The sequence below is a fragment of the Epinephelus fuscoguttatus genome, linkage group LG13 (assembly GCF_011397635.1).
Source record: "Epinephelus fuscoguttatus linkage group LG13, E.fuscoguttatus.final_Chr_v1".
Lineage (NCBI taxonomy): Eukaryota > Metazoa > Chordata > Actinopteri > Perciformes > Serranidae > Epinephelus > Epinephelus fuscoguttatus.
This window is the reverse complement of record NC_064764.1, coordinates 20,068,703-20,350,070: the sequence shown is the minus strand read 5'-3', so window position 1 is coordinate 20,350,070 and position 281,368 is coordinate 20,068,703. Positions and strand designations below refer to the sequence as shown.

The following is a 281,368-nucleotide window of genomic DNA, read 5'->3' as shown; positions in this document are numbered from 1 at the left end:
CTGCTCATAGAACCCTTTGGTTCAGCTATGGCCATAAAGCCAGAAAGTCAATAACAGTGCGTATGGTTGACAAAAAGTAAATATAATTTAACAATATGTTCATCAACAAGTATACCTAGCAATCCACCTATGTCCCCAAATCAATATCAGGATTTTCACGAGCAAAAAATAGGCAACGTGTAACGTTACTGTTGGCCACAGCCAGAAATAGCGAGTCGAATGGCAAATGGCATGTGAAATGATCACTTACATGATACAATTTATACTGCTTGCAGCCTGTGTATTACAGTCTCCATCCTGTGGTGTTCAGAGGATGAGGCATTGAAGGACAATGCTAAGTGCTGTAAAGAAATTCGAAGTGGGGGGTTTGACTGTCTCCCTTTTGCTATGGTTACTCACTTTACATACAGGACTAGTCCACACGGACACAGGTATTTTTGAAAACCCGTTTTCCAAAAAATTCCTGTCCACACAAACACTGTAAAAAATTCCCAAATGAAAACACATAAAACATTTAAAGCACTGTCAAGAGCATGCCAAACCAAAAGGCTACAATTTCAACACCCGTGTATGTATAGACAAGGCCACAGGCTGATACTATGTGGCCAATACATTCATTTAGAACGGTGAACAGACCGTTTCAGTGGAACTAGATGTCCGATATCAGGAATTAATGGACACCCTGCAGCCAATCAGAATCAAGTATTCACCCATTCACCACTGTATAACCCACAAGCACCACAAGCTTCAACCCTTCAAAAATGATCCCAATGTTGAATCAAAACCTCTCAAACAGTTCGAACAGAAACTGAACTTAAAACATCACCTATTGCATAACATTAGTTTCAGCTAGGTGTACCTAATAAACTGGCAACAGTGTATCCAACTCTCTGCTTTTCTCTGTCACAGTTAATACTTATAATTCAGTGGAAAACGCCGAGGCCAAAGTAGCGAGGAAGACGGTAATTGTTGTAATTATTTGGGCTGGTTACATTTCAGCCATGAAGCAGACGTTGGATGCAGAAATGCGTCACTTTATCATCCAACTGTTAGATGGATTCCTTCCTCACAGGATCATTTGCACCTACTTCCTTATGAAAACTTAACTCCTGTGGTAGCAGTGAGCGGAGCAGTTGAGTGGAGAAGTGCCAGCAGGAGCTTTTTGTTCCATTGACATGCTTTCCTCTCATCAGTCCCTGGTGAAGTGCTGGACTCCACTGATATTTGAGAACTGGTAGCTGGGGCGATATAGGTTTAATTCTCATGTTCCCCCCGACCTGCCAAGTACAGGCTTCGCATGCCAGCTGGAAGGCTTTCATATGTTGGTGCATGAGCGTGGAGGGGGGGAATTAGCAAGGGCAGAAGACAGTAGGGCAAGTATACAGTACATACACAAGTGTCTCTAGACCTTGAAGGTGCCGGAGAAGTGCTTTTCACATCTAGACACCCCAGGCACTTAGCGTTTAGTCAGGATGCAGGTCCATTACCTTTAAGTACAAGTACTTATGTGTGGTCGCCTGTTTTTACAGCCCTTCCAGCTTGAAAGGAATCTACCCGGGGTGACCCAACTCTATTTATTGATGCCTCCTGAGTTTCCACTTGCTGGTAATAGACTGGAAAACACAGATAATGTGTTTGATCGATCAACGTGAACAAATTTCATTTGTTGGGATCAATAACAGTTTACAGTTGACAGAGCCCAAAGAACTACATTTATTTGAGCTTTTTGATTGAAGCTGTCCTGGCAAGCCGGCAATGTGAAGCAGTCCAGACCGGGCCTATATGTGGCAGGCATGGGCTCTTCTGTTCTATTATTGCCAGCAATCTGTATTTAAAACTAATATCAGTGTGTGCTGCATGGCTCGGGGCAAAAGGCACCAAACCAATCTGATATACAGCATGTGTTTCTTTTCGGTTCCTTGTGATGTGAATTAGAATGTGAAAAATAACAATTCCCTTACATTTTTCACTGGTATCCATTTTTTCATTTGAGGGCGTAATGATTAGATTTTTTTTTTCCAGCAGCATGATTTGTATTATGTTTTCACTGTGTTCAAAACATAATAGAAAAGTGATGTGGAACCAAAGGGAAAAAGAGGAAATTAACTGACGTGCAGAAGAAAGACGTTTCCATGGCTCAACCTTTTGCAGTTTTCTTCATGTTTCTGCTTTTCATGATCATGCTCTGTGGAACGCCCTGAAGACATGAGAGCCCTTGCTCTGTGTCATACAGTTCCAGGCCAGGCCACTACCTTCTGCACACACAGACAAAACAGCATGAGATGGGAAGTCCACATGGATAAGCATTTACTATGGTAGGTGTTGCTCCAGGCAAGTGCTATTCAGGGGGAATTTACTGTGTATACACCGGTGTTACGGCAATAACCTTCTTATAGAGGTGTTTGTGTAAAGCTTTTTACTCCAGCATAGTAAACTGCCTCATGTTGGCTTTAGCATGAAGAGACAGTCCATTATGGATATGTGTATCTTACCAAACTTAAAGGAGAAGGGTGGTGATATTTTATTTATCTTTTATATGTTCTCAACAGATTCAATGAAAAGACCAAGTACAATGAATTGATCAGAATATGTGTAACCTGTGCTGGCAGTCAGAAAAATAAAGTATAACAAAAGCCATATGAATTAGATTTAGATGCATTATTTAAAATCTACAGTAACAGATTTTTTAGGCCACTAGGGGGCAGCGGAACCAAGCTACAAACACTGCACCGACATATTATCACCTTTTAAGTGAATGTGGCAAACTAGTTAGAAAGCTGTTGCCTATTTACACATCCAGCAGACACGGAGCAAAATTAATACTGTGTTTGGAAATATCTATGTCTCTGGCTGCTAATACAGCACTGTATTCCCCAGCTAGTTGTTAATGTTGGTTGCTGAGCAGATAGTGTGTAGCTTGCGTCTGAAAAAGACACTATGGCTGGAGATTTTTAACCACGCGTTCACATCGACAGAGGGCTGCGTATTGAACAGATATGTTCAAATACTAAGCGTATTACCAGAGGATGCCACTAGAGGGCTAACCAAAGAACTCAAACCGTATAAAACATAAAACATTTGCATGATGTCAGTCCTGTGTAACCAGATGGATCTCCACAACATTGTCAGCGCTGGGGAAAGGCAATAAGGGAAAAAAACACTCTTTTTGTTTCTTTAAAACAATCACAGTCATCTTGGGCAGCACTAAGCCCAGGATGCAGTGACAGTGCTCTTGCAAAATAGTGTTCAGGCTGAACTTGTTTTGGTGGAACATTTACATGTGGGGAGACGAACACTGTCATTGAATTGGTCCCACGAAAGAAAACACCACAAAAACGTTAACAGCCAAACTTCACTTTATGATTCAACTTTTACTGATAAAAAAGGCAAACATAATTTGATAATCGGTGTCATAGAGGTGAAGCATGACTATACTTTAGCTCTCAAGGAGCTTTCTAGTTTCATTAAAACTCCAGATGATTTGCTGGCTGTATGTGGATTGAGGAAAACATTATTACGACAATAACACTCAAACGGATTGGTACATTAGTGAAGTCACCATCACTGGTGCATGCCACTGCCAGAGTTAAAAGATGTGGCTCAGCAATTGCCACTGACTGTCAGAAAATGGCTCGACGTCGGACACGAGTCTTGCAAGACAGAGTCTGGGCTTTTCCAAAGTGTGTTCACAAGAACAAAGCAGGCATGACTTATTGCACAATCCAAGTCATGCCATTTTCAGTTGTAAATTGTTAGCTCAGAAGTTGTTGTTTTTGTTTCCCGTAGCGAGAGGGATTTCCAAATCACTTCCCTCCGCAAAAAGTCGAAGAAAGGGAGAATGCTAGATGAAATCAGCGCCCCACTGGCAGGCTGTAGCCACAGTCTACACCTGCTGAATCAGACTAGCATGACGTAAACGATAAACATACCAAAAACGTGAAGAGGCTACTGTATTGGTAATTCTGAGGTCACAGTGGAAAAAGTGACAGCGGTGTGATCAGAGATGGTCCATAAGGCCCTCCAAGCAGCTCATTGCGTCATAACCATGTGTGTGTTATGTGGGTATTGCAGCTTGTGGACACGTAGCATTAATCTCTGAGGATCTGCATGAACAACACTCCAAACAGATGCAGGCTACGCAAGGTAGACATCGTGCACACGTGAATGAGCAACACATTTACACTCTGACCTCGTCACATATCAACGTTTAGTCATGGACCTTCTATGTCCCGATACGACATGAAAGGTACCCTGGGTGAGTTGGATGTTGACCTTCTGGGACACCATGTCAAGTTCTGCCTGTTACATGCATTGTCTTCTTTCAAAATACACAGAAAATTTGCCATTTATATACGGCCTCTTTCAAAATAAACGCAATATGTCAGTACAGCACCATGAATTGACATTGTTTTTGCCTTCAACAACAAAAGCATGTGGTTGGGTTTAGAATAAAAGAATATGGTTTGGTTTCATAATCTTACGGGACGAGAACACTGCTCTCCATGGTGAAAGTCTGTGCCTGGCCTACTCGGATTTTAATCGCTTAAACTTTCATTTGTGTCAAACGGTGTTTCCTCCCGATGCCGCTGAGCACCCTTAAACTATAACGACGACCGGCTGTGTATCATGCCGACGTTAAAGGATGTCTTTTTCGCCTGCAAGTCACTGCCTAAGCGCTGGATTTGAACGACTTTGAAGTGAGACCAGGTTGGAATGAGTAGTTAAAAGCAAGGGTATCTCCAGCTTAAGATAGCAGTGAGACTGAACCAAAACAGTAAAGTTGCACGGTGGAAAACCAAAACAATAAGCGGTGCAAAAAGGTGAGCAATAAAGAGTTGAGGGCATGTGCGTCATTTGGTTTATTGTTATTATAAAAATATCAGCTGTAGCCTCTTTAAGGTTTTACATTTTAGATGTTTCAGTGACAGCCAGCATCAAGATCTGTCATTTCTTATTTTTCAGTACGCATAACTCGAATTGTTCTCACCCTTAACATTTGCTTTTACTGTATGACCTCAGTCCATTTTGTGACCCCACTACTGTAGACTAGAACAATAATAACCAGTGTTAGTGTAGACGCTGGTGAAGATGACGCCTTTTTGCAGCCCGCTCTTACTGCAGGCTCTGTGTGTGATTGCTGTGTGGCTGTATTCACAGGGAAGGGCATGGACTTGGATTGGAGGACAATGCATTAAGACTGCTGGTCCCTATGCCTTAGATTTGGCACAGGTTAGGGAGAGGCATGAGATGCATATTGTTTGTGTTCATTTGAATAAGGACAAATGTCAGATTTCCATGGCTCCGGGCAGCCTGCATGTTAGATGATCAACTCTTTTGGGCCCCTGGATGTGGGGTCATCAGTAGCGCTTCCAGGTCACTGTCACTGCATGCCGGTTTGGGGCCATAATTGACCTTTTGACAGAGCGCAGGGAGACAGCCTTTCTCTAAGGGCAGGAATAATCACTTTAGATTTACTTGTGGCTGAGCTCATGTTAGCTAATTAAAATGTTTGTTCTATTAAAAATAAAACATTTGATTTTGGAAATTTGTTTTATAGTTGCTTGTGTAATATTTTGTCAGTTGTGGTTTAAAAATGATGAATATTTTTAAAACAACCACTAATGAAATGACAATATGAAACTATACATATAGAAATTATATAAATCCTTGGCAGGTGATTGATCTTTTATTTTTTTTTGCATGTGAAAATGACCACAAAAATCTGTTATGCCATGGCTAAAAACATGGCTGCACTCATGTCTGATGTTTTCCCATGACTTCACATGAGTCAGCCATTTACTTTTATATGTTTAGTTAACATTTTTGTTATGTGTGAACGAATGAGTCAGTGCTTCTCATGGCATACTGTAAAAGTGCCATCGTTCCCTCTTGTTGTTGTGGTGTGTGTGGCTGCAGAGAAAGGTTGAATACAGCCCGTATCCCACAAGCCCTTGAGCTCCCTCAGGCTTCTTTCCGGTCCAGGATCTCCAAAGAAGCGTGCGTTTACCCTTCACTGTGCATGTTATTCCTCACAACATAGCACCCACGGCCATGTCTCTGTCTTCATAGCCCTGAACATTAACTTTCATTCACACCATGTACTCTGCTCACATGGGATGTTTTCATATCCCAATCCCTTTTTTGTTTTCTAGTGCCATTACATTTATTCTGCAGTTTTCTCTTCCTTCCCCAGTATTAGTGCTCCTTCGTTGATTTCTTCTTTTAATTATTCCTTTTCTAATTAATGACATGTGCAACATTGTACTAATCCTTTCTGAGCTTTCACATAATGCTAAAAGAAACACTCACATACTGCTTCAAAATGCTACAGTGTTAGTTTCAAGCTTTATTTATCAAATCCAGTTGCATGAGCTGGAGTGTGTTGAAAAATGCTCCCAGCATCTTCGCTGGGATCTTGAGAGTATTTACAAAAAAAAGGCAGCAAGAATGCCACGGGGTCAAGGCATTGAGACCAGGGTATTACATTATTAATTAAAATACAAGTTGCCTTGTTGCCCATGGGTATACAATGTAACACACTTGATTGAATCAGGTGGTGGCAGCCTAGGCCTTTTGTATTTTGCGCTTGAAGGGACGAGAGAAATTTGAGCTCGGCTGTATTACTCTACACACAAAAACATGTTTTGAGAAACGGTTGTGAGCTGTCATTGGGAGCCATGGTGGATTTAAAATGCAGTTAAAGTAACTAGCTTTGATCCATTTAATAACTTTTTTCCTATTAATGTAGAGTTTAAATTGCTGTTGTACAAGTTTGAATGAGTGCATTTATTGAATTTATCATCATCTTGCAACCTTAGTTAAATATACAATCATCATATCATATCATATCATATCATATCATAGCTCTATTGATCTATTGATCTATCAAGCTACCTCTTTTTCTACCCCTTTGGCTACATGTTGTGTGAATAAAGATAAAAATGTCCTAACATTCACTTAGTCAGCTATTTTTTTTTGCAATAATATGAGAACATTTTTCCAACCTCATTTTGCCAAATTCAAAATGGATGCTAAGTTCATTACAGCCATTGTGCTGTCTTGGCTCCCTTGTAAAAGAGATTGTTGATCTCAATGGGACTTACCTGGTTTAATAAGGGTTAAATAAAATAAAACAAAATAAAATAGAATAAAATCGTAAACCTCTCGGTCATTTTTGTGACTAGTTTTCATTTAATTTTCACATCTCAGTCATAGTCTGTATAAAAAAATAATGGACATAGTCCTTGTGACGTCAACAATTAGTTTGTGGACTCCTGTTTTGTAGCCTCGAGTTTGGCATTTTCGCTGCCATCTTAGATTTTTGGAGCCAGAAGTGACCATCTTTGGACAAAATTGTGGAGCTGGGGTGACGGCTAGCAGACAGCCTGTTATGTAAAGCGGCTCCGCCTTTAATCAAAAATGTAAACAGATGAATTATATAAAAATTCACCCCATGTACAGTTGTCATGAGTGGGGAAATTAGCTCTAGAGACCAAAACCATATTTTTGTACCAGGCTGTAAAAATGTTTATTTCTGCTGTGAAGTTGGTGAGCCAGCCTCAACTGGCCTTTACATGAACTGCAGTTTTTGGCACGTCCGTGTTGGCTTCATTTTTCAGCACTGGATGTTGTCACTTTGTCTCAGTGGGATGTAGCAACATAACATGAAGGATATTTCTAAGCACTTATAAATACAGCATTTCACAGAGCATCCTGGTTCTGTACAATATTTGGTGAACAATGTCTCAAACAGTATTTTTTTGTTGTGTCACCTATAGTTGACTCAGTTGGTTTGTCATGAGGCAGACACATCTACCAGACCCTTTTTGCCTGGGGGAGTCTGTGAGACACCTGCACTTGTTTTGCGGAAATTCTTTTTTTCACTGAATGCTACCTGTTCATTTTACTTACTTTATAACCCACTTAAATAAGATAAGCATGAAAAATAATTGACAAAAGCAAGGTTTTGCACAATTGCATTTGACATTTGACAGAGTAAAAAATATCAGCACCACACTATGCGACCAAGGGCTGAAATGCTAACAAGATACCTGTAGCCAGCTAAAACATTAGATATCAGTATGTCAAAGGATTATTTAGCACCTTATGTCTGTCAGAGAGGAAGAACTACATTGCCAAATGCATTATTGTTGGTCTAGCTCAGTGTCCCTTCTCTTTACTTTGCTTATCTTGGGCAAATGATACTACTGACTGGGCAAAGTGAAATATGTTAATACCCACAACTGTTTGATCAAGTCACCAGGTAAGATCATAATTTAACCTAATAAAGATCAAAACCACACATTACATACATTAGCTTCACCCTCTACAGTTTTTCTGGCCAACTTAGCAACATTCTTGCTGCATGTAGGCAGACTGAGTGTCAGGATGCCAGTTTTTTTCCTGCTGATGCCTCCTGTCTTATTGCTTAAAAGCAGAGTTTTCCAGTTTGGCAGCTTGTAAAAACTTAGTTATGGATTCTTTATTATAGTGGTAGTGCATCACACCATAGAGCAGCTTTTAGATTTTTTTTGTTGTTGTTTGCTTGCAGATGACAAGGAGGCATCATCATGCGATAAGTCAGTGCAGAGCAAGGAATTGTTCTTCCCTCCGGTGGGGGCAAGACTTTAATGCCCCCTGTCCCTATGTGTGCTTCAGCCACCACCTCCCATCTGCAAATCTATCTGTCCTTACATCTGTGTGACTTTTAAAAAGTATGCCAGCCAAGTCCAAAAAAAAAACAAAAAACAAAAAAAACCCAGCCTTATTCTGAATGCTACCAGACACCAGACTAAATATCCAACCCTTGATATATGTTCCTTCTCTGATTTTTGAGTAGTCATGCCCAAACTATAGGGTGGCTTTTTAAAATTCATCTACACCTTATTGCCTATAGTTTGTCAGAACATGAGGACACACTGTAGGAGTCTCCTTTCATCCTCATTAAAGGTCACAGAAGTGTGAATATGTAAACTTTTAATAAGCGTCCTGACAGAATAAAGTTGGTCCTGGTTCTTTTAGTGCTGTGGTGGGAGTGGTAATGGCACCAAATACTAGACAAAAGGTAACTGTAATGAGTGTGTGTGTGTGTGTGTGTGTGTGTGTGTGTGTGTGTGTGTGTGTGTGTGAGAAATGGACACGGAGAGGCAAACCGTGTCTGTACTTGGCCATTTTGAGAGTCAGCATCTGGGATAAAAAAAAGAAATGGAATAATTTTAATTTCTCCTCTCCTCTCCTCTCCTCTCCTCTCCTCTCCTCTCCCTTGATTCCTACTGACCTCCAGTCTGGGTCTGTTAGATGTAGTCCAGGTCATGCAGACAAACGAACGATGGAAATATCAAAGCCAGCCCAAGGCCTTTACATTCGGTTTTCTGCTCCAGGTAATCACAGTGTGTAGATCAGTGCGGAGCACAGCTGAGGCCTTGTCTTCTCCTTAGCCTGTCTTTTATTCCTCTGTCCTCTTTTCATGGGGCTGAATTCACAGACTCCATTTCTGCTGTCATAAGCAAATCGCAAGGTTAATTATGTCTTAATACAGTGTGGCTACTAATATCCAAAATGGCAAATTCTAATGAGATTTCATTAATTGGAAAAGTGTCATCCAACTGATGATATTCAGCTCATATTCTTTACAAAGAATAAAGAGCTGAAAGGAAATCTGAGAGCTCTGGAGTGATGGTGCCGTCTATCCATTAGACATAGACCTGGATCCGTCTGGAAACAAAGTGTTTGTCAGTTAAGCAGCCCAATTGTGTGAGATCATAGCTGGCTGTTGAGCGTGCGAGGTTCTGAAGTGTATCGAGAGGCACAGCTGAGTGAGTCGAATAGTCTGTGGTCTATTGATAACTCGCGCCTGTTTTAAAATCCTGGCACAACAATGCAACTAGGGCCTTGTGTGCTCCGCTGAGCAACAATACCTTCTCTCACTGGCAGCTTCAGTGTAATGATGACAAACAACAATAAAGGCGCTCTTTTTTTTCCACAGGCCTCTCATTCCTGCCACCTTTTGATAAGACTATCTTTTTAAGTTTATCCAGAGATACTGTAGGCTCTGGGTATTTATAGAAAATAATTATTTTTAAAGTTTTGTTTTTAGGTTAAAAAAGGGAGGAAGATCCACAGAGAGCTGTTAAAGGGAAGACTCACTTTGCAGAGACCTACCTATCCCTTTTCTATCTTTGCCCCTTGCCCCCACCGCTCTCCGCCTACCAAACACACACACATGCATGCTCACATACTCGCGGTCTTCATTTCTCCAGCCTTGTTCCTCTCCCTGTCTGTCTCAGTGTGTGTATAGAGCTGGTTGGCTGGGCCAGTAGCTGGGAGGTATGGTGGAGTGTAAGCAGTGTTGATGTGGATGGCCCCTGGTCAGAGGCCAGGGCCTGGCTGTTAAAACGCAGCCTCTTTTGTGCGTCAGAGCCAGCATTGCCAGTCCTATTCCACCCCTGTCGCTAGGGGTGGGGAGGCATTTACCCACCACATGCATTCATTCCATTGGCATTGCTTGATGCAGGGCTAAATGGCATTGTTACAACGTGCCTCTGAGAAGTGTTGACAGGTCCATATGCTAATTTTAATGAATACAAGGGAGCTTGTTTTTTTTTATTCACCTCAACTCAGCTGCAGAATCCTATCTGCACCTAGACTAGCAAATATAATTGCAGCAAACTCAAATGAGCTCATTAGGAAATGTATTGAATTTACACATTATTTCCAGTAGTTAAGCTGAGTTATTTTCCCTGAGGACTCAATTACATACTCATTTGTGACTCAGGTAAATGGCTTTCTGTGTGTGACTTTTTCAACTGCAAAATTGTAGTCACTGAATAATTTGTAAGAAAGCTGTTGTACAAGCACATCTATTGACATTCATTTGTGTGAGGATTTCAAAATGGGGAGGAGAAAAAAAAACTGCAGACAAGATAACTACTCGCTTTTGTTCCTTTATTCACTTCATTTGATTAACTCATAACATTTCATTCACTCGTGAGTTATTTGAACATGTGCTCATTTGTCTTCGGTGGGTTTCCTCGCAATGTTTTTGTTCACAACGGCCTTGTTGTCTTTCTGACACATGCAATTTCATCAGTGAGCGTGCGGATGAACTTTATCTCGTCAAAAGTGCGAGCACAAGTCCTTTTTCACAATGGAAGAAGGACAGAACGCTCAATCTAAAAGAGACCTGGTGAGTCAGGGTTCAGTATCAGGGATTATGCCAGCCTACTGCGCTCTGAAATGAAAGTGAACATTCATCGAGTGACTCACTTCTTGAACCATGTCCTCCCTGAGCGACAATGAGGAGATTGTTAGAGGAGCGGACATGGTGTGGAAACTATGTGACAAAGAGGAGTGCCCAAAATTTAAATTCTTCGTTAAATTGCTGTTTGTTCTGTGTGAAAATGGCCCGATTTGCTGGAAAACAACAAAGAATTTTGGATGGGTAAGCATAAGGGTTTCCACAGAGCTTTGTATTGGCTTGTGCTGGATGAACTGAAGTGACTCTGGCTCTTGGCAGGGTTCCCCGGAGCACATTGAAGACAGTTTCAGGCAGTTGTAGCAGACTTCAGTGATCAAAATGTACTACTGATGTCCGCTATGCATGATATAATGTTCCACAACTTAGCTGTGATCTCTTGATGATTGGGAGAGTGGTGCTCTGTGGGGAAACAACTGGGCCACCCATACAGCGGCCCTTTTTTTGCTTTATTGGATAGGACATATTGGAGGAGATTTTGGAGAGGATGACTTGTCATAAAGGTCATTCTCCAGATTCAGACTCACAGTATCATAAGCACATGGCTTACTCCTTGCTCCGCTGAACCAGCAAACTGTCCAGGGTATGTAAAATTTAGTTTGGTCTCGTTCTGTGCACCTCTGTATTGTGATTATATGGTATCGTGGTCTGTGCTGGCTGTCCTCGCCCATGGAGTGGCCATAAGGGAAGTGGGACCGGGCCTAGCGCTGCCCTGGCCCTGCAAGCCTCGGTCCAAACACATCCTCTGCACTCAGCTGTAAATATCACCAACAGCTGGTGGCACGCAAGTTAGTCGTGCTTAACAAATTACTGGCCTACATGTGGAGGGGCAGGGGGCTTCACTTGCCTCCTTGCCAATAAAGTGGCCATGCAAGTACAATCTGCTACAAACTGGTTTATGGAGTGAAAGGTTCAGTGTGTAAGATTTAGAGGGATATATCGGCAGGAATGGAATATAATATAATAACTATGTTTTCTTTATTGTTTTATCACCTGAAAATAAGAATTGTTCGGTTTTTGTTACCTTGGAATGAGCCCTTTATATCTAGAGTGCGGGGCCCCATCCACCTACATGTTGCACCACCATGTTTCTACGCTAGCCCAAAACGGACAAACCAAACACTGGCTCTAGATAGGGTCATTCACATTAGCATTAGCATTAGCATCCCCCTTTTTATGACTACCAGAAAAAACACTTTTTTTTTTTTTTTTTAACATGAAACTGTTGTATTTAGTGTTTTTACCAGTTTAAATCACCAGTGTTTGTTTTGGAGAGGAAGAGACATCTGTGGATCATGGGCTCCTGGTAAAAACCTCCTGAATGTCTGGATCTTTAGTTAGCACACATTAGCAGGTCCTGAGCTAGCAGCCTGTCTCCAATGGGCTCCATGTCATTGGTCCGACAGTCCATTGGTCCGACATCCCATTAGTCCGACGTCCCGTTGTTCCGATATGTGATTATACTAGGCTATACTGTATTTGTGTACCATAGAGGATCAGCAAACGCAACTAAAGTAGGCTACTGGTCGAGATACAAGTGTCATAGAGAGGAGAGAATGAAACACCATAACCTCCTGTTATTGACTCTGGGGTCCTGGTTGTGTGGGGAGCTCTCCGCAGTGCTGAACGGCTCCCGGCGGCTCCACAACTGGCTCTGGGTCAGCTGGGAAAGGCTTGAGGCGGAGCAGGCTCACGGCTTATGTGTTTGCCACTTTCTTTTTCATTTTAACCCACACCATGATCTTTTCCTGACCCTAACCAAGTGGTCTTTGTGCCTAAACCTAACCAGACCTTAACCACAGGGCATCATGATGATTTCGGAACAACGGGACTTCGGAACAATGGGTTTAATATGGTCATAACAATGGGATGTTGGAATATTGGGCTGTCGGACCGATGGGCAGACCCCTCTCCAATGAGCCAAACAGCGTCAGAGTCACTAATTTGTAATGTGAAACTGCTTTAGTCTGTGCTTTTTACTGGTTTTAATCACCAGGTCTGATTTTGTTTGGAGAGGAAGAAGTTTCAGCTGGTTGCAATCTGCAAATCCCTACCACTAGACTCCACTAAATTTGTCTTTCGTGTAAAAAAAAAAAAAGGGAAATTTTATTAAGTGAAAATCTATAGAGATGACAGAGCACTGTTGTCCAGCATGGTAGGTAAACCACACAGACGTGAGCTCGATTTTAAGACCCATTCCAGTTAAAACAACAGAAGGTCAAACTTTTTTGGAACACAAATCTGTTTTAGCCGGCACGTCTCAGCTTCTACTCCTCTCAGAGCTCTGTTTAGAGAGATAGGAATTATCAAAGTCACCTTTGAGCTCAGTAGCCCGTCTAGTGCTCATGGTATCAAACATAATGACATTCAGTGTACCCCAGATCACATTTATGATAGCATATTTGATACAGCTGTATGACGGCAAAAAATAACGCAGCCTAAAAGAATAACCCCCCCTCTTTTTTCAGTTTAAACACAATCCATTTTCCAGTGTAAATCACTTGTCACTCTATTGCAAATGTAACTGCTCTGATATGAAAGAGAGAGGTGGAGAGAGAGAAAGAGAGAGAGTAAAGATTATCTTTTGGGCCATTTCACTGGCACCGTTGCGTGACAGAGACTGACAGCTCTTTCAGATGACTGACAGGTGTCCTTTGAAATGCCGGTGAAGCAGCTTCTGTTCAGACTGTTGAAATGCATATTTGGAGCTCTTATCATAAAGGCATGGATGGCCCAGATAGGTGCCGTTAACATTGCAAATGGCTCCAGAATTATTCATTGTCAGTGCTGCGGGAAAGAATGGGGGGGTGAAGTTTGATTATTCTGCTCACACAATGGCAGGGTGCTTAATGATTCCTCTCCACCTTGGCAGCGGCATGTGCCGACTTCAGGCGCTAGCGGCGGGTGACACAGGTCTGGCCAAGTGTTAGAGCAAGATCATACGTCCGGGCCCCATTTTAATTTCTAATACATTAATCTTTTCCTCACAGATCCTCCATGAATATTCCAGGGCTCCTTGTTTGTCGGGAAGGCTGTCTCGCTTTCATCTATTCAGGTGGTTTCATTCACTGTGAAAGCCAGCTAAATGGACCCGATCAGTCAATGACAACCGGGATACAATAGAGCCCGGTAACACGTCCCTTTTCTCCTTTCAGCCTTCTGATAGACAACCCTGACACCTGCTCCCTGGGGAGACCCTCCGCCAAGTCAGTGCACCGTTCCTTGAGAGACTTCCCTTACTTTATCAGCCCATAAAGGATTGTCACAGGTGACTATATCAGCTGAGGTATGGAGCTGCTCCCTCTGACCTGCCCCGCCACTGTGAGGTCGAGGCACCACGCGGTTGAGGCACCATGCGCCACATCACAAGCGGATTAAGGTGGCTTAAACGCTGTCATACAAGCAGACTCAGTGCTTCACACTTTCTAAAAATGTTAAGCCTTTGTTCTCTTCCATTAATTAGCATTGTCTTAAGTTCATTAGACCACTGCTCATGTTGTTACTAATGAGGCGACGTAGACCACCTACATCAGCCGTAGCTTTGTAGTGCCTGACCTGACAATGGCTCCTGTGCTTTCCTGTGTATGGTGTAATGACATACACAGAGAGGGATACAGGAACACAGCCCTGCACTCATTAATGATTAAATTTGTAAATTTAATGATCATTAAAAACAAAAAAAAGCATGGGCATGTTTAGCGTTCTATGTCCTCTTTTATTAATATGTTAACTGTTGATTTATATCGCACCCAGTTCCTCTTTTAATAGCCGAGGCTGACTGTGTGAGATTAAGAGATTTTTAGTGGCTTCGAGAGTAGTGTAAAAGTTAGTTCTCTTCTTTTCTAAAAGATATTTCAGGCCTTGTGCTTAATCCAAATGAGCCTATCAGTCAAACCTCCCCTTTCCACAGCTAAATGAGACTCACAGGGGCCTGTATTCTAGAGTGGCGCCACACAGCACTATAACTCAACGTGGAGAACACCTTAACAGTGGAAACTTAAATGTGCATTGGCATATATGGATATTAGAAGTGTCAAGCCCAGTGATGTAGATTGGGTGCCATTCATAATTATGATATCTGATTTCGGCTCAAAAGGGACGCTCTAGAGGGAAAGCGGGGGGAGAGCACCAATATTTTAATGGAGAGGAGACAGCCTTCTCCCTCAAGGAACATCTTCACTGACACTGGCTGCTGGAAAATTGGGATTTATACTTCCTGTTTTCTATTAATATGGAGATGAATACAGGTGTTCCTGTGTCGTAAAATTAGTTTAGCTCTTGCAAATTGCAATTACACGTGTTGGGGGGAGAAAAGTGATGTCTATGCGTTTTCACAGGCAAGAGAAAATGTGAGAAAATTAGGAAAAATATCTAGATTTAAAATGAACATAATAACGTGTAATTCTATCCTCTCCAGCCCCCTCAGCCCTGTCTGGCAGCTGTACCTATTTGTTCTGGTGGTGGCTTAACAGACTAGTACACTTTTCCTCGCTGCTCATGCAAGGAAAATAAGCTGTGAAACGTTTCCCTCTTCAAGGATGAGGACTTGGGAAGGGCTTCAAAACCCAAGGACGTCATCCAAAATTCCCTGCTGTCTTCCTAAGGGGCTTGTGGAGGGCATTGTTGAGCAGAGGACACTGGTGAATGTACCAGCAGGGTGAGGTGAGGCTCAACCACAGAAAAACACCAAGCTAGCAGCAGTGATCGGCTTATGGCTGGTGCACATTAGTACAAAAAACCCACCAGGACAAGTCACTTTCCTCTGTGTGAAACTGTAAGAGGTTAGTGACAGACTCAGATAATCTCGTAGAGTAGCTAATCTTGCTCACTATAATCTCCAATAAATTTATTTGTATAGCATTTTGGAAAAAGCACTTATTCACTTAGCACTTAGCTTAGCACAAACATTGGAAGTGTAAAACCATCATGTGGTGTTTCCAGGGGTTCTGTGCCATACTATTCATTGTTCAGGCACAATAACTTCCTGGAGTCTCTGCTGGTTGCCTGGAAACCTCACGGTGACAGTGATCACTTTTACATGCACATAATATTTCAGCTTATTCCAAAACAAGGTAATATTCCTACTAAGCTGTTTGAATGACTAATGAAAATGATTGGTCCACTAATATTCCCGTTTACATGCAGCCATACATACCATGGATGTATAAAGAGAACTGGACACAGTGTTGGAGGTGGGGCCCCGTTCAAGTTGCTCAATGGGTGTAAAATGACCTTGATCTCTGAAACGTTGGAACCACACAGCAGGCATACTTGAGACGATGACCAAGTGGCAAAGTTGCAGTTTAGACGTTTGCTAACTTGAGTAGGGATAAAGTGATTTAATCTTGTGGCTCTTCAAGACTTTCAAAGCATTATCAGACTAAATTAATCAAGTCCCAACAGTGAATTGAGTCATTTCAAGGGGGTTGTGACACTTAAAAAAAAAGTATCCTCTGACTTACAGACATCTTTTTTGCTGTAATTCTATGGGTAAGTCTTTTTGGGCCCAATGGCATCCTTTGATGGACCCAGAAATTGTAGTCAGACAGTTTGACTACTATCCCAAACTGGCTTCATAGTCTGGTGCACTTCCTCTGGGCCTGGTGCATGCTTCGAATTGTCTATCATCAATACAGAGGCCATGTTTCACAAGCTTTGATTAAAGCCCCAGTTGAAACGCATGTTACAAACGCACTGTATACATGTCCAAAGAATGCACATAAAACCTGAATAATACCGACATATCCCGCGTCTTAATCGGAAAATGCTACTTTTGGAATAAGGCCTAATTTGAAATATGTCGTTTACGTGACCCGTATCAAATTCCGAATATTGTCATATTTGGATTGATAGCGCAACATCAGTGTGCATGCAGACACAGTTGCTGTGGTTTTAGTGTGGACTAAACACATGAGATATGTGTTTAACTTTAGAGGTGCTGTTATATTTTGTTACATTCAGACGGAGCCAGGCTAGTTGTTTCCTCGCAGTTAAGTGAAATTTACCTTGAAGGCTTTCTACCAGAAGGATCTCTTGGTTAAAGTTTGGAAAAAAGTCATGGTTTGAGTTAAAATGAATGGATTTCTATCAGAAAGTGCTTTCTGGGGGAAAGAGTGCAAGGAAAACCTCTACTATGTACTCTTTCCTCCTGTTAACAGTCTTTATGCTAAGCTAAGCTAGCATAAAGACTGTTAGGCTGATAGCTGCAGTGGCGCCGTATTTATCACACAGATATGAGAAAGAAAAGAAAAGGCATATACCCACAGTATAAAACAAAAAATAAATACTTAATAGAAAGCTTTATCCAATCAACAATACAAAACATTTAGTATGAGTTGGTGCCTGTCCACTCACAGTTTTTGTCACGGGTGGTTATTCTGGTCCTTTGATTTAATCAGTATCAATGTATTTTCAGTTCCACGGTATTAGAAAACAAATGCAGCACTGATTTATAACAAGACATGCAAGCAGCAGCATTTACCTGGCATCGGGCTAACTTTCTCTCCACAGCCAATAGAGAGGCTCTGGTATTGAGGCGAGACATTAATTCATTGTGTCAACCTGTCCCCCTGGAATATTTATGATGCTAAATACATTTAATTAGGCAGCAGAGCTCTGATGGGAGAGAAAATGCACTGTCAGTTAAAAAAAAAAAAAAAAAGATTTTGTTACCTCTAATGCTGATAGGCTGGTAATGCTGCTTACTCATTCTCAATGACAGGAGGACCAAACACACTGCGGAGGAATTTGAATCACTCAAAATCATTTGTGGCACGTTCATTACAATGTCATCATAGCACCTGAAGAGGAGAGAGCAGACGATTATTGAGAGAAGGAATATTTTCCTGAGCAGGTTTTGGCGGGCCTAAGCAGGTATTATTAATCGCCCTTCATTGAGATGTTTGCAGAGAATACAAAATGCATTATCAAGTTAAAGAGATTGACAAATAGAGCAATATGTTGTGTGTGAGATGTAATGAGCTGATGATGTGTTTTTGCATCTTTCTTTCCAGGATAAAACTGATGGTCTTTTTAGGTAGAAAGTTGAGTTTAACGCAGTAGACTTCATCATGCAGTTGCTGATTTGGCCAATCAGCGCTTCTAATTCGCCTCCTGACAGTTAGTTATTTTTATAATATAAAAAAAAACAAGTAACAAAATGTATACTTTGTACTTCCGTTCTCCCAATATCACAAAAAAGATTCATTGGCTGACAGCTTGGAGTAAAGTGAGACATCATGTCTGTCTGTGATAAAAACATGGCTACAGTAAATAATAGCCAGTTTCCATCTTGACATCTGTCATCCGAGTGGAAATGGATGGGGAAATGACCAGCTCTCTATCGGCCCGAGCTCTGCCTGTGTCACTGGCTGAATGATGCAAATAGAAGATAATATCAGTGCTATACTGAATGGCATTACTCCAAATCTAATGTCATTAAAAGGGTGGGTATTAGCTCTGCTGTCTGGAGGTGGTGGTGCGGGCTGCTCCGGCTTGACTGACACACAGATTAAGTGCAGTGACAGGGAGCACAATAAAGTCATCAGAGAATGTGACATGTCAGTTAGGGGGGATGAAGGGATGAATTGTCACTCTCTGTCAGAGCCCATCCTCTCGCTTATCCATGATGTCCCATACACCACCGTGGGAAAACAGGACAGCACGGGTGCTTCAGACAAATATTTATTCAGGTGGCAGACAAGTAGACCCACTCAAGCTTTCCTGTTCACTTCATGTTCGTAAATTTGCTCCCGGAAGAAGATGATGGATTAAAAGCAAAAAAAAAAAAAAAGTGTCCACTTGTTTTTACAAGCAGGAAATCTTGTCAATTTAATACTTCAATTGTGGCGTCAATGTTAAGTTATTTTCAGGACTTTTGTTGTATCCTGGCTCCTGTATTTTAATTCATATGTGATATTAAGGTTGTATTGTCTTGAATGAGGAAACTGAGTGTAGATTTATTTTTTAAGGATGTTGATGTCATTCTAACAGAATAATTAGGCTTTACCCATAAAACATCCATCAATCCTGTTTTATTTATTGTCTTATTATTAGCCACAAGATAATTCCTCCTCTGTCTGCAATGAAAGATTAAATCCATTACGTACCTTTGTGTCAAGCTGCCTTTGGTCCTCAGTGTGGGTTTGGAGATGGAGTATCCCTGGGATTTCTCAGAGTATACAGTCTGGCCAAAAGATGGCAATGTTGCAGTGCTGAATTCCAAATGAGTTTTCTACTGGTGGGCCCCCCATCGCAGACTGGCCACTGCCTTCCCCTGCAGCACTCTCCCCTCTAAACTAGCCCAGAAATTTGTCATCCTCACAGGGTACAACTGCACTGAAGTGTAGGGATAACGCTCGAGTTGACCACTAAAGTTCCAACCAGAAAAGTTGATTACACAGAGGTTGAATGAAAAGACAAAGTTTGGGTGTGATAGGTTGAAGGAACTGGGCCACAGAATTTTGAGTGCACTTTTTTCCCTCCTGTCACATAGCATGTGCTACTTAGTATCCAATTAGTGCTTTGTCTCTTAGCGCAATTTTCCCTTTATAGTTTTCAGGTACATGTTTTTATCAGAATTTAATTTTTTCTTCCTCAGTCTTGCGAGTACTTTGTTCTATCACACAGAGCAATTTCTGTAATTATGAATAAAGCAACTATTTTGTCCTTTACAACTCCAGCTTTTAAATACATTTACCATCACCTTGTATATCATGTCCATACTCTATGAAATTAAGTTTAGCTAGGTTAAGTGCTATTTGGCGCTCAGAATGATTTTCTCTTGAGTGTTTCTGAGTAGTTACAGTCAGTAGGAAAGCATTTCAATGCATCTGGTGCAGCCAAATAGACACCCAGCAGGGCAGCACTTGGACAGCTATTATAGCACTAAAACACTTGTAATGTGCCTCCGGAAATGGATTATGAAGTTATGTCCTATACTGAAAGAGTTAACAGAACAGCTCTGCTGAAAATAAATTGTCAATTTTGCCACTCTGGGCAAAATTACATGCTTTGTAGATGCTTGCAGAGGGAGATTTAAAAAAAAAAAAAAAAAAAAAGCTCACAACTGTAAAGACACAACAGTTTCATTAATTAAAGAATAGAAGAAAGTTGCAAAAAAAAAAAAAAGACATCGATTATTGCACACCTGGTTGCAGACTCTTGAGTGACACTTGTTTGCTCTGTTGTTTTGAAGCTTGCAGGAACAGAACTCTCTCCCATGGCCACTTTGCTGGTCTTTATTATTGGCTTATTGCCTTTAAGCTGTCACCACTCAGAGCATTTCTTCTCTCAGGGGATTGTCTTCTGGGACTCGAGAGAGAGCTCGGCTGGCCGGGACTACTCAGCTCTGTTGCACACTGCTACTGTGTCATGTTGCGAAGCAATGCACTCTCATACTGCTCATTTTCCACTTATTTAAAACACATAAAGCCCCCTCTCTGACATCTGTAATATCTGTATAAGAACTGTCCACGTTTAATTTTTTAAATTACAAAATTAGTTAATCAGGCTTTTATTCAAGTGTAGTTATCACAACATTTCTACAGTTTTATTACGTTTGAATGAGACCGATATTCCTCAGTTTAGAGCTGCTTTGTTCCTTAAGCATATGAATTGCATTGTACAATAGGCTGTGGATGTTTTACCGCGTAAGGTCAATACATGCGAAGAACACTGGAGCTGAATGCCAGTCGAGCCTCAGTCAGGTAGCCTCTTTGCCTTGGGCAACTGTTGTTTATTGGCTATTGCATTAAAGAGAAAGTGTGTCAGGTAGATGTTCAAATAAAAACCCAGAGAGATGGAGAAAAGGCATAAATATTTGTAATCGATGGTAAAAAAAAAAAATCCTTTTATTGATACACAATTAAAGAAATCCTCTGGTAATAAATTATTTTAAAGTGCTATTTGTTGAATAAAATAATTTTCAAGCTTTTGTTTTGAAAATGTGACATGCAGCGAGGCACAATGAGAAATAGTTGATTTGAAGTGTATAGAAATCCCAAGATTTAGCAAGAGGGTGTGATTTTCTGCTCCCGAGCCTAATCCCACCATTCCTCCACCTCTCCTCTCTTATGCCAGTCACATTTTCTAATTAGCTTTCCCTGTGGAGGAAGAAGATGGATTATATTTTAATATCTGGGGCCTAAAATTAGTTTATATTTTAGCAAGTTAGCACTTCTTAGAAGTTGATTTACTCTTGAAGCTGTAAAACCCAGTGAGCTCGCAATTAATCATTCTCTTTGGTCTTGTTCTCAAGGAAAAAAAAAGAGGCTGCAGTGTCACAGGCTGGATCACAATAGGTAAACACCTAATTTACACTATTTAGAAATCACCTCTCTAGTATTGTACAACACATGACACTCGCTCCCTCAATTGTTCTGTCCTGCTCCAGTTATTAATTACTGCACACTTTTAACAAAGCGACATTGTCTATGACTAATCATCGACACAGAATGATTAAAGATGTTCCTCGCTTTTTTGAATTACTTGCTTCCCCTTCGTCCGTGTTCATTCATGAGTCGCTGCCTTTTTTCCCCCTTCTTCTTGGTCAAGAATTCGGTTTGCTGTTATCCGATTACCAGCATCCTGAGAGGCTTTCACAGGCCCATCCATCAAGACTAAGGGGTTGAGGGAGAGCCTCGACAACGCTGCTGCAGTGGTGTAAAGCAGTGAAGGATTCATGGTTATTAAAAGGTAAGCATGGTTTTATATAGAGATGCAAGACTTGCCACGCGGTCTGACATTATGTGACGCTCTCTGATGTATCTCTAAAGGTGACGGTGTATTTTTTTTCCAAATGCGTTAAACGTCACTTGTTTCTGCAAAAGTTCACAGGGGTTATTATTCCTCTGAGATAAATTTTACCTACTGTAAAACACAAAACTTAAATGTAAAGCTGCTTTAAAATGACACCTATTGAGCACTGCGGAAAAGATGCTGAAAGAAAAAAAAAAGAGCACGATATGGCTTGAGTGAAATGTGCTTGATGGATAGATGGATGCTGTTCTTCACCACGTAGCCCTCCCTTACAGCCACACAGTGTGAGGAGAGCATCTCCTAAGCCTGGATCTGGCATGGCTTTGGAGTGCTGTTTGGTGACTGGAGGTATAGAGCGGTGTCGGGAGGATCATCACTGGCTCTCTCCCAGGGAGATGAGCAGCATAGGCCAATTTCATATGCGGGGCTCGGCCCCTGGGTCTGAGTGGAGGTGGGCTGGGTCCACCCAGTATCCTGGCTTCATTAATCATCCCGCCAAGGCTTACCGGCAAACCCCCTCTCCGCCCTCTCCTAGACAACCCCTCGGATTACACAGAGCCAGCGAAATGTCAGCCCAAATCTGAGTCTTGATGCAGATAATCATTTCAATAATATTTCTCCATTTGTGCCCCTGATGCCAGGGGAATAAAGCTTTTCCACTGTCAGGTAGCATAAGACTACAGTTGGTGGGAATACTTGACTCTGAGCCAGATGGCTTAGCCATGCTTGCAGCATATGTTCAACAAGCAGTCCTGTGCCAAGCACGCATTAGGTTTTTATTAATTTGAAGCAGGCAGGAATGCATACGTATATATTTACGTGATCCCACCACTCCTCGCCAACCCTCAACCCCAGTGCTCCCTTTAGAAGTTAACTAGACTCTACTGGTGTTTGTCGCAAGAAAAAATATCACCATGCTTCTTAATAAGTAATAGGATATTTATAGTTGTTGCATTTTAATATTATCAGAAAATGTAAACTCGCTAGATATTATGTTGAAGAAAATGAACGTACAATTAAAACATTCTCTTTTCCTCTGGCCATCTTTTAAAAAATGAGAATGAGTTACTAATCAAAGGCAATTATAAAGTATATTTATGGCTCTGATATCTGCCACAGTGAGGTCGGTTGTTACAAAGCAAATTACCATTTAGATGCATGAATATGCTTGGGTCCAAGACAAAAGAAACAGTACTGCATGGGAGGGCAAATTTATTCATTACCACTAAGTTGAACTTCCCTTTAACAGCCCTGTGCTCTGCAATCCTGGGAGTTCTTCTCTCAGTGACTTATGGTAGTGCAGGGGGAGGGGGGATGGCGCGCCGAAAATGTCAATAGAAATAGTAAGTGTGAGAGGGAAGGCTTGCCTAATTAGTGCCCATTTAGATTTTATGACGGCTCTGAGATCTGCTCTTCCTGACAGAGAGCACTATAGTTGCATATTGTCCTAGCCTGAGGGAACCATAGGAAAATCCAGATTTATTGTACCTATCATACCAGCATATTTCATTTGCCATTATGAGATGCCATCTTGCAATGATGCGAGATTATTTATTACAGATTAAATTGTGGGACCTGGGTGGTTGAGGAACATTTCAAAGTACCATTCCTCTTATTAACTTCTTCATTATCTGCCCCACTGTGATCTAAAAGCTCCCTCCTTCCTACCTGCGTTAACAAATACATTACTGATTGGACAATGCCTAACTGTTTTTCCACTCTCTGCATTTGTTTCTCAACATAAGTGCCCGTGTACAACACAAGTCATCTGTTTCTTCTACTTAGGGCAGACTGTGATTTCATTAAGCCTAATTTCACGTCGAGAAGTTCGGTTTCTTTTGCTCAGGTAGATGATTTTGTATAAAACCAGCAGCAGCTACACAAAAACAATGCAAAGTTTTATGCTCAGGATTTTTCCTGCATGTGAATCCCAAAAATATTGTGTCATATCTCGGGTTTTAATTACATTGAGGATTATATTTATGTCATATTGTAGGTGTGTAATGTTCTGTAGTGTGCTAAAGGTAGATACTCTCCTCTCATTCATTCCTGCAGTTTCCAGACGCCTGAGTGGTTTTATATATTTCTTGTATTAGGTAGAGTTTATTTACTATGTCCCCTAAACCCCAGGATGTTTGCATTTATCCTATTTACACATCAATATTATATCTCCATGAAGGCCTAGAGAGTTGCATTTAAGTCATTGTGCAGGGTGGTATTAAAATGTACTCCATACTGTGAGGGGAGCTCGTCAGGGAATAGCTGGGCCCTGGACTCCCATTACCCAGCATAAAAGTGTCAGCCACTTTAATTACATTCATGCCTTCCCCAGTCCATTTTACTGCAGCCGCAATCAGATTTCATGCACGGATCTCATGCCTCTGTCTCAACCGTTTGGACGCTGCTGGTGGCGAGATGAGGATCCAACATGATTTTTAGATTTCTTTTTCTGTCCGTCTATCTTCGCTCATGATGTATGACTCAGGGTGGTGTTTAGAGGTTAGATATTACAGGTGTTCCCAGCTGGTCATGGATCTTCAGTCACACGCTCAACGCTTTGTCTGCCGTTCTGTCCCTCAATGTGAATTTGAGTATCTGTCCCTGGAATTGTTGATTAAGTTGGCATACCCAGCCACTAAATATCAGTGCACCCCGCTGAGAGTGGAAGAATTGGTTGTACACAGGACACCCTCGCAGAGGAGGGTGACGGCGGAGGGGGGCGAGGAGAGTGGGGAAGGGAGGGTCAAGTTCCACCGGTCAGACTGTTAGCGAGCGCAGAACAGGCAGTGTCACTTACTGTTTCACGGGGAAGCTTCCTGACCTTCTAGGAGTGAAAGCGAGATCCTCTCTTGTTTATACTCAGCCATGGATCAGTGCGTGGAATATGTCTACATCCTCTCAGCCAATTTCACACAGAGGAGGCGCAGTGTGGGCGGCCGACACAAGCCGTTTCCCCTGGACGATGAGGCCCATCCCTCACGCACGTCCTCTGTCTGCGACTGGAGGTGTAGAGACAGACACAGACAGAGGCACTCTACTGCTCCACTGGGCCACAGAACTATCCCCTCCCTGGGGACCCTCATGTTGGGACCAGCCTCTGACTCTGGGTCCTTATCTAAGAGACGAGATGCTCTCTCAGCCAAACACTAAAATAATTACGAGATTTATTGCTTTGGTAGCACTTCCAGAATAATTGTTTGTTTCTTTTTATGTTTTATTTCCCTACAGATAGAGTGCATGTTTGTCCAAAGGTGACTTTTAGAAACAACAGATGATGCATCATGGCGACCCTGTCTCAGAGAAATTGTTTGTACATTACTTAACTGTCTTCGTAATTATGTTGTTGTGTTATCACTACCTGGATTAAACTCAGAGACAACATGTCTTTAAGGTAATGAAACACTACATTCATGTAACTCGTAGGTTTCATGATGAGGTAGTTTGGAAGGATGGCGGCCATATGAAGTGCAGCACCTCGACACCAGAACTTTGGGTTTGTGTCCAGAGTCCTGTCTTAAGTTTAGGCAACAAAAGCACTTTGGTTAAGGTTAGGGAAAGATCCTGATTTCAGTTAAATATTATTAAAAAAGGTAATAAAAATAATGCTACAGTCAGTGTGAGTGGATACTGTAATGCAAGTTTGCCTTTTTTGACAGTAATCAACATTTTTGCGACTTGCCATGCACGTCAATTAGCAACATTTCCTCATTTTTGTTAATAGAAAACAGAATTTGCATTATGTTTCCTATCTTTGCCAATTCAATTGTATATACCTTAAAACCACTTAAAAGCCTGGTCCCAATTATAGGCCCTTTGAAAGTCCCTTTCAGTACCCTGGTGTGGCTACACATTTTGACAAATAAAGGCCTGTCTCAATTAGAAGCCTGGTCTGGTTACTAATCAGTTCATTTTTTTTTTATAGAGGTTCTCCCTATGTATAAAACCGGGTGGTTGGCTATCTCAAATTATGTGTCCTTTCCTTGGTTACCCTGGAAGTTATTCATATTCCTTTAGTCTGTAAGGGTCGTCAGTCAGAGCTAGATCAAATGAGTGATTCATAATTGATATTTCAATAAACAGTTTATTGTATGTCCCGATCTTTGTCTGAAAGGAATTAAAGGCCTGTCCCAAATATAGGCCTGTTGATTTCAGTGATTTAAGCAAATACTAGCCCAAGCTATTAATAGAAGTTTTGCAGTATACTGTATGTAGTTTCAAGGAAACAGGGCTGTTCCCCACAGTTAGAGCGCATTTAACATTTTTGTCCAAATGTGGCTTTTTGTAAAACAACGTGTGATCCATCATGGAGGTGTATCCTCTGGTACTGAACAGTAAAATGGTGAAAATCATCTCACTGAGCCTCGGCTAAAAAGCCCTGTTTTGAAATGACAAGGGAACAAGTCCATCTAAAGGTAATTTATAGGGCGAATAAGTGGACATAAAGCACTCAGGTGAATTATCAGAGAAGCCGTTAATTACCTCTAATGATTTGGACGTGACAAGCACATTTGCTATAAAAAGTATTTATGATGCACATTAAGGTCAAGCTTTTCTTAAAACTGAGATTCTGGCGTGTATCAGTCATTGGAAAAATGAGCACAAAACAATCCTCCAAACTCTTAATTAGAAAATAAGGGATTTATACCGATGTGGCTCAATCCAATTTTGCATTAACAATCAAAAGGTAATCAAACCTCAGTCAGTGATCCCACTTCAAAACCACACACTGCTCGTGGATGAAGCCTCTTCACTTCATGCCCAATTGATCTAATTACATAAAGGGAAAGTCTCTCTCTCTGTCTCTCTGATATAGTGGTCCCTGTTAGTCCCTGGCTGTTCACTTAATTAAGTCTTCATTCTTTATCACAGTGGTGGACCTGGGAAGACCATCCAGTCTTTCCATAGCCCTCTTTCAGCACTTTGTCTTGTTTTTTAGCACAGCTCAAGGTGAGACGCAGCTCCAACCACCGTCCTACGCTCCTCCACTCGCCTTGTAATCAGCGACCCCTGTTTCTCAATTATGGGGTGTGAATTTGGGCTCTTTGGTGACCTTCTCCCAGTGATCCTACTACTGACCCTTCAATAAGAGCGCAGCCTTCCCAGCACTGCTTTGTGTGTTGCATCGCATTTTTTTTTTCATTTGTGGGATCTTTATGAAGAGGGAAATGAAAGGAAGCGGGTCACTCGTGTTGTGTTCTCACATCTACCCACTTCAGAGGCTCTGAACAGGGGCTCGGTGTTTACTTTGATTCTACGTAGGGTACACCTTAAGTTCAAGGGTTGGAGGGCAGGAAGCATCACTCTCTTGTAGGTAATCATATCCAGCTTTGTGCTCCCTGTACCCCGACACTGAGGGTGGCAGCTTAAAGGCTGTCTGGAGCTGCGTTCCACCACCGGACCACACTTTTGATATCCAGTAACAGCAGCAGCAGCAGCAGCAGCAGCAGCAGCCAGCTTCCTACACCGGTGTGTGTGATCCTGCAGGATTCAGCTCAGCTCTGTGTTGATGTACAACTCTTCTCTGTAGCCGACCACATTTTTTTTTTTTTTATGTACCGTGCCTCATTTCTAGCACTCCACGGTTTTAAAATGACATATTAGCCAGCTCCAGGGTGGTTAAAGGTGATGCAAAGATTACAGCTATTTACTGAATTATCTGTCTGTGAGACTACCCTCATATCTCTGCATATATTACCTTGAGCTTGAGTTTAAAGAGCGATTGCTCAGAACAAGGAAGTTAAAGAGGCAATTACATAATGAAATGGGCCATCAATTCTGCTCGTGGCCTTTTTCTCTTTGAACAGAGATGGCCCAGATATCCCTGGTTTAGCTGACCCAGTAGAAGTACAACTGTTTGTATTAAACTCTCCTTTATCAAGGGACTAAGAAGCTGCATGGGTCTGTCTGGCTTTCTATCTCCCGTTCCGTAATTCAGTTATTAATTACCCTTCCTCTCAGAGCAGCAGCGGCCATTGTATTTACAGTGTTTCCATGGTGACCCTAGCCCATTTATAAGGTTTGTGTCAGTATTAAGACAAGACCTGTATTCAAATGGCCTCCGTCTAAATATAGCAGTGTCTCATAATGTGAGGGTTATTACAGTGAAATTAACACTGCTTCATTGCAGGCAGGATTATATTACAGACTGGTAATATTCAGTGGGAATGTAGGAAAGAGGCTTTTTAGGTTATATTGCACAGTTTGTATTCAGATATTACTGATGTCAAATATTCATATTCTAGATTATATTATACTCAGCAAAGAATAAATTACACAATATGTAAAAACACATTGGATTTTGAATTAGATTGCTTTATTCTAGAGTACAGTATTTTACAGTTATTTTTGTAGTATTTTTTCTAATACAAAAAATGAATGTACTTTTAAGTTTATTTAACAGCACTGTATGGCATAGCGCTAAATGTATCAAATACTAAACATTTACTTTCAAATTGTGCATTAATTAGTTGTGAAAATGCAATGACTGATGTAAAATGTGATATTAGAAATGTAGCAATAAGTAATATTATTATAAAAAATAACGTGTTTATTTGAAGTAAGTTATAAATAGTGATTCCCTACGGTTTTCTACTTCTAGATATAATGTACGTAATGCAAATGTACAAATAGAAATTACAGTTTAATACAATATATGACAAGAAATTGAACTGTTGGATTAAATTAACATACTTTTCATTATCTGATCATGTGCACTGACTTTATGTCTAAAGTTAATACCATGTACAGTCACGTGATTATTATCAGTTCTTCCTTAAATTTTCTTTGCACTCACTGTAGGAAGTTACCTTTTTGTTTTATTTCTAAAAAACTACCCACGTAACATGTACTGTAATTAAATTAATTATTTGACCTATTACTGAATTATTTCTTTGAATGTCTGTTTTTCAAATAACCGAAATCTATCCATTTATTACCATACCTATAGTATTATCACTTTATGCTTTTACCTATAGATAGATTACATTGTCCTACAATTGAAACGTAATTATTGTGCTGTGCAATGATGCATATGACAAACTCTACATGTATCTATAACTTTCTGTTCTCAGTTGACACCAGCAGTAGGTGTACTCTCAGCAGCCCCAGTTTCTCCTCTGTTCTGCTCAGTGTTATGGCTTTAGTTTGTCCTTCTGGTGTGGAGAGTCAAAGAGTAAGATAGTCCGTGGCTCTTATTCGGGCCCAAACAGGACCCACACCTTCTGTCACAGCCTCCAGCCCTGGGCCCGACGGCAACCTGCTGCCAGGCCTATGCGCGCTGCCAGTTGTAGTTTTTAATTGGCCATCTGGGGAAAGCTGGATCTAGTGGCTGGATATTAATCAGTAAATTAACCCAGCCATAATACAGCTCCCTCCCAGTGGAAGCCCGGCAGCTGTGGGCAGAGAAAGAGAGAGCGAGAGCGCAAAAGAGAGATGAACCATAGGCTGGAGAGGCTGAAAAGGGAGGCTCCCGAATGGGCTGGCCCGTGATTGAACATTTCCTCCGTGTCCCTTGCCACGTTCCCCTGTCTGCGGCGCCACTGACCCCCAATTTGTGCGACAATCACATGGAGGATTATCTCCAGCATGTCAGTGCAGATGTCACAGGTACTTCCTCTCACTAAGGACAAAGCTGCAAATTCAGACCTAAAGCTTGCTTTTCTGGCCAAAACTGACAGTTGTATTGAAAGCTGGAGTGATTGGAGGGAAAGTGCTCTACAAAAGTTCAGGGGGAGGTTACTTCTGCAAGGTCTTTTTGTGTGGAGAACTGTTGTGTGTGTGTGTGTGTGTGTGTGTGTGTGTCATTAGTGTATTTGACTGACTGGAATTGCTGGTGGTCCCCAGAGTTAACCAATTAAAAGGCTAATGAATATACAACAGCTAATTATTATAAGTAAGCTAAATTATCATATTAGCCTGTGCTTACAGTTTCAGCATTGAGTTTGAACATACTGAGAATAGTAACTGGATTAGCACACACTGCTAATGACATGAGCTATGCATGCCGTTTACTGTAAAATGAAAGAACAAATAATTTTGCTGTTAAGCTTATTAATGCACATCAAAATAAACAAGGTGATGCTCTTCTGATATTGTTACACAGTTTGGGCTGGAAACTTCCTGTTATGGTGTAATGTAATTTTATACACCAATGTGTTTATAATGTGATACAGTATATTTCCTGGAAATTAAATTGAGAAACCAACTAAATCTATTAAAATCTATTAAATATAACCAAAAAATCTTTAATTTGTCATTATAATGGAAAAAAAAATAAAGGTATACTATTCAGAATTTGCAAAAACAAGCCAAAGTAAACACCAACCACAGATACACTCTCATGTGGTGTTTTTTTCCACTATGTTTGTGTTTTTTCTGCAGTGTGTCTCTTGGATGCCCGCTGCTTATGGGCTGGCACCTGGTCACTACCTTTTTGTACAGTGCCGACCTCACCTGAGTGCTCATACATGTCCATAAATGTCCCAAGCTCAGAATATAAGAATAAAATAAGAACATTCAGGCAAAAGTGTCTGCAGGTGACTGGCTGCCACACACTTTTAAGTGGGTCATAAGTGATAACCAAGAGGGAATACTTCTGCTTGAGTCTATGCATTTTTTTCTTTTAGGAAAATCTAGGAAAATCTTGCATAGTAGATCTTAAACTCCAGCAAGCTCATTCATTTGCGACATTACACATTATGGCATAATGCAGCTTAAGATATTCAGACAGCAATCCAACAGCGTATAGCTTTATATTGCCCACCCATAGCGTTTAGTAAAAGTACTGTTTCATGAGAACATTTAAGTGTTCTTTTTATGGACCTTGGAAAACGTATTTGAGAGATTTGTTTTAGGCAAACCGCCAGTGTTCATCCAAATAAACAGTCGAGTAAATGAGCATTAATACTATAAAATCAGCTCCTTGTTAAAAGGACCATTTGTGTTATTTCTCCCCAGGAACATGCTGGATCAGGATCTCCAACTTGTCTCATTCTGAACCCGGGCGCTTCGCGTGTTGCGACAGCCTCGGCATTCAAAAAAACAGCATAGCAGTGGATGTCACAATACATCACAGGAAAGCAATGTCAACCACTGACCCACTCTACATCTAATATATTCATGCATAGCAAACACAAAGACTCAAACCCCGTGCCGCGTATGCCATCTGACCCTGCGGAGAGCTTTTATGGTGTGATGTCATCACGCCCCATTGTCATAAATGAACCACCTCACTTCTCCGCCTGCCTGTCAATAAATTTTCAAGGGGCCTCGGTCATACGTCCCCACTCTACTGTGCTCTAGATGGACATGAAATAATTGCCATGCAAAGAGTTGCACGTTTCCCTTTCTAATTTTAAGGGTCAACAGCATTTTAATACAATTTTAAACACACACACAGTGTTTTTTATGATGCATGTACAAGCGGCTTTTGATAGCTTAACCAGCCAAGCATGGTTAAAGAGAGAAACCATTGCAGCTGCTTCCAGGACCCACTTAATTTAGTCCCCTGACCCCGGTTCACCTGAGTCTGCATGGAAATCATAATGCAATTCAAGTGTGAAGAAAAATGATATAGTGTGTATTTACCCCAAATATTTATGCAGGGCCTACTAACAGTCATGCTTACTCCTAATAAAGGGAAAGTGATGCCTTGTAACACTGGCGGTGCTGGGTTGCTGCTACATTGCCTCGGGCCATTGTTTCCTCCATTATCATTTTCATTGGATTCTATACAGCGCGGTGTTTCTGCTGTTTACAATGCCGGCCTCATATACTGTAGGCCTTAGGTGTTTTACAGAGCTGTTTTGGATATTGAGAGATTTCTGTTAGAAATTTTGACTTTATTGTCAATAAAAAGTCCACAGTGTTCATATTATTTAACGTGAGGGACACAAGGGGCATATTCTGACTCACATTTACAGACATCCTACAGGAAATATTCGCAGTAACATCCTGCACTGTGAGGAAAATGTAATTTTCTATGAGTGTGTATGATCTCCAGGTGTGTTTTTTCTTTTCCTATCATACTCTTCTGTCCACTCAAGGTTGCAGTTCACTCAAACTGACAGCTGCTACGGGGGGGTCCAACAATGTGTCTATTGCCTCACATCCCCGCTATCTGCTGACCTGATGATACCATGCTCTATCGGGGATGAAAAACCAAGTTGGAAAACACAATAGGATAAAAAAAGGAAATCCTCTGTACAGTTACACCTCTGAATTGGATTGTTATTCGGCAGTTCAGTTCCTTAAGAAGTGTGTCAATAGCTATTAGCTCCCTAACAAGGGGATCAGGTGAGCTCTGTACCGGCGAGGCGAGGCTCCCCGAGGCACAATCATGTTCTATATTTCCAGAGAAGAGGTCTGTACTGTACTCTGGGCAGCAATCTTCCAGAGGCCTATTAGACTACTGTAGCTGTATAAAGAGTCAAGCAGAGAGGGTGTCTCATCAGTGCTGATAACAGGGTATCTGGTCAAGTCATTAGCTCTCCTCTTATTGAATTCCTCCAGCCAAATAGACCAAATGAAGCTAAATAAAGCTATAGATGGTGAGGAGCCTACAGCCCATTAATATGCTGCCACCTCGCTCTCCTCCTCCTCTTCCCAGAGCAGCAGACACGCTCTGCCTTTCCCCCGTTCTTTCTCACTTCCTCTCCCTCACATTCCCTCTCTTCTCTTCCTCCATCCATCTCTCCCCTCTCCACTCTCTCCTCCTCTGTCATTCTCGGCTCGTCTCTCCCTCCCTCACCTCCTTCCTTCCCTCCTCTCTCCTCCCTCACTTTCTCCTTGTCTGGGGGCCCTAATGGCGAGCATGTACAGCAGCTCTGACACCGTCACATCTGCTGGCAGAGAGGGTCTCTCCCTCACCACACAGCCTGCTAATGAGATCTTCCCCCATTTAATTAATACCATAAGAATTTTAATTCTGACTGAATCAATTTAATGTGATGTGATTTTGTCAGCTCTATTCCCCAAGTAAGGAAAAAAACAGAGCGGGCCCTGATGCTTATTACATACATCATTTCACGGGCCCTGCATTCCCTGCTGACTTAAACAAATTCTAATTAAGACTAATTAAAGCATCATTTATGAAAACGCTTGTGATAGTTATGCAAACATTCTGGGTGGGTATGCTCTGCATGATAATTACCCCCCGGTTTAAATTAAGACCTGCTCCCTGGCAATTATGCTAGCCACACACCAGCACCTCATGGAAAACGTTCTTTATTCAATTCCTGCAATTAAATATGAGACCTGGCTCCTGAACTATCCGCTCAGAATGCATTTTATAAGAAGAAAAGGATGATTATGCATTGTTGTTTTCCCCCCTCTGTCAGGTGGAGTAAATGGAGCCAATCCAGTGTTCTGTATCAGAGCTACATTGGGGTTAAAGTGATGATCATAAAGCAGCCAGCGGTGACTGATATGCGAGGTGACACCCGCTGCCTTTGGATGAGGTGATTAGCCTGTGTTTTCTAGGTGAGTTTTTGTCACATTAGTGCTGGTTAGGCAGATGTGAGCAGATGCACTGTCTTAGATCTCCACCTCCGCTCGCCACTGACTTTCACTGTGTTACTTCAAATGCACCGCACACCTACAACTGTACAGTATGTTTTTGTAATATGCCTTAATTTGGCTCTTTCCTCAGACCAGAGTTAACACATTTAAAAAAACTGTCTGTGATCTTGAAAGAATATCTGAAGTGGGTCTGTGGTCGTGCTCAGTGGATTGAGGTCAGTGGATAGAGCACTACACCACCAAGCTTAAAGCAATAACCTCAATTTTTTTTTTTTTAATTTTTAAACATTTTTAAGTCACAATGGTTACACAATGGTGACTGAGTCTATGGCTCACTATTAAAAGCCCTTGCATTTATTAACTGCGTGTCTGTGGCAACATACCACAGTTAGTAATGTGTTTTCCATCACCCAACAGTGATTGGTCTGTCAGAGAGGGTAGGTGGTGTTAACACCACAGACTCACTCGTCACTACTCTTTTTTCTTCTAGTCTCTGCTAGCTTTGTGATTAAATCTCTGTTCATACTTGTGCAAGTGGTGCGAGCCTCCATACAGTAGATGGCACATGAGCTACAAGCATGCACAGAAGCATTTGTGCTCAGTGTGTCGTATGTTCCGATATGCTCCGAAATGACAAGGGGGGAGTACAAACAAAATGTCATGTGGGTAAGCAGGAAGTCGGCAAGTCTTACCAGAAGAACGCCACCTGAGGAAGTAATTATCCAACATGGCTACAAGGGCTGCTCTGCAGCTTGTCATTGCTGAGGAAGAATTTATCTGCTTATGGCTAATAAAACAACATAAGCGACACAAGAGGAGATGGTCTGTCCGTCCCTTACATGCAGAGATGTCTCGATGGGAATATAGCCATATTTTGAGGCCGCTGCATACTATCAACAAGAAAATGCACCTCAAGCTGTAAATGGTTAATATAGCCAGGTGCCAACGGATTGATGTCACACAGGCGACACCGTTTGGATCTTTGGGAAGTGAGATCCCAAAAGCATACCTGCAATTACCGCTTAATGCCATAGGTGCTGCAAGAGAACAAAACAGATCTTCTAGATCAGTGGTTCCCAACTGGTGCGTCGCAGTCCAAAGGTGGGACACGGTTTCATTTGAAAAGGAATGCAAGAGACATGCAAACATGTCAAGTTTGTAAAAAACACACTTTGTTTTTAAGTACAGTGAATTTTTGGCATAACGCTTTTATTTTGAAACCTGATTTCCTGCTGTAAAGTGAGTGAACAATGAACAGCTACTTAACAAAGACGGCAAACTAGGTCGACAGCATGGCTAAACACAGTTCTGACACTGAATATAATAAACTGTGTGGACCTTGAACTAATGACTAAGGAAAAATCTGGACCTCATGGCTGCACCAGTTGGGAATCACTGATCTAGATTTTAACACTGAGAGCTTGACGCCAGCCTTGAAAAGGATATTTTCACATTTTGGGAAAAGTGCTCTCTTGATGTAAAGATTCTAAGATACTAGTCTCATTTCTGTATGCTGTACATGAAACTACCTCCACTAGCCAGCTAACTTAGCTTAGCATAAAGACTGGAAACAGGGGCAACAGCTAGCCTGGTTCTGTCTAAAGGTAATAAACTAATGAACACATTGTATCTCTGCTTGGTATGTACAAAAATGAAGCGTAAAAACATCTATTTGCCATTTTACAGAGGATTATGTGCCAAAATTTTCTAAAGGATCAATTGCCAGGTGACCAGCTGAGACTTACTGGTCACAGCAAAGTAATATTCGGGAACATATAACCCCCTGTAAACCGGCAAACTGCCTTTTTAACACTGTGACTTTTATACAGTATATGTTAAACAAATATGGTACATGTTAATTAGTGAGCTAATAGTAGTAGTAGTTAGTATAGTCTGTTACCTTTACACAGAGCTAGGCTATGGGTTCCCCTGTTTCCAGTCTTTATGCTAAGCTAAGTTAGCTGACTGCTGGCTGTAGCTTTATTTAACCTGTACAGACACATAACTGTTTTCTCATCTAACTCTTTGCATATGAATATTGCTGAGAACTGCGTGTAGTTAGACATTAGCCTCCACATTACGTACAAGGCTGAGTAATGGTGAAAGTATATCATGAGGACAGGATTTCCCCTCTTTAAATGAATGTGCTGATGCAGTTGCTTATGTCAGCCGGCTGTTAATAGACATCCTGCAGAACGCCGCCTCTTTATCAGGCCTTTAGCAGGAGTTTACAGTGTGACGTCATTACACCTATCAGATATGTTGATACAGCAGCACACTCCCAGCAGTGCATTGTTTCACAGAGCGGAGGACCGGGCTAATTTTACTTGATTGTCACTATTTAAAGCCCTTTAGACTTTTTAATGACTCTGAAACTGCAACAGTAGTTAAAAGAACACAGGGATACATCCACCTGTCTTTGGCAGGTGTTTCTGATTTTATTAAAGCAGCTTGTCTAGTGTACATGTAGTCAAGTTAAGGGCAGTTTTGAGGTACTTTCTGCTACTTTATACTTCTACTTTAGTACATTTCAGGGGTTATATAATACTTTTAAGTTACTTTTCAGATTAAGATTTCACTTACAAAGCATATGATCATTTTATAAAATATGATGCATTGTTATAGAATCAACTTCCCAACAGTATATGCAGAATTTCTCTTCATGGTTTTCTATTACTCTTCAGCTGTCCACTCATCATTATCTTTCATGTCCTAAAACTAAGAGCTACAAGATACTTTGATACCTTATGTAAAGCTTTACAAATGAAACAATGAGCAGATGTGAAGCTCTATATGTGGCGCTGTAATTCATCATACTTTTAAATGCTTTTAATAAAGTTGTGGCTTCAGTGCGCTCAGATGGCTCGGTGCGGTGGTGTTGTTTATATGTTTGCACAACACTTATCACTTCTGTCATGTTTGTTTACTTTTCTCGGTGTGTTCGATTTTGGCAACGGCGCAGCATTATTGCGTTTTACTCCATGAGAGGCAGCTGGTTCAATAAGATGAGGGAGAAAAAAAACAGGCCCTATTCCCAAATCAGTTGCTGGTGAGGTTGAGGGAACTGGAGCAGCAGGGAGCAGACCCCGGTTCCACCCACGTTCTGTTTTACGTGCGCTGCCTCTCCCTGTACATGCAGATGGCACAGCGCTCCCAGATTTCATTTGAGGTAATCTAATCCCTCCACTGCTCCCTCTAGAAAGGAGGAGTATTAGCGGCCATATGTCAACCAGATTTGTCAGATTATTCATTACAATTAATTGCTGTTCCACTTAAGGCCTTTAAGGCTGTGAATTGCTCCGAAATCTATTGCAAACACAAAAATTATGAGTAAAAGACTTTGGCCCTGTCATTCAAATTTCAGGCTGACCTTTAGCGGAGCCTGGCTTTTCTGAGGGAGTGCAGGAGAGAGAGCCTTTCTAATTGGTGTTTCTTCAGCCTTTTTTTTTTTATTTTCCATCTACAGGTAGAGCGTCTGTCTCTATTGACAAGGAATACAGGGAAGACTGTTGTGCCAGTCCAGAGTGATTACACCCACTGCCCACTGAAGTCCACTGTTCACATTTTGTTGCAGCACCCGCTCCGCTAAATATACTCACATATTGGTTATATTCACATGTGCAATTTGTTTTGCTTATTGTTGGGATGCAGTAACACCATAGTTAGCTTTCTGCACACTGTACACTGTCAACTGAATTTCAATGTGGACCTTTTTCGAAGGTTGGCTGCAAGGCAGCCTAATAGCCACCTGAATTAATGTGCTGTCCAAGGATATGAGCCATAATACTTTGGTGATTAATGTTTCACTGGTGCTCTGCTTCCATAGTTAGGGCTCAGACCCCAGAGATAAACTATTCACTACATACTCAAATCACATTCAACCAGCACACAGAATCATGTTCAACTCTAAATGAGATTTCTCTTTTTTGTGTGTGTGTAGTTTTGATTTTATCTTTTTTTTAACTGAGTAAAAAATATTGATTTTAAATCCTATTAGCCCAAATCACACCAAGTAGTCCTTGAGGAAAAAGTCACAGCAAATTACAACATTATGATTGACTATGATTATGATTGAAATCCATGGGGCTGATTCATAGCTGATGATGTATTTTGGTTAATTATGGAGTAAAGGCACTAGAGGAGTGACTTTAAGCCCGTCTGATTGGCCCACTTAATTGTGCTTTATGAGACAGGGCTTAGCGAGTAGGGCTTAGAGACTCAATGTTGGGGCTGAAGTAGGAGGAGAAAATCTCTCCCAGGTCATATTACCCAGGCCAGAGTTAATGAGAAGGTGGAGGTAAGAGAATACATCACCATATCAATCTGCACCACCTCTCCTTTCACCTCCGCTCTGACTGTTTTTTATCTTTTCCACATTAATCATCATTAGAATGATACAACATTGTCATATTCCTCGTTATATTAGGTCCTATGTTGTTGTACTGAGAAAACACAGATTTTTTTTTTTTTTACACATAGCACAGTTTGTTTTATATAATTCCTATTATTGTGTATGATTCTGAAAAAGCAGGCCGATCTATTGCTCATCATTAATCACAGACAGGATGGTCCGTATACCTCTGTCGTGTTTCTTATTGTAGTCGACGGTTCAGGCTGCCTCAAGTGCCTCGGAGCAGCTCGATGAGATCTCGTATCCACCTGTATATTGGGAAAAGGAGGCGTTGAAATATTTCAGATTCCCCTCTATACTCATGGTGCCAGCGGATCGATGCTCTAAACGCCGGCTGCCTGGACTCGTCTCATCACTGTACTCCCGCCGACTGACACATCCTCATTATATTACAATACGGTTGCCACTAAAGGTCATTCTCCCAGAACATAATCACACACAATCAAAACCACAAACTTCATATATCAAGGAGACAGTAAATAGCCTCAGGGTTTATTTTCTACTGCCACAGAAATGCTCTCGGCCTATTCATAAGCTCAAGTTGAGGCGACTTGAATTAAGATCTGATGGCATATAAACATGACACAGAAAAAAAAATCATTTCAGAGATGAGCAAATCTATTTTTTTCAGGACTTATTCAGAAGTGACAAATAATTCTAAATATTTATACTACTGCATGCCTGTAGTTATTGTCTCCTTGTAGGAGAAGCTAAAATCTTATCTTATATTCAGAGCGCTTATTTAATGAAGATTTTAACCAACGTTTACCAGATAATAGTCCCTGAAAGAGATGACTGTTGTGTCCAAGCTCCTAATCCTTTCCTTCCTCCTCCATCAGGAGTAGGTTGTCATGAAAAGAAGTGTCAAAGTTAAAAAAAAAAAAAAGAGGAGAGAGCGGAAACACACCCCACTCCTCCATATTACCATAATGAGGAAAACACACTTAGTGGGCCATGACCTGATGTCATCTGATTATACCCATGATTAATGATATCCTTTTACCAAAACATGCCACTACTGTAACTGTCTGGGATTAAAAGCAGCAGATGGTAATGTATTCATGCTTTCAGTAATGTGTTCTTATATCCAGTGTTAACCAATGTATGTGTGTGTGCTCACTAAGATGCATTGTTTTTAATGGGATTTTCTCCATGATACGTTTTATTTTTTGATTCTGGTCCATATAGGTTTTTTTTATGGGCTTGATGTGAAGATGTTGTGTCTCTGTGCTTGTTATTAGCTCCTTTTTGTGAGCTATAAATGGCATGAACAGTCAGCACCATCTGTTGTTCACTTTTCATTTTAACTCCAACTGTTGGGTACATGTGCACATTAATATAAACCTATTTTTTGTGTCTTGCCAATGTAGAAAAACTGTTTGATGTTCAGTCTGTAATTGGTCAATAGTGTACGGTGAAATAACAAACTGGGGTTGACGCTCTCTGCTCCTTCTGGTGTGAAGATGATCTTAATAATGGTGCAACAGTATCCCACGAGGGAGCGAACAATCTGAAACGCTCGCACAGCTTTAAAGCGTCTTGTTTTGTACTCAGACTCCAGTCTCCAGATACCAATGTCCAGTCGATGACTCAGTTGAAAATATTTTCCTCTGGTTTTTCCTCTGTCCAGACGCCATGTCAACAAAGCCCCCAGTGTTGCGGCGATGTAGGAGCTACAATGTCAGTCTGTCCGCTTAATTGCGAGTGGGATGAATGTTAATTTACTCAGTCAAGAACCCTCTTTGTAGCACTTTTATAGCCCAGAGGTGTAGATTTACATCTTAGGGATACAATGAGTTTTAGCTCGTGCTAAAAGGGGGGTGATAGGGCCCACATTCCTCCACCTCCCACAGCATATTGTTCTATTGTATATGAACACCTCTCTGCCACAGAGCAGCCCTGGTAAGGGTAGGTGTTGAAGACGAGGGGGGGTCATCCTGACCTAAAGCTGAACTTCAGCAAAAGGCAACACTCTATATTTGCTCAGTTTGCACGGTCGACTTCACTGAGTAGAATATAACCGTGCACAACATACCTGTCAACACAGCACTGTTTCGTCTACAGTGCACTTGCTGGTTTCTGAATGTGTGCATTTATGGCTCTGTGATTTTTGTTTTTAATCACTGAAATGTATCTCTTGTGTTATACTGTAGTGGACAAATTGAATTCCTGTTTGAACAGTTTAGACGTTTTGCGCGACTCTTGTGGAGATCTACTTCACTAAGTGTAGTACTGTGTAATTATAAGAGAGGTGGTCCTGGCCTCGGGGGATTGCTGCTAGATTTCACCAGAAAGGTTCCTGTGCACTACATGAATATGCTCAAGAAATCCGCCCCGCATTTGTGTATTGGGCTGTCAAAAAATTAAATGAAAAGTCATTCTAATAGGCGACCCCTGGCCTAGTTCATATTTCCTGTCAATTATGAAAGTATGAAGTCATGCATAGTTATGAGGCATGGGCGGGCCTATTAAAATTCATAAATGATTTGTGTTTATACCAGGTTACTCTAAACCACTTAATTCCACGTGGTCATGTAGAACTAATGCCGCTCCCCACTGTATACCTTAAAAAGAGGCAGGTGCATTGTGTTTCTCTCAGAATTGTGATTTTTAATATTACATTAAAGAAAACAAAAAGAAACAAATCAGCCTAGTTCTTGCTTTAAAGTTATTTTTGACAAATAAGCGCCTGCCACACATGTTAATTGGCAACATTTCCTCATTTTTTTAATAGAACACAGAATTTGCATTACATTTGCCATCTTTGCCAATTCAATTATTTGTATATACCATAAAACTTCAATCAGGGGTGTAAATATAGACAGTGCAGGCAGTGCAGTTGCACTGGGGCCCATGGGGTGGAGGGGCCCAACTGCCACCTGGAAATATGCCCTTGTTCGAAGAACTCACATTAAAACAGAAATGGTGCTATTTTCCATACATGCCCTAAATAAGGCAAACCCATCTTCATCATGGGTTTCTGGTTTTGTAAAATAGTGTCAATCTATAACAAATTTTAAACTTATTCTACATAAACTATTCAAAAAACTGTAATTTACCGTTAGAAAACTATCAAGTTAAACTAATAATTTCCTATTTTCTTTTGTAGATTTGTCTTATACAGATATGTAATGACGATTGCTGTGTAATATGTAAGTTGATGTGTCCAATATCAAGTATCTGCAAGTGGATGTAATGTAAAAGCGGCAGTAAGACACACTGTTGCTAAGGGCGTAATAGGGCCCCTCATAATAGCGTGCACTTGGGCTCATTGTAACTACCTTACGCCACTGATTTCAATTAAAAAGCCTAGTCCCAATTAAATGCCCAGTCCCTTTTACTAGCCTGGTGTAGCTACACATTTTGACAAATAAAAAGTTAAAGTTAAAGTTCCACTGATTGTCACACACCTGAGTGTGTGAAATTTGTTCTCCGCATTTGACCCATCCCCTGAGGTGAGCAGCAGCAGTGCCGCGCTCGGGAATCATGTGGTGACCTAACCCCCCAATTCCAACCCCTGATGCTGAGTGCCAAGCAGGGAGGCAATGGGTCCCATTTTTATAGTCTTTGGTATGACCTGGCCGGGGATCGAACCCAAGGCAGGCCTCAGTGTTGTTTTGTTCACCCCCGTGTGAGTGGTGAATTCGCTGTGCTCTACAAGCTGTCTTAGCTCTTTCAGTCCAGTAAATACACAAACAAACACCATTGTTAAATGCATATAACCACAAGCAAAATAGGCGTCATGAACATAACTTAACATAACTTTCAGTCCTTTAGCCCCATTTGGCGACCCAGCCCAACAGTTGCTGCTCACTGCTGTGGCAGTGTGCGTTTGTGCTAACGTTAGCTGCTGAACGAGAGTCTGTGCAACTGGGTTAGCTGCTGATAAGAATCTGTGGCTCTGCAGCGGCTCGTTCTTCAGCTCAGCTCCTTCAGCCGACATGCCCCCACTGTCTCAGAGCAAGAACACTGCTTATTTTCCTCACGATTTTGGAACCTAATTTTATATACTTTATTTGATATACTATTTTTTTAATCATTCAAATTTGGTTTGATGGTAAATTAATTACTTTACTATCGACAGCATGCAACAGCGTTTCCATGATCAGTTGTTTGTTTAAAGCCAGAAGCTGCATCGGAAGAACTCTCTTGCCAACTGCCACTACAATGGGCTAATTGTTTTCTGGTAATTATACCTTCTTCACCAGTAAACGTTTTGCGGACCTCTTGGGCTCTTGTGTAACTCAGGTGTGTGTAATTACATTTCTTAAGGTCAGCCTTTCACCAGGATGAATTAGTGAAATTGCATAGTTGACCACTGCAGGGCATGGATCCAAATGCAATTATCTTTGTTAATGGATCTGCTCTTCTGTGGTAGAAGATGATTCAGAAAGCAACTGATTGACACAAAACAGGTGACAAATTTTAAAGTTGTCTCAAAATGTCTCTCGCTGTACATTTCTTTTCACGTGCAAAGCATGAAGCAAACTGTCCTCTCATTACCCCAAATTAAGTGCAAGTGTTTTGGTATTTGATCCAGGTTAAATACTGGCTTGAAACACACAAGCACTTGATTTGTTTTCCCTCACCATGTGGGGCCTGGTGCGAGATATTGATCAGAGCATATCCTGGTCAATCAGACTAAATGATTGCCTATAAGCCCCCAGCCTCTCCTGCTGGCTGGAAGGCATGAGGGGGATCCGGAGGAAACCGAATTATTGCAGCCCAGATATGAGCTGCCTGGCCACTGATAGTTCCCAGCAGCCTCGTGGAACTGAGCAATGCAAATGTACAATAAACAGGGCCTAAGCTGGTGGAGGTCTTTCAATCACACAGGGGCAAGAGTTCAACCCCCGCCGTGCATAATCCCAGCCTTGAAACCCCTGGGACTCCAGCCTCCAACCTGCTCAATGGCACAAAGATATTAGATAGCCATATGTAGATTCACTAGGTAAACAGACTCTCATGATAACACAATACGCTCTCTTTTCTACCAGGAATATATTTGAAGCTAAGTTCTGCTTTCTTCTGAGGGATGGCTCAAATTGAAGGCTTAGCTTTGCGCCATCAGAATTCGATGCAGCTGTTTGCTTTGTTTAACGTCCTTGATATATTTCTTGCTGAGAAGAAATTGGTATCTCTTCTTTGTGAATTAAGTTGCCGGGGTGTTTGCATTATAGACCAGGCGAGACTGAAGAGTGGCTGATAGAAGGCCTGTTCAGGGGGGTCGACGTGTGTTTAGACGAGTGGTGAAAAAAGATAAAAAAGCACGCTGAAACTGAGAAAATAAAATGGTCAGCAAGCAGGAAATAGAAGAAGAAGAGTTATTTTTGGAGGCTGATTTTAGAGTCAAAAGTCATTACAACTTAAATGGTTTTAGTCTAATGAGCTGATGACTTAATTGACTTAATCTGGCTGAAATTTATCCGGCGTATGATTATCTTTGTACGGTATTTGACATTTATTGTTGGTGTCGCCCCTCGATGTATCAGCTCATGAGGTTAATCCTTTTCCTGGGACATGTTTACTCACTCTGTCATTCACACACACACACACACACACACACACATACAGTACACACTAAGAATCATTTATACACAGCTGCACAAGGAGGCCCGTACGAAAACACTCACGCGCAGTCTCTCTTTTTCTCTGACACATGCATCCACCAGAGAAGCCCATATGGAGATAAATGACAAGTGCACACACACATATACACACACATACAGCAGGGAGAGTGTCTGTCTATACGTGGGGGAGGGTAAGTAGGGACGGAGGATAGGAGAGTAGGATGGGGTGGAGGGTGATGGGGGAGGTTGGGGGCTGTTGACAATGTTCTCCAGGTCTGTGTAACCCCTCCTCCCCTCCCTACCTCCCTCGCCAGCGGCTCGGCAGTCCCAGCAGGAGCCACTCCAGCTCAGGGAGAGGGTCCTTCCGGCCAGCGGGGGATCCAGAGGGGAGGGAGGGGGGGTTGCACAGATAGAGGCACGACACGGGCCACTTTAGGCTTGCATCACATGATCCATGTGAAAGGAGGCGGCTGATGAGGAGCTGACACCGATCATCCATTCTGCCCGTCCATTATGTCAGATAGTGTGAAGTGACAGGACGACGACGTCTTCAAAATCCAGAATATCAACCTCTTTTTGTTTGCAACAAATGACGCAGAAATAGCCACGGGAGTCCCACATAGGATATGGCTAAGTTGTTCTGAAATAGCTCTCCTCCACTGTGACTGCCAGTTTTCTCACTTCTAATTGCTTTAAGAGTTGATTCTTTGAATTTCAAACCTATACCGCTGATGTGTCCGAGCAGTATATCTGTGTATTTGCTGCTAATGATGCCTCTGAGGTGTATTTTATTTTGTCACAGATACAGTGCTGTAATTAAGTGGCTCTCAGTCCTGCTCCTCAGTACCCAGAGTGCCGCTTGTTTTCAGTCCTACTAGATACATAATTTCATTCAGCTGGTGTTCCAGGTCTAAATCAGTCCCTGATTACATGACAAAAATGAAAACCAGCAGGGCTCTGCTGCATCCGAAAGGACCAGGAATGAGAGCAAACTCTCGGCACAGTAGAAAGCGAAATGCAAATCAGATCATTTAAAAAGCGACCAAGTTTGTCAAATTTTAAAAACTTGTCTGTAGGTAAGCTGAGGACATGAGAGAGGAGAGCTGGAGGCTGTTCTGTGTGGTGCTGAACACATGTGAGCCTGTTCTGAAATGTAAGCACTTGTGTGTAAAAGATGATAATGATGGGATAATAGGAATCTATTAGTCCTTCAGTTTTTGTATGCCTAATAATTAGATTAATTGAATGATACTCATTTAGAGAAAATGAGGGACCCAGTGGTGTTAATTCAACCTGTGTTTCCAGATGCTCATTTCTAAACAGCTAAGTGAACTACCTAATCATAGCCCACCATCTGGGAATTCCCCTCCAAGGCAGCAATAGGAGATGGCGCCATAATACGTTTTAAAGACATCGACTGATGGCTGCCTGCAACTAAACATATTGAAGCTGCTGTTTAGCCTCTCCAGCTAACAAATAGGGGGTAAAAGTGAGTGCCTTGATTATTAACTCCCCGTTCATTTAGGGCACCTAATGCTAATTTCTGTCTTTTATATGAAGGTAAATAAGGTCATTATGGCGGTGTTAATGATTAGCATATCTCACAGGTGTAATTCTCTGGGAGTATTGCTCTGAGACTCCTTTCCTTCAGTAAAAATCAGTCAGTGCCATGCCAACAAAGATGGGAAGACTGACTAATTTATCCCCAAATTTGCACCATGTACAAAAAATCATGCAAATGAACTGGGTTCTCATTTGGAAGACACAGCATTTGGGTGACATTAATCAAAGAAAAATATGCAGACAAAGGTGACAGTAATCCCAATACTCATGCATAAGTGGCACAGCTGTGATTTCGCTCACTGTATAGTCGTACAGTACCTGCGTGGACTGGAGCAAAAAAAAAAAAAAAAAAAAAAAAAGAAATTCTATACATTAAAAAAAACACCTCCTCTCATTATTTTTATTTTAGCTCACAGTGATCAAGTGGCCGTGGACTTCAAAAATAAAGTAAAAAAAGAAAAAAAAGGATTCACACTTAGGTGCACATGCCTTCCAATTACAATAACGCAATTACAAGTATCCGCTGGCTTTTCCATTATCACTTAAAGTTGGAAAAAAAATCCAGCTTGTCATAGAGAGAGAAAATCTTGTTATTTAAAAATGAACATGTAGTTTTGTAGCTGAGATATAAGATATAAGGTGCTTGATGAAAGTTGAGGGCACTCAAATAAATTGACGGTTAAAGGCAGGCAGGAGACATCTGTCAAGACTAATAGTGTGGGTTCATATATGTTTTTTAATCTGGTTAATGATGATTGATATAGACATGTGATAATTGTAATTATCTCCACTGCCTCTTGCTCTGTACACACGTGCATCTTCATTAGCTTAGTCAGCCTCTAGATATAGTACGGCCATGTACTATTCCTTGGAGTGTGAAATTTCCCAACAGTCGTCTCGGTGTATATGAGAGCAGTGCGGTGCCACAGCCCGCGCTCACCTAAGCTCTCGACTGAGTTGTAGTGCAACGTAGCCTAATCCCCCAACAGAGCCGTCAAGCCAGCCTGCAAACAGAGCTCACTGCTGGCTCTCTCTGCGTGGAGGGAGCAAACCAACATCATAACAAAGGGTGTTTATGGAAAAATAGATGCTGGCGCAGCCGACCAGAAAGGGCTTAGCAGTGAACAGACCCCGCTCCCACCTTTATCCTTCACCGTTCACATTGAAATGCAAATATCAAGGCAGGGTTTCCACCCGCGTGCCACTCACAAATTGAAAAGCAGTTTTTATCTATGCAAATGCAAGCATGGTAATTGAAGTTAATCAATCAATGCTAGCTTTCACTAAAACCTTGAACATGATTGAATAAAGTAATTATCATTCAGGAGAAAATGATGAAGTTGTAGACAGCATGAACCTTATTAAAGGAGGATTTTGAGTCACAATGGCTTAATTTAGCCAGCAGCCCCCTCTGTGTCTTCTTCCTCTTCTCCCCTCTGTCTCTGCGTCTCTTTCTCACTCCTTACTCCATCCCTCTTTTCTTTGCTCTGTGACTCAATCTTGTGTGAAGTAGAATAGCTCACTGTTAGGATATTTTAAGATGGTGTGAAATATGCCCAAGTCAGACCACTTGTGGTACGTGGCATAATGATGGAAGTATTTTTTTTTTCAGATTACTAACTGTATTACTTTACCTCCACTATTTTCACAGGGAGAAACAGTCAATTTTTGTGCTCTCCTTGAGACATGGCAATCATGCACCTCTGTAGTTTGTGCCTCTTGTGTACTAACATTACATTCAAATCACAGAGCTAAGCATCAGATTTTCATAAAAATAATTACTAGACGAGCTTTGAAAAACCTTAAAAACACTGGACAAAAGAAACTCCACTTTGTATTTTACCTGTTTCCCAAGTTGCAGCGGTATTTTCTCAATCTCTATAAACAGTGACAGGATAAGATTTTGGTACTGGAAGTGTTCTTGTTTCCGTTTGTAGTTCGTTTGTAGTTCGAGTCATGGCACCTATCTTGTTTGAATGGCAGGTAAACAGTCCACATAGAGGTGAAATACATTGACCAAAATGCAATTTCCGAATTCATTGGCTATGTCTGAAGACGAGTTAGTTTTATAAATTTTTTAGTATTTATCTGCATTCAAATGCACAAATCTGTTAATACAGATTATCCAAAGTGGCTGGCGCATGGAAAAGAAAGTCATGGCATGGATATCCACTGGGCAGATCAGCCTGAAATATTTGCCCTCAACCCCGGGAGCTTTATCTTTGTCAGACTGAAAGCCAATGGATCACAAGATTGGTATTTCTAATCCAGGTAGCCCAAAATTACATTATGCAAGCGCTCTTTTTGCAAATGTACTACATCAACCGGTTTTAATTACCAGGTCATCAAATACTGAGACTTTGTCAAAGCCCCTTGACGTCTTATACCAACACACAGGATGACACATTTCCACCAGATCCAGTGATGGAGGGTGTTTTAACGCTTTCTTTTCATTTCCTATGAAGAGCTGGAGAAACAGTGGTGCAGTGCATGATGGGAGTTTGGAGGAGGGGTGTGTGTTTGCCAGTCTGTAATTGCATAAAGTAGACTAGATTCAACTTAATGAAAATAAGTCGATCCAGCTCAATGTGTCTTGCTCGCTGAACTTAGACCAAGCTGTCAAACTAGGCAACGTAGTTCTAAAATGAAGCAAGATTCCACAGTGGTGTTGCCTACTTCTCGCATTATTGTTTTCAGAAATACAATCTGATTGATTGTTTGGATGGAATAATGGAAAGATTATGAGCAGTCTGCCATGTTGTTTCCTGTTTGAAATGGCGAGTGGAGAACCAGGGACTGTTCAGCTAACCTCGTGTTTAGTCAGTCAGGTGCAGTCCACAAAAGGGTCCAAGAGAGATTTGTCTCATCTCGTCTTGTCTCGTCGTCCTCCACTTATCCGGGTCCGGGTCGCGGGGGCAGCAGCCTCAGCAAAGAAGCCCAGAAAGTCCTCTCCCCAGCCACCTCCGTCAGCTCTTCCGAGGGAACCCCGAGGCGTTCCCAGGCCAGCTGGGCGATGTAATCCCTCCAGCGTGTCCTGGGGTGGCCCCGAGGTCTCCTCCCGGTTGGACATGCCCGAAATACCTCCCAAGGGAGGCGTCCGGGAGGCATCCTTACCAGATGCCCGAACCACCTCAACTGGCTCCTCTCGATGTGGAGGAGCAGCGGCTCTACTCCGAGTCCCTCCTGGATGTCCGAGCTCCTCACCCTATCTCTAAGGCTGAGCCCAGCCACCCTGTGGAGGAAACTCATTTCAGCCACTTGTACTCAAGAGAGAGAGAGAGAGAGAGAGAGAGATTTGGAACCCACTTACTTTTTCAGCACGTCCTCTAGCATCCTCGGTTAACGTTGTGGTTAACGTTGTGAAGAAGTCATGGTCAGGTTTAGACAACAAAACTACATGGTCAGGTTTAGAGAGTAATATGTTTTGGTTAAAATAAGTACATTTGTTATGGGGTTATGGTTAGACATAACGTTATGTGGTGTAAATATGTTACATAACTATGTGACGCCTGCACATAATTTACGTAACGTTATATTAACAACAAAGTTTTCTTTTGGTTTCACACGAGACACGAACAATGGGCTTGTTTCACCCATTCACCACCAATCCCACCCACCTTAAACTTTCTTGCTCTTTATACTACATCAGTTGCTCTCAGCATTAAATATTACTGCGTATGGGTTTACACTGGATTTGGCTGAAAGTCCGGTTCATCTCATAAAGACGCTTAAGGGTGCCTTCAGCATCAGTATCACACGCTGAGGGCCGTGACAAAGCATTGGTATTTGACAACAAGGGAATGAAAACGGGCTGAATATTTTGGGAAGAGATATCATTATGTACACAGGTGTAGTCTTATTTCTTTATGTACCACAGCGCACCTATGATGACTATGATGTACAGTTAAGTTGTGGCTCCTTTGGGAAGTTATGTGACCACTCTTCCAACAGTGGCAAGTCTATTTAAATTAGTCAACTATAACTTTAAAATGAAAGGATGTTTTGCTGCTTTTCATCTGTAATAGAAAAAATAATTTGATTCGACTAGCAGCTACTGGCAACTTGAAGGTGGAATGTTATCTTGCATGTTACTCAATGTATATGTTGACATTGTGAATCTATCAACACACCTTAAATGTCAGTATGATAACTCTGACCATTCCATTTGTTTTTTATTGTCTTTCTTGTATTACATACGCTTTAATGATGACTGGATCTTTGAGTGCTTTCAAAAAATGTATATGAATTTCAGCCAGATTATGTGCGTATCTCTTACTTGGAGAAAAAAAATGGCGAAGCATCATTCCTGTGCGCTCCAGCAGCACTACACCTCTGATTATTTAAGAATATAACAGATGATAGCATAATGGATTATAATAAGATCATATATGAAGAACTTGACAAAAAACCTCTGAACAAATAAAAAAAATCTTTTAAAGTGCAGCATTTTTTTCATCTAGGAGTCTTTGAGAATTCTGAATACACTTTCAGAACAGCTGTAAGTGTTATCAAATAACCTTCTGGGTAATTATTTTTCAGAAAGCCACTTGCTTAGCTCTGTGATTTAATTGTAATGGCAACACATGTGAAGCACAAATTGGACTTAGCATCCATGATGCTTCTTAGATACTGTATTTACCTCAGCAGGTATGTTGCAAAAAATAGCTCAAGTGCCACTGGACATGTTAGATGAAGAAAAGATGCATCCCCTCAGAACTTATCCTCGCTGACCGAACCCGAACCTTCTCTGATTCACACTTGATGTATCTGTTCTTTGAGGGTAAAATGACACTTGTACATAATTGTTGAGGTTCGGGATGGAAAAAAAAAAAGAGAGACGTCAGTGTCAACCATTTTCAAATGAAGGCGCCCCCCCCCCACCCAGCTTCCACCTGTCAGCCAAGACGGTGGTAATTGAGACTTCCAGTGTGCTGTGGCTGGCTACCTTACTGTGGCTCTCCTGGCTGCTCTCCTCATGGCAGGGCTAGTTAAAGGCCTCTTCGGTTTGTCACAGAGTTTAATATGCACCCTACATAATTATGCAGGATTCACAGTGCTATCAAACTGCAATTCAAATTAGTTCAGGATTAAAGGCACAGAACAGTACTGGTTCCTTAATTGCATTGTACTGTGCTGATCACATTCAAATACCCATTACTCATTCCCTCTGCGGAGCAATAAGTCAGAGGGATTAATACTGAGGCAGGTGACAGGGCCAAGCCATTAAAAGGCAGTTATGCAGAAAGCATGGCTGGTTTTATTCACGTTAATGAAATCAGCGAAATGAAACTGTAATAGATTTATCAAAGCTCAGATGGATTTGCAGTAAATCAGTTTGATTCAGGCAATCAAACTGGACAATGGAGATAGTTTTCAGCTACAGCAGTGGATATCAGGCAGCAGCATGTGAGAAGTGCTGATATTCTTCTTGTGAGGATTTGGTGAACACCCGGTGCCTAGGCCCTATTCCCAGAGCTGGGCCTGCTCATTTTTGTCAGCTAAATGGTGCCAGTGACTGATAAAACATACTGCCTTCCAGTTAAACACCAGATTCTTCTACCCCCTTCTCTCATCCCACACTCTGTCTCGCTCCCCCTTCGCTCTCCTCTTCAATTTATGGACCGTGTGTTGCTGATTCTGGCTTGTTATACAGTGCACAAGCCCATGAATTAGAACCTAAATTCACTTACATCAAACGGATTAGTGTTGAAATCCATCCGTCTGAGCTTGTCTCATGGCACAGGGCTTCAAGTAGCCATCCAATGCAGGATGCTAGCTGGACAAAACTCTGGAAAGAATAAATATACATTCAGCAATTTAAAGGAAATTCTTACCCCTTATTTAGCATCTATGAGCAACATATACACATTTAATAAACGTTTTATAGCACACAATAATGAAATTATTAGCAGGCATTTTAAAGCATTAATTATTGTACAGAATTGTCAACAATTATAATTTCTCCTATTAAGACAAAATATTACTACAACTCTATTTTACTATACTGACATCGTTTATTTCTCCTTACAACATCATTATAATGTGTTATAAACCATTTATTAACTGTTTATATACGGCTTATTCCATAATATTAAATATAGGGAATTGAAATAAAGTGTTACTATAGTTTAGAATATTATCTAAAATAAATCAAATAGATATTCAACCAGAAAATGAATCAACTGACAGACTAGTAAGTGACATTTTGCATGCAGTGCTTTATACAGTCTGTAGGCAGATGCATTGAGAATTACAACAGCTTCGCCAGTTTTTTTTTCCATGTCCTGCCTTACACTTTTTCAATGTAAAAATGGTTAAATGACCTGAGCTCAAACGACATTATTTTTAAATGCGTTCTTAATGAGTCGTCCACTGTACAGTATAAATTCCAATTACATCCAATTAACCCCAATCAGAAGCACCTCATCTCTAGCCTCTTTTTTTATTTAATGGTTCGCTGCGGCTTCAACCATTGATTAGGCTGAATGAGCAGCACTACTAAATGACCACCTTGCAGGAGACGGGAGCTGTTAGCCTTAATAGAGACAGCCTGGCCATTACACCTCTGTGTGCACAGTCCCCCTCTTTTAACAGGCTAGATCAACTTTTATATTGGGGTCTGACGGGCCTCTATCCAGGTTGATTTTGACTTTAGCCCATTTGCTTCGAGGGAAAATGTTAAGTAGAAACCTCCCATCCATGAACACTAGCCCATTATTTTCTAATTACGATGCATTTAGGTCCTCCAGTAGGCATGCATGATTATACACAACGCCATTTGAATGTGTACACAGTAGAGGTGTCCTTAAAGCAGTTATGAAGCCAAATGTTATTGTGTCTCGCCAAATGGAAATATACTCACTGAAGTTAAAAGAGGTAAAAATGAGATTTGGAAGATGTGCAAAACCAAAAATATTCTTGTAATAACAACCGCTGGTGACTATCATTTATCCCAACAACAGTTTGAGGTTGTATGTGATCACAGCAGCTTACTTATTTCTCATTGCTTTGGTCAGGATCAAGACAAGACTCGGCTCAACTGCAAGAGAGAGACAGTGAAGATTAGAAATAAAAGCATAAATCCATTCAACATGAAGTATCCTCGAGTGTTAAAACTGGCAGCAGACGCTTGGATAAGCCCTCCCACATACTCAGTCTTGAGAATTTCCCTGTTTGTGTTCTTTTGAGGAGTTTGCATTGCATAATACCCATGTGGCCAGCCACAACAATCTGTAGATTAAGCTCAACAAAAGTATGCATTAGAACTCCCTGGCTCAAACAGTTTCATAAGTGCATTCAAAATACAATTCCCTCATAATTTGAGCTTTGTAAAAACAAAAAACGGCGCTCGTTTCTTAATGAAAGCACCCAGAGTCGACATTAGAAATGGATTAACCAGAGGAGAACTAGAGATGCACAATAAGTCTTTGAAACAGCCTTCATATACAATTGTCACAGCACAGCCAAACATATGAAACCCTCACTTTGACAGTGTGCATAAGAAAATAATTGCTTTATTTATAGATGGTGTGAAATTAAGCACACTTAAAAGCCTGCGACAGTATGGCTTAATCAACCCCCTTGATTCATGCTCACAATTCTCACAGCAACTGAAAGCGGGGGGGGTATTAAATACATTCCCTTATTACTCTATAAATGCAAGTGGCCAAGCAGACAAAACCCAAGTAATAAATTAATAGTAATAAAAACACCAACTGCACGGACAGATACAGAAATTAAAAGCCAGCATCAAATACAACACGCCAGTCAGCTTAATGAAATGCAAGACAATAACATTTCTTGGACCCAATCACATGCACCTACTGTAGGATATTTAAACACATTTAATGTTGATTTGTATCACGTTTGGCATTGACTGAATGCATGTAATAAATATCAAGCATTTAGAATCCTTTTGGGACGAATGATGTACAGATCGTGCCATTACTGTACAACCAAGCCTCAAAGTCTAATTGCAGTTAAAGGCTAGTTCACCCAAATCACAAAGAATACATTTTGGTGGTTTCAGCAGTACAACTTTGGTTTTTGCTTATAAAGCCTCCATCATTACCCCACCACTGTGATGGTGTATATATACACATGTATGTGCTGCTCAGAGTTTTGTAAACAGATTTACACCAAAGAAATAGTTACAATGAATCCTTTGTATTGTGGTGTCAGCAAAAAGCTTTAAGTTATATACCGAAAACTGGGTAAATTAAAGCAATGGCCAGATACCTCCAGGGGTAAATTGGAAAACTACGTGCGCTCCCGACTAATGCTGAGTTCAAACTATGAGCGACGATACAACAGCATTAGCAGCTACATTATCGCCAAGTTGCCGTTGCTCTTTAAGATAGTTACGTCATGGGCTCGTGTCTGCTACTTGTCACAAAGCACCTTGACTGAATGTCATCTTAAGTTTGTTTATGGTCAGATAAATATCGATGTGTATGATCTATGTCTGAGCTCCATTTATAACATCACATTTCGCTGCCCCATTGCATTGCTGTGTGTGCCACAATACACAGAAAGCTAGCATAGCATTAGTTAACTAAGCTAAATAACACAGTACCACAGCTAGAAACCAAAACATGTGATTGGCTGATGCTTCACCGTATCGTTGGAGCATTGAAAAAAGTTAAGGCCAGCTCAGCTTTCACGGGTTCCCGTTTCGAACCCGGGGTGGGGAAGCCCTTCTGTGTAGAGTTTGCATGTTCTCCCCGGGTCAGTGTGGGTTTTCTCTGGGTACTCCAGCTTTCTCCCACAGTCCAAAGACATGCAGGTTAATTGGTGACTCTAAATTGCCCGTAGGTGTGAATGTGAGCGTGAATGGTTGTCTATCTGTAAATATCAGCCCTGTGATAGTCTGGCGAATTGTCCAGGGTGTACCCTGCCTCTCGCCCAATGTCAGCTGGGATAGGCTCCAGCACCCCTGTGACCCCCAAGAGGCTAAGCGGCTACGGAAAATGAATGAATGAACGATCTGTACTGTCATTTGCGACATCCGGCACCACAATGCACCTCCTCAATTGTAATTCTTGCCCCCTCTGTTTAAAGTTCACGCCCTATAGAGAAGTAGCAAAAACAAAAACACTTATTGACATTGGTTGAATTATTGCTGAGATACATTTGACGATTGTTTGGCTGTTGTTTCAGAACCATGGACAGCTCTGTTTGTTTTGTGTAGGGGTCCTGTGCATGTAGACAGACAGAACGTGCCACCTAGTTTGGTTTCTTAGCCTGCTTGTTTTTCATGATTGTAACTAGAACTTCCATTTTCCTCCCATTGTAGCAATCCATAGACAGAGGGGAAACGACAGGAGAGTGAAGGGACAGGCAAAAGAATGATCTGCTGCAAACAGCTGTATCTATGCGTCTTCGCCTGCTGATTTTGACTCAGAATTGTTCCTTGTAAAAAAATATTTAGCACTCTGCCAGTGCTATGTTCTTATACAAGTGATCCGATTAATAAATGCACTCCTTGATTTTGGAACAGTAGCCTTATATTGTTGTTATTTAACCTATATATCATGATTTATTGTGAGAAACAAAGCAATTCTATGTAAAATCAGACATTCAGCATTGGCACATATCCCAAAAGGAATGATCCTTTCTTTCATAACCACATTTTCCCGCCACTGCAGCGATTCACACTGTAGATTGGCAGTCGAATTAGACTATTACATTGAACGGTGACTCTTTGGGGTCATCTCTTGGGAATATATGTGAATTTAGTGAACATTTATATTAATGATAGATAAACCATAACTTAAAATGTAGTCAAAATCACCATCGATAGCCACCAAACAATGATTTTCAGATAGAGCTCATTATTGATGTTAGCCAGATTTTGTTTTGCCCTAACCAATCAGTAGCGAGTGAAGTAACCATCCTGCCAGCACCATTTACAGTTGAGTAAGAAGCTGCAGTGGTGGTAATTTTCTTATTTTGTTATTTTAATCAACTTACAACAACGTGTACTGCTACATCAATCTTATCCAAATTGTCACCATTTTTTGGATGACATTTGGGCTGCTGTCTTTAATATATGAAGCTATTTTTGCTGGCTATAGCACAGGAGGATGATGTCCTCATTCTTAATCCTGCTACAAAGCCTGTTGCTTTCTCAACCTGGCTAAGGACACTGTGTTTTCAGTATCTAATTTTTAGTACAATACACAGCAGAAATATTTATGGCACTCAACCAGAGGACAGACATCTGTATCATACACAGAAATAAAATGCAACATTAAAAAAACTCTTTCTTGTTAAGACATGGTAGTTCATGCATTATTGAAAAATAGAAGCACAGAGGAGGAAAATCTCCTAAGTATGAAACATGTCTGCCGCAGGAAGTTTACAGACACAGGCATTGTGATATGTTTTGACAGAGCTTCTCACTTAGAGCTGCCTCATTTTAACACACTCACCAGTAACACGCATGTATTTAAAAGCTTTATGTTGAAATAAGTGTAGGGGTATAAATAATAAGAAAATGTAATTCTCTGATGGCCTTAAATTCATCATTTTTCCAACTCGGTATATCCTCCGCTTCCAATTATACAGCATCAGCATGATACTTTGTAACACTGACGGACATACAGTAAGTATACAAGGTTCATCATTGAAAACCACAGGCTCAAAATCAAAAACTCCCCTAATTACTTAGATTTCACCAGAATGTGTCATCAAAGTGTCAGAAGCCTCCACACTTTAAACATGTCCCGCGAAGGCTTTAGACACCTCATACAAGTAGAATCCACTTATTACAATGACAGCCTCGTGCTGATGAAGCACTGTACGGGGAAGGTATATAACACAGGATGTCTTCTCATAATAATTCAATTCTGTAAGGAAGATGAAAAGCCTTTACCATTATGAGAAAAAGCGTGACCGTCTGGACAGTGAGGGGAGGATATTTTTGAGTGTGTGTCCGTCTCAGGTTTGAGGATGGTTTGAGATTCCCATGACCTCCTGCTTCAATAGCAATGGCCTTATCTCTGGAGGGTCAATTACCATTCGCTTTTTGCTTGATCTTGTTTGTTTAACTTGACACAGTGAAGAAAGGCCTGACATTGACCAGAATCCGCTGCATTAATGTGTTTCATGTTCTGCATTCATCATTGTCACCGAGCTGGAGAAGACTGCCAGTGTCACAGGAGGACAGGAAAGACGGTGTGTTTATGTGTGTGTGTGGCAAAGAGAGGCAGCAGGAGAAACAGATTTGTGTGTGTGGAGGTGAGGTGAGAATGATTCATTTCTTAACTTCAGTAATAACAACAATAATAGATATATTTTCTTCTTTTTAAAATTTACACAGTGTCTTTTTCATGCACTGTGTTTGTACCTATTTGTGCACTGACGCTGTGGTAGAAAACATGGAAGATTGTATTGAAGATAAATTACAAATTTAAGCCTGCAGATAAAACAACAACAACAAAGACATCTTTTGGTAAAAAATGTACCAGTGCTTTCAGACACTGAGCTGTGTTATATCTGTTATCTCTGTCATATTTGGACTATGTAGACTCCACTTCCTGTCCTGAAATAATAATTAACATATTTTTTTAACATTAATTTCTACTTATTATACTTCTCTTTTATAAATAGTCCAAAATGCCCAGATGTTACTGTCCTACAATTTAAATCCTTTACCACATAAATGAAAGTATTCAACAACATCATGTTTGTGTTTCAAAATTTTCAGGGCAGTACAGAGTATGCGTGTCTTTGCCTTTAAATATCGAGTTAAATTAATTTAAATTGTACTCAGGCAATGCACAACTCCACCTTCCTAGTTCGATGTACAACCTGTATGATGACAGGTGAAAACTTGTAAATGTAATTCTCAAGTGATCCTTAATATAGGGTCCACTGTTACAGTGTGTGGACAGCTAATCCAAGGTTTAGTTCAAGGTACATCTCATACCTGCTTCTTTTCTCTGCATGGATGTGATGTAATGTGTTACCACCCTCACTTCAACGAGGTGAGAGTTCATGATGAGATTCTTTTGTCTCTTTCTTTTACCTGAATAAATGCATAAACAATGCCATTATACAAATTAACATTTCTAATTGTATGTATCATCTGAGACCATACACAATAAAGATGGGGTAGGTGGTTTAATTTTGGCATCACTGGGAAAAAAATTCCATAATAAACTTTGAGCATATTGCAATTAAAGTAGTCCGAGAGAAAACTAAACTTCTGCACCTCCTCTTGCCTCAGGCTTTACAAAACCAGGCTGTGATGGAAGACTTTGGCCAATCGCAGGTCATTTCCGAAAAAGCAACCTACTGGCTGTTCAACTCATCCTTTCAGTGAAAGCCTGATTCTATGGCAGAGACTCCTGCAAAGATAGTTGCTATTCCAGTATTGGTTACAACTGCCTACACTGCAAAGCAACCCAAAAAAGGGAGATGGACTTATCAGAAAGAGAGTCTTACAATAAACAAAAATAAACATGTCAATATTGGTGAAGTGTTTCGAAAATGTAGCTAGTAGTTTAGCCTTCTGCTAACTATACTAAGGCTCACTGCTACAGCTTCAAGTTAACATTTATGTAGCTAACATTAGCGAATGCCTCAATTCACACTGTGTCCTCCGCTTTACCAATATTAATTTTGACAGCTATTTTAGATTAAGTCTTAGGCTAGCAGCCTAAATTTACCAGCCTATTGCTCAGGTAGCATTTAAAGATAATTACAAGCAGCTTACAATATCCGACAGTGGCACTAACATTTTTGTCAAGTCTTGTCAACGAAAATGCATAGATTTTGTCTTACTGTTTATTATTAATATCTATTTTTAGCTTGTCATCACCTCAATCTCGTCATGGAAAAAAGGTTGTTGATGAAAATTTTTTGTCATAGTTTTTATCACCGAAATAAACACTGCAAAAATACCTTGCCTGTAAGAGAGCAGGCAGCAGCCCCGGAGACGGATCCGCAGTCAGCGCAAACCCCAACTCAGAGGGACTGGACACCCTTGACTCCACCACTGGATCAGCAAACTTTCTGTTGCTGCTGTTACACAGGTAAGACTTATCACTGCTGCTTGTGACCAGCCTGCTGTGACACCTAACACTAAGGGGTTTGCCCTGGCCATATTTGAGCCACTACAGCCATGAACTGAGGCTCTGTCTCCTAATCTGCTGCTCACTCTCCTACCAGGGAAGCAGTCCACGGTGTCAGGGAGCGAGGTGTAATGACTGAGGGGTGCTAGCTAGCTAATTCTCATCTCATTTGTAATCTGATAAACAGAGAGAGATAACGTGGGTCAAGGAGGGGCTGAACGAATGCGCTGTCCACAACTCTACAATGAAATACGATCCAAAAATATATTGATGTATGGGAAACACTGGGTTAGTATATGAAGCACATGCATATGCCAACGGTCATCTGGTGGGAGGAGCTTAGGACAGAGACAGAGAGCTACAGGAGGAGGGCGTATTTTCACATTTTAAAATTTTGCCTTTCCAGATTTTTACGTACCTCAGCTTTAATCAATATGTAAATGTCAATATTTCAGTCTTGAACCAGACTGACATTTTCTGTTTTATAAAGTGATTCTGTTATATTGTTTCTGTTATTCCGTGAACTAGATGGTGGTATAAAATAGCATGTACTCAGTCAAAATATCCGATATAAAGTCAAATAAATAAAATAGATAAATGTAAAGCCTATGTTTAATGTACTGCAGGAATCAGCCCTCTTGTTTGGTTTGTATTATGCACAAACCTGCCAAACCAGTAATGATGTGGGCCATAAACAAAACAATGAGCAGAAAGATGCTGAAACACTCAGGAGAGCTCTTGGGAACTGCATAACTAGGAGCTAATTCTCTGTTAGTCACTATGAGTGATACTTTTACATACACACAACAGTTTCATCGAAAAAAAATAAAATAAAACAGCTTTAAGTGTGTACTGATGTACAGCCTCTAATAGACAGGTGAGGTCTCAAGACAGCTTCACCCTAAATAAGGCATCATAATTGGAGCTAAATAGATGATCAAAGTGTATTTAAATGTAGCACTTCCTCCTCTACATGTAATTTCAATTAGGACAGTGCAGTGGAGGTTACACCGATGTATGGTGTTCCATTCACATGGTCAGTTTGGGTGATCTTCATTAAATCCTGCAATTACCATGAACTTTATTTTGCTCTTATTTACAACCACACCATTCTCACTGCAGACAGCTTTAAGGTATTTACAACTACTGCTGACCGTCTTTTCACATAAACCCTGAAAACACAACTTATTGATTGTCGTCTGAAGACCCCAAATGATCTACCTAACTCAATAGCTGAAACCTCCACGGACAACAACTGGAAAAGCGAGAAAGGGACGGGGGGCTGCCTGCTGGAGTGCATCTAAAACAGGGCCAAAAAATCTCTGAGCAGGTTTAATGCAGAATAATATAGGCATTTCATATCAGAAATGATGAAAAATTCTTATGAATATGTCTCTTCAGTATTTGCTGTTGCAGGAATGTGTTTAATTTAGAAATTGTGTTGACAGAAACTCCCACACAAGCCCCTACACCAAACCCACACCTCAATTAGTAGTGCAGCAGGGTTCACTTAGAGAGACCTGTCACTAGCTGAATTGCTGTTTACAGGTAATCCATACTCTTCCTATCAAACAGAGGTGAACTGGCTTTAACTAACGACAGGACCAAAATATAGTCCTATTTGTTATACCCCAGTGGCTCGGGAACACCACTGATTGAATGTTTCCACTGAAAGTTGTTTAAGCACACTCTTAAGACAATACTACAGTGCAGGGCTCTGACATTTTAGTGACTTTTTCATGACATGCAGAGTAAATTTCATGAACAATTTTTGTCAGCGTCAAAGTTGATTTTTACTCCTTGTATTTGACTGTACTGCATTAGGTCTAGGTAAACTCGGAGGTGGAGGAAACATTACAATGTCTTCATGACATTTTTATACTTTTTGGATATGTATTAAAATACGTAGTGCATCATTTCCTTCACTCGCACAGGTTTGGCCGTAATTACAGCGTTCGGTGTGAAGACAAATATGCCATCAGGGGCACAATCACGGGGGAAAAACAACATGGATGTGCTGTTCCAGTCAACATTTGGAGTGTTGTTACTGATCCTGCATATCAGACTGGAAGAGTCTGAGTGTCATGGTTACTGAGCTAAAAGAGGACTCATCGGCACAGAGCTTCGATGAAAGGAGAGAAATCTAAAACCTCTCCGCTTCTCATAAAGGTACACCAGAGAAACAACGCCCACTGGTAATAATCAAATATGAGCGTGTTCACTCACTCACTCACTCACACACACACACACACACACACACACACGCACACACACACACAGAGATCTTTACCTCTTCTATATTTTTAAACATCCATTATTAAACAAACCTTTGATTTCTTTAAAAATACGTATGGAACCTTTTCTTGTAGTAGTCAGAAGAGGAACGAGGAACACCTGTAAACGGCCCTCAAAGACCATATACATTTTGCTGCATCTATGCCATACAGGATGGTGGCAAAGATGAGAAAGACTTCCGTGTTTAAACTGTGCAAGTGCGACTTAACAACTCAAGATGTTTGTTTAATAGTAGATTTGGCTGTGTCAGGGTTAAAAATACTGTACACGGTCAATGTAGCACTATATCCATTACAATTAAGTTTTACATGATCTGAATCACAGACTTTGGCTGAAGTGAGGTGTCTATATTTGCTTGCCTCTTCAGTCACTTTCATATTATTTAGCTCTAAGTTGGCTATAACAAAGCTTTGAGAAAAAGTCAAACTATGTCTTGGGTGTTAACAGTATTTATAAGTTTGAAACTAATAATCATGGTAACTTTTTTTATGACATAAATGTGTTGTAGGGCATGATCCAACTTCCTGTTACAAAGATTTACAGTATATAATCATATGTAGTAAGGTTGTTTGGACTACAAACAGCATGAAAGGAATATTTCACCCTCAAATGATCATTTGAATATCAATTACTCACCCTGTGTTTTGTTTAATTCCTGAAAAAGTAAATGTCTTTTTTCGCATGCGTCCACTGTGAACAAAGAATCAAAAAACAAAGAAATTCTTAATCACCTGGAGTAAAAAGGGGGGCCAAGTTTAACAATAGCAAAACTAGACCAAAACATCCATGTACAAAGTCTCAAACAACTCGTGCAATATAATTCAAGTCTCATTAATCCAGTTGCTCAGTACTTCCCAAACACGTGCATTTTAGCTAAAACCTTACTAATTATAACACTTCTGCATACAGTGGCGCCTCCAAGGAGGGCCAGGGAGGGACGTGGCCCCATGCCCTCCCTAGCCCTCCTTGGGGGCTTATTATGGATGTATTTCTAATTACAGCAGTTTATTTATATTTTTATGGAAAAGGACAACCAGTCTATTGGAAGAACAATGACTTGCCAAACATGTACATGCAGATACATAACACATTAAAACAAGATTGTTGTGGAACTCAAAATCTTGACTGTACTGGTATTAGCCTAATCACATCACATAATTAGTAATATTAACTGTGAATTAAAAAAAACAAGGTATCAGTATGAGATTTCTTTACTCTCCATACTGACATGGTTTTCTACTAGCTTCCACACTTCAACAGCATCATCAGATTCCTGAAATTCAGTTTTGGCTTTTGGTTTTAGGGTGAACCCCCAAGATCTTCATTGGCCCCATCTGGCCACCCCTATGAAAAAATTCTGGAGGTGCAAATGTCCGCATAAACAGCAGCGTTCAAATGCACATGCTTGCCCAGGCACACAAGTCATATGCCAGATGTTTTAAATAGTAATGACATTACTATTTAAAACATCTGGCATATGACTTGTGACTTGTGTTAGCGTCATAGCATAATTGCATAAGTCATATTTTAAGGTTTTCAGAAAAGAAGAACAAACACGTGTTTCAGCAAACAAACACAACTTTTTATTTATACTGTAATAGTAAGTTTGACCAGATGTGTGAACAAGTTTGCAAAAGAAAAAAAAACCCAAAACAACAACAACAACAACAACAACAACGATTGCATAACAAATAAAAGTGACTTAGAGTTAGGCAGATATCACTGGCAGATATCACAATTTGGCCAAAATATGACTTAGGCAATTATGCTATGAGGCTAACAATGTGTCAGAGAGATTTTTCTCTGTTTTTTGATTCTTCATTTTCCATGAAGTCGTGTTAGAAAACTAAAGTTCTTCATGAATACCCAAAGATATTTAGTTTACTATAATGTAAGACAAGGTAAACCAACAACTTCTTACATTTGAGAACCTGGAACTATCGAATTGGAATTTACTCAAATATTTGGTCATGACAGATGGATACAGCTCAAAATTATTACCTTAAAAACTGCAATGCAAATGTATTCTGTACAATCAGAAATTAAGAATCTGACACAAAAATCTGTGTGAAACTCTGATCCTAGAAATATCCTTTGTAATGCATACTAGAAAGTTCTTACACAAAGAGTAGTTTCCTCCTTGTAAAGGTGCTGCGAGGAATGTAAGGACAGCAATCAGATACACGTCTGGGCCGCACGTCAGATGACTTATTAAAGAGAGAATGACAGGAAGGGCAAGGTTTCAACTAAGCTCAGCAGAATCAAAACTGTATCAAAAGTACTGCTCTGTAGAGTGCTAATAATAGACCAGTACAAACAAAACTCCCGACAGGAATAGAAAGATCAAAACAATGCCTATTTAGTGCTCACGCAGGCGGTGTGAATGGCTTTTGTGTGGTGCTTATTATTGCAATCTCAGTGTAGCAACGGTACAGAGCAAATCTCAGTAATTAACCTATGGTAATGACAAAAGCCAATTTATGGCTCTTAAAGATCAAATGTATCTGGGTTAATGTGAGGTCAATCTAATGCATGTGCGGGAATAGCAGCGCTGGAATTGAAGTAGCTGGTTGTACTGGGATTACTGCCAGTGTGAATGGTGCTGTCAAAAAGATCCATTCTAAATAGACAGTAATGCACAGGCTGGTGTCAGGCTTAATTTGACACAGAAGCAGTGCACATTGTGAGCACATTTGTACACTAAATCGGTGGTCTTTATGAAGTACGATGAGCTACACAGACGACAAATAAGCAGTTTTTTTGGGCTTGTTTTCCAGTAGCCTGTTTTCACTACTAAATATGTCTGAATATAAAGCTCGACTTGTCTGCTCACTTTCTTTCACATGCCTCGCCACAATTCAAGGAAGAGCCTCCTCGGCTGCCTGCATGCTCAGGAAGGCCAGCAGTGTCTGCCACAATGGCTGTGAGTACTGTACATTTTACAACATGAACCCTGTTTCCAATTGAGGAACTTAACGACACGTAACCTGAAGCTTCCCATCAACCTGAACTCTGAATACACTGACGCTTCTGGTACAAGGTTTTGTGTTCCCTCTCCACTGTGATTTACAAACCAAAACATTTCAGACATAAGTCATTAGGAGGAGAGCGCAGTTGTGGGACAGACGTGGTGTTAAAACTGATATTGATTTTCTTTTACATTTAAAGCTATTTCACACTTAGCACAGAATTTTATAAAAACTGATGTGTGGGTTCTAATGCTTGCACACCCCTGGGGAAAAAAACATTCAGACTGACCACATTTTCAATGGATTTCTGCCTGCAGAAATACATGTTTGACCGATGACATTCTTTGTTCTAACTAATGTCATATTATCAGGTCACAGCTAGCTTGTGTCCAAAATAGGGGAACGACTTATTGTAAAACAAACACCATAAAGACTACCTCAACAACCAAATGAGGATATATGGCTCCAGATTACCCAGCAGCTGGGATACAATGAAGATGGTAATGTACAGTAGCTGATATGCACTTGCGAATGTTATATGTTGGCCACTGAATGGGGCTAGCCACAACAGCTAGCGTTAGCATAAAGTTTTGGGCCCGATTAGCTTATGGATTGTGACGTTAACATTAGTCCCTTTGACTTTCTTTGTCCGGATAGGTTTTGTTTTTAGAAGAAAATGGAACGTGTATTCCCGCACCATATTTTCATATTGTACTGGTGAGAAATGGCTTTTCCATGTATATAGTTCTAATTAAGATAAGATAATCCTTAAGATAAGATAATCCTTTATTTGTCCTGCAGAAAGGAAATTAGTAATTGTCCAGGAACTCTTAGTGGACAGAGGACAGTAGAGACAAAAAGAAAAAAACAGAATCCGTGACAGTAGCTACACGTTAAGTTCCAGGTTATTAAGTTCCTGCTCTAGAGACAGGGCTATAGAGAACCTCAGAGCAACTACAGTTAAGGCTCATTTATACTCCCTTTACTTACGAAAATAGATTAGTTGATTTCAAACTTGACCATCACTGCCTACATGCGTCCATGCGCCCTTTATGTTGTCATAGATACATCCATGAGATGGTATCAGATGACAGAGTAAAATGTTTCTGTAAACAACAGAAATGGCGACAGCAGAAGAAATCGTAATAATGTTCCTTTTAATGGAGCCAGCATTGTAAACGGTGGTGGTCTGTGAGGTCGTTAAATATATCGCAACATGTGGACAGAGAATTCTTTTCACTATATTACTGATTTGTTCTGTTCTGCCATTTAAAAAATATTTTCATCAATTCCAGTGGCCATGTCTCGCTTGAACTACGCTACACTGCCCCCACAATCTCTGGTGGTACTGCTGTGTTTCGTGTTTATCTGTAAGCTTTCAGAAAAAAATGCACAAATAGGGACAGAGTGTGCAGATCAAAAAGCTCCGTCAGTGTCCGTGTATGTATGTAATGTTGAGCATAAATGAGCCATTAGTCAGACGGTACAAAAATCACTCATATTATCAATACACAGTCTGATGCCAATATCAATATGTCACCTTGTTCTTTGACAAGACGTTTTGATCCAAGCTGTGTGTCAGCAGCAAGCCACCAAGATCTCCTTGGATTGCTCCCAAGTGATCCTGAATTCTGCTGCCAAGCTTTCAACCAGGTCTCACAGAAAGCTCTGATTTTGATTTCTTCACACTGTAGCTACCAATCAAATTCAGAATCTAATTTAAGATTCTTATGAGCTCGGCTATGGTGGGGCACCTTCCTACATAAGAGAGCTAGAGTACTGTCTGCAGCCCAACATCACCAGACAGTGTCTAAGGTGTTCTGATGAGGGCTTATTGGTTGTTCCTCGTTCCAGCCTCAAAACTGAAGGGAATACTCAAGTCTGTGGCTTTCTCTCTTCCTTTGGATACTTTCTTTTTACGACTACAATTTTTTTTTTCAGTCTTCTTTTACAGGTGGATGACAAATTAAAGGAAAAACAGTATACTGCAGTCTTAGTAAGTGTGCCTTGGCATAGATTTGACAAGCCTCTGGAACTTCCAATACCATTTTCCCTCAGCTGGTGTTTTGATGATGGTGGTGGAGAATGCTTCGCTCCCTGTGTGGAAACATCTGCATTCATCACGTCTGCTCTTATTTATTCAGGTTTTTCCTTTAATTTCTCACCTGTTTGCATCCCTGTAGTTGCTTGTTATTGTGAAGCACTCTGTGATATCTGCTCTAAAAAGCTGCTATATAAATGAACTGACTTACTTTCCTCAGGTTATATGAGCCCTCCTGACCACGTCGTAAGGCCCTGCCTCAGTAGGTGGAGGCCAGATGTTGGGCCACCTGGACACAGCGACAGACAAAACAGGCATTAGTTATTCAGCCAGACTCCAAACAGAACCTACTGACAGATCATGGCTCCTGGGGAGTTATGCTGCATTTAAATAGCACCTTTTGATATTAGATCAATACGACGGATTAACAGTCAAGTCACTCATGGGCAGATGCTGCAGGGAGACAGCATGCTTTGACTGTGATACATTATGTGCCAGAACTAAACAAAGAAGTTATTTCAATTCCAATGGTTTTGTTACTTTTTTCACAAAAGGTCAAGCGCTGTCAAAAATATCAGCATATTGACCTTTTTAAACATTCCAGAAACATTGGGATCATAGATTATGCTTTCTTCCCCTCTTTCTCGCGAACAAAGGGTTAAAACTCATTCACACCAAAGTCGCAGGGGGCTGCAACTCTCTGTGCTTGTCATTTGCAGGTCATTGTACAGTTCATTTGAAGTCTAACATGGCATGGACTGTCCTGGTGATATGTGTGTATTATCAGGAGGACAGAGACACTGTGCAGGATGACAGCAGGCTCTGTTACTACTTAAGAAGATCTGTTCACTTTTCACACACCGGTGGCTCATTCACTCATTGTCCAACACCTACACATGTCTCATTGTCCATGTTTGCAGTCTAACTGCGATACCTCCCAAATATTTTATGTTGTAAATCTTTAAATGTTGTTTTATCTGTGCACACCCTGTTACAGGACAACCACCTGTGTGTTGTCACTGTTCAACCCTTGTCTCATTTAGTTTCCTGAGGCTGGTCTAATATCATGTGCTGTAGGATATCATTAAAACTGTCTTTTTAATTTCTAATAGTTCAAGGATTACTGTGCTTAAAGGACAAGACTGTCAATATTGGAATTTTTTCTTATTGTCAACAATGCCCATGAAAATACCATAACCCCAAATTAATTGATCCCACTGACAAGTACCATCGTGTGTAGCCTAATTTATCTTATTCCTCTGTCATAGACCTCCATTGTTGTCCAAAAACTGGTCAATACCACAAACACTTTCCTGCTGGAATCTCCATCACCCCCTGGTGGCTGGCTGCAGTATGGGTCATAAACCCCGCCCCCTCTTTGAAAAAAAAAAAAAAATGTAGGTAGTTTTAATCATCCTGCTGCATGTTCAAGTGTTCATTTTTCTAATAAAGTTGGGTTTTAATTAGTGATTTGATGCTATAAAAAGGGGTGTAATGTCATGATTCACAGCTGTGACTGACTCATGATTGAGCTGGGTTGGTGTATGGGCTGGAGCCTCGATACTGGGGCTCTAGAACCAGATCACGACTGCGCATCTCTGGCTCCAGATGATGTCATCAGCGCAAGATTGGAGCGGTCAAGTCTGGGTTATTTTGGCTTTATCTTTGTAAAATGGGAGGGAGTGTAGATGCATTGTTTATCTTTATATACAGTCTGTGGTCTAAATACTCACCAGTGCATCGTGTGTCAATCCGCAGCTGAAAATAGTCCTTAACAAATATACTTTGTCTTGCTGTTTGAGTATTACTTGTTAAATACTACAGTATTCTCAGACATAGAGTTTGCTTGCTTTGGTCCAAATCAGGGACTACCTTTGTTAAAAAGTTGCATAATTGTCTAGAGTTGGTTCGTGTTCTCACAGCAGAATTTACAAGCAGACCAGATCAAATTCCTTGCGCGAGAAAACTGCTCTTGACTGGTTAGAATTTCAATGTGACAAAAATCCAGGAAGTAAACAAAATGTTGAAGAAGAGTACACTTGGAATGCAAATGTGACAGAGATGGGGACTCGAGTCATTGTGACTTGGACTTGAGTCGACTCGAGTCGTTGTTTTGATGACTTGTAACTTGACTTGACAAAAAATAAAAGACTTGAGACTTGACTCGGACTTGGAAGTTAAAGACTTGGGACCTGACTTGACTTGAGACACGATGACATGAATGACTTGAGTGTTATTCACATCATGTTTTCGGTTAGAATATAAAATTGATAAATTAATTTAAAAAATTGGTGGGACTTGTTTTTTAATTTATTTGTGAACATTAACCCCAGAAAATGTGAGCGAACATTCCGACCGGTTCATCACAAGACCGGCTGTACGTTTTATGAACGAGCAACACAGTGTGTGTGTGTGTGCACGCACACACATGGGGGTCGTCCCTGCAAAACATTGCAGCGATGAAGTCAATGTTTACTGACAGTTACTTATATCTTGTCTTTTCACTTTATTAAGATCAGATTCTGCAGGTAAAATTACAATAATAAGGTGACTTGACTTGGACTTGACTTGACCTATTACAGGACTTGACTTGACTTGACATAACCTGTGACTTGACTTGACTTGCCCAAGAAAAAATGACTTGGGACTTACTTGAGACTTGAAGGTTAAGACTTGAGACTTACTTGAGACTTGTACATGTGTGACTTAGTCCCATCTCTGAAATGTGACACTCTCTAATGTCACAGTGGAGGGACAACTATGCAGGTTGATTTTAGCGCTGGTCATCGTGGACTATATTGTTCATTTTAGTCAAACCATTCACCCTGTTAGCACCCTAACAAAGCAGATATTTGGGACCAGTTTTTAAAGATTTACATCTTCATGTTCTATTGCACGTCTGTCCGTCCTGGAAGAGGGATCCCTCCTCAGTTGCTCTTCCTGAGGTTTCTACCGTTTTTTTTCCCCGTTAAAGGGGTTTTTTTGGGGAGTTTTTCCTTATCTGCTGTGAGGGTCTTAAGGACAGAGGGATGTCGTATGCTGTAAAGCCCTGTGAGGCAAATTGTGATTTGTGATATTGGGCTTTATAAATAAAATTGATTGATTGATTGATTGATTAGGAACCAATAGACCAGACAGGGAAGTCATAAAGTAATAATAGAAGGATTATCATATTGTTAGCTTTGGTCTTTTGATGGGATTTGTTAACAGTAAGAAAAATATAGAATACAATACTAGATACATTATCATTTAAGTCAGTTCCTCATAATAGGGATAGCTAGGCAAATACAAAACTGCTGCGTTGACTTTCCTTGTCTCTTTCCTTGATATAAGTATACCTTGGTGCTGTTGGTGTATGTTAAAATACTACCATAGATTATCTGCTAACAGCAGCCGTTTGTGATAGCCAATACATTTACTGAGTGTGTCTTAAAATGGTCCCAATTCGGGTAGGGAACTGTCCTTGGAGTAAGCCAAAATTGTGTCAGTGCACTGGAAGTTGACCAGAATCTGTGCAAGCAGTGTGGTGAAGAGGCTGAGAAAATGCCCCTTTCTCAGCCAATACTGGTGTGTTTAAAAAGAAGTCTTCAGCAATTACACTGAAATATCTTTATTCTATTACTACCAGATTTGAAACTAAAGCAGTGGGTAAAATCTTTGTGACCATAGTATGGAATAGACAGACGGTCACCAGTTCATTGTTACAAGTGTTAACGTTGTTGTTCCTGCAGACTGACAGAGTGCCCTTGGAGTTAGGCTTCATGACAAGAGGACAAAAAACACTCGAGGGTCCCAAGAAATCACCTCTTCTGCCTTAGACAAAGACAGCAGGGACAGGCGGGTTGGCAGACATAAACATGTGGACACCTACGGTATGAAGACACACACATCCTGAAGATATTTGCACATGTGTGTGTCTGTGTGCACGTGCACACCCCTTAAGTGAGTTTTTCTATTCCCTGTATTTCACTTCTACAGCAGAAATATAAACGAGCTCCAGCTGCTGCTTCGCAACAAGCCACTTTTTCTTATATCGTAGTGACATATAAAGAATTAAATATTAATACGCTATTGTGTATCGATTGAAAAAATACCTGCCACTGTAATGGGCTGGTTGATATTTCTGAATAAAACAATGACAAACTCGTTATCAAAGGGCATTTTTTAAACATTCATGACAGCAGAGTAGCTGTGGAGCAGAAGGCCTCACATGGGCAATAAAAAGCACGCAGATGAAGACAATACCCATTTATAGTTGTTCACAATGAAAGTTATGCATGATAAACACTGTCCCTTGAGCTGTATTAACCTTAGAAGACCTGGCACAATGGATTCAAAACTCCAATTGATTATTCTGATGGGTGAAAAAGGTTCAGCTAACACTTCTGGATGCTTACACGTCAGTACGGTGCACAGCTCCTACTAACGCAGGCAATAAAACACATGCTTGCAGAATGTGAACGTAAATGATCACAGTGAATAAAGGGAAGATGTTCCTTTGGATGTGAAGGCTAAAAGACTGGACTGGAAAAATTCAGTGAAAAACAGTTTTTCATTCTTTAATTCCAGAGGCAGGGTGAGCGACACTGATGCCTCCTTTGTTTGGGCTGACTCATGGTTGGGGAATGGAACTGTTGTGTGGTGTGGAAAGATTTCACCACAAAAACAGAAAAGAGAGTCCACTTCAGGCTGCAGGAACTGAACAAAGGGAGTCTTTAAACATGCCAGTCCATGCAGCAGAGAGTCCAGTAGAGTCAAACTGAGTACAGTGGAGATCTGCTGCAAGACATGCAGAGACTCTGGTGTGACTGTGAGAAGCCATGGAGACCCTTCTCCCTTAAGGGGAGGACTGGGGGAGACACTGGCTGTCCACTGTGGGGGCCAGTAGGTCTTCTGAGGTGTCACCTCCACACAATGTGACAAACCCCTCTGGTATGACCCTTCTTCACACTCCCCCATCCCCTTTCCTTTCACGTTCTTAGACAAATGAGTGAAGACCCTGGCCCGGGCACTACCACAGGCAAGGACAGAGACTGTGTGGACTCCGCCAGTCACGGCTTCTCGCGCCATCACTTCACACATATACCCCCCACACTCTTCTCTGTCCCCTTCCCTTCTCTTTTTATTTCTCAGGCTTCAGGCTCTCTCTGCTCATTTTGTGACTACAGGACTTTTACCAGGGTCTCGCCCAGACATACGCCACATGTCACCCTGCCGTCCGTGGCCACATGGCCTGAAGCCAGATGTAGTCTGAGGCTTTAAGTGGAGAACCACTGTGACACATCCCCAACAACCCTTTATCTGTCTTGCTCTCCATCTCTTATGGTGATGGAAGAAGCGCTCAGATCCTTTACTTGAGTAAAAGTACCAAAACAACAATGTAGAAATACTCCAAGTAAAAGTCCTGCATTCAAAATTCTACTTAAAGGGACACCTCACCCCAAAATTAAAGATACATATTTTCCCCTTACCTGTAGTGCTGTTATCAGTCTAGATTGTTTTGGTGTGAGTCTTTGAGTGTTGTTTCATTCAGGAACTATAGCTGGGCAATATATCGATATTATATCAATACCATGATACCGTCTAGATATCTAGTAGATATCTTCATAGATTTTGGATATGGTAATATTGTGAGTGTTTTCTTTTCCTGGTTTAACAGGCTACATTACAATTAAGTGATGTAATATTCTGAATTTACCAAACTGTTCTAGCTGTTATTATTTGTCTTCATCCACTTAGTCATTAAATCCACATTAGTGATGATTATTTATCAGAAATCTCATTGTGTAAGTCTTTTGTGAAAGCAGCAATACTCAACCCTACAATATCGTTGCAGTATCGATATTAAGGTATTTGGTCGAATTTATTGTGATATTTGATCTTCTCCATATTACCCAAGTCTAGCATGAAGTATGTTCTTCTTCCAAACTGCACCAGCCAACTGTATCACTGTGTCTTCTAGCACCACTAAGCTAGTTACATCTTGTGCTATCACAAGCACGAGCCTCCCGTCCACGAGTAGATGCACAGTTCCTTCTGTGCAGTGGTTGATGGTTGTAGTTCAGTAGAAAGAAAATGATTTCTGGAAAGAGACCATTTTTCATATATATTCTTTGGCGCTTTGAGCACCACAAGCTAAGTGCCATCTAGTGCCATTATATTGGAGAGAAGGCAGACATCTCTATAGTCGATATCTCCAACACGCGGCAACACACACAAAAACAATCTAGACTGATAAATAGCACTACAGGTAAGAGGAAGTTTTGTTGGCAAAACATATTTACAGTATCTTGAATAAAAGTAGTGGTACATTATTATATATTACATTGTTAAAGGGCCAGTGTGTAAAATGGGTTGAAAACAGTGACATCAGTGGTCAAATTCTAGATTGCAGGGCTCACTTGCTCACCCCTCCCGTCGGGTAAACGACGGTGGCCTCGTAGAGACAAAAAGCCTTGCGCACAAGTTCTTCAGGAGTAGGTCTATCTAGTGACGAGGTGAATGTTTATTTAGAAATCTAAGCCATGTTACGATATTGTAATGAATCCCTCATGAGCAGGAGACCAGAGGAGCGTTCGGGAAAAAGGCCAGTTTATTTGAGCACTCCAAAAACTCCGGTAACACTCCAGGGGGTAAAAGACTCCATCCCAAACTCTGACTCTTCTAGCGTAACAGACACACTTCATACACACATACTCGTTTACCATACCGAGTGGGGACCCCCTCCCCTCTCTGCTCAATCTCCAGCCCGCACACTGACTGACAGCGTAGCCGGTAAACAGAGCTCAGCTATTTATTTAGCCTAGCAATATCTCCGGACTATAGTAGCTGCAATGGACGACTTTGAATGCGATTTTGAAGAGTTTCTTGTAGCGGACACAGACCCAGAGCCATACCTGTTTGAGCCGGAGCATACAAATGAGGAACTCCATGTGTTTGATGCTGAGCAGGCGAGAAGAGAGGCTGAATGCACAGAATGGGATTCGGTGCTACTGCTGCCATCGTTGGGGAGATATATCATCAGGAGGAAAAGCGCCACAGAGAGTGCATCACAAGGAGTGAAGTTGCGTCTTCTTTTCCTCACAGATGACGGTTCAGGTTCATTCTCTCCTGTTGCGTGGTAAGTGTGGTCCATTCACAAACTTTATAACTAAAAAAAACTTTTCACTACTCTCTATCGACGAACTACTGACACTCTCTGCTGTTTCCTCCTCCTTCTTCCTTCCTTCCACTGTCTTCGTTGGTTCATTTATACACGCGAAACGTGTTCTCTGGCTGGCTGGATTGTCCGCTCGGTCTGCCGTACATACATGGCGGCACAAGATGGCGACCTCTCTAAAGCAAGGCCCTTGCTATATATATATATATATATATATATATATATATATATATATATATATATATATATATAAAAGCATAATTATAAGGCTATGAAAACCAAATGAATTTTATTTTATAGCGATTATACACTTGTATAAACATATTAATGGGTAGAAGATTCAGATTCAGACTGACAATAAACCATGCCAAATATTACACACTGGCCCTTTAACAATGCATCAGTGTCTAAGTAGCATTTTGCTACTGTAGCTAGTTTCACTTAATTTATAACCTCCTGAGACCCGGACTTTTGTTTGGTTCGCATTTTTAATTTCTCTGAGCTGTTGGGATTAGTAGGCTCTGATAAGTATAAAAACTAAACATTGTCAATGATAAAGTCCCTATAAACTTAATGTCAACCCAACCCAATGTCCTTCAACAAGCTGATGATAAATTTCTTATGTTCTTCAACGAGTACTTTCTAATTAGCAGCATCTTAGCTTGTTACCATTATCAAAATTAGTGAAATCTGTTGCCTTATCAAACTACAAATGTAATTAATCATAAATGAACAAGTTTAAACCATTAAATTTGATCAAGTTTAGTTCCTTGTCCATGTTTGTGTCGGGGTCGGCTGCAGACTGACTTGGCAGAGATGTCTGCTATCTTGTTTTTACATGGATTAGTGTATTGTGCTCTTACTACCACTAGATGGCACAAAAAAGTGTCCACTAATGAGGACAACAGGTTTAAGTTAAGTAGAATGCAGTATAAGGTCAAGTAAATCCAACATGTAATGTCCTCGTATGAGGATGCAGAGTCTCAGGAAGATAAACAGCTACACAGTAAAAAGCCAAAAATGTCTGTGTATTACAATATAACAAATTTATGAAAAATCTTATCCAGAAAAGTAAGTGGTTACTATAGTTGTCAGATAAATATAGAGGAGTGAAAAATAGAATATTTCCCTCTTAAATGCAGCTGTGGAGTCGAGGTATAAAGTAGCATCAATTGGAAATTCTCAAGTAAAGTACAAGTACCTCAAAATTGTACTTCAGTATATGCACTATCACCACTCTCTATCTTTCTCTCATGTGTGTCAATCTGTCTATAACTGTCTCACAATCTCTCCACCGCACTTCACAGGAGATCAAATGGATTGTGTCAGCTGACTTTTTCTCAATTTTCCCCCTTAAGCATATAGAAGGCAGAGCTAATATTGAGGAATGCAAAAAAAAAGAAAAAAAAACCCTCATGGACTAATCTTGTGCTGAGTACAGCCATGATAATGATGATGGATTAGAAATACAGCAGTGTATTGGGATTACAGTGCTATTAACTGTCCAGGGGAGGAGGATGAGGAGGCAGACCAGTATCAAGCTAATCAATCAAATAATCGGGACAAGCCCTTGTCTACTAGAAACAATTAGACCACTTCTCCAAAATCAATAGCCCTGCATTCTGTTTAGATACCCACTGGTCACTCATTCAATAAAGCCTCCACGGGTTTTGATAAGCTTGCCAGTCGGCCAGGGCCATTTGAGGCTCCGAGTGGGAACAAAATACATCAAACAGGCTCCAGGAAGGCCTCATAAAAATTGCAAATCGAAAACAATATAATTTCATGTGGCAAAGGTTATTTTTCCACTTGTTCATTATCAAATGTCTCATGTGAAAGCATTGCTATAAAGGGGGAAAAATCTATTTTGTCTTGAGTGTTTGGGGAAAACAATAGGGACATGTATTATGTCTAAAGGAAAACAAAATAACGATGGAATCAAAGGGGTTCATAAAGTTGCTCTGAGAAATAGTCCTGCTAGTGGAGGTGTCTCCTGCTTCCAGCACAGCTCCCATACATAATTAAAGCGGGAATTTGTATCTGTCTGCACTCTGTGGCCTCCTGATGAATTAATATCTGGTGGAAGTCCTACACAGCCATCAGATTAGCTCATTTATTTCTGTCAGCTGCTTGCTCTATCAGCTATTTGTAAATCAGAGAGGGTGGGTGGGTGGGTGGGGGGGTGTTGAGATTGTTGGACGTATATTTATTATCATAAATGGCTGTTATGAATTAGGTCTGATTCAAACGTCCAGGCTATAGTGCCGCAAGTGTAAGTGCACAGTGATGACTCATTTTTTTTTTCCTGGGAGAAATGTTATGTTGACATTGTTGTGCTAGTTATACCTTTGCGTCACAGCTGCTCTCTGGATATGCTGACGCTGTACTGTAAGTTTGACTGCAGACATGCATTTGACAATTTCCAATTCAGTGCAGTTTTGAGACGCTGTGATGATGCTGTGAGAAAAAAAAAGACAGCACAGAGGTCATGATCAGGTAAGTTTGTGTGAAGATCAGTGTGATGATCACCTTCTGTGTCCTGGCTGAGGTAGTTGTTGACTTCAGTCAAGATGAAGTTGATGTCCTCCTCCACGGGGATGGCTTCCTGTGTGTGGGAGTGTTAGGGCATCCTTTCCCAGTAAGAAGATGACGTGACGGGATGTTGTCGGGACTGGAGGTGTGTGTGTGTGTGTGTGTGTGTGTGTGTGTGTGTTATGTGCACGGGAGGGAGCAGGGGTAGGGAGGGGAACAAACAAGAAGACTGCATTAACCTTTGGTCTGCTGGGGAGGGGAGGGCACGAGCGGGCCGGGCTGGTTGAAGGGACACCCCATAATCAGGCTCCTGTCAGCGCTGTTTCCAGGAGATTAATTCAGCTGGTTTCAATTCCAGCCGCTGCTCCCCTTGCTTCAACCAAGGGTGCACATATTGTCCTGTTTAAAACACATGCACGTGGCACTGACTCAATTTAACACAGGCATAGCTGAGGGGGAAGGCTGGGTCACAGGAGTAGCCTTCCTCCCTTGCAAACACAAATAACATGCATCAACAGGAAAGCAGAAATCCCAGCTCTGGCCGAGGCAGAGAGGAGTGCAATCAGACTGGAGTTACAACCTCCACAAGAGGAAATTATGTTTGACCACTAAATTACACACTGGAGATGTAAATCTTCTCTTACAGTTAACAAAATGATTACATGACGCCATGACACTATCCTCAGCCGTGGTGCTTGATATCTGCTAAGCACCTGCTCTGAGCCACCCATACCAACAGAGCTGCCAGACAGTGCCTGGTTGTTGTGGCCAGAGGCTGAGGAGGAGACTCTAGTAGCTAATGAACTGATGAGACGGCAGCACTAAGGAGCAGGTGATACAGGAGGACAGTGACAGAGATGTAGGGGCCCACCGTTACTTACCTGTAATAGCCTGGGATGACGATGTGCACCCCAGCACTGGGCTGACAGATGTCGGGGTTCTTCTGATCATCCATTTTCCACAGCGCGTCTGTAAAAGGTCCCGTGGCATTGATAACACATTTGGCTCTGACATCAAATTCCTGCCCTATGAAAGAAAACAGCATCAATCACCAGGGGCTATTCATCTGTGGCTGGTGACAAGCCGGATTATTAATTTATCAGCGAACGCCCCCCTCTCTCCGTAATAGAGTGGCTCGAGTGTGTCCATGGGAGACTTCCCAGGATTGTAATTAATAGGAAACAGACATACCTAATTTCCCTCTTGCCTCTTTGTGTCACAGAGTAGCTCAGTGGCAGTGACTGAGGGAGCCTTTTGAAATTGTGGAAGGGAAATGTTTGTTAATGTGATGCTTGATGTTGACGAGCTACAGTATATAATGGGACGCGTATCAAAAGATACCATGAGGATAGCAAATGATCTGTTTTGACAACAAGATGAATGACGGACTACCCTTTCTAATTTGACATGTGATGCTGCCACTGCTATAAGAGACGAAGAGGAGAAAGAGAATGACGAGGTTTGTAAGCTTGAGATTCATATTTTTGCAAGGAAGAGGAGGAAAAAAGACAAAAGAAAAAAGAACTGATGACAAAACTGTTTCTATTATCCTTTCAGTCTAAGCCCTCCCTATGTAAGGCCCTCTTCTCACATTATTAAAGTGAGACATCTCCTCAGAGAGCACACTTCCATCTTTTAAAACATCAGGGGGTGGTCATGTGTTGAGATCCTCAAATCTTGGTTATTCATGAAATGTTTCAGAATACCATCTTTTACCCTTAACTGCTTTATTCTTCCAAAGCCAGCCCTATGCATGACATTTAAAAGGTAAGTAAGGCCATTTGGAGTACGCTAATTCCGTCTTATGTTCCTCCCTACAAGATCTGAAGCAGCCCTCTGCGCCATAAAACGCTTATAAAATATTAAAAGCCCCTGCATTAGATGTGCAATGACTATGTGCAAACTAGCACTGAGTAAGAAGTGCTGGGAGGGCCCCTGTTGTGAGGGCTGGAGAGAGTGGGAATAGAGTGAGGCAGGAAGGAAGGAAGCGGCTTTTGTTGGATTTACCTGTGATCCCATCCCTGCAGTGCGCTCCGCAGACCCTCTCCTTCCCCGTCTGAGGGTCTGCCCTCTTCAGTAGGTGCACCACTTCAGTGTAATTGGCTATGGCAGCCCCATACCTGGCAGCAGTGAGGGCGATGGCGAGGTTCACTCGAGCATCGTTGTGTTGTCCTGCAGCGGGGGGACAGGACCAGAGCAGGGGGATGTGAGTCACCCCGAGCCTGTGACTGGTGGTATGGAAGTGTGTCGGAACCGATATGTCACATCTGTCCCTGTCACTTTGCATCAGCGCGATGGCTGCTCTGGCCACACAAGGAGCACACTTAAAGCCACAGTGGCCCTTTGGCCTGAGTGAGGGCCCCCCGACCGCCCCTCCCCTTTCTTCTCTCCTGCACTGGGAAGAGGAGCTGCTCCTCAGGAAAAGGCAGGGAATGCGGGGATGAGGAGCAGACGCACTGAAGCCGTAAATATACCAAGAGTGCAGAGGTAGGAGTTGACAAACCTGTTGTTTATTCCTGCCTTTAGAGGATGCTCGGTTACTATTAATATATTTTCTCACATTCTTTTTGTAAGGGCTTCCACCTACATAACACAAAACACTCATCTTTACAAGTTAAATGGGAATAAAAACAACACAAACAACAAACATCTTACATTTTAAAAAGAACACTACATCAAATGATTGCTGAGAACAATCACTCCTCTCCTGATAATCACATTTTTCAACATGTCAATATGACGGTAAACAGCTCTTGACAGCGGCTGATCTGCTTCTCCAGCTGAAGATCCCTCGGCAGAATCCTTTTAATGAACAGAGAAATCTAATATCAAGATTTATGGATTAATCCCTCTTCAGCTCTAAAATACCAGAGATCTATATTCAGAGTCACAAGGTCACAAGTTTTGTAATTTAAATGAAAGGGTCTAAAAGGTGACAAATGAACAAAGCCCGGTTTCATTAGGAAGTGATTCTTATGTACATCTTTGAAGATTTATTGCTGGACAATCCCTTGGTTCAAAAGTAAAGAGAGAATAGAGATGATTAATCACTTTTAATGTTGGTGTCTCGGGTGACTTTCTTTCTATTTGTTATTGCCAGGGAAGTTCAAGTCCTCATTGTTGGCCAGGGAAAATGTTGCTACTTTGCAGGAATGAGCAGGGTCCTTTGTGCCCTGATTTATTTTACGTTTGAGCGACTCGAGGCTAGCTAGCTGGTGGGCCCTGCTTAATGCTACAGCATGCTGGAAGCCATTCCCCCTCTACGGGAAATAAATAAATAAATTGAAAGCAAAAAGTAAAAAAAAGAAAAAAAAACAAGAAAACAACAGATTTAAAGGCCACATTTTAGAATGAATTACATACAAGAGTATGCACCCTGCCATGATGTATTAGGAAGACCATGGAATCCACTTCTTCATCTCTGTAGGGTGAATGTGACCATTATAGGAGGTGGTTAGCAAACTTATGCCACCGGTGGTGTGTGTGTGCACATGCATACACAAGCGCACGCACACATATATACACAAGCAACCCCGGCTTGAGAGGGGCCCCGGCACCAGTAGGCAGTGTCTGATCCTTGGTGATTGCTGAGCCTCCTAATGACCTTTGACCCAGTGATTCACAGCTCTCTGTTGTGAGCCTGTCACAGATTGGCACTGGGCAAAGAACAGGAGCATTAATACTACATTAAATGTCAGGAATTCAAGGATTAGTCAGATCGCGGTGCCAGGATTTATGAATGAACAGCACACGACGGCTATAATAACCTGACACGCTGATGAAGATAACAATAATGATGATGATAATTATCATCAGCAATTAAAAGCCAAAATGGCCGAATGACAGAGCAGAGCTAAATGAGCATCAAAGCTCCCTGGAAGAACAGGAGCCCCCCTCCTTCTCCCTCTTCTCCCCCTCTTTCCTCTCTTCTCCCCTCCCTCCCATCCCACCCCTACCTCCGCTCGGCTCACACCACCACTCGTTCCAGCCTCCTGGAGGTACAAAACTCAGTGGAGTGAGAGGAACTCTGCGGCTGGACAAAAAGCTGCAAAATGACAGGGACAATAATGACAATGAATGTCATGTCTCCGAGTCATAGAGCCAGAGATGCTTGGCTGGGCTGACTTGTCCAATTAAATTGTTACAGGTACAGTGGGAGATGAAGTTATTATCCCAGATGCTTTTGTCAATTACTCCTCCAGCACAAAGAAGAAGGGCACAGTTGAATTGTGTGTAAACAAACAACAAGAGGCAAAATTCCCTTAAAGCACAAGAACTGCCCAGAAGTCAACATATGTAATACTACAGAATATTTCCAAGTTTTTTGCTGTGTGTGAATTTTTTTGAGTTTATCAGGTTTCTTGTCTGTGTGATTTCCGAGCATGGGGTCTGACAGTCTGTTCGTCATTTCCTACTAAATTTTATGTTTGCAAAGACTATGTTTTCTAAGGCTAAATGATGTCTACATGTTGAAACTATCTGACCATGATGGCTCGAAAAATCCCGAGGAGATGAACCCGAGCAGTCAAAGCCCGATCCCCAGTAAAGAAGGTCAGGACAGAAAATGTCACTGCCATAATGTACCCAGTTACGTATGGGAAAAGGGGTGGAAAAGACAGCTTGAGGAAATATTAAATACATGTAAGCGGTCTAATCTCTGTATTTGTTTTTATTCCTTTGTCTCATCTGCACTGATTATGATTTAAAATGTATTTAATGTTGTAAAACTACACATGGTTTTATAGATTTACAGATTTTGCTGCTTTCTAGAGGTACAAAAGAAAACTGCTGTTATAAAACAAATATAAATAGCTCATGTAAAATACCCCCCTCTCCTACTTACTTCTGCTAAATGAATAAGGTTGACAGATCACTGCTCAGATAGTGGCCGTATTCCCTCAGAAGTATGTTGCCTTTTTGCAGTACATGGGAATCCACATATCCTCAAATGCTAAATGAAGTCTGACAGATAGCCTAGAGAAACAAAGTTGGGAGTTTGCAGCTAAAAGGGAGACCTTGAGTGAACAGGACATGCTATGTACACCCTGGCTAACAATCAACATATGCTTTGTTTTTCTGATGCCAACATGAGGCACATATAGCCTGGAGAAAGATGGATCCTGGGACTGGTTGGAACGCGATGCCTACTGGCTATTTTCTGTTTTAAAAAATGCTGTTTCTAATTTGTTTACGCTCACATAGACAGCAATTACATGGCTGTGTGAGACACAAGATGTTGTACTGAGAAGGTATGATCTAGAATTTAGCATTACCGTCAAATAATAATTAAAAACCTGTGTTTAATTAGAGTTTCTTCTTCTTGGTGCCAAACAGACTGTGATCTAGACATCTTGTCTGTGGTGCTCTCATTTTAAAAACACCTAATTTAAGGGTTTATGTTTGTGTTAAAACTGTTACAGGCAACAAAGAGGCCTTCAAATGTGCATTCAGCTCTTTACACGTTATATTTGGTGAGACTTTCTGAGAAATCTTTTATCACTATAGTCCAAATAACTATTCTTTTAAAAGTCAAATCACTACACTTGTATTCCTCACACTTGTTGTTCATGCAAGACAAGAAAAAAACAAGTTCTGCAATCACACAAAACAGATAACAGGACAGATTTAGATTTCTACAATTTGCAGTCAGATTGCTGCTGCCAGCGTCTCCAGCTGTGATAAGTGCAATAATTTTTAACATTGCAGTGATTCATACACTTTCATGGTGCATCGTGATGTGCACAGCACTCTACACACTGTTCAAGCAACGATGTCATGATTTGAGGCTCTGAGCATCATAATAAACAATGGCTCCCACCAGCTTGTCTTTCATGAGCACGGAGGAGTGCGAGAAACACTACCTCGCAGTACTAGGAAAAATACGACATTACAGGGTTGGTAATATGTGCTGTGGATCACATGTTGCCACATAAGCCACACTCTTTTAATTCCTGTGATACGTTCTGCAGCTCTATGGCAGTGTTTGCAGCACTAAAAAGGACTTCATTTTATGATAGGCTTGAACTCTGGTTTGACTGATGATAGCTGGGTCAGATATGGCTTTGTGCGAGTGAAGGAGGGGCTCTGGGATGGTGACAGGCAGCATGATGAGTTAAGACGCTGCCACGGCCCAGCAATGAGAGAGAAATCAGAAAATCTCCTATCCCCCTCTCAGTAATGAGCCACACCTGTACACTGCTTTAAATACCAGAGAGAAGCTTTAAATGTCAGGTGCAATTAAAGCTTATGATTCAAGGCTGCACAAATCAAATCAAGGCCCCGGAGTTCACACAAGTCTGAGAGAGCAAAGGCGAGATGGTGCAGAGATGCCATGGACCGCTCTTCCTTTACCTTACACTTCAATGGGCCTTGCAGCCCAAAGGTGATTGTAAAGTTTACTACCATTCGGCTGAACTTCTCCATCTTCCAAACTCCATGCCTTTATCAAGGGAAAGGTTTACTGCTCTTTCAGGTATATGAGGTGAAAAATGATCGTTGAGATGAGGTTTTAACTTGAACACCTGAAGTGCTATGGATAGGAGTGTTGACAGATAGGAGATAGAAAGTCAATCAACTGGACTAGACATGGAGAAGAGAGTCAACATGGACCATTTGTCAGACACAAAAATTCTAATTAGGGCTGAACTAATGATTATTTTAATAATTTAACAACTGAATAATTGCTGTCTTGATAAATCAATTAATTGTTCCATGATTGTAAAAAAACTTTCCAAGGGTCCTAGATGACATGTACAAATGTCCTTTTTGAACAACCAGTAATCTAAAACATAAAGACATTCAATTAACTGTCACAGAAAACAAAGAAAACGACCAATAATTCACATCTGTAAAGCTGAAACGTGATTATCTGGCAATTGTGCTTAAAAAAGACCTCAGGGTTCCTATTACTTAAGGCACGTTAGATTTCAGACTTTTTAATGCCACTCAAAATAAAATTAAAGACCAATTTGACAATAACCAAAATTGCGGAAAAAAACTGAACTGACATCAGTTACTTCAGGTTAGAGAAATTATACCAAAATATTTATTACAACATGAAATCTGATTTTTTTGTCGCGTAGCAGAGACAAGAGTAGAACAATATTGGGAAATACCTTCAGTTTGTTGACATGTTTTCTTGGCGGATTTGTATTTCTCAATCTGCTCGTGGGAATTTGCTGCCTTGATTCCTATTGTGCTGTTTTGGAAAACCTTTTGCATATAGTATACGAGCCTCATTTGCATTGTTTTGTAGTTGCTTCAGCCACGTCATGAAATCTTGGTTAAATTGCCAATTTTTCGTCAAATTTGCACTTCCCAATGTCCGTCAGGGTACGGTGACAGCTATGCAGCTAGCAGACAGCGAATCCTCGTCCAAGCTGTAAACAAAAGATGTGTTTTGGGTTCCAATTTCCTGATATGCATGACGTTAATTTGAGAGGCACTTAAAAAATACGTAACCAATTATTTTGAGATTTTACACTGCAATGTCAGAAAAAAGATTAATAAAATCCTACTTCCCATGTCTTAGCATTTTAAGACTTTTCAAAGGTTGTTTTAAGACATTTTAATTCCAATTAAGACCCTATTTTTAGACGAATGCCTTTCAAGACGTTTTAAGGATCCGTGGTAAACCCTGATCCAATTGACCAATTGTTTCAGCCCTTCATTTTAATTCTTACTTTAATTCAGCCTTTCTCTTGATTCCTAAGGTAATAAATTAAAGATAATCGGTGCATGTATTTGAATGACAGCAATGACCTTTTATAGTTTACCTTGTCTTGCTGGTATCAGAAGATTTTATTTCTTTTATTTCTTCAGAACCAGACTTTAATTTCTCACCCTTTTGTTAGTTATCAGCTGATTTTGAGACCTGAATTTGATTTTAGCTGTTAAGGGTAAATCAAATTATTGTAACTAGAAGTCTTGTGTTCCCAGTCCCAAAAACTGTTGCTTTATTTTGCCCTCTGTTTAATCAAATACATGTAGCACAGCCTACATTTTACTGTCGAGCTGCTGACTAGGCAGTTGCATTTCCTGCAATCACACTAATTGGTCTCCTCTGCTGCTCACCTCCAGGACCCTCGTATGTTCATACAGATAGCAAAATAAGGCTCCTAAAGAAAACACAAGCTGAGAATAATGAGATTTCTCATATACTGTGAAATGTAACAGAAAATGGTGACATTTCAGTTTGAACCCAGGTGAGTCGTCTTAAACAATTCACAGACAAAGGAGGACACATAGGCTTCATCCCACCTATTACTGAGGGATAATTTTATGAATTAAGTCACAATATGATAGCAGCAGAGGTCTGCTAAGTTGTAAGAATTCTTTAAAACAACTTCAGAAAATCCCAGGCAGGCAGTCATTCAAGAAAAAACATGTCACTGCTTCCCGTGAATGAAAAATGAACATGGGAGGGTAAATAAAGCAATATGACCAGAGGGACCAGGAATTCTGCGGATAAGTGTCAGCTGCGGAGAAAAAATGAAGCATTTACCTGTTTGTAATCCAATTTCATGATGGCTTTCTGTAGATATCGGACTCCTCCGTGAATGAGCTTGGTGCTCCGGCTGCTGGTGCCTGATGAGAAATCGTCTCCCTGCACAAGGGCAGTTTTGAGATCTGACAATGGGAGCCAAGGAAACACATCAACACTTGGATACTTATTGTCCCAAATCTTTAGAATGGATCAAGATGCTGCTCACATATGCACAACTTTCCACTGTAATATTCATGACGAGAACAATATTGTGAGGCCATACATATTCCATTGGTTAAAAACAACAATCATTTCCACCAGTATGACAGCATGAATCTCAAAAAGAGAGCTGCTTGTTTCGGGAACACAGCTATAGAGCAAGCATAGAAAAGAAATCTAGAAAACTGTTTCTTTCTTCTGAACAGTTTTTCATAAATTTGTTTGTGGGAAATGATATGGCTTTCATAACATATTTAACACTGAAATCACTCTTTACTTTGCCAATTAGAAGCTTCTTTGCTGTCCCAGATGGTCTGTAAATCCCAGTTTTGAAAAGAAGAAAGGAAGAATAACTGAGGATTAGAAAAAAGGGTTTGAAAACCCCCTCTACACCGCCATTAGACAACCCGAGTAAATAAAGGGGCAAAACACATTTAAGAAGCCTCCTACTAGCGGCATAGATAATTGATTTGGTATGTAATGGTAACCACAAGAGGATGCTCCCCTCATTGGAAGAGAACAAAAGAGTTATCTTCTTTTTTGAGATTGGACTAAAGCCTGTAGACTTGTTAAGGAGAGAAATCCTCCCAGTCTAAACATGCTGCTGCTGCTCTAGACTTCATAGCAGACATGCGAAGCGCCTTACAGATCAGGCCCCAGAGAGATGGTTTGGAAGCAACTCCATCACAATGGCAAGGAGGTTATGCAACATCAGGATGGAGAATGCCCATTTGTGGTTGCAAGCAGGGGCTGAACAAGAGTCTGCCATGAAAAATCCTCTCAGAAAGCTTCTCGAAAAAGAAACGATGGCTCTGGTGCTGCAGGAAAAACTAGGATTTATCAGTTTGTTTGCTCATGAAACCCCAGTACAGTAAACCAGATGATACTTTTTAGTCAAAACCAACAACATATTAGTTTGTTTGTCAATAATTTCTGATTCTTTACCATATCTGTGGGACTTACTGAGCCAAGGACAAAGAGTCAGCCAGGGATGATGTTTTTTTGTAGGTCTACACAAAAGTAAGTAGCACTGGTTCCCTTGTTGAAAAGCCTAGGTGATTTTTCCATTGGATTTTGGATTATTGCCGAAACAAAGCTCTGTGGCAAACATTTCTGATACATAAACATTTTGTTCAGTAAGAGAAACTACCATTTTCATGATTATTGAAGCCTACTGTATATACCATAGCCAGAAGTAAAAAGCTAATGTTAGGCCATAAACAACCTACAGGGTTGCATGACCTAATGTCACCACCTTAACGAGACTGTAAAGCCGTGTTTGCATGGCTTGACATGATGACATTTTGTAGTCCCATTCAGCCACTTGTTAGCAATCGCCTTCTTTGAGATACATAGAAGCTTAAAGTTCACAAGTTGGGTATTTACTGACGTATTTTATGTTGGAGAACAAATTTAAGAGTCTCTTTAGCTTGTTTTAGCATGGACCTTATGTCAGGGATCTGACAAAAAAAAAAAAAAAAAAAGTCTAAATCTATTCTATTCTATCTATAATCAAATCTATTGACTTTGAGATGAGGGAACCAGAAGTGGTGAAATGCTTATTCATTTCAGGTTTTAGGATTTATTCTTGGCAGACTATTGGTATTGAAGATGTAAATCTTTTAAATGGATCATAAATATTATATGTATAGTTTTATTTAGAGGTGGACAAGAAGAGAACATCAAATGTCACAATATTTTTGACTAAAAACTTCAATATTGATATTGTGACCACATTGTATGGTTGACTACTGGAGTTTTCACAAAATATTTCCACAATAAGATTTTTGATAAATATAACAAGTAATGTGGAGATAATGACTAAGTGGGTAAAGGAAAAGAATGTAACAGCCAGAACAGTCTGGTAAGTTAATAATATTACACCACTTAACTGTAATGAGCCCTTAAAACCAGGAAAAGACAACACCTATGATATTACAATATCCGAAATCTAGTCTAGTCTCATATTATGATATTGATATATTGCCCAGCCCAAGTTTCTTAAATGATGGGAAATTTCCTAAAACAGCACTGTACTTTTTAGCAAATGTTACTCAAACAGTAGTAATTAGTGAACAAACCATTTGGGTAGGAAAACTTCTTGGACTCAAAATGAGTTTGTTTGAGCTGCTCTTTGCATAAGGACACATGTAGACAGAAAAATCAAAAGAAAGCTCCAAGGTACTCTCTTTGTTAACAACTAAAATCCCTTTACTGTCATGGTATTGTCATGTTAGACTTAAAAACATGTCTGATGCATTTCTGCATCAAGCCTTCGTCAGATAGTCAAACAGATCTCATGGAATGACATGGCGCTTTTATAGTTATACTCCACTAACAGGAATCTTCCATTTGGACATGGGGTTGTGGCCTACAGGGGGTGTAATTAGTGCATTTGGGGGACTATTTTCAGCTGTCGATTAGACTCACAAGTCAGTCTTTAGACGCTTTGCTTAACTAAAGACTGATGACTTTCTCCCTGATTTTGTGTTTAGATGGGCGGATACAATTTCAGAGTTTAAAAAAACTCCCTACGTTGCAGAACCAATAGTAAATCTGCAGGGCGGTCCTTCGGTGGCTCGCTGAACTCTTGTGCTCGTAAACATAGTCCCACTAGAAACACGTGTAGCGGTACAAAATGGCTCAAGTCGCGCTCGCAGAAAACACCGTCAAAGTTAGTGGATGTTTGTCGCGTTTGCGGCGACACATTCTCGCCAACTAAAAGAAACAAACATAATCTTTTACAAGGCCATGACTCATCCGTCTGGCCGGACTACAGAGGGAATCACCTTGTTGTTTACAAATACTTCCGGGTAGAAAACCAGCAAAGCTTTTAGCTATATATATAGCCTATATATCACATTTTTCACATCACTGTATCACCGTTTAGACTAACCCGATGTTTGTAAAGTCTATAAACACAATGATTGAACAAACATTACTATTTCTGTGTGCACGTTTAGCTGGGCTAACCGTTAGCTGTTAGCCCTGTTAGCTGTTAGTGGGGTCTGTAATAGGTAATAACTCATTAAACGGTCTGTGAAAAAAAATATCTTTTCCAGCGGGTATCTTAGTTACAACATGATTGAGCTAGCAAAGCAGTTTTGTGTTGCTATGTGTGATATTTATTCAGTTTTGGGAAATCACGGTGTCTAGAAAGCATCAGTAGCTGCAGCTGACAGGGACAGCTAACAGTTAGCAGCAAAGCTAACATCAGGACGTCATCTGTTAAAAGCCTCCCGTTGTTGGATATAACATGAAACTACTCCAGGTAGCTCAATAATGTTGTAACTAAGACATCTGCTGGAAAAAATATTTTCTTCACAGATGAGCACACGTTTGATAAAACGGAGTTTAATCTCTCGGCATCCATTTTCAAGCTCTCTGTGTGTTTGTTTCTTTGCGGATGAGAAAAGGAGGAGCGCACATTTCCGAGAAGGCGTGTCCTTTTCAAAAATGCAAGAGGCGTTGCTTTGTTGCCAGCCGTTTTCGCCAGTGTGTTAAACACACTTTAGAAAGGAGTGTCCCCAGACTATCAGAAGGCGGAGATCTCTGATTGTCTGGTGGCGAGACTAGCTGTCGATTAATACACATTTGGTGCTCTAATGAATATTAACAGCAGCAGGTGTATGTGGAATTGACCTAAAATAAACTGTTTATGGTAGCGATGAGCTTTTGATTTGGACAACAAATTCAAAGTCGTTCTTGGTTTGTTGGCAAGAAAAGAAATATAGAATATCACCAGACTCATCTTAAAAGGAGTTGGAGAAACATGTTTGCTTCTACAAAAATTCACAGTCTCGATAAAAGCTGTAAAGATCTGCAGTGCCAATCAAAAAAGCCTGTACAGTCAAGGTCCCAAAAACAACTGGTGGGCTCTGAGCAGCCTGCTGCTTGGATGATCAGTCCAGATCTCCACCTCTTTATTTTTCAGATCAGATGACGAAAGCAACTTACTCTGAGAGAGTGTATCTAACCTGAGCTAGTGGCTCCTCCTCCACCAATGAACCATTAAACTCCCGTGAGACCTTAGTGAGGCCACTCTGAACTCCGAGCTCATCCACGTACACAAATTTTACCTGTTCGGCCGCCTCCACATGTGATACACGGGCCTACAGCATCCATGCAAAAGAAAACCAGTCATCCATTTCATTGTCATGTGACTCCAGGGGACAGTACACATTAATAAATGTGTTTCATTATTATGCATATGTCTTTATATTCCTTATGATGGATTTAGGAAAAAAGACGCAATGCATTTTCTCTGACAAAGCTGTCAGACACCATCAAGCAATAAAAAACAATACATCACATGCTTATTTATATTCCACTCCCAATAACATTTCAAAATATTGTCTTTCTAGATTAATCACAAAATCTGCATGTGGCATGCAGACAGACGACACCGAGACATGTTAACAAGCAAACTTGACTAATTGCGTGACATGTACTTGGTAAAGAAGATGATGGCACAGGATTATCTAAAATAAGCAAAACAGTAAAAGACAAATGACAGCCATTCTCGAGTTCACTGCAGTTGTTAGTCATGTGCGCATTACAGAGGCACCATACAATCTACCATCTGTTAGAAAGAACAGTGAACAGGATGCAAAGCAACTAAAATTAATTTCTGAGTGGCTCCTCATTATTTATACCATTTAAAATCCATAATACATAGAATGAAAATGTGTTTCAGGCATCATCTAATATGAGCACACTTTTATTTTTTTTTTAACAAATGTAATTTGAAGCCTCCTAATTACATCAGTAAGACTTTGTTAACAACACAACACGCTAGGCATCGTTCTTGAGGGAATCTCACCTGTTTTCTGTTGTATATTCTGCCATCTGAGTAATGCTATACAGTGCAAACAAGCCTGACAGCAGTTCCCAATACTACCCTGTGGAACACCATGCCTCCTCCTGCAATGCACAGATACAGCTCAGTTGGTGATCAGCGGGAAAAAAGAGGGGAAAGAACAGCAAAGATTGCAATGTTCATCCATTGCTGAGACAAACTGATACAGCAGACAGTGTGGCAGTTAGGCTGCATTCAGAATTTATCGTTTCTTAGTTTGCAGGCATTTATTCAGAAAACATGCAGTGATGGAAAGTAACAGATTATCTACTCCAGTGCTGCACTTAAAGGGATTGCTCAGAATTTTTGAAGTGGGGTTGTATGAACTAGTTATCCATAGTCAGTGTGTTACCTATACAGTAGATGGCAGGAGCAGGCTGGAGTACTGCCAAGGAAGCTAAGTGATGTACTGCTGTGGATTGGTCAGCAACAAATGCATTTTAGCCGCCTTAAAAAAAAAATCAATATTGGTGTAATTGTACACTATATTTCAAATATTTTCACTGCTTTATCTTGCCATCAGACAGCTCTTACTGACAGGGGCCTGACGCTGTTATCTATGCTCTCTTCAAAGCCACCAGACTCCATTGACAAAAACAGTAATTTTACCTCACAGAACATGGAGTTGCTTGTCTACCCCTGCCCTGATCTGTTAGTTTATGTTATTGTGTAACTTCTGTGTTTTAAAGGTTTAGTTCAAATTCACCAAAGTCAGACAATAACACAAACTCGCTGATCGAGGCAGTGGTAGACCAACAGATACTGTGTTCTGAGAGGTACAATTACTGTTTTTGTCAAAGAAGTGTGGTGGCTTTGGAGAGAGCATAAGTAACAACCTCAGTTCCTGCTCAGAAAGGGCAAAGTTAAGAGGTTAAAATATTGGAAATATAGTATACGGTTAAACTTATATTTATTCTGTAGGTGGCGAAAATACATTTTGCTGCTGCCTCCGCCCACAGCAGGAGATTGCTTAGCTTCCACGGTGGTATTCCTGCCTGCTTCTCCAAACTGGGTGCTTACCAACTGCCATTTACAGTAGGTAATACACTAACTATAACCAAATACCTCATACAACCCCACTTAAAAAATCTGAAGTACCCCTCAAGTACAAATTGAAAGTATTTTATGTTACTTCATACAAAAAAAGTTTCTTTTTTTACTTCACATTTATTCTACAACAGTAGTTAGGCCTACTAGTTACTTTTCAGATTAAAAGATAAATAAAACAATATATTATAAGATTGTAAAATACAATACATTGTTGAGGATTAAACAAATGGTTCCCAACTTTATTGACGTGTGACCTCTAACAAACAGCAGTGTCTGGTTGGCGCTCCCTTTCCTGTTTCAGATGTCTGAGCTGTTAGCAGTTCCACCAAGAGACATTTCCCCCCGAAAATTCTCAGATGATTTTATTTAGATAACGGTTTGAAGCCCACAGAGGTAAAATGATCAAATATTTATCAAAAAAGCAAATTTAAAGACAGATTTGTCTAACAGAACTTTGTTTTTTTCATCCTTCCTTGTCCATTAACCATCCTACAACCCCTCAGATATAACTAGCTCCATCTTGTTCAGCTACAAAAGTAAAATGTTACATACACATTAATGCATTTGTATTAGCAATAATGGAAATATATATAAGTCACAGGTAGCATTTTACTGCAGAATTAGTACTTTTAGTTTGATACTTCAAGTATATTTCACTGGTGATATTTTTGTACTTTTTCATTAGTAGGATCTCGAATGCAGGACTTTTATGTGCAATTGAGCATATACTATATACATTGTTGTACTGGCACTTTTAATTTGGTTGAGGATCTGAATACTTCTTCCATCCCTTGAAACATGACTAATACTACAGCTGTGAAGTTTCCTTTGTTGCAAACAATCAGTGGTGTAGTGGAGAGTATACGCAGGTATACAGGGTATACCCAACTCTTTTTCTTGCCATTTGCAGTATACCCACCTATCAGCCAATAAGCCTCTGGAATATATGATAGTAGCCTATACCTACTTCCTCCTCTGTAACCTACCCATCCACCTACTAGTACACCCACCTCATCAACCGACACTACACCCCTTCAAACAATGTTATTGTCACAATACTGATCCTTCTACAGGTCTAGTACCAGGTCTGCCTCCTTACGCCACAGTTTGGATGGTTCACTGCACTAAACTGAAGCCACGAGGAGAAATATCCTCCCATCCAGCTGCTTAGAGGAGAAAGCCTTGCAGCTTAGGCAAAGCTTTATCCAATTCCCTCATCATCCATTCTAGGACACTTTAGTGGGGCCGAAATGGAGTCGCAAGCAAATTCCAGTACAAAAAGAAATCTGCCACAGTGAGCCCACTATCAGTGTGTAACCTCAATGAGCAGGTTTGTGTCTTTGCAAGCTGCTCAATCTACTCACACCTCAAACAACTTGGATAAGAGATAAACTGTTTCTGAGCATCATTAGTGAGCAGAAGCTCATTCCTCATGTAATTTTGGTGAATTTTTTTTAGGCAAAAGTCATCAATACATTTTACCAATGATCTTTTAAATGGCCAACAGCCAGTGGCAACAACATGGTATATAGGAGTCCTGAAGGCCTGCATTCATAACTATTACAAAGAGATTCACTTTACACTATTTAGAGTCCTCTCAACCTTTTAGAATTCAGATATATTATTAATCAAAGAGATTGACAAAGAAACTAATGGTTTGTCTGATTTTCACTGGGGCACAATCCAGCCAGCAATTGATTGTGGCACCAGGGACACCTGCAGCTTCAGAATACATTTTCACTTTCAGGAGGAGAGAAAAAAAACAGCACCACGAGGAAATATTGCCCCACCACATGAATATGCAGGGACTTGATACCAGCAGTGTCATTACTAATGTTGCTGCCAATTACAGAGCATGTCATGACACTGTGATTCATGAATATTCATCGTTGACTGATATAGACAGCAGCAGTATGCAGAGGCCTCTATTCCCATTTTACTGTCTCATTGTGAATGGTGAACAGGTACCTCCATCATGCCATGGAGGCGCCTTCCAGCTGCAAGACAAGCTGTTCCATAAGGCATTGCTAGTTAACAGTGTGTTATATAAAGGTGTATAAAAGTGATGAAGTGCTCCCTGGCTCTAAAGAGCAGGCATTAAAGCATATTAAGTAGACATTTAAGCTTGTAAAGTGGGAATCTAGAAATGGAAAGAAGACACTGAGCAAAGGGATGCCTTCAGGGTCGGGCTGCTCAATTCTCAGAAAGTTTGATACCTGCTGGTGCTTAGAAATGAAATGAGGTTTGTGCGAGGGACCAGCAGATTTTGCAAACTACCTGGGCTTGGATTTAAGAGTGTCTAAGTGAGCTGAACAACTCCCTCCTAGTTTTTATGCAGATTCAGAGCTAACTAATGTGAAGAAGTGAGTGGTTCAATCAGTGATTATGACATAAAAACAAGTGGGAAGTTTTCTCAGTTGTTTTTATGCCTTTGTTAAGTAATGTGCTTAAAGTGGAAACAAACAACTTGTCAACTTTCCCCACTTCGTGTTTCCAACTAGTATTGTTGATGCCACTTTCGCAAAGACAGCCAGATCGCTTTCTGTTTTTTCAGAGCCTAGCATCTATCAACTGGGTAGAGTTTTCACAGCCACTTCAGTTGTTCCACCATTTCCACTGCTGGGGATAGTAACCGCAAATAACTCACATCCATACTCTTTGGTAACTTGGGGTTAGCTACCAATAGCTAGCGGGGAAAACAAAAGTGCTATCTTCTTCCTGTTTTGTGTCGTTAATAGTTGACACACTTCCTCTGGGGAAATGCTAGGATGTACCCACTGACGGAAATGTTTTTCCTAGTCTTGCCCTACTGTGCTGTGAATATGCGCTGTGATTGGTGTGTATAGGTCACAAGCAGTTAGGCTTAGGAAAAAGACGTTATGGTTAGGGTTATATCTAGCCAGTTACAACACAGTAGGGTGGGACTAGGCAAAACACTGTGGGCACATTCTAGCATCTAACCTTACTTTGTACCATATATTCAGTGTTTATTTTCCTCGGAGATCGTACCCTACGGCATATAGAATTGCAAAGTGAAAGCAGGGTTTATAGGAAACAGTAAATGCCAATGGTGTGACTACTCTATAGCCATTACACTGTGCAATCACAATTTACTTCATAATAGTGACTCAAAGAAAAAAAAAACTTGTCTATTTCCACTCTACATGCAATTTTGAGAAGGTGGTGCTTCCCAGAATATTTCCATTGTTTTAAAAATCTTTAAACATACGCTCCTCTGCACTTCAGAGATAAATACTGTTCTTACTCTTCAAGTTACTTCACAGGTGCTAAACTAAGCATGCAATGTACTAGAGTATTCCATATGAAGAAATACCTGTACTGTAGATTATACCTGCAGCATGAAAACTGTCTAACTTAGTGCACTACGTGGACCAGCAGCAACATTAAAGGGATACTTACAAATTAACAGTGGTGGAAGAAGTAATCAGGTCCTTGACTTTTGCTGCCTTCAAATGGAATGTGTGAGCTTGTTGTTATGACATGGGAAGCTGTGTGCACGACATGCTTGGCTTTCAAGTGGTTATGTCATGAGAGCACTGCTGTTAGACAACAGCAACACTGATGCTACTGTTGGCGTCTAGAAGCCACTGACGCTGACAATTTAGCAAGCTAGCGAGCGGGTCTTGTAATGCAGGAAAATGCAAAAGCATGACAGAGGCTGTTGGGAATATCAACATTTTCCTCAAATATATTGTAAAATTACCAAGAAATACTATATGACTAAAACTACAATATATTAACTTACCATCCACCAAAAAGCAAACTTCCATTTCTGAAAATGTCAGCAAACATGTCACAACTCATGAACTCAAGCAATAAAACAATGTATTAATACTCCATAACTTCTTACTGAAGTAAAAGCACTGAAGTTTAGCAAGAAAAATGTACTTAAAAATCACTTTATTATGCAGCCTAATGGTGCCTGTTTGAAATATATTATTATTTTACATTACTGGATAATTGTAACTGATGCACAAACATGTAAGCAGTATGTTGGTATTGCAGGATGAGGCAAATTTGAACAACTTTATTTAGTGGTTAGTCTCGCTCACCAGACCTTTCTCAAGAAAAGAAAGGTCTGGCTGGGCCGACTCTCACTTTAAGATTGGAGAAAAAAACGCCCCGGCTGCTTGTATTTCTTTCAACCAATCACAACTGTTCTTGGCAGTCCCACAGCAACGGTGCACTTGCAAAAATATTGCCGGGGAGAAACAGGTTTTGGTGTAACACGGCCACAAAAATATCGCCTACAGGACGCGAACCATGGCAGAAAAATGGCTACATCCCCGCAAGATCAAACACCGCACAAGTTAGTAAAGGACATGTTGAAAACTGCAACCGGAGGTGGTAGGGCGGGACTTCAGTGGGTGGCTTGTTCCGCCCAATGAGAGGCTGATCTTTGCAGCAAACTTCCACCCACTCAGACTATTTAGTGGTTGACTGTTAAATCTGTAAAAAAAAAAAAAAAAATCATAATTCAAGGATCATAATTTGTATGTAAAATCTTAATCTTTGGTACACTATAAACTATAAACTATAATTTGATGCATGTAGAACCCAGCATTAAGTTGTGTAGTGCCACAAGGAAACACTAACTCTGAGTTAGCTTTAAAATGAGCATGCCATAGTCTCTTCAAGACATTAATATTGACCTCCAATGATTTTGTGTGGGTGGGGGAGTGGGGGCACCTCTTGGGGGCGCCACTGCATGTCATGGTCAAATCACTGCGCTGTGTTGCAATGACTAAAACCGTCTGGACTCCGAAACTACTTTTGCGCAGGGTGCACACTTGCCACCTGAAGCCAAATTAGAAAGTAGTTGGTTCATGATGACAACACCGTTCAGCTAAACATGTGGCGAGCTGCTCACTTTCCTAATCGCACCCTTGGGCGCCCCTTCACCCCTGTGGGATCCATACGCATCCTGCGACCTTGAGATGACGACAGTAACTTATCCACTAATATAAATATTAATTAATTATAAAGTTTATTTCCTACAGATTTCCGGATTGTACCTGTAGATAAATTAATATCAGAGCTGTGTCGGCCTGTAAGCTATTGAAAAGGGACCTCTCTCACTCATTCAACCTCACACGCGCACACAGTCGCGTGCCCACACACTAAAATGAGTAATGTCACTCTGAATTTCTTCACACAAAGTTAAAAATATAATCTCAGGAAATAACTTCTGTGTGATTAAAACCAACTCTTCACTTTCAAATGACTGTCAATTAATTGCGCATATAAATGGGAAGTTAATTATTCTTCAGTAAAATGGCCAATTAAACTGCTAATTGTGTTTTCATTCCAAATTCTAAATGGATAACAGGAACACAGTGTGACCATGCAGCCTCCTGTCATGGATGTTTTCACACACACAGAAAAGTTCCACTGTACCTACATGCATTTGTGTGGTCAGTCAGCACACAATGACAGGATGTGTGTTGAAGCCTCCTCAGCTCCAGTGAAAGGTGGTCTAATTAGCAGCAACCAAAGAAACACCACAACTTTAACTGCATTATTTGGCTGAATATTCACAGAGCAGTGCGGAGAATTTGTAATTTACAAATCCTGCCATCTAGCCCACCTGAAAACGACTGGGCGTGACCACACAGCCTTAATGGGGTTAGGTTAATTAAAAGGTTAATTGTAAGAAACAGGAGCTGGTTGATGTATGGCTGGTGAACAATAGTGTCCTCTAGAGGTGAGTGTAACCATGATATACAGTTTTCTTTTTTCCTCCCACCTCCTTGCACACTCTGTCCTTGCGTGCACTGAGCACAGGGCACACAAAATAAAAACTGCTCTGAGACTGATGGCTGCTCTGTGGCTCGTATAATAAAGCATCAGCCCGCTAGAAATAACACACGTGCTGTGTGATGCTGGCTGCTGTTACCTGCATGCGGGCATACATGTCTAACTACACGTCTTGTTGCACACTCCTCACCTTGGCTTGCTGCCCAGGCCTCGTATGCATGTGGAGAAAATTCAGACCACCTTGATTGGCTACAAGGTGTTGGTGTAAGATTACACTGAGATCAGTTATTCCATCGCTGCAGAACAATAAAGCCCAAAAGATTATTTTGGCGACTGCGTCAACTTGAGCGTTTTCTGCGTCACTCTCCATTCTGCCCGCTCCTATCACGTTTCCCTCTCTGGGGACTAAATTGGTTCCCCCATGACAACTGGCTACAGGCCCACTAATTATCCCCCCCTTCCTCCTCCAGCAGCAGTAGCTCACATACAACTATACAGCAGCTCTATGAATAGGCAGCCCACCCCGCAAACCCCACCCCATCTGAGGTCTAAATTTGGAACACAATTGAAATACAGAAATCCTGTCAGAAGATAACGAAGAATAATATTGACCCTCGCTTCATTAGGCCTATTTCATACAAGTAGTGAGTCTGGCGTATCAGCCACATTGTGACATAACTGTGCCTAGATGTGCCAATGTACACTCATCACACACACATACACACACAACTATCAGGCTAAAAGTGCACTCAGCACTATAGTCAGTAAGGATGCTTCTACGCATGAGCTGTGCGTTACCTGAGTATAAAAACGCACCTTTACACGTTGGCCTGCTGCAACCTGGTACTTCACCTGCATTGCATCATGGTGGTTTTAAATGAATTACCTCTGTGTTGCTGTGCTGGAGAAACAAAGGAAAATATGCATCACTACAAACAAAACTTAATCAAATGTGCAGAAACTATGAGCTCATCACAACATCTCATTTACTCTGCAGACACGCCGCAAACACAGTGAAATCACAGCACATAGATTAATGTCAGCCCACAACAAGCGTGACTTAAGTCCTCTGCAAACACAAAAGTGTCTGCACCGAGCACAGAAGGGTTTACCCTCCACTACATCTCTGCTAATGTCCATGTGGGAAGCAACACAGAACACATACCACAAGACAAACATACTCGCCAGAAAAATTGGGGCTTGAGAAAGTTCCCCAGCGGATTGGTCCGTGTCTGTGTCGACGCCGATGACGTCGCGCTGTGAAACACGTGGGCCACGGTATCCAGAGCTCACATAAACAAAGCCACATTGGCCAGACTGGGTAGTCGAAGCTGGTGTCGCTGTCAGTGCGCGGAGTCACACGGTTTGTCTGCCTGGCATTGTTGGGTACCGCCGCTCATGATTTGGAGCTTTTACACAAATTGATGAATACCCCCTGCATGCTTATCGCATGGATTGAAAGCCACGATCCTGATGTGAAAGAGGTAAGATCCCCTCTTCTCTTTCTTTGCAACGTAATCTGTGTCTGCGCTTTAGTTGCGCCGCCTTCTCCGAGCCCTTTAAATCGTTTTTTCTTTTAGTCTGCTTTTACTGTTAAACTGAAATAACACAAAACTGAGTCTGACTGTGCAGATCTGTTGCTGCTTATATTTCAAGAGATTTTTTTTTAGCTTTCCGCTTTCTAGACAACTTGTCACTGGTGTCAAGTGCGCGAAGTTGGTCTGATCACCACAAAGAAACGCACACTTTATAATAAGAAAAGAAAAAAAATACTTTAAGCACGCATTTTGCCGGTTTCAACTCAACATTTTTAGAACATATTCCATAAACGCTGTGCGTAATTGGAAACTGGTTGCGCGCAGCTGTGAAGCTTAAAACTGACTATATCCGGGATATCGTGGTATTTTTAAAAAAAAAAAAAAAAAAAAAAAAGTTTTATTTTACAATCTAGTAAATGTCAAAGTGGTGTGTTTTATTAGGGGAAGATCCAGAACAGAGCCGCTTTCTTGAATCCTGACACCCATACAACTCCTGACAATACCCATTTCAAGTGTCACCGAAAAACTGTCAGAAGACTTGAGGTAGGATATGGAAAATTCTTTGCAAATAAAAAAATAGATGTATTAATGTTTTTAATGGTATTTTATTCTGAAACTACTCGTTAATGTAAAGCACTGTTAATAAATGTTTTGTTTGCAGTAAAATTAGATTAAATAGACTAAAGTGTAAAACTTTCCGATTTGAGCATTTCTTTGAGAAATTCTGATGTCTTTCTACCGGTTTGGTTTTCAGCCATGCCCTGCGTTCAGGCTCAGTATGGATCATCACCTCAAGGAGCTAGTCCTGCTTCCCAGAGCTACAGCTACCACACCGCAGGAGAATACAGCTGCGACTTCTTAACACCTGAGTTTGTTAAGTTTAGCATGGACTTGACCAACACTGAGATCACAGCTACTACTTCTCTCCCAAGTTTCAGTACATTCATGGACAACTATAACACCAGTTACGACGTTAAACCACCCTGTCTGTATCAGATGCCCCACTCTGGAGAGCAGTCCTCTATCAAGGTGGAGGACGTCCCGATGCACAACTACCATCAGCAGAGCCACCTGCCACCTCAGTCGGAAGAAATGATGGCTCACTCTGGGCCTATGTACTTCAAACCCTCCTCGCCTCACGCCCCGAGTACGCCAAACTTCCAGGTTCAGCCTAATCACATGTGGGAGGACCCTGGCTCCCTCCACAGTTTCCACCAGAACTATGTTGCGGCCACGTCTCATATGATAGACCAGCGCAAGAATCCGGTGTCAAGGCTTTCGCTCTTCTCCTTCAAGCAGTCCCCGCCCGGTACTCCAGTTTCCAGCTGTCAGATGCGGTTCGACGGGCCGCTGCACGTCTCCATGAACCACGACAACCCGGGCGTGCACCGCGGCCTGGACGGCCAGAGCTTCGCGGTGCCCAGCGCCATACGGAAACAAGCTGGTCTGGCCTTTCCTCACTCCCTGCAGCTCAGCCACGGGCACCAGCTGGTGGACAGCCAAGTGCCATCGCCCCCGTCCCGAGGATCTCCGTCAAACGAGGGTCTGTGTGCGGTATGTGGGGACAACGCAGCCTGCCAGCATTATGGAGTGAGAACCTGCGAGGGCTGCAAAGGATTTTTCAAGGTGGGCTGACATGACAGGAACCATGAATCAGTGTTACTGTTATTACATGAAAGATATGCTGTGTGTTTTCTATTATTCACGGCGAGTTAAAGTCAGCCTTAAAAATATTGAGAAGAATAACACATCCTGAACATGTAATACCATCGCATTTACACTAAATATTATCATGCAACACCTTAAAGTGCGTGCGTAAAATAACTTTATATGACAAGCCTGTCTATTCACACAGTTGATCTCAGAGGAATAAGTAAAATATGAAAGACCACGAATGTGTATTTGCTGACGGTCTATTCCCTCTTGTTGGTTTATACAGCGCAGTCCCAAACAGGAGATGAAACTGATATTATATCGTTTCCATCTGTTCATTTTTATGTTATATCACTTGTGCAGCAATCCACAGTCCGTGCTCTACATGTTATATAGTCTTGGAAACAGGCCTGCAGAGTGACACTGTGATTTTTCTTTCTTTCTTTCCAGCGCACCGTTCAGAAAAATGCAAAATACGTGTGTTTAGCAAATAAAAACTGTCCTGTTGACAAACGCCGGAGAAATCGCTGCCAGTTCTGCCGTTTCCAGAAGTGCATTGTCGTCGGAATGGTGAGAGAAGGTATGTTTAGGCCATGCATTAAATTATTTTACACCAGTAGATTATATTCCCCCACTGATACACTGGGAAAACGTGTGCGTAATATTGCTGGATTGTTATTTATAACCACATTTAAATATTTACGCACAGCAACAGAAGTGCGTAGTGATGACTTATATGTCATATTTATTTCTTACATTGCAGTTGTCCGAACAGATAATCTGAAAGGTCGGAGAGGACGCCTACCATCCAAACCCAAAAGTCCCCAGGAGCCCTCCCCACCCTCGCCGCCGGTGAGCCTCATAAGCGCACTTGTTAGGGCCCATGTGGACTCCAACCCCTCCATGTCTGCTTTGGACTACTCCAGAGTAAGTAGCACAATCTCAGAAATAAAACACACACTGCACTTAAAAGAAGAAAAAAAATGTTGAGCATTATTTCTCCGGGTGAAAACAGAGGGAACAAAAAGATTGACGGCCTTTTTAATTTAGCCCTTCATTTAGGGAACAATTTACAGCCTTGAAAGTTTTTTGTAATACACCGCTGAATTCCTAACTTTGTCAGGCTTTTAATGTGGCATATTTTTTCCTCTAAGTAAATTGCGCTGAAATAGAGAACTTAATAAAAGGAAGACATGAGTTTAATAGTGAAAAAGCACCCTCTCCTTCTTGGAAATGGGCATTTGCAATTTCACGGATTATATATTTTAAAGGACCTCATTAAGGCGCTGTTTAAATTAAATTCCAGTTCCAGGCTAACCCTGACTACCAAATGACTGGAGACAACACTCAGCACATCCAGCAGTTCTATGATCTCCTGACGGGCTCCATGGAGATCATCCGGGGCTGGGCGGAGAAGATCCCCGGCTTTTCTGATCTACCGAAGCAAGACCAAGATCTCCTCTTTGAATCCGCCTTCCTTGAACTTTTTGTCCTGCGGCTGGCGTACAGGTGAGCCGCCTAATTATTAAACAAAACAATCCAGGCTTTAGATAATCATCAGCTCCTCCTTCAAGCTTCATTGCTTTGGGTTTTATTAGCTGCCCAATAATAAGAAGGCTCTTAAATTCCCATTTATTGCCAAGCGTAATTAATGGCATTTTCTTATTAATTGCAGGTCCAACCCGGTGGAAGGCAAACTTATTTTTTGTAATGGAGTGGTGTTACACAGGCTACAGTGCGTCCGTGGATTTGGAGAGTGGGTGGACGCTATCGTGGACTTTTCTTCCAACTTGCAGAGCATGAACATAGACATCTCAGCGTTCTCCTGCATCGCAGCTCTGGCCATGGTAACAGGTGCGTAAAGGCGGCTGCTCCTTTGACTCTCTGCGTTACAACGCGTGCTGAACACAGAAAGTGAATCAGAAATGATAAATCCGTGTCTTTTTTTTGTTCTGTATTTCAGAGCGACACGGGCTTAAGGAACCCAAGAGAGTCGAGGATCTCCAAAACAAGATAGTCAACTGCCTCAAAGATCAAGTGACATTCAATGGCGGTGGATTGAATCGTCCCAACTACTTGTCAAAACTCTTGGGAAAGCTCCCTGAACTGCGCACACTATGTACCCAAGGTCTGCAGCGTATCTTTTACCTAAAACTAGAAGACCTAGTCCCTCCGCCAGCAATAATTGACAAACTTTTCCTCGACACCCTACCTTTCTGAGTCTGACTCCATGGCGAGACCTCAAAGACCTTCCAAAAGACTGTTTATGAGTCAGACTTGACAGATTTTTAACGTTATTATTTCTGAATATCTGCAAGCTCCGTAGGCTAATAGAACACCAGTACCCTATTATGAGTAAGGATTCATGTGAGATAGGGAGAAAAAAGAATAGCAGGAGAAAGAAGGAGAGTTTGATTGCTGTGTAGGCCTTTTATTTTTTGTTTTTTTAAATGCCAAACGAGTGAATCATCACGGGGAATTTCTCTCCGGTGGACAAATTGTCAACAAAGTTAATCCGGTCTTGCAATCACTTACTGTTTATTTAACATCGGCTCTACTGATTCAGCATACTCAGATGTAATATATTCCATTTATATATATGAACACACACGCACACACACACACACACTGTATATTATGATAGATTATGTGATGCCTCCAATGCATCGGTTTATAACATGTGTACAAAGTTTGTTATAATGAAAAGATTTAATTTTCTTTTCTTTTCTGACTCGTGCCTATGTGTTTCTGACAGGATCCCAAAAAGTATCCAGAAAAGACAACGCATGTTCTAGTTTTCTTTTATCCCCCTCCTCCTCCTCCTTTTTCTTTTTCTTCTATAGGCACTTGCTGAGGTGATGTCTATATATAATATATACCGGACACTATGTAGTCTGCTAGATTTGATACAGATTCGTAGTTATGGCACTCCTTTTATGTATGACGCATATGTGGAAAAATATCTCATCTGTATAGAAAATGAGGGACCCATGGTGTTTGTAAAACTGTCAGACATTCCTTGTTTGTATGTGCTGTAAGTATTGTTGCTGTTGAATATAAACGTTTCTATATATTTATTATTTCTATTGCCAAGAGCTACACTAAGCATGGTGCAATTTAAACGATTTCAAACCATCCAAGTTTCATGCTGAGCACGTTGTCTATGTTTTATGTCTTATAAACGTCTAGGTAGTTATGATTTAACACGTTTTTTGGAAATGGAAAAAAAACCTTCCCATCTTATATCAAGAGGTTCATGAGTGTGTGATATAGGCCCACATCTTTGACATCATGATGTACTTAACAACTTCTGTAACGCATTTGGTGCCGGATTAAAAAAAAAAAATCAACTTTAGAGAGAAAGAAATATTTAATGTTTACAAATAAAACTTTTAAATCAATTCTTTTGCTAAATAATTTCTCTGGAAATAATCTACCATTTAAATTCTCTGATCGGAAGGAGCTACTTTATATCACTAATATCATTTTGAAGTTTAAACTTATTCTAATTTCCTCAAGTATTGAGATCAGCGCTCACAGGCCTATTTGCGCAAAATCAAACATTCAAGTTAATTATTTCTTTGAATATCTCACCTTAAGTAAATGTGAAATTATGTAGACTTATTTATTTCCTTTAACGCATTTAAAGACTATGTCGCAAACAATGTGCAGGCCTACTCCTGTCTGAGTTCTCTATTTTGTTTCGACAAAAATATGTTGCACATATTTATTTTTAAACATTCTAATCGTTTTATTTCAGCCGAAACTGAGCGAAAAATTCAGTCATGAAAATCACATTTTAACATACTTCTAATTTGGGGATGAACTGAGAGTTTTCTCCTGCATGCGTGTCTATATTTCCTATATTTGGATTGTAAAAAAGACGCTTTTATTAAAACATCAGAGGCTGTTAAAAACCTCTTGTCATTCTCTAATGTCTATTTGTGTTTGACAAAGGAGAAAGCTGCAGCGGATTAAATATAGGAGTCTTCGTTTTCCGCTTGAATCCCAAATAAAGTCACATTTCCAGCGAACAATTTCACAAAGAACATCGGGGTTTATAATTCAGCCTGTTCCTCTGGATGCTCTTTGCTGGTGCGAAAAGTTGATGCAAATAAAAGTTTAAGGTTGTCTTTCTGGACAGACTTTCCTTGTTGCCTATAAGGATTTAAAATGATGTCCATCTTTATATTATTTTAATTTGTGTACGGGATCATGTATGCGTAACTTCACCTGCCTTCACTTTTGGACATTTGTTGAACTGTTTTACCTTGCCGATGACTCATACCGGAACTCACACTTACAGTTTCCCCCAATAAAAGGCCGACTACCTTTAACCTGCCATTAGAAATAAGAAGAAAACGCAGTGTGCAGCTCAACACATTTATTGTGAAATCCTGTTGCGCGCCGCTTTATATTGTGCGTCACTGCGCAGCACTTTGCTGCGTAATTGGGGGTTTTAAATGTATAAGAAAGGCATGAGGTGCCACACACAGGAACATTTTCTCTAAGCTGCGGTTTTAAGTTTGTACCGGAGCCGGTAAAGTGGTGTTTTATTGTAGTTTAATTTAGCCTGTTACCACCAACCTCCCACAAACCCCCGGGGAATCCGGCTCCGCGCTCCTGGTTTCAGTCAGGTAAAAAGTCCTACCATATATCCTTAAATCCAATTTACTGATCGCCTTCACACAACGACAATACAAGCCACTTTCCCCGCGTCTTGTGTCCGCACACGCAGGAATGAAAGTCATTTAGAAATGTGTATAAAACGGCAGTGATTGGCCTGCACCAAGTGAAGCAGTGCCGCTGTCACAAACCCTTCCCTTTAGTCTGTCAGAGCAGAGAAGTGACGCCAGGCTCTGAGGCATGTCTGGGACTTATCCTCAGTGATTCCACATTTATCACATGATCAAGATGAAAGGAACAGCTTATTTTGAGAGATATTAGCAGCAGGCAATAAATTGTCTAAATAATTAGATCGTCACTGTAAAGTGCTAATTCCAAGGCAAATTGGGATTACATTCAGAACCAGTTTGCTGACATTTAGCAGATCTGTTGAAAGGGGTGCATTACAATGTCACAAGTTCTCTCTATTGACTCAAAGTACAGTTAGGTTTTAAACATGTCTATCTCCACACAATAAAACATGACACAAGTAGCTAATACTTCTGTCAGTGTTTGTGCATGATTATACACGCTGGAGGACTTTGAGTCTAAATTCATTAAGAGCCTATGACTTAATTTCCTCCCCGCACTTGACATCAGCGGAACATTAGACATGATCGTGTCAGCGTAAGCAGGGCTAGAAGAAAGAAAAGAAATAATTCTGCAGTTGTTCATGCCTTGTCTTTGGTTCCTCCTGCACTGAGAACAACAAACCAAAGGCAGCAGGTGAAGGTGGCCATCTCCTAGAAAACAGAAGCCTGTGTTTCTGCTGCTAAGTGCTCGTACATAAAGTGAGAAAGGAGTGAAATGATCAAACCAAGAGAGTCCCAGCTTCTGAGAATGCTGCTTCACATTTACAGCACCACTAATAGATGCTACCACACACAGCACACGGTGCACACTGTGACAGTCGTGGATTATGTTGCATGCACAGCTGCACTTTTGTCTAATTCTGTGATGCAACCTGACAGGTTCACGTGTGTGGTGCTCGGTGGATTTGAAGTGCTGTAGCTCGGGAGTCGTTCCCCAATAACAAAACTGAACAAAGATGGACTTTCTTTTTTTTTTTTTGGACCCTTACATAATTTTATCCTTTTTTATTTTGCTAATCCGGTTCATATGTTGATCGTATCAGCTGTTGAGGTCTAATGTGTGAATTAACATGTAGGGAGGCCAACATAAATCAGACCTTTGCCTCATCTGATCCCTGTGGTGGGAGAGCACTTGACCTTTCACCTTTGCACTACATGAGAACTTGTTAGACATCCGATGAGGAAAACTCACTGTTGCTCAAACTGCTACTGGAATTACGTCTGCGGCAGCCGGTGAAAGACACAGAAAACAGAGCGAATAATTATAAAGATGCACAAATACGCTTGATGCAAACCTCTCTACAGTCTGTTGATAATCTCTACCGCGTACGAGTCTCAGACACAACATGTAATTTTCTCTGACTTGGAAAGAATTAAGCCTTGAGTAAATGACAGCTAACTGTTGTCTTTCTTTACATTTCATGTGAGTTGCATTAAAAGTTATTTTGAGGTGCAGAGTGAGAATCTTATTAGAAAGCTTGTGAGCAGGACCTGAAATAGATCCATGTTGCTTTATGACCAAAACCTTTATACCTCGACTTTCTTTCAAACAAAGGGGATTAAAACCAACTCATGACTTTTGCCAGCATGCCAATGCACTCTGGCTTTCATGTTGAGGTTATATTCCACCTGTCTCTCCAGCAGTTGTCGGTTGTGTACCACTTCTCAATAATTCTGCTACTCTTCACTCATTCAGCACGTTCAGTCTACACTCAAAATCACTTCCTTTTATGTTACCTTTCCCTCTGTTCAGGCAGGCTGCCGTGTGAGCCTGCAGTAAAACATGTTGATTACACAACTTATGAATCTCATGAGTCTTTCCGACTATAGCTCTAAACAAAATGAATGAATAATGAGTTGAATGATGGCCCTTTGGATATGACTGCCTATAGTTATATTACTGTGACTATTTGATTTACCATATTGAAATGCTCATGATTGTCCAATAAATAATGCAAAAAGCTGATTTCCAAGTGGCGAGGCAGGAAAAAGAAATCCACCTTGCATATAGATGGAAGTGAGCCGTGTCTGTCCCTCTCAGCCTGTGGCCCAGAGCAGCTTTATCATTCATAGGACTAAACAGACAATCAATTCAGCAGCCATGTATGAAGGATGAAGGGATGCGACAAGCTGTGAATGATGAGGAGCCAAAAATCAAAGGCCTCACTCCTTCTTAGCTCTAATGGCCATTACCAGCCCAGACAGCACCAGTAAAATGAGGTTAATCATTTGCACAGATCCTTTCAAAGAAGATTGACTGGACTTGATGCCTAGTCAGATCACTCATAAATATTTACTTCATATTAAACAGCTGTGTATGCTCTGTTATTGCGCATTGATTTCTGACGGCTGCTATCAAATTATTGTTTCAAGTGTGGTCAGTTAAAGCTGTTAATGCAATGCTTGTACCAAGACTCAATTATGCTAACCACGAGAAATTAATAATGCAATGAAACTGACAGGACATGATGTTAGAGAGGGGATTCTTCAGGTTTCTACGGGGAAACAAAGTAAAGGTGACTTCTACAAATGATCATATAATCACCAGAAACCACAAGACTTTGAAGCAGTGCTGATAGATAGTACACCCTGAATTAAATAGCCCAACAGTTGAAGTTTATGGGCATAGCATGTATCAGTATTGAACACACAGGCTCAGTCCTTTGACCTTATTGACAAAATGAAATCGGAAATTTCCTTTATAGAAAGAGTTAATGTTTCCTCAGGCAGACATGTTTCCGATTCAATTAGTTTTAATGAAGCCGGTGCTCAGTGGTTACTGAAGTAGAAAAAACAGGCATAAATGCCTGATGGTAATAGAGGACATATTAAGGAGGAAGGGATCGGACACACAGTGCGTGTTTCTAAGTGGCGAAAAATGCCTCTATCAGGCTGGTAGGAGCCAGTAGCTTGGGAAGCAGTGAATTGTATGAGCCTCAAATGATGCATTAGGATCTCTGGGGCGAGGCTGGAGGAGACTGAGGAGCAAACTGTAACAACACACAGGAGAAGAATCTGGTTTTGATGACGCATGCGGGGGTATCACCGAGCAGACGGTGAAATCATCCCCATCTCAAAATCTTATCTGCGTAATTTCAACCTACAAATCAATTTATTCTTAGATTGATGCCGTTTTGTAATTTCCTAAAAAAGTCTAATCTAGTCTTTAACTGCTTTTTGTATTCTCCCCCATTTACACCTTCCACTGTGACAATGTGACTGAATGCAGGGGCTGCAAACTGTCCCCCCCCCCCCCCCACTATCCCCACTCCCCGTCTGATGTCAGTGTGTAAAATGTCAACATGGTCAGATGCACTGGCTCAGTTCCCGCAAGAATATGCCCTCATCCTGTGTTATGGTTTGTGCCGCTGCTCCATGTGAAGTGAAACATATTAAACACACCCATGCACATGTAATCTGCTCATGTCTTTGAGTCTAATCGTGTGCGTGTGTGTGTGTGTGATCTTCTATCTTCTGCTAAGTGTTAGAGTTCTGTCAGTCTTTTGCAGCAATCCAAATTTAAACAATCCAGATTAAAAGGCAGGTAGATGAGTTCTTTGGTGGCATAGAGGTTTAAGGTGCTGATGATGTAATCACCAACGTCCAGTTTGATTGGGAACTATGTCCATCCAATCCCCCCCCCCCCCGATTTCCTGTTTGTCTCCACTGTCTGTCCTCTAATAAAGGTACAAAATGCCCCCAAAAGTACCTAGCTGTAGTCTTTCACAAGAATACAGGTGTAACAAGTTAAGTGCTTCATTTGGACAAATTTAGAGCTATACACAAATAAAACATCTATTGAGGGATTTTTAAAGGTTCACCCAGGAAATTTGTTCTTACAAGCACCAAACCAAAGACCCAGAGTGTGTCACCCCTTGATTAAAGAAGCAGACTTGCAGCGATAAAGTCCACCCTCCAGTGTAGGTTTGTTCCTGAGCGGATTCCCAACAGAGTTAAAATCAAGTTGGGAAAGGAAATAAAAGCTTTAACTTGTTTTTTTTTTTCACTTCACCAACAGCAACTTCACCACTTATTTTGCCTTAATCTTCCCTGCGCTGACTAACAGGGGGTAAACAAGCCTGAAACTCACTCACACCTGCATCTACAGGCCTCTGCTCTTGTTTGCTGCTAGTGTACGCATGAATTTCTGTGTGCATGAAAACATGCGCAATAGGTGTGAACACAAACAGATGCACGTAGTGATGGTTTTACAAAGCTCTCATAGCACATATAAGTACACATCTATAGTGACAAGGTGCCAATAGATAGTGGAGTGGTGGATTCTCGAAGGGTCAAGAGGGGAATATGATGTGCGTGTGGTGTGTGTGTGTAGTGGACAAAAGGAAGGGGAGAGGGGGTTGACGGGTGTGTGTCACAACAGACAGAAGAGATCCAGCCCAGGCTCCCACACAGCTTTGTCATATCACTAGGAGATTAGGAACACACACATGTCAAGCTAGGCAGAGCCTTCTGCAATAATGTACCTGCCAGCTCTCAAGATCCACTCAACCCCTTTTCAACCCCTCGTTCCTACATGCTAACACCAAAGCGCACACACGCACACACACACACACACACACACACACACCAGTTTTTTAAATATTGATCTTCCTTAACATGCACATGAAAACTGAAGGATGTAATACGAGACCAGTGGGGAAAAATTAATTAATTGATAAATAGCATGTGTATTAACTTGTCACTCAGAAGAGGAATACATCATATGTGATATGTGCATTAAAGTTAAAGGAAATTGTAGTTCAGCACACATACAGAGAAAAACATCAGAGACATGAAAAGGTTGGGATCTGGGAAAGTGGATACTTTACATGAAAAACCTGATGGGAGAAGGTCGTTGTCTTTCTTCATGACAGAGTTCCCCAAGAAAAGGAGAGAGGAGAGGCTCAAAGAGATTCATCTCCACCAAGATTCAAGGTCATCCAACCTAGTCATCCTAGAAGCACTTGAAAAATATGGAGTGAAGCCTGGAGATATTCTTCCCCCCAAAAAAAGGAGTGCTGAGGGAAGACTCTGACTGAAGAGAATCACTGACCTTCAAACAAGCTCTCTATCCATATAGAGTAGGGGAAGACATGCACAATCCATCAAAAATGCACATGAACTTTCCCTCTTCAAATAGTTCCCGCTTGAATAGCAGTCAATGGATCAACTATGAATATTGCATGTACTGAATTGCAGGGGGTTCAGATTGAATTCACGGTGAAAAAAAACACACAAAAACAAATCTGTGATATCAGAATATCATCTTTTGAGATCAAGTCTTATTTCGAGTTTTAAAAAAATGAACGGGTGAATGGATTTAAATCCTGTCTTTGTTAAAATAAATCGGTAAAATACAGTAAGTGTGCATCCTAGAATCAACACTGTGGCCTTTTTTTTTTTTTTTTTTGCTTTTTGCCACAGTCCCTTTTCAAGAATGGAAAGATCAGTGTTAATTTTCAGCCGCTCTTTGATTGGATGAACCTGCCTCCCTCTTGCACGACATGGCTACCACAGGTCAGTGGCTGGTGCAGTGTAGCATGAAACAAACAAATAGAAAAAGGCACCTTGTGGCACTTGACTCTCGCCAGAATGCAACTGACGGCAAGCCTGCCAGCGTCCTGTAATAACGACCGGTGCCTCCTAACCAAAGAATGGCAGAGAGAGAGAGAGAGAGAGAGAGAGAGAAAGAGGAGGAGGAGGAGGAGAGAAGGGGTGGAGGCGAGAGAAGAAGGAGAGAGCTGGGAAAGGGGAAAACATGGATTTAGGGCTGGAGATACAGATGGAGGACGGAGAGAGGTGGAGGAAAAGATTGAGAGAGAAGGTAGCAATCCAGGAAGGGGTGACATCTGAGCAGAACCAGCTGCAGTGGAAATAGATTTACTATTGGACAGCAAAAGCATGCAATAGTTTGGTGGAAAAATATAAATGATGTATTTAAAGGAGAAGAAGACAGTCTGACATTCAGTGCAGTAAACATTTTGATGACACCCAGAATGCTCTCAGACACCAGACAGGTATTGTTAAGAAGAATCTTAACACAAAGCAATACGTGTGATGGCTTTCTTATTGGGAGAACTTTATAAATTGAGGATATTGGATTTTTTTTTAGCCAACATCCGATATTTCCAACCCATTTTGTCCAATTGCCGATGGCTGTACAGATATATGCACACATTTTTTCCATCTAATTGCAGAGAACATCAAGTCTCTCCTGCAGTTGAATTACCATACTATTATGCCTACTCTTATCGTGATGTCCCACTGACAGATGCAGACATAAAACACAATGCTTTCCAAAGTGTACACGCTCAGGGAAAAATAAGAACACTACGTCAACATATAGGTTACGTGTAAAAGATGCCGTACTTATTTTTATGTAACATTTTCAAACAAAACTGTAAAATTCATCTGACATTGACAGACTTAGATGATGCTCTATCCTGACAATAGCCCCAGCCAGGGCAAAATGTGACCTATTTAGACAAATTAAAGTCCCAAAATTAAACCATCATCTTATTGGCCTCTCATATAGGCAGAAATGTACATTTGGGCTGATGTTGATATTTAATTTTAAAGCCTTTATCTGCAGATACAGATGACGTGCATCACTGTGCCTCCCTATTATGACATTTATTTATCCTAGATAAAATTAAAATCACTGAATTCTATGATGTTTTTCTAACTAGAAGGCCCCTGAACTGCTTGAATGTGATATTTAGTTAATATGAATCAATACAAATACAAAGATGAATGCAAAGCTACAAATACTACTATCAAAGAGGAACTCCACACACATCGTCTGTTGACAAGGGTGCCGTAGCATTGTTCCGACCTCTCATTGTTCCGACCTCTCATTAGTCCGACGTCCCGTTGTTCTGATATGTGATTATATTAGGCTATACTGTATTTGTGTACCATAGAGGATCAGCAAACGCAACTAAAGTAGGCTACTGGTCGAGATACAAGTGTCATAGAGAGGAGAGAATGAAACACCATAACCTCCTGTTAACTCTGGGGTCCGGGTTGTGTGGGGAGCTCTCCACGGTGCTGAACGGCTCCTGGCGGGCGTATTTCTGCCTTGATCATGCGCTGCGACCGGCTCTGGGTCAGCTGGGAAAGGCTTGAGGCGGAGCAGGCTCATGGCTTATGTGTTTGCCACTTTCTTTTTCATTTTAACCCACACCATGATCTTTTCCTGACCCTAACCAAGTGGTTTTTGTGCCTAAACCTAACCAGACCTTAACCACAGGGCATCATGATGATTTCGGAACAACAGGACTTCGGAACAATGGATTTAATATGGTCGGAACAATGGGATGTCGGACCAATGGGATGTCAGACCAATGGGCAGACCCCGTTGACGAGTCCTGGGGAGTACCAATGCATATGTCAAAAAAACATCGTTCAAAGCCTCTTGTGGCGCAAAGTCTGATAAATTGCCTCAAGGGATGTCCCTTGAGTCAGCATCAGTTGGGGCTGAAGAATCTGAGGGTGTGGAGTTAACAGACCACACCAGATGTTTGTAGCCCGCTCTTCATCTCTGCTTTAGGCAAGTGGGCAAAGGCTGCATAAGCTGCTACTGGCATAACACATGCAAACCATGGATGTATAATGAGAACTGGATACAGCGTTGGAGGCGGGGCCCCGTTCATTCCTATAAACGCTAGTTAGTTGCGCATGGAGCCAAAAAAGTTCAGCTTCCCAGGTATGAAATTACCTGGATCTTCCGCATCGTGCAGCCAGTCGAGCAAGCACACCAGAAATTTTGCCAGCTTAGCAGCTAACTTCTGCTGACCGAGTGGCTAGCTTCCATTTAGCCCGCTGTAACTTCAATAGGGATTATTATTATTATTTATGTAGCTCTTCTAGACTTTCTAAATAATTTATTGGACTGAAGGAAACAAATTCTCATAATGAAATAAGTAATTTAATGAGATTGTGACATTCAAAAAGATGTTTCCACTGATTTAAAGACGTCTCTTTCACAATGTAAGGCTATGGGAAAAGTCTTGCCAGACCCACAAGCTGTAGTTCCACGGTTTGGCCACTATGTAAAATTCACTTAAAAGCCTGACACTGTTCCTGGAGGCTTGTCTCAAATCCTGACCGAATTGTCTGTTGCACCATGGGTAATGTGGGCATCGGGTTTTGACAAGGAAGAAGAATGCGTAGAATAAATAGGACAATTTCTCTGGTTCTGCTTCATCAGGTTTGATCCTTAAAAAAACATGTCTATGACAATGTTATAATAGTGCAATACTCAGTGGAGACGTCTTCCAAGGACCTTTTTATAAACTCAAATACAACATGGATGACAATATGCCTAAAGCTGGACAACCAAATCTTAACATAATCTAAACACAATTGTGTTTCAAGACAGCCTTAACAGTCTATCCAAAATTAGGAAAACATATAAGCTGGACATGACAAGGCAAAGAGGATAGGAGGAGGGGTAGCAGGAGAAGGGACAAGACAGGAGAGAAGGGAATGGAGAACAGGAGAGCCGGGCCGATCATCCTGTGATAAGACGAGGAAAATAAGTCTGATTATCACAGAGGCCGGGAGCATTAGACAGACAGTTGGAAGTCATCTCAAAACTCAGGAGGGAAGAGACAAGACAAGAGGTCACAATTATGCCCCGCTAGCTGCACTCCCCTCCTCCTCATGAAGTCCTCTAATATATTCGGTTAGTTCCTGTATGGCGCGGAGGGGAAATTCTAATTAAAGGGTGGGGGGAATTTTGACACATGTGAGGCAGAGATCAATATTTAGCACCATAATCAGCCATTCCTGATGGCTTGACGGTGTCACTGCGAGCAGACTGCAGCTCTCCATTAGAGTGCTCGGGAAGGAGCAGACGGGCGGGCCGAGCAGGCAGGCAGCCAAGCAGGCAGGCTGCAGAGAAGCCGCCAAACTCCCAGTCATCATGAATCAAAGCGAGTGATGCCTCTTGTGCTCCATTTTGCTTTGCTTTTTATCTTCATTCATCCTCTTAAAGGAGAAAAGTGAACTCTGTCAGACTGGTTTGTGATAGCGGTGCAGGGGAAGTGGAAAAGAAAGGAAGAAAAATGCCACAGAGGGGATTCGGTAGATCAGGAAGAAGTGCAGCTGTCAGGACTTTGGACTGTGAGATGATTGTAAGGTACACAGATGGTCCTGTCTGTTGAGCGATTGGTCTTTTAGGTTGGGCAAATACATCCCTTTAATTTCAAATGGTGTTTGACTAAGTATTTGTATCTTTTTAAAAGTGAAAACCTGCACTGAACATATTACTTTCAAGCAAAAGTATCGTGATAAAAATGTAACTAAAGTATCAAAAGTGAAAGCATTCATAAAGCAGACCCCTGTAAGAGTTATTGCATTTTACTGTTTTAGGTAATGCAGTTCAGCTTCCACTCTCAATTTTACAGTTCAGTTTCCTGGCTTTTCAGCAGTGTAGTGGAATTCATTTTCGCTTGAAGATGCTTATACTTTCAGCAGTGCTTTGCAATTTCAGCTGTCAGCATTCACACGCATTTTCTGCAGGAAATGCATTTTCAAGTTGGATTACTATTACCGATGCATTGCGATACTGTAGCTGGTGCAGGTAAAGCTAATTTGAACTATTTTAGACAGTGCTGGGTGGTTCAATCTATAACAATGTGTCCTAGCTTATGAATATACATCATATCTTTTGTTTTTAAAATCCTAATCTGCAAAGTGTCCAATAGATTCAGCAAAAAGTGGCATATTTACCACTTTTTTTGATGTCTGCATTGCAGTGGAGTAGAAATATAAATTGGCATGAAAATGAAGCACTAAGGTAAAACACAAGTACCTCAAAATTGGTGAATCGAAGTTCTTAAAAAAATACATTTACAAACTAATTTCTTCATTAAAACCACAATATCTGTATTAATTTTTCAAACAGATATACACACCCACTCATACACACACCTACACACACACACACACACACACACACGTGCGCGCACACACAACATTTGTGGCATGTGAACATGGCTGCTCAGCTGACATGGATAGTGACCACTGACTCAGTATCAGGAACATGGTGTTGTTTCCTGAAGGCAAGGAGAGAGGGCGCGGGGCAAAGGAGGGGGCATGTGGAGGTGTGCGAGGGTGTGTGTACGAGTGTGCGTGCATGTGCATGGGCGGGTGGGTAGGTGGGGGCAGTCCAGCCCAGGGTGTCCCCTGTCTCCATGTGTCAGCCCATCTCCTTGTTCTTGCATGTCAGTGACACACACGTGGGTACTTACCAACCCAAGTTGCTCCAATTAATGGCTGTCCCACTGCGCTGTCCGTTGTGCGGTGTGCTAGCCTGGGTGACAAGATATGGTCTGGGATCTGTCTCTCCAGTGACATAAGGAAGGAATTTTAAGAGGGAAAAGTGATGCAAACACACACCGCCTCATGCTGCGCCCAGATAGGTAGATAACAAAGACTCTTGTAAATGAGTGGCAGCAAGGAAGGCATTGAGGATTCTCTAATTACTCGCTGCAATCTATCTAAGTCACTGGCCTTCTAATTTGATTTATCAGAATGCATGAAATCCCTTGGAATAATGCCCTTATTAGAAGGACAGAATTGACGGGGGGACAAGAGGTCTGCCGAGAGGAGGAGGAGAGCGGAGATTTAAGCATCAATTACAGTCAAAAGGAGAATTAATAGTTATTAATCCACAAACATAGCCATCGTTCTCTCTGCTGCCTCTCTGCCACTTGGAGACAATCCTCTTCACACTTGCCCTGCCAAACACACACATACACACACTTCAACGGCATACCAGCATAACATACACACACACACAGGCGTCTCTCTGTTGGCACACACTAGTGTGCATGTAAACACGCACATGCATGCCTACAAATACAAAGATGCAAACAAACACACACCCACACACATATATTCATGAGATGAAATACAGACATGCATACTGCATAGCTCAGTGAAACTGAGCATCTAAAAAAAAAAAAAAAAAAAAATCACGTCTAAAAGCAGGACGACAGTAACAAAGGCAACATGCCATAAATATCTCTTACTGTGGAGGGTTCATATCATTTTGCCCACCGGCGGATCAAAGGTCTTTAACTCTTTAACTAAATTCTTGACTGACAAATTCAATTGTTGTCAGTCTTGCAGGGCCCTCAATGTAATATGTGCATTTTGATTCAATTTGCCCCTGCAAATACATACATATACATATTGTTTATCTGGTTATGGGCACAGAAAAATCAATACTTATATCTGTGCTTTGTCATTCCTAAGTGCATCATGAAATAGCAAGATATCCCTCTAATTGAATCCAACAAAACCACATAGATTGTTAATTTTCTGCTATTAAGCTTTTGCAACATTTACAATGTCTTCTTTTTGCCTGTTGATGACTCTTGTTTGTCCCCTTGTATGGGAACTGAACATTTTATATATCTAAGAATTGAATTTAGAAAGGTCAATCTCTAAACAAATAACAATAAATCAGAGATGAAGCTAACTTGTGTCATTTCTAAGGAGAGGAATTCAAAGTACACAAGAGGAGTTTTCATAAGCTCATATCATTAGAAACAGAAAAAAAGCTGCATTGCTTTGTGAAGGATAAGTATCCTGTAACTGCACATTATCATGATTATTCAAATCATCTTAATTAATTCATATGTTACATCACTTTTTTTTTTTTTGAAACCCCACATGCACACGAATAACAACAAAAGGACAGGTTGTCATGTTAAATAATTTAAAGAGCAGTGAAGGCGGCAGTGCTACATTACAGTAGGTGACACTCTGGTCTGAGTTTTATGTTAAATCCTGTGGTTTTTGTTAAAGGGTTGCTGAGTGGCTGAAAGGAGAATGCCAGTGTGCTGTTGCCTTGCTGTCAGTCACACAGAGGCAGTATTTAGACAGGGAGCTGAGAGGTCTGCTCCGCTGCCAGCTCCTGCCTTTTAAACAGCCCTTTCCTCAGAGAGACAGCTTAGCACTGAGTGCCAGTCAACCTCGCCTGCCCGGCCATGCACCCCCCCATACTCACATACACACACACATACACGCACACTTTGATAGCCTCTTTGCTAAAGAACAATTTGGCAGAAAGGGAGAAATGATCATGTATGGTTCGACCCAAAGGTACATCGTAATGGGTCTATCCCCCTGTTTCAACAAAGTGGAGCGAAAGGCGTCTGGACAGCAGATTCATCAGCATTACTTGAATGGAGGAACAAGCTCATACAGCATTACGTGGCTGACAGGGAAGATGAATCTAGGCAACTCGGCGCATCGGGGATCCTCACAGACCCTCAGTCATGGCCCGTGGTAAAGACTGAAGGATGGGAGAGAGGTTGTGGAGATAACACATCACGCCCTGTCTACGTCCCATATTATGATGCTGTCCTGTAGAGTGTCTGGGACAATACTGTGTTAGCTGCCAGAGTGCCGTTGACATCATTGACAAACCTCTATGGTGTCAGGCAGTCACTCACACTTCTACTGGGTGTCTGTCATCATGCTCAAACGGTCAGGCACTGACACCTTTTCACGTGAATGAAGATTCTCCAGTGACTGACAAAAAATAGTGGATGGCCTTTAAGGAGGGGAAAAGACACAGCAAGAATAGCACCTCTCCTCAAAAGGAGAGACTTATAATTTGCAATAATGGCACACCAGTAGCTCTCGGAGAGAAAATTACAGGAAAAAGCCGATCTGAAATATCCTTTTAACTGGCAGAAACACATCCATTGTAGACAGAAGTCTTGTTTACTTGGTAAAATGGCATCAATTAGGAGCGGATGGCAAAATTAGCATATTCTCTTAATGGACTGGCCTTTCTTGTGCGGCGCTCTCACACTGATTGTATGGAAGGGACATGTTAAGGGAGACTGAGAAAAGGTCAGGTGTCTGCACCATTCAGGTGATCATATTTTTCACCAAACAGTTGTGCATTCTCCATGGCTATTGTCATGTTATACTGCAGCTGAGAGCAACATTCCAGTGTGCGAGGAAATTTGATTTTAAATCGTTGCGGAAAACAAGTCACTCATTCTGACACTTCCAAGATTCTGGACATGTAGCCTGGAAATATCCACTGTGAATAAAATGCACTTCATCCCTATGTTTTTATTAGAAACACATCTAATGATCTAAGCACGAACAAATTAAGCTACTTCAGAAAAATATTAATTTCAGCAAAAAGGCTTCTAAAAAACATCTTATTGATAAAAATTTTAATTAAAAAAGCTACACACCAACATTGTAAGACTTGTTCATTAGAACTTAAGAACAATCTACTGCCTGTTTTCATTCCTGATTGAGCAACATCAAAAAACACTGTTGGGATTTACTTTAAAATCTGTGAAAAAATATAGCCAGAAATTAGAGAAATTAACAGCCAATTTAAAGTGGTGTTCAATATCCTGTTCCTAGCACTGAGCTAATCAATTTAAATGATTTGCCAGTTTATTTCCATTATTAACAGCCCCCCATCACTTTGGAGGCTAATTAATTCTGAAAATGATATTTCACCATCAATGCTGCGGTACGTATCTCAAGCAGCACTCAGCTCCTCCCAGCCAGACCAAAGCTGCAGACTGCAAATTCTCTTCCCTCGTCCTCCGTCCTCCCCCCGTCCTCCCTTCTTCCCTTGTGCCTCTGCTCCCACCACCCCAAATTGACTGGTCTTGCACAGTTGCAGCTGAACAAGAAAGGAATTGCTAGTGTCAAGACACAGTTTACAAATATGACATCTCCTCTGCCATGGCTGGAAATATGAAATATTGATTTATGTGCAGTAAAAGGTCTTATAAAAATGATCACATACACATGAGGGATTAATGCGCAGAAGATCAATAGAAATTTCATTCTTGACACTAGACTGTCACCTATGGTGAAATGCTAAAATAAAGAAATCAATATTATCTATGAAATGTCAAATTTATTATAATTATGTGGATGAAAGCTGGCCAAGTGGCTCCCAGGGGGCTGAGAGGGATAGGGTACCGTTCTCAAGCATCCCTCATGTCCCTCCTTCTCATGCTGCCAATTTTGAGAGCAATATTGGTGTAAAGGGTTTTCACCCGTTATGTATGGCCTTGTTGTAACAAATTCCTCCTGGAATATTTAACTGTGGAGAGACTGACAATGGACAGAGCTGCAGTTCATAGCCTGCAGGTTGCGTAGTTAACAGCTGTTAGCTTTGGCACATATTGTATGACTCTGCCCTCTCGATTGAAACCTATTTGGCAGCTGCTGCTGACATGGACAAGTCACAGGCCACTATAGTACGACATCTCAACGTGCGTCCTGGTTCAAAGATGAGAGATTCAGTCAGGATATGTATTGATCCTAAAGCTCGGATGTAGTGCATATTCATGCAGATTTGTTTCGCTTTGGACATGAACTATTTAACAAAAAGGGATGCACACAAAGCCATAAAACAATCATGGTAATTGAGAAAAACAATTCCAGTTTATTAATATTTTTAACTAATTTTTAAATCCATAAGGGGAAAGTTTGTGAACAAGCTTCCCTATTTTCAAATGACATCAAGAGACTTCAGCTCTTTACGTGTCACTGGGCTTTCTCAAATCCCCCTCAGTGTTTTATTTGCATTTAAACTAAGAGCTATTTGTGTTCATTCACTTGTTTTCCATGTCTAATTAATATCCTTTGAATGTGTGGGGATCAATTTATTTAATCAATGTTGGGTAGTGCCTCTGGCCTTCTAAAGGTCACTTAGATATGGAATGGGAAATCATCAGAGTCAGATCACAAAGGGGCGAGCAGGTAATTTGAATGTGGCAGGCAAACTTTGCATGTATGATCACACATTTCTGAAAAACTACAGAAAATTATTTTCCTTTCCGTCTTCCCATTTCAGGCAATAGTCTTTTCTCCCCCACCAGAGGCCCACTGTACACACTAGAGTGTGGCAGCTGTGTAATCCCTTTAACAACCGACGGGGCTATTAAATGAACCGGCGGTGCAGCTGCAAATAGCCAATAAAGCCAGCACAATATCATCCCTATTAAACAGTAATCTCGGCAGGCTTAAGAAGTTCTCTGAAAAATGGGAGGAAAACCATAACAAAATGTAATCAAGCAAAACATGGGGATTTTCCTCAACAAAATAAGCCAAACAATTTTCACAGTGGCTTACATGAAAGGTATTGAGCAAAAGCACTCGAGCCTCAGAGAACTTCTCAGCCCCTTCAGGTGACCACGGTGTGCTGGCTGCCTTATCACGAATACAGAAGCACACAACAAATAAAATGAGCCTGTCAATCGAAGCAATTTATCGCCACAGATATTAACAGAGAAAGGGAAACAGGGGAAAATAACAAATTGTGCAGTTACATTTTAAAAGTGTCCAAATCGAATTCATAAGATCACAATTTGAGAGATAGAACCCAGTTTATTTTTCCTCCCTTTCACCGGCTTATGTGCTCTGTCAGATGAAAGCGGAGCAGAGAGCTGCCGTTGATGGAGCCTTTGAGCCTGGGAGAGGAGGCAACGCAGCCTCTTGAAGGGGTGCCGGGGACAGCGATAACCAGGGAGGCCGCGGGAGCTCCCTCCGCTGCCGGGGGAAGGTGTTCCAACTTATCAGAGTCTGCACGCGGGGAATGATTACCCCTCTGCCGGGCCGATTACTGCTGGCTCTCCGGGTCAAAAGCAGGCCAGGATGAAAGAGAGAACTGAAGCCTCCTATCCTGCCTCCAATCATCCATTAGCACTCAGAGCGAGGGGCTTGTCTACCCCTCTACCCCCTTCACACCCCCGCCCCGACATGGGCTTGTCAGTCTGGTGCATAAGAAGAAGAGGGACGTAATCACAGGCGTGACTCTCACTCACACCGATGTCATGGAGGACAGCGTGGGGCCTGCAGAGGTAATTTATGGATCCGAGTATAAGCACTTCCTTGACATATTATTTATTCATTTGAGTTTGTTTAAGAACAATCCTCGTCATCTGCAGGCCAAGGCAAAGTGTGTTTACACTATTGATGTATGGTATATATGCTGATCCGCTCACATGAATAAGAAACAGGCCAGAAACCACAAAACAACAGACACATCAAACAACAATAACTGATTGCAACACACACACACCGACCAAGATTGTTCTGCTTTTTGTTTGCGGTACTCTAATAATGTAGGAAAAAGCATGCGAAATGCACTCACGCTGGGCTTTCAGTGTGCTTGCTGCCTGTGCAGTATCTGCTCAATATATTTTTTACACCATTTTCATGCCTCTCCATTGAAAACAAATGGGACATAGTATTATCTGTGAATATCACTAAGTACTTGAACAACCCACATCAGCCTGAAACTGTTCTCCCCAGTGAGTGAGACGCTACACTTAGAGTATCTACATTTAATGCTTCACTCTGTATGCATTCCCCAGCTGCCGTCATGTTATGGATGGACAATGGGTTGGTGTAACACAGCTGACCAGACTCACCTCTGCCTATAACAGCACAACCCTTCAGAGTAAGGTCAGTGCTTCAGTCAGCTACCTCTCGCTGTCCTCTCTTTAATACCAGAAAGGGATGGGGGAAAAACTCCAGGCCAATTGTTAGTGGCATCTCTGATGAACAGAGTGTAAAAATTTGTCTTCCTATGCTTCCATGCACAGGTCAGTGTAGGGGTCTTTACAATACAACAGAGTAATACCTTGTTCGGAAACCTCAATCGTGTAATTCCAGTGACCAATCTATTTGGGGATATGGAGAGCTGAGTCTCAGGGGAGTGGGTCCGGCTGTGCCGTCTCTCCCACAGGTAAGCCACAGAAAGTCGGCAGGTCAGTGCAGAGAAAGCAGGAGTGGGCGCTGCCATTTACAGGCTGCAGCCAAAGAGATATGGAGCCACCACCCACAACACCTGGGCCACTGCTCAATTTCAAGTTTTAGACCATGGCAGACAAGAAGTCCTTCATGTGCACAGAAAAAAGAAATCATAAGATTTACATCTCCACAACAACTGGGAAAACCTGCAGAGGAAGATCATGTGATACTACTGGAAGCTCAAGAAAAGCTACAACTGGACATATCACATGTAGTGGGATTTTCAGCCATGCTCACTGCGTGGTGGAACAAAGGTCTATGGAATGTCTTGACAACTCTTATATGAATTGACTTGAAATTTGATACAGACATTTGTGTCCCTCACTGGACGAATCCTACTGACTTTGGCACCACCATCAGGTTGACATTTGTGGAATAATATAATGATGACATTCCACTAAGCCTCACCTGTGCTTTGTGCTTCGTGCTAATTAGCAAGCACGAGCATGCTAACATGCTAAACTGAGACGGTAAACATGGTAAAAATTAAACCTACAAAACGTTAGCAAGTTAGCGTTGTCATTTGGAACATGCTGCCATGTTGGCATAACTATTTAGCTCAAGCACCACAGTGCTTAACACAGCCTCACAGAGCCGTTAGCTTGGCTGGTGAAACTTACAGAGGAGATGAAACACTGAACAATATGACTGTTGTTTGTTTGAATTTTACCATGGAACAAGTTCAAGCGATGATTAACCCCAACAGTTCTTCTGATGGCGAGTCCCAAAGTTTGTTTTCTATGCCACTGCTCCAGCAATAGTGGTGGCAAGAGGCATTATGTTTTCAGGTTGTCGGTCCATACGTACATCCATTTGTCCAGCTGGTCCATCTTTGCAGACGCAATATCTCAAGAACACCTTGAGGGAATTTCTTTAAGTGTCCACTCTGACTCAATGATGAACTAATTCGTTTTTGGTAGTAATAGGTCAAAGGTCAAAGTCAAAGAAAATGCGGTGCAACCTCTGGGACACATCCACAACAAGAGAGAGGAGCAGGGCACACAGTATCATTTCAAAACTCAGATACTACTTTTACCTACTACTTTTAACACGTCAGATAGTAACATTCAGGTGCATGATGATGATGATGATGGATATAGACTGCATGCTAAAAGTGACAGTGGGAAGGCAGAAATGGAGGAGAGCTCAGTCCCTTCAGCCATGGGGCCAAATGCAAGACACGAGGAGAGAGTGACGACAGCCAGGGAGGTAACTCTAGAGGAGAGAAACAAGGGAGCAGAAGTGTCTTTCCATTTCATCTTGTATTGAGAATTTTTGCAACAAAAAGAACAATAAAACGCATTGGCGTCAGTTAGCATGGTGTCTTTATGTAACTATTTTTTTGTGTGCGCAGGCCTTCAGTCTTGGCGATTAGCTTCTCAAGAAAAGTTTACCATCATCTCGTCAAGATCTCTCAGCTGCTGAAGTGTCACAAAGCAAGACCACGAATCCCTTCAAGCTCCAGGGGTGCTTTTCTGTATCTTACCTTTCTCGTTTAATATAAATTTTGCTCCAGGGATCATGTCGCCACCTTGCTCAATGGCATGAGGTGAGCTAGCAGTAGATGCACGCTTCTGTCTGTGCAGTGATTTGGTTGGTAGGTGTAGTTATAAAAAGAAAATAGTTTGTACATGAAACTGCTCATAAGATCTGTGGATTATCTTGAGGAACCGGGTCATGATTTCAGATATCTCTACAGCCTATATCTCCAACACTCAGCAGCTCAAACCAAAATAATCTAGACTGATAAATTGCACTATAGGTAAGAGGGAAAATATGTGTTTTGATTTTGGGGTGAACTGTCCCTTTAAGTATTAAATTTATCCTGCAAAATTCCCATGACTTACATGCTTCTTGGAGGTAAAAGGGCTAAAAGGAAATATGAGGCATCAGATATGATGACGGAAATATCTTACCAACATAATAGCGCATATTTCCTGACATGGAATCAATCAGATAAACCCTTAATATGACTGATAAATTCTAATCATGGCTCAAACAGCAATTTAGAGTGACCATCTTCATCCTGCGATGTATAACTTTATTAAAAGAAATGATCTTTCAAGCTGAACCTATTAGCAGCCATTTATTGAACAGCAGGACAATAATGTTACCTACATGTCAAGGACTTGTGTATAACAAGATGTGATCCCTGTTCTACATTAAGGAGAGACTTGTGTCTGAGCGAGTGTTTCCTATGCTGTAATAGAAATGTCCCAAATGATGACACTAATTCAGAACAGTCTTCACATTAGTGGAGATAAGAACTGACCTTGGCCTTCTGAAGATGAGTGGACATAGAGCATGTCCGAAATACTGGTGATGCTATTCCTGAGTAAAATCTTAATGCTGTTTCTTCTGTTTTGACCATCCCCTGTGCAATGAAAGTATTCGGTCTATTTAAATATGTTTTCAAATTGATCAAATCTGAAAATAAAATGAAAAGAGTGAAACAGAATTAAGCACATTCATCATTCGGCATTCAGATCATTCATTCATTCAGATGAGACTCCAAGTTGAACGAGGTAACAAATTTCAGAGGCCTGCACAAACAAAGAGGGAGATCGCACTACATGGAAAGACCTGTGGAAATGCTGTTTTCAATGATCCAAAGCATCTTGTCTTGTCCTTTTCACATGCTTCCAATGAATTATGTATCTGCTGTGATTTATGGTGCGCCATGCTCAACCCTCTTCCTCTCCCTCAACGTGGAATCCTACATGGATTTTTCACAGGGAGCCAACTGGGAAAACCAAAATTGCTCAATTTAAGGAAGTAATTAAAACTGTCCGCAATCAATATTTATCTTTAGACGGATCCTGGTGGGGGTTTAGCGTCTCACCATCCCCCCACCCTGCCCCATGCCTAGCCCTATGTCCCCCTGCTCTTCTCTTTGACAGCTGTTCAGCTCCTTCAAATAAACCACAGACAGGAGCAAGCTGTTCTCACTCAGGACTAAAATGACATGTGTCTCGTATAATCAAATGACCATAACATGTGAGGCAGCACAAAACATGTTGAGGAAGTTCAGCTGACCAAGAAACTGATCAATTTTTCAGGGAGTCTTTCTACAGAGGGATTACTTTCTGCTCATTATTGTGTACAAAAATAATTAACTGTATTTCTTAGACAGTCAGTCCATCATTTTCTCACAAACTAACACATTTAATTTTATTATGAAACTTTCAAAACTCATGAATAATCAAAAGCTGAGCACTCGCCTATTTTGACACTCTGCAGTCACATAATTAATTTGACATTATCTTTTCACCTGTGCACAAGTGGAAGAAGAGGAGCGACACAGATTCCTAAAATGATACTGAGATATTTATAAAAATTTAAAAAAAAAAACAACAAAAATCTAGATTTAAACAAAACAGAAAATAGATACTCTGGATACAACTAATTTTTTTAATAAGGAGAATAAATTTGTAACATAATCCCTTTTGATCAACTCTTATTCTTAACCCACCTATTTAGCATTTATAAGCAGTATATGAACAGCAGTATATTAATTGCTGAAAACACACTATAATGAAATTGTACGCACATATTAGAGCATTTTAGGTGTTTCTTTCCATGCTCATGTGAAGGGGTCATTATTGGTGTATAAACAGCTAACGTGTGATTAATACATAGTTACACAAGGATTAAAAATCGTCGATTTCTTCTGGAGCTTTCAGTCACAATTTGTGGCCTTCATCAGTGGAAGGATTTTGCTCACTTGACATGGAGATTGAAGAATTATTTCTAAATATTGAATATAATTATAATTAGTATTTGATAATCAAACATAGTAAATATATAATTAGCAAACATAACAGATGAATATTTCATATCATGAGGTTACAACTGTCATATTGTCAGTCATTTATAATGTTTTTTTATACATTCTTTTTAAAATGGACTTTTCATCTGCTGAAAATGACTTCATTATGTGTTACCAAACAATTTATTAAGTATTTATATGCTGCTGATAAATGCCAAATAAGGGAGTTAAAAGACACTGTTGCCCTCTTTCAAGACAAGTCACGATCAGTCGACATAAAGAAATTGTAATCACCTGGTGAGCTCTTACAAAATAGAGTAAAATCCAAACTACTCCAATAGAAATCCCTCACATTAACCTAACCATGATAAAGGGTCAGAAAAGGACAACTTCCATCAAAAGAAAGTAACCTCGAGTCCCCAGACTGATATATCACACTTTAATTCAATAGAGAGTATTTACTTGCGATCAATTTAGTAAGGTGAAACAGTCATGTAAAACAGAATAGCGGTGGCATGACAGTTTGGTTAGACTGTCTTCAGAGACCTCTTGCTGCAGGCAGAAATCATGTCTCTGTCATTCTATATCATCAATTTTAATTATCCTCACAAGTGCTCATTCTGCTTCAGGCAGCAGTGGGGAAAGGCAGGATCTGGGAAAAAAAAATCTTTTAATCTATTTGGGACGTGAAGTGTGAGGTGAGACCTCTGTCTGTCACAACCCCCCCTCCCTCCCCCACTCCAACACCACACCACCTCGCCCCAAAACCTCTCACATGCACACACTTTATGGGCTTGTGCTCAGATGCACATGTGTACATTAAAAGGATCAAATGCATGCATGCATCCCACAGAAATGCATGTATACTACGTGTATAAATAAGTCAGTTTATCTAGTTTATTTCTAGTTAAACTGAAAAAAAAGTTTACATTTTTTGCCATTTTCTTTCTTTTCCTCTTGAATGTTGTTTCTTGTGTTGTTGCAGCACCCCGCTAGGAGTCAACCAGTAGGTCAATATAGCAAAGGTCATGTACCTCCTTGCCAATCTCCTGCTGTAACTGAACAACACACACATTTAGTGATCATTATGACACCCTCAGTTCCTTCTGTCCTCAATAACTTGGTGGGGGTCTTACTGGCCACTACCCCCCTGCAGGGTTAGACTGCCTCCTATCTACCAACAGATCATATAGACTGCACAGTTACTGTTTGTGGGGACTTCTAATTGGGTTGCATTAATGGCTTTATGAGGATGCGGTGACACTGAGCTCTGGTTTGGCAGGGAGGGACTGTTGTTGATTGTTGGAGTTCAGACACTGGGGCCCTGAGGATTAAAGCGGAGCTATGATGATCGTTTTCAGATTCACACTTGTATTTTGGGTTTCTCCTAGAACATGTTTACATGCTTTAATGTTCATTTTCCTGTTCTGGAACAACTGTATTCACCCTCTGTCGGAAATGCCACGTTTTAGCTCCTGTCTCTTCAAGCCCAGTCTGCTCTGATTGGTCAGCGGTACCGGTTCTTCCATCTCTTAGCATCTCTGCACTGTCATTGCAGCCGAGGAATGACTGTAATAGAGGATTGCAGCACTCTGCATGCTAAAAAAAAATCACCTATAAAAGCTTCTGCACCAAACTCTTCCCAGCCAGACCTGTTCCAGCAGGAATATGATCTCAAATCGGGGAGAAAGGAACAAAATCACTACAATATTACAGGTTTCCCTGACATTAGCATGTAGCTACATGTAGCAGTGCAGGCTATGTAATGTAAACACTTGCAGTAGCAGGCCTGGAGCAGATGACCATATAAAGAAACCTGTCACAAGCTGATGTCAGTTTGTAGCAAAAAAAAAAAAAAGTTAATGTCAAAAAAGTCCAACAAAATGTGGGCAACAGAACTGTCTGAAGCCTGAGGGTTTTGCTCACAGGGAGCTCATTGAAACTGAAGAGAGGACGAGGAGAGAGAGGGAGCAGCAACAGGCAGAGGAACATGTCCGAATCAAGCTAAAGGTAAACACAGACGTTCATGTCTCCTTTCCGTTATGTTGTCGGATAATTATACTAATAATCCGAGTGATCTGGGGGGGAAAAAAATGCACTTTTAGTGGACATATTTTGACATTGTTTGACGCTGTCTGAGTGCCCTATTATTTAATATAGCACATGCTCCTGGGCTGCAGGCAGGTCAGCCCTAGCTTCCTACTGGAGAAATGTCAAATATTGAACATCCTATCACCCATTTAGACAAAAGGAGATCGGAAAATAGGGCCCAGGTTGAAAAAAAACATTAGTTCCCCTTTAAGAGGAGATGGAAAAGTTAGATGTCATTATAACCCAACTCTTCTTGGTTTATTTGCAAAAAGTCAGTGTAGAATGTCATTCTAACTAATAGAAAGCTATATTATTTGGAGTCTATCCAAAGTTTTTTTTTAATGCCAAAAAACCCAAAACAAAACAAAAAACTCAAACCTTTTGGACACCGCAGAAACATCGTGTCACCAGACATGAACGTTCATATTGAATTAATTTATTTCCATCTAATGACAACGACTTTAAAATGCTCTCTTTCTACAACGTCTGTGAATCACAAATATGGTATGGTTAAGTCCAGGAAAAGATTGCAGGTACGGCAAATTATCTGTGGTTAAGGGTTAGGGTTAGGTGTCTAAAATACTTAGGCCTAGTTAAGGTTAGGGAAAGATTTTGGTTACAGTAATAAAAAGAACATGTTAACTGCAGGATTAGGAGATGCAAAACTCTGATTTCAACCTTGTGTGGTATCGTCCAATATGCACGATAATTAAAGATTGATATTAGCCTTCTGAGATTTCTATAACCCAAAGAAAATAATTGTCTTTAGCGTGAGTGTTATTTAACCTGCAGTGACAGGACAGAAAAGTTTTGCTGAAGTTCAACACGACTAAAAACCCTCCTGTTAATTACAGTTTCCGCTTTAAGACATTAAACCACTATAGAATAGCTGTGGTATTTCCTGGCTGTTGATGCCATTATTTACCATACAATGTCTGATGCTCAATCAGACCAACAGTGATTGGAAATCTGTGGCACATAAGTATACAGTATGGTTAAATCCAATTGAGGCAAATTGCATGCATTTTTAGAGATCATTAAGTTATTAGCATCACTAGAGGGGGCAGAAAAACACTTGAAAAAATCTCTCTGCTAACTGCAATCAATTTCTCTTTTCAGAGGAACTTCTGATGCCTTCCGGTATTCAGCTCCTCATGGATTCATGGGGATTCATAGCTTTCATCCTAACAACAGCAACAGTGATGTGGCCACTGAGAACAGATCATGTCCAAGGATATACAGAAAAATACTGTAGTTTACTGCAAGAGCTATTAAGGTACTGCTCTGCATATAGCCTCAGCCATAAAGTGCAGGCAGGAATGACCCATAAAAAGACACAATTAATAGAAAATGGGCAGCCTATGATTGGCAACTGCTGAAAAGTGAAACAGACAGAACGAGGAACTGATAATGAGTTTTGGCGTTAGTGAAAAATTCCTCTTGCTCCAGGGTGAAGAGGAAAGGTACCTCCCCCTCCATAAAATCAAAGGATAAAAGAAATAAGTTGGAGAAAATCACTGGCCAGCTTTTATGTTTCACTCCGTCAGCTGAGTGTCAAGGATTTGCTGTCATAAAGATAGTGAAAGCTCAAGAGCTGGTGCTTACCAAGAATTAATCAGTTTAGGTTTTGGTCCTGAACATAAAATGTCAGACACTGCCTCTCAACTCTTGTAGGTGATTTCTTTGAGCCGAACAACACAATAATCCCACTCTTACTTCTATTGAAGGTCAAAGTTGGTCAGTGAGCCAAGAAATACCATATCAGAGCCTCCTTCCTCCTCAATTGCCGCGAGTATAAATTATGGAATTAGTGTATTGATTGCAGACTATGGCTTCAAGCAATCACTTTTACAGCCATGACAAGATTATTTTATCCTACTTTTCCTGTATTATTATATGTTGTGTTTGAGTTATTCTACCAGCATGGGAAGTGACAGCTTGAATTTATTCAATAAAGCGGGGCAGTTAGGGAAGCCAGTGAGGCAAAAAACAGGAGACATGGCATGAAGGAGGGAGACAGCGTTCCTGCCTACGAGCCTGCCATCCTAAATAAAGAAAGATATCTGCCCAAATGGAGCGCTGATCAATACATTCATACAAACACAAGCACATCATTTGTTAACTCTTGGGTGATAACCTCACGGTGTTGCACATGGGAAACTGCAGGAGTGAGGAAAAAAGACATAAATTACAGATAATAGAGTTTATGATGATTTGTAATACTGCACTTAAATAGGATATGCCCTGTTGTGTTTGATTTCATATCTGTTAGCAAAATACAAATGACATCACTTTAGAAATTATTCAGCTGTGCCATTACACTATACTAGAAAGTATTATTACATGTATCCAATTGGAGATAAAGGCAACCTGTGGAGTTTTTGACGACTAATGATTTTGGAGAGAGGTGTTTTCCTGACTGCATCCTCGTATTTGCATCGTGGGTTGAAATAGCAGGCACACAAGGACTCACAGAAGTGACGACACGCATTTTTGCTGCCTGCAGATGGCTGTAAATTAGCATGCACAATAAAAGTTCATTGGAAAACCATTAAATGCGGTTGTTGGAATTACTGACTGAAAACAAAATGATGAACTCCACAGGACATCTTTAAATAAGTGTAACATGAGAGTGTCTAGGAAAAGGTAACAAATGTCTAAAACTTCCTATGTATTACAACTTGTTTTCACCGTTTTGGGCCATCTTTTCTATGGGTTTTAAAAACTTCACACTCTCCACAGCTAATGGCCAAGATTAGGTAATGCTGTGACATTACTACAATGGTGTCTACACCAGTGTTAATTCTGTTAACAAAAAATATGATGAAGGATGTTCATCAATGACCCTTTTCCATGACTGAGACAAGATGTTGGCAAGCTAAAAATGTATGTTTTGTTTTTGTTGACGAGAGGTTTGTTTAAGAAGCCTGTCCTCATCTGACTGCTAATGTTTAAAGCACCATAGTCCCACAGTCATTTTCCTTTAGCAAAGCCACATTTTCAGTAAACATGGTGTGTTTAAAAGTTATTTTACAGGTTAGATAAAAAGACAAGGTAGATAAGAATTAAACTGAAATTATTCTATAAGGGCAGGGCAGGCAACTGGCAATAAAATAACAGTGAGGATGATGCTGAATCATGCTCACTGTATTACTCAGTCGCACACATACACACCAAAGCACACACACACATTCACGTACAGTGTGCATGTACCCTCGCAGAAAAATATGTGGCACACATAAAAATTGATCAAAGAAACACAAAAATAAACATGTAATAAAAAACAGATTTTGGCTTCCCATAAAAACAATAATTTGACTAACTGAAGATTCATGCTCTTTTGTGCTGCAGCAGCTGGTCGAGTGAAAAAGCAATAATACACGTGTGCTGTGATTGATGCACCGTCCCATTCATAACCTAATTTGTATTGGTTTTCACTTATTCCCAAAGCGCTTCAAAATTATAAAAGGTAAAGTACGACAATGAGACGTACTGTTAGAACAAGGACAAACTGCAGACATTACACAAAGGCAGTTTTTTACCCATATTATACAGTTTCCAAATTACATTACCGTAGGTTTGAAATACGTGAAACAATATTGTTAGAGTCAGTAATGAGAGGAGTGAGATTCAGTTTCATCAGTGACCAAAAGCATGACTTCACATTAGACTATCTACAGCTGTTCTCTTCAATTAAAGACGAATATCTGGAACCGATGTGTGAAAACAGCATTAAAGACTGAGACAATGCCTCAGTCCGCACATGACAGACAAGCGTCTTCGGCCTGTATTGCATCAGAATGACAGGACCCAACACAAGTAATCTGACACATCTTGATCACAGCACAGTCCTGATCTTTCTGTCACACTGGGGATTAAAACAGAAACACAGGGCTAACAAGGGTCAGATATGAAATTTCAAGGAAGTGACACATGACAGGACAAACAATTAAGTGTCAGTACGCTGACCTTGGGGCAACAGTTTTACACCATGACCCTCTATGCATTAGTCATTCCACCCAGCAGCAGCATGAAGGGAGGGAAAAAGGGGAGCCACACTGCTCTTGTTCATCCGATGCCACAAGCCCAATGTTGTTCATTGTTTAGTCGTTATGATTAAAAGATGTACAGCGCTATGGAAATTGGAAAGCTTGTGATTTGTCTTTGTCCGGTCAGCCTCCACAGTATTCTGTGTGGGTTGCAGAGGTGCACCTCAAGGTAGTTGTGGTCTTTATACAGCACACACAAGCACAGATCACACAATGTATGAACACAAATTCAACAGTGAAGAAATAATATAAATAAAGATGTGATGACTAGTTTAGGTGCTATGGTTTCCAGTCCAAGGAGCTCATATTTAGTATTTGCCTATTTTTAAAAACCACTTCTTTAGAGGAGGAGCCTCGATCAATCTTTGGGTTTTTTCATGGGGGAGCTATACAACTGCACCTCAGAAATCAAGGATGTAATTACTCATGCAGAAAGCACAATGTGAAGGAGAAAAAGCCATGTTCTGCTGAGTATTGCTTTTGTAGGAGGCAACCAAACAAGCAATGGTGGGGCTGTAATCAGTCAAACCCGACTGCTAATTCTTCAGGTGGTGAAGACTGCAGCATTTTTACCTCTGAAGTGTCAGTGTCCTTTTTATTTATTCATTTTACACAAAGTACATTAGGAGAGCCTCCCTTTCATATTTTAAACCCTCTCTGTGACCCCGAAGTTATACAGCAACTTCACTGTTATATGTACATTTTAATGATCCAGATACTGCAGCCAATTAACTTAAAAATAAATAAATAAATAAATAAGTGAGCGCAACAGCTGCAGAATTAGCCGTTTCAGTGGACTTGTTCCTCAATATAACTGTAAATAACCTTTTTTTTTTTGCTACTCTAGCTTTGTCTTCCACCTGTTGAACAAATTTTAACACTAAACACTAAATGTTTAATGTTCAAAAACACTTCTACCAATTAACCACTTTATTCAATAAAACTTTCTACAGAACCAAATAATGATCGGTGCCGCCGCTGCCTTGCACATAAACAAAATTCAGCTAATAAATTATTAATTTCTAAATGTGTTTTTTAATCATCATAGACGTTGGCCAGCATGGTCTCATTTCTCTGTGACAGCTGGTGATGCTTTCCTGTGATTCACGGTAATCCACTTTTTATTATGAAGAAAATACTGGTATTTTTTTATACAGCGGGGAATGAATATAATATTGTACGTGGCAGGGACATATGGTCTAAACAGAGCAGAAATGACAAGCCAAATTTCAGAGACAAAAATCAGCACTTACTACTTACTAACTGTACTATCTACGAATGGTTAAATTGTTTTAGTTTTATTAACTTAAGGACACAGAAAATACTTTGGAAATTGTCGGGATGCTTCATTAAAGCATTTTTACTCTGTCATAAATAAATAATATAATATAATATAATATAATATAATATAATATAATATGTTTTGTATCCTAAAGAAGACACAGTTGTGCTGGACTGAATATTCTTTATTTAAGGGAGTATTTAATTTAAGGATTAGTGGTGACAGATTTCAGAATGCAACAAATCCACATTCAGACCAATAAATGTACAATTTTGGACAACTCACAAGAAAAGCTGGGCACAGTCTGCATGAACAAATTAAGCTACAGTTGAGTTTCACACTGTTTCATCTAACATCCTGTGTTAGCAGGCAGAGCAGCAATATTTACTGGGAATGATACAGAATCGCAGACACATATATTAATGTTTCATGTAATAAGGTAACACACCAATGATTAAGTGTAAGCACTTTGCCTCGTACTGTAGTTTACCTGCTTTGATAATGCATACTATTATGTAAATGAACATGACATGACCCAAATCTGCTCTGTGTAAATTAATGTATTTTACCTTTAAGATAAGATGTTGCATAGTCACCAAGCCATTTGTGTAATATGTTAACAAGAAGGCATAGCTAAGATTTAGCAGCTAAAAAAAGTGGCATAAATTACAACAAGATGAAGCTGCTGAGCAATCCTCCAACTAAATGATTTCCATAAAATGCATTAATATTATTCTATTAGTAATAATAGTATTTTCAAGGTGCAAAACAAATGTCATTAGTCATCTGTGGTCTCTATGGTGAAGCTGGCTGCGATGCTGTGTAGCAACTTGTTCAGTAATTTAATTCTGGGCCAGTCAGACCTCAATATAGTTGACACTGCTGTTATCTTAGCTCAGGTACAAAACCCCCGATACACCAGAAGGGATGTTTATATTTTCCATTGCAATATTTTATTTTCAGTCACAACAACAGCGGAACACTTTATATTAAGGTGGACATATTCACCATGAATAAGGTGCTTATTAGTAGCATCTTGGCTCTTTATTAGTCACTACAAAGCACAAATTAATACCTTATTCTGCACGACCATATTCTACAACTGCTAGGCCATTTTCCCTTCAATAACCTTGTAATAACTGTTTACTGATAGGGAGTAAGGGACTTGTTGTTTAAGAATGACCTATTCTGAAGTGATGGGTTACGCCTTGAAAGAACTGAGGTCTATTGAGATGCACAGGTTGTATTCCCATTCAGTGGCAGTAGAAAAAAACATAAGCACAAGTAGAAATTTCTCCTTTATTGATGGACGATTTAAGAGATTTTCAAACATATCTAATACAATGCTCTGCCTTATCACTTAAGAATAGCGTTTCTTTATTGCAGTAGTCGTGTGCTATCATGGATTTACTATGTGTGAAGAGGAGGAACCTTCAGAGTCGTAAACCTGTGTGGGTTAATATGTCAAACTAATAGTGAATTAGTTATGAGCAAGATATCACTTTAGAATGGGGGACATATTCTGAGTTCGAAAAACTTGAGTTATTTGGACACCATTAACACTTGCAGTTCTGTTTTGTTATATCAGATAGACCATATTTAGAAAGTGTTATTACAGGAAAATGACTATTGTTGTGGCACAACCACCTTACAAAGATCGGAATTACCATTCAACAACTTTTTCACTTCTAGGACCGCACCTTGAAAGTCGGCGAGTTGGAGACCCCTTAGTCGACTGAGATTGCTTCAAGTCAGAGCAGGTTTTTTGTCTTCTAGTGAGTGTGCTATGCAGTGTACATCTGGGGACATTTTGGTCTCCAGATTCTGCCACGGAGTGAGCAATCTTGACTTTCACGCTACTCTTTGGTACAGGCTGCTGCAGAAACAATGCAGCAGCACGGAGGAGGAGGGACTGTGCACCGTAAGGCTCTAAGATAACATTATCTTCTGTCTTGTGCTTAGATGTGGTAAATTTACAGTTGCCAGCAGCTTAATACAATCCAGTCTCTGGCTTTTGTTTGGTATCTAGTGTCGGCATAAAAATGCTGAATATTTCCGATCAGTCGTTAGCACAATTAGCTTGTTTATTATATTACGTGTTCTGTATTACGCTGTCACACTGAATGTCCTGCTAAGTGTGTTCAAACTTTCAAACTTTATGTAGAAACAACAACAACGAAAAACCCCTGAATTGTTAAATATTCAAATTGAACAGGCAAACCTGATTTGACAGGCATAATTTTAAGTTGGGAAAAACTGTCTGACTTACTTCCCATTAATGGGCAGTAATTAAGAGGAGGGAAAACTCTTAGATAATGGCCTCATTAGAGTATGGTCATGGAGAATAAGGCATTAATAAGTGCTTTATAATGAATAATAAAGAGTCAATATGACAATAATAAAAAAAATGGTTATTGGTGAATGTGTGTGCCTTAAATTAAATAGTTACCAAAACAGTTTTCTAATGGAAAATGTCCTAAGTGTTAATAATTGGGTGAAATAGGAACTGTTCTTTTCCTTGTCTTCAGATTTGACAGAACTGACTAACTTTATGTTGCACAGGCAGAGTGTATTATGCCAAACTAGCTGATTCTGGTACAGATATATCTATTTCTTCTGCATAATCTGGAGGGCAAATTTTACAAAGAGCAAATAAAGAAAGACAATACAGAGAAATCCTGACAAATGTAAACCTGAATCAAAACCATACAAAGAAAGAATACCAGGCTTTGCACATGAAAACAAACAAAACAAACAAACAAATACACACAAGTTTAAGAAGCAGATAAGTGGGGTTATGACCGCTACAATATGAAGCGGGGAGGTTGACTGGGTGGAAACAGGGGGCTGGGGACACCTTTTCTAAACTACTTCTCCTGCAAACAGCATTATCTTGATTAAAGTTTAATTAAGGATCACATTTGGCTGTGCCTTTCATAGCGATCTACATGAGCAGATTTCCTAGGGCTTAACTCTATCGCTGGGAAAATCCTCCTTTATTACTTTCAACCTGTTGTAAAAGCTGTTGGCACGGAGGGACGGCTGCCTCATTCACTGGCCTTGTTTGCTGCTGGAAAAATCCAGAGTCTCAGGAGATCTCCCCACAGTGGTTCAATTTAATATCTGTCCTATCACTACAAGGCTCGGGCTCATTATTAATGATACTATTCATTAATTTCTTGTTGGGCTGATGTTATTTATTAAAATATTAAAGAAAGCTCCTGAGACACTCTCACGTAATGAGGGATGTGTCCTCCTTCCACAAACCCCCTCCTCCCTCCCTCCAACCCCCCTCTGCTGGATGGATGGTGGGTGGAATTACCCCACTCGGACGCTGCTAGCCTGCGCACCCTCATTAGTCGTTCTCCAGGGCTGAGTGACACCATAAATCCATTCTACACGTCCACCACCGGCAGCCATATACAAACGCACACCGCTTGCCTCGCCCCGTTAATGAGCCATTCCCATGCACAGGGAATTGACTAGTGTCCATCCACCATAACTGGACAGTATTTTTTGGAAGAGCTAAATTGCAGCCTTGGTACAGATTTAGGGCGTCGGAAAACAGTTTCACTTCTCATTAATAAACTATCATGTTGTAAACTTGAAATTGAACTGATTGGGCATGTCTGCAGTTGTAAACAGAGGGGTGTTGACTGTTAAAGCAGGATTAGTGTAATGCCTGGAGATGGGATAAGAGGAAAAAGCTTTTCACTGACAGACTTAAATTGCATAAAAATATAAATTGAGTAAGTTAATGTCATTAAAGGGTGTTTCATTATCCTTAAATTGTATCAGAGTAATAGTCAAACATCAGGAGAAACAACTACTCTGAAGCACTGAAGTACCATGTTGAAACTATCACACAGGATCACTGAATAAATACACATTGTTTGATGAGAATGTTGTGGTGAATTACTCAAAGAGGCGCGGACACTACATCTTATATCACACTGGAAACTTAAATTTGTGTATGTTGCCTCTTTCAAACCCTTAGTATTAATGGTTGCTCACAGAAACCCCAAGAATCCATTAATCATAATAATTAATCTGATCCAATTATATTGCAAAGAATATAACAAATTGCAGGGAAAAATAATGATCTATCACTGCCATGTCACAGGGATATGGGACTAAAGCAGTAATTAGACAGAGGGATTTTAAATAGTACACACCGAGCGAGCAGCTGATGGCTCTACTGTTTGAATCTGATGATGTAATTAGAGACGAAGTTGAACACAGTGTTTTTGCTGGTTCAACTAATGAAGGTCTAGCTGGAGGTTTAGCCAGCTTTTCAGAGGCAAGATGTATAAGTAATTAATGCCTTTTTTTTTTTTGGTGACTGTAGGTGCAAAAATGCAGTTGTGTCGTTGGGTGAGATGAGGACTTTTACGTCAGTATGTAGGATTCCTGTTCAGTCAGTTAATAAACTTTTAAGTTGAATGCTTATAAAATGTAATGTTTATTTAAATTTTGTAAGGGGATTGCTGAGAGCTCATGACTTGGAGAAATATGTGTGGAGTGTGATAGGAATGCAACAAGAGGCTTCAGACTATGATGATTTTGATCTCAGTGTTCGGAGGAGTACAAAGACGTCAGGCGCTTATCACGGAGGCTCAAGAGCATCTGCACAACAAGACCTCAGCGATGCTCTGAAACATGCAATAATTTTCACAAAGCAGGTAAATCCTCAGACATAAAGCAAATCTGATATAAATCCGCTTGTTGTTTGTTACCAGATAAAACACCATGTACAAACCATCTCAGTGCATGCAGCACTATATGCACTCTGCACAACATTATCACTTAATCACAAGTGAGCTAATACAGGACAATAAAATTGGATATGAAAATAAACAGCCAAGAAAGTAAAGAGCCTGAGTGTTCTCTACAAAAAGCCCTTTAGAAATCCTCCTCTGCTCCTTGTTATGGAATTGTTGGCTTCTCGTGAGTACAGAATTAATCACCTGCCTGCCTTTCTGGTCTCTGTGCTAGGACCCGAGGACAGAGGTAATAAGACAAGCCCTTCAGGGACGCACTGCCGAGTATAAATATCAGCTGCTGTGCATATGTAAATCACTCCCAGATTTATTTATTTTTTAATTTCTTCTTAAAGGCTCAAGTGTGCTAATATCAAATAGCAAGCTTTTAGGGAGTGTTTAATGGCTGTTGGTGGGTGGTAGGGGAGCGGCGGACTCCGGAGTGTGCGCCAGTTCATGAGTAATTAAGGGGTGTTTTGCCGAGCATAAATAATGCTGTTTGTATTGGCCCTATGCAGGAGTGGAGTGAGGAGAGAGGAGAGGAGGAGGCTTGGGTGGGGGTGGGGGTGGAGGTGAGGTGGGTGGTGGGGGTTGGTGTTGGACAGACAGGAACAGCAGGGGTTAACCCCTCAACACACACCTCTCCTCACCACTGCACACCTCTTAACGCAACACGCAGGCACGGAGAGGCTCATTTGTTAGCTCTATACCACTCAGCATTACTTAAAGAAAATTATCGTTCATGAGGATCACTGTGACGTGGGGAGAATTACTGTGTTTCTTTTCACTAACCTCCTTAATCGTTCTTTGATGGAATAAATGTCATAACTGGGATGCATACACAGCAATGAGCACTAAAACGCTAAAGGTATACCCGAAGGCGTAGGTTTTGTTTTAACATTGGGGGGATTTTGGGGTTCCCTGCCAGTAAATCTTGGGTATCAAACACTTAATTTCCTGCTTTCTGATTAATTTTTATGCACCAGTTTGTGTCTTTTCTGCATCATGTTATAGTGTAAATGGATTTAATTTTGTCAGAATAAAGGTCCTCTGCTACGTTCATGTTTTTTGGGGGGAGGGGACAAATTTGCATGTTCTAACTTCCCTCTGTCCCTCCTGAAATCTACACCCATGGTTTTGGAAAAATGGATCCAATATTACTTACTTTATGGTCATTACTTTACCTATAGACAAAGACACCTACTGTAACCTCCTTTGTGAGATCTTTACCCTGGTTACCTGTGCATTTTTAAGTGGATCGTAAGATTTTTCTCAAGGTATCTTAAGGTATTTTCGCATGGTTTATCTGTTTCATACTATAAACTTCTGCTTAAAACTATTATCTTTACAGAAAAAAATAATATGTTACAGCTTCATTGGTCTAACACTGGGGAAATTAACATTACAGCAGCTTAAGCGTCCGAAACAAGAGAGAAAAGAAGGGAAAAATAAGTGATTGAGTGCTAAAATAAGAATAAAATATGACCAAAATACAAATAAGATGAAAGAAAAATAAAATAATGCAAAATCTAAATACACTACATAAACATTTTGCTTATGATTGATTGTGGATAATTGCCTCTTCTACTGCTGTTTAAATTGATGGTCTCACTGCTATTGTTTGCCATACAGCAATACTTTATGAATGATAGTTTATGATCAAACTTTGGCACATCATTTGTGCATGTTGCTTTCTCGATGGGTAATGACTTCATACACATATTACACCATGTAAACTTAAGGCTTTTGTTACAAATTCACCATAAAAGAAGGATATTCTGAACAGTGTGTACTGTAAGTCATGTCAGAGCAGGTGATTTTCACTGGGGTAGGAAATAGAGTTATTTCCTCGCACATTAGTAGAGGAGTTGACAGGCCATAGAATGTACTGCACTTGAGCGCACTAATGGTCAGTGAGTAACCCCTCCTCCCCGACACCGCCACTGCAGACACCAAAGGAGTAGGAGCCATTTATAGATCCTTCCCTCTTGCCTCCTCTCGCCAAAATGTTCACCTGCACTTAAAAAAAAGCTCAGATATGTGCAGCACTGCTAGCCAAAGATAGAGAGATATCCCCACCGAAAGAGCATAAAACCTTGTGATTTAGATTTGAATTAGAGCAAGTTTTAGTTAAGAGAACACAACAAAACATTTATCATGCACATGAAATATGCTTCTTGTTAGCATTAGTGCAATCAAAGCACAGCCAGTGCAGGAGATTTGCCATGAGAGAGAAACAAAGCTCTAGAGGAAATAAGTGATTCTAAACGGTGCTCTACTTTATGAAACCGCGATCCAATATTGCCTCTAACAAAGAGGGAATACATACCCGACCCTCCTCCTCCTCCCAGTTTTAGGTGCCACAGAGGACTACGCTCGTGAAGAGAAACAGACTCACAATATAGGCTTACAAGTTCCTCTGGGTACAATTATACCATATCTCTCTGGTAACAAGTGGCTTAGGTAAGGGGGACAAGAGGACAACCTCTTCAGTGAAACAATTTAGCTGTCATGACTGTGTGGCAGGACCCAGTCCTGTTTGGGAAGCAGGCTGATCCCCAGAGTCAGAGGATAATCATGTCCAGCCCAAAGAACCAATAAATCAATCTGGTTTAACAACCGCGTTTCACAGACCTCTGTTTAGCTCCATCAACAAAAAAAGAAATATCGCTGTGTTCTTTTAAAACAAGCCTTGGTTATTTTTCACCATGTGACATCCACAAACACCACTTCACATCAACAGGAGAGGTATCTCATCTGATTATTTCTCTGAACATTTCTCCGTATTCTAGCTAATTAAAAATGATGAATTTGTCCTTGCTGATGGTGCCACCAAACTGTTACTGCTGCTTGATAAAAATGATCAAAGACAGCTAAGAGAATAGAAGTTTATTCCACTATCAACTCCGTGGCCATGCACACAAAAGACTTGTTTATTCATTAGACTTTTAATAAGCTGAGGTATCAGAGCAGACACATGCTGGGGTTGTTTGTGACTCACCGGGAGGTACTGTACAGCTAACAGGGACTGGCAGCACCTGTGCCCCCACGTTCCAGCTGCCAGCGCTATGCTGCGGGGCCCAGGAGAGGCACATTAGCCGGGGCTGCGACTGGAGCTCCGCTAGCCTGGTCATGCTGGGGAAATGTCAGCCGCGAAACCAGCCAGGTCCACTGAGCCCTGAGCCTGGCTCTGGCGCCCAGCATGACTCTGACATGATCATGGACGGCGGTTGTGACACATGTAAGCAATGACTCCACACAGCTATCTGATCAGCATTACGCCACTGTCAGAAGGCTCTGACTACAGGAGCGTGATGAGAGCTGTGATAGGGCTCCCTCGCTCATATGGGTCAGACACGGAGGTGGCCGGTCCACCTCCCTGAACGCACTCAGCACTACACACCACCTTCTCTGTATCATTTGATGTGTATGGAATCAGACAAAAAATATCTTTCACAATCCTATCCATTCATTTATTTCCATTCATCTATTTATTTATTTTACTTGATGTATTTATTTTTAATGAACACACAAGTAGGATTTAAAATACACCACAAGCAAAACAAGCATTATTTGTCATAAGCCTGTGTGTGCATCAACCATCAATCATTGCCATCAGAATTGCCACAGTCTGCTGTCAGGGCCTATTACCGCTGAATTCATTTCCCTCAATTAATTCAAAATCTAACCCCTTGGCAGCCACCAATGTATGTTTTTTTATATCCATCCACCCACCTATTTGTCAAAATGGACTCAGTGACAGTACAGTAATGCATTCATTATAAAAATGAGAAACAATAGTGCACACATATCATTAATTAACTCAGCATTTAGAAAAGACACATATACAGCAACAGCATTTCTGCAAACACTGTGGTCGCCACTCAACATTTCACACCACATACTTGGATATTGCCAGTAAAAAAAAATCCATTGTTAAATATTTTTTTTCTCCATAACAATTTAGATTTCAGATAAGAGTTTATGTCTGATAATAATGTTTGCTGACCCCACTCATCTTTGATTGAACTATTTTTCTGATGACAATGAGCTTATAAAGCCAAAGCCCACACACGAGATCCCATCAGTTAAGTAGGAAAAGACAAAGAAATGTCATCAGCGGTGTGTTACTGTCTGATCATTTGTCTTATCTAAGATACGCGCACACACGCGCGCACACACACACACACACACACACACACACACACACACACACACACACACAGACGTGAAGATAAACAAGAAAATAGAAAGACAGCATAATTAATAAACAGCACAAAGTGCGACTATCCTTATCACCAAGGCTACTGTATCCTATTAAACAACGGTTTTGTCTTGAGGAGGACAAGTAGACTTTCATGCCTAAAATGTAGTGTTTAAATTAATTAAGCGTGAACAAGATTTAACTTCAGGATATCATTTGAAAGTATAATTGCCCAGAGGGATTAAAATGAACTCGGTGGGCTGTAGTGTCACCCCACTGAGCTCCCCATGTTGGGAAATGTCCAGTTTTAAAGATTAATTTGCATCTTTGAGGAGAAAGTTTTAATCTCAATCTTTCTCAAACGTTAAAAGAAAGAAAAAAAGAATTCGCAATCAGATGCCACTTGACTAAAATGTTCACCATGCAGAATCCACGATTACATTATTTTTTCTCCAGTGCATGATTCCAATCTCTTTAGGGGCTGTGCAGGGAGCATTTCACCGTGTATATTAATTACACAGGGGCTTTGTCATGTGAGGGTCACAGCAGCCATGCTAGCTAAGCTGGGTCATTTAAACTGGGACTGCAGCTTTGTGAGCCTGCTGTGCACATCACGGCCTCAGTCAGAAGGCAAAGAGCTGTAGAGATAGGTTGCTGGTGTGATTACCAGCTCAGTAATAAATACCAATTTCTCACCGGCACCTGCAGAACTCATGCGTCTAAGCAGCTCACAATAGGATTAAAATATGCCTATTAGACCGTGTTTATTACAGATTAGAAAGTTAGGACAGCCAATTATTCTGCCCACTTACAGCACAAACCTATCATCACATGTTGCGCTGATCTCCACTTGTGTAACTTTAAACAGTTTTTTAACAAATACAATGCCGTGTCGTGTAAACCAAACTGCTTAATTTGCTTCCCGTGCACTGTGATGCCATCGCCACAAGTGTCGGCTGACATGAGCTCATGTGACATTTGGGAGGAGGGACGGGCATGAGTCGTGGATGGTTAGGCATACAGCAGTGAGTCAGCTTGTTGATGTGTGGGACATTTCTCACATCTCTTTAGGCAAACAGCTCCAAATAGCTCCCAACAACTCCCAGACCAGAAGAAAAGGGATGCTCTTGCTGCTTCAATCCAAGGGGCACAAGTTTTGAAAATGAAATTCAATGCGTTTTATACATTGTTTTGAAATATGTGCTTATTACAAACAAACAAAAATCTGGATGCCTGGCAAACATCTAAAAATAAACATATAATAATCCAAATGTATTCAGTGACAGTGAAGTGTTTTTCATTAATTATTCTACACAGTGCTGTAACTTATGATTATTTTCTTTCTGTGTTTAGAAATGGAAGCTCACAAAAATATAATAAAGTCATCTGCACAGGGCTGATTGGTCATGTCATGTGACACACAGGTGTCTATACTTGCGTGCCTAAATGTAAAGAAGAATGGACTGTTTATTGAGATTTTATATTACGAAGAATAATAACTGGGGGCTCAAAATATACAGCACAAATAATATTTTCTGTGATATTTGCATCTGAAAGCCACACCTGCAGCAACTCTGTGTCCTTGGAATAATTACACTTGTACTGCTGTGGAGGTCATAATTCATCCTCATTGTCCTGAACTTTCCTGCATGAAAGAAAAATCTAAACACACTCATGCTAATGTCCATAAAGTATTTGTTGTTCAGTGGGAAGCATGAATTAGGCCCCACTCAGTATATAGAAGTGATATCCAAATCCTGTGATGTGTCCTTTTGAGGCGCACCTAACAAGTTTGCCCGTTTCTGAGTAGCTCAGCAGAAACTGTGATAGTTTACCTTGATAAATTAGAGGAGGCAAGATTTAATGAACGGAACATGGGGGTCACCTTTGTTTCTTGGGGTGATACAATAAGAAAAAAACAAACAGATTTTTCTTACTGCCACATGCCTCTCCTTAATAATCAGATTTCTCATCCTCCTCGTAATAGAGGGTGCACAGAATCTCATTACCTCCTCTAGCTGAGGGGAGAGAGGCAACACTTCTTCTTTGACTTCCTCTGTAAACCAGGGAGGGGAGGGAGAGGATGGGGGTGATGGTGGGAGAGAAAGCATGGGACACACAGAGTTCTGCTTATTTGCACATACATCGACATCCCCTTACAGATATGTAAATGACTCAGGCAAAACCCAAATGCTAAAGTCTACACCATTAGTTTTCCACTTCATAATCTCCACATGGGGCCGTTAGAGGGATAATGTACCATACAATACATGGTTTACTTTTAATTAATAAGGAAAACGTATTTTGAAACGAATATTAAATCTAGATTAATGTGGAAAACCTCCCAGCTCTTTGTATGTGTAAAGCTCTGCTCCTTTCAAAGAAAGAGAAAACACAGCAAAAGCAGTCCACTTGAGGACGAAAAAAATCTAAATTCAAGAGGCATGAAATTGTTAAATGGAACAATGGGAGATCACAGTGTTATTTTTCTGCAAAATAAAAGGCATAGTAGGATCATCTTGTCACCAGAGAAGAGACAACGTCACGCAGGAATTCGGAAACTGTTCAAATTGACAATATCAGGCTTCACGCTGCTGTAAATATTGTTTAAAAAAGGGTAAAACATTAAATAGATTAATCTAGTTGATCAACTAATTGTCAACAATTTTAACAATCAAATAATTGTCATTTATCAAGGGACGAGACAAGTAGCCAGCAGCTCTGTGAGGCCGTACTGATGCGCATCGTTGCTTTGAGCTAAATGCTAATATTGGCATGCCAACATCAGGCTTCAATGTTAATGGTTTTCTATTTGCCAGGTTGTGCAAAGAGGTCTAAAATCTACTTGCCAAAAGTCAGTTTTTATTTGCCCCCATATTTTTTTATTTTCTTATTCAAGATGATCAGATAAAAACATGACGTGCCTTTGAAAAATGACCCCATTCTCTCCGCTTTGCTCTCAAACATGCGGCAAATTGCAAATACATAGTTGGAATTTCACCCACATCCTCGGACTCCACCCAACTAACTCCTGTTTCCAGGATAACTGAAATGCTGACTTGCGCTTCAGCACATAAATGTTGTCTTTACCAGCTGTCAATTTCTCGTTAGTGCCCTATTGGTACTGCATATGTGCAACTCTAAAACAGAGAAGTGAGACTGCTTGCTCCTTAGCTACTTCCATCATTGGATCAGAAAAGAAAACCAACAAAACAATCCTTGCCCGGTTCTGCCCAGTCAGGGGAGTTGCTTAATTTCCTAGCCCAATGTGGCATTTTATTTGTCCTGGGAACTCGGACAATCCTTATCGTAAAGCCCTGAACAATGACAAAGTTATCATGCTGATGTCAATCAATTGTAATGTTCACCATGTTAATTGCCTTAGTTTAGCGTGTTAAAGCCTTTAAACACCTAGGCCGGACTTTACGTATGCGTTTTTTTTTTCAATCATCATCATTTGCTCCCTTGCTTCTCTTCATTGGCAGTGCCACCAGACAGTCGCCACTCTCTGCCCGCATCTTACATTTGGTACCACAGCTACCTCATACTGTGCGGCTATTAAATTCGTCATCATTGCTGTGGTACATTTCTGGATAGGCTAACATTACCCTCATTTTGTTGCTTGCATATATTTCCACTTCTTTTTCCTATACTGGCCCCCTGTGTATTATCTACTGTTCCTCTCTCTTGTTGCAGATATGTGTGTCCCACAGGTTACACCACGTTTTCTTTACTGCTTCTTGGTCAAACAACTCTCTAGAGGCTTTTGATGGATGGAAAAAAATGCTAAATCAAACCTGTTCTGAAAACTTAAATGATGATGAAAGTTTTGGAATCTGTGTGTAAACATGACTGATATGACGAAAGGTCAAATTTAATTTTTAACATGTCACAGTTTTGGAAGAAAAATATTTACTCCGTATGCAAATCTTTAGCGTGTTAAAATGTGCTAATAAGCACGAGACACAAATCAAAGATAATGGGAATGGATATGTTTTGCAGGTATTTAGTCATAAACCAATTTTTCTGACAAAATATAACTTTAACATGATGATGGCGCTACATCAAAACATGTAAGAATCACAAGGTCTGTAGGATTCATCCTCTGGAGAACATAAATATCTGCACTAAATATCATGGCAATCCACTCAAGAGCTGTTGAAATACTTCAATCTGAAGCAAAGGAATGGACGAATTGCCATCGCCATCCTTAAAGCCATATTGCTAGGCATGGATAGTTTTTATACTTCTCTCTACTTTTAAATATTTTAATCATTTTAAACTGAATATTTTTGTGTTTTGGACTGTTGGTTACACTATAGAGGGTGACACAGAATTGGATATTAACTCCTACCTCATCTCACGCCCACAAAAAATTCCTGTCCCGTCCTAATACCGGAAGAATTACTTATCCCATTCATGAAAAAAATAGCATTTATTCATATTAGCATTGCATACTAATGTATAAAAACTGACCTATTGTTATAATGATCCCTGTTCCACCTGCTCCCATTGACCTTTTTTCCTGTCTCATCCCAGTAACATATAATGAATAGTGGAAGTAACTCCCATCCCGTGCGAATCTTTCGGGAATCCAGAGACCCACTTGATTCCCAAAAAATTGTCAGCCTCTATTGCATAATTTGATGTTACCTTGAGCACTCACAACTTGTGACAATGTTTCTTCCACTCATTCATTCATTTTCCATAACCACGTATCCTGTTGTGGGTCCTACAGGGGCTGGAGCCTATCCCAGCTGCCACTGGACACGAGGTAGGGTACACCTTGGACAGGTCGCCAGACTATCACAGGGCTGAAACATAGAGACAGACAACCATTCAGGCTCACATCTGCAACAATCAGTACGTTTACATGGACAGTTTAATTCCACTTTTAATCTGAATGAAAGGCCATTCTGATTTTTTTTTTTGTCATTCCGAATGAAAGAATTTTGTGTGCATGTATACACTCATTCCTCTTTAAGTTCATTCCGGTCTTTCTGCGCATGCTCGTTTCCTTGCCCGTCTGGTGCGATGACGTATATAGCAATGGGCTGCATAGCAACGGGCTGAGCTAGAGCAGTCGGACTCGTTGCACTCCATTCGCCACAGCACGGTCTTCTGCCTCCCTTCTCCTGCTCAACAGATGAAGCATTAGCAGAACAAGGTTGTTGTTGTACTGCTGCTTTAAGAATATAAGCAAAACACGCCCGAAAAAGGCACTAAGAACGGCGGCGTCAAGCATCTTGTTATCCGGAGCGAGGACTACAGTGTTTTCTTCTGGTAAACGTAAACACGTAACATCCGCCCCGCCCCCTATCCAATCAGAAACCTTCCCTGCCCCAAACCTTGCGCAGACCTGAATAAAGGCGATTGAACTTATCTCCCATGTAAACCCTCATTCGGAATTAATATTTCCCATGTAAACTACCTGGAAACACTTTAATTCCGAATGATTTCATTCAGATTCATTTCATTCGGAATGAGAAGCCATCATGTAACCGTAGCCAATAACCAATTTAGAGTCACCAATTAACCTTCATATCCTTGGACTGTGGAAGGAAGTCGGAGTACGTGGAGAAAACGCTAACATTTTTATATATTTACAAACTAAACAAATAATAAATTAATTAAAAAATAAACTATAGATTCAAAATATATAAAACAAATCAGAGGATACAGCCATAATTGGTTTAATTTCCTGCCTTAATTTCAAAACAATACAAGGGTTCATAAACAGTGAAAAAGACTAAATTCTAAATATTAATTTCCACAGTACATCCATGTCAGTGCAACATAAATACAGTACAGCATAAAGCAATAATCTAGGTAACTTTTCCCCCAAACTATTTAGGATATTTCAAACAGAAATGCCGGTACAGAACTTCTGTTCTAAACTCCTACTGACAAAGGCCCAGCAGTGATTTACACTGTAAGTTTGGTGCATCCGTCTTCCTCTGAGGTTTTAAAAAACATCTGTTTGATCTCCTTTGATCATCCTTCCATCTGACAGACCACAAAGTAAAAGCAAAAAGGACAGCTCCTCCACCACCCAATGTGGCACAGTGCAGTATAACCCTCTGCATGCTCTGCTCTCTCCAAATGCCAGACTTTATTGCCAGGGTGAGCCCTAGTTAGACCAATCTGCACTTCTTATATCCCCTGTCCCCACTCCCTTTGTCATAAATCCATCTCTCCAACATCACAAACTCCCTTGATCAATACACTGCTCCATTCCTCCTTTAACTCACAAGCATACATGCCAGCCAAGCCTTATAGCTGAAGGGCTGTTTGTTTATGTATCTGTCACTGATGGTGCTTCATGGACACTGTACAAGTGGCTCTCCTTCTCTGAGCACATGGGGTGTTCCCACTCCCCTAAGCAGGAGGTGACAAAGCATTTAGCAGCTCCTCTACAGTAAGTGACACATTTGGCTTCAGTTTGCATTAAGCACAACAATTAATGCATGTTAATTCTTAATTATGCTAATTTCATTTGAAACAGGCTGTGAGGTTCTAACAGGGTGGCTGGGTGAGAGAGAGGATGCTTTGGCTACATGGGGCTGTTGTTTTCTCTGGTAACGCTCCTAGCACATTCACATGTCCTCTGGTGTTAGGGACCCTTAATGAGGATGGAGGTTCAAACATGACATGCTCTCGGCTCATAAATATAATTGGGCTTTTTTTTTTATCTGCCAAAAAAAAAAGAAAAAAGAAAAAAAAAAAGCTGAAAACAATGTAATTTCATTTGCATGAATCTCTACCAAAATTTACAAGGGCACTTTAAAACACCATGACTGCATTTTTAAACACAAAACTGTGGTGCATCCAGGACGCTCTGAAGGTCATACAACACCTATTTGTTTAGTTAGAAACACAAATACAAAATAATAATAACTGCTCGGTGTAGTTTTAAATATTGGAAAAAAACGGAAATAGGCCTACAAATCAGGAACTTTCAGTATTGTTATTGAAATATAATTACATTTTTCTAATGTGACATTAATTAATGGGACTTTTAATGTCTTGGTATGTGAAAGATTACAGAAAGGGACAGAAAGGGCGTTTTGGTGGGCAAATGACACTTTTAGGAAACTGCAATCTGCTTTTGACTTATGTTTTTCCATCTATCTGAAACATACCACATGAAAAACAGGACACCAGAGTTTCATGTTTAAGGGCCCTGACACTTTGTTGGATAATTTTGGCAGTCTACTAGTGTCTGCCCCCCCAGCTTTTGCGGTACATCAGATGACAGATTGCACTAGTCGGCCCTTTTCGGCTTTTTTCCAGCTGATTCAGCACATTGACAATGACTGCAGAGCCCAGCAGTGAATGAAATCACTCCGATTGGTTGTTCAGTTCAGTTCACGAGAAGAGAAACAGAAGTGAGGAAAGCAAACAAATGATTAAAACAAGAGGGCAGGGGACTGAAAAAACTTGTTGTATTAGGTAAGATGATTTTTTTTAGCCATTGAACTATTTAGCAGAAATGGTTTGTAACTGTTGTGCTATTGTTAGCTAGCGCACAGTACATATCATCTGTTCTTTTAACATCTGTTAGTTTTGCTAATATGATAAATGGCTAACTAGCATCTTAAATCTGTCCTGTTGGTCTTGATGTGTCCCTTTTTGAATGAATACAAACCATTTCCACCTGCTGCTAAGAGTTATTTCCTCTCACATAAGCACAGAGTGTACATACTGGTTGGCTTTTGGCTGTAGTCTTTGTGGTGTGTTCAAGTGCAACATGAGATGATGCAACAGTCGGCCTTTGTCGCTACTACGTCCTTGATGTCGGTGTGCTGTGTGCCTTGATAAAGAGCAATTAAAATTCTATCTCTCTCCACTGGTTAATACACTTTAGATCAACAATAAATTGAATCTCGGACATTCTGATTGGACCATTTTGGTTTTGAATCTTTTAGTGTTTGGGTTCAGCCATGTGCCTGGTCATAGCTTCACACTCATCATAATTCCCCAGAGGAACACAACCAAGCCATCTGTCTGGTGGGTAATGTACTGTACACGTATGCTGTAATTAGATACAGTTAAATAAAACCAAATTATATGGACAACCTAGTGTATCTAATTTCTTATCCTTTTGTTGTAAGCAATTTTAAAGCAAATTTTATCAGATCTTTGAGTCAGAAAAAAATGTGTCTGTGTTTCTTAAAAGTGTGCCATCTTATTAGCGTAATTCCCCAACCAGAAACCTGCAAAATGTGCACTTTTGATTTTACAGTTCCATAAAATGTCTCTAATTCTCTTTATTCTCTTGTGTTTAGGGTATTCAAGGAAAATGAACAAGACATGGTTCGCACTGTTAAAGACTGTGGCAGTCGGAATATTTCACCTGACACGAGCTGTGCAAGTCGCATGGCACAACCAACCACAACTGGGCCATTAAATATATGTAAATGAAGAGAAACACAAGAGAGCCGGGTATAATAGCACGCACAAGGGAGAAATGGATCCTGGGTAGTGATTAATTTATTTGATGATGCCTCTAGTGAGGAATTTTAGGTCACAAATGAAGTGACAGGATGACAAATTACCATTTTAAGGAATTTACTGGGAATCATTAATGAACAATTGTCAAGTAGTTTACAGCAGGCAGAGGAGATGGAATAAATGTAGATCTCTTTCCTTATCAAGGATTTTATTTGATTTTTTTCAGTCTTTGTCTTGTTATATAAAATGCAGCAAGGAATTTAAACTGAACATTAAATTTATTAACTATAGAAAAAGGCACAATTAAATAGCTGTTTGTTGGGAGGTTGAAATTAAGCTTAAAGTAGGGCTGCTGCTAACAATTATTTTCACTGTGGATTAGCCTGTACATTATTTTCTCAATAACTGATTATTTGTTTGTTCTATAAAATGGTGACAAATGTCCATCAGTGTTTCCCAAAACCCAAAATGGTGTCCTTAAATGTCTTGTTTTGTCCTTAACTAGCCCCGTCTCCTAGAAATTACATTTATATACAACTAAATTTAGTTTTTGAGGAAAAGGTAACGCCAAGCAAACAATGCTTTCTATTTACATCATCAGGGAATGTTTCTTATTAATGGAAATACTCAAAAATGTTCATACTGAACGTCAGAGGTGGGAGTTAGTCACACACGTGCTAGTCACAAGCAAGTTTCAAGTCTTAACCTTCAAGTCTCAAGCAGGTCATAAGTAACTGTAGTGATAATCAAGCAGGTCAGGTCAAGTCCCTTATAAGTCAAGCAGGCCACAAATAAAGTCATATGAAATTCTGATGATCTGGTCAAATGTTTGGTAAATACTTAATGAATATTCAAGAAAAAGTCAAGTCTTTGAGAGTCATCTGCCTCGAGTCTACATCTAATCTCAAGTCATGGATACTAAATATATGTCAAGTTGATCACATCTTCACATAAAGATGTGCATGTCTTTGGATTGTGGGAGGAAGCCGGTGAACCCGTAGAAAACCCACACTGGCACAGTGATCGCTGCGAGGCAACAAGGCGAACCACTGCACCACCGTGCCGTCCTCTTCACTTGTTGTGACTACAGTATTACCTTTTTATTAATGTTTACATGAAATCACGATCTTTCCCTGACCTTAACCAAAGTGCTTTTCTTGCCTAAATCTAACCATAGTCAGGAGTGTGAACCTGAACCCAGGTTCTGATGTCACAGTCCTACACTTTGTATGTCCACCCTGACTACCTCCCTGCAAATACAACGCAGTACATTACTGTAGTGTTCCTGAACACAATTCAGGTAGTGATTACAATGTCACCACAACATAATTATGAATGCAATTTAGTAATATACAAATGTAATTTCTAGGAGACAGGGCTGCCACAACCCTGTGATGTTAAGTGTACTGTCATAGCAGAGTAAAGAAACCAGAAAATATTCACATTTAAGAGGCTGGAATCAGAGAATTTGACTTTTTTCCTTAAAAAATACTCAAGTTGATTAAACTATTATCAAATTAGTTGGTGATTAATTCAATAGTTGACAACTAACCGATTAATTGTTGCAGTTGTAGTTTAAAGTAGACAAGGAGCAGTTGTCAGCTTGTTAATCTGGATAAACCCTGCTGTAACTGCACATTAAAGCTTCTTATCCACAGTGACACTCAGAACCATGCTCTTATCAACATGAAACTTTGTGGTCTGACTTTAAGTCTTCCCGATGCAACAATGCACAAAACTTCTATTATTACAGCACTGTCAACGCTTCAAGGAATTTCTATCAAGCTGCATAGTGTATAATAATCAAAACATCGTGTTTAGAACTAGTTAAAAATAATTCAGATTCCACTGTTAACACCTATAACGATGCTTTGTCATTCCAAGCACATGTCTAATTAAGAAAAGGATTATGCAGAGAGTCTTTCCTTACAGGAAGAAATATATAGATTGCTTCTGGCATCTCTTAAACAGTTTGGCTTTGTCACTGACAGAATAAATCAATTCATTAATTAAAATAACGCTCATGTGTAAAAGATGGTATCATAGTTTATTTAAGTGTTAAAGGAGACAGATGCTCTTTCAAGAGTCCCTGTCAAGCTTGTCTGTCCCGTTCACTTTGCTGCCTTTAAATGGCTTTTAAAAGCCAGTGGTAAAAGAGAGCTGAGATGACAGGAGGGATCTTCACTGCGTGTATTAATTCGACAGATTCCCTGATTCCCCTCCTGGGCCCCTCTGGAGGACCCAAAGCTTCAGCGACTCGATGGTGCATTACAGTAGGTGTGACAAATATCTTTGGTTTGGAAGTGCTAGTGGTGTGTTGGTTCACAGATGACATGTCACTGGGATGTCTAAAAACACTCATAATTGCACTTTCCAAAGAGGAAGCAGTGTCCCAATTTGGTCCCTGCTGCAATGACGTGTCCCTCAGAAGAGGCTTCGCTGTGTCTCGTATCGTTATATTTGTTTTATGTGGGGCAGATTTCACTGTGATTAAAGAAATTCAAATAGAGTGCTGCGTTTAAAAGAGCAGCTATGTAGTGATACAAAAAGCTGCTGAAAATGTTAAATGTGTGCAAATGCCAATAAGTACAATTTGGTTACTGCACAACTACATTTACAAAACAGTGTGGACTATTTGTCAACTCACTCCTGAATAATTAAACTCAATCTGAAATTTATATTAATTTTCAATATGAAATCAGCATATTTCTTTTTTGGTGTTTGATTCTGACTTGTGTAGCTACTTATTGGGTCAAAATTGTAATAATATCCGGAGATCTGTCTATGGGACGGATGTGTGTGGGAGTTGCCAGTGACTCAGCAGGTGTTGAAATAACATTAACAAAAAATAACATCTAGTTAGAAAGAACCTGTGCTAACTAGCTTTCACTTAATGAAATTCAACCTTAACTGGGCAGTGAGTCCTCACGAATGTTGAAAGGGACAGATGTCGGCACATATAAAGTGCTATGTGGGCTTGTTGAAAAAAGAAAACTTTTTCCATCAACAATGGTTACATAAACAGGGCTATGACATCAGTGGTGCACCATGGAAATTGACAACACATCTCCTAGCCACTGAAATGTAAGTCAACTGCTGCCGTGCTAAACGCCCTCCTTTGTCCAAGTAATTCTCTTTTGAAAATTATTCTCTTTTGAAAAATGGAAAATTGTGTACAATAGGTGCAGTTAAGCTTGGGCGATATGACGAGATCTTTGTTGAACATGATAATGACTGGTCATGGCAATCACATGTCCGCAATAACAGAAAGACATTTAATTATGCAACAGATGTTGTGAATTTTGCACTGAATTCATTATCCTACTCTTTTTCTCTTGCTTGCTCTATCCTTCACTGTGTTGTTGTAACTTAGCGTATCAAAAAAAAAGTAACAACATGCTAGCATATGTCTTACACTGTACGTAATTAACGATATAGTCCTGCCTCCAGCAGGAAAGATGTCCACTCTCACTAGTAAAACGAATGCCAATGTTCCTATTTGTCAATTCTTTGGTTTGAAACCAAACAGAGAACGAATTGATCTGTTACCTGGGTGATGAAAACCTGGGACTAAAGATGGAAACAACAGTCTTAAAACCCCCCATCAAACAGAATATGGAAGTCTGCCACCGACTCCTTACAGAAAGAGCAGCCAAACCAAAACTCCCACAATGGTGAGCAATCAACCTTCCATCATTTGAGCTTTCACAAGGGCAACAAAATATAAAGGTAACACTCAACAAGGGCAGTTAAATATATTATTGAACGAAAATAACCTCACCATTTGATTGATTTGATTTATTGACCTCAGCATGCCCAAGTGTAAAATAACACTTAGTGTCTTTACAATGCGGCCACTTGTAGGTATTGCAACATATGGGTCTCCAGTCCATAGATATTTCTGTCAATCTCTCTTTTTAGCTTCTTTTTAGGTGGTAATTCCATATAGAGTTGTCATTCCTATTATATCATCAGTGGGGAAATTCCAATCACCAAACCCTAAGTACTAGGCTTGGGTGGGTTTTATTTCATACCAAGATATTTAGAAATCCCAACAATATGTTTTTCAATATCGTCAGAAATACAGGTGCTCTTCTTTCTAATAAACTTACCGTATGTAGTGAACAGTATGTGCAACTAGAGGTCAGTCTCTGTTGGTGGAACAGGCAGCTGGTGGTGGTGGTGGTGGGGATAACGTTACAGGACTGTAAACAGCCTGCGGGCAACAGTAGAGGGAAAGAGATTGTAAGGAAAAGCAGCATACTTTTACATCTAACTTGGTGAATTAAGGGTTATTTCGACCAAACCAGAGCTGGTGATTGTTGGAACAGCTGACTTGCTGACTAGATGACCAAAGACAGTTTTATTTTGTTTAAATTAAGCATGTTTACTGATGAGTTAATGAGGCAATTAAGGTGAGAAACTTGAACTCAAAAGATGTACAGTTGTATTTATCTGTGTAATGAGGAAAACAGATGTAACAATATTATGCCTTGACATTTTCTGAGTTTCTGTTGTGTATATATTATACTGAAAAATCTGAGAGAGCTTGTGCAAAGTAGCAACCTAGTGGTTTGGGGTTTGGGGGGAGGAGGTTGTGTCATACACTCATATTGGCATGTACCATATACCCCAGTGACAGTTCAGGATGGTTTGAAGATATGAAAAATTAGATACTGCCCAAGCCTACTGGGTGCAATATCATGGGTTCAGATTTTCTAACACAAAAGTGAGGAATTCCTGTTCAACTTAAATGTCTGGTATATGAATGCCTATGCAAGCCTTGTTGCCCATAAATTGCAGTAAGACTCTTTTGGTGTGAAAGCAGGAATTGCACCTTTGCTTGCATTTGAATTCACTGAACACTGCAAACCAAGCAGATATATAAACTACCTATATGATACAACCATCATAAGACAATATCAGTAACTACAACTGCCAGACAACCTTCTTCTATAGAACATGTCCTGAATGCACTACTCAGGATTTATGTCACAGTACAAAGAAGCAGTGCACCTATATTCCTTTCTCCATCCCAGAATGCATTAAATCAAATATCACAGAGGAGCGACTTGGTGTTTCTACGATAGATCTGGGTTATTTTGCTCACAAGTTTCCTCTAGATTAATTACATGAATGATTACTTTGCTCAGAAAAGCAACACTCCTACTGAACATAAGTCTGGCAGTAACACAACAGCCTATCACAACTCACTGGTGCAGACACAGCCTATTTTTGCTCACTACGCAAGTATTGCATTAGAGGGAAACGTGGAAATTGGATGCTGAAATTGAAAAGTCTTCTTTGAAGAGCTCCGCAGAAGAATGAACCATTTCTCTTGTTCTCTTTCAACATCCCCCAAAAATATGAACTAATTTATTGATTATCTAATGGGGTGGTTAATCATTTGTCAAGAAGTTTGTTGAAACACAGAGGAAAACAATGTGCGTTTCTCTTAAACGTTTAATTTGAATAATTCAGTTTTGAGAGCAAGCCTGACTGCTTTGAGCTGAGAGGTCATCAATTTACAGTTGTACTTGACTGCAGTTGTTCAGCCAACATAGGCATTACAAAAACAAATCTGCTATAACTCTTTTAACGTCAAGCACATAATATAATGCTTCTGGTGGAAATCTAGAGCTTAAAGACGTAGACTGCAGACAGAGAAACATGGGAAACAGACAGCTAAAGAGTCAGACATATACAAGAGAGGGAATCCATATCTCCACTGCAAAGCCTTGTTTTTTTATCTTATTTTTTCCAAGTGAGACATGGATACTCTACCTCTGCATAACCTCTGACCAAACCTCTTTGGTGTCACAACTGAATGCATGAGTGACCAGCGTAATGTTCACACTCTGCATTGGATACACATTGCATGTACCATGAAAGTGACTATGAGCTTCTTTCCAGATTGTGCCCAATTTCATGGTGTTACACACACACAGCATCAGTTGATCAGTTATGGATAGTAACGGCAACAATAAAATGGAGCCTTTTGCATTTTAAGTTATGCAGTGAGTTCTGTAAGTAGGACTTATCACACCGTTATATGTAAATAAAGATGGCAACAAAGCATCATTTATCACTTCTGTGTTTTAAAGCTGAGATTGTCTGTGTATATATGTATCTAACGGGAACCTACTGAGATCATCTCTCTGTGTGATGCAGAAAAAAAGCGGATATTCCCTCTCTTCCCTCCTCTCCTGCTCTTGGCCTTTGTGGCAAGAATAATAAGCTGAATGCAAGTGATGTGTATGGTTGTGGTTTGATTAACCTCTGCTCCAAGCTGTTGCTCCACACAATATCATTGCCTATTGACCCGCAGGTGCTCAGAGGTAGGGCCGGTGTAAAGGTCTGGAGATGTGGGACTAGCAGTGGTAACAGGCCCCGGCCTAATTGTCTGTTCTTTGTAAGCTGAAGTTATTGGCAGCTGCCACTGTCTCAACCATTCTAGCCCCAGCCAAACGAACCAGGGCCTGCTAATTGCAATGGCCTTTTCATCATCTCAAATCAAACGCTTTCATACAAGCCAGGAGAGGCAGCATCCTCTCAGACCATTAGTGAAGGACTGTAAGTATAGCACTGAGCTCAGGGCTGGACAGGCGCATCACTTACACCACTCCCAGGATGTTACGCATTCTCCCTCACTAGCTATGGGAGTATTTAGCACACAGCCCCATTGACCTCCTCTCTCTCTCCTTACCTGAATGCCATAACCCGATTTTACCAGCCATTTAAAGGGGTGGTTGGCAGGAGGGTGGATAGCAGCTCAGATGGCGGGTATAAGTGGGGGTGTGATAGCAGTGTTCAGCAGTGCTGGATTTTAAGGGAGGGCAACTGGTCCTCCTGACAAGAGATCAATACTGTCCTCAGAGTGGCTGGAGTCAAGCTGCTGGGTCTGACAGGGGGCCGTGTGGCGTAATTGGATCAGGGGGCGCAGCAAGTCGCCTGCCCACCCCCCTTCAGTACTGTCACAGCTGTCACATGTCATCCCCCTGCACTGCTGTCACCCCAGGAGGCTAGTGGTTCTCTCCCTCTCCCCTTCCCCTCGCACCCATGCAAATGTCCACTTAGCAGATGAATGCCGCCGATATTAGGCACATTCTTCATGCTTTTATGCAAAAGTAAAATCTATGTCATTTGAGAATTTCATGGAAATAAAGTTGCCATTTATTCAGAGCCGAAAGAGTGAACCCGCCTGTAAAAAGTGAAAATGGTTTGGTTCAGCTTATTAAAAATGGAAAGAAAATAAGGCTTTGGAAAAACAAACAATGAGGGAGTTGAGGATTAGAGGAAATAAAAAAGAAAAGCGAAAGGAAAAAAAACTTTATAGACAACATACAGTAATGAAAAATCTCTCACCTCTATATTACCTCATATAACTCACCACTAACACTTAATCCAAAACTATTGATTGACTGATGTGTAAGCCTGCAGAATGTCTGTAAATTGAACCGTGCATTGTGAGGTGTCGGGTGTTTTCCAATAAATACTGTAGCGCCATTGTCAGATATGACTTAGGTCAATAGATCCTCAAGTAGAAATAGACAAAAAAATGTCCAGTATCTTAATTATCTTTATTTAAAAAATGAACTGCATGATCACTTTAATCTGTCATTTTTCAGCACAGCACAAGGGAGATGATGATCGATTTCAATAGGAAAGACTGTGCACTGTAAAAAGACAATAATGGAGATAATGATTGTCTGCTGTTAATCTAGCCAGTGAGGATTCCAGCTGAAAGCCCTTTAAAAGCAGTGCTCTATTAAATTCCTGGAGGATACTGAGAATGTTTTGTCCACCGTGACTAAAACGCTTTCCAAATCTAACTGTTTGAAAGCCTCAGTAATTGTTACCATTTCATCAAAAGCAGCCTGAGCGTATTTGGAATAATCACGTGTCATGTGACAGACGCGGATATTTCCGACCGCAGACATCACAGAGCTGGATGGATTAAAGACTGGTTAAACATTAAACAGGAATCCATATGTAAATTTACAGCGCTAATTAGGAGATGCTGCCTGTGATGTTATCCTCCAAGAGACTCTCTGCCCTCAATTTTCACACACTTAATCAAATTAAAAGCTTAGGAACAGCATGATTATCGGATTATCACTGATACATGTACAATTCCTTTTAGTTTGGGCAAATAATGGGAGGATTCTCATACAATCTATCCAATGGCTTAACTCGCTGTTGTTTGTTTTAGATGTCTGTGGTTTGGGAGGAAAAAGAAAAATCACTTCTGTTGTGTCATACTGAATTTATCTCATCTAACAGTTCCTGGAAACAAATCTTATTTTCTCTTACAAAACACATATTTACACAACAGCATGATTTTGACAATAGATGTGTATTAAAGTCCCCCTTTTTTATATTTCTGTCTCTTATCATGAGGGAATTGGATGCAGACATCAGTTAAGGCACAGTTCAGATGGCACTGCTTTGATCTCGAGGCCTTAGGACTCATGGACCTCAGGGATGGAGAGGTTTTTCACACAGGCAGAACACATTTCACACATGTACATGCGCACACTGGGAGGGTTAATACACTAAAAGAACATGCACAAGTGAACCCACATAAACACACGGGTGAAGCTGAATCACTGTTTCACTGATCTATGACAGCAAAACCTCCTTCTGGGACTGCACGTTCACCTTGGCAGTCTCAACGGTTCAGCGGCCCCATGGATGTGGTTAACAAATAGGGAGAGAGCTCGCCAACTTCAGGGCGGTCGCAGGCTTGTGCTAAGTGATCTGTATTCCCTGTGAATCTGCTGTTCCTTAACCCTGTGAAATTAAGAACACTTCCTGAAACTCACCCCCAGACCTCTCACATAATACAAAATTCAAAAAGCACCATGCATCAGTGTCCTTGTGTAATGTAAGAGGGAAAAAACGGCCAAAGCAGTGCCAGGAATTTTCTCCCCTAAACACTACTGGAAAATTCTTACTATTATCTACATTATATATATATAGTAACTCCCTCTCACTGTGCCACAATATGCCAAATAAGACGGTCGTTTAATTTATGGGGTTTTTTTCCCTTCTGTCTCTCAATTTTGGAGGCTTTTCTCCACAGTAGGAATTCCACGAGGCTATACCCAAGTTTTGTCAAAGTGTTTTGTAGATATAATTTACCAGATACCACCTGCTGTAAGACAGTTAACAGTAAAAAGAACACGGCTCTCCGAGTATCGAGGAAAGTAAAGATTGGCAGGTGAAAGTGAGGCTTACAGGCTGACCTACACACAAGACCTCTTCATCCGTGACTCATAATCACTACTCTGGGGGAGTCACATGGTCTGCTAAAAGGCAGCCAAAGCCATTATGGGGGTGCTTAAAACTCCACTTAAAGATCACTTTATAGCCTATTACTTTAACTGTGGTTAGGTATTTACATGACACCTCCAGCAGCTTTTTGGTTTGGTAATACATTTGCTTGTGGGTAGAGCATCTTATGTGACTGTCTGCTGTGACAAAAGTAGTCAACATCCAGGTAACTGCTATATAAAGGTGCAGCGTATTTCTGCTCGGCTGCTGAAGATCCTGATGTCGTATTAAAGGATAAAGGAAATGATAAAAGGCCAAATATTCATAGATACGTAGGACAAATTTATTTTCAAATGTAATCGTGTATATTGTTTAAAAAATGCCTTTTTTTTTTTAATAGAGCGTTATCACAAATCCTGAAATGCTTTCTTAATTTCTTGGAGGACATTTGTATGGTGGCATGAAAGGCTGCTGCTGTTACACTGTGTATTACATGACCAGGGCCTGGTCCCCCAGCAGGGTAAGCTTGGATCAGTGGAGACAGCGCGTACCCTGGGGTCAGCTGCGGCCGTGCGACTACACCACTCTAACGTGACGTGGAGCCGGGGCGATGGTGTGTAAATAAAGGGAGAGAATTGCGAATCTTGTCATGGCTGCAGCGAGCGGAGCAGCTCAAGCAAAGATGGTTGCCCGCAAACCTGACTGGGAGGTGGTTTGTGGCTCTTTGTGGAGGTGGCCGGCTGACCGGCTGGGGAGGGAGAATGACTACCATCACTACGTCGCCTCTCACAGCCTCCCTCTGGCCTGACAGCTCAGGAGCAATTCACCCGGCTGCTCACTGCTGACATATGACTTAATCAACCACACGAGCACTAATGAATGGCCATATGAAAACAATTAAAGCTATCAGAGTGGCCATGGCAGGTATTCAGCTGTTAACAATTCAAGTTTTTTTTCCCCTCAGCTGCTTATTCATATCTGAGAAAGTATGACTACATATACATACAGTAGTTGACTCTGGTCACTGACAACGTCCAATTACAACTTTCATTTTTCTCCGTCACTTTGAATGTATGGTAGATAATAGTGCTACATAAAAGGCCATCATCAGGCATTTTCTGACAATTAAGCTACAGATGGATCAAAATTATTATTTTACTTCAATATTTCAATACCCTGCTCTGTGTGAACCCCATGCATTGTGCAAATGTCTCCTCAACAAAGGATTACAATCAATTAAACATTTATGGAAATGGCATCGCTTCCTGTAATGCTGGGCTATTTCCCCTGACATTTTGCACCTATTATATTTTCAGACATTTGATGATGTTTCTGACTCATTCTTGGACATTTTGATAAACAATGACATGTACAAGACTGAGACGAGGTAACCGAGTGCATGTTGAGACAATATCTTGTGTTTCCCAGAGTTGGAGAATTACAATGAGCTGAAAGTTTGTCAGAATCGGTTAGAAATGTCATAAACTATCAAATCATCAAAGAATATTTACAATAATCACCTATTTCAGTTTCATTAGAAGGGTAAGTAGCATTTATAACTTTGGGTTGATCTTTTTATAGGCCAAGAAAGCTTTTGGTGTGCCAAAGGTTAACAATTTATTTGTAATGTGAGGTTTGTACCTTAAATAACGTAAATGGAAGCAAGGAGAAATAATGTGAAAGCTATCTTTTACTATAAAATGCTCAAGTGAGATTATTCGTTTTTGTTTCTTACATTTCCATTCCTTTGTGAGCCATTCTTTCAACCTGCAGCTTGAAATATGCAAAGAGAGTAAACAAGAAATGTGAATTTGTGTAGGAAAGGGCCCATGGGTTGAACTGGCAGACACCTTTACGACTGAAGAGATTCATATCCTCTATTTATCATTCCTATCTGTGTTTATGCATAATACAACCTCACATTATATGACTCAGTTTAATCAACAGGATTTACGTGAAGCAGACTCCCTTTCTGACAGAGTTTGTCTAATATGAGTGAGGCCATGGGGAGAGGTTGTCAATGTTTGCTAGTGGGTTTGCTCATGAATGAGACTGTGATGAACATCTCACCTCTCTGTGAACAGCTGATTTTAATTCACAGTGAAAAGCAACTCACTTGCCACTCAAAGCTTTAAAATGTTTGAAATGTTTCACAAAAGTTTATTTTAAAACACAATACTGTGACAGCTTCCAAACTATAAATTACATTAATAGTAAAAATCTTTTGCCTGGGATCTATCAGGGGTCGTTTCTTAAAGAGGAACGACCAAACAGGGCTCTGATGTATTCATTCTACACCTCCCTCCAGTAAAGTAATTCCAAGAGTAAACCTTGAAGTGATGCTTGCCTTTATGCATGTACATTGACAAAGGGTATATAATCCATGCTGTTATTCAAGAAAAGGAGAAGAGTTTGGATAAACAGCATGGTTCATTCCATCCTAATTCTTTATTCAACTGGCATATCATGGAAATTTCAACAGTCATAGCAGATTAACCTTGTGTGTGTGCTTTCTATGGGCCCCTCTTTGATACATTTACATGCATCCTGATCAGAACTCTGTTTGGTGATTTATTTCATTTCCATTTTTTTTATCACCAGCTTGACCTTCCTCTTGCAAAATAATCAGAACTGTAATGTTGGAATATTTAGTCATAGTAATTATATAAATAATGAATCCCTTGAGTCTGGGATATTCTCAGTGGACCATGTGCAGAGAGCATGTCCAAGCCACCTCTCTAGTAATGCACTGTATAGTACATAGTATAGTATAGTATGTGTTTCATATCCAGAGTGTTAAGCAGAATCACAACTGGAGGGTCATATTAAGTGTTACAAAATAAGGGAAATAGGTATTTCCACCTCCTGAGGTGGAACATGAAATGTTTGTTGCAGTGCTGTAGTGTGAAAATGTCATAACTTCAGTCCTGGTGAAGCTCATATTTTAAGGGCTATGTCCACCTTAAACAGAAAGAATATATGGTTTATAGATTCATAAAATTGCTATATTAACAAATAATATCAGTTAACATACTGTGAGTCAAATATAATAATGTTAAGAGGACGATTTAGAGGGATATTTTAACAATTACCAGATTAATGCAGAAAAACAGTCTGTTGACAAAAGTAACAAAGGAGAAAAATTAATACAATTTTGATTATCATATGACTTAACTTTACATCTCCAGATGTACAATAGATCTTGTATTTGTAAAATACTTTCACCCTCTGTACACTCAATAAAGCCCAAATTCATATAATTTACGATAACTTGATTATTTTGTGACACTTTGTATTTGTATAGTGCAATTTGAACACATTACATGAATTCCTGCCTTCTAGTGCTGTAGCAAATTTAAAACTCATATCTACAGCACAGACAACAGACACAACAAATTGGAGAGTAGCCTAGATGTCTAGAGCAACATCTAAATATCACACTGTCTAAGTATCTTCTAACATGTATGGTTTTTCTCAGATATGCCTCATCTAATAAGATATTTTATATAAGTAATTTAAAAATCTTCCATTTTTTGGAGTCATATATCTTTAAACATTACAATTACCACTGAAAATGACAACAGAAATAAACATGTTTGCCAGTTTAGCATACCCAGAAGGGATTGATGTTGTTAGTGTGATGTCATTGTGGGTTTCGTCAATATGGTATCTCCCAACAATTACACCCAAACTTTTGTTAAGTGTGTTATCTGTTCTACCTTCATTTATGTAAAGTGTCCTTGGGTCCCTTGAAAGGTGCTATAAAAAGTCAACATAATATCATTATTAAGGCACCAGCCGCTACCAAGTACCAATTGGATATTTCTTGACCAGGTGCAGTGACTTTCTTAAGTCTCCGCTGATTGCGTGGCAACTGGTCTCTGCCAGGAAATAATCCTAAGCCACCATAAAACATATCATGTTCTTTTTACATTTAATTTTTAAAGAGCGTAAAAATCCAAGATATAACTTTCTAGTGAGCTTTAGAGTTGTTGGTAAAATGCTTTAATTATTTTTGGACAGAGCAAACATAGCTGTTTTTTCCCTGTTTACAGTTTTTATGTTTAGCTACGCTAACAGTGTGGTAGCTGTAGCTTTACATGAACCGATCAGACATGAGAGTGGTGTCAATCTTCTCAGCAAATTCACACCAAGGAAGAAAATAAGCATATTCCCAAGTGTTGTACTATTCCTTTAAGTTTTGGGATTGATTTTCCCATTGATTTTCATTGAACGATTAAATGCTTTTATATGTAGAAAGTACAATTAGTCACCATTAATCACCAGTAGTCCTGAGACGCCTTTTAAATATAGGCCTACACTCAAAAAATGCATGGTTGCCAACCTTAAAACAAGACTGTGACAAACTGATTTTTACTTAAATGTAAACTCAAGACTGACTTTGGGGACAAACAATATCGCCTCACAGTTGTATGCTTCCATGAACCTGTCAAGTTGCACTTACAGTGTGCATATATGTCTGTAAAAACATGGATGCTTGACACGCATCTTGACACCATGAGATGGATGCAAGGTCACACTGACCATGACCTTTGACCACCAAATTTTTTGTTAGTTCATCCTTGAGTCCAAGTGGACATTTGTGCTAAATTTGAAGAAATTCCCTCAAGGTGTTCTTAAGATATTACATTCATGAGAATAAGATGGATGCAATCTCACAGTTGCCTTGACCCTCGACCACCAAAATTTAATCAATTCATCTTTGACTCAAAATTGACATTTGAAAAAAATCTCTCAAAACGTTCTTACATTCTTGAGAATGAGACCTTTGACCTATGACCACTAAAATCAAGTCACTTATTTGTTGAGTCCAGGTGGACGTTTGTGCCAAATTTGAAGAAATTCCCTCAAGGCGTTGTTGAGATACTGCGATCACAAGAATGGGATGAACGGAGGGATGAAGGGATGGATGGATGATATAAAAACATTATGCCTCCAGCCACAGCTATTGCCAACGTGGCAGCATAAAGACTTAACTGAGCAAACCTGCAATCAGAATCCATTTTCAGTATTTTTAAATTCAGATCTGAATCCTTACATGCTCTTTTTAATAAGTACTATTTTTACCTTTATGTAATAAGAACTATAGAGCACACATTATCGTGCAGTCAACAGTTCTTCTATAAAAAAGGTGCCATTTTTATTTTAAAACCCAACCACTCTGCTCAATCAGCTTTGAATACTGTTTAATACACCCTTAAGCCATTTCTCTCTCGCTTCCTGTACAAAGAGCTATGATGTCCTCTCTGTATCCCTGACAGTAACAAGTAGAGCCTCTTTCCATGACATGGTTTGTCCTCTAAAGCGAAGTTGCTGACATTGTTGAGGGATGAGTGAACACATAACAGAGCAGAGCTTGTGATATGCTTCACATTGGCCTCTATTCACACCACTTTAAAAAAATTAGTAATGGTATCCCCAGGTGTAGCACACAAGTGTGATTTCAATATCCATATGCACTGTGGGACCCACGGTATGTAGAGACAGATAGGAATCCTCCATACAAATATGAAAATCAACAGTGTCCCCCTATTCCATATATAATCAGCCAGCCCATTGCAGGAAGAGATATCAGCCTAGCTTTCCATTTGCTGATAGTGGCATGCAGCGGCATTAAGAAATCACCCTGAATGTGCCGGAGTAGATAACTGAACATGTTGGGTGTCTACGGGAGATATATTTACACAAAACAGGGAGCAGACAGGGTAGATCTAATTGACTAGGTAGCAGTTTGCCGAGGTTGGTACGGCAGGTCTCAGAGTTGAGTGGATGAGGGGCTTACAGAGAGGCCGTCAGAGAGCAAAAGATTAGTGCTGACGTCTCTGCCACATCAATTACAACCCGCTGTTTGGCTGGGGAGAAATCCCCACCACTGTCTCTTCAAGGCCACCAAGCACAAACTGGGTGTGCCAGAGGTCATCCAGGGGAGGAAGCGCAAGGCCTCAGCCCTCCCAGTGGGAGTCACTGCTGTGGGCTGGTGGTTCATAGTCCCCTGTGGAGGGAGGTGCCACAGAGAGTTTCACAGCAAACACCAGACCTGTCATTCACTGGAGCCACATGGTCCTGCACAGTAGGAGGGGAATGGCAATGATGAAGAATATAGTTCGGACTCTGCTATTTTTCATCCTCTGTTTTCATGTTGTTGCATAAACGTGTAACAATGTTCTCGTATCATGTTACTTTTCTTTTGCATTCACCTCTAGATCACAAACTACATTTTGCTTTAGCTACTTCAACAGTTACAAAAGAAATTTTGGATGAGCACTATTTGTTCTAAGCTTAGAAAGAAAGTCAATTTGACTGTACATGCAGCGTGTGGTTGATGAAAATAAAAGTTTAGTAGCTCAATAGTCAAAATACCATTGAATTTGTGGTGCAGATTATTTAGTTATGTGAAAAGTAGATGAGAGATTTAAAAACCAATCACCCACCCTTCTTAAAAACAATGCAAATATCACAGAAGTCTTCTGTCATTATTATGCCACACAGTTGTGGTGATATGTTTAATCTACACTGCTGTTAAACCCAAACAACCTCTAATTCCAAACACTGCTGACTCCAACACATATCTGAGTCTCAGCTAACACAAAAACAATGTCTTGGTGTGTTGGCCACCGGGCCAGAACGGCATGAAGCCATCACACAGAGTTAGCATGCCCACTCCATCTGCCTGTTGTTGTTGGACCAGTCAGAACCCCCACCACAGTACATCCAGATCTGCATCCCTGTCAGTGGGGGGCTGACACCAGGCATTAGCCAGCAGGGCCTCTGATAGCACCAACAACTTCACCCGTGGCTTGAACCCCTACCACGAGCGTCCACCACCAGGCAGAGGCACTACGACTGGGGTGGCCAAAATCTTTACAGACTGCTAAACTCTGTTTCTTGATATCAGCGTTATTTCAGACGCAGTGTCAAGAGAGGATAGCTTCCACTGTCATTAGCTAAATTTTACCTTTCTGCACTTATTTTCTCATTTTACCAATTTGCCATTTCTCTGATATTGTCCATACTGGAATTACATCAGTTTTATTTTCTACCATAATCAGTCTTAGAATCAAGTAAATAATCTAATCCTACTACATCTGCAAATACTGTCATTCAGTCAGTCATATGACAAAGCATAATGATGAGGCACTAAGAAGAACAAGCCTTTAGTTTCCTAAACAACTATAAAACAGGACTTCAGAGACTCTGAGAATGGGATCATAATCCCATTAACTTTAATTAGATTTATGTGATGCTCACCTTTCTTCTGTGACAACAAATTAATGATAAGCCAAAGAGAATTAAAACAGTGGTAAGTGAAACCCTTTTCTTCCCCCCAAGGCTCTCTACTGGGTCCCAGCCTCACCTAAAAGCTCATGAGAATTTAGATCAAACCCCTCCTGCGTAGAGCTGAGTGAGACCAGCCATAAATTGCTAATAGACTAAATGAAACGAGGTAGGAGGCTCCTGCTCTGCAGCAATTACCCCTTAGATGTAGTCATTCATATCCCTGCATGTCTCGTTTCATCAGGGAAGCGCCGGCATTTTGTCAGGCTGTCTTTGTTGCACAGCTCCGGGTTGGTTAGAGGACTGACCATGGTACCGATATGCAGGGGAGCATTTGAAACAACAAAGTGCTGTTTGACTGGCTGGCCGCTCACAAGAATGGCACCTCTTCCTGCCTTTCATGTAGCACGGGTTTGTATAATCAATTATTAATCAAAGTCGCGTTTTGAAACTCAAACTCAAAGACACGTCTGCCACACTTAAGTATCTCCCTGTGTTTTTTTATTTGCTTGGGCGCCTTTTCATGGTTTTATTTATGATGCTCTTACAGTATGTGATGAGCTGCTATTAAGGTACATCTTCAGGTTGTGGTGGGTTCATTTTTTGGGAGGTGATTCATACTAGAGAAAGGACACATATTATGACCATGAATTACAACAGCTTAAATGAGTCAGTAAAGCACATCCAATCAGATTATAGGACTTAAAAAGGGTTTTTCTGTTTGTTAATGAAGCTGTGTCTGCAGTATACACAAAAATATTATATCTAGGTGGCCATTTGTCCAGAAATATTAACCTCTGCAAATAAAAGTGAGACACAGAATCACTTTAGTTTCTATCTGAACCCTGTACTCGATGTACCATCATTGCAATGTTACTCCCAGCGTGTGAAAAAGTTCTGTGGTTCATAACAATTTAGCTCCACTTATCCACAACTGAGTACAAACAAGCTGTAATGTGTGCTGCTACAGTATAAAAATCCAAAAGAGGTGCATACAGTGTATATCAACCTTACTATATTCTCATAAAAATATAAATAGTTTAGTGGTACTTTAAAACCTTTAATATGAAATGCCAAATGTCACGTTCCAACAAATACAAAAAAAAAAATCACAAAGACATAATTCGTCATATCTGCATAGTTGTGAGAAAATTAAACAATGAGACAATATGACGGATTACGAAAAATAGACTCAGCCAAGCAAGGATCAGAGTATCTGCTACATCAATAACATTGTATTAATGTAGAGCCGCCACCTTTAAGTGTGTGCTGTACCTTGTTGGTCTTCACATCGGGAAGATTTCAACAGGATTAATGCATCTTGCTTCTATCTTTTATTGCACCACAAGTGTGAAGAGCCACACTAAGCATGTCTTGTACAACAGGATGGAAAATTAGGCATGTATATCATGATTCATTAATCCTCAGTGATATTGACAGGGCTTCACTGTAGTGAGTCCCCTGGACCCACAGGTGATTGTCTGAATAGGTCCCTGATAAAATTTGTGTTTTTTGACAAATCAGTGTTAGACTCTTGTTATAATTATAGTTATTTTCATGTATGTTGAAAATGTAGCTGAAAATCAAACAAATAAAATCTCACATCTTAACCCAGTAGCAAGTAAATCAAATGTGACATAATTGTGATATGTGATAATCCATCAAACTTTACATTAGCTACTGTATAAATCTAATTGAGCACAATTTTGAGAGGTACAGTTGTTCTCTCTTTCTGAGATTTGTTATGTTTTCCTTTTTAAGCATTGAGACTATGAACAAAACAGTCTTGCTCAAGATATGCACCTGCAATCAGAATCCATTTTCAGTATTTTTAAATTCAGGTCTGAATCCTTACATGCTCTTTTTAATAAGTACTATTTTTACCTTTATGTAATAAGAACTATAGAGCACACATTATCATGAAGTCAACAGTTCTTCTATAAAAAAGGTGCCATTTTTATTTTAAAACCCAACCACTCTGCTCAATCAGCTTTGAATACTGTTTAATACACCCTTAAGCCATTTCTCTCTTGCTTCCTGTACAAAGAGCTATGATGTCCTCTCTGTATCCCTGACAGTAACAAGTAGAGCCTCTTTCCATGACATGGTTTGTACATACTGTATAAATCTAATTGATCAGCATTTTGAGAGGTACAGTTATTCTCTCTTTCTGAGAAGATTTGTTATGTTTTCCTTTTTAAGCATTGAGACTATGAACAAAACGGTCTTGCTCAAGATATGCGCAGATACTAAGAAAATGGCTGCTGCAAGTGAAAATATTTTTACAACAGGGAACACCCTGGACAGTGAAGTATCATCAGGTCATCATCGACATAAGTGAACACAGCATTTGCTGTCACAGCAGATGTTACAAGGTAAGATTACAGGAATGTCTGTATTAATATCCGGCATATTTGAGAATTCAGGTACCTTTTAAGAACCTAAAAATATAAGGTTGTTGTCTACCAGCAGTTCCAGGGGAGCTCTGTGCCGACAGCATGGCCTGTTACACCAGGCCACAGCGGTGCATAGAGCTTCAGAGAGCCGGGGATGAGGACAGGGTGGTGGGTAGATGTCACATCTGTGTAGAGCACCGAAACAACGACCCTTGCACATCACCAACAGTACGATAACAACATCCAAAACACAAGTTTCACTCTCAGTGGTTTCTGTGACATGAGAAACACTTTCAAAATGAGTAAAGTCAGGTGACACTACTGTTTATGTTTTAAATAATGGGATGTTCCCCCTGAGGTACCAATAGTAAGTTTACTGTGTCCTTTCAAAATTTAACGCATCAGAGATGCAGGACGTGTACCTAGCAACATCACTGAATCCTGTTTATACCTAGCTAGCACAGGATAAAGAAAATCTTGCTTGTATAAACCTCCACACTTGTTGTATCATTCACTTTTCAATGGAATATCTCTGAATAAAGACCTATGAATAAATATTGTGCTACTTGCAACTCAATTCAACCATTTGATAAAAAATTCATCCATTGTTTGGGAAACTCCAACTCCTCTGTCCACGTTTTATTGTTAGACAAATTGAAGTGTGCACTGGGAGGGAGGCCAGCGGTAAACACAGAGAATCTATTTAGCCATCCCATTCCAGGGCCGAGAGGAGAGCTGGGCCCTTCAAAGGCAGAGGCAACAATGTGAGTGACATCAGGTCATCCTGCCTCCTCACAGTCACCTGGCTGATAGAATTGTTCTGGGGGGAGATAGGAGGGACCTGTGAAGCACAGCTTTTTTGTCATTGCCATATCTTATGATTGATGGCTCCATGGCCGCAGTGAATCTACCCTTTTTAAATAATTTATGTTGCCCATCGCTATGGACAAGTAGCTTATAACCGGGTTGTTATTTTTCCATTGACTGGAGAGATCAATACTTTAAAGACATGACATAGCCACTAATGAACTACTTAAATGGCTCTCTGGAGTGCAAAACAATTGCAGTGTTTACTCAAAGCAAAGACTGAAAGCAGTTTTATTACGGTGCATTGTAAAGTTCTACTTTAATGGATACACCGTTAACAAAAATAAAAAGGTGCAGGCCAGAGTTGGGGTCAATACCATTGGAATTCAACTATAAATAGAAACTGCAATACAAATAAAAACAATGGACACTATTGCCAAATTCTCAGTGAATTTATACAATACATTATGACAAAGTATTTGATACTAGTAGATGTAGGAATCCACATCTTTATAGGACAAAAAGGGAGGATTAATTGCAAGGCTGCTCTGATAGAGTGGATTAGACTGTAAATGTGTAACCAATAAACTGAGAACTTGGTGTATAATCCAAGAAATAAACTGTGTAATTCCCTAAAATAGTCCAGTATAGAGTTATGTGTTGTAAATCAAGAGGCCTTTGTTCATTCTCCCTCTAACAAAGTGACAAATTAGCTGAACAATAGTGTTTGAATTCTTATTAAAGTTGATTAATTCATATCATTAGTTGATCGCACAACAGCTCATAAAATATACTAAATTAATTTCTTTACTGTGATTAATACATGAAACACTTGAATTAACATCAATAAATCAATTTGTGAATCAATTACATTATCATGTTTAAATACAGAGCTAATAGTGTACATTAACTAGCGGTGTAGAAGTGATCATATATCATTTGGTATTCCAAAGAGGAAGAACAGAGGAGCATCCTTAAATGATCAACGATGAAGGAGATCCAACTCTGACCTTAATAGGTCCCAATACATTTTGCATGACGTTGTAACTGTGAAACCAGGGTAAGTTATCTACCGCAAAGATTCAATGTAAGCCATGCTTCCTTTAATCTCAGATTTATTATATAGGACTGATTACACTGTTCCTATTAAAATAAGCTACAATTAGCTGCTGAAACAGGGAGGTGATGTGAAAATGACTTGTGTCAAATGCAAATACTGCACATATGGCAGGACTTCATTCAAGTAATTACATAGATCAAAGCCAATTCTCAATGTACATATAACATTTTTTCCTTTATATACACTACATAATACTGTAGGTTGAAGTTGTTTTTTTTCTATATATGTTAAGTATAGTGTAAGTGAAGTGGAGACACTTCAGACAAGACGCTTCATCCAATTTAGCACTTGGAAACTGCCTTGTATAAGTGACTGCTTGCTGCAGTATGAACAAGCCAGCTATGAAAAGCATGTCAAGGCTTCTTTGTGGTTGCTCTGCAGAGAGCTACAGACATCACTGCTCCTTACAGGGCTGCTGCTGGTGTGAGAGGTCCTCTCAACCAGGTGTTGTGTGGATCAGTCAACAGAGTTAATGTGACACACTTTGTAGAGAATTACACCTCTACCACAGTGAGCTTTGGGCCTATATGGTCTCTCTAATAAACGTGGACCTTGTAATGGCTGTCTGATCAGTCAAACGTAGGAGCAGCAGCAACGGGAGGACAAGGAAATGTCATCCAACACGGATAGAAAATGTACCTCCATCTTTGTTTAAGGTTCATGTGGGCTGAGTTTGATTGCTCTCTGTGTTTTTTGCCAAGGTTTGGCTTGTTACATAGTATTTGGGCTCAAGACTTGACTTTTTTTTAATCACTCAGCCTATCTATAAACCTGGCTTTCAAATATAGATTGAGTTTATGAATACTACACCTTAAGAAGAACCTGAGTTGTATAAAACTGATCTGACTCAAAGGCAATAGCTTGCAAGAACATTCATGTCCATTGCTTTAATGCAAAAATACAGACAAGAATGGATCAATAATTGTCACCAACAACTCTTCCAATCCATAGGACCACATAGGTCGCTTGTCCTACCCTCTGAATATGACCCACAGGACTGTTTCATAATTAGCACCCCTACCAGTGGATGACAGGATAGCTTGAATATGATCAATAATGGTCACTAGGGCTGGGTATCGTCCTCGATACCTTTAACGCATCATACAAAATAAACAGGTACCAAGTTGAATTTAAACTTTTCCAGTCAAACAACTCAATGCATCCTTTTTGTACCTAGATCTCAAAATACATGTAATATGGTTTTGCCCCCAATCAACCTCTGCAAGCATTCTTCAATTTAATACAACATGTGATTGACCAGCTAGCAGCTACAACCCATTCTATCTGTAATGTGATAAATGTAGTGTATTTGACAAAGTTGGCCATTCAGCATCCCAAAATGCTACCAAACTGTTCGAAAGTATGGCTATACTACAAACCTGTGACGTATGGTGGCATTTTCTACAACTACAGCAATTCCCAGCCCTAACGGTTACACTTTAAATATTTGGTTAACTTTGTGAAACGGTTGCAGTTACACCAAAACTAAGTGGCTAGGTTTTGAAAAAAATATTATGATTTGGCTTAAAATAAGTACATTTGTTATAAGGTAAAGTAACATGATGTATCTAACATGACATGCATGCGTAACCCTCCAACAAACTGTTATGTTGTTAAAATAACTCATGTTGACTTTTGGATTCACACAGGACACAAATACCGGCCTTCTGGATAAAAGTCCTTTGTTTGTTCGACCCATCTCCCTCTATCCCTCAAGTGGACCTTGTCGCTCTTTATACTATGTCACCTGACTTTCTCCCATACTCCCGAAATAATTACTATGGCCACTAGGGGAAGCCGTCTAACAATAAATATGGGTTGTAATTTCTGCTTACTTATGTGGTCATATTCTGGAGGAGAACAGTCTCAGTTTAATACAAACAATAAGGCTGGGGATATTGTATAGTTTTTATTGTCAACAAATCTTACGACAGACCAAAAACATAGTGCATTAGTGGATCTCTGAATACTTTACAACTTTCTTACCTGGTCTGCTACACTCAGACCAAAGTCCATTCCTTCCTACATGGATCTTCAAAAAATGATTGAGAAATATATATTTTAATTAATAAAAAAAGGCTATATAAAACAGCCAAGCACTGTAGTTTTTAGCAAATCTTACTCAAACATGACTTCATTTTGCTTTTGTTGGGGAGTATTTTCAATTACGGATGAATGACTATTTTCCATACAGTCCTGTTTTAAAGCCTCAAATATGCCACAGTCATGTTTGTTTGGATCCAGAAGTGACCATATTTGGGTTAAAATTAGCTATAGCTATAGCTATATTAGCTATATAGAGACCAAAACTGTTTTTTTTGTTTTGTTTTGTTTGTTTTTTTTACCAGGCTACAAATGTGCTTATTTCTGCTGTAAAGTTGGGCATTTTAACATCAGGGTTTATGGGGATTGGCTCATGTCTGGAGCCGGCCTCATGAGGCCATTTAAGAAACTGCAGGTTTTTTGCACTTCTGCGTTGACTACATTTTTCAGCTCCGGAGGTTGCCACTTGATATTTACCAAAAATACTGAAACCCCCCCGATTAATCCTGTAAATTAGTCTGTAGTTAGTACATATCTTTTGTCGCATTATATAATTTACTTGTCACCTATGACATTGATATGCACCACAATGACATATAATCAATAACGTAACAGTCTGTTATTTGCATATTAGTAAAATAAGTTCCAAGTGTCAATTAATCTTAATTTTAGGAGCTCATTTGTCTAAATGTTCCTTTTTATTGAGGTCGACTCTTAAGATCATCCAATAATAAGCATTTTAAAACCTCCAGGGCCAATTCAAATGCCACTTAACAAAAGGACTCTTTGCTACAGATGTAACAGCCAGTGGCCTCTTCTATCTTCTTGCGTAGCTGCTCCCATTGACTCAACTGATGTATCTTTTGATATCATGAAAGACATACTTACAAATGCATAACTGAATCCAAACGCTTACCAACTTGAAACAATCCATTATTATAGAGGGGATTGAATTAATTCCTTCTCTTGCACCAAGAATTGCTTGATGCCTCAAGATAATTTGCCATGTAATTCTTTTCACCTACACAGATGCACCAACATACAGTACATGCTTTTTTTTCTAACCCTGATAATGACCGTTAATTCATCAAGAGTAAATAAAATGTTTAGTTGGGAAGGGACATTAATTATCACATTCATCTGCTTGCTGCTTCCAAACTGGGCTATAATGAAATGTGCTGTAATAGAGATTGCTCTTGGGGAGGCAAGCCGTTTATGAATCGCTAGAGGTGCAGCAGCTGCCTTCCCCCTTGAGAGATAGAAATTTATGCCGTATACCCCGCTGATTGTTGAGAAGGTAAAGAACCAATAGCAGCATGTTCAGAGGTTTAATTTAAAGTGTGTTTCTCACTAGGCTGCTCACAACACTTAATTAAACTCTGCTGTTTTGGCAATGACAAATGCTGTGGTGCAGGAGGAAGCTGGGCTGCTGTGACTGAGAGGCTTTTGTAATTTCTTTCATGTGCAGCGATGGCCAGATCCAGGTCAGAAACTGTAGAATTAAAGAACTAAACAAGATTTAGACATGGGGAATGGGAGGGCAAGGGGGTGGGCGGATACAGTCATTTCTTTCTCAGGAATACATCTACTTTTCTCTTTTTTTTGTGTCCTCTTTCTCATTTTTGGAAAGTTCTGTCATAGATTTATGAGGGTTGAGCTTCTGTGCCTGGTTTTCTGTGCTTATTGCCTTTCACACTGATGTTTCCTAAGGCATGTGTCTGCTTGATGGAGGCTTCAACATTTTACTGAAAGGTATGATGAATAAAATGAATAGTAGGTTCCTGCGCAGCACATTGTTCCTATTATTTCACAACGGTCTGATCTTTCTATTAAGTCTCTTAGCATGACTCTTGATTCGCCGAACCATATTTTTTACCACAGGAAGCATTAAGCAAGTGTGAAATTTAACTTCAGAGGTCTAGCACACAAAAACATCAAACTGAAAGCAGTCAACAAACTGACAGGGAGTGACTAATAGCTTTCTTTCTGGGTAGAAATCCAATTCATGCCAAACAAAAACCTTATTTTGTTTCTGTAATGGTATGACTGCATTACTGTGCATTTCATGAGATCCATTTAAAAGGTGGAGCCAGTCTAGCACATAGCCCCTGCAAAGCCCTGCCTGCTGCTGTGTTATGAAGTCGCACAACTCTGGCAACACTGCCAGGAAATAACCACAGAGATGCCTGCGAGGCACAAACAGGAGCTGGAGCATTTCATTCAATAATGTAATCCATACTTTTAAGTAAAAGACCTCAATTCTTATGTCCCTTTTTTATTACTCGAGTGAATGGTAGCACACATTATTTTTCTGTCACATGCCAATCTTTTTGCACAGAGCTTTATCACAACTGTATCAGCAAGATGTGGTTTAACTGGCTGTGTATCTGAGAGAATACAGCCACTGTGTGCAGTTTGAAAAGGTGTTTCCCGCAACACAATAATTTATACCATTAGAGCATATATGAAGGTTTATGTTTACGTTACGTGATTTTATTTCACCACAACGTACTGTCTTTTTATAACCTAATAAATATATCTAGCATTAAACTTTTATAAGCTACATACAAACAAATCTGTATCTTTTTAACAAAACTACTTCCTATCATATGATTGTGCTATTTATAATTCAATTAAAGGGGGCACAGTTGATCATTTGCATTGTACTAAACCAAATTGTGAACACTGATCATTGCAATGCATTAATATACATGGACAGACAATTATAAATGTCTTCATTATCATGTAAAATAATTACATTTATCAGTTCATTTTGAAATTTGAGGTGAAAAATGTTTTGGCTAATCCAGAGCATGAAATAATAGCATATACATAAAAAAACAAACATAGTATTTACCACGTTTTATATAGGGGAAGCAAACAGCTCCATATGTATTTTGGTGTTCTGTAAATGCCAGGGAGACACAGCAGCATCCGTTGGAGTTAACGGTGCAGCACTTTTGTGTTCAGTAGCACAAATCATTAATCATGAGGCCGGCCATATTCTTGTAGTGCCTGTGCTTTCATTACTGGGCCTAATTAAACAGTTCTGTGAACTGGAATCTCAGATTCCTCTGTTACAGATTATCATTAATTATGGTGAAAGTGCTCAGAGATGTTGGACTCAATTATATTCTGCTCAACCCTGGCAGCGGGGTGATTCATTGTTCTGAGCACTCCACAGCCGTACTGTCTCTGCTTATCACCAACCTCCACTTTTGTAAATTGGGCTCTGCCAGCCAACAAACTAAGAATTATGTGCTGCTTTTTTCATTACAAACATGTTGGAGGAGCACAGACCAATTAAGGGTGGGATATTTTGTGTGGAGTGATGAGGCAGGCATTGGTGCAGGGAGATGGGGGTTGGATGGGGGGTACTATGGGAATGAGCTCACCATGCTGAAGTTGTGGCTTTATTACCATGTATGGTGCAAGCCTCCACCAGGTCTGTTGACTGATTATGCTCAGCATACTTCCTCAGTATCTCAATTCTCTCAGTGCTGTTACGGTAAAATTATCATTTGGACTGAATATTAAATTGATACTTCTGTGCAAGAAGTGTATACAGCCACAGATTTTCATTGTCCTGTTGGAGGGTTTAAATGGATATTTCTATTACACTGGCAGCGTGGGTATAGCTTGGAGGGAAGCGTTAACTTTTCATAATATTTGTGTATGACATGCAACTTTTTATGCAGCTGAACAATGTCAATATTACTTCTACAGTCTTATATAAGGGACATGGGGGTCTATGATGGAAACTGTGTGAATGAGATTATTGGCCACCTCTTTTTAGGGTCAGAGAATCGAGAGGAAAATCTGAATCAAAGAGAAGCAGAAGTTCCCATGGTAAGCTTAGGCCTTAGCGGTTTGCACAATTTCATATGCCACAGTAGGTAGTGATTTTAATATATATGAAAATCAGCCGGAGCTGTGTGCATGTGTCTCTTATAATATCACCGGTGGGAGATTTTCACTGCCTTACAAAGCAGGACTGTTTTCGCTTCCCCTCACTACAGTGTTGTCTCAGTACGGCTCACAATAAGATATCTGTTTCAGTTTCATTGCATTCAAGAATTAACAGAATAATGCAGCTTGCAGAAAAAGGACAGATGTGAGGAGAAAACAAAACAAAATCTGTGACGTCAAAATGAAGTTTTACTGTATTTTTGTTTCTCTCATAGTTCCTTAAACTGTGGTTGCTCTAATCCCATAATTCCCCTGGCAGAGGAGCAAGAAATGGGATTGTTCCTTCTAGTGACATAGCAGCAGCTCATTGAAAATGTAATACACTACTTCCAAGTCACAGGTCAGCTGGCAATCTGAATTTTAAAAGGACTGTGAATAATATTCTATTTTATTTTGAAAATGAACTTTGTGGCCTCCATCATGAATCCAATATATGTCTTAATCTTCTGGGCTCTTGAAGCCCACAGCTCTGGAAGAAGGCCTTTGACTCCTGAACCTAATAAGGAAATCACTTGTTTTCTCATCCGTCTTCACATTTTTTTAGGGGCTGACACAAAACAGTCCTTTATTTTAAAGGTAATTGATGAAGCATAAAATATGTGTTATTTAATATTAAGGCTTTTCCTCACCTTTTCTACACACATTAAGTGATTGTGTTATGCAAGAGGCTTGACACACTGATACAACGGAAACACAAAATTATTATTATTACTATAATTATGAATATTATTCTTGTTTTTTATTATGCCTATTCAGTTGTATAGGTCTGTGTGCACAGTGTATCCTTAAAATGAAAAGATTAACATCTGAGCATCTATTGTTATTCTGAACTGAACATGGCTGACAGTGGCAGTGAATTTAAGCGTTAATTACACACTAACCTTTTCAGAATGGATATTTAGACACGCTGTGTCCTGAGACTCTGAATGTTCAGGAAATGAAAACATCCAACGACCAATCAGTATCTACTCACATTAGCATAGTCTTTTAAAGCCCCAATGCCCCAAAACATGCCACGGAAATCCTCTCCTATTTATCTTAAAATAGCCACTTAACTTTGACTGACACTAATTCTTACTACATGGAACTGTAGAAACCCCCTTCATTTCCCCCTTCTGTCTCTGTCAGAAAATTACAAAAGACAGAGTTTGTGATGTCCCCAGTGTGCAAATCCCTTTATTCTGTCAGATTACAGCATTTGATATGACGTAGTGAGGCATTCTGGCCTCACATGCCTGCTAGAGAGAAGGGACCTGTCAGCAGCAGAGGAGAGCAGTGCAGATCATCACTCTGACTGATCCACAGGCCCAGAGACTGTCATCTCCTCCGACTGTACAAGTCAACACAAATAAAAGTGAGGAAGCAAAAGCCATAATGGCTGGGAGAGATCCAGGCTCATTGTGGCCATTACTTTTATTCAAACCTTACAGATGACATGATGTGAAAAATGAGCCTGTGTCTAGTCGGGTGCCCATTAGTGAGTGAGCACATTATCTCCCCTTTTTCACATTGAATCTCCTCCCTGCATGCAGTGGCAGATGCTCCAGAGGAGTCACTCACTTTTATGGGCTTTTGACTGCCGTACTCTTTTAAATACAGGGGCCTGCACCAGGCAGAGATGACGTATGGCTGTCAGCGCTCTTTACCTCACTGACATATGCCTTCAGTGGATCCCTCCTTAAACCTTCTGTCTAAAACTAAGGGGGACAGCTAACCTCTTTCCTCACAGAGCAGACAAGCATGCATCAAATTGATTATTACAGCAAAGGGGGTGATTTCTAAAAATCTCTATTACCAGACAATTATAGTGCAATTTACTTAAGTAGAGTCTAAAGGCAATCATGAAATACAATTCCCCAAAGCCCTTAAGAATGATATTACACAGCGAAACCTGAAACTTCATAAGTACTGAATTTATTATGAGGATTTTTGGGGGCAAAACTTGTAAATTTGATCATTTCAAAATGATACAAAGCAAACCAAGTTCACATACTATAGTTTATATTATTAAAAAGTACATTTTTGGGGGAAATTTTGGAATTAACAAACATCAAATCCAATACCCTTTCCCCTCACACCTCGTTAAAACACCTCCCCCAGCTGATGAAGGAAAATCAATTACTTTGTCAAATCACTGTGTTCCTGTCACATTGTCGTGGCTGGAACTGACATGACGACCAAGTGCTTCATCCAGCCATTTACACTGTGAGAAGTTCACATTACATTAAAAAAATCTATCTGCATCAAGAGGTTTGAACTAATATTTAACACCCCTATAACACCCAGACTAGCTTCCCTGACACAAACTCGAATAAATGAAGCTCAAACAAATCCACAACCTCTTTAGCTTAAGTTTGACATTGGTTTCTTTATAATGTACAGCAGGACTTCCATTTAATCTCTTACCAACAACATACACCCAATCTGTTCAATGGTTGTTGGGAACAAGGTTTAAAATCACCACACAGACCAATTGGCAATGCATGAAATGAGAAATTATCTAAAGGATTAGGTTGTAAACATGTACATACAGCCTTGTCTTCATTCCCAGTGGCCAGAAATGCACCGCTGTACAGTGTACAATATTCAGCCTTACAGAAACCCCCAAGGAAGGTTGAGCCTATTTGAAAATAACATATTTTATTCTACAATAGGAAATAAATCTGGATGCAGTAATACAGAGCACAGCTCAGAGGTTGTGGTCAGTGACAGGGAATCCTGGCTTCTCTCAGGCATGAGTATGAACCAGAGCCGCTTGGTTCAATCTAATCTCTGACAAGAAACAACAAGCCTTTGGGACACCCCCGTGGCCCACCTCTACGCCGCACAACATCATAAGCAGCTCAACGCAGGGGGTTAGGCCTACTGTAGCTGTCAGGGGAGAAATATGTTTCCATTTTACAACTTCAGTGGCAGAGAAGACCATACAAATGCTCCTCTATTTCCCTCACTATTGCTCACTCGTTTGAATCTCTCTTCTCTCTCTTCTGCTCCTGTCAGTTTTCCCCCAGTACACACTCAAGGGGTTCCCTGGTGACTGCGTCCCATTACTATCCTGAGACTGCTGCACAACAGAGCTGCGCCGCCAATGTCCCCAGTGATACCACTCTAATTCCCTCATTGCCAAGTTGAGCAGAGAGCAGGGTAAACTGGAGTTGGTGGCCAGCATGGTTTTATCTCAACCTCTTTATTTCAGTCTGTTAAAACTTAAAGACGTAACACAGATATGTATACACATAAGTGACTACACTGGTCACAGACATAACATCAAGATAACGATCCAATTAAAAATTTCTATTCTTTGATGATGCAAATTGCTTGGTATAAATTATCCTAACAATTTTGATTAAGGCACCATACTAGCTTACTAAAGTATTTTCCAGTTTGATTTTTTTAAACCAAAATTTGCGCATAATAAGTTATATAGCTGTCAAAGTCTGACTTCTGTAGGACAAAAGAATTTCTGTTTTTCTCAGTTTATCACAGATATAACACTACAGGCGGGCCTACAAGTTGACCGAAGAGTAACTAAACACTGCAGTACAAAAATGCCAAATACAAGTTTGAGATTATTCAGAAACAGTGAGTCATTGCTCTCTGGTGATCAGCCTATTTTTCAACTGTTCAGTACATATCTTGGCAGCAAATCATATTTAATCGAAGTTTGTTTAAAAAATTTAACAAAAATATCATCCACTGATGAATTTAAGGGCATCATAAAGGATGTGGTGATAGAGACATGCGCTTGTTTTTCTTGAGAGGCCACTATGTTTGAATAGTTGCTGTTTTATTGGGGATTTTTGAATTATACGTTGTATTTGTTGGATTTTAAATGTGTTTTGATTGGCTGCTACCTCGGCCAGGTCTCTCGTATATAAGAGATTTTCAAATTCAGTGGGACTTTCTGATTAAATAAAAGTTAAATAAATAAACAAATAAAATCAACCGATGTTATCATTATTGATTTAAAGAAAAAAAAAAATCTTTAAAATTGCATCACTATCTACCATAAGCAGGCTATAGTTTTGATTATGCGCTTGCAAATATTACTGTTATAATTTAATCTTTGACAGTAATTGGATGACTGGGATGACAAGGCCAGCCTACTGATTTGAGAATGATAACAGCCTATAGTCCTGAGCTTTTAATTATGGTGGTGGGGTACCACTAATGTTGATATCATCAGGGCCATTCTTATACACAGAGGATTGTACAGTAAAATAGTTGTAAAATGGCTGTAAGGAGTATGCAGGAGATGTAGTGGATTGTTTACATGGTTCCAGCTATCACTACAGTCTGTCTAAACTGTCAGTGTTTATCCAAATATATCAAGTTACTATGATTCCACAAGGATCTCAGGCATGATTGTGCTAATCACCTGACACACCTGATTTCCCGATTCATTTTCTCCATTCATCTTGAGCAAATGTAGCGACAGCTTGCAATCTGTTTGTTTTGAGTTGTCAAAAAGGAACCAAAGGCATGTATCAACATGGAATAAATGCTACTGCAAGATGTCACCAGCTGCACATGATATGATGAATTACAATCATATGTTAATCAGCCGGAGTTGCAGTAATGGGTTGTTTACACGGCGTTCCATCACAAACCTTCTTGGACTCTTTTCTCATATACAGATATGGATTCTTGAACAGACAGGAGTACACTGCCGTTTGCAATACTAATGAACACATTTAAGTTTTTTGTTTCTGTTCTTTTTATTTTGTTTGTTTTCCAGCAGCGTAGGAACAACTAAAAATGCATTTATGAAATAAAAATCTGTCCTCAATGAAAAATTAACTGAGTTTGTTCATGCGTTCATAATTACTTTGTTTAAATCTGCCTGCCTGTTTTTGTTGTTGTTGTTACACAACTATGTAAGACAAGTCCCGCCAAGACTGCCTGACAATATTGGAAACCCAATAATGTTTTCATCCTTCATCACTCACTGGATTTCTCTCTGACATGCATGCAAAATCATATAATGTATGTGTGGATGTGGTGTGCGTATGTGTGTGTGTGTGTTGTGGAAGGTTGGCCACAGAGCAAACAGCAGTAGGTCCAGCAACAAGGTCAATACTAGCGTAAGTACCTTTTTATTTCCCCAGCCACCCACAGTGTTAGATCCTGCAGTTTGTCCAGCAAACTTACTAATGACTGGAATAGCCTCACTGCTTCACTACTGTTTTCCTTATCCATATAGGCGGGTGAATGTGGAGAATATAGCAGATATATGCACAGTAATTAATTGACACTTATGTCAGAATACATAGATGATCTGTAGCCTATTATCTAGATAAAGGGGATTTAGATAAGAAAATCAATATATAGGCTAGGTCTGAAGAGTCTTGGACACTGTGACATTTCACTATTCAAGGCCTGGTTTTAAGTTATTCACAAAAAACAGTTAAAATACAAGTACAAGTACAGTTCATGAGACATAATAGAGATGAGAAATGGGACACCTCGATAAACCATCTGGAGCTTGTAAATTGGAGCCCAGACACTTTGCAGATAGTATTTAAAATGTGGTAACTAACATACTGTCAAGCTTTAAGAAAGAGAAAGTGCTTGTATTATACTAAAACATATAAAACCCACAAAACTCCTAAGTCTAACCAAAGACCCTAAAAACTACCCTAATCCTAACTACTTAAAGGTCCGAAGACATTAATTCCATTAGTTTAAACAGTGGTTAAATAGGTAAGACACAATAAATAAAGACATATGGCAAGTGGATATAGCAGTACAGTTTAAATTGATTGGAGAGTAGAGTAGGGCTGCGACTACAACTATTTTTTATTGTTGATTAATCTGATTATTTATTTCCCGATAATCGATTGGTTGTTTGGTCTATAAAATGTCAGGAAATGGTGAAAAATGTCAGTCAGCACTTCCCAAAGCCCAAGATTATGTCCTCAAATGTCTTGATTTGTCCACAACCCAAGGATATTCAGATAACTGTCATAAAAAAAACTGAGCTTATTCACATTTAATTTTGACCTTTTTTTTTTCTTGAAAAATGTCTCAAACCAATGAATTGACTATCAAATTAGTTTCCAATTAATTAAATAGTTAACAACTAATTGATTAATCCATTAATTGCAGCTCTTAAGTAGATTAACTAGTTTAGAAGTCCGCTGTAACTTTAACATATTTCTTCGTATAATCTACAAGATTAATGGATTTTTTTTTCTCCAGAAAGCTATACATTTATTTTGGAAAGTTTTTCAGTAGATTAATTTGGAAAAAACTTATGAGGCATTTTATATGACAATATCTTCAAATTAGTTTTACTGTAAATTCAAATCTAACTTTGCATTTTTGAAATACAAAACTGGACAGTGAATATTAAGTAGCAGAAAACACTGACATGAATTTGCATCCAAAAATTCATGATAGACTACTTACGGTGAGGTGATATGGTAAAACTTTACATATTAAGACAATGGTATGGCAGCTGTATGCAAAATCACACATGAATCAATCTCGGTGTGACCACTGTACTTTCACCTGACCAAATGTGTAAAACTACTACTTCTTTTTTGGTCTGGAGTTTAGACAACAGAATGTGGTAAAGATAACATGATATGGCCAAAGCGTCCTGACATAATGTCAGTACATACGATACAATAATGGGAACCCTACAGACCAAAGGCAAATGTCCTGTCAATTTAAACAAAACAGCGTAATCCACCCAGTCATACCTCTAAGCAGTTAAGTGGGCAGATTTAGAGCTCTTCACCAAAAGAAACAACACACCACCTGACAGTTCTGGTGGTCAAAATAGCCACATTCTCATAGGGATTCATTAAATAAGTGAAATTGCAAACAAGGTAATATTTTCAGTAAATTAGAAACGACAATATAACTAAAGTAATAATTGCAGTATATGAAATATCTAGAGGGAGGCTACTCTGTGTAAATAAATGAGAATGAAGAGTAAATAGAAACATCACAAGCTCAGACACACTTATAAACTATGCTACAACTAAATTGCTTCCACACTTCATGGGCTCAATATGCGATTTAAAAGAGCCTGGCGGTGGCAATATTCCTCTGATATGGTGTTTAGTTTTAATAGGAACCCTCAGCTCAAATATGAGCTGACAAACACAGCAAGACAAACACAGTCTCTCTCCGGCAATGAAATATACACTATCAAATAGACCTGTACCTTTTTGAATCCGCTGTGTGGGTGAAACTAAAGCGCAGAACAAACAGCATTCTGATATGGCTTTGAGGGTGATAACAGCGTCTGACAGGGTGGAGAGAGCAGGCTTTGGGCTCGGTGCGAAAACACAACCTGTGATTGACATGATTCCCTGGCCTTAGAGAAGTTTACCTTTTAATAAGAGCTCAGAGAGGCCCTCTCAACAACCTGGCCAAGGCTCTCACCGACAGCAGGCGACGGCTGGGGAGGTGTATGTGCATGTGTTGGCCGTTGTTTGTGTGTGTGCGTGCACATGTGTGTGTAGCGACGCACATGCGTGTGTCTGTGCCCACTTGTAGCAGATTTCAATCAAGGATTTCAGCCATGCCCAAATATCCCTTCTCTTTTGGGCCAAGTTGTTTGAAGAAAATGAGTGGATTCAGGATCAAGAGCCTTTCTGGAGGAATTTAAGTCTGTTTGAGGATTATGACTTCTTCATCCTGTACAAAGCCTGCAGAGAGAGCTATATGCTAGCCCTTGGAGGCCAGGCTTACCAATGCATTCCAGACAGTGATATAGAAGTGATAAAACCCAGGGAAGACATCATAGTTTTGGGCACAGATCTTCAGAATAAATAGAGGAGTGGAAAACTTTCCAGTTGATGAGTAATTTTTTTGCAGTGTAGGGATATGCATGATCAAAAATATTATTGATGGATTACATAGATTTGCAATAACAAGATGATAGATAAGAAGGTGACAAGAAAATATATTTTTCTACTAACCTTGCATTGTGACATTCTGCAAACATCTCTCAGTACTTCTAACTCTTTGTCTCCTGTTCCTGCCTGGGTTTGTTCCTCTGAACTCAACAAACTGCTACTAAAACCACATCTCCTTTCATCTGATTTATGAATTATAATTAGCAAACTAACACATCCCCTGCCAGCTCTGATTAACATCCTCAGGTTTCCACCAGACTTTCTATAGCATCGACAACGTGCCTTATCTGTTTCTGAGAGATGTCACCGCTGACCTGGCCTTCATCTGAAAGCCAAAATGACTGCGACTCCACAGAAGCGTCATTAGTTACACAGCTGATGAGTGGACTATGTCAGCAAGGCAGCCAGCTAGGTGTGGATCATCTCTGAAGGGAGCTCTTATCAAATCTGTCATTATTTACCCTGTTTACAGCGTAACCCGAAAGCAAAACAAGAAATCAATAGAAAATGGGGACAAATTACTGTAAGTGTCAATATTTAAGACAGCTGAGATAAAGGGCTCTCAGCCTGTAATAGATTCTTTCCATTTACCTTAAGCTTATCGAGCAGAGGGTTCGTCAATTGCTGATAAGACCATTAGTTAGTTGTTGATAAAACAATTCAGTATCATTATAGCACTAAATATAATAAATGGAGGTTGTTCAAGGGATAAAATCAACAGCCAGCAATTACACACTGCCTGTTCTTTTACAGTGTATTCCTCTTTTGCCGTTCCCTTTGCCATAAGCTTTAGTATAACTCCTGTAGCCTACCATCAGAAAGATTTAAGCTTATAGTGTATGACATACAGCAAAATCCACCATGTAATGTAAGTGGGTTTGTAAGATCATTGCAAGAAACAATCAGCCTTCTGACACCAAGTTACCTTCCAGGGCGTAATAGACTACAATCTGAATTCTGTTATTCTTATTTAGTTAATTGAGAGTTAATTGTATTGTTAAGCCCATGAAAGTATTACATGAATGACTTAATGCATGGAAATGTTCTGGGCTAAAGGGTTGTGAGGCAATATGTTATGGTACGCAACACTTAGCCTATTTAATTCAACACTTTAAAAAGATGCAGACACACTGATCTCAGCTATCTCCCAACGAGTCTCAAGAGAGTCGCCTTTGTTGAGAAGGTTACGGGACTTCGCTTGACCCCAGAGCAGTGCGTGTTTTGGAACTGCAGCTCTGCTGTACTTCACACTTACATCTTTTGTTCTTTATCAAGTGCACCCACTCCAATACAAAATGCAGCCAAACACACCGAGCGAGGTGATCATCCCAGGCAAAGGAAGCCACGAATGAGCAGGAGAGAGGAAGTAGCATCTCCTACAGACAGTCGCACCAGGGGATGGACTAACTATAGCCACATCAATGACTAACTCTCACAGCAAGGACACCTCCCTTCACTTTGAAAAGAAAATAAATTAAACAACAAAGGGTGACGCTGACATTCACCGCCTTTCAGTTTATTGCACCAAATAACCGCTCGTCGTACGTCCAGCACAGGATCATTGTTGAATTCGGCAGCCGGTAAGACAACAGTGACATGAAAAAGCATTTTAACAACAAAGTTTCCTTCCCAGCAGGAATGATGATTGTTCTATGGATTCGTAGATGATGCAGAAAAAGTTCCCTCATCTACTGGCCTAATATGGTCATTCCAACACAGGAGGAGACCCATCTCTGTACTTCTTCATGCATTACATACACAATCAATAATGGAAAAATATACACTGCGAAAGGCCTTAGTCGCACTGCCTACAAGCGGCATTGATAAATGATTTTGTGCCAGTTATGACAGCAAGGTGCATGCAGTGAAGAGAGTAGAAGGCCTTTTTAATAGTGCAAGGAGAGAATTAAATCAAACCCAGGAGGGCCTCCACTGGAAAGGAGAGATGCTGCATCTCTCTGCTCTAAATCACAGCTCTACTTAAGCCCAGCCCTCTCTTTCCCCATTTTTCTACATTATCAGAGGAAACCTGTCACTGCTGTCTATGGGAAAGTTTACAAATCATGATTTATCAGAGAGAGGATCTCTAAACACCTGTGTGAGAAAATAAGCATCCTATGCATTATTATTTATAGGCCAAAAAGTTTTTTTAGTCCTTCTTTAAGCTGAGAAAGTATCTGAAACATTGTACACATGATGTACTTAGATTTTTACTCAGTGCATAGGTGTTTAATGAATCCCTTAGAATATAAAAATATAAAACAAAATGCTGATGATATACAATATAATTACCTTTTTCCTCTATGGCCTCTATGTACCTATGTAATTTCACATGCAAACAATGTGCTCCTTTCGAGTCCTCAGTGTAAAACCCTGTAGATCACGGCTCCTTATCCCAGGGTGGGAAAAATAAAAAAGGGGGCTTAAGAAGGAGTAAAAAGTTTCCAAAGGTCAAAAATTAATCAAACTCATTACCTGTGGAAGAGAAGGATCCTGGTTGCTGCTAACTCGTTTAGCAGATTTTTAACCTCTATTTTCTTTTCAAAGGGGTGGAGATTCCCAAAGGAGCAGACGTCCATGGCTTCTCATTTACAACTGGATAAGTGAATCATAATGATCCTCCTAGGCCTGTTTCTGGAGACACAAACATTACAGTTTTTAAAAACAGTAGCAACAAAACATGCATACTGCAAACTCATATCGAGACAAATGTGATTATATCATACAGTACTTGGTTAAATACATTACTTCTTTTTAAACCTGAGACTGTATGCAGAGAACCCTAAACCACAACCCAGTTTCAAGCCACTTTGTGCAATACAAACAGGCAAAGCCACACCAGCTGGGGAGAGAAAATCCTTCTTACTGGCCACCAAGGCCAGTTGCTACCACATTATCCAGTAAACACTGCAGAAGAAAGCCACAGAGCGAAAGCCGTATGAGGGAAAGAAGTACACCCGGGGTGTTGGACACTCAGTCCACTGTCTGGTCTCTGTTCCTAATGCAGAACTTTCTCAGGGCAGGAGCTTCTTATCGAGGAAACGCACTGATGACAGACACAGGCAGATGGTTGGATACATAGCCTAAGCCTGAATAAGCACAGAGCTTTTTATGTATAGGAAATTTATTAGGAAATCACTACTGCAAATATCTAAAAAATAATTTCCCTGTCAAAGGTGAGCAGCGTGCAAATATATTTTGCTGAACATCATCAAATAATAAAATAAAGTATATAAAATTAATATCATCTATATATTAACTGTGACAATATGTGATTCAACAAAAACAGTAATATAACAGATAAAATAGAGAAGTGTACACTGTATGTGTGCAAAAAACATGAACAAGATTTAAAATGTTGTTTGTTCCCTTAACAATTCATATTTAACATTTTTATACAGCACAAATCTGTAAAAGGAAGTTGAAATTAATTCATTTTAAAATCAGGATCAGTGTAAATTGTTTTCTCACAGGGAAAAAGATACGAGACAGCATTTAGAGTAATTTCTCACGCATAAATAGCTTTGAGCCTAATTTGAGCTGAATTGGGTTGTTAGGTTTATGGCCTAAACATGCCGAATGTTGGACAGTAAAATTTTGACTGGCCACAGAAACGTAAAGACAGCATTCAGTTGGTAAAAGCTCCCATATGGTGACACTGTGGACTAGTCTTTAAAATCTGATTTAGCATACAGATACATTTATGCTCTTACTCAGCCCCCCACCCAGTTAGAAAAATTAGCTGTTTTTATAGTTCAGGTGTTTTTATTTTACAACTAAAATCAATTTAGTAGAACACTAAACAGCATTTTAACATGTTAGGCCTAGACATAAAAAATAATGATAATTTGTATTAACTGCAATAGTATTTAAAAATGAGTTTTACTTGTGTCTTATTTTCCCCACAAGAAAAAAAAAATCAGAAAAAAAAAAACAAGAAAACCGCTAATGCTCTAAGGGAAGCCCAGGCTGTAAATGTGCACAATATTCCACATTATATACATGTCATTTCAGAGTGCACTCCAAGTGACGCAGTGTCAAATCTGTGTGACAGATTTAGGTGAACGCTGGTGAAGGGAGCCCTGCGTGGGGAGAGCGGCTTAGGGCTGACTCAAGCAGCCAGTACAAGATCTCCAGCAGGCAGAAAGGAGCCCTGCTCACCGCGGAGCCGCTGCCTGTCCAGCCCACCAACGCTGGCAGCAGAGCAATAACCTGACACCATTGCCATCTTCTGACTACAGACACACATGACTCTTTGTTTCAGCGCCATACTCATGAACTTCATACTAAGTTAAGAGGCATTGCATTTGCTAAGAGATTGACAAGAACGCAAAGGCAAAATTTCAGAATGTCACATCGGCCATTTATACTCTGCAAATACAGGAAAAACATATGAACTTATCTAATAATCTGCACCCTGATTTGGTCTATAAACTTAGCAGTATAAAGAGCTTGAAGTGAGAACTGAGCCACTGTATGAGATACATACAGTATGTGGAGGTTTCATATGTGGAGTTAATGTTTCTCTGTATTTTTAATGTAATGTCTCCCTCTTTTGGTGGCCGCTGCAGAAAAAAGCAGGAGATAGCAAATCTTGGCAAAAAATTAACAATCACCTTCACCTATAGGATTTAAAATGAGAGAATTTGGATCATAATGGCCTTTAAACTGTAGTTTCCATGAAAACTGGTAATTTGAATCTTTTTTTTTTATACTCTGAGCAGTCTATATTTTTATGTATCTTTGTAAGTGAATGGAGTAAAACCCTAATTTAATATTTCCCTGCTACCTAAAATAACTGGGATATAATGTGGGCATTTTAATGTAAGGCATGATGAGATGTCATAGCTTTTCTTGTTAATTCATATTTCATTAAACTAAAGTTAAAGGTATGACATCACTGATAGCTGAATGCTGGAAAACTCCTTCTCAAATCTGGGAGCTCCCTGACATCTAGTGGACAAAAGCTAGACTGTTTCCAAAGCAATAAAAAGGTCAGCTGCATTTAGACATTCGTCCAGACTTGCTATTGCCAGATACCACCCAAGAAAAGTGCTTCACTTGGATTTTAATATACAGTACAATGGCCCTTCCCTACAGTATTCATTTAGTACTATTAATATATTCATCATAGATTACGGATTTATGAATCAGCTTGATGAACTGAAGTCATGGGGACGACTATATCAAAACATCTGTTTATAAACTTACACAACTCGTGCACTATAATCCAAGTCTCATTTATCCAGTTGTATGGTCATTATTTCCCAAACAGACATCCCTTTAACACTAGGAACTTAAATAAAAGTGAAACTTATCTACGCTCTCTTCAAAGCCAGACTCTTTTGACAAAAAAAAGTAAGTTTACCTCACTGTACAGGGGAGCTGCTGCTGGTCTACCACTGCCTCAATCAGTTAGTTTGTGTTATTGTGTGACTTAAAGGGTTAGTTCTGATTCACCAAAGTCACACAATACCATAATATTCATTCATTCAACCTCTATTTTAAGCCGGAAATACATTGAGGAAGAGACCTCACTTACAATGCAGCTGAGTTAAACATAAAATAAAAGCACTTAGACGCAGAAAAAAACCCAAAGAGAACTTTATATAAAAGTGGCAACAAGAAGTAAAAAGCAATAAAACCACAATTAAATGATGGATAAAAACTGTTAAAATGTGGGATGCATTAATCAGGTAAAACAGGAACACCTAGATGTAACATAATTGAGGCAGGCAAGGAAAAAAGTTGCCTTCAAGAATATATGAAGAATATATCGTTGTGTATTGAGTAATTGATATACAAATGCTCATTTGGTGGGTTAAGTATTCATTTTAATAACCAAGTGTGCCTAGTCTCGCTCACCAGACCTTTCTCAAGAAAAGAAAGGTCTAGCCAGAGATATTGAATAAAGCGAGATACCCCACTCAGCTCACTTCCTGTTTCAGCGCCACGCCCCCATAGGAGACTTGCGGCAGCTCTGAATGTATTGTTGTCAATGAGGAAAATGAACGTGGTTACAATTTATGGTCAATTCTTTCACCCTATAGTCACTAAAGTAAATATTGGGTTCAATTTACACAAGCCACACATCTTACCAACATTTTGACACAAGGGGCTCTAGTTTGGCACACCATGCACCTGGCGCAGCTATTCCTCTTTCCCACCTCCGTCCCTCCTACCGGCGCAAGTCGGAAAGAGGGAGGAGAGAAGGCGTGGAGTGGGTTTTACACACATCACACCAATCAAATGAGCCCCTCTCCTCGCCCTTAAATGCGCCACGCGAAGGCATAATGAGAGTTTACTCAATTCACCATGGAGGAAGAGAGCAGCAGCGTCAGACGGCCAAACTTCTCCCAGGAGGAAACTGATGTTTTGGTCCGGGAGGTCCAAGCTCACAGTGTCCGAATATACGGAACTGTGAGCAGACCTCCACAGGCTGATGATGCAAAGGTAGCCTGGGAGGAGGTCACCACAATTGTAAATCAATGTTGTGTTTCTCTCGTGCGTGCGCTCTCTCTTTCTCTCTCGCAGTCTCACTCTGTTTCTTTTCTTTTGACTTTTCTAAGATGACAGATGCTGAATATATACTCCCTATCTGATGCTGTGGCTGTTTGTGGTTGGCTGAGAGGGATGTGAACTCATTAGTTTGCAGCTGTGTTAATCAAATCAGGTTGGGTTTCCATTACGCGTGCCAAACGTGCCCAATGGTGCCAATCCTTTGATCTGATATCAGATGTGACGGGACAGTCGATATAGAGATACATTTATGTGCTGATTGCAGATAGTTGCATTGAATAGTGGTTTTTTGGGGGGGTATTTATTACATTGTTAATGTGCCTGATATTCTGGAAACCTGCCTGTGAGGTTTTGGTGACGTGTGCGCACTGTCCGCCGGTCAGCCAAACTTCGGCTTACACCGGCTGCGCTCCCCCTGCGCTGACAGTAGACCTGGTTTCAGCTGGCGAGCTTTTAGCGCACCTTTGGCGAAGCCTTTTGGCGTGAAACTGTCACTGCGCCAAGCTGGATCTGTCGACACCTCCCCCTGCTGCGCCGCCACACCCATCTCAGCGCACCTCGGTCTGCCAAACTACCAAACTGAGCACACCTCGGGTTGCGCTGTTCGAAACTAGCTCTGCGTGGGGTTCGCCACCCTGCGCTGCGCCGGGAAACTAGAGCCCTAAAGCTGCATTTTTCATCCACACAGATCAAGAGAAAGTTAACTTGAGGGGGTTGAGGGAGAATAGGCTCTGATTAGAGGGAGAGCTAACCACGCCCACTTAGGAGACAGGAAGAACCGTTTTCTTAACATTGGATAAGCCTACGGTGGGGTATCTCCTTTATCCAATATCTCTGGTCTGGCTGGGCCGACTCTCACTTTAAGATTGGAGAAAAAAAAAAACACCCCAGCTGCTTGTATTTCTTTCAACCAATCACAATCGTTCTGGACGGTGTCACAGCAACGGTGTGCTTGCACAAATATTGCCGGGGGGAAACAGGTTTTGGTGTAACACGCCCACAAAAATATCGCCTACAGGACGCGAACCATGGCAGAAAAATGGCTACATCCCTGCAAGATCAAACACCGCAAAAGTTAGTAAAGAACGTGTTGAAAACAGCTGAAAACTGCTACACAACCGGAGGTGGTAGGGCGGGACTTCAGCGGGTGGCTCGCTCCGCCCAATGAGAGGCTGATCTATGCAGCCAACTTCCGCCCACTCAGTCTAAGTGTGCCTTATGCAGTAGTAGTAGTAAAGTCACACTTAATAGCTTAATAGAAATGCACACTCATAAGCTTAATAGAAAGAAGAGCGTCACATAATACTGAAAATGATACTGCTGGATTTCTAAATACCCTGGTATACGATAATACCTTTGTATTCTGCCCAGGCCTACTTTATAGTATATTACTTTGAGAAAATGTGAAATAATTAGCAATACAGCTCTTTTGCAGAGTTGGGGAAACTTGTGCCCACTGCTTGCAGAGGTTCAATACTAACATTCTGTTGGTATTAAACCTGTGCAAGCAAGTCACAAGCCTTTGTTTCTTTAGGTTTTGTGGTGCCAAGAATTTACAGAGTTACCATTGCACATTAGAATAATAACAATTTACTGTGTTGGTTTGCACGTGTCAGGATGTCATCCAATCACCTGCACTCCTGCAATTTTTCTACGTTTATGCCAAGAGCCACAGGAAATAGGTCTTGACTTCATCCTTAGTAACCTAAATCAAACTAAACCAGCAGAAACTGGTCGCTAAAACATTACGATTGGGTTGAACATTACCATCAAGGCAAGCTGACAATAATATTTGACACCAGGCTTTACACTGATAGTATTTCCTGCAGAAACATTTCTATAAATTGGAATATATTTATGTTGGTCCAGTTGTTGATATATTTATGTTGGTCCAGTTGTTGCTATTCTTCTGCTCACATCCTCAGCTGACAGAAACACCCTAAAAAGACATAAACTAGTTTAGGACAGTGGCAGAAAGTCTGAACTACTTTCCAAATCAGTCTTGCAGTACTCTCATTCAACAATGTTGAACACAGCACTAAAGCTAATTGACCTAGTACTGAAAGCTTGCCAGAATCAATACTCAGACTCAGTTTTATGGGGCCAAATTCAAGATTGGTAATTGAGGCCAAGAAGTTGCTAAATAAAGATTGGTTTATACAGTATGGGCCAATAATTGTTAATTACTGAGGCATCCAGGTTATGGGCTTAATAAATGTTGTTTTCACAGCCTTTAGAAAATTACCTGAGAAAAGGGAGCTGTGCTGTTGGCTGCCAAGCAATTAAAAACATATTTTCTAAAAGCTCAAAGGCATAGTATCAAGGCAGAAGGTGAAGGTCTGGGATATAGTACATGGCAGTAGTAAGAGTCTTGTAAGCAGTGGAATTAAACTGTCATATTCATGTAATCAGCTCAGATTCAATATTTAGGTGAAAAGGCTTTTTTATTCTAGAAGAAAATACTGATGGATTGTTAATGTTATCTGCAAATTAAGACAGCAAAGTCATACATCACTTACAGTAAAATGCAGGTATGCTGTTATAATACGTTTTTTCTTCAAGGATAAAATCAGATTATTTTAATACAATACTAACATGCCCTTATGTATGTACAATGAAAGAGTAACTGATAACCATGCCTCTTGTTTACTGGATATAAATACAACCCTCTCTGGCATGACTGCAGTGTAAGAGATGGGGGTACCAAAATCCAAAGGCCTTTGGTGTTAAAATGTAATTTGAAGTTCAGCTGAAGTTGACATGAGAAATTAGCAGTCAGAATTGAATAAATCTAGTGGGTATCTTCCAAAATTACAGTCTTTTTGCTACTAAATTCCCTCTTTGTGTTTGTCCAGAGTGTTTACTTGCTGAAGTTGGGTGAATGGATAGTAATACAAAGAGGATATTTAAATGTAAAAATACTTAAACTTGGATAAAAAAAATCTGGCTGACTCTGAAGACAGCTGTAGCCTCATGTAAATTTTGCATCCTCATCTCTCCTTTAAGTATGACTAAAATGGAGTCATGCCAGACCTTTCAGTATAGTATGTGGTACGTGCATGTGGGTATCGTATCACGACTGACTTGAGAACATTTGAGGCTATCCTTATATCCTTAATCCTGTCCTTAATATGAGGAAAAAATATTGTTCTTATAATATCTTGCCAAAGGACTACATCTGAAAATTAACCAGCTGCCTAACACTGAAACATTTAAAAGAAATACTGATTAATGTGCAAAAATCTTTAAAAAAAAAAAAAGAGATGAATATTGATCTGCTGCGCAAGATTGCATGATGAAAGCTCTACAACCTCTACTACATGGACCATGTGTTGAGATTGTTAAAATACTGTTTTCAAGTTCAAGAAGGAAATTTCGATCTCAGTTTAATAGGTTTTTAAATATGATGTTTCTCTTTACAGATGTTACAGTGAAAGTTATTTTTGCCATTTGTGCTTAACCTTTAAAATCTTTTTTAACCAGTGTAGCATACATAGACTGATAAAAAGAAAGGACATGTCACACTTTAGCTTGTAGACTCCTGATGTGAAGGCTTGAGTTCGGCATTTAGCTCTCGCCAGTTTGGTTTTTGGAGCCAGAAGTGACCATATATGGGCAAGAGAGGCTGGTGCTGTAAGTAGTAAGGGAGTGGATCTGCCTGAAAAGCCAAGGACACTATGAATAGAGAGCCTCTCACTCAAAGCAGCCTGCCCTTATACGTAACTTTAAGCTTTAGTTGAAATCAGCTATAGAGACCAACACCATTTTTTGTACCAGGCTGTGACTGACTGGCTTCTGGAGCCAGCCTCAAGTGGTCATTCAAAGAACTGATCTTTTTGGCACTCTGTGCACAGCATTTCTCCATGGTGGTTTACCAAACCAAAAAATATTTCAACCCTATCACTAATTAAATCACTAATTTATAAAGTTAAAATTGTCTACATTAAAGTTAAGATAGATATTAACAGTTAAATACCTAAATACAATAGTAGTGTTTTCGCTGATATACAACTTTTTTTTTTTAGTGATTAAAAAAGGACTGCAGTGATATGCCAAGAAAACTGGATTGATCTATAACAATATTAGCCACCACATAAGAGATAACACCCTTAGCTAATCTGATACAGGATATGTCTTCGCAGTAAATGGGATTAGATAACTTACTTAATCCCAGAGGGGAACCTAATATGCTTTCCCATGCACAGAGACAAGTAACAACAGATACACAGATCAGACAGGTTACAGCGGACAACAAAAGAAAGACGCACAGTAACACATATTCCAAGAGGACACTGTTGTAGTTTAGGAGCAGGCAGAGACTGAATTAAGAAAAACAATGTATTTCATACAATCATAAGTGATGCACCTGAAAACTGGACCAATAAAACAGGCAAGAAATATGCAATGAAACCTTAAAAGAGAACAAATATGGTATTGTTTGACTGACCTTCAAACTTAAAAGGGGACTTCACCCATTTTCAAAATTCACACATTTTATTTCTATGGTCTAAGGCAGTCCAAAAATATTAGTAAAAATGAGCAAACCTCTCCCAGATCCAAAAGCTAGAGGGCTAAAACTCAACTTTGTGACGTTATATGATAAAAAGTCTGGAGACTTTAGATGACACTGAGAGGATCCAAGGTAATGTTCTGAGTATATGGGTACGTTACCTGCTTCAGAACTGAGAACACTACAATAGAATAAAGCTCATTTGTGTACAAAGGAAAGAAGAAAAATTATGTAGGTCCACAAAAACAGGCTCCCCTTCATTGTCCATGGAGCAGCTCCAGACTTCATTCTAGGGATGGGTACTGTTAAGATTTTATTGATACTACTACTCTTACCGATACTCGTTATTGATTTGGTAACTTATCGATACTCTTATTGGTTCTTTTTCATTTCTAAATATTTTTTTTAGAAAATATATTCATTAAAAGAGAATAAATTCAGAACAGGATTATTGAATATTTTAAATATAACTACATGTTGTTTCCAGAGTAGCAACAGTAATTTTTACAACAGCAACGTCACCATATAAATAATATTCCTGACATCACAATACTGGGTGAAGTTAAGTATTTATCAGTCACTGTAAGTCATTCCCCCTGTCCTCTGTCCTCTGTCCTCCTGTCCTCCTGTCCTCTGTCCTGCTCTCTCTCTGCTGATGTGATTCACTGTGTGCAGGTAAATTACTGCTAATCTCTCAAGACAGATTCTGCAATTTACACTGTAGAATCTGTCGGCAGCCCTGTGCGAAAGACGACTAGAGGGGCGGGGGGAGTTTGAACGATGCTGCTTTAGCCAATCACAATGGAGGGGGCATGGCCGAGACATGCAGGTGTCCTCAGGAAATGTGTACCTACAGAAACAGAAAGCTCCGCGTCCATAGCAACCGCTCCACTCAAAACGCCGTCTTGTCAACGTGATTTTTTTTTTTTTTCCAGCGGATGTCTGAGTTACAACATGATTTAGCTAACTGGAGTAGTTTCATGTAGTATCCGATAACGGGAGGCTTTTAACAGATGACGTCCTGATGTTAGCTAGCTCAATCATGTTGTAACTAAGATATCCGCTGAAAAAATATTTTATTCACGGACCGTTTATTGAGTTATTACCTTATTTTTATACAGTCTATGGTTATTACAGACACAGCTAACGGCTAACGTTAACAGGTTAGCCCAGCTAATCTACAATAACCATGTTAATAATTACAAAACATGCACACAGAAATAGTCATTGTGTTTATAGACTTAAAGGGGCAAAAAGCGTAATCGTTTCACCGCTAGGTTTGCTGTTGTCCACTGCCTGTAGACCAAAACAAAGTGTGTCATGAGCCACTCCTCCCTCTACCTCTGCTCTCCACCCCCCACCCCTCCCCACCCCCCACTCGCCTCGTCTAGCAGTTAGCGATGTCTTGGTCTCTGCTGTGTTTAGCTATTCCCCTGTCTACTTCAATGATGATGGTACCTGTAATAAATCTAATATATTTGCTGAGATGGAGGAGAGGCTCAGTGACTACAAGAGCTGGTAGAAGCGCTCCATAGCTGTTAAGTTACTCCACTAGCTGGTGGCAGCCAACTCGGCTAGAGCTAACACCGGGAGCTAACACTAACGTTCCTCCTCTTCTCTGTGAGTGAGAGTGATGTTTTAGCCTAGCGGGCAGCTGGCTCGCAGGCTGCTTCAGGTTAAAGTGGGAAGAAGCAGTGGGTTTATCAGGCAGCTGAGTGAAGCTGGGTGAAGTGGAGGCTGCAGAGGAAACACCGGGATGGGTTAATGTCCGGAGCTTGAGCAGCCCGCCAGACTGCCCGCCAGGCTCGCGGGCTGCCTGCTAGGCTAAAACATTGCTCTCAGTCATGGAGAAGAGTAGGAACATTAGCGTTAGCTCTCAGTGTTAGCACTAGCTGGGATCTGAGTCGGCTAGAGCCCGCCAGGCTGCCCGCCTGGCTCGCGGGCTACCTGCTAGGCTAAAACATCGCTCTCAGTCATGGAGAAGAGTAGGAACGTTAGCGTTAGCTCTCAGTGTTAGCACTAGCTGGGATCCGAGTCGGCTAGAGCCCGTCAGGCTGCCCGCCTGGCTCGCGGGCTACCTGCTAGGCTAAAACATCGCTCTCACTCACGGAGAAGAGAAGGAACGTTAGCCTTAGCTCCCGATGTTAGCACCAGCCGGGTCAGCTAGAGCCCGCCAGGCTGCCCGCCTGGCTCGCTCTCACTCATGGAGAAGAGGAGGAACATTAGCATTAGTTCCCGGTGTTAGCACTAGCTGAGTCGGCTGCCACTGGCTACTGGAGTAACTTACAGCTATGGAGCGCTTCTATCAGCTCTTCTAGTCACTGAGCCTCGCCTCCATATCAGCAAATATATTACAAAAATGTAGCCTCGCGGGGAGGCTAACTGAAAATGTTAGCTGGGCTGCCGGGCTAACTAACTCACTTAACACAACCATAACGCCTGACCCATTGCTGGGACCAAGCCGCTAATAACTCAAGCTCCAGACATTAACCCATCCTGGTGTTTCCTCCGCAGCCTCCACTTCACTCAGCTTCACTCAGCTGCCCGATAAACCCGCTAATCCTTCCCACATTAACCTGAATAAACCAGGGCTCGGTGCTCTGGTTGGATCCAAACAGAGAGCCGGGGCTAGTTGGGAAGCTAGCGGAGGCTAACCAGCTGTGCTTCCCTGTGGTCATGCTGCGGCTAACGCCTCGCCAGCCACTCCCAGCCAGCTCCGGATTGTTATTGAAGTTAAAGTGGGAGAGGCAGCGGATCTGTGGGGCAGCTGAGTGAAGTGGAGCCTGAGGAGGAAGCACCGGTTAGCCCCGGTTTCGTTCCGCTCTCTGCCATTTTTCACATGAATTCACATGAACGTACATGAACGCACAGCCGGTCCGGCTTGTAAACAAGGGTCTGGAGATCAACACAGAGAGAGGTTGTGTGAGGTCATGCTATACTCCAGATGAAATTACACCTCTAGTTCAGAGCATTTTGAAATATCGCTGTCTTGTGAACATGTGTATTAATCAAGGATTGGCTTTTTACTTGCTAAAGTTTAATTGTAATTGCACTTAGGGTTACGAGCATAGTTGCCGTCAACTCAAGTAATTTTTGAGTTATCTTCACTATGTTTGCACTGCGGTGTCTACTATTCATTGACTTCACTCCATGCCATGTGGGTGTGGTGTCTGAGACTTACTTCTCTGGTTTCTGGCTTTAAGAGAGAGTAACTCCTCACCACAAATATTGATTAAACTTTCCTGGACAATGGAAACAACATATTGGACTTCTTAATTTGGTCCCCTTTAAGTAGGCTATAGGTTGAACTTTCCACCTGGTTCCTTCTTCCAAAACCTTTTCCAATAAATCAGGAGTTAAATCAATTGTAGAACCAGTCTTACATTAGACCATTGTTTCCCAACTGGTCCAGCTACTGGGTCAAGATTTCTCCCTAATCATTAGTTCAAGGTCCACACAGTTTAATACATTGCAATGTCATCAAGCTAGCTTGCTGTCTCTGTTAAAGCTATAGTTGGTAATCCTGTTCAGAAACACTTCTTGTTATACTGGGTGAAATGGAAATGGCAGCTGCAGGCCTGTAAAAACTCTGACCAATCCCTGCCATTCAGTGCGAATGGAAAGAACCAAACAGATGCCTTCATGTCCGAGCCCCAATTATTTGTTTGCTTCGGGGGGATTTGTTATTTCACTCAGCTCTCCTCTGCCCTCCTGACTCCTACTGCAGGATGCGCATTCAAGTTTGTGGAGCCGTGGCTTTGGACGGAGCACTGACGGGAGGGGGAGGAGGGGGTGGAGCTTAGAGGAGGTGCCACTTTCAAATCTTGCTAGCTCTTCAACATTACCAACTATAGCTTTGAGTAGTTGTCTGTTAGTCACTCACTCTGGAAACGGCACTTCAAAATAAAACACGTTTGCAAGTCACTTGTGGTCCATTCAGAATGGACCCAAGACCCACTTTTGGACTGCGACCCACCAGTTGGGGACCTCTGCATTAGATGTTAATACTGTCAGTTACTGTATTAGTGCTAATGATAGGTCACCCTAAACACACACCTGTATAAAACATGGCACATGGCTATAAAACTCTTACAGAAAACATTTCAGGGCTTCTTACTAAACTCAAAGGACTTAAGTTGCCTGAGGAAAACTGTCACACAAGATTAATATTTGCAAAAAACAGTCAAGGTTTCCACACCTTCTTAAGCAAGGATTTTACAGGGCCACTTCCCTTAAATTCAAGCACCCAGCACAGCATAGTTTAAGACACAGATCAAGGATAATTACTGTTACACTGAGAGTCTTTGTAATGAGAGCTAGCAGGCTTTATAGACGCTCACAAATTACAGTTAAATGAAGATGAGAGAGAGGCTTGAATCTGTGAACATTTCTCAACTGTGCTCTGTTACAGTGATGGTGTCAGTTAAACAGAGCCAGAGAATTTCTATTATTATAAGTGCAAATGCAAGCACTTTCATCAACCACTATCTATTTCTTTCCTCTTCTTTTTTATTCAAGTTTTTATTGTTTTTGAGTGCCTGGCAAATGGCATACATATATTATTTTCTGGGCATACATGAATACAAGGCACACATTTTTATAATATGGAGGTGAACTCCAGCACATTAAAAATATTAATATCATATATTATTATTATTATTATTATTAATAATAATAATAATAATAATTATAATTATAACAACAACAAATAAGTCTGGAAGAGAAGAGAAGGAAACATACTAACAAACAATGACATGACATTCATATGTCCTCATGCATCACTTTGCAGGGTTACATGGTCACAAAACAAGTCCATAACCAGCCAATGTCTATTTCTTACTATTTTTGAAAACTTTTAACTATTTTCACATCAGATAATAGTAACGTCACACAAGTTTATTTTGGTTAACGTCACCTTCTATGGTAACAATAACAGTTACGTCAGTTTTAGCGTAACTAATTAAGCTAACATAAGAGCGCACATTTAAGCTAACTAACTTACCTGATTAACGTTTGTGCCTCAGTCACAGAGTCAAACACGAGTTCCTAACTACTAAAAGCAAAGCAGGTTATTTAAAAACACTTACTGCTGTTTTTAACATCTCCATTTTCTTCAAGGACTCGTCTGTCAGGGTGTTATCCAGGTGAGTAAAAAAATTGCGTGTCCACGTCCTGCCATTCTCATATTATAACCGGAAGTGAAGCGGAACCTCGATATTCTTGTAAGGTGCGTTAACAAAACTTAAACTTCATTATCTGGTCACTTTACATGTAACAAACAAAATTTACACAATTTACAAAATCATCCCCTGCTTAAAAGTGTTTTTGTTTTTTGTTTTTTTAATTTATTGAAGTCTCTTCAACATGTGAATGACAAGAAAAGTATAGCCTATCGGCCATACATCATTAAATCCTGCTATTTGGTCATTTGTCTGCTGCTTTATTTTAAATGCTGTCTCTTTGTTTTTGTTCTTTTTTATTGTTCAATTTTAGTTTTTTACTTGTATTTTTGACAATTTCTGCTCTCTGTGGTTTTTGTCTTTGTATTATTTACCCTGTTCAATAAAGTTGAATTTAAATAAAAAAAGTCACCTCGTGTGAGGGAAAGTAATGGGAGTGTCTCTCTCTTTCTTTGCTTTATGAAACATGTTGACATTTGTTGTGTACTACTAAACTATACCGTGACTATTTTTATACTATGTTATGCATACTGTACAGAATTAATATGTACAGCACTGGTCTGACTTTGGGACACACTGAATGTACAACTAATCTTAAATGTGCTGACCACTGATAGTTTATTTGTATGTTTCAGATGTAAGAGACACAAACTGTTGTGCAATTTTCTAGGTTAATTCCATCATAATCTCCAAATGTCCATCAGATGAATGATTACTGTGCTGCTTTAATGTTTAAATTACATAATACTTACAGTTCCAGAGGGTTTGACAGCAGATCAGTGAAAATAAGAGACTGTTCTTTACTTATCAGAGGAAGGGGTGGCTGGGATGTGATCATTATTATTATTAGTAGTAGTATTTTTACCTTGAGCCTCCCTGAGTGACTTGGGAAAATGCATGACCCTTCCTCCACCTTGAATTAGTTGTTAGAATTGTAAATGAGATGTAGAATAAAGTGACTTGATTTCAATTTTAAGCTCAGGTGTGGTTATGTTATTTTCAGTGTCCATCCCACATTGTGTTCAAGGACTGACAGAAATTTGAAAATCCAATGATAATTTCTGTTTTTATAGTTTCTCTCTATGGTAAATGATGTAGTTTTGGTGATTTTTAAAGAAAATGTGTTTGGAAGGCATGTTTTCTTTCAAAATTGGCTGTAAAATAAACACAAAATATAGCCCCTCTCTTTAGCCACATTAAATACATCAAAAACCCTCCCCAGTGCTTAAAAACATGGTATGCCCCCTCTCCCCCTCAATAATAATGAACTGTTCCTACGTGAACATAAAAATACAATCATTGGCATATAATATTGGCAAAAGAAAAATGTACAGGATATATATCAATGTGTATCAATATGTATCAATAATGTACTGTAAATATTCAGAATAATAAACAGAGGCTGTGGCCATTTCTATATACACATTGTAAACATATATCACATCCACAGAAAACAATTTTAAAACTGTATATGTCATCAGAATTCTTCAAAATACAGTGTATCAGACCCCATTTCAGCACCAGGCACTGTCCATGTTATGATCTTATACTTTTTATTTACTTTTTATTTATTCATTTATTTTCTCCATCATTTTGGTTTGCTTGTGTGTCTGCTTTGCTCTGCCTCAGCCGTTTCATACCTTTGCAGTGTCTGAAATGTTGCATTTGGAGTTTAATTCTATTTTCAGAGCCCTTCAGTCGCTGTTACTCTACGCACAGAGTTTATACAATAAAATGCTGACAGGCTTGTCCTCGCTTACACAATGTCACTATTTACGTGATTCAGTTTTGGCCTTCAAAGCAGCAGGAGAGTCATACAACTGTCTCAATCACTGACACGTCAGCTGAAATTTCTTCAACTGCCTTCACATCAACTGACCCCTTATGTACTTTCACAGTTGTTGTTGTTGTTGTTGTTGTTATTGGTGGTTTTAGCTATTTGGCAACCTTCCAGTGTGCAATACAGAAAGAGTGGATGTAGCTTTAAAGTAATTATTACCATAGCTTTATGGGAAATTCAGACCTGCATGGTAAACCTATTTTCAGTGCAACATTTGTCATTTGCTCTTATGATGTTGTGAGAAAAAAGCAACAGTGTGACCAACTACATCAGTCAACATACGTTCTGCCATATTCTACATACATAAGGTATACCAATACAAATTTCAGCCCATTGGTGGTGCTACATGAAAGGCCAAGCTGTCGCCTAGATTAAAAGTATTCATCCTCACAGAGCATATTTATGATTTTGAAAATATCACTGCAATAAATTCTTTATGGAAACAGTGGTATTTTTGACACTGCTTGTGTGAGGTCATCATAAGATTTAGGATTCATTCTACAATACAAGAACTGTAATTATCTTCATATCAATTTTACAGAATCATGTGTTTACTTTTCATATTATCTTATGAAGAACCACTGAGGTAGAAAAACAGGAATGGTGACCACTTGGTGGCACTAGAAGCAAAGTCAAGGTTTTGAAATACTATGGAGCAGGTTTGCATGATACAATCCCCCAAAGCCTCACCACTAGCATCTCACTTGTACACTAAATTAATTTGTCATGTTATAGTGCTGAGACATAGCCAAATGGTAAGTCTCCTTTGCTCCCCACTGGCTGCGGTCTGCCAGAACTTTCCTTGCCTCTGTCTCTCTTACAGTAATTGCTAGGCTCAATTTAACCTTACAAAAAGAACACAGTTACATAAATACTAAAGGAAGAATACGATTGGTTGCACACTGAGTCCCATGGTAACACATTTTCTGTGGTGCCAAAACCATCTGGTGAAGGTATTGTATCTGACACGACAGTCAGGGTGTTGCTACAGCAGGGCAGAGGGAGAGAGAGAAGTGAACAAAGGGACAGATAACACATACAATATGGACCTTTTCCCCAGACAAGGACAGGAGCCTGGTGAACAAATGAGCTGGAGCTGTGAACACAGGAAACATTAGTCAAAGTTTGTCCTGTCGGAAGCATTTTATTGGTAGTGAAAACAGCCATCTAATGTGCTGATAACATTTGAACTGAGTGGAGGATGACGCCTGAGATGGTGATTATCAAGTACTACCTACTGAGTTATAAAAAATGATAACACTTTAACAGGTTGATGTGTGAGGTGTTAGGCCTCTTTAGTGTGTTGTCAGGGTAACACTTCTTTAAAATTTAACCAGGTAATGACGAAGCTGCTACAAACTTGCAAAGCCTGTCTCTTTACTCTATGTTTAAAGGCATAGTTTGGAATTTCTGGGAGTGGGGTTGTATGAGGTTCCTATCCATAGTCAGTGTATTACATACAGTAGATGACGGTCAGCACGCCCCCAGTTTGGAGAGGCAGGCAGGAGTACCACCATGTAAGAAGAAGATTTAATAAGATACGCTTTATTAACTCTGTTTTCACCAAGCCCGAAATACACATGCATGTGCCAACAGGACCTATACATGCATTTGAGAGAGATGTCAGAGTGAGGGAGCTGCCCATGGACAGGTGCCATGAACAGTTGGGGGTTCGGTGCTTTGCTCAAGGGCAATTGGCACCTCTCCAGCTACCAGTCCGCACCCCATACTTCGTCTGTACAGTGATTTGAACCAGTGACCGTCCAGTTCCCAATCAAAGTCCCTGTTGACTGAGCTACTGCCACCTCACAGAAGCTAAGCAATGCATTGGAGCTACTGGTCTACCACTGCTTCAGTCAGTTAGTTGTTTATGTTATTGTTTAACTTGGGTGAATCATACTAACCGCTTAAAACAACAAGGTTGCACAATAACACAATAAACTAACTGATTGAGATAGCTGTAGACCAGCAGCTCCTGTGTTCAGTGATGTTAAATCACAGTTTTTTTCAATGGAGTCTTGTTTTCAACTAAGTGATGTAAAGGCTTCAGTTCCTCATTGGAAATAGTGGAAATTGAAAATTAAGTGGGACATGTTTTAGGTGTTTAAAATATGTTTTGGTGCTGATTGCTTAGCTTTATTGTCAGATTCCTGCCTGCTTCTCCAAACTGGGGGCATGCCAACTTACATCTACTGTTGGTAATACACTGACTATGGTAGTTCATACAACCTCACTTCAAAAGATCCAAACTATCCCTTTAAGTATAGTATCCTCTTTTGAAAGCCACAGCTCAAAATTTATGACTTGAGGCTAAAGTTAAGGAAAATGTAAAGTGTATGTAAAGTAAAAAAAAAAAAAAAAAGTTCTGTATGTTTCTATACAGAGAACCTTGCAATTTTTATGTGGACAGGGGAAGTGCTATCAGTCATACTTATACCTGTCTGGATTGATGAAAGGCAAATAACGAATGGTGACACATGATGTGAAGCTTAACGCAGACTGCATCCACCCAACTACACGAGCCTGCTTCCTCTTCAACATGAAAGTGGCTGGGGAGAGTGAGATTTGAGAAGAGACTCTGGAGGACTGCAGGGGACATCAGGCTGAGGTCACCAGCTGGGCATCTCCAACTGAAGTGGTAATTCAGCAGAGAGCAGGTAGACACCACCTGCTTACTTTCAGCCATAGAGTGCACCGCTTTGAAGGCTTTTCTTGATAGAGAGAGACAACCTATGATGGAGTGAAGCTGTCAGTTATGTTTCTTTCATTAAGAAGAAACTGAAAAGAATAACCCTTCAATGCAGTGTTTAGTCTGAACCGTGCAAATATGGTGACAATTCTGCTTTTGTGCATTAGATGGCACTATTGTCCTGATAATATGGTGGTTAGCCTGCAATCAAATCAGAATATCCTTAAGTCAGCATTACTGAGGCAAGCACTCAGCATATCTGTTATCAACAAGTTAAAGATGGCTGCTATTTTTAGCTGAAACACGTTGCATGATTTGTATTGTGGTATAATGTAGTTATGGGTTTGGTGTAATGGATGATCATATAATGACTCGACTGCAGAGCAAGAGAGAAATGTTGTCAACTCCAGGAAGAACCATTGAACACAACTGGTTCGTAACATGGTTGTCACAGATTGTTGCAGAAAATTATCAAATGGTAATTACAGTAATTAAAACAATAAAACCTCCTGTGAAGATTACAAAACCAATATGAGTAGATGGTGTTTTTATGTTCATAAGTCAGTCAGCTGCAAAACTCATTAAGGCATCAGGCACCTACATAGTTTTTGTTGCTTTATAGATCCGCAGCATCTAAAAATAGCCTATTTTCTTGTGATTCCTCCTGACTCTGTAAAGCGAGGTTGGTTTGCTTCATGTACCTGGAGTTAATATCCCACAAGCCCGGTGTTGTCATTTTAAATGAAGATGCATGGTGCTAACAGGCCTACATCCTGCAGCCACTTTGCCTTCATGTGTTGTTGCCATACTGACAGATCACCTTGCATTCTCTCTCTCATATCATACATGCTATAGGTTCCCTGTTTTATCAAGAGAAGCGATTGTAAACACGGAGTGTCCTGATTGTGCTCATGAATTATTTGATATAATTTGATCACAGAGGATAAGGGCGCTGAAAAGGCAGATTGTGGTAATCCTATTTGCTTGGAAATATCTGTGAAGGTGAATGGAAGTGTCACGACGGCCTCCTTATTAATGATTCAGAGAGCAGGAGAAGTGAAGTATTTGTGCACAGAGTGCCACAGGAATATGGCGTGCAACACAAAGGAATAAATATATAATAGAAGAAGCACAGAATCATTTATGAATCTCTTTGATGTCTCTAGAGATTACAGCAAACCCTTCTGATATTTCATGTAAAGACATTATGTGACAGGCGGTTAGTCGCACGATTCAGGCAAGTTAAATTATTTGCAAAATTCATTCATTCATTTCCTGAAACTGTTTATCCTGTTAGGGGTCGCAGGGGGGCTGGAGCCTATCGCAGGGCTTATTTGCAAGATTATCAAGCACAAATAAACATTGACTTCAGCACTGAGAATTAGTCTCTGCTGCTTGGCTGCTTTTTAACCTATATTTAAACTTTTCTTTTTCACTTGCACTAAAAAAAGTAAGGTTTTTGACTCAAGGCTGCATGAAATCTTTGCCACACACATAACACACTGTGTTAGATATACAACATGTCCAAGATGACAAAAACATATGTTGTTAATACAGGCTGTATAATTACAGTGACTGCTCTATAAAGGTGTGCAGGGGCATTGTATCTTGAATGATTTCTCCCCAAATTTGAGATTTGTTTCAGGTGTACAGTAGGAACAGAGTGAGGTATTTTGCAGGAGAAAGAGAGAGAGAGAGAGAGAGAGAGAGAGAGAGAAAAACACTGTCTCACAACCCCTACAGAGCGAGGTGGCCCGCGCTCCACATCAAAATGGAAAATCTTCTACACCTGACAGAGCTCGTCTGACAGGAGAGCTGTGTCTCATTATAGGTGACTCATTATCTGTTCTACTCAGTGTGTGTGCGAGCCTGTGTGTGTGTGTGTGTGTGTGTGTGTGTTTGCCTGTGCTCCAGCATGTGTGTGCATGTCTGTGTGATATGACATTTTCCCTTTGAGCTTACATGACAAGGCAAACGAAGGCATCATGTCTTATCCAAACACACTGTGACCGTCAAAAGGGGAGGCAAGTTTTATAAATTGCACATAAAAAGTGACAATGGGGCAAACAGAGGTCAGCGTTTAACTAAACGTGACAATTCTTTGACCTTTGCTGCGTGTCCGCTGTTGTAACTCACACACATCCTCACACTTTCACAAAACAGTGCGACAACGTCTCTCTTTCTCCTCTTTGAACTCTCCTCCTCTATATATCCACGGGAGTGTAACTCTATCAGCTCTTGCTGTGGCTCTGAAACCCGCTCTGTTGAAACCTGCCTTACAGTTTCCCGATTTACATAGGGGGCGTGGGTATGTGAACAAAATACCACGTTTTCTATTGGAGTGGCTGTAAGGATGATATTAATTAGCATAATTGCAATGACCATGTGGACTGAGATTATTGTGTGGCTGCTAGGCTGTCTGTTCTATTGTAGCTCCTCTTAGAGCCTGTGGATTGCTCATTGACTCACCCAGCAGTAGCGTTTCCTAGCAACGCCTCTTGAATGTACTGTACAGTACTTCCCCATCTCATGGGCGCCTTTAATAATCTGCTTTGCTATTTCCATGTAAGCTTTGTTAAAAGATTTATGGTGCATTTGCAACTGTGTGTTGTTTTTGCTGTTGTTCTTTCAGCGTATGGCAGTTTTACAGTGCACACTCATAGGATAAAACATAGTTTTCAGCAGGGCTTTTCTACGCATGGCTGTCTATGACATGAGAATTAACATGATGCAAGAATGTCAGGACTCTGGTTTTTACAATGAGGGGAGAAAATGCTGACCAGCACTCAAAGCTTTGAATGAATTGTCCCAGAATGATAGCAGTGTTCTGCTGAAGAATGACTTTGACCTGGGCAGTTTCATTAACTGTACTGCGCTCCTGATAGACAGTTTAATAAGTGGGGATAATTTTCACTGAGCGACCCTGTTGTTATGACAAAGCAGTCGCAATGCATACATCATGGTGTTACACAATGCAGCTACGCTTTGGCCTCAATCAGGTGGAGAAATGCTGCACATTTCAGCTAATAACGACTAAATACAATAGTCCAGGCTTCACAATAACAGTCTATATAAAGCAGGAGTGTATCATAAAGCTGTGAGCTGAGGGCAATAGGAATTGGGAAAGGTTATCTGTTTCCAAGTGATGAATCCTGACATTACATGTATTGTTGTTGCCTGACTCTGGCCATGAAATTTATGGTCCACACAAAGGCTTCTCATCATGTGGCTGACAGACAGTATATATTCTCCAGGACAGGAGATCATGACTTCTGCTGCCTTGAGAAATTGCGACTGGGTTCTCTCTGAATCACCGTGCAGGGGAATCTGTCTACATGTGGGCTGGCATGTAGAAATCAAAGCTCAGGTCTTGGCATGGATTTGCAATATGTTTACCCTCATGTGTTTTATTTTTCCAAACCCTCATCTCCATCACCTTACCTTTATCCTGGGTGATATATTTGGAATTCCACCACAGTTATTCAAAATGCCCTGACCCTTTCCTCCTTTCACAAATATACTCTTCAGGGATCTGCTGTATCAGCTGCTACAGCCTCCACCTAACTCGACATGTATAAATATTAGGGTCTACAGCTTCTCAGCATGCAGCAGGAAGCCTCTCAGGAGCGCAACATGTTTCCCCGCGTCGTGTTCACCTTCCTGCACGTCCACCTCTTCGCATTGTTTTGTTTTATTCATGTCTCAAATTGAACTTCCTCTCCCATCATCCAGAGCTAAACTAGACCTGTGATTGCCGCTTGACTGCAGCATCCAACATCCCGGAGACCCAGAGTTAGCTCCTCTAATTCTGTCTCACTCCTTGTTTTCTTTCTCTCCCTCTCTTTTATTCACCTGTTTCTGTCCAGTGCTTTTCCCTGAGGTGAGGAAGATGTTGTCTCCCATCTGGCTGACTTCACAGCAGACTGACAGTCTGTTGCAGTCCTCTTGTGACTCCCTGGTGCATAGTGTTCAGACCACTGCCAGAAGCCCCACTGAATTAATCCAGGCATATTCTTTTAATGCAGCCACGGACAGACGCCTAGTAAAATTTGGGGGGAAAAATACGTTGTTGTATTAGGAGAAAAGATCCTTTATCCAATATACAGCACATTACTTGCCGACTATCTGAATGGACCGTTTTATTAAGTGTCTGGGATAATAAAAGATGTTAACTAAGTGTGCAGTGCAGTTTTTTTCCCCCTTTGAATCGACAGTCATCTTGCATGCTTAATCGCTCTTTAGCGTCAGTGACTGCGGGGAAGAAATGTGACACTGATATTACCCCACTGAGATAAGATTCTCTTCAAATCTGTGCCTATATTTAACTTGTTTCCCCCTCAACATCACGTTTGGAGCAGTTTTACAAGGGGTTCTGAAATCCTGTGACTAATGGCTAAACATATGGCTTACAGCACCTCACATATTCTGATGTTGTAATTTCTTTTAATATGTGTTTTTTTTTACTGCAATAACTTGATGTTTTTTGTTGTGTCATGATCTTATTAGGAGAATTGGGATATGAGACATATTTGGTTTGAGCCTAGATTAAGTTCTGTTTAGACAGTTCTAGGTCAAAATATTACAGTAGATGTGCAGGATTATACTTTACACCCTGCAGAATGCCTTAATTAAGCCATTAGGAGGCACATTTCCTGGACCTGGACATGTCTGCTGTTAATGAGCCACCTCAGCTGTCCACTGTGGTTACTTTCAAGGCCATGTGGCTCTGTTTGGGCGAGGATAAAATGAAATGAGAAAGCATGAGTCAGCAGTGAGAATTTGCAGCGAGGTGATTAAAGGTAGTAGTGAAGGCCCTTTCTGGGAGCAAAAGATTAAGACGATGCTACTCTCTCATCTTCCTCAAAGCCGGAGCCATTTCATGTGGCCCCTATAGGCTGTTTGTCCAGAGCCAGCATTTCCTCGGCAGCAGATCACAAATGGAAATACACATATTCAAATATGTTTTTGATGAGAGTGGCTATCATTAGACGATAAATTGAAAGATTGGCTTGGCACATCACAGAGTGGATTTGAAACTCCTCCTGCTGAGGATCTGGCAACAGAGAAGATTTTGTGTCCAGAGCCAAACATTTCCAAGTATATATATAGAAGCATAGTTTTTCCTGACTCTGGACATTTGTATGAAATGAGCATTTATTACTCTAGTAACAGTAAAAGGAGGAAACATCATCATCCTTGCAGCAGAAATGATTAGTTAATACATAAAACAGCAGACAGACGAAAAGGCATTGTCAACAATCCAGTCAAAAATTGCCAAATTATTTCTGGTTCCAGCCTCTTTAATGAGATGATTTGCAGCTTTTTCTTTTGTGTTTTTTAAAACTGCATTTCAGCCTTAATATTAGCTTTTTTGTTTTCAGTGTTTTGTTTGTTTGTTAATTAGTTTAATAAGGCACAGATTGTCCTATCAACATGAGTCTGACATCCCTTGAACACTGACAGTCTCTTCTTTAACCCTTCACATGCAGATATTTGCTCTTTGTTTAAAGGTCCAGTGTGTAGGATTTAGGGGCATCTATTGGCAGGAAATGTATTCAGTTTTCATAATTATGTTTAGATGTATGTAGTTTAGAATCATCTGAAAATATAATTGTTGTGTTCTGGCTATTTTAAAATGAGCCGTTTATATCTACAGAGCAGGTCCTCGTCCACTGAGTCCGCCATGTTGTTCACTCCTACAATAGTCCATAACGGACAAATCAAACCCTGGCTCTAGATAGGGCCATTCGAGTTTTCGGGTTAGTCATCGTACTTCTTCTACACACTTGGCACAGGAAAGAAATTTTAATTTCAGTCTGCACCCTCGTCGCTAGATGCCACTGAAACCCACACACTAGACCTTTAAAACCTATGGACACAATCAAAACAGTCAGTCCTAGAACAGTGGTGTCCAACTGGTCCAGCTACCGGGTCCAGATTTGTTTTTAGTCATTTGTTTAATGTCCACACAAATTAATACATTCAGTGTCATACTTGTGTTTGGCCATGCCGTCAAGCTAGACAGGTTGTTACTGTCAAGTAGCTGTCCGTTAGTCACTCAATCTACAACAGAAAATAGCACTTAATGCAGCTCTGTGCTGGAAATTCACCGTACTTAAAAAATAAATTATGTTTTTTACAAACTTCATACATTTGCAAGTCACTTGTGGTCCATTCAGAATGGACCCATGACCCACTTTTGGACCACAACCCACCAGTTGGGAACCACTGTCCTAGAGCATCAAACTGATGGCATTTCCAAGTATTCCAATTTATTCTGAAAATAACAATATGCAGGAGGCCTGACTGAGACATGTAGTGACCCTGCTAAAAGGCTGTGAATGAAGGAAGTAAAAAAAAGCCTCGGGTTAATTAAGGGTAAGAGAAGAGACAGGAAACAGGAGGAGAGAAGGGGGTGACATACAACAAAGGTCCATGGCAGGAACTGAATCAGGGGCATTGCAATTACATGGTGTGCCTTTTAAAGATGCAGTCAGTGAATAGAACTCAACACATGTTTTGTCAGATTCAGCAAATATCCAGCCTGTTGTCTTTAAGAACTTGCTTCGTGAGTGATCTGGGTGGTAGATATCGACACACAAAGGTATCTTTCTGTATAAAACAGGCAGCGACAGTTGTTGAAGCAGTGGCCACCAACTGAAGTCGTCAAATACCAGTGCCATGTCATTGGATGTCTGTGTAAGATACAGACGCAAAGGCACCTTTTTGCGGTGTTATGAAATGCACCAGTCAGCGGCTTTGTAACACTGCTAGTAACAACGCAATATAAGGAGCTGGAAAAATTGGGAGGAGAGGTGAGATGGGTCAACAAACCCTGGACTTTCCCCTGGAAGCCCATTGTTCATGTCCTGTTCATGTCATGTGGATGCTGAGCCAAACCATGATGTCTTTTTCTGATCCTTACCATGTGCTTTTGTTGCACAAGGAAATAAACGTAAATATGAGATGTTGTACAGATGTGCCTTTATTTTGAAAGAGGCTGTATTCATCTAACGAGCAGAAACTACACTTCCTGTGAAAACTGAAACGTATTTTAAAAAGACAATGCATGTAACAAGCGTAAATTTACAAGGCATCCCAGAACAGACACAGAAGGATAGCTAGACATGAAAGTCCACAGATATTTGACAAGTTGGGGTGAGAATGCATTGCAATATTTTCTTACAAGACTAGTTGTCCGCTCTGCGTGCGCGCAGAAAAAAAATCTGGTGTTCGTACACAGCTCTGGCTCTGTAAAAGGGAAACAAACAAGGGACGGATTGAGTCATGCAGCATTTTTTCAGCCAGTCAGCAGCGGGCGGTGTTTGTTTTTGTGCATAGGACAGAAGAAAGGCCATGCATATCCATGAATTTGAGGGACGGAGCTTCTGAAGAAGCACTGGCAGCACCAGTTGTGTTGAGTTCAAATATCAACAATCAGTCTCCAGAATCACAGACTCCATCTTTAACCAGTTGGTTGGAACTGCTGGTTGGACAAAACAGGCAGTTTTAAGACAATGCTTTTGGCTCTGGGAACTTGTGCTTGGCTTCTTTTATTTATTTTTTTGTTATGATTTTCTGGCATTTTATAGTCTAAAGGAGTAATTGATTAATTGGAAAAGTAATAATGATGAATAATTATCATTATTTGAATGACATGGCAGCCAAAGCTAAAATCATCCTGACCCCACAAACTTTCCCTGAGCCTTTTGTTTGGCTCTTTCCCTCTTGACTCTGCTTGGTTTATCTTTAATACACACAGTTCCTGGGGTGACAGGCCTTAAGGACTTAATATTTTAATCCGTCTGTTGAAAGCCTCTTCCCTATATGGCGATAATTTGTACCTTATCAGAGGAAGGTCAGAGCCTGTTCAGAAACTTACACAAGCAGCTTCTTCAGACAGCTTGTTTGTGAAATTCTTTGCTGTCTTGGATTTGCGGTCATAAAATGTGTATGTGAACATGTCCTCTGTGTGTACAGTACAGTATGTGCGTGGGTGTATGTGTTGATGTGCATGTTTTATATTGAATGAGTGTATGTTGGAGTAAATGTGCCTGAAAGGCCTATTACATATTCCACATCCATATGTCCCTCATATATTTCTCATGGGTATAATCATATTAGAGTGAGTCACACTTGACCTCACATGCAGAGGATTTAAATAGATCATAAATACTGCTGCAGTGTGGTCAAATTACTGATATGTTACTAACATGTTACATGTATGTTTGCTAATGTGCCATTTGGAAGGCAAACTGTTGAAATGGTAATGGCAATTAATTCATGTAGTATATCAGAAGGACGATCATAGTCATTGTCAATGTTCGAGGCAATGAAGCAAATGATTCAGACAAAAGGTTGTTTTGAAGGTATTCACACAGCCGAGGTCTCCCTCCTTCATTGCTTTCGCTGATTTCCTGATGTAGAGGTGGCTATTGTACTGTACATAGATGATGCCATTAGCACAGATACATTAAACATGAGCCATGAGCCGGCACTGGAATAAAATGGAACAGATGGTAAGCATATTTTGAGCTGAGCTAGAATGAATAATTCCCCCAACTGATGACACAGCAACACCAGCAACAGCTTTGAAAACTCCCAAATTGTTGTGTGAAAGTTTTGTTTATTCACGTCATCTTTTTTTGTTGTTATCTAAATATCACAAACCTCGGAATGACACACGTTAAGAGAAGTTTTTTGACAGATCTAAGATGCAAAAACACAAAAAGAAAAATCACAACACCCACAAGCTCGTCCTTAAACGTAACCGCTTTGGTTTGCACTCCAGTCGCAGTGATGATCTTTGGTTTACCTTTGTAAACAAGCTATTGCTGTGTGTGACATTCTGCTTTTACAGCAGCTTAGCTTTCCAGGTTCAGATGCTGGATGTTTGTCCTTGAGGGGACAGCTGCCCTCAGACCTACCTGTCAGTTTAAATAAGAGGTGGCAGAGCATTTTTCGGTACATTTCCTGGAAGCACTCGAGGTATAATCCATTGCAAAAATGTAATATGCCTTAATAGAATCTTTTTTCTTCAAACTGAGGTTACTGTTGTCCTCTGATTTTCATGTAAACCCCTTTTTATTTCTTAACTAATGCTGTTACAAATGACTTCTTCACAGAGTCAGCAAAGAGTCAGTGACATGGTCAAGCATACTATGTGTTGGGTCAAATTTTTTCCACACCATGCTCACACAAACAGGGTTGTACATGAACACTAAAAGAGCATCCATTGAATGTGTTCATACTTTTGTTAAACCATGAATTGAACATATCCATTTGCAATTAATGAATGTGAGCTTCATTAACTCTCGCGACAGTTAACGACGCTCACGCATTGCGTTTTGTGTCAAAGACCGTCTCCCTGTTGATATGCGTTTCCCCCCACCTGAATCTGTTCCAAACCCTTTCCTTTACCTAACCACAGAGGGGGGCGCTGCTAAGCAGCCGCCTAGGGACCCACTCAGAGGGAGGGCCCTAACCCCCTCCATTCCTTGTGTAATAGGGGTACCACCTCCAGTCCTGGCAGTTCACCTCAGTGTGTTTATCAGTAAGTGATAATTGTAACATACTAGAGTAGTGGTTCCCAATTGGTGGATCATGGTCCAAAAATGGATCACGAGTCCATTCTGAATGGACCGCAAGTGACTCATAGTTTTGTCAGTCAGTTTTGTAAAAAATACACTTTATTTTGAAATACAGTAAATTTATGGCACAGCTTTTGTTCTGAAGTGCTGTTTCCTGCTGTAGAGTGAGTGACTGCCGACAGCTACTTGACAGAGACAGCAGGCTTGAAGACATGGCCAAAATCAAGTATGATGCTGAATATATGAAACTAAGGTGACCTTGAACTGACGATTAAAGGCATAGTACACCCAAAAATGAAAATTCAGCCATTATCTACTCACCCATATGCCGATGGAGGCCCTGGTGAAGTTTTACTGTGCGTTCACACCGGACGCGAGTGAAGCGAATTGCACGCGCGTGACGCGAGTAACGCGCCGCCCGTAACGCCCGAGTTTCGACGCCTGACCATTTTGTTCATTCGCGTCATCGCGTCATTCGCGCGAGTAGCGGGAATGATGGAGCTAAGCTAACCGGAGCTAAGCTAGTGCTAACGTTCATAGTACAACCATTCTGCAAACTAATTAAACACACATATTTACAGAACTTACCAAGTTGACCAGTCTCCTTGGCAACTTTCACCCAAGCCTGCTCCTTTTTGTTGCGGTCTCTGTAGAGTAGACACGTAGTATCATATAGCTCCGGGTAGCCGCACACCGCAATGATAAGTTTCTCCTTCATCTCGGCATCAACAACGGGACGTCGGCAAGATAACCACCATCGCTGCTTTGTTGTTTACCTCCTCTGGAAGTCCCAGAAGCGTCGGAGGGCCAAACGCCGTCGTTTTTGGGTTCACCCTATCCTGCAGAAGCGCATCCAGCTCGGCGAGTTTCACCACCTCCTCCAGGAACTCCGTCTGGATGATAGCCGCTTTCAGCGGTACTTCAGGCTGACTGGGGCCCAGTTTGAGGACCTGTTGGCGAGGGTTGGCGCCAGGATCTCCCGGCAGGACACCAATGACATCCGCTCCATTTCAGCTGCGGAGCGCCTGTCCATCTGTCTCCGGTGAGTAGCAGTTTATTGTTGTTGACACACGCCAGTGACGTCGGGAGAATCTCAATGCTGATTGGCTTTCGCGGTACAGAGTCACGCAAATTCGCCTCAAAAGTTCAATATTTTCAACTCGAGCGATGAGGCGTTGGACGCGAATTTCGCGTCTATCGCGCCGCGTCCATCGCGTCTATCGCGTCCATCGCGTCGCGCTAAACGCGTCCATCGCGTCGCGCTAAACGCGTCCATCGCGCCACCCGGCGCGAATTCACGTCTAATCGCGTCTTTGCATTGACTTTGTATGTAATCTTGACGCGCGAATTTGCGAATTCGCTTCCAGTGTGAACGCACAGTTAGAGTGCTCACATCTCTTGCGGAGATCGGCGGGGGGCAGCAGCCAGCACACCTAATGATTGACGGCGCCCCAGACTAACGTCCAAGAACACAAAACTGAATCCACAAAGTATCTCCAACATGTTCATCCATAGTGATCCAAGTGTGCTGAAGCCGCGACATAAAAAGTTGTTTCCAAAAACATCATATGAACATTGTTTTTAGCCTCACTGTAGCCTGTAGCTCTGACTGCTTCTCTGTGCTCCGCGCTCACGTGTGCGCGCCTGTGCGAGACCAGCAAAAGCATGAGCTTTGCTTACCTGTGTTTACATCACGTGCACCGCACGAGGAGACAGCAGTAACCATAGAGCTAAAAGATAATTTGCAATATGGTCTTTTAGCAAAGGACAGCCCAACATGTCTGAAGACTTTGAAATTGAGGAGGAACAGCATTTCTTTGTTGAGCTGTATTTGTTTGAGCCCAAGTATACGGATGCAGAACTCAGGCTACTGGACGAAGCAGCCGCCGCAGCTCATGAGCCTCAGCCAGCTGCAGAATACCGGAGTCGAGCACTGGAAACCTGGTGGTGTAGTTGTTTCAAATGCAAAGCAGTGCCAACAGATGAGGAAAGTCTGCTCAGACTGGGAATTGGTGATGCCTGCACATGAGAATCTGGACATACTGATGAGACCGCTGCTCTTCAGAGCAGTATGGAGATACTTTGTGGATTCAATTTTGTGTTCTTGGACATTAGTCTGAGGTGCCGTCTGCCATTAGGTGTGCTCGCCGCTCCCCCCGCCGATCTCTGCAAGGCATGTGAGGACTCTAAAACTTCACCAGGGCCTCCATCGGCATATGGGTGAGTAGATAATGGCTGAATTTTCATTTTTGGGTGCACTATCCCTTTAAGGAGAAATCTGGACCCTGTGACTGGACCAGTTGGGAACCACTGTACTAGAGCATTGATAGGTATGGTGGAGTGAGTATATGTGGAGAACGTACGACAAAATGAAAAAGCAAATGACATCCAGGTCACAGTACAAAATGAAAAAAAAGGAAGAAAATGAAATTTTCCAATTTGCACAAATCGCATTCCTTAATTGTTAACTGTTCATGAGTTAAATTGTCTATCTCGGTTGATTTCTGTTGTTTTTGCTTGTAATTAATACAATAGCCTAAATATAAAAGAAAATAATATTTTTTAAGGGGTGTGGTGGGGCAGAGGAAGTCTACCTAAAGCCCTTTTTAGATAGGAATTGTGCAAATTTCCAGGAATGCCCAATCAGTCTTTTTTCACCATTGGCAGTATATAAACAAAATTGGGGAGAGTGGCAAAATGCTGCCTACCTACTTTTGTTTATACAGAATGCGCCTTTTTCAGGGCAATGACAAAACGTGGAGCTCAGCATGTGACGTAAACAGTGATGTGGGAGGGAAGCCGTGGCTAGTCAGGCATTGATAGGTGATTCTCCCGTAAATCACTGTCTCCGTCATCTGACGATTAATGACCTCTTCGTTTGTGAGTCCAAGGAGGGCGCGCAATTCCTTGTCTCCTCAGTTGCTCATCTTCACAATGTCTGTCAGGTTTGTGTTTCCCTCTTGCTACTAGCTGATCGCTAATTCCTGCGACCAGCTGTTTCCTGTTTATCCACCGCCAGTGGCGTGCAGCGTCAGGAGGCGACAGGAAGGCCACCTCGGTCTGTTTAAACTAAAAGGGTTCCACCAATAAGACTACCCTACGAGGTGGAAAATTGGGCACCTCGGATCAACTTGCCATTCCGCCTCTGTGTGTATAAATGCTCGCAGCTGGCCGGTAAAACAGCCCAACATTTGCGGAGAATCTGGCAGTGCAAAGGGGCTTAAGGCGCCAAATCTGCCATTGAAAATGAAGAAATGAAGAATGAAATGATAGTAAACTAGTCTTTTTGTGACTGTAAACTCAAAATTCAAATTGTGATTTATGAACATGGAGTAGTTCCTTTAAATCTGTGTGAACTGAACTTTGAGCAATCTCTTGTTAAGTGTTAACATGCACAACACTGGTCAGGAAAGGCACTCCACTAGGTGCGTTTCCGTCCACTTGGTTTTACGTCCATTTTCAATTAGTGCATAAAATACAACAAAAATCTGAAAAAAATAAACAACCCTCAAAATATTGAAAAAGAAAAGTAAGCTTGGTGGAGGTGAAAAGAGGTTGGTGACTCGAAAAAAGATAAATGTGACAAAGTGCATTGGAAACAGTTTTTGGGAATAAATGATGATGTGCATGACGTGCCGTCATTGTATAGGCCGCAGCAAGCTCCTTTTTAGCGTTAACAGAACTCTTCCAAGAGCACAGAGCTGTAATATTAATTGTGCCAAACTCTTTATTTTCATTGTCCAGTGTGCTCTCCATATTGTTTTCCTCCTAGTGCCCTCTTCCTCTGCAGTGGTACAGTGATATCTGACTGGACAATTAGTGCCACCCACGGCTTATCTCAATAAACTAACACCCAATATCCAAATAACAGTAGTAGACGGAGAAAGTGTATAAATTTCCTTTCGTCAGTTTTCAGAAAATTCGATAAAATTTTAGCTACATATGGATGGAAACCCAACTACTTGTCACTGACAAGAAAAAAGGTGTGATGCCATATTGTCAACCATTTGCTTTCCATTAGTTACACATTAGTTCATGGCACCGCCAAGAAGCTTGAACAGCTCACTATTCAAGTCTTATTTTTTTGCGTATAGCTCACTGTTTTCTGTTTTTTTTCCCTCTTTCTCAATCATGATGGGCCTTGACATTTAAGGCAACCCCACCAAACCACCGTGGTCATTATTTCTCCAGCGTGGGAATATTCTTTGCAGTAAAGTTTTGTTTGACTGCATTATGCATTACAGTTGCTGAATGATTTATTCCGTCTGACAAGTAGCCCATAATTGAATGTAGCCTTCAAACGCAATGCTGTGAAAGCTATCACACTCACCCACGTTCGACTTCATCGCCTCCAGGAAGCCTACTCCCCTCATTCTACCCCAATTAAGATTGTTTCTCTGTGTTATTACTTTCAGTATAACTCTCTAATAATGAAATACGAGGAAGAGGAAGAAGAAGGGTCAAATGAAAGTTTGAACGAACCAATTAGGTGGTGTTTTTATTCAGCAGCACTTCTCATAAGAGTTTTTGTTTTTAATAGATGGGCAGGACAGTCATTCAGTTGTCTGGACTTAAACAGATGAAGTGTTTGTTCCATCTCTGTGGAGATCTTACTTACTCCGACTGTGGGAGAAAAGCAGTTAGCTTATTCAATTGGGAAACTATCATTCTGTTTAATAGAAACAACAGTGTTTAAGTTAAATTACAACACATTTAGTGGATTATCTGAGGCAAGTTTTGTTCTGATGCACCTCACACGTACAGGAACGTTATGTCAAAACTGACCTTACCTTCCTCCGCTTATCTGTTATCTTCATTGTCCTAGCTCCTGTCACCTATTGATCTCACAGGTCCTTCGAAATAACAGCAGGGGGAGGAAATTAAGCTCCATTGTGCTTGCATGACCCCGACAAAAAAAGTAAGACAGGGAGGGAAAGAAAACATTGCTTCACTCTGCAACATTTAGTCCAATCAGCTCCCTGAGGCTGAACGCCAACGGGAGGCTTGGCTCCTGTGGTGAAGGAAAGTGGAGGCTGTAAGCGTGTTCTATTTTTCTATAGCATCAAAAATGCATGTGGGTGAAGTGCATTATGAATTACACGCAGGGCCACGTCTAACAAATCCATATAGTCCATAAAAACATGGCTGTTTAGCATCGCAGGTTGCTGACTGACTGGAGACTTCATGGTGAAGCATCCAGCGTGGATTATTAATGAAGAGTCTGTTTTGAAAAATTCAACCGAAGAGGCACAAAAATCTGACTTTTATTGTTATGTACATGTTTGGTTGCTTGACAACAACTTTTGCACAAGCAGTACAGATTCTCCAATAGTGGTTTTACATTATGATTCCTTCATCTGTTCATCTGAGAGTCACAAATTTTAGCATATCAACTGCTTGAAAAACCTTTTCTTGTTGTAATAACTGCAGTTAAAGAAATGGGTGAAGGTGCCAGAATCCTGTTGTAATTGCATATTAGCTAGCAGCCAAGTGTTTTGTGAACAGTGAAGTTTTTTGGCAGCATGTACACACCTGACTACCCAGGGAAGAGTCCAACACTGTTTACAACCAAGGTAACAAATGGAACACAATGTAGACTCCTGAAATATTCATCCCACCGTCACAGCAGGCACTCAAATGGCGGCGAAAAGACAATGATGAAGTGAATGACCGACAGCGGACAGAGGCTTTGCCCAGCCAAGTGAAACCACCTTTGAATCTACTATGGGTTTTACTCCTGCTGCTCAAAATACAGAGAGGAGCCATGAATCAAAAAAGCTCCCTCCTATAGCAAACATACAGCACACACGCTAAATCCACATTTAAATTAAAACACGTTAAGTCCTGGCAACATGCAGATGCAATGTATTCTGGTTGCAGTTGCTAGGTAACAAGTGCTTCAGGGGGAAACCCTCATTATGAAGTATTTAAAACGCGTCATTAATTGCTAATTTGCAGATAGAAGTATTTGAACACTTATCTTAAATACTCGCATCAGCTTGCGTGCATTTAATTTGATTTCTTCACATAGTTGTGATCTTTTTCTAAAGCAATACAAAGCATCGCTTGGGAATTGACTCTGTGAGCGATTTGTTTTTGCATGTAGGATGTGTACAAATGGCTGGATGGGGCACTGTACCATAGATCAAAAGCCTCCATGTACTGTATGTCACGCTCGCAGAGGAACAGAGGCACACAGTTACGTACAATCTCTTTCTCATAGCTCCACACTTATCAAACAGTTGCCTCCACAGCCAGAGCTGGGGATGCAGCCGAGAATCCGCCACCCTCGTCTGAACAGGCTTATTTTTAGCAGGCATGGATTGTGAGAGAGCACTTGTTTTATTTCAGTCCTACTGGCTCTGCCTGAAGCACCACAATTATATGGTGCCCTTCGAGTATGCAGAGTCATTTTCCTCAAGCGTACATCCACCACATGGATGAACAAAAGGTGGTAGGATTTATGAAGGTTCACTGCAGCTCACAGAAATGTTCCTCGTGGCCACGGATGAGCCTGGTTTTTTTTGCTCATCCTTTAATATCACATCAGTGAGTTAATGATGGGGTAATTTGGCAGAGCAAGAATTGAACTATTTCACAAATACACATGCATTCAAATCTTCCTTTTAATCCTGTTTTTGTTTAAATGCACAAAGAAGCAAAAGGTGCAAAAATCATTACACACAAGAAGTTAGATTAGATCATGAGTCATTCTTCAGTGCCAAATTAATACAGTAATGAGTTTCAAATCCTTTTCTGCTGAGGATCACATTCTTAACTGGATGACACGCAGTGGCCTCTCATGACTGGAAAAACACGTATACCCTGCACTGCCCGCGCTCTCAAAGAAATATTTTTTGGCAAAGGAGGGCGACAGTTGCTTACTGATCTTAAAGCAAACATGAAATGGAAGGTAGCAGATAAAGTGAGCATCAGGCAAACAGGCTCAGTATTCTACAGAGAGAGTGGGCTCGGTGTGATGTGTCCTCCTCAGCTCCTTTTTCCCTGCGCTGTTGGCGACTAAAGCAGAGATAGATTTTGACTCAGGTGCAAACTGAGCTGTTTTGCAGACGCCCACACCAGCCCGTTATCTTACAAATACAATACACCAGAGACAAGGCATCTGTTGTGGCTGTGTGAGCGTGTGTGTGTGTGTGTGTGTGTGTGTGTGTGCATGTGTGGGTGTGAGGATGCGAAAGTATGCAGGGATGTGTTTTTCTGTGTCTGTGATTATGTGGATGTTGGAAGACAAACAGATGATGGAATTTTTTCGTATCATTTTCTGTTACCATATATAAAACAAACTTCTAAAAATACACTATAAAATATATGTACATATACAAAAGGGGGGTGGGACTGATGTCTGTGTAAACGTCAAAGACACTGCAGTGTGCTGTCTTGATGGCGGTTGCATTAGGCTGTGGCAGCTGTTTCCACACCGAATTATCCAACCTATTTGTATTGCCAGGACGGGGAGCTAAGGGATACAGAGGGAACAGTGTAAATGTAAAACAAGTCATGGCAGAATCTGACAAGAGACAGAAATTTCCCCTCTCCCCCTCTGGTGTTCTCTTTTACACTCTCTCAACCATTTTAATCTCCCCCCTTTAATACCATCCCTTCCAGACTCAACTTTGATCACTGTCATTTTGCAAACTTACAGGATTGGAAGGATTGAGACAAACGCATTATTCATCTCACACACCAATTTGGGTCTCCTCAGCTGTCTGTAATGCACTTCTCTCATCTCCTTGTCACTTTTGTCTTTTGTTCAGTTTGCTCTGTTGGGGGATGGCGCTGATCTTTGGGGATCTGTAATGGACTGCAAAGTTTAAACCAAAGGAAAATATCTCACAAGGAATAAAATAATATGAATAAATACTGCAATTATAATTCATATTATATTGAAATGTATTGGCTAGTTGATCTTAAATGTCCACTGTGTGAGATTCAGTGGGATTTAGTAGCTTCTAGCGGTGAGGATCGCAGATTGCAACCTCCAGAAACTTCTTCCAGTTGCCACAATTTCCTTCAGTGTTCAGGGCTCTGTTCCTCTCCAAAACAATTGGACAGGTGATTAAAACCAGTAAAAAAAACTGAATAATGCAGATTCACATTACAAATCAGCATTTCTCCAGTGCTGTTCAGCCTGCCAGAGATGGACCACTAGACCCTTTTACTGTTAGTAAACAGCATGACATTTTTTGGTGGGCGGGGCTTAGCTGGAGGCAAAACAATTCTCCACAGACATTAGCTAGCACTAGCTCGCAAGTTCTGTTGACTTGTTTTCGACAATCAAGGAAGATCATGCGAGTTGTGCGTTCACAAATACTCATTCTGAGTACAAGCTGGACTGTTCATAAATTTTTTTAAATTTCATTTTAGTGTAGAGCATCACCAGACTGGGACCAGACTGGCCGACCCGTATGCTCTCACTCAGTGGACGGATGATTTGACAGGATTGCTGAAGGTGGGATGATTGTGGCTGATTACTGTGCCAATATTACAAAGGAGGATCACACTTGAATGCTTTCCTTCAGTTTGTTTTGCTATTGACGCTAATGTTAGCTGTTGCGCCAAAAAGTAAATGTTACAGAGAAATCCAATATTCCTCTTAACACCTCCCCAATTTCTGATGAGGTGGACATGATAACCCTTAATACACATAACATTATTCATCACTACAACAGTTAATACTTTTTCCCTAACCTGATATGAAGAGTGCGCTGTACATGTGAACATTTTTGATGATCACCTCTGTCCAGTTCTTTTGTCTTATCGCATTTAACCATAGTTGTCTTCATTTTTGTTGATGGGTGGTGGCAGCTGGTATGCGATAAAATTTAAGTGTTGAGCCATGATTCCTTCTGTTCTGGCTCCCAGTAACACAACAAAGCGATATTTTAACACTCCTATGTAGCCTACAGCCCTGTGGAGTCATGTTTTGTCTCCAGCTAATAAAATGGGATAAAAAGACAAGCACCTACAAATGTTTGCTGACATTTTTCTCAGATAACCCAACATCCTGACATTCAGGAGGTTTTTAGCAGGAGTCGAATTATACGCACAGGTCTCTTTCTCAGCAGTGTCACATTAAAAAAAAAAATCTGTGTTTTGTCAACTCTGCTCATTGTGGAGGGGCTGCTAACTATGCTGGCGAAAACACAAAAAGCCCTATCTAAAGCTGGTGTTTGGTATTTCTGTTCTGGGCTACTGTAGAAATATGGTGGTGCCACATGGAAATCTCTATGGATGAGGACCAGCTAGATGGAGATATAAACAGCTCATTCTAACACAAGGATTCTTATTTTCATGTACTTATACACCAAAGAAAACGTACTTACTATATTATATTCTATCTCCGCCCTAAAATATCCCCCTAAATGCTACACACAGTGGTTAGATATTACTGGTAGATACTTAATTTATCAAATATATCACTGTACACGGAGAATTTTTTCATTTCATTCCAATAAGTAGCGCTCCCTCTAGTAATCTGGCTTCAGTTTATGTTCAGTGTCAGAAGGCATGTTGAGCAACAAACAATAATACCACCCTCAAATTCGTTTCATAGTGCAGATATTGTCTAACCACTGTCATGATCGCCTTGAGCTGGAGTGAGCACTAAGCTTCCCTGCCCAACCTGCACCTCGGTAAATCACACCCAGAGCTCATGAGTCAGGAGCCGCTGCAATAAAAATGAATTGGAAATCACTACCGAGGCCTTGAAAAGTTGATTCACTCTCCAGTCAGATGGACTGAAGACTAATCTTGACAATCCAAAGTATGTGGCAGTGACAAAATCTGACTGTCAGTGTAGCAAGGTTACATTTATACCCAGTGGCAGGGCTCACACTGACAGATGAATAATATCTACTGGATTTTCAATATGTGATAAAACTTAAAGAATGATATCTGGAGTGTTTCCGAAGTCCCCTACCATCACTGGTGATCTCTGGGGACAGTAATTTTTTATTAAAGGAAAAAAAACATGCGTTCATCAATGGGTAGGGTGTAGCATGATAACTATATTGTCTTGCCCTCTTAGTTACTGTTGCTATGCCTGTTAAGGCTTCCGTTCTCATGGCATTAAGTTCATAATGATAATGGAGGCAGTTCTACCACTCAGACTCTCAGTGATTATTAAAACAATGGATCCTTGATTTCAGGCAGAGGTAGACAATTAAAGGTCTTCCATTTCCAACCAGCAACTATCGATTTTGCCAGCTGAAATGTCACCAGCAGATTGTATCAGGTGTAGCTAGCTGGCTAAATAAGATAAAATTAGCCTCCTGAGTTGGTTTTAACACTGGCCTTTGTTAACCTTTATGTTGCCATCTGATTCTTTTTAAACAACAACAGAGTAACATGGTCTTAAATATGCTCGCAAAGCTGGGGTAAACAGTTTTATTTTGTGTCACTTGGCAATAATCCTAGAATAACTTTTCAGCATATTGTAATTTAATTGGTCTGGGAGAAAACTAGACTTCTGGACTTCCTCTTGACTCTATTTTCAGGCTTTAAAAAGTCTAGCCCATGACCGGAGGATTTGGCCAATGACATGTCATTTCTGAAAAGAAGGCACTCCTATTGACTGGTCTACGAATGTAATGGGCAAACATGTTCCTTCAGATGGAAAAAGCCTTGGCAACAAAATGAGCATAGGGTTAGTTGACGCACGACAAGATGTCAAGCTCAGCCTACATCCCAGCTACATTAGCTGATCTCAAACAGCCCAGTCAACTGATGGAGCAGCCGAGTGATGGAAGGGAGTCAGCTGATAGATCACATGATTCCTTTCTGCGCAACCAATTGCCAAATCTTATTCAGGGTGCCTTATTTAAACTGCTCTGGTCTGCCTACTATTGCTGCTTCCTGTGCAAGCTGCTTTGCAACCCTCCTCCACCCCAGCTCCTCCTTTTCATGTCTGACTCATCACCGTCATTTCTGTTTGTTATTGATGCTGCTCTGTTCCCGGGGGTCTTTGCTGCTGCCCTCCCTGACTTAGGCTGAGAGGTTTGCTCTCTCTGCCTCAGGCTTTCCTCGTATGTGCATGGAAGGGCAGAGAGGTGTGCTCTCTCTGCTTTAAGGCTTTCCATGTAGGCGCATGCAAGGGTGGAGAGGTGTGCTCTCTTTGCCTTAGGCTTTCCACGTAGGCATGTGGAAGGGCGGAGAAGTGTGCTCTCTCTGCCTTAGGTTCTGTGTTGGCTCGAGGAAAAGCAGAGAGGCCCCAGAACAGAGCCATACCGCAAAATATAATACTGCAAATGGAAATCAAATTTTCTTTGACTAAAGTGGTCCTGACTGAACTGCCTACAAGTACGTGTCAATATCAGCATGTTTCAGGGACGGAGAGAAAATGTTGCCTATAGTTTAGCCCTCTGCTAATTGAAACTAAAGGCTCACAGCTGCTGCTTCAAGTTCACCTTCATGTAGCTAATGTTAGCTTGTGCCTCACTCCCCGCCACTATAGGCCACCTCACTGGGAGGAGAGCAGGCACCAGCTGCCGACCGGGACCCATAGTCTGCAGTCGCAACTATCCAAATCTAGCCAGTGTCTGGGGACTGAGCTGCTGGAGCAAGGTCAACACACTTTCTGTTGCTCCCGTTACACAAGTTAGACCCAGTGCTGCCTCTGTCAGCCTGCTGGCTGTGACCCCCCAGCACTGGGGGTTGTGCTGGCTAAATTCAAGCTGCTACAGCTGAACTGAAGGTTTTTCTCCATTGCCTCTGCCCGCTCTCTTTCTGGTGAGAAGTCCAAAGCGCTAAGGAGCAAGATGGAGGGACTGTGCTAGCTAGCTAATTCTTGTCTCATATGTCGTCTGATAAACAGAGAGAATGTATGAAGTGCATATGCCCATACTCATGTGGTGGGAGGGGCTTAGGGCGGAGAGGGAGAGGGAAGAGCCGCAGGTGGAAGATGTATTTCATTTTCTGCCTTTTTTGTTTTGGGATTTTTTCTCTTTTCAGAATATTGCATATTGCAGCTTTAAAAGCAAATGACAGTAACATTTTTTGTTCAGCATTCAGCTGTTTCCTGCACTGTCTTCATTTGAAGTGACCTCATATTTCCAAGCAATTGTACTGTTTGTCCTTGTCATCAAGCTATCTGATGGTTTTATCATGTGATTTTTTTTTGTTGTTCTTTTTTTTGATGAATGTGTTTGTATACCTGACAGATACCAAATTTCCTCTGTAATAAAGTTTGACTTGACTTGATTATACCATGTTAAAAGACTTGATGCTAAAGGCACCAGTATATTCTTAAACAGAAGTGCTTAAGTATAAGAACACCTGAGCATTTGAGCATAAACCGGCCTTAAAGTGGAGATGAAACACTGAATGATATTACTGTGGTTCATTTGAATTTTAGTTTAGGCAAGATATGATACTGCAATCAAATGTGATAACCACCCAGATTTGCTAGAAAACCAGATGGTATTCCACTTTTTTGCCAGCTGGGCGCAGCCATCTTTCAACAAGCTAGTTGGTAACATCACAAGAATGGTTGTTTACAAGGAGCACTGAGCACAATGTTGTGCCTCAGACTGGTTAAGTGTTGATGTTGGGAGTTTCAGAGTTTTGATGAGATACAAAGACCTACGGACAAAGGTAAATAAAGCAATTGCCTTTTCTTTTAGACAGCTGGTGGTGGTCACTCAGTTTTGTGTTTGTTTGCAAATCCACTTCTCAGAGTACATAACAGACTTTTAACCTTGTCATGGAGACACCACCAATACCTTGCTGGCCCAAAACATCTCATAACTGGCCTTAAAAAAAAAAAAACATATCAACAGCCATCAAAGGAGCAAACATGCTTCACAGTATCAGGTTTACCAAGCCTAGCTCAACAACTACTGGCGAACAAGTGGACAACAGAAACAAATCATTCTTGTGACGTCACTAACTAGCTTGAGGTAGGCAACCCATGGCTCTTGAGCCACATTCTGCTTTTTGGGATCAAACTACCAATCTTCTGATAAGTGGACGACCTACACTACCTTCTGAGCCACAGCCACCCATAACTGAAAAAAACAGTTTAACATTTTGTAAACTAAAATGTGCTACATACATCTATGATGCACATCTGGTGCCTTTTCCTGACCAGACCTCAGTAGTGGTGGCTAGTCTCCAGTCTAGCTCAGCTAACAATGGATTCCACATCCAAAAAAGGAAAAGTGTAGAAAGAAAATAGTGAACTTTATAGTGCATGGATATTTGCATTTGCTGTCGCCACCAACGCTGCAAAGTTTAAGTACCAAATAATCATAAATATCCCAGTGGCCCAGTTTATGATGTGGTAAAACCTAGGCTATTAATAAATGCTCATTTAAACCTGTTAGTATTGTTTAAAGGCTTTAAATAAACCGAAAATGTCTCTTTTGGTAGTAAATTTTGCCGACCCCTGTTGAAAGACGGCTGCAGCCTTAACATTACAGTACATACATGCAGACAGACATACAGCACTGTTTAATGATATGATAAGGAGTGTCATTTTATTCCAGCATAACCCTGGCTGGCTGCTTAGCACTTTGACAAGCAATATAGGTTACAGATTTATGCTTCATTGTCTTTGTTTTAGCCCTGCGATAGTCTGGCGACCTGTCCAGGGTGTACCCTGCCTCTTGCCCGATGTCAGCTGGGATAGGCTCCAGCCCCCCCGCGACCTTCAAGAGGATGAAGCGGTTAGAAGATGAATGAATGAATGAATGAATGTCTTTGTTTTGGGAGGCTATGTTTCACTTTTAACATTACAGGCAAAAAGCCCTTTGGGTGAGCACTATTGGGTCTTTTGTGGTTGAGTTGATATCTCAATCCTGAATACAGTGTGAACTTCCAGGACAGAGGCTAATGTTGGTTGGCTATGCAAAGGGACAAACAAATGGAACCACCATCTAAAGTTTGAAAGGCTCGCTGTACCTCATTGTGGTTGCAAAGCTGATTCATTGATGATTGGACAATCACTGTTCAATGGGAAGGGCTTAGCGAACTATCAGTTGGAAGGCTAAAATGTAGACAGCCTTTACTAAATATAGGCTGACGCATTGTGTGCCTGGAATTGAGTTTTCCATGCCACACTCTGTCCATGAAAGAGGGCTTTTTTTCCTTTTTAAAATTACATGATGACAGACATTCACATGTTGCATCTGAAATGGTAAACAAGCTACAAGGTAAACACAGCAAACCACTGTCACGGTGGAAGGACATTTGTCTTGCAGTGCAAAGTCACCAGCAGTTTGGTCTTATGTTGCACCATTCCTCATATGTGATGCATCATGTATCATTCCATCTTGACGCTGACACATAGTGATGTGGTGCGAGTGGTGACAGAAGTGTTCAAACAGCCAGTCAGCGTGCCATATTCAATTTTGAATGTTTAATGAAGTTTCACTGTCACTCGTCTTTTTTAACAAGTTGAGTCGAGTTATATTTGCAGATCTCTAACTTGGAAAAATGTTTCTTGGGAGGTAAACAGATTTGATTTTGTGCTGTATTTGGAGAAACTATATCAATAGAAGCTGTGAAAGGAAATAAATGCTGATATTTCAGGGCAAAATTGTGTTTCATTTGTCGTGTAATTAGCAAGTGATGCCAGCTGTTTTCTTTACCACAGGCTGCGTCCGTGTGAGATATTATTTGTCAAGAAAACTGATAATGGAAATTATCAGAACATCTCTCGAAGAATTACGTTTTTATGGAATGCTAACAAGATTTTAGACTCTAAATAACCCTCTTCTTGCCTCCTACTACAAACCTCCCACATCCTCAAAATACACTTGAGTCAATAATTTTAGTACTGAAATGCTATTTCTGTTTAGATGCATTAATGGCCCTGCTGGAGAGACCTCATGTGACAAGACAAAAAAACAACAGCAAAAAAATAAAAACAAAGTGACATCTAGGGCAAAGATCTCCTTGGTGATAAAGGGCGATTGTTTTCTGGCTGGACAAGTGTTGATTTAAGGTGGCCTTAAGGGATCTGCACCCAATCTCCGAGGAGTCAGAGGATAATGCCGTCAGCAGTTTTGATATTGTGATCCATCCCATGGGTTTATTTGAGAGATTCAGGACAAAGGGTTTTCTCAAGATAAACACAGAATTAACCCAACTGCCTGTGATACCTACAGTCATGGCACTGACTTTATCTCCACAAGTCCTTTAAGGTATCCCTTGAAACACAGTTATTATTTACACAGCGTATTTGACAGCAACAAAGGGTGTACTGTGAAATATGAACAGCAGCGATGATTACACAGGGTATGATCAAAACAATGAAAGCACAAGAAGAAAAGGCTTCTCGCAGTGACACTGGCTCTGTGTCGATGTGGGATCCTTTATCTGGCACAGTTTTGGTCCAGATTTAGAAATAGATCACATCAATTTGCAGCCCTGCATGTGTTGTCAATAAGGCAAGATAAATGTACAAAAATAGCACGAGCAATCCATTGTGAATGTTGTAGCTTTTGTGTTTGGGAAAAAAAAAAAAAGGTCTGCAGACTGTACCACTGACTCTAAAAAGATATAATCGTCTGCATCTCTGCCCCTGAGACTTTTGACAGGGTTTTGGTCCAGTTATCTACTACAGCACATGTTCAGTATCAGTAGGCATATACAATTGGAGTTATCATCCAAGTATATTATTTTTACCAGGGCTTTTTGTCTCTAAATGTATACATGCACATGTGCTTGGCGACGTTAACAAAGAAATCATTTCCTTACAAAAACAGATGGTATTAAAATTAAGGTATGTATTGTCCGGTGTGTCAACCAGCTCACTGGAATAAATGTTGGCTTTGTATGTTTCTGCAGACCACAGATACATTGCATTTGTATATTATTATGTAGTATGTAGGTCAGTGGTTCCCGGCTGGTGGGTTGTGGTCCGAAAGCGGGTCGCAGGTCTATTCTGAATGGACCGTAAGTGACTTGTAAAAAGAAACAAACCAAAAAAACCCACTTCATTTTAAAGTGCAGCGATTCTCCAGCACAGAACTTTTATTTTCAAGTGCTGTTTCCTGCTGTACAGTGTGTGGCTAATGGAAAGCTACTTAGCAAAGACAGAAAACTGAATGTATTAGACTGTGTGGTACTTGAACTAATGACTTAAGAGAAATCTGGACCCCGTGGCTGGACCAGTTGGGAACTATTGATACAGGCTATGTTGAAACTTTATGTCCCTTAATGTATCAACCACACTGTGCTTAGCATGGGATTATGTTTACACCAAAAACACTTGGTCATAGTCAGGAAAAAGGTCGTGTTTTGGCTTGAAATATGCAGTTTTAGTGCAACAGTGGGCCTTTTTCATAGCAGACTTGTCACAGTAGGAAAAGTGCAGGTGAAACTGATGGCATAAACAATGTTTAAGTTCCATTAAGCATCCCAGTTAGCTATTACAGTGAGCCAGCGTGCATAGTACCAAAGCTTCCCCTAAATGGAATGCAGCCACCAATAATATTGTTAAATACATCTGTGCTTTTCCTACAAGGACATGTCAAAATGTCTGTTGTGAAAAAGGTCTATCCCTGGTGGAATAGTGTCTTGGTCTAAAAGAATTGCTATTGGTGGCACAATCCACGGTGGAGACACAGCAACTGCAAGCTGCTGGAAATGCAGCAACAGGTCACAAAAAATAACCATCATGTTGCGGTGGTTGGCAGCTCGGCAGTTGTCTTACTTAGCTATCCACATCCCTCCACCTCCTGAGGACCAGTGAGTTCACGTACATGGAATCAGAACTATGTCACTTTACATCTCACTTATGAAACATACAAATGTAATGTATCTGTGGTTTGCAGAATGCCAACATTTTCTTCTGGCGACTGGATGTGGTTTGGAGACGCTGTTGCTTTGTGAGAATCAAAATTGTACATTTTGAGATTAGGAGGAGATTGATACCATCTCATACCTGAACATTAGAAATTAAGCTACAGCCAGCAGCTGGTTAGCTTAGCTTAGCATAGACACTGGAAACAGGGGAAAACAGCTGCCTTGGCTCTGTCCAAGGGTAACGGAATCTGCCTATCAGCACCAGCAAACAAACAAACAAACAAACAAAAAAGAATAAAATAATTACCATTTCACAGATTACAGACTTTTTCCCTCTACAGACTGAGCCAGGCTAGGTTTTGCCAATATTTGTGCTAAATTAAGCTTACCAGCAGCTGGCTGTAGCTACAGTACTTTTTTTTTTTAAACTAACCTAAGTCTGGAAAAGAAAGTAAATACATATATATCCCACATGTAAGACTATGGCTTTAAAGGAATACTTCACCCTCAAAATGACCATTGGTATATCAGTTACTCACAGTGTTGTGTTAAGTTCAGAGAGAAAACTTGGCTTTTTTTTTTTTGCATGCCTCCACGGTGAATGAAGAATCCCAAAACTGAGAAAATTCTTGATGAATTGAAGTCATAGGGGTCCGTGTTAAACAACAACAAAACTACATCAAAACATCTGTTTATAAACTGTCACACAACTCATGCAGTATAATCCAAGTCTCATTTATCTAGTCATATGTTCAGTTCTTCCCAAACACATGCATTTTCACCAAAACCTTTCTATTTCTACATAAAATGTCTCACACACAGAAGAGTAGCGCACCTGGGCAAGCACCCGCTACTTGTATAAATAAGTGTTTTAAATAATTAGGTCTTAGTTAAAATGCATGTGTTTAAGAAGTACTTGGCTTATACTGTATGAATTGCAGTGTTGGGGGTACCATGTTAATTTTGTAACGTGTTATTTTTGTAATATATTATGTAGCGAAGTAATGTAATGTGTCACCAACAGGATTTTGGATAATATCATTACACTCACAATGTCACATAACTCGTTAATAAAACTCATTTTCATTTTTCATTTATCCACACTGATCCACACCGCGCCAATTCTGCCAGCAGAAAAAAAAAAACATCATCCTTCCAAGGTCTTTGTGTGTTGTCACGTCATTTATTATACGCTACCTTATAGAAGGGTGCCAGTAATTGTGTGCCTTATCATGTACTGTGTGTTTCCGCTGCCGCCTTTTACTCCAATTCATCAAGAACGTTCTCAGTTTTTCAATTCTTCCACCATCGTTGAGGCACACTAGAAAAACGATGTTTTCATCATGAATTCAAGGCAACACAAGATGAGTAACTGATGTACAAATGATCATTTTGTGGGTGAAGATCGCTTTTCAGCTGAACAGTCAAAATTGTTATGTGCACAGTGATTTGAATATGCTTAGCTTTGGGCGAAGATCAGACTTATTATACGGTGGTAGGTGCACATGCACAGGCCAGCTCTCTTACAGTGAGGTAAGCATGTTGTTGCTCTTCCATCATTTTGACCACCCCCTGTAATACGTAATAATAACATTTTATTGATTTAAATGGGTAAAGCATGCGTTACATCTAGTCAAAGTAGCAAGATGCTAAACAGTTATGTTAGATCTTTATTCCTGAAGAGATTGGGTATCATACAATGTCTTTGATGCATTTAGAGAAAACCAGATTTCATGGCATGGATTCAGTAAACAGAATGAATATGGGGCTGCGGTAGACCCTGTGGCTATATAAAGATTATAGTCATTATAATATTATTGCTTTCATCACAGAGGAGGGAGATTATGGGCCCTTAAGACAAAGGTTATGATTTCCTTACGGGCCCACCTCTAAATCTAACCAGTAACACCTAAGTTGAAATTCTAATGAAGTGTTCTGTATGACCACACAGGCCTACTGTAGGTTAAGTTGATTCTGTTATATAATGAAACAAAATGATTGCACAGTACTGAACTACCATCCTAAGCAGTTAATTTATGTCCCTTAAATGCCTTCTAATATCACAGGGTATTATATAATGATTGCTTTTGTGCTTATCAAGTAAAAGTATTGATTGACTCTTTCAACTTAAGTGTTACTTTAATAAGCAAGTGAAAACTGTGCCCAGTTCAGACAGGTCATATGATGCAAATAATGCATTTTCAAATTAAAAGAAAAAATGCATCATCTAGCAACATATTCTGTAATTGATCAACTAATAAAGTCATAAAATCGCACATGGTAAAATAGTCTATATGAAATACCAAAAATCCAGCTGTGAACAAACATGAAAATGGAAACAAGGTAATATAGTTAAGGCTAAACATCTTTGTCTATTACCTTTGTATAGCTAAGTCAATAAGAGGAGCATGCAATCAACATAACATTGCCACAATTTTACATTAAACAACAAAAGCAGTCAACTCAAAACAAATGTATGTGCCTTTCGTCACCACAAATTAGAACCATGTAATGTAGGTTTTCCACGTCGTAAATCATATGGCTTTGTGCAATTTTTCACTGTCAGTAAATTCACTAATGAAATTGTTTTTGTAAAATAATATATCAATAAATGTCATGCCGGAAATTATTGAGATTCTGTTCTACATGCGCTGTTTCTTACATGCCAGATTGTGCTAATTGTACATCATCCTAAAAAAAAATATCAGAGGTCTTTCGTCATAGCATGTACACTTACATCCAGGGACAAATGTGCTCAATTCCATCACCCTACTTTATATAAGGTATTTGTGCACATATTCTACATTTCTTTTAATATAAGAATATTGTCCATTAATAAATCAGGGATAGTACAAGGGCTTCAGGTAGGGAAATAAAGGTGGATGGCATAAGTTAAAATATGTTGCCTGCTCTATGTAAAGCGATCTGAATTCATCTTTCTGAGTTTGGGTGGCAGGTGTCCGTCCATCCTACCCCCTCCTCCCCCAGCCAGTCGCTGCAGCTTGGGAGGTAAGTCCGCCACTGACTTACTCATGGGCTCTGTGCTGATCTTGACCTTACCGGCCTGCTTATCATCAGAGACGCCAGGAACAGAGCTGATTCGCTGCAGCTTCATGGGCAGGTCTCCAAAGCTGTAAGTCATCTCTGAGGTGGTGGAGCTCATCCTCAGGAGCTTCTTGGGCAGGCCGTCCCGCCCTGTGATCTTCTGGAGCTTGGTGGGCAGCTTGGTGGTGCTGTCATTGTCCTCCAGGGTCTCCAGGCAGTCCAGAGAGCTGTTCTTCTCCCCGCTGTTGCACAGGGACGGAGCCATGAGGGGCGAGGAGAGGAGCAGGGCCTCCTCCTGCTCCTTCACGCTGTATGGAGGGGTGGGCACCTCGAATGTGGCATGGAACTGAGAGTAGTCCACCTTAAAGAAGCCTTCCTCCAAGGAGATAACTGGGAAGAAGCGGTGTCCCCACAGGACCTCGTCCTCGGTGTATGATGTCCTTGCTTGGCAGGTCATCCCTGTCAAACACAAAAAATAAAAGAGGAAAAGACCATCGACTGGATGAGTTGTCAGATTTATTTCTACAAATTCAAGACCTAAAAAATTATGGCAACTTACGTGTCATTCTCGCTGCAGTGGAAACTAACATTTAAAGATGAAATGTTTCACGACTCTAGTATTAAACCGCAGAGCCCTGATTTAATTATATGCTTGGCACTGTTCCATGAGAATCAACAACATGCTATTCATCAGGATTCTTGCCATTTTCACATCACAAAACAAACAATACTGCAAACAAAAGTGCCTCCATGAATAAGTACTTAATATATTACAGAGCCAGCTGCCTAAATAAAAAGCCTAATTGATTTTTCAGTTTCCAAACATGATGTTTATGAGCAATTTCCAGCCTAACTTGAAAGATAATTAAAAGTGCAGCTGAGTTATTTGCTGCGTGTGTGTTTTATAAGAATAGCTTATTATTTAATCATACAAGGCCAGATCCATTCTGAAATTAGTGTTCACAAGGAGATGCCAAAGCACTTGTACATTTGATATCAGTATATTTCTTATGGTATATTATTTTTTACCTGAGGTTTCAACATAATGCATTCAAAACAGGTCAAGGCTGATCCGAGACAGACGCAACACAATCACTAGAAAATATGTTGGCATTGTTTCTGCAAACCACAGATACGTTACATTTGCGTTGTTATTATGTAGTGGATACACTGAAACCTTCCTTTAGAACAACGCTGTGGTTTATGTGTTTTGTTAAGGCACAAAATACACTAGGTTATGGTTATGAAATACTGTGTTTTGGCTTAAAATATCTGGTTAGGGAGGCACAATCCCTGCAGGAAAAGCAGTGATGTCTTGGTAAAGAACAAGTGCTTTTTATGGCACACTACAAGCCTAAACAAAAAACAAAGGAAACACACCACTGGGTTGCGAAAAAAAACACCCATGTTTAAAGCCTAAATACCGGCTGGAAAAACATCAATGGGTTGCTACAAAACACCCATGTTTAAAGCCTAAAAAGTTGATTGAAACACAGATGGATTGCTACAAAGACCCACATTTGGAGCCTAAAATGCCAATGGAAATACACAGACAGGCTGCTAAAAAACACCCATGTTTGGAGCCTTAAAAGCTGATGGAAACACACTATTGGGTTGCTAAAAAACAACCATGTTTGGAGCCTAAAAAGCTGATGGAAACATATCAATGTGTTGCTGAAACATACCTATGTTAGGAGCCTAAAAACGTGCTGGAAAAACATGAGCTGGTTGCAACAAAGACCCATATTTGGAGCCTAAACTGCCAATGGAATACACAGAGAGGCTGCCACAAAACACCCATGTTTTGAGCCTTAAAAGCCAATGGAAATGCACCAACAGGTTGCTACAAAACACCTACATTTGGAGCCTAAATAGCCGACAAAAACACACAGATAGGTCGCTACAAAACACCCATGTTTAGAGCCTAAAAAGCCAATGGAAACGCACCAACAGGTTGCTACAACACACCTACATTTGGAGCCTAAATAGCCAACAAAAACACACAGATAGGTCGCTACAAAACACCCATGGTTAGAGCCTAAAAAGCCAATGGAAACGCATCAACGGGTTGCTACACAACACCTATGTTTGGAGCCTAAAAACCCACTGGAAAAACATAAATAGGTTGTTACAAAGACCCACGTTTGGAGCCTAAAATGCCAATGGTAGTACACAGATAGGCTGCCACAAAACACCCATGTTTTGAGGGTAAAAAGCCAATGGAAATGCACTAACAGGTTGCTACAAAACACCCACGTTTAGAGCCTAAAAAGCCAATTGAAACACAGTTTTGTTGTTTGTTGGTCTTGAACAGAGATGTGGAGCTTGGCAAGTGTCTTGCCTTTTTGTCACGTGATCCACAATCTCCTCCTTAAAGCGCATATACTGCGTCACTTTAGAAATGCTGATGATGCACTTGCAATGTGCAATGTGCATTTGATGGAGAAAAAACTAACACTTCATGGGGAAGAATACTTGTTTCAGGGAGAAAAAAGCAGCTTCTGGTAAAAAAAATGTAAGTATTCTCCACCAGCACCACTTACACTACTTAACAGTTCAGTCCACACCTCAAGCTTGGCTAGTAGCTCCAAAAGATAGAGGATTAAGATAATCAAATTGCTGGAACCCACAGGAGTAACAGCTGCAAGCAGAGGCTTCAGGAGGTCTAGCTCACAGTAAAAATTTCTTTGGAGCTCTCTGACATGAGAAAGGGAATCCAATATAATCCAAAGCACAAAAAGTTACATGAAGTATCTGTTACATAACATTGTTCAACTGCAGAAAAGCCAAAATGAGTGTGACAATTTAGGTAAAAGCGTTAAATTCTGTCGTTTGGGAGGCTACAGATTAAAACGAAATATCCTACTACTCTGCATTTTCTGGGTTTGTGTGTGTGTGTGTGTGTGTGTGTGTGTGTGTACCCGTAAACCCTGCTCTGCAAATTCAGCACAAGATAGCAGAATATGATACACTTAGACTAAATGTTCCCTCACAGGGGACTCTGAATTAAAACCCTGCTTAAAAACTCCCCTCACGTTCTCAGAAACAAATTAATGCAATTAACAAAATCATGAGCTTTGAATTAATGATCAGCAACATTTTTTTATTTTCATGCAAAGTTATTGGATGCTTATTAGTGATTACTCATCACCACTATTCAGCAGCTGCTGTCATAGCTGCCTGTGCAATACATCGTACTACACTGCTCACAGCAAAGCCCCTTCCATCTTGGCATGTTTAATATTCTGCTGAAAACACAACTTTCATTTCTCACTGAACGTGAGCATAGAAAATCTATAATTAGGTTTACATCTGAATCAAAACACTAAATTGGTTATATCAGCCCTAAAAAGCCCTTATTTCAGCGAATGGCTGGGGGCACTCATGTTAAGACTTGTTGAAATCCATTAGGAAATCAGCGATGGCAGTAGGTTATTATCACATGTTTTAATTACCAGCTTAATATTGTTCTAGCAGCGACAGTTGGGTCCAAACTAAGACGAAGCGCTCGCACACAGTGAGACACTGCTGCTGATTGCCGGGATGTCATCATCGAAACTGGAGGCATCTGTGATTCCGCCCGATTCCCAAGGTCATAAAATAATTCACTGATAACAGCTCTGTACACAATCGCAGATGTGCAAGAGACTGAACATCAAGTGCGTTTGGGGTATTCAGAGTATTACTTCTGCACTATTGCTTCAGAGTCCCGGAGCCTTTAGGCATATGGAAGTGTGCTGCAGTGAATAAAGCGGGCAAAGCTAATGAGAACTTTAGGGCCAAAGCAATTGAGAGTTAAGTGTGAATGGAAATCTCATTGCATTGTGAGCCTTTTAAATTGCTTCCAGCCAAAACACAGTCACCACTTGATTATCAACATATAGTGATTCTGAGAAAACTGTGGTGCAAAACACTCTCTGTTTTGGTTTTATAACAGCCACTTAATCACCACCAGCAGTCAGCCGTACCTGCTTTATTGAATAACAGAGTCGACGCTGTGGCGTTATATTGACATCCATACAGTAAATACAGGACTGAAACATCAATAGCAACTTTGCTGGTGCATGATGAGGAAAAAGGTTGGAACAAGTGAAATGAAATTGCGCCTGAGGCAAAAGGTTGCTACAGTAATACACTAGACCCAAATAGCTTCATCTTACATCTATTAATAATGCTCTATTGTTCCTGCAGATGGTGTAGGAGTTACTGTAAGACCATAGTCTCTGGAAACACATGAACCCTGCTGGCCTCGGGCTGAATCTCTCTTCAACCTGTTTCCCCTCCTCAAGATCCGCTCGACCCCACCAAAAAAAAAAAAAAAAAAAAAGAGAAAGAAGAAATCTCACTGATGTGGATGGTCTAATTAACTGTACCCTTTTTCAAAAACTAACAATGGCACTAGACTTAATCATGACCATTAATATGCATTTAATTTCCATACATTATTCAAGCGCTGACGCCTGAGCCGTTGCATAATTATAGACACGGTTGCATCACATATGTAGAACTGTGTTGATAAAGACCAGCTGTTGTGCAACACCCACATTCATATGGCACGCAGTGTAACAGACACAGCAATAAACTGTGCGTCTTGACTTTCAGTCAGGACACACAGTTCGAGTCGTGATGGAAGTTTACACATTATGTAGAGAAACATGTTAGGCAGAGACCTCTAGATCGGAGTACAGTTAAAGAGCTAAAAATAGCACGAGTATAAAACAATAAAACTTGATTTCTAAAATGTCTCCACTGGATATAATATTCCTAAAAATAGGAATCCAGTCAAAAGAGAATACCCATATCGGTGTGTATTCCGTATTACTGGTAAAGGCTTATGTAACTCTAAAATACACGCCTGCCCGGGACTCAGTGTTTCTATGGAAACAAAACTGTAGGAATGTGTGCATGCGACAGCCATAAACCTCTTCACTGCTGAGTTTGGTCAAAAGTAACAGCGACAACGCAAAACAAAAGTCTCTCTCTCTCTCAGATCATGACATCCAAACTGCTCAAAATGGATTTTCTATTTAGGGCAGGGTCAAATCATCAATACGGCTCCAGAGTCAGACCAAAATGGTTTTACTGTCTCTGAAACGTGACCTTTTACAACACAAGAGGTAAGTCATATATTTTGGTGACTTCTCATCAGTGAAGGCCGGAGCTCATATTACAAATGTCATCTTTACTAAAGCACAGAATGATTTTCTCTTCCTCCACCATCCATCACTCTTACAGTATATTGTTTTATATCTGTGTCATCTTCATGGCACCACAGTCAGTATCATGAGCATTGTGTCATAAACACACACATGCGCACACACACACACACACACACACACACACGAAGCAGGGGGAAAACAACAATCCTATCCTGTCTCTGCTGCAGTTTGCTGCCGGGAACATGCAACTGTAGAACATCTCACCAGCGAGAAAGAAACACCTCAGATGTGTGGTGTGCAGTGTTGTCACAGCCAGTTAGAGGTGTTGGTAACATCACTTAACATACAGTATGTCAAAAAAGTGAAACCAAACAAGCTCACACAGCTTCAGAGTATTTTCTGTACATATTTTTACACTCTCTACGAGGCACACCTGCCTCTATCTTTTTTTTTTCTTTAAGATCTTTTATGCTGTTTCTGCCTTTGATGGCATGTTTTCACAAATCATAACAGGAGTGTTGCAGTGAAAATGTCCGCCTCTTCTTTAACCGCTTAGACACTAGAAAAATCCACATCTTACTATATTCAGTATAATAGCAAATTAATTATACTGGCCTGAAATGATGTCATTGTGTACTTGTGTCAACTTTTTTCTTCCAGTGTGTTTTTTTAAAGGTGCTACATAATACATTGAGAACATTAATATAGCAGCAAACTACTATTTGCAATGTAAAGCTATAATGAGTCCTGAGCAGAGAATTAAGTCACGGTCCGTCTCTGAGTTGTAATCCGAGCTTCTCTGTTCTTTGTTTTAGTAGCCGGTCCAGCCACGGAGTTATTTGCAACCCATTTGAGGGCATTTAATCATACAGTTCATCTGAAAATTTACAAATTAAAAAGATCAAAATATTATACAATTAGGCCGCTGAGTAGATCAGTGGGTAGAGCGGTACAAAGGCAATTTCCCTGCCACAGCAGCCGCAGGCTCAATTCCAGCCCTTGACCCCTTGCTGCATCTCGTCCCCTCTCTCAAATCCTTTCACACTTGAAACTTCCCTGGCAAAAAGCCAAAAAAACCCCCACAACTTATATATATATGTATATATATATATATATATATATATATATATATATATATATATATATGTAGCCCTGCGATAGTCTGGTGACCTGTCCAGGGTGTACACTGCCTCTCGCCTGATGTCAGCTGGGATAGGCTCCAGCCCCCCTGCGACCCTCAAGAGGATGAAGCGGTTAGAAGATGAATGAATGAATGAATGAATGAATGAATGAATATATGTCCTGCAGTTATTTTTTTTAATCGGCTAATTTATGATTTTTTTTAATCAGAGCTAAGAAATTTTGCAGTTTCAGATGGATTATCTGCTGCTTTTTCTCTTAGATAAAGGCAAATGAAATATTTTGGGTTTTGTTTGTCAAGGAAAAAACAATTTGAATAGGCTGACTTGGGCTCTGGAGGAATTTTTAAAATATTTTCTGACAAAAACAAAATTGGTTTACGGTGGAAGTAACTGTCAGATTAAATGGTGATTAAAATCATCTTTTGTTGCAGCTCTAACGAGAATCAACACAAAAATCAAACTCAAATCAACACATAGCATATTTATTTATTAATTATCCAAATCATTATAATAAAAAAATAGAGTTAAACCACACTAGCTTTATTCGGGGGAAAGAAGAGTGCAGAAGAAACCAGGAGGGAAAAACATCATTGGAATCGATAGAGAGACAATTCCTCACTCAGCTCATTAGGAGAGAAATTTGTAAGTCTGTGGATCTATTACACTTCTAATTTCAGTAAATGATTATCTGTCCCCCTCTGTGACTCAGTATAAGCCAGTACTAATACTTTTCAAATCTTCAGTGGTGTGATCCTTGCCAATGAAGTGATGCACTATAAGAGAGCTGTACCACCTTGTTATATAATCTCTGTTTTAATAAACAGCAATGTTCGGGTATTTTACCAATATTACATACATATATTACATGTTTCATGGTCACAAAAACACACTGCTGTGTATTCGACATCAACTTACAGTATCACCTATTTCTCAGCAGCTGTACAATGAAATATCTTTGTGTAGATAATGATTCTGCAAATGACTGTTATGCTACTAGTCTTATCAACATGTGAGGGTATCCAAAGGCTCAGTTCAAATACTATCAAAATAATTAATCAACCTAAAAAGTGCCAAAAAAACCCCCAATGATAATGGTTTGTTTGCAATCACATGACTATGACGACGTGCAAAATTCAGATGGAGGGCAGGAGGTGATAAATCCATACACTGAGTGACCTGAAAATTGAGGAGAGTGACTACATTAAAGGGCTGGATCAATCTGCAGGAAGCAGCTATCATCAGAAAATTGAAACTGGTGTCAGATGTGATCTATACAAAACAAAGAAAAATATTTTTTTTTCCCACAAATTGATCAATTTCCCAGGCATGGACATAATCATTAATGCAAATGACCTCGTCCTCCAGACCACCTAACGCAACTAAAGTTGCATCGCGAGCCAATGAAATGTACACTCTAGTCTATAGTTCACGATAAGCTATATACAACTCTAACTATAAGATGGAGTCTAGTGGACTAAAACTATTTTGTGTGTGAATGAGTTCACAACTGAAAAGAGTACCATCTCATTTTAGGCCAGGTGAGTAAATGTGCTTGGGTATAATATATAAGTCTATTATATTTTAGCTCTTTACATGGATGCACCGCTATCAGGCTAATGTTAGCTAACTGCTGTTTTCTACCTACTAGGTCAACTGTTCCCAAAGGTCTGAGACGCCTATAAGCAAGTCATGTTTTAGACACTTCACCATCTATGTTTGAAATTAGACTGAAGAAGGAGGTTTTTGGTCCACATTTGTCGCTGTTTCTTTGTGACGTTTTGGTTTGTTTTTTTACTTCTCCGCTTTACATTCTACTGTTTTCTGGACTTAAAATGGCCCCTTTTTTCCTCTACTTTGGTCAACTGGAACAGCTGTAAACAGTGCAAATCATAAGCATCTGCGCAGTGTTTGTAGTGTTTGCCTCCAGCTGAATGGCCTCCATCTGGACAGCACACTGATGTACGACATCATATGCAAAGACACTAAAATCCTCTATTTACAAACTACTTAAAGCGGCACTTATCAATAATTTCAAATAAAAAAGGTGTAAAAATGATTATGTGTAATTGGAAAGGGTCACTCGTCGTAATAAACCCACAGAAAATAACGTTTGCAGTTCCCCTCAGCTCTCCAGAACATTTTAGCACCTTTCAGCTCTTTATTTTGGTTTTACAGCCCACGGCTTTTGAGTCGCTCCCATCTCTCTCATCTGCATCATTTCCAGCAGCAGCAGCAGGAGTGACAAAGCTATAAAAACCTCCTCTACACTACCTGCCCAGCAACAAACAGCAGACAGACACAGTGAGCCACTACCTGGTGAACATAGTGGAGCACTTAGCAGCTAAAGAGACAGATATCTCTCCTCAGGAGTTGTTGGAGACCTTTAGACCTGAACAGAGCTAAAAGAGGAGTGAGTAGTGGACTCATATTGCCCAGGTGGCCGCAAACACTACTTTGAATGAATGCAAATGTTGCTTCGTGTCTGCTGGAGATACAATTAGCCAACTGTTTGCTAACACATTGGCTGTAACAAATTTGTAAGGTGTAAATGTGTCAATGCTGTGATTACAGTTTGCTCCACTGCTCCTAAATGCTTAAAAATCAATACAGCCATGAGTAAAGGAACCAAGTATTAGATGAACATGTACTTAATTAAAAACTAAATCTATTTATTGAATTATAAAAACATGTAAGAGATATTTGAATGTTGTAATAGTCCAGCTGTCACATACTGAGGTTCACTTTCAATTTATTGTTGAGTGTAACTGTCTGTTTTATTATACTGTTGCTGTGAGCAAAAAAAATGTCTCTTTTTGAGGATTTTCATGTTTTGAGAGGGTTTCTCAGTTCACCTGAGCATCTCATTTTTATCATATATAACAGTTTAAATGCAGTGTTTGGGTAACAGGTACTCAAATTACTTTTCGTTGTAACAAGTAATGTGTTAGTTTTGCAATTTAAAGGAGCTATATGTAAGAAATCTAAAGCAAATAGTCGTAAAATCCTCCTAATATGTCACAGAGACTAAGGAATAATGTTCATATAACATACTGATCTCACCAACAACAATAGTACAGCCAGAATATTCGCATTTAAAAAAAAATGTACGGTCCACAAATCATGTTTATGTTTTGAATTTGTGTTTTGGCCTGTTGCGCCACCCACCGCCGTCTACCAGTCACGCAGTCAGTAGAGTCTCAGCATCAGTTACAATTATGACTGAGCTACAGCAGCATGGCAAGCAGCATTAGCAGTGTCCCGGTACATAGCATTAGCAGCCGGCTCCTCCTCAGCTGTATCCTGGCAGCAGCGTTAGCAGCAGAGAAGCCGGACTTACTCGAATGGTCCGCTGGAAAACCGAAGATCAAGGATGCGGCGACGCGGCCCTGCCACGGCAGCCGTCCATGGGCAAACGAATCAGTCTCCAGCGTGCCGCTCTCCAGCAACCTCAAATCTGTAGGGGAGGGGGGGCGGACACAACTCGCAGCAGTGTTTTGAATTTGAGTGCAGTAATCGTTTTGGCCACATTCTTACATACAGCGCCTTTAAGTAACCAGTTATTTAGCTGCATTTCCAAATAAACAACCTATTACTTTAAAAAATAGTATTATATTTTCCTGTTTCTTTTGTCACCACAACTACAACAAAAAAGAAATGTCCAGATGTATTTGCACTGTTTTTTGTTTTTTTTTTATGCACCTATTTCTACTTCTTCACAGGCAGCTGTGTACTCGTGGAAGGTATCAAATCATGTGGCTGTGTCAGGGCTCATGTGTAGCTCAGTTAGCAGGATAGCAGAGAGGACAGCCTATGCAGTGTGGTAGTATTCCTATTATTTTGAATTTGTGGGTGAAAAAGACAAGCCTGCAGAGTTACAGATTATGGGCTGTAGACTAGGCTATGCAATGATGGTAGAGTCAGTACATTCAAAGATAGGCATACAGTAGGCTACAGGCCCTGTGGTAAGTATAACCAGGGGCATTGTTTTGTGGGGGAGAAGTGGGACCGATTACCCAGGGCCCCAGTGGGAGGGGGCCCTGGAAGTAATTAGTGCCACAGCTACTTCAAGATTAGCTGAATATTCCGGTTGAAAGATTGAACTTTGTATAAAAAAATAGTGGAAGCCCACTGAGGCTCCTGGCACCTCTTCAATACACAAAATGGTGAGTCCACCTGTGCACAAGGATTCATCTGTAAATGCAACTTGAGCTGAGTGAGTTACTGCTTATGCTGCTGGAGCACCAACGTACACTTTTTCCCAATTAAGGAAAATCAGGGTTTCAAAAAATAAAAAAAAAAGTGAAAGGGAAAGAAGCAAACTGACTTAAAAAAAATCAAAAGGTACATGAGACGGACATGGATCAAGAGAAAAAGGGTAGGGGGCCCACAGAGACTGCTCGTGCATAGGGCCCAGATTTTGGTGCTATGCACCTAAATATAACCAACATGCACAAGGAGTCGCAAAGGGGTTTTTATTTTGATAACACAAAAAGAACTCTAAGGAGTTACTTTTCTCAGTAGTATCAGTAGTGATAGAGCGTGTAAATGTACAAAAGGATGAGTTACAACAACACAATTAGAAAATAAAATATGATCTGACACATTGAAAATGATATTAACATATCAACCAGTGGGAGCTGTTCCCTGACATCTACAATATTTCTATGCCTTCAGTGTAAAGGTTGCAGCATATATGATCTTTCCTGACTGGCCAATGCAAATCTTAATCCTACACAAGTGTGAAATCCCTTCAGAAGTCCCTCATCGCTGAAGTTCACCAGGCAGTTTACTGCTTTCAAACTGTATGCAATATCCATGTGACAGCATGAGCGGCATTAGAATAATCCTCTGCTGAATCCACGAATTCAAGACAGATGTAGAAAAAAAATGCATCTCATTAAAAGGTAAATTTCAGAGAAGAAATAACATAGAAAGTAGAAGAAGATGCATTTTCAGCATAGGTGTGAGCCGGCGTATCACATGCCCAGATTTTCCTGCCATCTCAGCAGCAATCATGTTTTCATATGAAATCTCCAGGCATAACCCAAATATGAAGAATCAAATGGAATTTTTTAAAAAAGTGGACTTTGGGAGTGACTACAGCGGTGCGATGGGATGTCTGTCTGGAGATTACAGGTGCTCTATCTGCACCGTACAGCATATGCAATATTTCACAGACTCCCAGCTGATTCCATTATGGAGCGGCGGGAAAAAAAAAATGTAAAGAGGCAGGAAGTGTCAAGAATAAACTTTGAGATTTAGATGCCCAAAAGCCATCTCAGCTTGAGGCTCTAAATAAATGCACTTTCCCTTGATAACACAGAGCTGGCTGCTTCTCTGGTCTAACAAAGTGAGGCAGCCGCGCAGTCAGTGAGGTGACAGCAAAGATAAAATGGGTTCTTTGAGGGCTGGAATAGAAAAGCACTGTAAACTTGGAGGCAGCCTGCCAGTGTTTCTTGATAGTAGCTGGAAAAAAAAAAAAAACCTAAGTGGTATTCACAGACTCGCATCTAAAAGAAGCTCATCCAGGTTGTAGAAGGATCATATTGGTTTGGTGCCTGGCTCAGTCAAATTCTCAGTGGCAGATCTGCACTTGACACACTGAGGACGGAGTAAAGTCAAGGGCCGGATCTCAGAGCACAAAGCTATTTATTGCAGCTCTGTCAAACCATCAAATGTCTCAATGTAGATTTTTGGAGAATAAAAACCAGCGCTATCATATGATTCAACGACTGACAGGCACCAGGCATCGCTCAGAACTGACGGAGAAAATGGAGGTTTATTCAAATGACTTCTCTAGATGAAAAAGAAAGGTGGACGTCGAGGAGTTCTTTGCAACCTCTTATTTAGTTACAAAATCACAAATAACCTCCCGCTCTCTCTCTTTTCTGTCTGCCTCTCTCTTTCACTAAGTCACTCAAATGGTCACACACCCACACACACGCGCGCACTCTCACACAAACTCACTCACCAGTGCAGTGCTGTCAGCAAAGTCCCCTGACAGTCTATCACGGCTGTGGAAACAGCTCAAGTGTTATGTATGAGAAAAATGCTAGCAAAAACAAGCATGAGAATCTGGACGGTGCACACACACAGAGAGCACGGCCACACAACACCGTCCAAGATTCATCCTGCTCTCATTGTCGGGCACTTGCTGCGGCCAAGGCTGTCCACAAAATGCCTTTGCTGCATCGCTGGATTGCGAGGAGCAGCAATTAATTCGAGACAATTATCCTGTTCCTCATTTTGCAAAACAGGAAGCAGAATTCCCCTTTGTCTTCTTTTAGGATCCGTGTTACAACGTATTAAGCTGCTGCGCTGAATACTGGAAAGCTGAGGCGGAGGAGAATATAGGGATGCTGGGTGGTGTGTTTAAGCTTACTGAGGAGAGGAAAGTTCAATTCACAGGTCTGAATAATATGGTTCTTTGTAGTTCGGCTTTTCACTGCTGACTTGTTACTCTTTTCAATGGAACGTTACAAAGGATAGAACAAATTGTACCTTTTATAGAGTTAAAAAAAATCTCATTTAGATACAGATACTGCTATTGTGGCCACAAGTCCTGTCTGATCATCTGTTTCTATGGTGACCACCATCAAGTGGTAAAGTGTAGAGAAATCCACGAGCATTCAGTGACCTGTTTTTCACAGTTTGACTTCTCAAAGATGGAAATAAGTCCCCTCCCTCCATTAAATACTGTTTTCGTGCATGATCCATTTGTGAAGGTGGCTTTCCAGTTGTTTGCGGTGCTGATGTTGATTCCACGCACACAGCACCGGCTGAGCAATGTGAACAAGGAGGAAGCTGATGGAGGGAAAAGGCAGGGAAAGTGCACTGCTGTGGGGGAGGGGAGAGCTTGGATGCTGAGGCAATTGCTTGAGTGTGGAGGCTGTTGGAAAGGGAAGGAAGGGAAGGGAATAGGAGCAGGGGCTGCCAACCATCTCCTCACAAGGTGGGGTGTCAGGCAGGCTAGAGGAACATATGGCTGTAGGCCATTAACACAGCCAGGAGAGCACATATTACCAAGTGAAGGCAATCTCAATACTGCCGTAAAGGGAACCAGTTGAGCAAAACGGCAATTGATGGATTTCCTTTAGGCCAAACAACCATTATGGGTCATATAGGAAAAATTACACTGGGGAGGTGTCCAACCCAAATGGGGCTATGAATGATTTTTTCCTCATTATACACTGAGTGAAGAAATGATCAGAAAACCATTTTCTTCCCATAAAACAGACTGAATGAGAGAGAGAGCTGTAATCTCATCTCATATCTCATATTGATCTTGGCTATTAAATCTACTTAACTCATGAAGAGGAGTTACAGCTGAGGGGGGGTGACACAAAAGAAGGATTTTTATGCCTTAAGAGATCTCAGTCTTAGGTGGTGCTAAAGAGGAGTTACATGCTGGTGAGCAAGTACCCTTATTGTTTTCTCAAGTTGGTCACTTAAACGGATGTTTCAGATCTTTTCAAGTGGGGTTGTATGAGGTACTTATCATAAGTCAGTGTATTACATACAGTTAATGTAAGTCAGCAAGCCCCCAGTTTGGAGAAGCAAGCACGAGTCCGACACAGAAGCTTAGCAATGTACTGATGTGGATGGGGGCAGCAGCAAAACCTATTTTAGATAGCTAAAAAAGCTTTGCAAAAAAAAAATCAATATCAGTTTAAATATTTTCAGTGCTGTCAGATAGCGATTTTTGATGGGGAAATTAAGCGATTATACCGTTCTCTTCAAAGCCAGACTCCATTGAGAAAACACTGATTTAATACTGTTCGTAATATCGTTGGATCACTTAGTTTGTTTGTGTTATTTCGTGACTTTGGCAATTTAAAAGGTTAGTTCGGATTCACCAAAGTCACACAGTAACACAAACTAACTGATCAAAGCACCAGTAAGCTAGACCAGCAGCCCCCATGTTCAAAACTTACTGTTTTTGTCAGTGGAGTCTGGAGCCTTTGATGAGAGCATAGATGGGGAACTGGAGCTCCCCTGTTGTACTTGGCTGTCTGACAAAAAGGTAACGTGATAAAAATAGCTTTCAATAAAGCAGGATTTTACTTCTGCGTCAAGTCGATGCCATACCCTGCGCCGCAGCCTGACGTGCACCTCCCCAGACATGTAACTACAAGTCGCAGCAACACAGACCTCTTGTCTATTTTTGTAAGCTGAGACATTTTCCCTCAGTGGAAACGAAGCTTGTATTTACTTTAATAAAGACAATAAACTTCCACAAAAAGTCTTTTGTGTGATTTATCCTGGCTTCATATGAGCAGAGGAAATCTCAGCTAGTCGCTAGGCTAATCTATGTGATATAAAATGCCATAGGCTTGTGCTAATAACGTTAGCATCGTATATTTGTTTGGAAAACGTGTTTAGTATAAGACAGTTGTTTTGTCGGTGAACCTTGTAAATTGTAATGGAGCTGAATTTTGTAATGTTACCTTTGTTAAATGATGCTGTTGTCTCTGGCTTCAGATGGGTAAAGGAAAAGTCCTCTATCCACTAGGCTAATTTATACAATGTAAAATGCCATAGGCTTGTGCTAAAAACATTAGCATATTGTGTTTGTGGGGAAAATGTGTCCAGCAAAAGACAAATGCTTTGTCTGTGAATGCTATGAGTTATAGTGAAGCTGGTTTGTGTACTTGTGTTTGAAATTGTCGCTATTAAGCCATGTTTAATGTGTGTTTTATGTGTGTTTTGAATCAACTAATCTTTACGGCACTTTGCAGAAACCCTGTTGCTGACTAGTGTTTTGGAGGTGTAACTGCAGCGTGACACAGACACACCACTACACAAGTATAAATGCTCACAACAGCGTAGGCTCTGTATAAAGCTGACACACAAGAATAAATCCTGCTTTAAACTGTTACAGATTTTTTTAGGTGGGACTTTTTAGGTGGCTAAAATACTTTTTGCTTCTACTGCCCATCCACAGGAGTACATCACTTAGCTTCTGTTTCGGCACTCCTGCTGCTTCTCCAAACTGGGAGCATGCCGAAAGACATCTCCTAAAAGTAATGCAGTTACCATGGACAGCCCCACTTCAAAACATCCAAACTATCCCTTAAAGCTAGAAAGCAGATTATTCCAGTAAACTCAAAACACGTCTGAGTGACAAAAACAGAAAGGGATGAGTCCCAGAGGAGGGTCTCGCTAGAAGACGAGCCTTAAGAGCAGCATGTTCATGTTGCTCTGTGCTTAGGCTGCAGGATTGATTCACCTGCACTTCAGGGACAGTTGCAGCCCAACTAATCAATGCTGCCAATGACCAACACTGCAAGTGCATCACAATCTTCCTCATAACCTCCGAGACAAGTGGAGCGACAATCTTATCTCAATTATGGCCATGTAACACTTTGCCCCCCAGGTGTCCATCCTCCATCTAGACAGGGGTTAATAGTGAGGTCTACAGTTTGTGCTGTTAATTAATAAAAAAAGAGATCATTTCGCAGCTGCACAGTGTGCATGTCTTCTGAGGTAAAGGCAACTGAGACCCAGTCAATTATTTCTAATTCTTCGTAGCATGACGAGAAGACTGAGGCGTTGTTCGCGAATGTATTCCTGGTGGTTTCGTCACAACAGTTCATCCCAGGTCTACCACCACACCTCCTCCGCCAGTGATTTATTGCCATCCAACAGGGACTTGACAAATCCCTAAAGACACAATTATCGTGCTCCCCCTTGGGAAGCCAGCACAGTTCATCTAAAAGGGGATAATGAATCCTGGATGTCACAGTCGGTTCGCTGCAATGCCCATTATGTGGAGTTCATCCCCAGTGCAATTACTGTATGTACAGTAGACATAAGAGCTATATCTCACAGATATGTTAATAGAATACCTGTGTTTGCTTATCTAAAACTGGCAAAGCTGATTTCCTCTCTGCCCTTCAGAGTGAGTTGTTCAGCAGATGCCAATACACAGAGAGTGGACAAAATATCATGAACACCTTTATAATGTAATCAAATACAACAGCTTTGCAGCAAAGCTTTAGCCAAGCTTATAAAGTTCAGTGAATTTGTAGATTGTGTGAGACTACTCTCTATGGTGCTGAGGGTGCCATTTTTCTTGTTCTAATGAGCTGACTTCATTGTAAATATAACATCAGTGTACAGTCCATGCAGTATACAGTCCACTACAATCCAGTACAACACCAACACCATAATCGAGACTAAAAAGTTGGTCAAAACAACACCTCAAAAAATGGAAGATACTGGCAACCCTGTCTCAGAGATATTAAGTTTTAGTTTATTACCAAACTGCTTTCATAAATATGCTGTGGTGACAACGTAATTGCTGCCTGGATTTTGTTCAGAGACAGCGTTTCTTTGAGTTAATGAAACACTATATTTATGTACTGCACTGGGAGACATACAAAGAGCAGGACTGTGACACCTGACTCCTGGGTCCACGTCCAGACTTCCTGTCTGAAGTTTGGTTTAAGCTCCAGAAACACCAAAATTGACATCAAAGAACTAGTTGTTGTTGCATCAACTCATGTCACCTGTGTCTTGGCCAAAAAGTTGCACCTGAACACATCACAAAGACTACAGCCAATGCCCAACTAGCACTTATGTTCTGCGCCTGCATGGGAGAAAATAACTCTTCATGCTAGATAGGGTGGATTCAAGATGCTAGTTAGCATATTTAAAACCCAATGCTATTATGTTGACATGTGCACTAGCAAACAACAATACAAACAATGATGAAATGTTTGTTTGCAAAGTTTGTTTTGATGTCACTCACTCTTGACTTTAACCCTTGTGTAACTTTCTCACCTCTCAGAACACATTCTCACTCCGACCTCGTCACATATTGATGTTTGGTTTTCACGTCCACACATAACAGGCAGCGTACCCCAAGTGTGTTGGTATGATCTGGGACACTGTGTCAAGTTCTGCCTGTTACATGCATTGTCTTCCGTTTTTGCAGGAAATTTAACGTTTACATACAGTCTCTTTCAAAATAAGTGCAGCGAATTGATTTTCCTTGAACAACAAACACACATGGTTGGGTTCAGAAAACAAAAGCACGTGGTTAGGTTTAGGAAAAAAAGAACAGGGTTTTGCTTTATAATCTTACAGGTCGCAAACACCGCTCTCTCAGGTTAAAGCCATGGTTTGTTGGACCAGGCCACTACCCCTCCCGTCTGCCCGACTCGGACTTTTGCGGCTTTATCTTTCATCCTTGTCCTGCCGCATTTCCCTCTGACGCCACTGGGCGCTATTAAACTTTATTACACAGCTCTATTAAATGCTGTATTCTGATTGGACAGGGGCGGCACGGTGGTGTGGTGGTTAGCACTCTCGCCTCACAGCAAGAGGGTTGCCGGTTCGATCCCGGGCGTGGGAGCCCTTCTGTGCGGAGTTTGCATGTTCTCCCCGTGTCAGCGTGGGTTCTCTCCGGGCACTCCGGCTTCCTCCCACAGTCCAAAGACATGCAGATTGGGGACTAGGTTAATTGATAACTCTAAATTGTCCATAGGTGTGAATGTGAGCGTGAATGGTTGTTTGTCTCTATGTGTCAGCCCTGTGATAGTCTGGTGACCTGTCCAGGGTGTACCCCGCCTCTCGCCCGATGTCAGCTGGGATAGGCTCCAGCCCCCCCGCGACCCTCAAGAGGATGAAGCGGTTAGAAGATGAATGAATGAATGATTGGTCAGTAGCGGCATTCTGCGGTCTGATATTACTGTGTAATGACCGCTGCTAGTAGCAACAGTCATTACACACAGTTGCTATGTAGCCCAGCGTTGCTAGGGATGCTGCCCTGCAACACTGCAGCTGTCAAACAACTTCCGAGGGAAAAAACAAACAGAAGTGGTTGATTTTAACGGATGCCGCTGAAGAAAAAGAATACCTACGGACTTTCCCTGCCAAAAACAAAAGAAGACGGATTTGAATACACACTCGACAGTCATGCTTAATGACATTTTACGCGAGTTTTATGCCTCGGTTCAGTCCACTAAGCCTGGGTGAGTACAAAACTTTCACCAAAAGTTGTCAAATCCGGTCGGTTTTAATGCACTTCGCAGAGGCAGACAACATTATTTATTTAACTGATAATTAGCCGTGTAATAAGCGGGATAATGTATAATGAGCCGGTGAATACTGGGAAAATAACTCCCTTCAGGGGAATGAAACCTTCTATTCCCCTGTCGGGAGTTATTTTCCCAGTATTCACCGGCTCATTATACATTATCCCTTACATAACAGCAACCGTATCATGCCAATGTTAATGGAAACCTTGTTTCATTGGTTTCTGACGTCACAAGTCACTGCCCAACTGCCGGATTTCGTTGACTTCGGCATGAGACCGGGCTCTTCCATTTCTCTTCTTGTGCACCAAGCTGAACTGTCAATCAGAGTGAATTCACTCACAGACGGGCACTGCTGTCTCCAGCACCGACTCAACATGCTAAATTGGCTGAAAAATGCCAACAAGGGCCGATGAGGGCTATCAGTATGGGACACAATGCAAAATCTGGTGTGATAGACACTCACTGACAGCACAACAGTGACCAACAACTGACCGTTAGTGGCTTTGTGTGTCAAGGCCTTTAGGCAACAAAAGCACTTTGGTTCAGGTCAGGGAATAATAATAATAATAATAATAATAATATTAAGAAAGGTAGTAAGAAAAAAAATAATGCTGTAGTCATTACCAGTGGATAGTGTATGGCAAGATGACATATTTTGGCTGACAACCAATGAAATATGTTGTCAGTGAACATATGTCATATCAACATTTTACAGCAACATCTCCTCATTATGTTGATAGAACATCATTTGTAAATGTAATTTAATTGCTGTTTTAAATTAATTGTATATAAACTTATATTCTAGGAGACAGGACACTGCAGGACAATTGTAACAGATTGCATTACATTATACAGATCTTCATGATTTTGTCTCTGTTCCTTGTTACTGTATGTATTTACTGCATCCCATATAAAGTATTATACCATCAAGCCTCGGAAATCATTTCAGATCTACCAATGTTGCTTTTACTTTTACAGTAAGAAATACAATCCTGTGTAAAAACCCAGTGGTGTAAGAAGTATTTAGGTTCTTCACTCAAATAAAAGCATCACATTGTAAAAATACTCCATTTTAAGTGAAAGTCCTGCACGATAAAATCCTGTATTTTACCATGAAGATTACCAGGAAAGTGTGTTTTTGTATTCAGGTCCAGACATAATGTATCACTACACCCTCTTCGTGATGCTGCAAATATTAAGCACATTTGTCATGCTGAAATATACAAGGCAGGTAGTTGGAATATGTGTTGTTAATAAAGTCAAATGAACCAAAAGCATGAAATACATTTTAACAAAAGAGCTGTAAGGTATCCAACACATGGCTTATTGCTCCACAGGTGGAGCTCAGCAGGGACAGCCGCTTCTCTCCTGAGCTCTCACCCTGAGAACATTAGATTTAATTGGAAACTCCCGCTCTCACCTGATCTGCAGCGTTAACTTCCCCACTGAACCCGCTTTAACCCTCTGACCCGCAGGGAGCGTGACACCAAGAGGAGAGGACAAGCTCTCGGTGTAATGACTCAGAATGAATTATGGCCACTTTCTCCAGAGGACGGCACAGTCTTGGCTCATATGCTGGTTCACTTGCGCCAGTGTTTACCTAAGCTGGGGTGCTGCTGACGTCAGGCGACCCAACACCTCCAGGACTACGGCCTCCTGCTCATATGATTGAAACTATTAGGGCCTCTGGTGCAACAGAGAGCTCTCCATTTTCATTTCAATTACTGCTGCTGATGATAAAACACAGATCGGGGCATGACTTTGGCTGCATTGCTAATCAGTGGCAATAGATGTTTCCAATTAATTATGCTGGCTGGCTTTACAAGAAAGAGTCTGCATCAATGCAATTATTACTCTTAATTTAATTTCTAAATATAGACTTTATGTGTATTTGTTTCACAACAATAACTTAATTGAAGCTATGAGGATTATTATATAATAATATTATTGTTTGGTCAGGTAATTACTTTTTTATTTACCTAAACTGAGTGGCAAGACTCACTTTAAAGGAATACTTTACCCCAAATGTTTATCACTTACTCACCCCATGTTAAAGTCATGAAGAAACCTTTGTTTTTCTTGCATGCCTCCACGATAAAAGAGGAGTCCAAAAACAGAGAAAATTCTAGATGGATTGAAGTCATAGGGGTCTACGTTCACAACTTTACAAAAACAGAAATTTTACCTCATTGAACATGGGAGTTGCCGCTGCCTTGACCGCTGGTTTGTCTTTGTTATTGTATTACGTAGGTGTTTGAAAGGGTTTGTTGGGATTCAGCAAAGTCACAGAAACTAACTGATCGAGATTGTGGTTGACCAGCAGCTCATGTACACTGTAGTAAATCACCCTGGGTGTGAAGAGAGCATAGATAAGTTTCACTTTTAGTTCAGTTCCCCTTTGTAAATGGCCGACCGTTTGAGAAGTAGGCTACTAAGCATACTTGAACTGCACCAGTTGTGTGAGAGTTTGTAAACTGATGTTTTGATATAGTTTTGCTGTTGGTAATCGCCGACCCCTTGCCTTGCCTTGCCTCAATTCATCAAGAATATTCTCCAGAGACTTCCTCACAAATTCAACACAACACAGAGTTAGCAATTGACATACAAATGATCATGTAGGGAGGAAGTATTCCTTTAATGCAAAGGGTGCTTTCAGACCTAGAGTCACGGCAGCATTTGTAAGTGGACCAGATAAAATACCTTATCCGAGAAAGCTGTTCTTGATTGGTCAGAATTTCCATGTGGGAAAAATCCAGAAAGTAAAGAAAACGTTGAAGACTGTAAGATAAATGTGACACTTTCTAATGTCACAATGGAGGGACAGCTACATAGGTTGATTTTAGCGCTGGTCATCGTGGACTGTATTGCTGTCATTGTTCACTTTAGGCAAACCAGACACAGCTTAAACTAGAAAACAGTGTTTTGATGAATTGGATGTGCTGAATGTGCATATTAAGGCAGTACAGGAGGAGGAGCACATTAATAATCCTCCAGGACTGTAACATGCTCATGTTTAACCCAAACAATGTGTAATGTGACTGCGGTTAGTTCGGATCAAGGTCGGAACAACAGTTGTTTTGGTGCACACCCTAGTGCGATTGCTGTGTTCACACCTGCCCATACTTAGGGGGCAAAAGAGCTTGAGTTTGATTGAACTGAACCAAACAGGGCAGGTGTGAAAGCACCCTATGTTAGAAACGAATATATCTGATCATAAATCCTTATAGATTTATCAGTGTTCATACACTGGAATCATAATATTTGTGCTTCTACTCCTCAAACTCAGACTCTACAGGTCTGAACCCTGACTTAATTTGAAAAACACAGTTGCGCAGTTTGAAATATGGAGCATACAGGTAGGCGGTTCATTATTTAAAGCTGCTCTCTCCAGTCACATACTACATTTATGCACACATGAATATATATTACCAGTGGATCCAGTCTATATGCAACTAACCCCCTGCCACCCACACTCATTTTAAATTGAGCCAATAGCTGGTATATTCTATTTTCTATTCTCTCACAGTGAATCACAGGAAAGCCTTGTAGCAGTATGAAAAGAGGGGGCTGGCAGCAATCTTTGAAAACAATCGAAATCAACACACGACTTTATCGAAGAGAAGAGAGAGCGCTTTTGATCTTTTTGCTGTCATCTGCCACACAACCTAATCAAGAGATGAAGTGTGACGCTGTGTTCATCACACACGTTCAGTGGGAAACCATTTACAAACGTAGGGGTTATTAGTTAGTTCGGTAAGCAGAGAGTGTTGCCTGCAGTACAAATGTGCTGTGTCGCCAGAAGAGTGAATTAAAGTCTAACTGAAAGTTCTCTGAGTAAACAAATACAGACATTTAAATGAACACCAAGACAGCGGTGTTTATCATGAAGTAAACTTCCTCAAAAACGTTGTCAACTTTGGTAAAAAAAAATCTAAATATGACATATTTGCAGCATTGCATGCATTCCAGTAGCATATGTAATAATCACACAGAGCACATTTGCATGAAAGTCAAATCACTCTGAAAAGAGAAAAAGGTTTATGCTGATAATACAGTTTATGCTCATGAATTATTGCTTTTTACAGCCGATGAATGAATTTAAAAACACTTTGCACATTTGGTGAAGATCTGCCACCATGTTAGACCCCAGACACCAGACAAAAATCCAGGGATTGACTAATGCACTGACAGACTTCTTTCTATTCTGTAATGAAAATGAGTTCCCCGTGAAATAAATCATCAGCTTGTTTTTCTTTGTTAGTTATTATTTCTCTAATCTGAAAACTGCCTGGTCTTAAATTATATGACATTAGATCTCCAGCATACAGGAGCTGCGGCATTCAGATAGGAGTGCTGTGGTGTAACTGCATCATGTACAAATCCAACACTGAAAATAATGAAATGAATTTAGTTGCAACACACTGATTAGTTTCATGGATGGAGGGACCTAAACGTCTGTTACTGGCAGCTACAGTTTATTTTGGGTTCTTCAGAATCAGCTCCACTAATGAACAGATTGCCTCTGGCTTGGTATTTAAGCCTTTGCAGTGCTGAGCAGCATCACTGGTGTTAATGGGACACTTATCTAAACTTCTGACGTATTTTAAGACTGCATGTAGTAGTTCTGAATCAGCTGATGAGTCAAAGTTGGGTCATCTTCAAGCTCTGTAGTGGCACAGTGAAAATGACCTCGCAATGCTATTAACACAGCATTATACCACAGTTTGTTTGTGTTTCTTTTCTTTTCACATTCTTGATCAACTTTATATATTTAGAAGAAGCATTTTTCCCAGACGACATATTGACTTGTTACAGCAGCAAAAGAACACTTGTGAATTTAAGCAATAAGCTACAAGAGGCTGAGATTTACAGTGATTTTAGAACAGATAAGTCGCGTTGAGTAATTAATGTCAGTGTGTCTCCTTTTTTAAAAGCTTCTTCCTCTTCCTGTCCATCTCTGCCAACCATTCAGCCCACCCAGTCAATCAAAATGTTCAACAAAATCTGACATCTTGAAACAATGGTTAATTGGTGCAGTAATACTGATGTAATGTGGTTACAGCTTCGCAGAGTATTTGAAAATGGCTTTTAACATGTTTAAGCTAATCATAATCAAGGACTTGAACAATCAATTTTATAAAATCACATTAATAAGATTTAGATTTCCATGTATCTGCTTCAGTTTCAGGGTCCTGGTTTTGTGCATGCCAGCACACTGTTATTCTAAGTTTCATTTTTGTGTGCATTTTTAATGTGTGCATCAGTAAACCTGAGTGGAAACACTGAAAATAGAAAACCTTGCAAAAAACTTTGACTTTTTGGGGAGATGGAAAAGATTGAGTACTGACGAAAACAAAATGCTACTAAGTGTGAGGAAAACAGATTTAGCGAATATGTCATGACATACGTGACAACATGTTCTCACTCCCAACTCATCAAATACAGCAGCTTGGTCAGCAGTCGTTTGCTTCAAACTATGACACTCTAGGAACCCCTCTAGCATCAGTTTTGGACGTGTCGATTTCCGGTCTTTAAATGCATACAGTGTCTTTTCAAAATAAACTTCTGTGTTGACAGGAAATGTAGGTTTAGGCAACAGAACTACTTTAAAATTAGGAAAATATTGTCGTTTGAGTTAAAATGATAGTGACTTTTGGTTTCACACAGGACTCTCTCACTCTTTGTACTATGTCAGTTGTGTTTGAGTGGGAAATATTGTTGCAGCTGGGTTTACGTTGGAATAAGCTAAAAGCCTGATGCGTCTCATACAGACGCCCAAGGGTGCCTTCTGTGTCAGATGCCAAGGGCCACATCAAAGTTGTGGTATTTGATGACCTGGGAATGAGAACAGGCTATACATGATCATGTGACTTGAACGTTCACTGAAGGTTACGCTCCACTGAAGAGACAAATTAATACATGGAACAAACATAAATGCCATATTTCCATCACGTTCTATGTTGTTTACCATCATTTGCGCTCTTTTGGTTGATTACATCATCTTTTTGCTCCCTCTTCTGCTGCAATGGTTTGACCCAGACTGGAGCATTAGCATTAGCATTAGCTGTGTCTGTCAATATATCAACTTGTGATGTTAAGACAACAGTGATGGATGGAAACACGCATTAATTTTCATTTTTCTTTCACAGGTCTTCTGGAAAAATGTATTTGCATGGAAACTTTGCTCCTGTTATGGCTTCCTGGGGCAGTTGAACACAGCTGAGTCAGTGTTAATGTCATTAGTAACACCTGTGCTTTACCTACAAAATGTCAAAATGTGCCATTTTGTAGTACTGTCCAAATGAATAGTAAGAATTATTTGCCCTATATAGTAGACTCAAAGTATCCCACAATGCATTGTGAAAAGTCGTATACAACCTAACCCAGCTCTAAATAGTAGACTCAAAGTATCCCACAATGCATTGTGAAAAGTCGTATACAACCTAACCCAGCTCTAAATAGTAGACTCAAAGTATCCCACATTGGGCTGAAGGAAAAATGCCAAACGTCGAGAAAAGAAACACAGGCACAATTACAACCTGTGTTGAATGATTTTAGGAACAAAGAATGATTGGTATTGAGTGGCATTTCCACGGAGCTCTAAAAGCTGTTTTATAAAGAGTATTATTAAGAAGCATTTTTTCCTCTTATGTCGACGGGCACAGGATGAATCCATGAGTTGTGGCGCAAAGATAATAGACCTATGTTTAATATGAGCAGAGCAGCGCATCACATTCATGTATTTATCACACACATTTTTATTTGGAACACTGGCACCAATGGCGTAAATAACGGCAAAGAGAAAACTGATGTATTCAACTGGGGTTATGTTTATCATGTTCACAAGAAGGGTCAATGTGAGCACCCGCCTTTTGTTATTCACAACCTGGAAAATTTTCATAGAGCTACTAGTTCAAGCCTTTGTGTACGTGGTTTTCCGTATCGTAAACATGAGCTCACAAGTTGAATTTCAATGCAAATGACCACTTGCCGCAAAGCTACATAGTTCATGTTTATTGCTTTATATATATATATATATATATATATATATACATATATAAACCAGTGGCTTTTTGCCTTTATTCGATTGGTAAATGGACGCACTTGTACAGTGCCCTTCTAATTTTCTGACCACTCAAAGTGCTTTTACATCATGTCACATTCACCCATTCACACACAGATGCACACACTGGTGGCCGAGGCTCATACGTTCATACGTGGTGGCATGTAACCATTCACAAGCTCTCACACATAGATGGAACTGCCATCGGAGCAATTTGGTTTCAGTATCTTGCCCAAGAATACTTCAACATGTGGACTGAAGAAGCCAGGGATCGAGCCGCTGATCTTCAGATTAATGGACAACCCACTCTACCTGAGCCACAGCCGCCCCTAGGACAGATTGTGAAAGGGGGGGCAAGAGAGAGGGGATGACGTGCAGCAAAGGAGTGTGGGCTTGAATCAAACCCAGGACGCTGCGGCAAGGCCACAGCCTTAATACATGGGGCGCCCACTCTACCAGGTGAGCTGCCGGGCACACAGTTAATTAAAGGCCCTGTGCACCCAGGGAAGTGTTTTCAATCACTCTGTCTGATTAGCCCACAAGCCAGGCTGAAGCTGGGTGAGGTTCTGCTGGACATTACATCATGTCACAAAACTCCACAGACCAATAAGAATGTTGTCACGCCTTAAATGGCAAATGGACCTGCATTTGTATAGCGCCTTTCTAGTCATTCAACCACTCAAGGCGAGTACACTACGAGTCACATTCACCCATTCACACACACATTCACTTACTGGTGGCCGAGGCTACCGTACAAGGAGCCACCTGCTACTCGTTTATTTTAACACACTCACACACCGATGGAAGCATCATCGGGAGCAATTTGGGGTTCAGTATCTTGCTCAAGGATACTTTGGGATCGAACTGCTGATCTTCCGATTGGTGGACGACCCACTCCACTGTACGTCTGAGCCACTATTAAACAAACAGATGAATCGGGGAACTGTCACTCAAGCCCCGTTCACACACACCCACACAGCTCTGAGAAGAGATCTAATTAGGCAGTATAAGTAAAAACACCTGTGTGAGTGTGTAATAGCTTTCAGATGGTGATATTATTAGCTGAAATTATGGCAGAGCAACGTAGAAAACTTCATTTACAGTGTAGCCTACTAATTTGTTTTGCCAATTATGTTTCAAGTTGGCAACGTGTTTTTCTCATTTAGTAAGCGCCTTATGTGTGTGAAATACAATACTGAGATTAACTTTGACACTAGAGGCTGCATCCTGATGGCTCATTTATTCTAAACATTAGATACATATATATATAGAGAGAGAGTCTTCTGTCAGTACTCTGTGTTCATTTTGTTCATATTTGTGCATGTTGCTTGAGAGTTTACGGATATGGACAAAACGGAACAGTACCACCAGAGATCATGGGGGCAGTGTAGGGTAGTTCAAGCAAGACAGAAAACAACAAAGACATTATTAAAAATGGCAGAGCAGAATGAACTTAAAATTTAGTGGAGAGAATTCTCTGCTCACATGTTAGGATGTATTTTATAGCCTCACAAACCACCACTGTTTACAGCACTGCTTCTGTTAAAAGGTACTCTGTGCATTCCAATACCCATACTACCATACCGTATAGTATGCAGGAAAAATATTTAGTGTGTTCTAATACATAGTATGTCAGATGCAGTATCCCAACAATACCAGGATGTTCTACTGCATCTGGTCTGATTTTGCAGTATGCAAGCCAGCACATTGACTGAGCCGCAAACAGATGACAGCTGATTGACAGCTGTCAAAAGTCGCAATTATGGATGACAGTGCATTCAAGTGATTGATGACCAGTTGAACGGTAATAATAGCAATATTGATTGTTTAAGTGAACAAAATAATCATAAATATAATGACAATAGGACATATCCATAAAAATAACAAACTATATACATCACAAAGTAACAACAGCGGGCTCTGTGGGTTGACCTCCATCCGAGTGCTGTCTGTTTTATCTCCATGGTAACGTATATAAAAGCAAGAGGGTCAAAGTTCAGGGCGTAATGTTATGAGACAGTAGTATGTCTCGATTGTGCTCATACAACATGCATCAGCACATACTTTTCAAGGGTAGCTGCAGTAGCTACGAAAAGTAAAAAGAAAAATTATGCACCCAATATTACGACCTCCTCTGCTGTCGCCTTGTTTGTTGTTGTGTGAAAGGTTTGACCCCGCTTTCTGGTGCCATCTAGTGCAGTGGTTCCCGACCTTTTTCCTTATTGGACCTCCTTTTTGTCATTTCGTAAACCAACAACACCGACTAAGTGACATATTTTAATATATTCAGTCCATAACAATAACATTACAGAACAATTAATAAACTGTACAATTAACCCAAAGTTTGTGAATGCAATAACTGCACGAGAGTCTGTGCACCGGAGTTTTGGATAAATTCCAGGCAGATTATTTCCTGCACATACTGTATTCCCTCATAGATACATGTTCCTGATATTGTTAGGAACTTTTTATTCAATTCACTGTCTGCGTTGCTTGTTGTTTTTTAACAATCCTACATAGCTTCTCAACAAGCTTCTTTCCTTACATGTTCATGCTTTCTTCTGTCTGACGCTTGGTCATTGTTCTGTTAACTCTTTGGTTATTTTAACAGGGTACTTTTCTAATGCAAGTTGAGGCTGTTTTGCAAAGAGGGAAGGCCCTGTGAATAAAGCTTTTGCTCAGGTCTTCACTGTGCCCCTGTCCCACAAGATTTTTAAAGATTCTTATACTTGAAATTAATTTAGTTTTCTGCGCAAAAATGATTGACATTGACATTGTTAATTTAGTTCAATCAAATATAACTTTATTTATCCCGAAGCAAATTCTTGTGCCAGAGAATGCTTCAAATTCTAGTAACACAGTAACCACATATTAACAACCAGTGGGTTCCCCGGGTCAGAGTCACTCACTGGGCCCAGTTTTAGAACTACAGAGGACTAAATATCTGGCAAAAATATACAAATATACAAGATACAAGTGTTCTCAAGGAGCAAAAGCAAAACCAGTGCCTAATAGAGTAACAACAGGAGTATGATGAGTACAAGACTTACTAAAAATAACCTAAAAATAAGCTTAAAGCCCTAAAAATTCCCAAAGCCCAGGTTGGGAACCAGTGATCTAGAGAATGTGAAGGATATGAAGGACACATGGAAGTATGTGGGTAGTGGGGGTTACAGCGTTTGAAATCAAAGTATCTATTTTTGTATGTAAAGGGAGCATCAGTGAGCTTTTAGTCCCACACGTGTTCATGTTTACTTCCTCGAAAGTACTGTGGTTAATGTTAGGAAGACATTGTTTTTCAGTCACGTTATTGAAGTGAATATGTTGTGTCTCGTATGTCAAATCACTTTTGACTTTTCAGTATTAAACCATGATCAAGTCCTTAAACATAACTATTAAACAGTTAAATGATGCTTTAGTTGCTAGAAATAGATATTGTAAAGCAGGAAGGGATACTGTGGAGTAAACAAATGAAATACAGTAGCCAGCATTACACTTCTTTCAATAAGTTGCTGTTGCAAATAATTAATCTATATTGTGCACAGATATTAGCTGATCATGTAATAATTAAAGGAAACATATTTTGATGACAGAAGAGAAACTGTGATCCGTTTGTCCAGCTGAATCCACCATATCACAACTGAGCAGATGTTACTGCACTGCGGACTCTGAGAGAATTAATACGCTCATTGTTCAACTGCAAAATCTATTTTTATTTTTAATTTTAAAACTTGAATTCATGTATTGTATTATTATTAACTGGTATTATCACTACACACAGACATCTGATATGAGCCGAGCTGCAGTCATTACTTGTTATTCACTCTTGCAGTGTTAAACTCATCTTTTTATATCCAAACACCTGTCGTTCCTGCAATGCACAAATAATGCAGGAGTAACTCAGCTTGGTGTTATTATGCCGAGATTCACATCAACAAAGTGGCAGGGGGATGACACGCTCAGACACAGAGCCTGACATGCATATTTGCTCTGTAGCCAATGACACTGTAACACTCTGTAAAGATACTCGTTGTTGAGTGATGCGTTTTTTGTTGCTCGTATTGATTGTTATTGTGTCAGACATTATCCCTGTTAGTGCTGTTAACTCAACCAAAACGTGTTAGTACAGGCGTCTTGTTTGTGCTTCTCCCCCCCTCCCTGCAGCTATCCTGTTTTGCAGGGCAAGCAGTCAGACGGCATGTACAGTACATTAATTGCAACGTGATGTAAAGCCAATTCAACCTCAGCAGCATCTTCCCCAGCTGCGTTAGAAAACCAAACTCAATACCACAAAGCCACAACTGGCACGAGTCCAGAAGAAAATCTGCTGCTACCAGACATCCTACATGTCTCATTTGGAAGGTGCATCATACTGAGGTGGTGATCAAAAACCCCTTGGGCTCCTATTCAAAAGGAATAAAGAATAGCTCCTGCCTTTTTATACAATGTAGAGGTTGTCAGAGGTTGCAGCAGAATGTAACAATTCTTAGCTCCTACGTGCTAAGATATTTTTCTTTTCTTGAGCATAAAAGAGAACTTCAGTCAGTCCAAAATATTTGGCGTGATCTCTGGGACAAAAGGTTACTGTGTCAAAAAGGGTACACAGTTGTGTCTGTTATCGTTGAGTAAGAAGGACAAAGAGTCAGTGATTGTGTAGCTTTAATCTGCAGTGGAGAGTATTTTAAGTTGTGTTCCAGACAGCGCTTTTTTTTTTTTTCACACATAACCTCAAAAAAAACAACATAGATCTTGGGGAGTTGGGCAGCTTCTTCACTAGTAAACACCAAGCCTCATAAATATTTCATCTTATTCTTTCCCTGCTGTAACACCTGTTCTGGCAAGCACTTCATGGTACAGTAACGCCTCCGTGTGCTTTTCACATTTCAGAAGAGATCCTCCTGAATAGCAGACGACGTTGTCAACAAAAGCAATTTCATCTAATGTTCAGCACCGCATGTTTGCCTGTTTTATTGCTGAAATTGTGTTATGATTCCTATACCATAGGAATAAAAAACCTAAGTTTAGGTGCAGTGCTGCAATCCTGAATACTCAAGGAGAGGTTGCCATGGAAACAGAGTTACATTGGCCAGAAATGAAAGCGTCTGAGGATTTAGACTTTCACTGTACATAAATTTTTAACCATAGATTGTTTCTACATCAGCCTTCTCGACCGACTTCACATGACCACATCTGCTCGTCGGTGCAGGAGTGTCTGTGACGTGAAAAATTTGAGCACAACAATCCCGAAACGTGAATTCAAACTGAGACTGTGACTATTACAAATGATACGATGACACATGCTCCTGTGACAGCCACTGTAATACTATTAATAAATGCTAATATATCAATGATAACTCAGTCGCATCGCCGCACTGAATATTCTCATACCTTAAAACCAACCTGTGCAAAGCAGCAGGATCACAATCACACCCATGAAAAACATAATTTTGACGCTGCATGTTCACTGGTTATTAACTGAACACATAAGAAGAAACAGAATCAGGTGTCCCAACCAGATTTTGTGGGTCACATCTAACACTGTACCCAGACTGCACTGACACTCCATACTGTAATACATTAACATCTATGCACACCATGCTTGAGAATATGTCAACTCTCATCAGCATGACATAATGCTGCATGTCATAAACTGAGGAATCTGCATCTCAGCCGCAAACACACTTTAATAAAACTGCACTTAACGATCAATAGCACCTGAATATCTTTGCTAATTGCTGCCTGCAGTGTCAGCCTCCCTGTCACATCTCCATATGCTGTTTTCTCCGAACTCTCCCATTACAACCGCTCCTCTGTTCGCTCTACAACACCCAAAGAGCTCTCCCCACACTATATCAGCTGTGTCAAATAAACGGTTGAATTCAAAATGACCACAGTGGAGAATTTTACTCGGGGCATTACTCATCTTGTGGAAATGGAATTCCCTAATTCCAAAGGGACCTTAGAAAGCAAATTATTATCCTCTCTGAGAATAGCTGCCATGAGGTAAGTGCTGCACGGGCACAAAGGCGGAGGGATGGAATTTGTTTCAGATGAGAAAAAGAAAATGTATGTAGCCTGACAGTGACCCTGCTGGAGTTTGAAAGTGTTCAGCGGCTTTTACTGTAGCTTAAAACTTGGCTCTACTCCTCCAAAACCCAGAAGGTGTTTTAATGCACAGATTAAAAACTGGTTAACTTAATGCCTGCAACACAAAATTAATCACCTATGATGTGGAAAGCTAACCACTGCTATTCGTAGCTTCTCTATGTTTGCCACAGAACAAAAATCAATACAATGCAATAAAGGGGTCAATAGTGAGTCTATTTGGATGCCAGCTATTATCACCTATGTTAGAGCTCACTGTAATTTATAAGATTCCAGAAATAGATGTTGCTGCACTTAAAACCCAATGTAAGAACATCTCCAGCCACTTAGCCTGCAGCCACAACATGCAGCACAACAACAGCAGGCCTACAAAAATGCGTGTTTGCAGTTACTTACCTGTCGTCTCTACTATCCCTTCTAGTATCACCACAATTTCAAACTGCTCTGTTTGCATGGACCTCTGGGAGAGGTCGTAGAAGGGGCTTTTGGTGTCAATCACATGGCAGATCGTGAGTGGTGAGACGAGAAAGAGCTGGTCTGCCCCGGTACTGAAACCCACGTCCAGCTCCAACTGATCCAGCGGAAGAAACTCGCCCTCGGGCGTCTGGCGAGACTAAGGAAGCGTACAAGAAGAGACAGAGACAGAGATGTTTGGTGGGGGAAGGAAGGGGTAAGACAGACTTATCTACAGCACATCAAGAGCCTTTGTGGGAGCTGCTCGGGGTTTTATTCGCAATCAGAGCAACCAGTCATCAGTCTATCAGGAGAAATTGCTATAATTTCCTTAAATGGCACCTAAAGAGGCATATATACTGCAGGAATATGCATCTCAGCATGTGATTTAATACACCACTGAGAATTTAAACAACTGAATCAGGCTGGTTTTAATTTACTACATATTGTTGGATTCATCTGCCTGATACTCACCTGCTGTGACAGCACACGGAAACTAGAAAAAATCCTTCTCTTTGTGAATAACGGTTTTAATAACCTGCTAAGATGGATGTGGCTGCAGTGTGTCTGTGGTAAAACTTACTAAGTTAATACTTACCTTAAACTTTATGACAGTTACACTTAATCTCCTTTATTATCACTGCATATGATATGATAATTAGTGGGAACGTGCACTGTAGAGCTTTAAAAAGTTTGTACAAGTTTGCTAAAGACTTTAGTGAAGCCAGGAGGTGGACAGCAGGGACATCCATACATGATGCTCTCCTGTTAAAGGACAGCAGGTTGTAACCCACTACCACTTTGAAACAGTTTAAAGATTAGTATATGAACAGCAGGGCTACAATGGACAATTATTTTAATCAGTTAGTTGTTTGGTCTATTAAGTGTCAAGAAATGGTGACAAGATGACGCCCTCACATGTCTTGTTCTGTCCACAACTTACTGTACAGTGGAGTAAAGAAACCAGAATATATATTGACATTTAAGAAGCTGGAATTAGAGAAGGTTGACGTTTTTTTCCCTTCAAAAATTACTCAAACTGATTAATCGACTATCAGCTTAGTTGCCGATTAATTTAATAGTTGACGACTAATTGATAACTGCTGCAGCTCCAATGGACAGCATGTTTGATAAAGGGACACGAAGGCCTCTTTGCAAACTTGAGGGATAGATGTCCCCCTATCAGTTGTGCAAAATATGTAATTTGTGAAATACATAAATGTCCTTCTGTGCTATGTCTTGCTCCTGGTCTTGTCGACTTGCTGTAAGGTCTATTTGTGTCTGTTTGCATCACTGTAGTTTCTGAAGCTTTGTCTACCATGGCTTCATGTGAGGAGTAGGCTTAAATGTCAGTGTGTAGGCCTTTCAGCATCAGTTTCCTAAAAAAAAAACCTGGACTGAACCATGATATTAATGGCAATAAAACTGAAATACTGCTTGCCTCCCGACTAAAAGTAGCACCACTTACTTTCAGTAATTTGCAGCGGATCTGTGCAGAGACCATATGGCTGTTACGCAGGTTGCCGACCCTGAACATGAGAGTTAGTTTCCCATCTCGCATAGAAATCGCCGCATGTTCACTGAACATCAAAGTCTCGGCCCTCTTTTTGGGCTGAGACATCTTGATGAACATGCAGCCGATCAAAAAGGCATCGACGATCGATCCGAGGATCGACTGGAAAAGAAAGAGAATGATCCCCTCGGGGCATTTGTCTGTGATGTATCTGTAACCATATCCTATAGTGGCCTCGGTCTCTATGAAGAAGAGAAAGGCTGAGGGAAAGTTATAGACATTGGCCACACATGGAGTGTACTTGTCATTGTGGGCTTTGTTGAGGTCTCCTCGGATGTATGCGATGAACCACCACATAGAGGCCATGAAGAGCCAAGCGACCGTGTAGGTGAGGATGAAAATAAATAGATTCCAGCGCCATTTCAAATCTACTAGTGTTGTGAATAAATCTGAGAGGTATCTGCTGGTTTCACCACCCAGGTTCCCATGCTGGACGTTACATCGCCCGTTCTTGTCCACGAACCGCTGCCTCTTCCTCTTTTTCTCTGGGGGAGGCTGATTGAATCCAGACCCGCTAGATGAGGTGGTCACTACCTGATAATCGTCCCCAAATTTCTTTCGAAGTGCAGACATACTACGATGACAGCAGCGAAAGAAATAACAAAGGATTCAATGGTATAAAAAAAGTCTGGGTTGTAGTTGCTGCAGTCGTTAATGCCCGTGCGCAATGTCTCCTCTTTGGAAATAAGGCGATAAAAGTGCGCTGTCTTCGCCCCAGTTAGTCTTGCACCATCCTCTTTCGCCACACACTACTGTTGCTACACTCTACAGCCATGAAATATCAATAATGTAAGAGTAGTTTACAAACCCCGAGGATAGAAGCCATATGAAAAAATGATAATAATAAGCGACGCACAGGATAAGGTATCCAAACGCGCCAGTCGCAGTCCAGGTTTTACAGGTTTATCAGTTGCTGCGTCGTGGATTACTCATCGCCCGTGAAGGTTGGGGCTATATCGACCTGTTCAAAACTGTACTCACAGAGTAAGTTCTCATGCGAAAGTTCAAAATCCTTTAACGGCCCATAAAACACCAATATCTCTGCGTAATTAGTCGCTGGAAACGGTTTCCAGGATGAAACGTCTCTGTGCGCACTTGCGTCTGAGATTATTCGGTTTCCAGTCCTTCCTTTGTGATCTGTAGACATAGGAGATGAATTGCATCCAAGCATATGACTGTAAAAAATGACGAGATGGTGGAAGAAAATCACTGTCCCACTGTCGTCATTTTTGGCTGCGCGCATCGACGCTGATTGCCAGGCTCTTTCTTCGGGCACCTTTTCCCCTCTCTCAGAGAAATGTCGACAGGATTCTCATGGTTCAGCGGTAGAGATCCACCAGATGCTCTTTTGGCTGCTTAGATCCTTCTTTCCCGTCGATTTCTCTGCGCGGCTCCTGCGCACTTCCACGTTTCCAGTGATGCACTCACTGTTGCCTAGTGGTACTACAAAGACAGACAATTTGGAGGAGGAGGATGAGGAGGAGGAGAGGAGGAGGAGGGAAGAGGGTTCGCCTGATTTGACAGTTTTTTTTTCTCTTCTTCTCAAGTGATCAAATATGTGAAACTGCAGCCAAGATGTCATGATGACTTTCAAATAATCACATTTAAAGCCACATTTAGCCTTTAACAAGGGAATTAAGAGGCCTCCGGCTCTTTGCAGCATCACTAAATTGGTTGATATGATTATAAAATGGAAATAATAAAAATAACATTTTTTACACCTTCATGGCTGTGTTGCAGAGGCACTGCCACAAAGCTTCCTGGTTTCATAATGCTGAACGTTATTATTATCCATTATTCACCCTAATTTTCTCTCCAGTGTATCTGTAGCCCGAGGAAAAGTCTTCCCCTCTGCAGTGGACATTTACAAATGCACCTTGTTTACCGCTTGTTTTCTGGGTCACCTGTGTTAACAGCCACTGATGACCCCGCTTCCATCCCATGGGTGACTGCACCCACTTTATTCCTGTGAATGCCACACACACAGGAGATCTTAACAGAGTAACAAGTTCTGCAGGAAAGCTGCTGACACTCACAGCAAACTGTATTAGATCTCAGGGGGAAAGAAGGGAGCTGCAACCAGGATGCACTGCTCAGAATTCACTCATCGTATTACCGAGATCATGGCCACAGAGGAATACACCCACACCATAGTTACCCAGGCTCACACCGTGTCTCTCAAAGACACATGAGGCAGTGTGAACATACCACCACCTCTACTCACACACAGCTTCTCCACCCTTTTACCTTTCCTCCACTCCACATTGTGATGCTGTACTAAATCAGAATGCTTGGGCAATATTTCCCCCTGTTAAAATCACAATTATTACTTAATCAAGAAATCACTAATGACTGCAGCTTTGACATTCACATGGCAGTCAGTTTCAGCTGGAGACAAGTTATATCAGCCACAAAGCAGTTTGGGGATCAATTTTGATCGAATCACCCCAGAAAGAGTAAATATCAGAAGCTAAATAAACGAATAAGCCCTCAAATTAAATCTCCCTCTGAATGAAGCTCATTAGTCACCCACTACTGTATAACATCACACACAATCTCATGTGAATATGAAACATAATCTTTTCTACACTCTGCTGCCATCTCATGCCACATCTGTTGATCTTTTATATGCCAAAATAAACTGTAAAAGGTCTGCAGCAGCTTGTTAATTTCATTTTTTAAACCATTTTTGGATCCATTGTCTGAGCTCACAGGAATCAATATGCTGTCGAGTCAGTCTGGTTCCAGGCGCAATCTACTTCTCCTATTATCCTGCAGCTCCCTGTGGTTTACCCCATGATATTCCATGTCCAGTCTGAGCCCAGCGTGCCCTACTGTACAAATGGTAGCTTCTAAAAGCAGCACCAAGGCCTGACATAACCACTTCCAAATGACCGATTGCATGGCAGTGCGGGTGCTACGCTCATGTGTCTCCAAGTGTTGTCTGCGAGGCTCTGTAGTTCAGTCCTCTTGAGGGGGACAGACAGGAAAAGATTTCTCCATCAGTCACCAGGCCCGTCATAATTGCCAGGTGAACATTAGCTACAGCTTCTGCAGGACTCTGTGCTTTTATAATGAGTGCGAGGGGACACAGGTCATCCACCATGCATTCTGGCCCTCATTAGGAGGAGAAGGCTATTCACATATTTGCAGAGCAAAAATACGGCTATTAGTTTGGACTGGCCAACAGCCAGCCAGCCAGGCAGCACCATGAGCCAGACATTTTTAATTGCTGTATTTCAAAGATATACTCATTGAGACAAAAGTTTTTTTTCTCCCTACAACTCTTGTCAAAATGTCTGTTCTGCATACACTTTTAGAAAAAGCAATTAACTTTAGGATACAGTGCGTTGTTTGATGACACAATCTGTCTGCGTTACTATTCCTGAGTTTTACAGACCCTGAAAACTTCACATCAGAATATTCCTCTATAATATAACAGACAAGATATGTAACATTCCTCCATTACAGTGTTTAAAAAACGACCAGACCTGTATATTTTGTGTACCTGTGTACATATGTTTTCAACTTTTTTTTTAAACCCAGGGAAATCTGTAACTTTATTTGAGGTAATGGTGCATTTTATTTGGTCGCCCGTCAATGGCATAATATAACCTTCACCCTCTCTAGTTGCCCTAACTTTGGGGGAAACCCATGAAACACCTGATGATACGTCAGAGAGTGAGGAAGGAATCATCACAGAATACTAATCAGAAATAGTGATACAGCATTTTTTCTGCCACACATCATGATTTTTTTATTAATTGGATGCCATTTTTCAACAGATTAATGCAGTAGAGACCTAATTTATTGGTATTATATTTTAATATCCTTCCAGCCCACTAAAATGCTACTATGACATATGGCTTATGCGAGCTAATGTGTAGAGTAACTTTTCGTATGATTGTTTTGACCACAGATAACAGTGCTGGGCCGACCCAGATTCACTCCATTGTTGTCAAAATCTAGCACTTGAGCAGTGACTTGCGGCGTCAGACACTGACAAAAGGACGTCAGCATTTTACGCAGCCAGTTGTCATTAAAGTTTCACCAAACACCGACTTTCACCTAGGAGAGCAGTGTTCGCATCCCATAAGATTCTCAAGCCAAACCCTGTTCTTTTATGGTAAACCTAACCATGTGTTTTTGTCGCCTAAACCTAACCACATGCATAAGTTGTTGAAGGAAAAAAATCATCAATTTGTGCTGTTGTACTGACGTACGTTTATTTTGAAAGAGACGGTATGTAAACGGTAAATTTCCTGTGAAAACATAAGTGTATTTTGAAAGAAGACAACACATGTAACAGGCAGAACTTGACACGGCGTCCCAGAACGTCAACAACCAGCGCACGCAGGGTACCTTTCATGTCGTATCTAGATGCGGAAAGTCCATGACCAAACATCGATATGTGACGAGGTTGGAGTGAGAATGTGTTGGCTGAGCTACCACATTTCAATTCACCACATAACGTTAGCTACAGCAGCTGTACAGGTAGGTCTGATCAACTTAATTCGAATTAACATTATGTTATCCAACGCTACTTGTGATTAGTTCATTACAATGAAATAACATAATATGAATAAATGTAACGTGAATAAAACTTTAAACTGTTTCCTCGTCTGAGAAAATGTTTCTTGTTCCTGCCTGTGTCAGAGCAGTTGGATTTTCATGATGGTGGTTGTTTAAAAATGAAGACAACTCCTGTCATGCTACATCATGATGTCATCAAAGTCCATCTCTTGTTATTATTTTGATGGTGACTTCCAGCAGCAGAAATTACATAATGTCAATTAAGTCAAGGGCTGGGCTGAAAAATGAAGCCAATTCTTTGAATGGCCACTTAAGGCTGACTCCAGAAGCCAGTCAACCCCACCCAGGTTAAACTGTCCAAATTTACAGCCAAAATAAACATGTTTACATGTGTGTCATCACAGTGTGTGCAGGTGAGCGATGTTTGACTTCCCCAAAGACTCCTGTCGGGGGTGAAGCCAAACACTGTTCATCTGCACACACTGCGATGCCACACAGCTGGTTCAGCATCAGCAAAGTTTCCCTTTATATTCATTGTCTTCTGTGATGATCAGCAGTGATGTGGTGGTTCACTTTTACACTGTGATCTGTAGCCTATAGCTTTAGCTTCTTTGTCTTTTTAACCTGTTGTTGCTGCTGAGTCAGTTTGACATCTTGGACATATCTTTAATTTTGGGCGAGAGGTGGGGTACACCCTGGACAGGTTGCCAGACTATCGCATATAGAGACAGACAACCATTCACGCTCACATTCACAATTAAGAGTCACCAATTAACCTGCATGTCTTTGGATTGTGTGAGGAGGCCGGAATACCTGGGGAAAGCCCACGCTGACACGGGGAGAGCATGCAGGCTCCACACGAAGGGGTTCCTCCACCCTGGGTCAGAGCCACGAACCCTCTTGCTGTCAGGCAACAGTGCTAAACACTCCACCACTACATTAAAAAATAATGATTTTTTTTTTAAAAGTTATATAACGTGGGGCAAAAGGAGATGCATATGAGAAAGAGTAAAGATATTGTATGTGCCACAAAGATCACATTTCCATGTGGATTCAGTTGAGGATCAGTAGTCATAGGGACCATTAATATAGCATATGTCCCCAGAATCATCAGCCATAACAGAGTCTATAGAAACCCTTATATGAACAATTATTCAAACACTCCCGACCCTGCAGAAACACTATTCTAATTCAGCTCAACACACAGGCTTTGTCACTGACAGCTAAATACAAGAAAGAGGTTAAGGTCCCGGCTTGTTCTTGTCACACATCAGGAGGCAGCTGATGTGTAACACTGTGCACTAAATTGGAATATATGCAGATTAGTTCATATCTAATAGCTGCTGGATTTGGAAGAGCTGCACATTTTGCCTCTACAAAAAGTTTTTTTTACATCATCCCTAGAAAAACCACTGCTTTTTTTTTTTTTTTTTTTAACAATCTTCCATCACCACATTTACCAGTGCAATGTGAGAGGTTGGCACTTATTGCACCAGCGCATCTCAGACTTCCGTTAGTCAATGATCAGAAATGCTTTGATGATCTTCCGTAACCCATTTCATAAAAATAGCCCCGGCAAAACCTGATGGGCGGGTGGAAATAGGATTGATTTATTAATCTAATCAGACCAATGTAGGACACGAGATGCATTTGTCCTCCTCTCGGAATCAGCTCAGATAGCACTTGAGGTCATCCTCAGAGAAGATCAGCCAATCACTTCAGGCAATCTTCTGTAATTTTCCATCTTCCTTTATAATCTCTACAATCAGAGACAGAGCAGGGACAACCGCCTCAGCTTTGATGTTGGCTTTGATGGATTTGTCCTTCCATCTCCCCCCCTCCACACACACACACACATCCACACACAAATTCATGACTTCCACACTAAATTTTCCTCTGTAATCATGTTTTTCCGCAGCAATATTGATTTTTTAATTTTAAACAAACAATGTTCTTCTCATGACAGACATGCTCTATGATTTCCCCCCTGTAAAGATAAGGTCTTAACATGATGCTTACTGGATGCCGAAGCACTAACAGGCTCTCTACGCTTGGCATGTAATGTGAAGCCATGTGGTGGATGAGCAGAGCAGCATCTCTACACCATCTCTGATTCCATGGGGGTACGGCAATTGGGTCAAAATATGGTGCCTCTGAGGGACACATGAGATTGTCAGCATCTTGTGGTAATCAAAGCACATTACAGCTGTTCATGAGCGACTGTGGAAGAAGCATTAACCACAAACTGAACCCTCACTGGAGGCAAAATAGCAGCTGATCATGATACAGCCACACACAGTCGTGTCAGATGAGGAATTATTATAGACACAATCCTTAATAGGTGCACTTTAAAGTGAATGTATTGTTCTGGCTCAGACGACTGTGTTTCTTTCTTTCCACAGCTGAAGCAAAGACCCTATTAGTTGCCGCTGTGGTCAAAAATAGCATCTGAACAGGAGTGTTTTGTGGAACAGCTCCTGGAGATTGATGATTGATTACTACACAATTACTGCTGAAAGCAGCAGGGCCCCTCCTCCTAATCACTGCTTTCATCGCTAAAAGGAGATTATCACATAGGAGAAGCTTGTTAGAGGCACTTCCTCCTTACAAATCAATAAAAATTACTCAAGAGATTGCAAGCATACATCAGAAATTTTCTTGGTTGAATCCCTGAGCTGGCTCTGCACATTTAAAAAAAAAAAAGGGGACTGTACATTATTGTGTGTATGTGTGTGTGCGCGTGTGGGCGTATGCCTCCTGTGGCAGTAGATCTGACCCCCACTGAGATACTGGCCTCAAACCATGTCTAATTAAAGCTGCTTTTTAATGCAGGCGCTCTGGAACTTCAGGTCCCCTCAACAATTAAGTGCAGGATTTCTCCTCTGGTCTCGAGTGAAAAGAAATGGCACATCCAGAGGGTTGATTATCCCCCTCTCTGTCCCCCCAGTCTGTCTCTTCCTATTATTGGATTCACTTAGTTGATGAAACCCCATATGTTGAGCTGGTGGAGACAGGCAGACCGGAGACACCTGGAGAAATAGGACAGAAAATGTATAGCACCACATTTGAAGTCGAGGCACGAAAGTGTTGAGAGCTTCTTGTCATGATAGTCTAATGGAAACGGGTCAGAGAGACAATCACATAAGCAGAAGGGAGGTTCAATTCCTGCTGCGCTGTCCTTGAAAGTTGCCCTGGATAAGAGCATCAGCTGAGCAGGTAAAAATGTGAGCTTTTGTTTGAGGAGTACAACAGCAGGGTGTGTTCACATTGACTGGATTTACCCTTAAATGCACAGGTGTTTTTCCAAACATTGCAAGATGCTTTATAGATATTTATGAAGCACAGATTCAACTTTAAATTGAAATATTATTGCTTGGAATCTTTTCAGAAGAGCCAGTATGAAGCTATGTGAATAGGTGTGTTGAAGAAAACAAGGGTGAGGACAAACAAAAAGTTTAAAAATTAGGTGGTAAACAAATATGATAGTGATGTATGATGCATGATTAATAAAAATGAAATGTTTGGGGATTTTGGTACTGTTTTGGTAGGCATAATAAACTTAAGCTTCAGACTACAACTTTTCAGTCTATATTTTTTTAATGCCTTGTTGTTATTTCTTTGTTATTGTGTGCATTCCTTTAGGAATGACAAAAAGAAATGTTATCCTTTGCTACACTATACTATACTATACTATACTATGCTATATTATGCTACGCTACACTTCACTACGCTATATTATACTATACTATGCTATGCTATGCTACGCTACACTACACCATACTATACTATGCTATACTATACTATGCCATGCTATGCTACGCTACACTACACCATAATATACTATGCTATGCTATGCTATGCTATGCTACACTACGCTACACTATACTATACTGTACTATGATATGCTATACTATGCCATGTTATGCTACACTATACTATATTGTACTTTACTATACTATATTCTAGCTATGCTAGGCTATGCTATGCTATACTATACTATACTATGCTGCACTATGCTGTACTGCATTACGCTATGCTATGCTATGTTATGCTATGCTACCCAATACTAAATTACAGTGGTTCCCAACTGGTCCAGCCACGGCGTCCAGATTTTTCCCTGGTTATTTGTTCAAGGTCCACACAATTTAATATATTTAGTGTCGTACTTGCTTTAACCATGTCGTTAAGCCAGTTTGCTGTCTTTGTTAAGTAGCTGTCCATTACACTAACTAACACTAACACATCACTAACTCTACAGCAGGAAACAGCTCCTCACAATAAAACCTCTGTGTTAAAACTAAAAGATTGTTTTTTACAAACTTGACATGTTCTTAAGTCAATTACGGTCTATTCAGAATGGACTTGCGACACACTTTTGGATAACAGCTCACCAGTTGGGAACAACCACTGATATAGTTTAGTTTAGTTTATTTACTTTATTAATATACTATATTATACTATACTATACTACACTACACTACACTATACTATACTATACTATACTATACTATGCTTTGCTATGCTATGCTATGCTACGCTACACCATACTACCCAACACTATACTATACTATACTGTACTGTACTGTACTGTACTATGCTATGCTATGCTATGCTACACTATACTATGCCATGCTATGCTACACAATACTACCCAACACTATACTATACTGTACTGTACTGTACTATGCTATGCTACACTATACTATACTATGCCATGTTATGCTACACTATACTACCCAACATTATAGTTAACTGTACTATACTATGCCATGCTATGCTACACAATACTACCCAACACTATACCATACTGTACTGGACTGTACTATGCTATGCTATGCTACACTATACTATACTATACCATGTTATGCTACACTATACTACCCAACACTATAGTTAACTGTACTATACTATGCCATGCTATGCTACACAATACTACCCAACACTATACCATACTGTACTGGACTGTACTATGCTATGCTATGCTACACTATAGTATACTATGCCATGTTATGCTACACTATACTACCCAACACTATAGTTAACTGTACTATACTATGCTATGCTGTGCTATGCTGCACTATAATATACTATGCCATGCTATGCTACACAATACTACCCAACACTATACTGTGCTGTACTGTACTGTACTATGCTATGCTATGCTACACTATACTATACTATGCCATGTTATGCTACACTATACTACCCAACACTATAGTTAATTGTACTATACTATGCTATGCTGTGCTATGCTATGCTACACTATGCTAGACTGCACTGCACTGCACTGCACTGCACTATACTATACTATACTATACTATACTATACTCTGCTCTGTTATACTATGTAATACCATACTAAACTATGCTATACTATGCTTTGGAATCCTATGCTATGCAGCACTACACTACCCAACACTATACTATATTGTACTTTACTATACTATATTCTCGCTATGTTATGCTATGCTATGCTATACTACACTACACTATACTACACTGTACTGTACTGCACTACGCTATGTTATGCTATGCTATGCTATGCTATGCTACGCTACCCAATACTAAACTACAGTGGTTCCTAACTGGTCCAGCCACAGAGTCCAGATTTTTCCCTGGTTATTAGTTCAAGGTCCACACAGTTTAATATATTTAGTGTCGTACTTGCTTTAACCATGTCGTTGAGCCAGTTTGCTGTCTTTATTAAGTAGCTGTCCATTACACTTACACTAACACATCACTAACTCTACAGCAGGAAACAGCTCCTCACAATAAAACCTCTGTGTTAAAACTTCACTGGATTTCAAAATAAAGATTGTTTTTTACAAACTTGACATGTTCTTAAGTCAATTACGGTCTATTCAAAATGGACTTGCGACACACTTTTGGACAATGGCCAACCAGTTGGGAACAACCACCAATATATTTAAAAATACATTTAAAAAATGTATTTGTGTCTTAACACTCAGCTGACAGTATTATCTTTTATATTTATGTCCATATCTAAACTTACCCACAGGCTACTGATTCCACTTCAAACAGCTACTGCAGCTACTGCTACTGTTCCTACTCCTGTAACAGTAATTAGTCAGCACAAATCACAATCATTGTGTCATGATCACAGTCTGGTGGTCATTACATTACATGGCTGTATGCTCTGCTTGCCTACAGTGGTCCACTTTGCCTGTAGCCTCTGAGGTAGCATTGTCGAACTCAGATCTCAGTCTGCTTTTAAATGATCTGATTGATCACTTGGCACAGACAATATAATACTCATCATCATCTACTTCCATATTATTGTAAATTTCAGTATTTCTGTCCAATATCACAGACAGTTGCTCTGCTGCAGTGAGCCTGACACACTGACGCTGCACCATCATGTTGTAGTCAGTCATAGAAAGTAACTGTTTACAACTTTTACTGTACTTCAGTACAATTTTGTTGTTCTTGTATTTTGCACGAGATGTCTAGGAGTCATTGACAGATGCACCAAAGGAAACTTAATATTTAGTGGAGGAGTTCTTCCTCCACTGGTGACATAAAGCAACATAAAGAAACCCCTATAGCCTTTTGTACTGATTTGTAGTATAAGCAACACAGAATGAGGTCAACTAGGAAAATAACGTAGCTTGCAATTCTAAAACTTGCATAAAGGGAACTGCATAAAGAAACTCTTACATACCTCAGGCATCTTAAACTCTGTGAATGTTTTGGAGAAAAACAAAAGAAACAGTGGAAAATTGTTAGAACAAATACTTTGAGGAATAACTTTAGGGCTTAACTGGATAAAATGAGGGAATTATGCAGCATGTAATATGGTCTTTAGTCTCTGACGACCCGAGGTGTGTGTTTAAAGGTTCAGGGCATCGACACAGTTATAATTTTCCCAAGCTTAAATGAGCCCATGCTTTATATAGTCGAGCACTGTACAGCCTGCATAGTGTAAAGCTCTGATTGTGTACTAGCTCCTAGAGCTGCAGTGAGCCACAGATACCCACAGATAAAGCCTCCATTAGGGCTGTTATTTTAAAGCATCTCACCCGTTAATGGACTCCCCTGGCCCAGCCACAGACCCACTATCTTATCCTCACAGGTCCAGTTAACTAGCCTGGGTTTGGCTCGCTACAGGTGTGAGACTGTCTGAAACCGCAGTCGGTCCTCACAGGGCCCTTGCTGAGAGTGTGGTGAGGCACTGATGTGTTGTCAGCTCCACAACAACAACTATTATTACTACTGCAGTGGCTACCTCGGAGAGGTTTACAAATATTTAATAAAAAGCCTAAGTGAGGGAAATGGAAAGAAACAATATATGTGCAGTAAAAGTTATTAAAAAGGGAATACTTCTGCAGCTGAACTGTGGACTGTAAACTGCTTCTCTACATCTATTAACACTTAGGCCTATCATAAAGAAAATAACTTATGTAATAATAATAATAATAATAATGATACTAATAATACTGTATAATACTGTAGTGTTAAGGTGATAGGTTGATTAGAGCTACAAGAAGCAGCTCGTTAGCCTTAGCTTAGCATAAAGAAAGGAGGGTGTTGTCACATTTTGGATTTAGTACGGGTGAAACAAACAAGAGAAAACATGTTAATTGTGATCTTTAGACATGCTGTCAGGCCAGTCTGTTATACTTTTCAACAGAGGCTAGCTGTTTCTCCGTGTTCCCTGTTTTTATGCTAAGCTAAGCTAACCATCTGCATCTTGCAGCCTCAGATTTACTGACAGACATGCAAGTGGTTTGCCATGAGGTTCAGAACCAGTGTCACCAACTCTTTTTCAATGAAAGTAGCTAGCACTAGTCCAAAAGTTGCTAAAAATACCAAGATGACATCACATGCTAAATTGCATGTTCGTGGCATCATCGCACATTAATGGAATCTGTACAACTTTATTGAATTAGATCTAACACAAAAATCCTCAAAGAATATTTGAGTGTCATGAGAGCTATGATGCTTATACTAAAGTGCATCACATTCTCATTCCAATCCAAAGAGCAAGTGTCAATGTAACCATAGAAACTCACAACAACTTAACTCCCAGGATGACATCGTCTCCTCTCCTCCCGCCCGTCCCACACTTACCTTAGGGGGGAGAGAGGAAAAAGTGTGAGTGATGTACTCACTCTGATGATGGCAGAGCCCTGGACTGTAATTACTCTGAGCAAATTAATTACAATATAATGAATTTCTCTTTTTTTTCCTGATAGCCTGAATATGTTGCTAAATTTGCCGTTAGTCTTAATTCTTTTAGTGTTGCTTAGAGGGTTTGAAAAGTTGCTTAGAGGGGAGATAAAGTTGCCAAGTTGGCAACATCGTTCAGACTTCTGTATCCAGTGAGCGTTGCAGGGGCACTCGATTAAGAAATCAGCGCAACGGGCAGGACTAACACTGTTGCTAAACTGTTGTCAAGTGGTGTGCTGTAACCAGTGAGGAGTAATAACAACAATGGTGACCACTAAGATAAATGCTGCTATCAAGGCTGCTCTAAATCACTGTCTTCTCAACATCACCTGACATTGTGGTTTATATTTACTTCGCTCCATTCGTCGCTTGACACCCTGGCAAAATCAATATGTTGGCACAGCTAGGCATCACTGTCAGCTTAAATTGGCATTGGATTCAGGCGTATATGTTGGTCTCTAATGATTGGTTTGGGAAAATCGAATCCCCTCCACCACATAAATCAGTTACAGTTGACGCAATGTCAGACTAAAGATAGCGTAAAACTTCAATTAACAGCCTGGGCTATTATTTGCTTAAATCACTGAACTCGACAGGCCTATATTTGGGACAGGCCTTTAATTCCTGTCATACAAAACTGTTGCTCAGCAAAGATCAGGAAATGCAATCAAACTGTTTTTATAATCCAGTATGAATATTACTTGTATAAAAATTAGTCTTCAAATAACATTAACTATAATTCATTCATTTGATCTAACTCCAAGACAGACAGTGCATCAGCGAGAGATAATTACTGACAGTCATACACGGCACCCAAGGGTCAAGGCACCCGGCACACCGACACAACACCACTTAATCCTGTTCAAACAATATTCTCTTGGATTGATTTTTATAAAAAAGACTCATTGGAAACTAAAGAAATATGAATAATATACCAGGAAAATCAAGACACCACCTTATTTGGTCTCTTGTTTACCATGCTGGTATAAGGAATTATGGTCGTCTTTGGTGCTTAGGATGATATCTGTATGCGTAATCGAAGCAGCTAACTAACATTAGCTCAAGTGGGTAGCCAACAACTGATTTTATACAACCAAGAATTCCTATAAAAATGAACCACTTGGCAACCAGACCAGGCCTCTATTTGAGACACGCCTTTATTTGTTGAAATGTGACGGCACGCTGGAGTAGTAACAACGGAGTGTAACAAATTGACAATATTGTCTGATATCAGGCAAGCAAGTGGTACGAAATTTTCATC

General features: G+C 40.5%; 3 protein-coding genes across 3 annotated transcripts; 1 reads left to right on the top strand and 2 right to left on the bottom strand.

The window, feature by feature from the left end:
* Positions 1 to 75,486: 75,486 nt before the first annotated feature.
* On the bottom strand, positions 75,487 to 199,870 carry LOC125899214 (glycerol-3-phosphate dehydrogenase, mitochondrial-like). The gene is made up of 7 exons (XM_049593317.1): positions 199,820 to 199,870; positions 186,179 to 186,337; positions 88,675 to 88,775; positions 83,652 to 83,776; positions 77,156 to 77,320; positions 76,030 to 76,174; positions 75,487 to 75,547 (listed from the first exon to the last, which is right to left on the bottom strand). Exons 3-7 carry the CDS (start codon positions 88,698 to 88,700, stop codon positions 75,487 to 75,489), a joined length of 522 nt encoding a protein of 173 aa, XP_049449274.1. The 5' UTR covers positions 88,701 to 88,775; positions 186,179 to 186,337; positions 199,820 to 199,870.
* Positions 96,855 to 103,070, top strand: nr4a2a (nuclear receptor subfamily 4, group A, member 2a). Its single transcript, XM_049594829.1, has 8 exons — positions 96,855 to 97,022; positions 97,518 to 97,619; positions 97,831 to 98,702; positions 99,180 to 99,309; positions 99,493 to 99,656; positions 100,036 to 100,238; positions 100,405 to 100,583; positions 100,693 to 103,070. The coding sequence occupies exons 3-8, from the start codon at positions 97,833 to 97,835 to the stop codon at positions 100,947 to 100,949; spliced, it is 1,803 nt and encodes a 600-aa protein (XP_049450786.1). The 5' UTR covers positions 96,855 to 97,022; positions 97,518 to 97,619; positions 97,831 to 97,832; the 3' UTR covers positions 100,950 to 103,070.
* Positions 199,871 to 231,710: 31,840 nt separating the features above from the next.
* Positions 231,711 to 268,830, bottom strand: kcnj3a (potassium inwardly rectifying channel subfamily J member 3a). The gene is made up of 3 exons (XM_049594811.1): positions 267,281 to 268,830; positions 265,756 to 265,972; positions 231,711 to 234,305 (listed from the first exon to the last, which is right to left on the bottom strand). Exons 1-3 carry the CDS (start codon positions 267,956 to 267,958, stop codon positions 233,713 to 233,715), a joined length of 1,488 nt encoding a protein of 495 aa, XP_049450768.1. The 5' UTR covers positions 267,959 to 268,830; the 3' UTR covers positions 231,711 to 233,712.
* Between the last annotated feature and the right edge of the window lie 12,538 nt (positions 268,831 to 281,368).

Coding starts and splice junctions, on each gene's coding strand:
- LOC125899214 (XM_049593317.1), bottom strand. CDS start 88,700: ATGGCAGAATATACAACAGAAAACAG. Junction 77,321..83,651: donor TGAAATTGGATTACAAACAG/GTAAATGCTTCA, acceptor CCCCCGCTGCAG/GACAACACAACGATGCTCGA. Junction 75,548..76,029: donor GTCATCCCAGGCTATTACAG/GTAAGTAACGGT, acceptor TGTTTTAAACAG/GACAATATGTGCACCCTTGG.
- nr4a2a (XM_049594829.1), top strand. CDS start 97,833: ATGCCCTGCGTTCAGGCTCAGTATGGATCATCACCTCAAGGAGCTAGT. Junction 98,703..99,179: donor GCTGCAAAGGATTTTTCAAG/GTGGGCTGACAT, acceptor CTTTCTTTCCAG/CGCACCGTTCAGAAAAATGC. Junction 99,310..99,492: donor CGTCGGAATGGTGAGAGAAG/GTATGTTTAGGC, acceptor CTTACATTGCAG/TTGTCCGAACAGATAATCTG.
- kcnj3a (XM_049594811.1), bottom strand. CDS start 267,958: ATGTCTGCACTTCGAAAGAAATTTGGGGACGATTATCAGGTAGTGACC. Junction 265,973..267,280: donor TCCGCTGCAAATTACTGAAA/GTAAGTGGTGCT, acceptor ACGCTTCCTTAG/TCTCGCCAGACGCCCGAGGG. Junction 234,306..265,755: donor AGGGATAGTAGAGACGACAG/GTAAGTAACTGC, acceptor TGTGTTTGACAG/GGATGACCTGCCAAGCAAGG.